General features: G+C 40.4%; 1 protein-coding gene across 1 annotated transcript; it reads left to right on the top strand.

Moving 5' to 3' along the window:
- Positions 1-99,097: 99,097 nt before the first annotated feature.
- On the top strand, positions 99,098-219,273 carry ZEB1 (zinc finger E-box binding homeobox 1). The gene is given in 10 exon segments (XM_030971684.1): positions 99,098-99,199; positions 195,157-195,357; positions 200,490-200,552; positions 202,157-202,318; positions 205,182-205,384; positions 210,449-210,554; positions 211,351-213,161; positions 214,579-214,759; positions 216,791-217,181; positions 217,183-219,273. Coding segments are annotated over 10 exon segments (3,339 nt in total). The 5' UTR covers positions 99,098-99,141; the 3' UTR covers positions 217,346-219,273.
- Positions 219,274-237,775: the final 18,502 nt, after the last annotated feature.

Below are 237,775 nucleotides of genomic sequence, written 5' to 3'. Positions count from 1 at the left end.
TTGTGACAGGGTGACCCACTTAGTAGATGAGGGAAAGGCTGTGGATGTGTCTGCCTGGACATCAATAAAGCCTTTGACACCATTTCTCACAATATTCTGGAAAAACCACTGCTCATGGTTTGGACAGATGTGCTCTTCATTGTGTAAAAAGGTGTCGAGATGGCCAGGCCTAGAGAGAGTTGGTGAAAGGAGCTCCATCCAGCTGGTCACTGGTTGGCAGTGGTTTTCCTCAGGGCTCAGTGTTGGGGTCAGGCACATTTAATACTTTTATTCATGATCTGGTTGAGGAGACCAAGAACACCCTCAGTTTACGCACACAATTTGAGCCGAAGTGCTGATCTTCTGGAAAGCCAGAAGGTTCTACAGAGGGATCTGGGCAGGCTGGATCCATGGGGTGAGGCCAGTGGTACAAGGTTCAAGAAAGCCAAATGCTGGACCCTCTACTTGAGTCACAGCAATCCCTGCAGTGCTACAGGCTGTGGGGAGAGCATCTGGAAAACTGCCTGGTGGAAAAGGACCAGGGGGTATTGGTGGACAGCAGCTGAACCTGAGCCAGTGGGTGCCCAGGTGGGAATCAGTCTCTTCTGCCAAGTAACAAGAACTAGAATGAGGCCCCAAATTGCACCAGGGGAGGGTTAGATTGGATATTGGTAAGAATTTCTTTTGCAGAAGGGTTGTTAAATACTGGAACAGGCTGCCAGGGGCAGTGATGGAGTCACCATCCCTGCAGGTATTTAAAAGATGTTTAAAAAGGTGTTTAAAAACATTGGGCCTAGGGACATGGTATAGTGGTGGACTTCATAGTGCTGTGTTAACAGTTGCACTCGATGATCTTAAAGTCTTTTCCAGTCTAAATGGTTCTATAATTCTGTGGTTCTCTCTGAAAGGAAAAATGGAAGTGTGACAGAAATAGGATCATATGGGATTTAAGAGAAAGCTGAAAGGAGAAGTTATTTGGGCAGGAGAGAGGTGGGAAAGTACAGAAGGAAGAAGGGAAGTGTATAATGTGTAGGTGTGAAAAGAAAAGAGAAGCAACATTCAGAATTAAAAATAAAACAACAACCTCTTTTCTTGTCCTTCTCACCATCTCTTCTACCATGGAGATGTTAGTTGTGGGGAAGAAAAGGACTTCTGTCTGTACCACTTCAAAGTTTATTGGACACTGAGGCCATGTCCTTTTCCTGTGATGCAGTCTCATCCTGTGATGCAGGACTGTCTTCATCTTCACAAGCTCCTCTTGCAGGTGCTTTGCCAAGACACCGCTATCTCCATGAGCCTGCACTCAGCACAGCTTTCTGCCATAGCCCTTTGCTGGAGGAAGGGGTGACAGGGATCCTCTAGCCACAGCTGGAACAAAGAATCTGTGGAAAAGCATTGACACAGCTTCTGGGAAGTGGGAGTAAGGGAAAGGAGGAAGTGGTGTTAAGCTGAGAATTTAATTCTGATGGTTTTTGCTGTCATGTACTTAGCATCATGATGCTGCTGTGGTAATAAGTCCAAAAGCACCAAAAGTGGAAAAAGAAATCGGTGTGGCAGAAGACAGAAGAAATATGGAATGTCTTCGAAATAGTCACATTTCTTTCCATGTACCTAAGGCTGAAATTTGAACTGTGTAGCTATAGGCAGCATGCTAACAATTAGAAATAGATTTAAAATGTTTGTGCAGTTTTCTGAAAACCCGTTCCTGCAGCTCGCTGCGAACTGGCAGCTAAGGAAGCAGATATCCTGAGTACCTGACAATTTTTTCTAGTCTAGCCATACAATAAAAAGAAGTTAAAAGATCAGGCTCTTTTTGAACTCAGATTTCCTGAAATTAAATGTGAATTAGAATTAGTGATTCTGAACATAAGCACAGTTTTGTGAACACAGTAACTGCATCTTGGCAAATGAAATTTGTGGTGATAAAACAGGCGGACTGGCTCAAAGTAATTTCAGAATATTTATGGTATGATACTTTCCTTCAGTCATGTGTTCCACTTGGAAGTTCTGTATCTGAAATAAGTGTTCTGGTGCTTCAGAGTACTTCCTTTAAAAGTCATTGACAATTTCAACAGGAACTGAAGTTTAAAAATAAACATACTTATTCTTCACCTTTATGTACCACTAAAGCTGAAGTGGTTTGCAGTTACAGAGCTTATCAAATACAGTGAATTTGAAGGTGAATCTTCCAAATGGTGTTAAATAATTGTATTTCCTTTTGGATTTATACAAGTACTGACTGTTGCTTACGCAGAAGTGTTACTATATCCATTGTATGTACTGCCTTTCTGAACCGCAGATGTGGCATAATGGGCATATGATTGTTCTTGCCACTTGGAGAGACACAAAATATACTTTCCAATGTGCACATGTGTTTGTACCTTTACCAACTATTAGTTTTCATCTAAAAATAAAATAAAATGCAACAGTGGATTTATCTGTTGCTGGTGAAAAAGGAGAGATCTGATGACAATATAAACTTAATGTATAGACTATTTTCAGTATTCACAGAAAATATCAGTCATTTCTATTAGAGAGTGTAATAATTTTCCTCAAGCCTTACTTCATTATATACTGTAGAAACTTAGTAGCAGTGATAATTAATGTCAATCTGGAATATCATGTTTTAAAACAACACAGAGAAAAGTAATTCATTGTGACTAGTTGAAGAAAATATTTTTTGTGGTGTAGTACTGCAACATCTGAGCTTATAATATTCAGTAGTACTGTTTCTTGAATACTTTTCAAAAAAGTGTATCAGTGATTTCAATCTTATTTTACAGGCTTTTGAGAAGGAGTTTTTCTTCAAAGCTAAGTAATAGAGTGAGGTCCTGCTTAGAAATGAAAGTAAGCAGACCTCAGTCACCAATAAACAATACCATAAGAAAAAATAAAAGTTGTGATATCTGATGAAGATAACACTTTCTCTTTTTACCACCTACTGTGGACAAAGAGCTGCTGTTTTAAAGATTACACTGGTAATGATTTAGAAGAGTGGTAGTGTATTATCAGATAGTATAAACTGAGGAGTATATCTACATGATTAAGGGTTTTATGATGTACAGTGTTAATGTGCACTACTTAGAATTCAGGGTAATAAAAAATCCATAGTTGCAATGCTCACATTAATTTTTTTTTTATTTAGCAGTGTGTTATATTTTCAGAATTAACTCAATAGAGGTGTTTGCACAGCAGTGCTTTAGCCATGTATCAGTGCAAGTGGAAATGCCAAAACATGGTCATAAAGAGGGGAACCACTGTGTTTTGTGGTACTGTGGACTGGAGCCTTTATGGGGACAGCAGCAGCAACAAACAACTGTAATATTTCCCAACCTGCCATAATCTGTGAAGTTTTAGAATGTTAATCATTACCTTACTGTTCTCTCTTGCACTTCAGTCTGCATGGAGGAATTTTACACCACCTGTAAGAAAATCCTCCCACATGCAGTAAGGCATTACTGCATAGTACTAGTTTGCTTTAGACCAGGCAGAGAATCATTTAGGTTGATGTTGGTTTAGGTAGTTAAGTTTGTAGTACTTCAGAATGCTGATTGAAAGATGATGAAGGTACTTAAATCCGCTGCACTAGAGCACAGACTCAAAGAAGTTGGGAAACTTGGACAATACCAAACACAAGCTTTGAAAAACCTCTTAGTACCAGACTTCTCCTGCTTCCTACAGATTAGGCCTCCTGCTGACTATTTGTACTTTTTAAATGTATAAGAGATTTAAGCTTTAATGTCTGCACCTCAGTTCACCTACCTTTGAAACAGCTGTGGTAATTCTGACTTAAATATTGTGATGATACATTAATAAATATGAGCAAAACTCTTTGAAGTTGAAAAATATAATGATTTAAGTACATTCCTTTTTGTCATGATTAACCTGTCAGACATTTAAGTGCTGTAACACTGCTTTTGGAATAAAAAAAAGGAGAAACACCAACTAAGATAATAAAGAAGTCAAGATGCAGATCAAATAAGCAGAACAAGCAACTAAAATAAATACAGGGGGAAAATCCAAGGGACAGAGCACATCAAAATTTACAGCTCAGAAAAATGAGAAAAAAAAATCTGAAATGCTGCTGGAAATAGAAAGGGTGGTTAATATGCTACTAAGAAACACCTTGGCATAAGATTGAAAGTGAATGTGTATTAAGACTTGTCAGAGAAGTCTGGGCAGCAGTTTGACTCCCACAGTCTCAAACAGATCAGTGGTGCCCTACAAGTTCTGGTTTCTTCTCCTCTAAGAGAAGCCTATGGCACCACCTCAGATATATGAGCTCAAGTACCTCTGATGTTAGGGGATGGCCAAATGGAGATTTTCAGGTAATGGGTTTTGTCTAGAAACAGACTGGACAAGAAGACTGAGATTGGGCAGAGTCCCATAAGTGAAGGAAAAATTCTTCAGTCTGCTGAAGTGGGACAAGATAGACTTGCAGGAGTAGGTAGAAGGAGGAAGGACAAATTCATGATCAGCAAGCAGAATAATCTTGCACACATGAAAATGCCCTATTCCAAATCCTGGAATGGATTAGAGATGCTTAATTTTAATATTTCCCCTTACAATAATATGCATCTGCAGATTAAAGGCCAAAAGCATATATATTCATTTGCATAGAAGATGGGAATCCATTACTGCTGGTGGTCAGCACAGTAGTCAAAACAACAGCACTCTGTATGGTTAATCACCCACCTGGCCTGAAGGAGGAAGTAAATATGCTGTAATCACTCATTTAGTCCACCTCTTGTTCTGTTTTTTTTTAAAAAAAGTTGGACACACATAAGTAAGAACTGTATCATCATCAAGAGTATGAAAGTCAAAATCAGGATGTGATTTCTCAACCTCCTAAAATTCTTTCAATGTAGCTCCTGTGTTGTGAAGGCAAGAATTATGTTCTTTATTATTGCTTTATGGAAGAGAGTAGGAACAAATTTTAAGTATTTATTATCCTTCTTTTAGGTGACACTTTCAAAAGCCTCTAAGAAATTGTTAAGTAAGAAAAATCTCTCTTTGAACTGGTTTTGTACCAGCTTAGTTTGACTGATTTTTCAGAGACAGCAATAGATTTCAGCAACATGAAAGGCTTGACTGTTGATGCCAAATAAAAATTATTTTTAAAAACCCACAAGCTGCTTGTTCTAAAGTTTTCATTTTGTGCCCAACAAGTTGATCTCTGTCCTTCAAGGTAGTAAAATACTGTGACAAGCCAAGAACACATAGTTCTTGTCTCTTTTTTTGTTTTTCTTAATGAGAAGCCAAGGAAATACACATGACTGAGAGGAAACCTGCAGGCTTGCAAGCAGGAAGAAGCAAACTCCCTTCTTTCAGTATCACGAAATGTTTTTTACTACTACTGTGGACTAAAAAGCCTCTACAAAGCCTCTACAAATAACTATAACTTTGGGAAGGATTTAAAAAAATGCAGAACTTTTGAAAATGGAAAAAAATAAGAGAAATATATACAAAAATAAAATATTTTTTAAATGGATGATAGAAAAAAATGAAATTATACTTGAAAATGAGCTTTTGCAAATAGAATAAAGAAGGTGAATGGAAACTGAAAATAAGCACAAGATTAAATGGGCATGACAGAAATTAGTGATTCAGAAGTAGTGAAGATACTGTTTCATATTCATTTAGAAAGGAATTTCCATGAAGGTTGGACAACTTCTAAGTAACAAAAGGTTTATAGAAATAACTGTTCCTAAAAAGCAGTCAAGGAAACATTTGAAAAATGTGCAGAGTTGTAAGTCCGTCAGCCAGCCCAGCTGCTATGCATCCTAGGGGATAAAAGGTATTTGCTGTGAAACTTCCTGTAGCACTGTCAATGAAGCTTGAAAAGAGGGACAAATACTGGAAGACTGAAAAAAAATCAAATATTACCTCTTTTTTTTCTCAATGAAAGCATAGAATGCCCTTTGTAACTGCAATCCATACTTGACCACTATGTATCTTATTCTAGCAATGTTGTACAGCAAGAGTATGCTGTGTTCCAGAGACAAGGATTGAATTGCCTTTGCTCAGAATTTTGAGTTAGTTCATGAAGGTGTTATTCTGACAATGACGAGATGCTTTGTAAAATCAACTTTTGAATGAAGACTCAGCTCACAGAGAGACCATTCAAGGCAGTGAGGAAAGCAGGAACCCTGCACAGACAGCAATGATTTTAGCAACTGATGATCTGTGGCACAGATACACTGTTGGCTTTCTAGATGGTTTGTCACATGTTCTCATAAAAATCTTTATTTGTGTGTGTGTTTTGCAATATGTCTCTTATGTAATACAAGGAACTGCCCCTCTGTTTCAGTTTCATAATGCAGAAGACTTGCACATTGGGACTTTGCTTCTTGCAGATGAGTGCACGGGACCTTCTGGGAGTGGCACGCATGCAGCTGTGTCTAGCAGAGCTGCAGCATTGAGGGTGAGCAAATTGCTCTTGAATCACAGGGCAGACCATTGGTTTTATTGAAAATTGCAATCTGGATTTGTTTTAAACCATCCCATAGGTATCTGCAGAGTGTATGGGAATGGGGTGTGTGGGAGATTGGACTACAAAGAATTTTTGTCATTTTAATCTTAAGAAATTAAAAATAGTCCTTTAGTACCTCTTGAGGCAGTTCTTGCTATTTTCTTTATTTCATTTCAAAGAATTAATTTGAATACTTTGTCTGTATTGCTCACTCAGTGAGCAAGAAAACTGTATTCTCCTTTTCCATTTAGGCACTGAGGCAAGGAAGTCTTAATGTTTTTTGCAGGGTTTCTCAGAGAATCCCAGCCAGTCTGTTCTGCCCAGACTGACAGTTAAGACAGAGGCTTCTGTTAAAGGCAAACCATATAGGAAAAGGATCCTGGTGTGAAAAAGCTCAGTGTCACTGAGCTACTTGCAATCTTCTATGGAAAGTTTTTTTTTGCTTGTCTGCTCTTTATAATATATATTTAAAGTTGTGTTTGTTGTTGTTTTCTTATACCATTACTGGCAGTCTGTAATTTCTACATCCCTTGTCTCCAGTGTACTTCACTACACAAGAGAGTTATAAATACATCTAAATTTATTTGGTCGACTTCTCTGTTTATACAGTTCCCACTGAAGTGAGGTCACTGAACTAGAGAACTGACTCTCCAACTGGTTCTCAAACCCTTGTAGCATCTCACTGTCATTCTTGGCACGTGAAGCATGACCTCTTGTCCCACAGTGGCCAGGCATATTACCAAGAGGTTTTGTCATAGTCACTTAATCCACATTTAATTAGTAATATTTTTTTCACAGCAGTGCATCTACATGGCAGTTTTATTTTTCATTTCCATTAATAACTCTGTGGTGTACAGATAAAAGTGAGAAATCAAAGGTCCCTGTAAATGCTTACGTTTCTGGAAAACTATAACATGGGGGGGAAAAAATCCTGAAAACTATAGTCAGATTTTATGTACACCTATTCCCCAGCTGAATTAAAAATCATGGGAACCAGCTTCAGTCACTATGAAGTATCATGTGCTGAAACCTCATCACATCGACACATCACCAGCTAAGTATAGAGTAAACTTCTGGATGCAATCAAGTGACCCATGGCCTTGGCAAAGATCTAACTTGAAGTCTCATGGGGAAATAATTTCTGGCTCTTAATTTAAGACAAAGCCAAAGGAACTGAACCTTTCAAGTGCTACAGTTAAAACCCAGAAATCCCACTTTGATTTGAATAGTGAGCTTCTCAGTTGCTAGCAGGTATGTGTGTAAGAGTTAGTGAGGCACAGATTTCCTGCTATTTTGCCCTTAATGTGGAAAAATCAATCACCCTCTTTAAACGGCAGACTTCAGATAAAACATGCAGTGCTCAGTCCTTATGAAAAGGCTCTCTTTTTCCAAGACTTTGATAAGAAGAGGAAGTTAAACAGAATTTTAACCTTTTTTGTGAGTACTTTTGAAGTGACTGAGGACCTGATTTTCATTTGCATCAGGGCTTCTGCATTAAGCTTAAAGAGCCTTAAATGGGCATAAGCTGTAATTAGGACCAAGTCCCCTGTCTCTCCTAGGTTAAGGTATGTAACGACTCTGAATCTTTAATGTCTATAGATGCAGCTCCAGGGGAGTACCTCTGATGTCCAGAGATTCATCTCTAGGGAATAGTGACAGCCTGGCAACAGCCCAGAAATATGATTAAACAAAACTCTACCCTCTGAAACCCCTAGAAAATCAGTGTTTAAAAGCATTAAAAATTTATTGTTATTCTTTATTCAGGATTCATATCACACATAAATATGAAACCAACTGTTATAGTTTTCAGTTGGCAGTGAAGAAGCCTAATAATTTTCATCATTTCTTATCAGAGTATTTTACATGGATGATACATTTGCTTTTATTTTATTTTTCATATGTATTATTTGTACATAGGTATATTAAAAATGTGTCAGTGAATAAGGTCCATAGAGAAAAGCTATAGCTGCTTTAAATTAGAGAATCCAGTTTGCATGTTTTCTTTATGATTACTGTGAGTGCATAATTTCAGAAGGTGTGTGGGGGAAAATTATCTAATGCTCATATAGTGCCTTGTGTTCCTCAAATAGAAAAATTATACAAGGGAAAAACCTGACTTTAGCTTTAAAACCATAAATAGTATGTTCTTAAAAGGGTAGCATAAGACAAGAAAATAAGTTGTTCCTGTAGCCTTAAAATTCCTGCACCTTGATTCCCTATACGCTTTTCTACTTCCATCTCATTCAGGACCATCCTGATGTTCCCAGTCGTGCAAGGGACACGAGTATTTTGGCTAGCAGTGCTTGAAGCGTGCTGGGTCATCAGCCAGCTGCTGCCACCCAAAATATGGTGGCAGCTTATGTCCAGCTAATCCCCCCAAATGGCACAATTTTATCTGGCTGTTCTCCCCTACCTGTGTATTGCTGCAAAACCAGTAAGAATGTAATTTTCTTTGAAACTCCTCTTTCAGATGGAGACAAGATTCCTCTGTGGATTTCTCTGTTACTACCAGGGCACTGGCAGGCCGGAAAAAAAAAACCAAAACAAACCACATCACCAGATGAAAAGCAGTGTTGCAAATACCTCATTTCCGTGGGCAGCCAGGTTAAGAAAAGAAGCTTATAAAGCCTGTGACCATCCGGCGTTTGGCCATGAGCAGCCCAGCAGTGAGAGGAAGGAAAAGACCAATAATACTGAGCTGTGATTCTTCAGTGCAAATCCTGTGCCAAGACATCTGTGTCCTGAACAGAAAGAAATGGAACCATTTTGGTAATTTGTCTCCTGGGTTTAGGGTAAAATATGTCACAAGGATACAGGATATCCTAGGGAGTTCTTACCAATTATAGTACGCACAGTAATGGCAACACAAATGAAGGTAGATTTGGTATACTCATTGAATCACTTAGCAGATGTAAGAGAGAAGAAAGGAGGTGTCTGATGTCAGGAACCTCGTGGTGTCTGGTACAGAGGACAGCAAAGGAGTCTCCCACAGCTTCTTCCCTGTAGGCTGGTTCCAGAGCAACAAGACATGTCTGTATAAAAAGTGAGGAGAGCACTTTTGTTTGGCACAAGAAATCTAGCTAGAATTTTCCAGCTTGTGAAATAAAGTATTAGTCTAATAATGGCAAATACAAAACCTAAAAAATAGTATCTATATTATTATATTTAATAAAAAATGTCATCTTGATATATGAAATAAAATTTTTAATAAAAATCCCTGGTATTCCTAGGGCCACAAATTGTGGAAGGTGGGAGAATATTCCACAGAAATACTGAAATATGCTTTTCTTGTAGCACTGTTCCCTGCATATTTGCTAGGAGGTAGGTTATTGGAATAGGTGAATCTTTGGTCAGGAAAGCCTTTTGTCAGTCTGTTTGTTCATACTTCAGTTACTGACGTTAAAGTTGGATATTTCATACAATTTTCAAAGGAATTATTCAGTAAAGTTCCCTCTGATGACAATGGTAACATATATCCTGCTGTTTATTTTCTTCATAAAAAGCAACAACTATATTTTAGTTCATGAGCATGCATTTTACATTATTTAAGTTACATGAAATGGAGTTAGAGCACTGTATCTAGAGACGAACTATAATGGATTTATAGTTGCATATCTGAAATACAGGCTGAGTGTGGAGGAGTCATAGTTTGATTTACTCTTGGAAGGAAAAAGTATATGTTTTTCTATCACCAGGTTTTTCCCAAATGTCACATAAAAAGGTTTTTTAAAGCATCACTAATTAATTGATATTGAGGCTCAGTACCTAAGCCTTTTAGACAAAATTGCAGTCCTGTACAGGTGAAATTGATGGATCTGAGAAGAAACCAGAAGTACTGATGTATATGTATGTCTGTTTAATATTTTTATGATTTATATTCTTTAAACTTGAAAACATAGTCAGATTTATGTTGAAATTAAAAAAGAAATCCTGGAAACAGAAGGCAAAAGCTGAACTTTAGTAACTGTCACTAATGATTCCAGATTGGATGCTCTCATGCATAGCCTACTAAGCCAAATGAAGGTGCATAATAAAAAATGTCACTGAATTGAGAACGTTAATTTTTCAGGAGATGTTGAGTTGGTAGTTGTGGTTTTTTATATATTTAGCTGGGAACACATACCAAAGCATGTTCTAAGTTATGTATAAATAACTACACCTTTCCCCCATGCAGAGAGAGCATATCTCACAATTTGTGCTGGTAAAATTTAGGATGACAGAATATATACAGTAAAAAAGCAGAATATGGAAAAAGGATTGTTATGATTTTTGACATAAAAACTTCTGTCTACAGAAGAGAGAAAGAAACAAAGCTTTTTGGGGGCACTCCTAATTGAAACAGGCCGAATAATAAAGTGTACAGAATTAGAAGGCCTTTTTACAAAGCAATAGACAGAAAAGATTCAAAAAGAATTCAAAAAGTATCCAGAAGTATTTTTTGGATTGGATACTTTTGATGTCCTTGGGGGACATCAGTGGGAAATTCCTGGGTATGTCTACTTGGGGTTATTCCATTGGATTAGTTTAATCATTCACTGAAATTACAGTAATTAAAGAGGTTAAACAGAAGTGCACATTCCCCAGTCAAGGTGCTGTTCTTATTAATCACACAGTCTCTATATCTATATAGCTCTCTGTCTGTACATTAATAAATCCCCCAATATTCCATGAGGCTATTCCATAGTTGTTTTTCTAATGGTGAATCCCAGGATGCCTACCAGAAACCACAGAAATTTGGAAAACTGGACTAAAAAGTAACAACTCCTGTGATTCCTGTGCTGGCAAGTGCTGATTTTGCCAGCATCACCTGTGACCTGCTGACAGGCAGAGCAGGGGATGCTGCCCAGCATGTCCATCAGAATGTGCGCACATTGGCAGGAGGGCAGCAGACTGGTTTGGCAGTGTCATTTCATCAGGTTTCTGAGGACTTGGGAATATTGTTAAAAAAGAAGAAAGACAAGGACTGAAAAGCAGCTTTTCTGGAACCACTGCCCATAATATGAGGTGTTCTTGTAGACTGAGCCAACTAGCAGATCTCCTAGGATAGGTGGTGAAGCAAAACTCAGATGTCTGAGCCTCCTAGCAGATTATCAGAAAGGTAAAGGAAACTGCTGAGAAATCTATGTCCTAGAAGTCACCTAAGTGTTGCAGCACCAGAGCAGCAGCATGAAAGTTGTCCCCAGTGCAGAAGAAATAGGTTGCCCCAACTCTTTGGGGTGCTGGCTGCCCCCACTTACTGCCTGTTAGTAGTTAACCAGCTTGGGGCTGGCAGATCAGCTTCTGGGCTTGCTGCCATGGAAGATTGAGATGTTTCTTTGAGCAGTGCTGCTCCACCAGGTGTATACACAGGAGGAACTGGCATCTCTTCAGAAAGCAGAGGAGAGAGATTTGTGTCCACTGATTTTTGGGAGCAACTTTTCTGCTTCATTTGCTCTGACAGTGCCTTCTCAATGTTTGGGTTAGTGTCTCCTAGATGGAACTAAATGTAGCACCTGGGAAGGGCAGGACTGACCCCTGCAGTAGTCCATGCACATGCATGGCAGGGCATTAATGATTACTGTGTAGCATTTATGCCTAGATTTACCTCAGACAACAGTAGAGTTTGAAAAAAAAAGAGTTGCCATGTAGCTGGCACAGACACTATTTAAAAATATAAAATGCTGCCGCCCATTTCAAGGGCTAAAAAAGGAGCAGAAAATTTGCTTGCTGATATTCTCGGTGAGAAAAGTAACACAAAAAAGGCAGAAAGTACCTTGATGAGGCTTTTGGAAATAAAGCCTTAGGATGGCATGTAACTACACAGGCTGGCAGAGACAGTGGCAACAGAAGCTGCTCCTTAGTAGACTGGACACTTCAGAGACATGCACTGTAATCTTCCTTTCTCCCTACATCTACTCTTGTTTTAAAATACTAATGCAGCTATAAAAACCTTTAGTTCTGCTTCCTCCACTTAAATGAATGAAAAAAAGCTCTTTATACAAATTCTGATCCCAATCTCACATATGTAAAACAAGATTAACTTGGTTGACTTCGACGGCATCAGTTGGGGCATACTTTACTGAAACCCATCAACAATTAGATCACTTGGCTTAAGTCAAGTGCATAAATAACAAAGGTATTTCTAGTGCTTTCCATGCAACCTGGTTTCATTTGGCTGTTCCTGGAGTTAATCTTAGCCCTTAGTTCAAAAAGACCTGGATTTCACCCAGAGGTGTTCCATCAGCATAAATCTGGCCTAAATGATACCAGAGTAAGCTCTACCAGCTGAGTGAACCATGCAAGCATCATTCAACTGCAAGTTTGGGGCTTTCAGTGCACCTGTCTATACTCTGCTGAGGCTGAAAGGGAGCGCATCTCACCAGTGATGGGAAAACAAGAGAAGAGAAACATACTTGCAATTCCAAAATAACTACATGGAAAAGCATTGCTTAGAAATAACTCACACACATCCTTGCATAAGTATTCTTTGTCTGTGAGCAGGGCTAACTTGTAGTGAACTCCTTGATGTGGGATTTTATTTTCAGACCACTGCAGACAGATTTTTGTTCAAAGCAGCAGCTGTACTATTTACTGCATGACACAGCTGTTTTTAGAAAGAATTGCCACAAAACATAATTTAAAAAGAACTTTCATGCAAGACCCACAAACTTCTAAGTATACTTACCAAATAGTACATATTTCTATCAAAAAGCTCTATTCCATTTTTCTAAAATAACAGTATTATTATATAATTCTTTATTTCAGTAGACATCAATGTTCTGTTCTTTTCCTGTATGTTAATGGGAAGGAAACAAGAGGTTGCTTTGATTCTAGACTATGTTGTCTTTATCTGTTATACTTATCATGCAAAGTAGATGCAGGCTACTGTCGGGTACTTGGGCAGCTTTCTGTGCACATTTTGAAACTGGTTTGCCCAGACAGCTACAGATGAAACAAAGTGTGGGAAAGTCAGGGCCCAAAACTCAACTGAAGACATACCTGGACTGAGGGCCCTACCACCTTTATGACATAAAGCAACATCATTCTGTTTTTAATGGAACCTGTTTTCTGTAGATAAGGGTGTGGCCATAGCCATCCTCAAATTCCTATTGCTGAGAAATTTCTTATGGAAACTAGAATGGGAAAAATAGTCTGATATCCAACTTCTTCTTCGATTATACTGGATATTAGTATCATCATGAAATGTGAATCTAAAAGGTGAAAACCAGCTGATTTTAAAAAAATGCTATGTCTTTTGTTTCCTACTCACAAGCATCTCTGTCCTGAATCCGGGGCTAGAAATCTGTTTCCATAGGAAGTTTTGCATAAGGCATGCTTACCCAGTCTGGTAGCTAATCTGCCTTGGTCTCTGCACATGAACAAAATACACTCTTCTTAGTCTTTGTTATGACCATAAAGAAAAAAAGAAATTATGCATTTAGACACTCAACATCCATTTTAACCCTCATCTAACTGTAATCCCTGATTATTCACTACCCTCAGATGTGTGCATGCAGCTTCTAATGGGTGAATTTATGCCAGTGCCATATTGAGCAGCACTGCATTTCCCTGCTGAATAGCTATGCCAGTTTTCAGCAGTTGAAAGGACACACTTTGAGGTTGAGCATTCTCACTCCCTGTCTCTCTGGGGTGCCCAGAACTACTGCTTTTTTGTGTGCTTTTCATGGTGAGCTATGGGTAGGCCACTGACTGCAAGAAAGTCTCCTAATTTTGTTCTTTAACACTATTGTGTCAAAAAAAGTGACAAAACACAGAGGACTGAAACTAAATCAGATACCTCTGTCTTTAGTTAATCAAAGCTGTAGTGCAGACAGGTCTTGAAAAGGTTGGAAGGAACTCCAGCATCTTGTCTTCGTTCCATTTTTTGCAAATGTGCGTGCCAGCTTTTTTTTTCTTTTGAGATAAATGCAAGCAAATACATATGCATATTAATCTACAATGTTATTTTATATAACTCAGTATTTACCTGTTGTTTATATACTATATATAAGCACACAGAGAATTTTCTTGCAGAAAATTTAAGATGACAACTGAAAAGCTACTTCTAGGAGAAACAGATATTTTCAAAGATGCGAAAGCACCATGTTAGGGAGCAAAGCTCTGAGCAATGTATGTCATTTTCTCACAGACCCCTTTCCTTTTGTACTCCCTCCTTTGCCCTTATTGTTGCTTCACCATAAAAAACAGTGCTCTAGGGTAGACCTCAGAGCTCCAGTTAGTTCCAACCTCTTCCTTCCTTATTCTCAGTAGCAGAAGCTAATGTAAGGTTACTTTGTGATCAAGAAAAGAAGTTTATACAATGCCCCAACTCTGCAGCTTTCAACTGTTCCTCATTTTTCCAGATTAGTGCCTTAATTAAGTCCAAATGTTTTTCATTTTCTCCCTTATGGTCCCTTCTGTGAAACCTGATGCTGGCCATGGACACTGTCCTCTTGTGACCTTTTCTCTTCCTGTTCCTGCTGCTGGCTGGCTTTTAAATTGTGAGCAATTGTAGGAGGGTGATGGTTGCACACTTTTTTGTCTCTTCACACACACAGGGGGCTGTTCACTCTTTGCTAAAGTCAGAACCACTCAGGACTCCAACTTGCTTTTCCCCTTCTCTATGAAGCAGAAGAGAGTGAGAAGAAAACAGATTTTTAGCTGCTGGATGAAGCAGTTCATACCATTCACTTGAGTCACTCTCAGTATAAACTTTTAATACAGTGCAACAGTAATTTATCACATTGTATAAAATGTATAAATGAGGTTTCTTAAGTCCAGCCATTGATTTCAAGATTATTATTTTTAGGCAACTATGTTGCAAGTTTGGCCTGCAATTTCTTGTGCATTATTTCAGCAAATCATGTGGGTGCCTGCAAGGGCAGGAAGAGAGCTCCAAATGTTCAACACAGAGGAAAGAGTTCAGCAGAATGGAAACACAGAAATTTTAACTGACTCATTTAGAAATTTACCTGTAACAATGAAGTACAAGTTTTGCCAATACAGTATGTCAACAGAGCTGAACTGAAGATAACAGAGGAAAATTAAATTAGCTAAGAATCTGGCCCAAGTGATTAAGGAAAGAGAAACTAAAGAAAACAAAAAAGGGCTTCATCTTTTTCTTGTGGCGTGAGTAGCCCCAGTTACTGGAACTACACTGATGCAAAATTGGTTTATGCAGCAGAAAAATCAAATCATATGTCAATTGGAATTGCATGACTGATGGTAAACATAAAAATTAAGCATGAAAACCATGGTTAGAGACAAAACCATGGCAGTGGGAAAAAGATGGCAGTAGCATCCTCAACAGCATTTATCTGCAGGAAATAAAAGTGAGAATTTCTAACACTTAAATTTTATCTTAAAACAAAGCAACCTCATATCTTGCTTCTCAAATAAAACATTGTATCCCCAGTCTCATTTCTGTATGTAACATGTAATAGGATTTGTAGAAATCATGCAGATATGTCCACAAAAACTGCAAGTACCAGTAGATAAATGATGTACAGAAACAGTAATTGTTTATTTTTTCCATGCAAGGTTTGTTCATTGTTCCCCTCAGGGAGACAGATGTGCAGACTGGATGTGCTGAGTGAAATGAGTACCCCTTCCGCTTTAACACCTTTAAAATTATTAGAATTAAATCTATACTTTGCTAAGTGAAATGTTTCAATTTAATCAAACTGTGCTGTCATGACCATACTTACATTAGGAGTTTAAGAGCCCTACTTTGCCCTCAGCTAATCCCTCATATATGAGGTTTTCATGGTTAAATTGTCTCCTGTGTAAGTAATCAAGTACATATGAACTTTGCTGCTAGGGAAATTGAACACAAGTCAAAATCTCTGAGAATTAATTGCTAAGAACAGCAGAGTTAAGGGAAGGAGGGGAGCTGGCCTCAGTCATCAGGTCCTCCTGATTCTCTCTCTTTCCTTGCAACCTACTCCAGTGCAAATCTTAAAGATGAACAATATCTGCTTCTGTAACAAGAAAACACATTCAATCTGTGTGCTCCTGCTGCCACTCTTTCACTCTTCTAACCATTCTCACTACTGTGCTTTGAAAAGTGGACACTCATCATCTTGTATTAATGCTGGCCCATGGAATAAGATGCAAGACATAAAGGACACCATCACTGTGTGTTTCCAAGTGTCTGGAAAGTATGCCCAGCAGGAATAAAAAGGGCAATAAAAGAACTTCCAGTTAAGAAGACTTTTTTGTAGGATCACTGGAAAATGTTGCAGTTAAAAATCAGGGAAAGCAAGTGGAAGAATTCTAATTTTTAGGAGGTTAGAGGTATACTAGCCAAAGCAGGACCACTATGAGTTTTAACACTAAAAAATTCACAGAAAGAAAGTGAATTTAGGCCTTTATGTGATGAACACACACATAAAGGGAGCATGTGAAAAAATCAATGTTGATTAATAAATGAAGCACAATTCAATAAAAATTGAATAAATGCCTAGAGAGCTAGTCAAGAGGTCATGTAGCCCACTGATTTACCCACTAATAGGAACTATTTCTAGATGACTTCTGACAGTTTCCTCTCTTTCCTAAAAACCTCCATTGATGTAAAATCTGTGATGACCCTATTCACAAACAATATATACTAGCTTTCCACTACTTAACCACTGAAAGTATTACTTAGTATTGAAATTAAATGTTTTGCTATAATCTAATTTTATGGTTTAAAACCCACCAAACCTCTCAATTTTATGTGACTTTTTATCTATTTGAGAATAATTTTCATTTTCCATCACAGCTCCTTTCCCCTCTGTTTTCTGTGTTGTTTATGCTGCGCAAGTGTTTCATTTTAATTCCTTTGGCCATATTTTGCAAATAGCTTAACCAGTTTGTTCTCTTTTTGCAGTGTCTATAGTTTCTCTCATGTGGAATAATACATACTTAGCAATATTTTTGAGGACTTTACAGCTGTCTTTGATGCCTCTGCTCACTTAGCTGCCTGCTATCTATTAGTTTATTGAAGCCTCCACACTTCTAGTCCATCATCTTTTGCTCATCTTCTTTTGCTCTTCTTCCATGCCATTCCAATAATCACACCCTGTGACTCCAAGGTTACTCTTACATATTAAATCTTTCATCTTCACATTCTCACATCGTTCTTTACTGCTTAGCTTCAAATCTGGAAAATCCTACACTTTTTTGAACAAGAATTGCCAGTAATTCCAGGAACTCACTGGACATTGGCATTCTGTTGCATTCTTTCACTAAGGAATACCTGGATTGTTAAAATCCCTCATTAATATTATATTCTGTCCTTTGGCTGATTCTGCTTTTTGGACACAAAAAGCCTCAAATCTTCCTTGTTTAATATTTTGCAATCCTTGCAATGAAAGCCTTTATATTCCTTTCCCCTTTTACCCCCTGAGATAGTAAATTCCTCCATATTCTGGATCTCCCAGCACACCTGTGTACCCTTGAATGCAGGGCAGTTTATCTAATGTCTCCTCTCCTTCCAAGCAAGCTAATACTGCCTTTATCTATATTCCAGTCATGCCACCACCTCAGCACAATTCATGAGTATATTGGTGAAGGCAGTGTCCATTAATAAGATAAAACAGTCTTTGTGCCTTTAAGAAGATGCATTTGTTGGAAACCCCCAAGGACTTAAAAAACTGCAAAAGAATTAGGGGAAGTCTTCTCAGGAAAAAAGAAACTCTCAGAAGAACAGGACAGAGCATGGAGAGTGCAGCATAATAACAGCTCACATCACTCACCTTGAGGCAGGAGCTAAAATGAGACTGGGTAAGTGCTCTGAGAGACCTGAGAAACCACAAGTGGCTGTGCTTATTGGACACCACAACAGGGAACAACAGAAACATTCACTTATATAGAGAGAACCCAAAGAAAACTATCTAAGTATGTTAAGAAAGGAATATTTTCCACTACCTACAAGGACAGAAATCTTTGGAGACATGGCTTGTGCCAAGTACTTTCCTATGCTTGGTGCATCAGCAGGACTCTGGCAGGTGTCCTTAGGAAAACAGAGCACATGTTTGTGCACGTTCTGCACCTCCTTTGGGAGACCCTGTTTCTGCAGATGGCTGTTTGGGTTGTGTTTGGCTGCCACAGTATTTCACAGGACAACATAGGAAAAGAAAATAGTGGTTTTAAAGGGTATTAAAGAGTATTAAAGTGCTAGGTGATATTCTTACCTGGGGAAGACAGTAGAAAAGCATGACCAGAAACTCTGAGTAACCAGAGGTTTACCAAAATACCAACAGTAAATACTGTTAAGCAGAAATAACAGATCTGGGAAAAAAATTAGGATGTGAGTAGGCCACTATAAAGCCATTTCCAACACATTTGTTTGAAGAGGCAAGAATGCTGAGAACTGCATTCCCCAGCTGTCCCTGCCAGGCTGGGAAGTGCTGACTGCTCAAGTTGTCCAGCTCCAAAGCAGCAACCTGCTCCTATGGCCAGAGGCGTCCTGTGGCTGTGGCCACAGTGCCCGGTGGCAGGCAGCCCAAGGTGGCTCACCAGCACCTGGGGCAGCTTGGCTGGCACATGGATGCTTTTAGGCAGTGCTTTGTCTGTATCATAGCTGTGCTCTGGCACATGTGAAGCCAGGGCCCAGTAACTGAGGTGTAATGGGTACAGACAGAAATGGCACCACTGCAGTCATGTAGAGAAGGAGGCTTCAGCCTGAAACCAGGAGTGAAAAGTAACCATGGTCTGGAAAAAGCAGAGGCTGTTGGGCTGACCATAAACCATTGTCCCTAAGGGCCTATTAAACTTCCTATAAGGATTTGAAACTCATTTTTGCAGCTATATTTTTACCTTTGATTTAAAATCAAATGCAAATCTGGGAAAGATTTACAGCTGCAAATATATTTTCTATACCACAAATAGTCAGAGCGCAAAAACTGGAATTAAATTTGCCCTAGGTCAGTCTGATAAAACAAAACAGTGCAGCCTTGGACAAAATGATTGTCAGGAGCTCCAGTGCATATTAGGCAAAGCATCACTATGCATTTTTGTACACTCTTCTCTAAATAATCACAACTGGTCTCTGTTGGTGACGAGGTACTTGGTTAGGAAGACCTCTGGTCTGGCAGTTATTTGTTCCTCTGAACTACTGGTGAGAACAGAAAGTGGTGAAATCCATGAGCAGTGGCCCATGCACAGCTTATTTTCTCACCCTGCTGAGATGGAGTTCTTGTTGTTTGGAAGTATTTTGTTTAAAGGCACTGAGCAGTGATTCCAAAGGCACCATAAAAAATGTGCTTAAAAGGATACGTGAAAGCCAACCAAGGGACTGAAAAATCTAAGAGAAGGGCCAGGGATGTTTTATATTGGCCTTAAATAAACAGTGCCATTGTGGGAAGTTAAATATGGTAGCATCTGCCAAAAATACTGCTCAAGGAAAAGAGCCTCAATTGGTAGCAAAAAAATTATCTCCCCTCTCTCCTCTCCTGGCATGAAGCAGGCGGGGGTTTGTTTATGTCGGCTATATAAACTTCATTGCTCCAAGAGAATTATTCTCCATTCCTGAAATGGACTCATTTGAAGATATTAGAATTAGAAAAGGACAATCACATGTAGTAACTCTGTTTCACTGTAGCTGAGTTTTGTCTGTTATCAGGCATTGTGCTTGAGCTGACACAGAGACTTGGAGGGGTGAGCAATGCAGAACTAGAACCCAATCAAATCATATTTTTCAAGAGAGCCTCATACAGGCACAGACCCCAGGAGGGTATGTCATTTGAGTCTCAGAACATAGTACAAGCAAAACAAAAAGGTTTACAACCAACCTGAGAATATGAGACCTGGGAAGCACAATTTGTCCCCTAACTGAGTAAACACAGTAGCTGCATTTTACAGATTCAAGAGGTCATTCCTGCCTGAAAAATACTGGTGTGTGCTTAATATCCATTGAATACCTCTGTAATCTGAGCCTCAGCTGATCCAATAGGCAGGTCACAGAGGAAAAATATCTTCAAAACACAGAGATTTGGATGCAGAAGGATGACACTCACGTGGCTAGAGAACCACAAAAGGCAGAAGAGGTACAAAGACTTTGCCTAATGCAACTGCAGCTGAACAATGACTGGGAATCTGCTTCTTACATAAAGCAAAATTGCACAAACCACAATTCCTCCTTCCTGGGAGCGCAGAGAGCAGTGGAGCTCACCTCCTGCCTGCAGCCCTGTTAGCCATTTTCTGCAAGGAGAACATTACATTTAATCCAGCAGGGAGGTCCCCACTCAGGTCTCTTCCAAATGCTGCCTTTCAGCTTAATGTTTAATCATTCAAGATGCCCTCGTGCCTTTATGAATACAATATGAAAGGGCTGGAAAAAGAACTGTTTGCCTCTAAGATTCATTGCCATCAGATAAAACTGTGATATTTATGTGGTGTATTACACTAAAGAAAATTACTCTACTGGGCATAGCTCAGTGCTGGCAGAAACTGTGAAAGAGACATTAAATTTCTGGAACTGCTGTGAAAGACTGAAGAAATTTGTTATTTCAGTATCATGATAAGAAATATGTGCATTGAAATTATATTCTATAAAATAATATATACTAACATTCAATCAATAAGACCTTTTGTTTTGTGAGTTCCTTCGGGATTTTATTCAGGTCATGCCTCAGAAATGAACAATGAGCATGTAAAATTTAAACTTTTACATTAAGTTGCTCAAGACCTGAGAAGATTGAGTGCATGTGAAGAAAGATGAAAAGGATCTCCTATTCTCTACTTAATCATGCTGGTTACATTTTTCTATAGTTCTGACTTGGAAATACACAAAAAGCAAACAATATTTATAGCATAAAAAAATCAGTTGCCATCCTTTATGCTTTGAAATGTAAGATGGGAAAATGCCACAGGCTGAGATTTTCATTCATGTAAACATGTATTTTTATGTTTCAAGTGTTTGTCAAGCCAGAAGAGTGTAAAAAATTGATTTTGACAGTTAATTTCTAATCACCTCCTTTATCATCCATTGCAATGCAGTAATAAATCCTACTTCACCTCTCCCTTGGACTCTTTATTCTGATCACTGTGTTTCTGTGGCTGTTGTTTTCATACCTCAACCTCCTTTTCCCGGCTCTAACTTGTACTTCAGGATCCATCCTCAGAGTTCCACTGTCTTGCAAAGCCCACAAACACCTCACATTTAGAAATATTACATTAATAAAGGGAGAGGAGTCTGTAATTGGATTTTTCTCAATGTATTTAGTACATTTAGTGATATCCTTTTACCATGTCATCTGGTTTGATTCATACAAGAAAATGGTTTGCAACTAGTAAAATAAGTTGATGAAACCTTTACAAGATCGCTGTGTCCAGCAGCAGCCCCCTGGGCCAAAAATGGCTTGGGAACAAGGGCAACAAAGTCATAATGAGAGGGAGTGGAAATTCTACTTTGCATAAGGAGGCCAGGAGAACTTGACATATTTAGTGTAGCAAAACAAAAGCTGATACAGAATGTCATTGCTTTCTATAAATACACCAGGAGGTTAAACATCAAGGAAGGAAAAGATCTTTTGAAGATAAAGTACAGTGTTGGCACAAGAACAAATGGGCATAAACTGCCCGTGAATGTATTTGAACTAGAAGCTGAAAGACATTATGTAGCCAGTTGAGCAATCAGCACTGGGGAGAGCAGACTTCCAATGCAAGTTTGGGGGCATGGGAGGGTTTGTAAGTTGGAGTGAGAACAGCTGAGGAAAGGCATTGTGTGATGTGGCCTGGGGCTGGCAGGGGACTGGGCTCCAAGACACAGGGGGTCCCGTCCAGCCCTCTGTTCCTTTGTTTTAATTTTTCTCAAAGGTATTTGGAGATTCTGCGTGGTGATGTCTCACAGCTGGTAAATGATATGGCTCAGAGAAGGAAAAGAAATAAGCAACATGTTTTAGCTCACCAGATGTATGTTATTACTTTATTCCCAATTCACAGGAAATGAACAATCACTTAGTACTGACAGGTACATACTGGAACTTACTATCTTTCTTTTAAACCTTAAAATAATGTACTACAGAAGTTTAGCATTAACCTTAAAGCAGATTTCACATTTTTGCCAAGGTTACTGTGATATCTTGTGAAACCTATGGGGGAAAACAGAAGAAGAAGGAGGCAGCAGGCAGAAATGATATAAATTGCTGCCAAAATGGTTGAAATGTTAGCAAGGTTAAAAAAAAAACTATCATCCAAAGCTCTTCTGCTCACAGAGAAACCTCCGTGAAAGGTCTCTTGGGAACTGCAGAAGGTTAGGTAGGTCTGATTTTCATTGGGGTGTAACCCAAATTACTTTCTTAATAGACAATTAGACAAGACAAAAGTAATGGTAAAAGCAGCAAGTGTCTCACTGAATCAAAGGACTACAGTTTGTTAACTGCATTAAGTGGAATGGGTTACAGCTATATAAGGGTAAGTCCTTTCAGGTCTAAGACAAGGTCAGTGTTATTTACCAGGATGATTCAGTTTGGCTTTTTACATAACTTCTTAGTGTTTGCCTCTGAAGAGGTGAAGGTTAGGTATGATAGCAACTAAAGAAAAACTCAGGCCAATACTTTCTAATGTTGCTAGAGAGTTCAGCATGCCTTTCCTTAAAAACAGATAAGGCTGGGCACTCAAAGGCAGGCAAGTATCCAGCTTTATCAGCAGCCAGTTTGTCCAAAGGAGAAACCTGAATGGCATCTGAGAGCCAGCAGGTTGCTGCTCAGAGTGTCACCATGCCCACTTTCTGCTTTTCCACTGAGCAAGTCAATGCCAGAAGTGACATTAGAAAGTCTTGGTTTTCCCAGACACCCCTTGAACTGGCAAGTCAGGGTGATTTCTAAAAACAAATGGAAACAGAGCCAGTCAGGTTGAAAGGGTCTTCTGGATATCACCTTGCCCAACCTGCTCTTCAAAGCATGATTAACCTGCCCAGCTGAGGTTTGAGTATCTCTAAGAACAGCTGTCACAATCTCTCTGGCCAACCTGGCCATTGTTCAACTATTCTTACTGGGATTTTTTCTCTCATATGTCCAACTGGAATTTCCTGTTCTTACATTTGTCTTACCTGTTATCTTCGTGCAGTTTCACGAAGAGTCAGTCCCATCCTCCTCTACAATCATTCCCTAGGTAACTGAAAAAACAGCAAGATTTCTCCTGATGCTTTTCATCCCCCAGGCCCAGCAAAGCCAGTTCTCTCAACTTCACTTTATTGCTTCTTGCTTCAGCCCCTTGAGCATCTTGCTGGCCTTCTTTTGGACTCCAGCATGGATCAGTGTTTCTCTTGTACCAGGGCTCCCAAACTGGACACATTATTTCACACAAGGTCTCATGATTGTCAAGGGGAGGAGAAGAGTCTCTTCCTTTGATCCCTTGGTTTTACCCTTCCTGCTACAGCCCAGTGTGCAGAGGGACCTTTGTTCCCAGAGGGCACACTACTGGCATGTTTAACCTGTGTTCACCAGGACTGCCAGCTCCTTTCCTGGTGAGCCAGCACAGGTCTGGCTGTTCTGTGTTGGGTTAATTCAGCCCAGGCGCAGTTTTTGTGCTTTCCTTTGTAGAACTGTGAGAGTTTTGTCATGGTCCATTTCTCCATCCTGTCAGTGTCCTCCTGAATGGCAGCTGTGCCCTCCAGAATACTGACCCCTCTCCCCAGATTGATATTATCTGCAATTCTGCTGAGAGTGCATTGTAGCTTATTGCCCAAGACACTAAGGAGTACATTAAACAGCATCAGCCCTACTGTATGTCCAGTAAACCACTCAGCTGGTTATCAGTTTGACTGAACTATTGGTTAATTTTCTTTGAGCCTGAAGATTCAGTCAGTTTATCACAGATCTTCAAGTCTCGCCATCTAGTCCATATCTCCCCAGTTTGGCTACAAGGATGCTACAGGAAATAATCTCTGAAGTATTGCTTAAATCAAGAGAAATGCCATCCATTTTATTCCCCTCATCTACAGACCCAGACATCCTATCTCAGGAGGCAACCAGGCCAGCACAATTTGCCCTTAAACAGTATCATTTAGTTTTTATTCTGGATTTCCTATTTAAGTTCTGAAATTGACACCTTTTCCAACGTCCTCCCTCCAAAACTATATCTCACATCCAGAATATCACTAATATGATTGGGTTTTATTCTTGAGGCAGGATCAGCAACCCAACACTTTCAAATCTCTGTCACCAAGACTCAGGAACTGTCCTGAAAATCATCCAGATCTTTGCTCATTAATCTTTTACAACATCTTTAAAAATAAGGCTAAGCAGAGGCCCCTGCCCTTCCTTTATTCATTCATTTTAGGTGAGCCACAATTAAAAGATGCAGATAGGAAAGGTAACTTCATTTTCACTTTCTGTCTCTATATTTTTCCCCTGTGTGTACTTACATTTGTTTCACTAGAATCTATAAAGTCTATTTTCCTCTTTTTATGTTGTGCTAGGAAGGATATAAATGGACTAGCACCCTTTTTTTTTTGAGCTTATGCACATTCTCATTTTCTTTTCACTTTTTTTTTGGGGGGGATGGATATTCACATGACTTTGGCTAAACTCAAGCCTTGCAAGTAACTGTAAGGCTGAACTATGTGCAGGTAATTTCTAGTGTCCTCAGAGGAATGCAGTTAACTTCAACTCATCTCCAGTCTGAGCTGGTGCTTTTTGAAGTAGGCCTTCGTGTGGTGAACAGGAAGACTATGAGGGTTTTATTATAGTTGGCTTCCTTTGCTGCATTAGCGTTTATATTTTCCCAGTAGAAATCCCCAAATTGAAAATATAGAGGTGTCAGCTAGCACCACTTTATTTAAGGTTGTGTCAACATTTCCTATAAACGTTGTTTTTCTAGGGTTTATAACTAGACTGTAAAAATGTGCTCAATGCAGAAATTTGGCATAGAGGAGTTCAGCCTGGGAGAGAATTTTCACAATTAAAAATTGAAAAGTCCACTCAGCTGGTTTTAACTAATATCCGTGTAATTAAATGGAAATTAGTTGATTTAAAGATGCATTTTTAAAGCATAATTCAAAGCAAGCTTTTATTTAAAAGAATCAATTCACCAAGGGATTATTTCATTAATGTTATCTTGTTGCACTCAGTAATATTGAAAAAGTCAAAATTACTAAGGTACTGCGCACTAGGAAACAGTGACTACATCTGCAAGTGCTGGTTTGTGTAAGCCTGTTCACTACACATAAGGAAATATTTTTAATAGGTGGGGTTAATAGTGCATAATATGATGTTTGCACAATATTTCCTATTATAAAATCACATTTTGACACATTGTCAAGTTTTAACCATTTGGGATGATATTTTATATTCCAGGTGTATGCCTAAGGCAGATTTTTTTGAAAAAAATCATCAAAACAGTTTAGCAGATTCTGGGAACAAGAATTAAGAAAATATTTTGTTTTGTTCATATTAAAAAAATGATAACAACCTTTTTTTTCAAAAGGCCCAGTTTCTCAGGAGTTTGTAGCCGTGACTCAAAAGGCAGGAGTGGAGCAAAGTGGCCTTTTCTGTTGGGAAACGTCTGTTGCTGTTTTTATAGAAGTCTCTCATTTAGGTCCAGTTACAAACTTTTGGAATAAAACCTACTTTGCCCATGCTAAGTAGAGACATTTTAATCTAGGAATTAATATCTCCATACCTCCCATCTTTAGGGCACACATGCAGGTTTCTCAGGGCTGCTGCAGTGGATGAAAGAAGATGCTGTTTGTCCTTGGAGGGTGACTGCACATGTTCTGTCCCCTAACAGCTCCTGCCTGGCACAAAACTGGTATGTGCATCATCTTCATCCTGGGCTGAGTGTACTCCATCCAAAGTCAAAGAAAGTGGATTTCTCTAATTTTCGTTGCTCAAAGTAAAAGGCAGGGATGGGATGAAAAATCCCCGCCAGCACTGAGGCAGTGTAAACAAGGAATTCTTTGGAGCAGCTGGAAAGATGGCAAAAACTTGACTGAAGGGAAACAACACACAGATGGTGGAACCAAGAAGTAGCAACTGGTCGGGAGTGGGAATTCACTGACCAAAGAGGGAGGGGTGTGACACTGGTGAGGGTCTGGACTCCTCAGGTAAGAAGACTGAGGCTGAGAGCCAGGATCTGGGACTGTGGCAGAGGTTGAGAGAGAACTGGGCAAGAAAAAAAATTATTCTTCCTCAAAAATATATGAGCTTGTAACTCCTGTGGTCAGGATAGGCCAAAGTTTTAGACACACATCTGAATTTCAGAGGATGAATTGTGAACTTTGAGTATGGAGCCAAACACTGCTCCAGACAGTAGCAAGTCCTGAATGGTGACTGGTAAATCCAAGAATTCATCATCTGGATGTTTTTCTCTTTTTCTAATACTTTAAAGACACTAGAACTGCATTATGATATACTGTCAGTGTCATTTTTTACATATGCAGTTCATGTGACTGAAGTAAAGATGTTCAGTCATCCCTGGGGAAGAGCTGCTCCCCACAGCTGGGGCGAGGACAGCATGGGCTTCTGAGTGGGAACAGCAGAAGAACGCTCACAGGGCAGCCTCCTGTAAAGTTCAAGGCAGTGCTGTCAATAGTCCTAGGGTTCTTGTTCCAGATTTAACCCAAAACTTGGTCTCCTAAATGTCTTTCTTCTGAGCAAATAGCAGAACAATGGCAGAGTGAAAGATCTGAGAGAAACCTTCGTTGGTGTTGAGCTCCCCGAGTTGGAAATACCATATATACCAATTAAACACGGCCTGGCTGTTTGAACTGCAGTGTTTTAGTAAGCAAGCAGTATATCACAGCAACACCTGAGGGTGCTGCTTTGATCACAGCCTGTCAGCATTTCCGCTGTGAACTTTGTTTATTAGAGGTAGGCTGCAAAATATCTCTCTCTGCTGAAATTTCAGTGCAAAGCCTGTCCCAGTCATCAGTTAGGAGAATCAGGAGGATAGAAACTCACATAATAATGTCATACACCTAGGTGGGATTTTCTTTTTAAATTTGAGACTTTTCTCCTTTTCTAGAAACTGAATTCCTATGCCATCTTCAAAGTGCATTAATCCTTACTGTATACTGAAGAAGAAAATCAAACATCTGAATTATTAAGAGAGGTGCTTGAATGGCTGAAAAACTTCTCATCAAATTTTTATCCATTCATTTTGTACAGTTTTCAGGACACAAATGAAGCATTCCTCATTCCTGGCTGGACTCTGAGGTGGTTAAACCACATCTAACTGAAATAAAAGACGGGATGGGGGAGAGAAGAGAAAGGAAGTGTCACATCCTCCGCTGTGAATAGCTAACACGCTCAGAGCTATGCTGAGCCGAATGCTCAAATCCTTCATGTGCCTGCTTTGGAGCAGGCGCCTGGGATCGGGTGTCGGTGCCGCGCTCTCTGATCAGCGGCTCTCACTGCCGGGTCTCTCCCAGGCTCCCCCGCTGAAGCCGCTCTGCTTTGTATGAGCTGATTAAATATTCAGAGGATGGGAATGAAAAGGGCTCTGCGGCTTGGGGTGGGGGTGCTCATCCAGGAGGCCGGCTCCCAGTCCCCGTGCCAATGAATATTTAATCGCTTTGTACAAAGTGGAAGAGTTTCAAAAGGAATCCCTGAAAATCTGTAGCTTGGCAGCTCGGGTATTTAACCGAGAAGAGTCTTGGGTCAGAGCCCCTTTTCAGTATTGTGCGGGAGAAGGGATTTAGAAGTAAAACCCTGAGAAATGCTTTGGCCGCTGCAGTCTTCAGGACGCAGCTTCGGGGTCGTTGTGTGAGAGCTGGCTCCGGCAGCCGGCTCAGAGCGGGGAGCGCTGTCCTTCCCACCCCAACTGCTGATTGTGTGCCATGTGGGCTCCGGGCGCTGCCATCCCACCCCAACTGCTGACTGTGTACCCTGTGGGCTCCGGGCGCTGCCATCCCACCCCAACTGCTGATTGTGTGCCCTGTGGGCTCCGGGCGCTGCCATCCCACCCCAATTGCTGACTGTGTACCCTGTGGGCTCCGGGCGCTGCCATCCCACCCCAATTGCTGATTGTGTGCCCTCTGAGCTCCGAGCGCTGTCCTTCCCACCCCAATTGCTGACTGTGTGCCCTGTGGGCTCCGGGCGCTGCCATCCCACCCCAACTGCTGACTGTGTGCCCTGTGGGCTCCGGGCGCTGCCATCCCACCCCAATTGCTGACTGTGTACCCTGTGGGCTCCGGGCGCTGCCATCCCACCCCAATTGCTGATTGTGTGCCCTGTGGGCGCCGGGCGCTGCCATCCCACCCCAATTGCTGATTGTGTGCCCTGTGGGCTCCGGGCGCTGCCATCCCCCGGGCAGCGTGCGGGGATGCGGGGAGCGCACGGCACCGCACGGCCCGGGCTGTGCCGGGGCTGAACTCCGCCAGGGTCACACCGCTACCCCTGAGCGCCTCGGTGGCTCTTGCGCTGGGGCTGTCGCTCAGCAGTGCCGTGTTCCACCTTCCTGAACACATTCAGCGATTTCCTTGGACGGCGGCGAGGTTTGTGCTTGCTGCAGGTGAGGCTCAGCTGAGAGGAGAGGCTCTGAGCAGGTCCTCCCTGATGGGGTTGGAGTTGTACCGTTGGATAGTTTCTACTGCGATGTTCTTGGTCTGCGGCTGCCCTTGGGAAAAGAAGAGGTTTTAGAGAGCCCAGCATCTTTTATTGCTACAATATTCATGAGGAGAAAAGGAAAAAGGTAGTCTGTTTTGTGATTACAGCAACCTTCACTACATATTTTTATAACTGCATAAGAACAAGTAACTATGTTATTATAAACTAGAGTCAATTTGTATCTACACTAGTTTGTAACTATAGGTACATGTATACATGGAGTAACATATACATACGAGTGCATACGTGCATCTCTGTCAATAAAATTCAGTGTTTGCACAGTCTGGAAGTGATCATGCCTGGCTATCAACAAAGCTGTCCTCCCCAGTGCCCTGCCAAACCTTGCCATGGCTTATCGTATCACTTCAGCAATCAAACGACAAGTTCATTGTGGATGAAACCCCAGCCTGGATTCAGAGAAATATTTACAGATGTGCTTAACTTTCCATGAGTGAAATTCCACCCCTATTTAGTAACACACTTGATTTCAGCAAGAACCAGCTGCTGCTCCAGGGCTGACATCCCTGGCTATGCTGGCCCTTCTCTGAGGCAGCCTGGGCACATCAGTTTTACCTGCAGGTTACTGGGTTTTTATAGGAACTTGATGAAAAGAGGACTATTTGTTTATCAGTTTTTGTGCTGTGGGAGAGAGAAGCAGCAAGGCCTGAGTAAAAGACACCAGAGGGGCTCCCTCCATCCTGCTGGAGCCCTCATTGCCCTGCCCTTCCTGCAGCACTAACCCTTCGGGCTGGGCTCCCCGGGAAACTGAGGCAAGCGCTGCCCAGAGCCGCGGGTGGGCTCCTGGGCTTCCCAGGCTGCACAGGCTGAAGGGCCCGGCTCTGTGCCCCCCCCGCAGGGCTGCTGCTCCCCCCGAAACGTGACCTGGGGAAGCAGCATCCTCCTCTGCCTCCAGCCCTCCTCTGCCCGGTCACGCTCCCAGGGTGTGGAGTGAAACCGGAGCCCGCAGGCCCGCTGAAGGTGAGCAGATGTCGCGGTTTCACCGGCAGCAGCGGCCCCGGAGGGAACAGCCCGGTCTCCAAAAGGCCCCGCTGGGCTCTGCCGGCCCCCCCGCGCAGATGGCCAACCTGGAAATCCCACCCAGCGCTGCCGCCTGGGAGATGCCGGTCGGCCAAATCTGCTGCTGTCAGCAAAAGACAAAACCTCTCCCGAGCCGTGCGGCTGGCGATAAAAGGGAGCGGGCACAGGAGCAGCCCCGCCGAGGCCCCTCGGGAACAATGGCAACCTCTTCGGGAGCCGGCGAGGCAAAGCTGGACAAAGCTGCCCCCAAACTCCAGCTGCTGCCTCAACACAAAACAGAGGCTGCGAATTTGGTTTCTTTCATCGAAATCCTCTTAGGCGGTGCGAACGCGGAGAGCAGGCGAACACCCTCGCGTGTCACGCTCCCTCCCTCGGCCGCCACTGCCGGCCAAAATTTATTGTGGGTTTATTTGACTTTGCAGGAACGGGGCGCTTTCCGTGATGGGAGAGAGCAGGGAAACAGGCAGCGAGAGGCATGGAGAGTATTGACCGGAGAATTTGTGCCTCCCCTACACTGTTTTGCCTGGAAAAGGCTGAACTTTTCATGTTCTGAAAAGCCAGATGAACAGCACAAGTCATTAGTCACCCAGGTATTTACAGTGTTTTTCCTATTTCCTTTCTCCCATGGCCTCTGTGGTCAGCAGTATAAAATTCCTAGGCACTCCCACCTAAACACAAGTTTCCTGTTTATGCTCTCAGTGGCTTTTATGTTTAGTTGTTAAAACCCGTTGTCTAAAGTACCATAAAACAATATGAACAGGGACTGCAGGTGAGCAAGCAAGGGGGGAAAAAGCAAAGCCACGAGCGGGCTGGGCTGCGCGGAGGCTGCTCTGGCCAGGGCAGCGGGGCTGGGGAACAAAGGAACAAAGCCCCGCGGCAGCTCCGCTGCTGCTGCTGCTGCTGCTGCTGCCCGAGCGCTGCCGCCGCTCCGCCCGAGAACTGCACTGGCTGCGCTTCCTCACCTCAATCAGCTGAAAACACCTGACATTAAAACTTAGGTGGGCTAATGGGTGGTAAAAGGCATTCAAGGTCTGTGTTATTGAATAACGTAGAGATGTTTAATTTGAGTGATGACACTTCTTTTGAGTATTTTAATTACGGCAGCGTTGCGCTCCTGCTCCTCCTGTTTGGTCTGGCAGCATTTACTTCATGTAAGTTCCTCCTTTAATGTAAGTGACGTCTGCTTCATCCTGAAATCTAGGAGAAAAGTTGTCAGCAAGAGCAATGCTGAGATTCTCTGGAGCTGCAGGAAGAGAGAAACTCCAGCTGACCATCAGACCTACCCCTGGAGCCACTGCAAATTCCTGCCCTGCCGCAAGATTTCCTGCACCTTGGTCAGACTGCACAAACATTTTAGTTATGCTGACATCAAGAACATCCAATTTAAGACACTTTGTTGTGACCAAATGAGGTCACGATTTCTGAAGACACAAAATATGGTAACGGTCACACCATAGGTTGAGGTAGTTCTTCCCAGAGCCTTCAGGTAACTTTATATCCATAGCTTCCATAGCTATATCTATATCACAAGGTAATATTATACACTGATCAACTAATTTTTATCACTCTCACAAATATGCCAACTGTTCAAAATAACATTATCATTGGCTTTTATAACCATTGACATTAAAATGAATAATTATAAAAATATAAAATAGACCTTAACCCACCATAAAATTTGTTATTAAAACTAACATGATTTCTATGAAAAACTTTTATATACAACAGTGTGATTTAAGGGCCTTTGTCAATATTGTCTTTGATTTTTTTTTTGGTTGATTTGGTTTACTCAGACACTTACAGCTATTTAAACATAGTTTTGTGTATTTAATTATATCATACATGATGTCATTTTTTACTACAGACACCCTTGACATTTAATGTATTTTATCCAGTAATTAGTAAAGAATAATTAAGCTTTTACTACTATGACTGCTTTTCATGATCCTGCGTCTTCTAGAGCAAGATAGAGCAGGAGTAGCAAAGTTTATGTTTCAGATACTAAGATTTATTTGCTTTCAGGTTATACATCAGTAATTTCATGGTTTCTGTATACAAAACAAGGACTGGGATGAAGCAACATGTTACAGAATCTCTGGGTTCCCTTACAGAGATTAGCATGAGTGAATAATAGATCCACTGTTTTCAAAATCACAACATACACAGGGAGATGATTTTATGTGCATATATAATACATATAAATACTTGTGATCTATATATTGCATAGGGTTTTGGTTTTTTGCTTAGTGAGACTAAAAAGGGTCTAACATGTGTACAAAGGTTTCACATGCAGTATTTGTAGCATCATTTCAACAGCTCTGTTTGTACTGACAACTCTCTCATGAGTGATATCTCACTTCACAAGCTTTTTTAAACACTCTTTTTTGAATACAGATGGTCTTATTTCCAAATATCATTAAATTTTCTCTGTATGATACACAGTGGGGCAGGGGCCACTGTTCCTTTGTCTGTGTTGAAGGTTTGATTTTTAAATTATTTTTAGCCTAACTTTCAGGCCCTTCAGCAGCCATGCCATGGGAACAGCGCACTACCTGAGCATGGCACAGACTGAACATGTGTTTGTCCTCAGTGGGCTTCCAGAGGTGTTTTAAGTGCGTGTTTCACCTGAAAGACATTGGGTTCACCTCTTCCAGATCCACTTCACAAACGAAAAGAAAGCACAGGAGTCGGGGCTGCTGGGAGATTGGCTTTGGAAGCTGGCTCCTGGCTCAAACTAAGACACTGGTGCAGATGCACCAGAGTTCAGGTTTGGATCTTACTTTCATGGTTCCTTCAGATGTTCCATTTCAGTATGCAGACTTCCAGAACAGTGAGATTCCCAAATCTCATCTTCTGACAACCCCTTTTCAGCCCTGTCCAAATGAGCCCCTTCCCTGCCTTCCCTGAAGAAGTTTACATACCCTTCTCCTGGTCCCCAGCTGACATCAATCTCTCCCACTGCAGAGAGGGGGGAAAAATTTGAATATTTAAAATATTTGAAAGCCCCTTCCTGGCCTGGCTGTCGATGGAAAATTAACTTAGCTGCAAACCAAGCTAATTTGTAGATATGACGAAGCATTGCAATTGGAGACACATGGGGAAAAAAAAACCAAAAAGAGATGGGAAATCTTTGAAGAAGTCAACACAAAGGAAGTACTTTCATGTAGTCTTGATTCTGCAAATCACTTTGGTTTCATGCTCAACATCCCAGCGACGCATCAGCACCTGGAGTGTGTGTAGGCAGAAGGCAGACAGGGAGATGACTCACTGGTGCAGGAACACAAGAGGGGAAGCCAGAGCATGGTCTGTGGGAACCTCTGAAGGGAAAAGAAAGTGTCTCAGCTGACAGAAGGTTACAAATCTTCATGCTTGCTGCAATGTGTGCGTCTGACCAACAGCATCATTCTAAGAGCAGCCAAGGAAGCATGAAGAGAAAAAGCTGCTTTAAGAAAAGCAATCTGAAACCTGTATTTAATTATACAAGCAATAAAGCTTTTACCAGTGCTGAGGCAAAACCAGAGCTGGCAGAATGTGATCTTTGCCTTGCTTCTAGTTCTCAGGTGAAGGCAAGCAGAACTTTCCAGCAGAGTACATTTTGTTTGCACTACAGGTTACAAGGCCTCTATGTAGCAGGGGAGGACCTTCTTGTGGCCCTTTTCCACTGTACCAGTGACAATGTGCAAGTGTGTAATTCACTCCTCAGCCTCTTAGGAATTCCCTTTCTCCTGTAACAGAAGTTCTAGTGCCAGTAAAAATATAAAATAGGCATAACAAATCTGTTGTTCCTTTGTCAGGTCACTAACAGCTGTGTTCCTGAAAGCCAGAGAGCTTTCAGCAGCCCTGAGGGAGCCTCCGAGCTGGAAGTGCAGGGGGTGGGGTTGGGGCAGAGGAAGGAATGAGTGGGTTTCCTTCTCGAGTGCTCGGTGCAGATGGGGACCCTGTTCCTCATGGTGGTGCTCTTGCAGGCAGGGCTGTGTCTGCCAAGCTGCAGCTCCAGAGCTGAATGGTCCCAGGGCACTTGAGGCTGCCCTGCCAGTGTCCCACCTGGGCGATGGTGTCCCTGCTGTGGCCGTGCTCCCCTCCTGTGCCACCTGCATTTTAGAAGCATCTTCTACCATCCCTGCACTGCGAGGGGTTGTGCTGATCCCAGCAGGCAGGGGAGAGGGACAGCAGCATCTTCTCTCTGGCTCATGTTCCCTGCCAGGACAGAGGTCACCCAAGAGAGGTTTCTGTGGGAGGAAGGAAAGAGGTGAGGGGCAACTCTTAAGGAGCAGCCCAGCTCGTGCTGCAGCCAAGACAGCCCTTGCAGCCATGGAGGGAAAACCATTGCCCCCATGCCCAGGCACCTTTATAAAGAAAGCATTCCCCCACTTCCTCCTGGTGCTGCGTGAAATCCACAGAAATTCAAAAAGTTTCCTCGCTCTTCTCTGGCTCATCACAAAGCTGGTCCTCACAGCACCACAGCTGGAAATTCAACTTTAAAAGACAAGTGTTTTCTGTACCACTGACACCCAAAAATGGAATAGCAATATGGGTCTGGACACAAATCTGATCTTCCCTGGAAATACTTGGGCTGGGCCCATTTTAAACTGCAAAAAGTAAAATTGCTAAATACATGCTTCCGGACTCATGTAGACATGCTCCTCCTTCCTCCCTGAATTTCTCACATCTCTGATTAAAGAGGAAACCAGAAGTTCCACTCTTTGCTGTGCTTATGGCTACTATATTTGTATTGTGACCCAACTGATATTATGGGTGGTCCAGCTCATACACAAAGCTTGATTTGTTGTACCCTTGAACTACAGCTAGGTGCATCTTCTGCAATGAGACTTGGAGCCAGGTGGATACAGATATAGATCACAGGCCAAGCTGGATTCAAATTTGCAGAGAGTCAAAAGGATTTCAGCAGACATGGACCAGCTTCTGCTTCCAGGTGGGAGTCAGACTAAATTCTGGCTTCATCTATTTTTTTGGAAATCCCAGAACAAAGCACAGCTTAGCAGTTTGAGAGAAGTTTGGCTTTGTTCTTACAAATTTAATAGCAAAAAAATCCATGCAAATGAAAACTGCACACAATAGCTTCAAGAAGCCCTGAAGCTAGGACTGTTGAGATTAATTTACTGTCCCAGATTACTTCCCTGGTGTAAGTACACAGTGATTTCTGCCGGTCGGCTCCCTTGAAGTCAGTAGGAGTTTTGTAACATGTTCCATTGCTGCAGTCACTTTCCATTATCCATGGGTGGCTTCTCTGTTGGCAGATAAGCTGCATCCTGGGCCTGAGCCAGCTGAGCCAACTCCATGCAGCTCGGCTGAGATGGAGCTCTGAACTCAGCCGTGGCCCTGCACACCTCTGGGTGACCACGGGGCAGACACTGGAGCTGGCTGGTTTGATCTGCTGTGAGGGCAGGGAAACTTTCAAAGGATTGGGAAAGGAGAAGGAAGGTGACAGAAAGCAGTAACAGGCTTCAAACAAATAGCTAAAGTCCTTTAAAAAACAGTTAATGTGGAATGGACCCATTTAGAATTCACTCTTCACTATTGACTGAGTTTTTCTAAGGGGAAGGAAAAGATCTGTCAGTGCTTCTAAACCCTGAGGAACAGGGAAGGTGTTGCAGAGTCATACCTCCCTGTGGGCACCAGCCAGCCTCATCCTGCCCGGGGGAGAATGCTGCCTGCTCTCATGGCCACAGGCAGGCACTGCCCCCTCCTCCCCCCATGGCTGGGCGCTGGCAGGCCACACACTGCTCCTGCATGGAGTCTAATTTACACAAATGTATTGACCTCAGGTCTGAGATTTCACTTGCAGTTCAGACAGAACCCCCAGAGTAAAGAATTGATCCAACAGGGATGAACCTTGCTCAAAGGAGCAATTTCTATTTAGTCTCTTTCTGATGGAGAGAGGAGAAAGAAGATGAAGTGCAAACCCCATCTATTTACCAAGTCCTTGCTGATTCTAAACTGCTCCAATATGCACAGTTCTGCCTTTATAGATGACATCACATACACTATATATGCACATTTATTTACACACAGCCACAGGTTGCATGGCTAGTTGTCTGTGGAATGGTGTCTTGGAGCTCTACCAAGTCGAGGAGGAATGCAGCTACACAGATTGAGGGGAGTTCAGAGAAGATGTTTTGTTAGCTCATCCAAACAAAAGAGTGCTAACATGTACTCGGGATTCTGTGAGCAGGGAAGACTAAAAAACAGTAAGCACAGAAAAGAAAGGCATTCAACCCATGGAAAACATATTAAATAGTCCATTTAATAATCAGTCTTTATTTTCAAGCAACACAACTGGTTTTCATGGAGGTCTCCACTCCTAGCCTCAAGTCCCCTTGTTTTCAGAGATTTTGTGTGGCAAAGGAGCCGTCTGTACAGCACAGCATGGACATATCTTTCATGAGCAGCACAAACAGCCTTACCCAACAATAACAGTACCGCAACAATAGCAGTGTAATACCTTCTTACCTCTGGAATTTTAAATCACACAATGTTTCCCAAAGGTGGAAAACTGCTGTGAAAGATATCAACCCCTTTTAGCCAGTTTGGAAATGATGTGAATGCACAAAGTTCCCTGTGCTAGGACACCTTCTCTCATACTGTATCCACTGAGCATGCAGAAGCTCTCAATTGTTCCCCACTGAATTCAGAGCTGAAATGCCAGATCTGCACAGAGGTCCATTTTAGGGCCTGTTCTGGCTGTTTCTGTCTCTCAGTGATGGACAGCTGCTGACACTGGTTTCTCCTCAAACACAACAGTGTGGTCAGAGGAAGTCCACTCCAGTTAGTTCAAAACAGGAGAAAGTGCCCCTAGCAGCGATCTGGAGTTGTCTTTGTGTCCTCCAGGTGCCACTGAAAGGAGCTCTCTCCTCTCCCAGCACTATGCAGTACCTGAGCTGTCACCCTAGAGCTGTGTGGGGCCAGAGGAAAGGTTGGAATATACCTAACACTCAGCACACAGGTAGGCATGAGCCTTGTCGGGCTCTCTTTGGTCAGGACTTCAGGCTTCATTCCACTAGGGTGCAAGAAACTCCAGCAGAAATTCTGAAATGACCTGTGAAGAGCCCATTGCTGCCCAAAAATACCCAAGAGAATACAGAGAAAGTGGCTTGGGGCCCTGTGGTGGTTTCACCAGCAGAGCCTGGTGAAAAGCACTGTTGAGCTTCTTTGCTTTACTGCTTTCTGTGCAGGGATGAAGGGACACCAAATTCTAAGAAAGAGGGTGAGACAGAAGAGTCCCCAAATCACAACAGCAAGCATCATCCTCACAACAGTTCTCCAAATTCAGTGGTCACACAACAGAATGCAATAAATCCTGAGTAACCTCACTTGGCTGAGAGTGCATGGCTGATGTCAGATTTTTTGAGTGGAAAGACTTAAATCACCTCTAGATGAAAACTGCATTAAGGATCAGAGAACAGGCAGAATCCCTGTCCTCTCCTCCTGAGCAGATTTCTCCTTGATATATGGCTCCCCAAGTATAAAGAGCAAGAAGTTGTCCAAGTAAAAATCAGCTCAAGGTGTGTGGGATGAGAGGTAAAAGAGTCTCAGGCACAGATACTGCTGGAGATTTGGCAAGGTCTCATATAAAGCAGAGTGAAAATTTCAGACATCAGCAGTTTGGTCTAAACCCACTGTTTTGCACGTGGGTTTTACAAACCCAAGCTTGTACAACAGATGTCACAAAATGTCCCCAGACGTATCTAAGAGACAATTCACAGGCAGCTCCTGCCTTCCTAAATGGTTCAGGGATTTAATCCATAATCCAAGAGTTTGATCTCAGGCATGTAAATGTTTGAATTAAATGCTTGAGTTGGACCTGGCTCCTCATCCTGTCTTATTTCTGCTTGGGTTTGTTGGGAATACAAACCTTCAGAGTGTGGATGTGTCATCTATTTTGTTTCTGCTGACTTTGGCAGGTGAACATATCCTGCTCATAAAGACGACGGGGCTGATCCCCGCTGTGGCCGGCTGGATGTATCTCATAAGGGACTACCTCCTGTTGAACTAAATTGTTTTTATTCCTCAAACAGAAGCCAGGAGATTTCTACAATTAATGGCCCACAATATTGGAATGCCTGAAATCTCAAAGAAAACAGGTTGTCAGAGCACTACACGTAGGGTCTGGGGAGTGGTGGCCGGCTGGATTAGCCTTCTCTAGTTATGCAGGACCCAGAAATTTGTACTGCAGGTAGGTCCATGCTAACTGACAGTGACAAAATCTGCCAAAAGCCACAAAATAAAATAAAATAAAATAAAATAATAAAACAAAACAAAACATCTGCTATTTTGTATGCATGGACCTGCTGCAAGATGCTGGATCTGCATAGATGGCTCACAGAATTATGCGCACAGTGCTAACTGGAGAAATGTTCTTTTGGGTATGGTAAATGACAGCTATGTCCAAACAGCCCTGCACAAACCCTGTGTACGCAGAAATAGAAAATGGCATACTGAATACTGAATTCGTTTTATTTCTGCCTGTACTGTTATTATTTTATCCCAACCATGTAGTTATTTCACATGCTAACAGGGATCGGGCCACTTCAACCAAGGATATGTGGAGAAGTGGGAAAAGACTGAAGCTCCAGCCTGGTTAGGTGCTGCTGATTCTCAAAATACTCATATTCACAGAGAGAACCTGCATGATCATCTCAGGCGGTGCCCATGTGCCGTAACCCAGCTGTTGCATACTCCCCAAAACCCATGGAGGTGTGTGGAGCAGGAGCAGCTGCACATAAAACCTACACAAGAAAGGCACTGAAAGTGGAGGAAACTGTTCTGCTGTAATGTGACTTTTGGGAGTCTGAAAGGGAACTAGTGTAGCTACTCTAGCACAGATCTACACCACAGCTCACTGTGCATTAAAAGCAATATAACCACCCATCAAATCCACAGAGCAGTCAATGTATTCACATGTTCTCCTCTTTTAATTTTTTTTGCTGGATACAAAATGTACTTGGCTCCCAAGGCTAATGGCTTGGGGAAGAGGCAGAGGCTTAAGCCCATGTACACGTAAACCTGCTCATCACTCTGCTGTGTGGTGGCCTCATTACCCATTAAAGGAGCTCAAAGAAAGTCTGAATGAGTACAAAGGATCCAGATGAAATTTTACTTACCACATATTTAAATAATTATTTCTATGGCAACATGATTCACTTTTCATTCTTTGTAAAATCCCCCATGATGTACTCCTATCCACTATCTGTTCCAAAAGCTGTTGCATCCTCTTTTTAATGAGTATCAGATGCATCCTTGTAATTTGGACCAGCTTATCAAGTTCAGGCTTCAGCTCTTAGAAATATGTCCTACATTCATATGGAAATTGCACTGAAATCAAAACCACCAAAGGAAGTGGGCCCAGTGGTCCAGTGCTATGTTTGGAACATGTGCTATTCAACCAAAAGCAGCCAAAGAGAACCATAACGGGTTTTATTTGATGTTTAGTGGAAAGGTATCTGCCAGACTCACCTGTTTCAATGTGTGCCCATACATTAAATGGCCCCATCATTTCCTAATCTGCCAGACCCCACCTCCTCTTTGTCCTCTCCTTTGATTTCTTTGGAGCAAAGGCATCAGTCCTGTGGACTGGGGTCCTGGAAGAAGACAAACATCTGGAAACAAATAAGCCTCTCCTATCTGCCATTTTGCATCTAAATTCCCCCTCTGCACTGAAGACCCACTGTGAATACAGACATATGTTTTTAAAGAGACACAGTTTTGTCTTGCTGATCACAACGTAATTAGAAAGCTATTTGGCACATACAGGAACTTCTGTACTAATTTGGCACTACCCCATCCTCCTACTGGCAGCATTGGTTTTGCTCCCTGTTGGCGACTCTCCTAGATGTCTTACAGCTCCTGGAAACATCAGCCATGCCTGTTCAGGGAATAAGCTGGCAGGATGCTGACACCTTGTGCAGTACATCCAGCAGCAGTGTGGCTGTGTGATGTTGGCTCGTTATCAGGCCCCACCACTGGATCTTCTGAAGGGGTATGGCATTATAGAGGCAGGTGCATGGTTTGTATTATGAAAGCCAGCATGACATTTCCCATTAACTCAGCTTCAATTACAAGGTTTTATTTGAGTTATGCTTCAAAGTGGGGTCCTATGTCAATTCCTCATTAGTTTTTTTTCCTGAAGAACTTAAAGGAGAAAGCAAGTGTTGGTCTCACTTGCTTTGGTCTCACTGGTTTTAATAGGAAAGGACACATCCATCTGCTGAGTTATGATGCTTCAGGTTTCAGAGGTTTCAGATATCCTTGTTGATGATCCATGGGAATATGGGTCTCCCTAATCTTGTGCACTGTCTCCACCATTCTTGTCACTTCCATCAGTAATGAGAAAACACATACTGCTAGTTCCTGTGTGGCAATTCTGGAAGAGAAGAGCTCATAACCTTTACAAAAGAATTTTTTTATTGTGATTACTTGGTCAATGACTACTTTCTTCCTGCTGTTTGGATATTTTAGCTGTCCCACTAAATCAGGACTCCATGCCCTCCAAGCAAACACACAGGCAAAACATGAAATAATCCAGTGTGATGAAGCCTTTGCCTTACGTACTACGGGACTGAGCCGTCCTCCTTGGTGCTATTGATCTTCATTCTCAGCAGTCCTTTGAAATCCAGCCTCCCTCGTGGTTTCCAGGGTTATTTGAGCTTCTTTCAGAAGCTTTTCTCTGCCTTTTTCAGAGTACCTTAGAAGAGGGAAATGTAAAGCTGCTTTTTCTTTCCTAGCCCTTCCCCGTTTCCTCAGTCTCTCCTTGGTGTCAGTGGTTACGCGTGCCTCCTCGTGCCCATTGGAACATTCCTTGCAGGTCTCATCAGCTCCAGGAGCCATTCTCAGTATTGCTGACACCAGCCACTCACATATCATGACCTACCAAAAAAAGTGCAAATTTTGTTGTTTTTTTTTTTTTTCTTTTCACTTTTTTTAAACTTTGGGACTCAAAGTTTCAATTTTGTTTATACAGTATGAAGAAAATTCACTTCCTTCTTTAAATGAAAACTTTGATTTTCACACAGTATTACTGCCAATGAGAAAGGACACAGCAAGCAACTCTGGGATGAGGTTCATGATAAATGAGGGGGGTCATAGAGCACAGAATACCTGCTACAGCCCCTCTGGCTTCAATGCCAGGCCAGGGAGAACATTTTGGTTCTTAACATCATTTGCAGCCACTGTAACTAGTGCAGTGCAAACACTGATTTCATAAAAGGCTGGTGCTTTTCTAATCCTGCAGAATAATTCAAAACTTTCTCAAGTGAATTCTACAGGTTTACTCTACCCTACTTATTCATGGTTCTCTTTGTCAGCTTTAAAAGTGTCATCTTGTAAATGCAAGCTTCCCCTTTTCCTTGTTTTCAGGGACAGGCAGAACAAGAGCATCCGACTGGCAAAGATGTTGATCCCTTATGCTCATGAAAATGTGGGAGGAATTAGGTCCTTGCTGCAGATTTGACTGCATTCTCCAGAAACTACGCTTTCATTTAAAAACCTAATGAAGTGTTTAGCCCTTCTGGTAGCAAAGATAACCATGCTTCAGTTTGCATTTTGCAGGGGTTATCTTGTGTCAAAGCCAGAGAAACTGCAACTGAACCAGAGTTGGGAGCTTCCTCTCTTTATCCTAAATGGCAACTAGGTGTAAAGCAATGTGTCAGGGATGTTGGTGCACCACAGACCTGGAGACAGAGAAAAACTTTGCTGAGGGATGGATCCAGTCTGGATGGGGGGTCCCATGGGATTCTGCCATCTCCTGCCTCCTCTCCACTCCTTCTTGCTCACTGTCACTGCTCTCCTGCAGTTTCTTCCCCTAGCCCATCCTTTCATGATTCCTTCATGAGTCCTGACTAGCACTGTTTCAGTTTTCCATGAGGGTTTGTGCACCCAGGCCACGAGTATGACAACAATTAACAATATGGGAGGCGAGATGGGCCATGATCCTTGCTGGAAAATGACACAGGGGCAAATTTTGGCTGAAGTACTTGGAAATATCCTGAAAAGGAGCAGTGGGGCCAAAGCTGATGAGGAGTCTGTGTGCTCAGACACCCCTCAGTCAACCCAAACCTTCCCATTCTCCCAGCTTTTGGTACACTGCCAGAAGGACTGGCTGGCTCCTGACACAAGTGACCAACTTCCTTACCTTCAGCCCTTCTTCTCTCTTGGGAACCATGAATTATTCACAGGCTCTTTTAGCAGGTTCAGATCGCACATGTGGCATCTGAAGTTGCACGCAGTAATGAGGCTGATGAGCCACCCCTGTGAGTGCACAAGTGGCTACACCTGCAGCCACGTCTGCACACCAGGGTAGGTACATTCTCATTCTCTCCTTAATGCATCCCCCCTCTGCTGCATCTCAGGCACAATTTTTTTTTTTCTTTTGCTTCTGCTGCTTAGTATCTTCACTGAGCTGTTCACAATAATGCTCAGCTCTTCTCTCCAGAGATTACAGTTAATTCAGAAGCCATCAGTGTGTCAGAGTAGTTTAAATTATTTCTTTCAAATGCATTACCTTTTAGTTCAAGTTCATCTGCCAGCATGTTAGGACAACCACTGGGGGTATTAGAGTTGTCTGGTGTTTCAAACACTCCTTTGCAGCTTTTCCTTTCTGATCAAGCTTTTACCGGCTGCATATTTTGACATTTCCATTGTTCATCAAATTCTTAGTGTTATTAGGAAATGCAGTACTTAGCAAATCCACTGAAACTATGATCATAGCCTTAAGACATCTGTCTTAAGACATAAAAAAATCTATAAAAAACTAATGGGTGCATTCCTTATCTCAAAGTCCATATTTGTCTGCTGCCTGTTGTAAACAGATCCTCATAGAAATGAAGGAAATCAGTGTCATGTATGTACAATGTAGTCACCTGCACATGGACAGATAATAAATAGTCCTTACAGACATCCTTAGGGCGCTTCACTCTGAATATTTTTCAGCCCCAGGCTCCAGACACTTATTTCCACTGCCAGCTTGTCTCTTCAGCAGTTGTTAATCCGGGACAAGATTTTGCCTCACCTTCTTGTTACCAGGCTTCTTTCATATTCTCACAGGCAGAATCCTATCGGAAGCTTTTCAACACTCTAAATAAATTATATCCATCATCTTGCTTTAATGTTTTTTTTTTTTAACTCAGAGAATTCTATGAGTTTAGGAGAAGCATAATTTACTTCTATGTATGTCATGCTAGTATGTTCTTACCAAATTATAAACATTCTTGTGCTTTATTGGTCTAATTATTTTCTCAATTTTCTACACACTGAAGTATTTGATTCAAAAATGATCCTTAGCTCCCCTTTTAAATGTAGGCTCCATATTGAGCACTTCTGCCTGTGTTGGTGCCTCAGTTTCTGCTTTATGTGAGGGAAAATTGTCTAAGCTTTTAATCACAAACTACCTTCAGATATTACAGTAACCTCAGCAGCTCTTGGAATTGACTGCAGCAGAGAAAGCAGCATACCTTAAAATGAGAACTTTCAACTTTTTTTTTTTAAAGATTGTTTTCAGATAACTATCTTACCACAAATCTCCTTCAGTGTTTTAACAAATCTTGTTATAATAATTCACTGAGTGTTATGCATAAGCTGCTGTGACACAGTCATTTCTATGAATGACTTTATTGGGAATATTACTGCAAACTGAGGAAAACAAAAGCTCTGTGGGAACTTAAACTCTACCAGCTAGACTACTGTACTTAGCTATGAGGACTATTATTAACCCAGTTACAGAAACATTTACTTGAATAATGAATGAGCTATTACTGAATGCTGTAGGCTGTGAAATTTAAAAAGAAAAGCTGAAAGTGTTCATACAGAACAGTGGAGGACAAACAAGGAAAAAGGAAGAATTTTGTCAAATATTTAATTTTTCTTCTAGGTTAGTTTTGGAAAGGTATTGATTGACATCTGAGGATAGTGATCTTCTTCCCAAAGACTAAGATGAAAATGAGTCCATATGTGAAACTGTACCTTTGAGAGGGTGGAAGGTAAATTAACCCTCAGACACAAAACTCCTTATTTTTTCTTCCCTGCAGAAATAGACCCTCTTCCCCTTCCCTCACTTAATCCCATACAGTTCAAGGCAATTTTTTACCAAGCTGCCAGGAACACCACAGCTGGGCAGTGCCAAGGCACTTGCTGGGCAGACCTGACCCCCACCAGGCTGGAGTTCCTAGAAAGGTGCCCAGCTGCACCACAGCATCCCAGCTGGCTCCAGGAGATGGCACAGAGGACACAGAGCCATCACAGAGCCAGTGTGAGGAGGCACCACTGTCCCTCAGGTCACCTCTCTGGGGCTCAGCCCATCGGTGCTGCCATGCACAGAGCTGAGTCCCCTGGGTGCTTTATGGGCACCTCTCTGCACATTTCTGCAAGGTCTGGTCCTTCCAGAAGGGAAAAGGATTTACAGCTGGCTCTTCCATGGCCCTGACAAAGGACAAGGTGAGTAGAAGAGGAAGGAGGATGAAACGACACCTCCCTTCCCAGCTCCTTCCTTTCTTCCTTCTCCCTACCTTCTTGCCAAGAAAAAAAAAAAAAAGAAAAAAAGAAAGGAAGTGAAGCTATTTGAGTGCCTTGAGCTGAACTCAGAAATAGTTTCAGGACTTTCAAAACCACATTTCCGTGTAAATTTACTCTTCCTCCAAGAATTTCACCAGCTTCTCCCTCACTTCTGGTTTTATTTTCTGACTGGTTATAGTGTGTTGAGAGGCCAGCAATAAGTCCATTGTTAACACTGCTCAGCCTTCTGTTTATTGGAAATTACTTTCTTCCTCTGTAGGGCTGCCCATGAACTGGCTTAAGAGGTTTCAAGCTCCTTGCAATCTCGTTCGTACCCTGCCTGCCTTTGCTTTTTTGACATATCTCCAATAATATTATTAATACACTTTTTAATTACCTGTTTTTCTAGAATAGTATTTTGATTTAACAACACTGTTAAAATTTTCCCAGGTGAAAATTAACCATTTACTGTCATTTGTTATTTTTTAGTATGCTGAATTCACACATGCTACTTTTGTGCTGATCAGCTAGAAAAAATCTTTTCCAGACTTTAGGGGCATATGTAACTTATCCTTTCCCTGTCCACATGGTAATAAAAATCCTGTGTATTTCCTCATAAACTCACTGAATCCCTTGAAGGCAGACTGGAAAAAAAACTTTTCTTTTTTTCAACTCTTAAAAATTATTATTATTTCTACAGCTACTTTTGCTGCAAACATTTCATATTTACAATAATTTCATATTTCTTGTATTTTTTAATATGAGAATGTTTATATTTCTTTTTGTGGATGCATGAAGGAGGGATGTTCATTTTGTAGAAGATACCTGGATGGCTCCAAGCACCTGTTCAGTCTTTCTGCTTGGCCATCAGGCAGAAGGAGCTGCAATGACCCAGCCTCAGCCCGTGTGTTCAGACTCTGGCAAACAGGGTGCCTGCTCTTCTCACAGTGGGAACCACCCTCCATGTCCCAGGGCCAGCTTCAGCTCCATATTGACACTCTCAGAGCTCACTCCTGAGATGAAGTTGAGATGGGGATTCACCAACATGAGATCAGATGAGATGTGCATGGAGAGCTGAGGTGCTGCCCTGCACATCACTGGGAACCACCTCATCACTTTGAAACCTCTGGCTTTAATTGACATTTTTATTGGCTTTGCCTCCCAAGTTTTTTTTCCTCCTGTCTCCATTCATCTTGCCACCCATGAAAGAGCCCAGAGTTTGTACAGAGACACAAAAGTCATTTGAGTAAGACTAGATTAATTTCTACATTGCAGTTGTTCCAAGAAACAACACAGCTAATACTATGTCTGAGAGTAAAGTGTATTTGGACTGGTTTCATACTTTAATGAGAAGTATATTCCACTGAGTATCAACACCAAACAACATTACCTAGAGATATGTTAATAATAGCTTTGTCACTTACTGGAAGATTAAGATTTCACAATTCTCACAGAAGCACAGCACTCTATGTAAATTCCTCTTAAACCTCAACAACAGTACTACAGAACTGATAATTTATTTATTTAAAAAATGTCAGCAGGGTATGACCACTGAGATGAAACATCTCATTTTCAAGAACATCTTCAGGGATGATGGCAAATTACAGGCACTCACAGCGACGCACGCGGCACTAAAGAATACAGGGTATGATCAAATATGACAAGTAGAGAACTGTTGGGGTTTTTTTATAAGCAGAACAATAAATTTGCCTAAAAGATAGATAAATTGTCATAGAATGTAATATTCTGTACTATGGTGTTCTAGTTCAATGGCTTTGAATAACTGAATAACTGAATAAGGAATTTGATTTAATTTTTATTTCAGAAATTTAAACCCTCTCATCCTCACAGCTCTCAGTCTGTGTTAGTTATCAAACACAGTCTGGTATTGCTCTAGACAGAGAAATAATAACCTAATAAACAACAAAACAGTTTTATACAACTAGATTTTTTCATTTCTCCCTCTCTCCCTCCCTCCCTCTCTCTCTCCCTCCCAGGAAAACTATCATAGAATTTCTTACTGCTGTTTTATATAAGATACTGCTGTGGGGTTTTATATTTTCTGTCTTATGTAAAGTTCTTTTTTTTTTTCAAGAATTTTATCATCCGTTCCTCTTTGTAATTTTTTTTTTTAAGTCTCAGACTTTCCACTGTGTCACAAAAATTATCTGGTGATCAAAACACCAATGATACACATGAAGTTTCATTTTCTGAAATAAAACCACAGATGGCTTTATAAAAACAAAATCCACTTTCCATCAGAACAGCAGTGGTCTGGAAATTGCCCTATAAGTAAACATGCATCCAAAGATCGCAGAAGATACAGAAATATTTTATAGACTTAGTGTAAGATTTTCCTTAGGTATATCATGCTGTACTTTTTAATTCCTTTTTGCAATACTGTTTCTGTCAAAAGACGCCTTTAAAAAAATCATAAGAAAGAATCATTTAAAAAATCATAAGAAAGAAGTTCTCAGTGCTGCACAGCTCCCACATACAGACACCATCGCATGTTTCAAAGGCTTTAGGGTCAGACACTCACCTGGTTTAGGTCAGGATGGCCCTGCTGACTGCAGTGACAGCTCATTTCAGGTGGGGTTTCAGCTTTTCATGATTTCCATGAAGTCTCTGTAGTGTACAGTGGGTTACAGATTTAAATGTTTGTAGTTTTGTTGATTACACAAATGTTTCCAAAGAACCTGATGTTGAAACAAAGTGTGTTTCTCTACAGAACAGATGTTTCTCTGTGTTTAGACACTGCAGTAACAACTGCATGGGGAAAAAACCTTTATCTTTCTAAAGTCTGACTCGCCTGAGAGTCTCTAAGCCTCATGCTCGAGGCCTGGGCATAGCCTGCCCTGCTTCCAGTGCCTGCATTTTCCCTGGGCTCACACAGGGAGCCCTTCTGTGGGTGTGCAGCACACAAGTGGGGACCAGCAGCACAGGACCGGGGCTCACAGATCAGCCCTCCCTGTACAGGACAGCACCTGAGAACACACGCAGAGCTGTGCTTGCACCCTCTAACACAGCCAGCCATTCAGTGGGAAACTGTTTTTGTTTCTGAGGTGGCCAGGGCTGCCCTGGGGAGTGGCAGGTGCAGGGTGCCTGGTGCCAGCGGGTCCCAGCCCGCTCCCACTGCAGCAGCTCAGCCGCCTCTGCCTCCTCTGTTCGCCACCCAGGCAACCAAAACTCCTCAACTGTAGTCATCCCAGCACTCAGCTGCGGCATAAATAACTCAAAAGCTGGAACAGAAACCCAGGAAAGGATGGGATTCACCACTCTACTGGGATATTTCATGCTGTTGTACTGGGGGAAATGTTTCTTCCATGTTCCCCAGGACTCCCTTCAGTACAGGAGTTATTTAGTACTAAAAACTGCTTCTTTACCACCTCCACTCCCTATCCCAAAACAGGAGACATGATTACTTCAGAATGTATTTATAATCCCTGTCACAGGCCTTGGGACATTCAGAGTAGCAGTAAGAAAGTCTCAGATTATTTTTACATCATTACGAATGGAACCAGTCCATTATTTTCCTCTTCATTCTGTGCTACATGGGTTGCATCTTGGCCACTTATGAGCTTTGGCCTCCAGCCTCTGGAGTGCTGGTTCAGCATGAACTCCTGCTGTTTTCCCTGTTGGGAAGCTTAAGATGATCATCTGCAATAGTCCTCACAGACCCCGTAGGTTAAAAACATGTTTCATGATTTTTTTTGTGTCTTATGCCCATCACATAGCAAGGTGAACCTTGTTCCCAGTTCTCCTTTCTGTCATGTGCAAACACAGAGATGGCTGAGAAAGCCTTTGGCTAGAACCTTAACTTCAAAGCAGAGGACTGGGATAGTGTGTGAGCACCTGGGAACACAGCAGGATCACAGTATGGGCTGTTTCCTCCAGCAGCCACCTGCAGCAATTGCCTCCTTCTCCAGCCATAGCCCACAGTCCTCCATCTGCAGCTTGAAACCTCAGCAGAGAAATTTGGGTACTCAGCAGACCTGAAACACACACCACAGTCTGCTACAGCTGCATCCCATGTCCTCCAGAAGTCCAGCGAGCCGGGGCTTAAGGCTGAGTTCTGAACATGCAGGTGAAGAAAATACATTCAGGACAAACTTGTCAAAAGTTGGATCAGAAATCTATATCCCAAACAGGATAAAAGGCAAGAAGACAGATTTCTACTCCAGGCTAGGCTAGACAGAGAGACGTAAGAAAGAGAATAAATCTGTACAAAAATTGGAAAGAGGACCAATATGAAAAAAAAGAGAGGAGGAGAGGTATTCTTAGTACTGCCAAAGGAAAACTGAAATTGATCTTGCAAAGCTTGAGGAAAAAGAGCAAGAGCTCTTCAGCAGTGTAAAACATAAGGAAATAGAAGTGAGACACTATGGATCCAGGCTTTGCCTCAGTTTCCCACAGGAGTGACGAGTTTAATCATGAGAGGAAAAGACAGACGATGGTAAAAAGAGCTGGAAATCACGGTGGAAACAAAGCTCAAGGAGTTGAATGCACTTGGTTCAGAGAAAGGGTATGATCTCATCCCTGAGTTCTGAAAAATACTGGCACAAAAAATGGCAAGACGGTGCTTCAGAAGGAAAACAAAGTACTCAGATTAATTCTAGACTCATTAGTCTGTCTCAGCAGTGTTCATGGTTTAAAACAGATTCTGAAGAAAATCGTAATTAAAGAAAAGTGATAAAACGCAACAGGAGTGATTTTAAGGTAGCTTCTGCCAGACTGCCTTAGATAAAACATTACATTTATCTATTAAAGAAAATATTCCATACAAAGTCTCTGGGCTTTGGTAGGGTATTTTACTATAGGTCACATGGAAATCCTTTCTTTAAACTGGAAAACTGGGGTCAGTTGGGAAAGTGAAAGGTGAGTAAGAAGCTGGCTTAGAGATAGGAGCGTGGAGGAAAAGGAGACGATGAGTAATCCTGCCAGAAATATGGGGCTGGAGGGAGGTTACTAGGAGAGACTCCAAAGTCTTAATATTTGGATAATGACCTTGTCAAAGCCATTAGAACTGTGCAGATGAATTAGCTGGTGACCTAATGTTAAGGAACATCATGAATACAGAGGAATAGCAGAATACCATACAAAAGAAGAATTATATGGCCCTCAAGGCTAGAGTAAAGGGAAGGGATGAAATCCTACAGTACCAAAAATGAGGTCATGCTCTTGGGAACAAAAGATCTTCATTCAGAACCAGTCCTAGCTCCCAAGTATGGAATTTGCTCAGTCATGCCAGCATAACAAAAGTGCTATCTCTCATTGATTGGAGTGATAAGGAGTCTCCAAAACATCTTTAAATTATGAAACAATATTGTATGGGCAAAGCAAGAGGGGGTGACATTTTGTACTCTGCTCCAGGGTGAATGGGTGCCCCATCAGCATCATCTTCATAAAATCCTCCTGTGACTGACAGCCTCCCACACAGGTGTGTGTGGGACAGCCCCTGGAGCTCCCTGTGTTGGCTCCTGAGGCAGGGCAGCCTGTCACATTCTCTGGCTGGGCACCAGGCAGCCTGGGGCACAGGGGACTCCAGGGTGTCCAGGATCCAAGGTCTGTCTTAGCACGAGTTTCTCGACAGTCCTGATCAGGAGCAGAGGGTTTGGAGCAGGTTCAGAAACAACAGATGGTCAACCTCAAGGGACTGGTTTTGGAGGAGAGCGCTCCCAAATCCCTCAGTAAGAAATAGCAGGAGCTATTTTTTCCCCCTAATGTGGACATGGCAACCTCCATTGTTGGCACCTTTTTTTGGTCAGTTTTCATATGCCATGGAGGGCAAGGGCACAGGTGACTTTTGCAGAGCACTTTCTCTTGAGGCCCTGGGAAGCCTCAAGGAGAAACACTAGCCAAAGAAATAAAGCAGAAGCCAACTCTAAATTTGTTCCCTTGCCATATTTCTCTGCCACCACAGATGCGAGTGCTTGAATTCAGACCTAAGCATACATGCTTGCAAATGCACAAATGCATTTCCCTGAGCTAGAGGTACTTTGCATAAACTGAATGGAGGCAGCTTGGATTAACTTGGCTATAGATCCAGCACACACACAGAATTTGGGTGTTCTCGCACAATGGAGGAAAAGGAGCCTTCTTTTAGCTTGCTGAATAACTACTGAATAGTATTTTCAATAATCTTTACAGAGTGTCTGTAATTACTAAATTTGACTCTATAAGCAGTGGATAAGGATCTCTGAAGGTTTGAAATGGTAAATAATCTAAATACCAAGTCCTAGCAAGGTGTGTAGATGGCCAGTTCTGCATGTGAATAAGCTATTAAGGTATTTATAAAAAGTCAGAAAATAACCTACCCAAAAATCTCTCCGATCAGAGAAATAAATTTAGTGGCTATTTTTCAGCTTTGAAGGAAATACCATCATAGGTCTATCCAATTTCCACATGTTAAGACCTCAAAATTACAGTCAAATATGACTTTGGAGTAAATACTGCTGCAATATAAGGACTTTTCTATAAAAAATGCACAGAAAGAGTTTGTCTGAAAAACAGGAATTCTGATGACATGGTATCAGCAAGGAGCTTGGTAAAGATCCCAAACACATCTATAATACATGGGCTGAAATCATGGTTTAAATTTATTGTTCAATTACAGCTTCAGGCTCTTGGAGTTCACTGCTGCCAAGAAATATATATGACATTAAATTATGGAATATTTTCTTAAATATTTTAATACATTTGAGTACTTGTAACATTTTATTTAAGCATATTATTCAGAGAAGAGAAAACATTGCTCTTTCCTAATTAAAGGTGTGAGTCAGCAAGACCAATAAAATGCTTACTCCAGTGTTGGAGAAAACTCTGAAGAGGGAGAAAAATCCTATTAAAAAGCCCCCTATTATCCTGGCGGTGCCTGCCTGAGTGACATCTCAATGTATTTTTGCTGAGTTAAGCCTTACAAGGCCCATCCACTTATGGCACAAGATTTCATTTCACCATTAATTTATTTGATTTGTCAAGAGATTAATAGGCATGTGAGATGTTAGTTAAAATTTCAGAGCACCTTGTGAGGCTCTATCGGATAGAGGAAGGCTATTATTAGCAGGAGTGTGCATGCTATCTGAAGGGTGGAGGGTCACAAAATGTGAGGTGGGACCTGAGGTGGGAAGGGCAGTGCAGACACTGGGCAGTGCCTTCCTGCTGCTCTGGCCAATGATCCCAGCAGCAAAGTATCAAAAAAAAAAAACCAAAACCAAAACAAAAAAAAACAGATAAGAGATGGTATCCTAACTTCCAAAGAGGGTTCTGTCAGGGTTTGAGGTATTTTACTTCTTGTGACACCTGCAAGACACACTCAGCCTTGTAGCTCTGTAGAGGTATGAGGGTTGGCAGACTGGAAGTTTGGTCTCTCACTTCTGGGGCTGGACCCACACCTGAAGAGCTCAGCAGCTGAGGGCTTGGCCAGCTACCTCTGGATGAGGCAGGTCTGCTTCTTGGTGCACTCATGATCTGTCACCCAGAGCACTGGGAGCCAGTTTTCTTTGACCTTTTCTGTTCTTTGGAAACCACAGCAGACAGACAATGCATCCAGGGCTCACCCCTGCTTGCTTTCAACAGGCTCTGTAGCCAAATGTGAGAGGTAGGAAGAGCCCTTGTCCTGCAACTCAGGTGCAGTGCTGTGGAGCAGCAAAGGCAGTGTAGAGGATTACAAAAACATTTTCACCTTTACTCTAGCTCTTCTAATTCCTGAATGGATCAATCATTGAAGAAGCTTTCATGGCTTTTCAAATGGTTTCAAATGATTTGTGAGTATCCAACTTTCTCCACTGCATTCCAGAACCATTAAAGAGGCTGTCTCTGATCTGAGATTTGTTAAGTAGGAATTCAGTATTTAAACTGGGATTACCCTCTCAGCTGCAAATTTTTAATAAAATTTCTAAATGACAACATTACTGTCATTAGTAATGAAGTAGATACAATTATTGCTAAGTGAACATTCGATACATATTAATAGCATCTCATTCAAACATGCAAGAAAATTGCATTAGTTCCAGAATGTATCCTGCAGGGAAAAATCTCTCACTGCCATGAGGCCAGATTCCCATGTTGTTCAAACCCATACAGTTAAAAGAATAATTCTGATAACTTCTGATAGGTCTGAGAGAAAAATATTTTCAACAGATTTGCACAAATCAAGGGTCTGATCCCTTGTGAGTGAGGGGTAAATCCACATAGGAGTTTGGCCACTGTAATGCTCTTCTACTCCACAGCCTCCCCGATGCTCCCTGTCTCACCAAGTTTGTGAACTGGGAACGCTTCAATACAGGAGATGAGGGTCAGAACCCCTTCCGGCAATGACAGCATCTGAAATCAGATTTCTCATTCCTGGAAGGTCCTCTCACCACTGAAAACCTGGTAAAACCAGGTGTCAAGGGCAACATGGCCAGCTGGTTCTCAAGCACTGCACAGGTGGGTGGGTGCTGAGCCTCCAGAGGAGGCTCTCACCTCTGGGCCATGCCTGGGCAGAGACTGGTGACATGGAGCTCTGAGCCAGCTCAAATGGCACCTCTGCTCTTTCCTTTTGCCTTGGTTTAGATATCTCCCTCAGAAGCCAAGAACTAACCCTTACATGCTCTCTCTAGGCTGCAAGCAGGCTGGATTTAACTCCTGCCTCCTGTTCCTCGTCCCAATCATCTTATCTTAAAGCACTGCCTAATTTGAATCAACTAAAATGGCTTTTTTTGGATGGCACCATAGTGCATCACTGAGCCCCATAGCCTCTCACATCCACCAGTGTCTCATCTGTGTTGTAAGAACTGAACTCAGCTCCTCTGCCTACTTTCACAGATTATTTAAACCAGAGCTATGCTCCTTAGCTGCAGTTACCAGTCCCTGATAATGCAGGAAGTGCCTGGTTGGTGTTTGAGGTCATCAGCCCCTGTGCACAAGCATGCATCTCCTCTTGGCTTCAGGTAATAGACACTGTGAGGGTCACAAACAGAGGTGATGATGCTCTTCTCCACTGCCATCCTTCCAGGAGACTTTCTGAAGTGAAGCATTGCTACTGTGCAAATCTCCCGGAACCAGCTGTCTACTGAAGTTTGCTGTGTCTTCAAATATTTAATGAAATCCTTATAGAAGCTGTGGCTGAAATTAAAGCTGAGAGAAGAGTCTGGTAGGATTTGAAAAGCCCAATTCAGTGAGAGCCATGAGAGTCTCTTGAAGCAAAGCTCTCTGAAGTGGTACAGTCATTGCTCTGGATGAACATATGTTTGCCTTGTCCCTGTAGGAGTGGAGCACATTCCCCACCAACACACAGTCTCGTTGTTCTAAAGAGGGATTTTCTGAACATCAGCAGCTTGTCCAAATGCTAATCCTGAAACTATTGAAGCAATTCTCTAAAGAATATTATTTTTCCAATACATATTAGAGTGTTATTCTGAACACTGTTTTTCTTTTCATCTATCCACAAAACCTGCAAGAGATTTTCCTATTTAGGGCGTGAGTCTGCACCTTTGAATTTAGCAGGAATGTTAGTACTCAAATAATATAAATCCAGATTTTTTTTTTAACATGGTACATAAAATAGGACTTTTCCAACAGCCAGAACTTATAAACATCATGTATTTTCCCCTTTTTAAGGGGAGTGGTATAACAGTGTTGCCAGAAAAGAAATATTCCCTGTTCTCTTTCCATTTCTCTCTTGTACACATGCATTTATAGTGAATGTCAAGAAAATTACAGCATAAATTACCGTAACTGAGAGTTTAGATGTTGCCCAGAACTATAAAAATGTTGGACTGAAAACAGTCAGAAAGAGCTTCTGACTGGCTGAGTACTGACCATGGGCGCTACAGTGGAAGAAGATAGACATGGAGCTTGCAGTAAGAGACTGGCAGTCTCTCTAGGGAACTCTCACTCTGTGACTGAAAACATCTCAGATAAAACACATTCCCAAAGGCATTTGGACTGAAACATAGATCTCCTCTTCCTGGTACCAGATTTGTGCATTTCTGAACATTCAGAGCAGCAGTGTTAGCGCTACCAGCCATCACACTTAGCCCTTCCTCTTCTAGACAATTCCATTGGTATAATGCCATATTTTCTATCTGAAAATCAGTTTTACCTCACAGTTAAAGCCTCTAGTGTAATTTTTGCAGAGGTCTGACAATCGAGGATTTACCTGAATGTGTGACTGCAGGCAGAAGAGCCAACGGTAAATGCTGTGGGTAAGCAGGAAGATCCAGACATCAAGGCCCTCACTGTGAGCATGACAGCATTGCAGCCTTTATGCATTGCTTCTCACCACATCCTGTGTCTCCCCTTTGCACTATGTCTTGCTTCCATTACATCTCTCTTTCCATCTTCAAACATCAACATTGCATGGGCGTGGTGTGGTTTTAAACTGCCCTTGTATGCCCTTCATTTCATGCAGGGAATACCAACACATTTCTCCATTATGTATTTTCTCAAAAGTTTTATCTAAGACCAGCATATTTGTGTTGCAGATAACAGATCTGAGATTTTCAGAATCAGCATCAGCAGAATGTGTCAGAATAAGGCAATGAATACCTTGGCATACCTGTATTCCTTTCCCCATACCTGCAGGAAAGGAGTGGATCCAAGACACTGTGGCTCTAATTTACAAGCGGCTTTCAGAGCTTCTGTTTCACATGTAAAGCAATGACTCCCTTAATCCTGAATATTTTCCTGTGGTCTTACAAATGCTGATAATCATTTGGAAATTAGAGCAGCAGCATCAACTTATTATGGGAAAATTTTGTTCAGGATTTACTTACTTCTAGAGGAATACATGTGTTAATGTGGTTGCTTTCCCAAAGAACTCACTCAAAGGTGGATGCTGCTTAACACCCCAAATGTTAAAAAACTAATAGTCTCTTCTAGAAGTGAATCTGCAGAGAGTAAAGTGACCCACGATGATTCATAATTTTCTGGGAATAAGCAACCCAAGACTGTGTCATCAGAATGGGAAAATACCATAAGCACAGCAGTTTTGCTAGCAGCCACCTGAGGTTAAATAACTTGCTTGAACATCATCCAGACATCCTGTCATGGATGTGAGGTCACCATGGCAAACGATAGATAATAATGTGTGAGTTCAAGGACATAGCTGAGTTTTATATGCTTTGTTCCTGGGTCAAAAATATTTCTGTCCTTTATTGACCTTGTTATTACCCCAACACAAAATAGGGAAGTAGCCAACACAATGTATTTCCCAGAAGAAATGAGAAAAAAAGTGAAGAGCTTTCATGATCTTTCTTAACTGAGCTGTTCAAATACCTCTGCAGATTTTCTTTTGAATTTACTGATTTTTTTCCTCTGAGCTTTTTGCAGGTGGAAATTTTCCTGGGAAAAAACAGGCTCCTAAAGAGGAGTAACCGCATTGTTGCAACAGCTGAAACCTTGGAGCCCTCCACAAAGATTTTCACAGGCTGAAGGAGCAGCCAGGCAATAGGCATTTTCAAATTGTTGCTATCTACCTTAAATCATCCAGAACAGCCCTGTGCATTCCCAGTTCTTGGCCTGAGGTGTAGGTTTCTTGGGCCTCCTGGAGGAGCTCCAAATCCTGACCGGGATGATGGTGCCAAGGCCTTAAGTGCTGCAGCCCTGCTTCTATCGCTGTGCAGAGCCAGGGAAGAAAAGCGATCTGGGTCCTGCCAAGCACACCGCAAACGACTGGCTGAGCCCGTTGTTGCTTTCTTCCCCCTAAAATAGGGGTTCTCTTCTTGTCCTGGCCATGTTTTTTACTGATACGCAATGCTGGGTTGTTCCCAAATGCAAAAGGAGCTCTGGATGGGCTGGGAAACCGAGGGGGCCAGAGGCTTGTCTGGTGAAAGGCAAATCTTGTGCTTCCTTTCCCAGCCCTGATGGAGCTGGTGGCCATCTGCAGTAGCAGGTAGATCACCATCCTCCTGGGGGCACACCCCTCATCCACAGTGTCCCAGGTTAGAGCAGTCCCAGGATTCCAGCAGTAGAAAAGGCTCCCTCAGGATGTATATACCTCTTGACTCACGCCTCATCCTGCTTTGCACCACTCCTTGGAGTGCAGCAATGGCATGGGCTCTGCCGGGCTGGAGGCAGCCAAAGAGAAGGGAAGCATCAGGGGCATAAGTCAGTGCATGTTAAAAGTTAATGCCATCAGTCAAAAGCCTCAGAGATGGAACATTATCAATCTTTGAAAGTTATTATGCAGAAGCAAGCTTCTGAGTGCATAAATATTTTATAGATCTTAAACTATTGAACAGTTATTGGAGCTGGGGTTTAATCTCTTTCAGCCTGACTTGACAAAATAACAAAAAAGGGGGTCATAGTCAGAAAACAGGCATGAACTGGTGTGATGAAACCTTGGAGTCTATCCAGAGAGTCCATTCTTCTTCCATACTGGTAATTGTTGTAATTCACTGACTTCAATGAAGTTACTTTTTACTCTCACCCAAAATAAGCTGGGAAAAATATAGTGCAAAGCTCTTGATTAATCTTTGGAGGGTTTGCAGTATTTGAACCTCATCATCTGTTTGCAAGGTCATCTGTGTGGTAAATATTCCTAGTGCCCTTCAATTGCAGATGTAGACTTGATTTTGTCATAAAACCAAAGGAACAGACTTGAGGGCCTTTAGATGTGCCCTAAAGTTCCTTCCACAAATACATAGGAAAATTTCCCAAGTTTTCCTGGAAGAGTGCTTTATACTTGACTATGACCCTTTACATCTCCATAATGGCTTTATTTGCTGTGTAAAATTTGAGACTCATTGGGAAATACCCCAGGGTGGCTTTCCAAGTGATAAGACAGAGCTTCTCCCAGCTGCACATAAAACCTCATGCATTTTCTCACCTGCACAAACAAGGGTGAACCCACTAAACTGCAAACTGGACTTTCCAGACCCTTTCCTTTTGTTTGCTTCCTGCAAACCCTTTACTTTTGTCTGTTTCCTGCATAGCATGGAAGGGACTTTGCTGATGGACTCTGGACAATTAAAATTTGCTGCCTGCTTCAGGAGCAGCTGCTGCAGCACTTCCACCTCCCTCGGGTGCCCACAGCAGCTGCTTGCAGGAGGATTCCTGCCCAAGGACTCATCACAATGGGATCAGGGCGCTGGTGCTCTCAGGGGAAGTGGCAGGTGGAAAGTGGAGCTGCCTCCAATGGAAACACAGCACCCACTGCTCTCCATCAAGTGGGCATGGTTTGCCCTCCCTGGAAAAGTGTCTGCTCCTTTCTGGGAAGGGAAGAACAAACCCTGCCAGGCCCTGCCATCAGGACCTCTGACTCTTCTCTGCCATGACTGAACCCTCCACATGCTCGTAGCACAGAAAATGGCCTGCCCTGAAGCACAGCCTGACAAAAGTCTTCACTTTCTTTTTCATTTTTGGGGGTTTTTTATTTGGTTTGGTTGGGGTTTTTCCCCCAAATCTTTGTGTGAGACATGAAATTCTGCTTTCCTGGAGTCACTTTATAAATTAGTTGACCTGCTTTGACCCTGGGGTAGAAAGGCAAACTTCTCTATTAATCTATTATAAATGAGTCTCATTCAGGTTAAAGGGAGGCTGATTTCTAGCTCCTCTTTCTACTGAATATTGCCACAGCTTTTCTAATGCAAAACACTGGAACAGATTTTTGAGATAAAGGTTAAAAATATATTTTTTAGGAAAAGTGTCCCTTTCTGTTGCTTTTAAGGCTTATCAGCCTTGGTCATACTGATGAGAGGTGCCCATGGAGCACTTATACCAGCACTGACTGGAGAAACATTGGGCATGATTAGACTGTGTCTGTATGATAGCAGTGTAGCTTAGACCCCATTAAATTAAATTAGACTTCCCATTAAATTAAATTAGTCTTCTCTTTACTTCTTGGGCTCGCCTGACACAAAGAAAATGAATTGCTGTAATTTACATGCTGCTTTGGCTTGTACCATCTTTCAGCCGCTTGACATGTAAGATGCAAACATTTAAATCCATATAAAATAAAGTAAATTAAGGCGGATTGAAGGAAACACAGAAGTATGCAAGATTTGGTGACTTGTGTGGGAATTTGTCCTACCAGTTTCAGTCTTGGCAAAAAGGGAAGGTTTAGAGGCTACAGCAGGATTCTCCATCCCTGCCCTCCACTGCAGACCTAATCCCATGGCCACTTCCGGGTTTCTTTGGTTTCTCCCAGGGATGTGGAATGTTTTTAATGGATTCTACCTCCCTTCATCATCCTCCCTTACTCCTACCCCTAAAGCAAGCATGGAACAACACTCCTTTTCTTGCCTCCAAAGAAAAACTTGTAACATTTCAATCACTCATTAGCAATTTTTGGTGCTTGCTTCCCTCCTGTGTATCAGTGTAGCTGGTTAAAAAAAAGAGACTACTTCTTTTTGACTTTCTGCCTGCTCAATATAACTCTCCTTTTATGCAACAGCACAGCATATTATTAAGAAATATTTACTGCATTTAAGCAACAGTTTCCAAGAGCAGCTGATATAGAAACATTCTGTTAAACTTTAGGCTGTGTTTTATTTTTAAAGTTACTTCTTCACAATGTAAATTCTGACTCTGGAAATTTCCTTCCAATGTTTAATCAGCCCCTGGGAAACACACTTGCAGCAGCTGCTCTTTTGAAGCTGGCACACCAGACCAAGCTCTGTGTTAGATAAAGAGTGTTTCTCATATCTCCGTTCAGAACAGTCAACATTGAAAAGCTCAGCTAGATATCTTCCAGCTTCAGCAGTGCTGGTGAGAGTACAGTCAGCCTGTGCCTTCAGCCTGTGTACTTTCAGACTTCCAGGACTTTACAGAGCTTTAGGGCTTCAGTACTCTATCATACACCATTTGTGAATTTGCCTTCACCCAGACAAGATAATTGCCTGGATTTTGCATTTTCTTGGATTTTTCCTCACAGCCTTTCTTTCTTCACTTTATTCTTGACTCACAGACACCTGCTTGCTAATGTCTACCTATTAGAGGCGAACATCTTATTTCCTCCATTCCACTTTGAATGTATTCAGAAACTGTTCTACATGATGCTGAAGTTCTCAAAAGCCTCAGACTTGGGCTACAAGAAATACTGCATTGCTGAAATTTAACTGTGTCTGAGAATCCTGCTGAATCAAGCTGAATTAAGCTCAATATCAATGGTGTTGGATGGAGCTCAATCTTCTTCAGAACAAGTCCCTGTTTGTGTAGGGCACCTGGAAAGGTGCTACAGTTCTGCTCCAGGGAGCTGAAGGTACTGGTTACATCACAGGATCATTTCTATTATAAATCCTCAAAATCGCTGTATTTTCATAAGAAGATATTAACAAGATACAAAAGACATATCAATATGCTAGCACAAACTAGAAGTACTTGTCTTCCTTGTATCGTGCTACACTCTTTAATTTTAAAAGGATAGTTTGATTTTATCCAACACAGGGTTGATTTACCTTTTCTGCATATAATGCAGAATTTATTCCACATAATGGTGGCATTCAGTAATATTGATTTCTTACTGTCAAATATACTGTCATGTCAGAGTGTCATTATCAGCTCAGTGTGTCTTTATCAGTACAGGCCAACATTGTTGGTCTTAAATGCAGCAATATGAGTAAAAACAGCTTCTGTGTTTTAGAGGTGCAGAGTGTAAAATGCCTCTTCTGGCGTTCACCTGGAGTGGAGATATCCAGCAGAACCAGAACTCAGGAAGTTTTAGGACTCTCCAGACTCACAGCTGAGGGAGTTCCAGGACAGGTGGATGTAATAGATTACAGATGCCATGAGATGTTAACTGCTGGCCTGGGCTGTTTGCCTGGGGAGCTGCAAGGTCTGCACTGCCTTGCTCGTGCATGGTCCTGTAGATAACCAACAACCCTGCATGCCCAGAGCAGAACCAGAGCCCCTCTGTGCCTCCTCTACAGAGGAAGATAACAGCCACAACTGGTGAGAGCTGTTGGAGGCAGCAGAGGATGCCACAGGGATGATAAAGGGGGGGTCATGGCAGCCAGACACCAAAGCCTTGGAGTGCATGGCAGGAGCTGTGAGGACACTCCTGGCTGTCCTGTGTGGTGGGGTGTGATCCCTGTGCCCTCCCTGTCCCCAGCCCCGGACTCAGCCCAGCAGGAGTTATGCCATATAACATCTGCTCTTGTTGTGACATCGAAGAGAAAGTGTAAAAAGTAAAATAGGTACACAGCCCAAAGGATATCATAGCCAGGTTAAAATGGCCAGTGAAAGGTTTTGAGTTTGACCACACATGTTTGTAGAAGTTTTAGTAATAATGTCCCAACCTCAGGCCAAGAGGTTGACAGGAGGGGAGAGGATTGCAGAGCATAAAATGAGCGATCATGCACAGGTGGACAATGCAAAGGATAAGATCTCAGAGACTGCAAGTAATGAGAGAAAAAGAGACGACCTCAGAATTAAAGCATGAATTGAAGCACTGACAGCTGGGAAATAAAGATCCACATAAATATGAAGTGGAAAATATGGAACAGTTTGCCCCATATCTTAAGAAACAATTTACAAGTCTGATGAGTGGAGTCCTTTTGTGTACTGCTGCACATACTTTGGGCTCAGCAACTTAGAAAGTGCCTAAGTCTTCCCTCAGATTTTTTTTCCCTAACAAGACTTCAAAATATAGTCCAGTATATTTTTCACTCAGAGCTTTGGTATCATGATGTCATACACAGTTTAAGGAACTGGACCAAAGAAAGAAAGAAATTTTGTAATACATACTAAACTGCCCTGTTTAGGACCTTGGCAAAAATACCATGGAATATGTGCTTTTCAAGGCTCCTGGCTTGGGCAAAGGAGCCCATGCATGTAGTTCGTGAAAGCTCTCTAAAAAAGCTTCACTGTCACTGCAGCATGTGTTTTAAATGGTCTCTAGTCCCCAGTAATCTATTTTCTGGTTTCTTTCCAGGCCTCTTCATTGCTATCTCCACTTGCTGCAGAAATCGAGCATTTGTGTACGTGGGAGGTGTGGTGTAGCACGGATTTATCACACCAAACAGAGCACTCCTTATTGGAGGCACACTGCTAATACCTCTGAAAGGCTACAGGGCCTGTTGGAAGGCACTTAAATCATCTGCTGGTATTTATTTCAGCTCAAAGTTATGCATGCAAAATAGTCATAAAAAAGGTGGCTCGATGAATCTTTCTTGCCCTGAACTTGCACTGCACCTTCCAGCTGACCTGCTCTGGCTCAGACACGTGGCACATGAGCTCTCCCTTCCCTGTCCTCCTCCTTCCTCCTCTTCTCAGGGGGAAAAGAACAACAACAGGAGGCTCTCAGCTGCAAACCTGCTGTCAGTGTCCTTTGAGAGGTGCAATCCCCTGGCAGGGGCCCAGTGGCCCAGCAGTGCCTGGCTGGTCCCTGCCCTCTCCTTGGCTCAGATTTCCCGTGCAGGGACACCCACCCCAGTGCTGGGACCCTCTGGCAGCCCCTACCAGGGCCCAGAGCAGCAGCATTGCTCTGCCTTGGGATCCTTAGCTGAGCTCCAGGGCTTTGCTGTTCTCGCCTCACACCACTGCCCAAAGCAGTTGTTACATCTCAGCCCAGATGCTTCGTTTCAGAGGCAAATGCTGTGATTCCTGTATACATTTGCTTTCTCAGCTTGTCAAGCACTTAAGTGCCTTTCATCTTGAAGTATCCTAAATGCTAATATGCACTTATATAGCTTAAGCTCCTCTAATGAATGAGGTTCTTCATAAACACTTGGTAATTAGGTCTCACAACAGCCCCATGAGCTGGGAACAGCTCTTGGTGGTGGTGCAGGGGGAAGAGCTGGGGCTGTGAGGAGTCAGGCAGGGTTCAGGCTGTCAGCTCAACTCAGAGCCCAGCGGCCATGAGGCACTGGGAGCTGTGCCTGCACTCAGAACAGTTGCCCCTATGTCCACGAGGAAAGAGCACAGAAACCAGACTTTTCCCCAGAAATTACTTTCCATATGAATGAGAATAGTGGAAACTGAATGGTTTCTGTTTCCTCAGTGCCTGCCCACTGCCTTTGTCCAGAGCTTGTTGTGACCCAGCCCAGCCCCTTGCCCTGTGGCTGTTGGTGGTGGGACGGGGACCCTGGCACTGCTGCCAGGTCCTGCTGGGCAAAGACACTGGACTTGGGAATCCCAGACTCCTGGGAAATTCCTGCCCATTTTGGCTAGGGAGTGACAAGAGGTTTCTAGGCAAGAATCAATTGGCTTCAGACATGTTCTTGAAGGAAATACAGAGAAATGTTCATATAGACAAATGAGCATTTCCCACCAGAAATGGGAAAAATGGGAAAAATTTTCAGCCAAAGGGAAAAAGAAAAGTGCTGAACAGGTCTGCCCACAGACTTCTCTTGCTCTGGCTCTTTTTTTTTACCTTTCTCAACATTGCTGTCATCGGTCACTGGCAGCTCTGCTGTGGGAATTTCCTTTCTCTCTGGCTATTTTGTAGCACTTTCAGCACAGAGACCATCAGGAATTGTACATATCACAATTCTAGCTTTCAGCTAAAGGAAAGCACCCCTTCTGCAAGGTCTTCCATTGTGTCTTCCATAGTGGCTCCTCCAAACATGCAATGAAATCTGCTTGCTTGAGCCAAAGAAATTGGCACTAATCAGACACATGCAGCTGCTACTTTTCCTCTTGTGGGTTCTTACACAACTTCCAGATGCTGAACTACCCTTTGTGTGTGATCTTCCTATCTCTGCTGCTGCCACTTGTTTTTAACTAACTCATAGGATCAGGTATCCTGCTGAGGTATCACACAGTAAGGTTGTTGCCCTCCTCCTGTGACACCCATGAAGACACAAACCGACCCATTTCCCACTTTTCTGAGCCCTGAAGTTACCCACTCCAGCAGTACAGCATTGTGTGTTTTGCCTTGCCAATGCAGTAAAACCAAGACAGCAATGAAGCATCATAGGAAAAAAAATTGTCCCTGCCCTTTTTCCAACTCTGTTGTGGGTTTGCTGGTGGTGCCAAGATGTGTTTCTGGTGACCTGTCCTGCCTGCCCTCCGGCCCTGTGGGGGTGGTCTCCCCTTGCTATTTGATTGTTCCTTGCTGCATCTTTCAATTCAGTTTGTGATTTTTTTCTTATGTCAGCTCCCCCCTCCATCTGCTTCCCTCTGTGCTGAGGGTTTTCCTGCCCTCTCAGCCCTGCTCCCCATTTCTGTTCAGCTCAGCAAGCCCTGGCCTGCCTCAGTGCCCAGCAGGAAGGGACACCAGCCCTGTCCCCTCGGCACACACCCAACAGCAAAGTTGCATTAATGTTTTCCTTTGCCTCCTTCCTCTCCCCTCCCTCTCTCCTGAGGCAAAATCTGTCTTTCCTTACACCAGAGAGTGTGAGCAGAGAGAAACCAGACTCAGGGCAAAATTGCCATTAACTTCAATGGGGGCAGGATTTCACCTCAAGTGTTTCATGTTCTGGGCGCTGGACAACAACATGAAAGGACTCCACACTTGTAAAACCTGAGACGCTGCAGCCATTCCAGGCAAGCAAACGCAGATGCAGCTCCTGCTGCCCCCTCCAAGCCCCTCTCCACGGCCACGCTTGCTCCTCCAGGACCTTTGAAGGTCGTTAATCTCTCCTCTTAGCTGTTTATTGTTGCCATGTTGGCAGCTATTACTGAGTGAGGAGTTACCCCTGCTCAGCCTGAGCTGGGCTCTGACTGTTGCTGCTGCTGTCCAACAGTACCTAGAGCCTTATTTTCTTTCAAGTGTGCTCCCCTTCAGCCCAGCCTTCCCCATCTTGTTTGTGTTATTGCTACTGATGGGGCTTTTCAAACCTCTTTGGCTGCTTCAGTCATGCAGGCTCCTCTGGCTTCCTGGGTCATCCATTTCCCCAGCACTCCTGTGTCAAACCAGCGAATCCCTGAAATCTTGCTACGTCTGCCTCGCTCCCCACTTGCCTTCTGGTGATCTGCCTTCAGTTTTACCTCCACTGCTGCCCTGAGTAGCAGCTGGCACCCACGAGCCCCCGTGTGTCTCAGCAGATTGCCTTGTGCCTCATGGCTGCTCTGCCACTCAGGCACTGCCCTCTCCCAGCACTGACAGCCCTGACTGTCTGCCAGCTCACCCTGGGCTCTGGATTTTGCTGCTCATTGGTCTCTCGCTGAGCTGGTGCTCTGTCCCTGGGAGGATTGCTGCAAGAGCATGGTTATTTCCAAGCAGACATCTCTTCTTGTCTGTGCAGGTTTTGCTCCTGGCTCTTTGCTGTCATTCCTGCCTTTCACTTGTTTTGTAGGTACCCAGGGGAAGAGGTTTTGCGCTCAGATTCCCATGGTACTGAATTATTTGAATTTTGCTGCAGTGCATTACAACCTACTGTCTGAGAAATGTACCTTGCATTTCATGACTTCTGTTCTTGCTTGAATGCCTTCCACACAGCCCATTCTTTAGAAAGAGAAGTAACAATTTAACATGGCCATGTAGCTATTGCCTTTAAAGTGAACAAATCAGTTCTGACTCTGCTTTGGGCCTGGTATTTTCCTGACCTGATCACTCAATGGCCACACTATTGAGTGTACAATACATCAGCTGAGCATCCTGTTCTGGCTGCCAGAGATACTCACAGGCTTGCCTGAGTGTTCATCTCCTGGTGCCAGCCTGCTGGGGTTGCTGCTCTGCCTATTGCCATCACCACAGATGGTCTCTTACCAAGCAGCAACAGGGACTTTCCTTGGCACTGTTCCTTCTACAAGTGACCATGAGCTGCTCTACTCTCTACAGCACTTGGAGCTCTTCAGTGCTTTGTTAGATGCCTGGACATTTCCAACATGGTTTCATCGTGTGTTAAATACTTTTTTTTTCCCTCAGAGAAATGTAGCTTGGGAGTTAAGGACAGTACCTTATTTTCCACTGTAGTACTCAAGAAAAACAAAACAAAGTCATGTAGTTGCTTAGTGTAATTACATATGTCAGCAGGCCCTCTCGGGGATACCAGCACTGATCAAAACCTCTAAGTTAAATTAATGGACCTAAAGAAAATAGAGGGGAGAAACTCTTGGTCTTGCTCTATCCAACAGTATGCTGGGACTCTTTCAAGAGAGTCAGGGCTACAAAAATTTGCTCAGCTTTGTTGACAGTCGTCCTTCTGTGGCAGCAGGCTGGAGCTCTGGCTGTCCCACAGAGACTGAGGTCCCCAAGGCCTCCCCATTCCTGTCCCTGGACTTCTCAGAGGGAGGAGAGCTGCCTGTCTGTCCAAATGGTCAGATTTGTTCTTTTGTTTGGGGCTTGTTGATCAATGTCCTTCAGAAACCAGCAGACATCAGAGGCAGAAGATTAGCATGGGGCTAATTTTGCCCTAATGTTCCCCTCCTGACCATTGTGCTGAGGTTGCAGAATGCAGACGCACGTTCCTACAGACTTCCTCTGTCACGCAGCTCTGTCTGCAATACCCCCAAGATGCTGGTGCTGCAGCACCTCTCTGGCTGGCCAGATGCCCAGGGGCATTTCTGCCAAGCTTTGCTTACCAGGAGCTGTGTCAGCACTGATAGGCAGCTGAGTGGCTCCTCCACCTCAGTGAGCCCATTGCTGCACCACAGGAGGGGCATCTATTCCTACACTAGAGCTAGAATCATATGATTTAACCATCCTTTTCAATATCCAGTTCACCTGCCTTCAGGGGCAGATGTTGTGGTTTCCTGGAAGTTTTCTCCCTGCCACAGGCAGCCCCAGACCCTGTGCTGGCACTGGAGGATGAGCAGTGCCTGTTTCTGCAGACCTGCCTGTCCTTTATCACTGTCTTGCAGAAACAGATGATCTGCAGCCTGGCACTCGTGGGTGCACTCTGTGGAGCAGGGCAGGGAGACCATCTCCAGCTTCAGCCACATCCTGGGCTCTCAGAGCTGTGATCCCAGGAGGATTGTCTAGATACCGCCCAGAGTTGCACCCATCCTCCCTTCTCCAGCAGAAGCTGTGGCTGATCCTAGTGACAGCAGCTCTGTCTTTAGCTGTCCCAACAGCCACCTTGATCACCTTACTGGTCACAGAATGGGTTTGTGACCCAGCTCTTGGTGGCTTATCTCCACCTGGTCCAGCTGCTCTGCAGTGCTCCATTCACCTGGTTGCACCCACAACCATAATAGGGTTTTTCCAGGCAGTTCAGAAGAGGGCTTTCTCTGGTGTCCCATATCTGTTCTGCCCTTGTGTCCATTTTTACCCTGGGGTAGTTTTGTGGCCCTTGCTATTTTTTAAGGACTTAACTATGGTTTAGAACTGTTTCTTTCACTGATCATTCCAGCCAGCTGGAAGCACATATCTCAAAAATGACCCTGTCATTAACCAGGGAATATCTGGTTGCCAAATTCATAGGTGATGCCAGATTTCTCATCTGCGTAGTATAAATCTCAATTTTCCTCTTGGGCAGTTTCATCTGCCTGGAACAGGCCATTTGTCTGACATTGTTATCCACTTGTTCTGTAGTTTGGATTTTATTCCTTGCTAAACTCTCATTCAGTCCTTGTTATTTCCTGTGTCTGTTGAGAGCAAGAGCAAGAAAGTAAATAAAAAAGCTTTACCTCCATTTTTGTATTTTCATGGTTTTGACCATGGCTCTGTACAAGCATTCAGGTTTTGCCCCATTTTCCCCCTACTCAGAGTATCTCTCCTGACTCCCTACCTTCTTTATCTACTCTTGGAGTCTATTTGTTAATGCTACAACCTACTAAGAGCACGTCTCAAGTGCTGGGGCCAACGCTGGGAAAATGAAGGCAGGGATATACCCAGTTGTTGCACCTGTGGCAAGCACTGAGCCATGTGCACACAGATTGACCTTTTGCTGCCTTCTCCAGAATATTCTGCCTTGCAGGCTGTTTCCCTCCCCCAGCTTCCAAGCAGGTTCATATATCCAATGTCTAGCTCAAGACCTCCTACCAGCATGACCTCCTACCTTGAAATCACTCATTTTATTAAAACATTCCTCCAAGGTAGTCTGGGTCTGTTTCACAAACAGGGAACCGCAAATTCCAGAATTTCAACTCTTTACTCAGGAGGAAAAATTAAAAAATAAAAATTAATTTTAAAAAATCTTTATTTGGATGAAAGCAAGTGATAAGAAGGAGGGGAAGAATTTTTTATTCCTATGTGATGGAAGAAGACAAAGCTTTGGATATTCACACAAAACAGCAGATTCAAAGTCAGACGTTTCTGATTTCTAATATAAAACAAGGATAACAACATCTCCTTGGGCAGAGGATGGGGGATGTTAGAGAATGGAAGGGATGGTAGGAAGGGAATGCTGGGACACCAAGAAATTTGGATTTTGTAAATATTTCATAGAGTAAAAGCTACTTCCATTAGGTTCTTCTGTTTACTTCATCTAGGCAACACAGGTGCTTGCAGATCCCACTCCAGATGTAATGCATGTCTTGTATTAGGGCAGAACCTGGCTGTTATTGTGAACTAACAGAGTTCTCTCTGCCTTCTGTAATGAGGAGAAACCACAACTTCTTAGAAGCATATTTTGGAGAAGTAAATAAACAAGGGAGAAAGAAATTGTGACCTCTAAGGGAGTTCTAAAGTCCCAATGGACAAGAAGGTTGACTACCAAGTTTCTTTAATTTTTATTATGCATTTTTCTATGTAGCAAAGAAAAATAATTTCTTTATTATTAAAGAAATTATTTATTATAATTATTATTTATTAAATAATGAAAACGATCAATAACAAAAAGAAAGAAATGTGCTTGAGACTGAAGGATTTGTGTCAACATCTGGACTTGGGGCTTGAAAACTAGGTGGCTGAGGCCATTCCACTTTATAAACCCAGCTTATGAACAGTATACACAGCCTATGAACAAGTGCAAAACCTGGAGTCACATAAACAGTGTATTTCATTCCTGAACATTGAAATAACAAAAAGGGCAGAGCCAAAGGGTTCCTCTCAGCATATGCACTTTAAATATATGTGGAGGGCCTGTGTGACACAGAAATAGCAACGCTGGGAATACAGAAAATGGGACTGAGCAATATTTACATTACTTTTTTTTTTTAATAAGGGTGAAGGGTTAAATTTGTTTAACAATAGGCTGTTGTGGTCAAGGATACGGGCTCCATCACCTTTCCAAAGCTCTCTGAACAATTAAAACGAATAAAATGTTTTCATATAAACAAATTCTTATTGTAATCTGAAGCAAATTCTCCCAGTAAACATATTTACTTGTTAAAGCAAGTAAGAACACCCTTGCTTTATAGTCAAAACTGAAATAAAAAATCAAATGGACTGTTCTTTTAAATCTTTGGCACCTTGCTTTCCCATGCACCTTCTTGTCCTGGCCAGGAGGTCAGAGCTGCCCAGCAGAGCAGTGGGAGTAATTGTGACAGCTGTGTTCCACCTATGATTCTATTAGCAAACCTGCTCTGATCTCAACATGAAAATGGAGAGCTGTTTCTGCAGCCATGTGTTGGCCTCATGCTTTTTGGTTGAAATCAGCAATCACAGGAAGCCAAAGGGCAGCGCTACAAGCACCAAGTTCTTCACTGTCTCCAAACCCAAAGCCCCTGACTCTCAAATCCAGCGCTGTTTCTGAGAGAGCTGGGTCTGAACACACAAATGTAACACTCTGCAACAGCCAAAGGGACAGAGCTCTCAGGAGAGGAACGGCAAGAGGACCAGAAATGGGAGTGCCACTGCCCAGGAGCCCTCTCAGCTCCTGTGCTGCACAGGGCTGCTTATCTCATTTCAGAGAGCACACGGCAGAACCGCAGAGAATAAAGGATGTATGATGCAGATCAGGGGTCTGGAAAAGCATTTGTGGAGGGAGCCTGCTGTGGCTAGGATTTTCAATTTCAGAAGTGAAATGATTCCTCTTTTATATGGCTGTAATGCAAATCTGTGAAATTATGAATGGTTTGTGGGGAAAGAAAAAGGGAAAATTAAATGCTATTTGTTCCAACAGAATTAGAGACTGCCAAAGGGCTTATCCAACAGTAAGTTTAAAACAATCAAATATCAGCCCTTTTTCTTACAGTCCTTAATTACTCTCTGAAATCTGTTGTCACGGGATATGGCTGAAATAATAGCTGAGTGAAAAAAATAGATTTGTCATTTGAAATTGAACACTACCATAACTGACATGTATATCTATGCATGATGAGACCAAGGCTTCAAACTGAACTGCTTATTGCAAAATTCCTTAAAACACTGTTATAAAATGGGAGGGTACTAGGAATCTGATTCTGTAGTTGCCCCTTTCTCCATGGAGCTCTAACATGCCATAAAACACACTTGGGACAGGAGTGGGGGCTGAAGGGGCTGGGTCTGATCCAATTTCGTAGTTCCTGTGTTCTTAGGAGAGTTATGAGCAGGTGGCCAGGCAGTGTGAGCATCTTCACGGTGGAAATGTGAATATACAAACTACAGCCTTTGGTAGCTTGGAGCTGTGAGGAAGTTCTCACCAGCAGACCTGATTCCTGGGGACTTGGACATTATCCTTCATGGGGGATTTGCATTCAAACTCAGCTTAATTCACTAGTCTGAAGATGAAGGAGCAGTGATGTTGATATCCTTTTGGGAGATACTTATGACCTTCACCTAGTGGATGACACAAACTTTTTCAAAGACCATGCCAATGATTTGCATGAATCACAGCACAAAATGTTTAGGTTTGCTCCACTGAAAATTCCCACGAGGCAATATTGATCTGAGATTGCCCTTAAAATAAAAACCTGACCACTTAGATTTTAAAGGTCTTTGTCAACCTTGGGAATAATAATTAGAAGCTTTTTTCCCTCCTCTGACCTGTGTTTGTTTAGTTGCATAAAATAACTTTGAAACACTGCTGTCTTTCTGTCAGGCTGGGCCACAGCTCAGATGGCAGCAGTTCTGTGACAAATAAACATCTTAGGAATAATAGACCAGAAAGGAAATGAGAGATCAGGAAAAGGCAATGGATGAAAGTGTGTTACCAAATTGTGATAACTTTCAATCCTGGTAGTGGCACCCAATGGACAGCCATGTGATTTCATGCTAGTCTGGGCCTGCAGATTTTACAGAGAGGACCAAGCTCTGCTAGGTAAGTTAATCTAATTGACACACACCACTGCTAACTAGGGCCAAAGACAAAGCAGAAGAATGGAACGACTCAGAGAACTTTTAAGTAAAGAGACAACCTTTCATATGTTGAAGACTAGTAGCAATCAAAATCTGTTCTTGGCTAATGGCCGTGCTAATTTCTTGTCATACACAAATTGGACCAGCACAGCCCAGATGGCTTGCTGTGGGTATCTGGACAAAACCATGGACTTATGATGTCACAAAAGCCGAAAGGTTTTATCCTGATTACACTAGCTCTTTGGGCCAGGGCTGGTGTCCTGACTGTGGGACAGGGGGAAAAAGCTGGACCCCTGCTGCAGTTCCTTGGTGGATGGGCAGAAGAACCTACCCTTGAGCATGCTCATTTCAGCTCAGTTGTACAAGGCCCCTAAGTCCAGCAGGGGAAAAGTCTTGGGCAGAAAAATAAGCACTGTGCAGTTCATTTTCTTCAAAATGTCAATCTATTTTGTGATCTCATACATTCATAGAAAAATTTCTGCAGGTTTTTTTTCACACAATTTGTCACTTGAGACCTATATTTTCATTCTTGAATCTTGCCAGTCATTTCAACAGTTTCAGCACTGAGAAAAACATCTTATCTCCATAACAGCACAACAAAGGAGTTACCTCTTCCAATTTCAGACTCAGTCTAACAATTTATCAGAGCAAATCTTTCACAAGATTTCCAAATGATTTATTTTTCCTGTCATGAAAATATTTTCTTATTTACAGGTTCAACATTTCTGCTAATGTTGCATTTCAGACAGTATCTTCATGGTGGATGCTTCCACTACCTTTTTCCTCCATGCACAGAATTAGTGACAATAGGAACTTTAGCTGTTTGTGCTTTTTCAAAAAAGGTACTTGTACAGAAAAAAATGCCCTGTTTTTCCGATGTAACCATGAACATACTTACTTAATGTGTGTTTCTACTGTGCTCATAAAATGTATATGCCTTCCCTGGCCAGAAAAAAACCTGATGGGAGAAACTCTTCAGAGGGAAGAAGGTATATTACTGTAACTCTGTTGAGTTCTGTAAATATGCAATGTACAATTTTGGCTCAATTTTAAAAATTTGAATAATATTTTAATTTTGCCTATTTTTCTCCCATAATCCTTGTTATGACAGCTTGCATATTTTAATATTAAGATTTATTTCCTTCCCATTTCTTAATATTCTCTGGAGACAACAAAACAGCTTGAATACCATTAAACATGTATATTACATTGGTGCCCAAATATTTGATTGAATTTGTTGTTTCAGTGACTTAATCACCCAATTGCTGAGGTTTTATTTCTGTGACAGAAATTGTCAGTGAGTTTGGAAGATCAGTTTCATTGCTGGAGACTGGAAATAATCTCCTTCCAAATGACATAAATAGTTGAACAATTCAGGCAAAATATGCCCTGAATGTACATCCAATGCAAACTTTGGCTTGAGCAAGTAGGAACATCATGTCTGTTTTCCTTTAAATTCATTTTTACAGAATAGTAGGTGTCTACTTGAGTTGTATTTTAAGATTATGACATTATTAAAATTATACTTTTTTGTGTGCATGCTCAAAGCCACATTTATGATTTTTTCCCTCAAGCATAGTCTTATATTGCTTAGATTAAAGATAATGTTGCAAACTGCTCATTTTTAAACAGATGAAATCAATATCACAATCTTCCAACATCTGCAGCGCAGAAACAGAGAGAACCTGGAGGGTTGAGGCTTTCCAAAAGGAAATATCATGAGATGAAAGTGAATTAATATTTGGAAACTACATCTCATATATTTGTCTTAAAGATGGATTCTAGATAAAATCACATCAGCCTTTCTATTTCTGTTTAAATAAAGCATGTTCTTTAATGGTTAATAACAGCATCACTCCAAATCTATATGTTAGTATATGCTGTATGTTTCAAATGGTTTTTATAATTGCCGGTTGGTGAGCATATATCAAACCTGGCAAACTAGACTAGTGCTCACTCAGCTCCTTGGTTTGGATGGAAAGAGAGCCAAAACACGTTCTTGAAACCAAAGGAGAAAACCTGAGGTGTGGCAGAGAGCGAGAGCAGAGAGTAGATGTGCTCCACAAAAAGGTCCTTTGCCTGCACCTCCAGTACTATTCACTTGTCAATGCACTAATGTCTTTGGAAGTGGTAATTTCATGGCAAATCCAAGGATGTAAACACACAAGCTATGTTCCAGCACTAACAGCAGAAAAAACCCTTGTCATAGTGCCAGGAATTCCCTTGGAAACTTTGGGTGAGGACTTTGGAGAGGTAACTGCTGCTGAGGAGGAGGAGGTTTGTGGCTGTGTGGCGAAGGCGCTGCTTCCCCACTGCCCACCAACCTGGCCTTGGGGGCTGTTAACTTCAGACATTCCCAGAAAAGCCACAGGGAGGGCATGGCAAACTCTGAGCATGAGATCCTGACTTCAGCAGCTCCTCTATTTCTGGGCTGTTTCCTGTGTGATTGCTGGGAGGGCAGAGGCTGGCCCAGGGGGAGGCAGCCTGGCTCCCTGTGCTGCCCTGCGCTGCAGAGGCTGGGTGGGGTGAGGTGCCAGGCTCCTGCCCTGTGCAAGAAGGGAAGGGGAGAGAAGAGCCCGGTCCTGAGAATTAAGGCACACGTAGAAGTGGAACAGACATTGCTACTCACCCTCACAGCAGGCTGTGGACCGTGAGGAGCTGTCTGGGAGTTCAGCTGAGCTCTGCTGGCAGTGGGAGCAGTGGCAGTGCTACCTAGAGAAGTGCAATGCACAGCACTTCTGAAACTCCACCTTTGGAATTAAACTCACTGCAGCATTAACATTTCACAAAGCATTTCAGGCTTTGACAAAGTTTGACATAGGATTTTAGGGTGACCTTAAAAGGGTGAGGCTGGAGTGATGTGTCAGACAGGTGGATACTTCTCAAGATCGGCTGTGCAGCCCACTCTGTTGCTAAAAATCTAAACAATTGTAACTTAGATACAGCCGAACAGATATTGGATTGTTCTCACTTTTTGTAAAATAAATTCACTGCCAGACTGAGACATTGTATGCCAAGTTTTAATCTGGAGTGCATTTTATGGCTGAGTTATAAACCCCTGGAAGAAGGTTTGCAACGTAAATGCTGACACAGCAAGAGCTGTAACAGAGTGAACAGTATTGCAATGATATCTCATTTACCTCTAGCAAGGAGCATATAAGAAAAACTAAACAATGTATTCCTGATGCTACAGATCATTTACTCAGTAAAACTTTCTCTGAGATTTTATTTGGAAGGTTAAAACTACAAAGGTTGTGCATCATTTAAGCAAGAGTAATGACAGTCTGTATATTCCTCTGCACTACAAGATTTACATATGTGCATGTGATAAAACACATATTTATTTTTAATTTGTTAAAAAATTATTGTACATAAAAGGAAAATCTAGAAAGAACAGAAAAGCATAACAAAAAAGTAAGCAAATCTGCAGCAACTTGTTGCAAATGACTGCAACCACAAAAGGCACATACAGGTGACTGCTGAGGTACCCAAATAGTACCTGGTGCTGCCTTTTTTGCAGATATGAATAATTTACAGCAGAAACCCCAGAAATGCTCTGCTGTAACACAACATCTGCTTAACTGAGCAGGAAAGACTTGCATTGAGCTAGCAAGTTAAAAATGGGAGGACAGTCATTCTCAGGTTATCTGACGAGACCGGTCTGGAAATTTTGGCCACTGGCTGCCAGTCCCTGCCATGACCACAAATGCAGCACATCTGTTGGGGATGTACATGGCCCAGAATTTGCTTGATCAAGTTGTCTCTAGGTTGGTCCTGTGTAAGAACCAGTGCCTGTGCCTTGGCATTCTGTACTGTGACCTCTCTGATGTCCATTGCTGGGTGTGGTTTGGCAAGCTGCACTGCAGAATAAACCTTCTAATTCTGAGAAGTGGTTTTTCAGGCGCCTCTGTCATTTCTGGATGAAATACATTCAGCCTTCAGACAAATAAGTCTAACCATGCAATGTACAATGTTTTCTCCTGTATTTTGTAAAACTGAAATGACTGAAATAATATTTCAGGAGAAGATTTTGCTCTCCTTGCTCCAGTGTGTTTTGGCAGTCCCCACACAGTGAATAATTTCTCTAACTTCAGAGGAATGCCTCTTGGATGAAGATAGGGTTCACAGTGAATTTAGCTGGCCTGCTGCTGCTGCAGGAATTCAGGAACATGCTCTTACACATTATACAGGAAAAATTACACAAATATCCAACTACAAGTATATATTGTTGACATTTTATCCAAGAAAAACTATTGTATACAAGAAAAAATGTGTCTGTTTGGCACTAGCTGAAATAAGAACAGTCAAGAATTTGTGGTCTGGGCTCTTTTTAAGTCGTTACATGATGAGACTGAGCACCAGTTTCTGAGCATTTTTGCAACACTTCCCTGTATTGGTCCTCTTCCCTGTCCCCTGGCCAACAGCTCTGCACAGTTTGCTGAGTGTCCCCTTGAGCTCTGAGATTAGTGATACATCCTACACTTTTCTGCTTAGGCACAGGGATCAAATTGAAAAGACTCAGACTGATTTTCTTTTCTGTAGTTTGTTTATTTCTCCACCTACAAAGCAAAGGCAGTCTTTGCTCTGTAATTTAGTGTCCATCTCTTTTTCCACCAGGTTGGTTTGGTATTTCCTTTGCAAACCTCAATTGTTGGCATTAAAAACTTGGCCATTTCAACTCTACTGAACTAAAACTTGGCAAGCAGATTGTCAGCTAACGTTTAGTTTATTCTTCTAAAATATCTTGCTTTTTATGAGTAATCTATGACCGGTCTTTATCTGTGCAATCCTCACTGCATTTCTAGGTCTCCTGAATCACTGAAAGCAACTGGCTTAAAAATACTGCTGTCTCCCCTCAAAAACATATAAACCAGAGACTGCAGAGCCCAAATTCTGTATCAAAGCTGAGTTATCATTCTGTCCGCCTGTCTGTCTGTCTGTCTGCCTGGCTGCAATCAGCCTTTCTTAATGCTTCTCCAGATCAGGCCAAAGTCTCTCAGCAGGAAAGGTGGACAGTCCTTACTGAAGTCAGAAAGGCAGAGAAGCAAGAAGGCTAAAATCTCAGAGTAAATCAACAGAGTAAAAAACAGAGTAAATCTCTCCTGGTGCAAGATCTGGGCTGTGCCACCTCAGTGCTCTGGCAAGGTGTTTCCTGTTAGAAAAGGAGCCACAGCATAAAGGAATTTCTACTTCCAGTAATATACAGGAGGCTGTACCAACTAATTATGTTTAAAAATGGTGGGGTCAGGGATTAGAGAGGCCCAGATGATGCAGCATAGAAGCAAAGCTCAGCCTAACCCAGAGCAGTAGCTTGCAGCCAGAGGAAGGAATAAGACAAAGAGAACATGTTGTAGGGCCAGGTGAGTTAGGGAGTGGGAAAAGCCCTTTTACCAGTGCCTGTAAAGGTAAAAGTGTAAAGTGTACCCAAGTGCATTTCCATGCTGATAGTCAGGAGTGAAGAAATGTAGCTCTGAAAGCTCCCTGTGAGCACAGGGAGGAGCAGAATCACTGGTTCCACAGAATCACTGAATTTTATGAGTTGGAATGTACCCACAAAAATCATTAAGTCCAATTCCTACGTGAATGGCCTGTTCAGGGATCAAACCCATGACCTTGGCACTATCAGCACCCTGCTCTTACCAATTGAGGTAATCTTAGTGATGAGAGACAGCTCTGACCTTTCCTGACCAGCAGCTGACATCCCTCAGTGTGTGGTGTCTCCAAGTGTGGGGTGACAGTCACTCAGCCCTCTTCCTGAGTGGGTAAATCACAGAGGTATCCCAGCAGCATGGGGAGCTCAGTTTGTGTGGGCAAACCCTCTTGTAGCCAGCCCTGCTGCCATGGTCAAGGGCAGCCCATTTGTTCAGACCGAGCTGGTAATTAAAACCTGACCCCAGGGGATCAGGGGGAAAATATATATATAAAGCCAGAAAAAAATTAAAAAGTGCTTATTTGTCAAAAAATCATGGGTAGAATAAGGTGGAGCTGCTCAAAGGGGTATAGCTTAGCATGATAGTATTTAGATTTCTTCCTCAGAAAGCCATGGAAAGGCAAGGGCAGGTCCCATGTGCCCCATCTCTGACCCCATCACCTCACCAGGGCTTTGGAGTCGGTGGGAGCTGGATTCACTTTGGAAGAGCAGAGAGAACAGGGGAAAGGCTTCCTGACCATGATCTTGACACAAGATTCCTGGGAAATGTAGCAAACACTGCCTGATTCCTGGCAAATCACACAAACAGGTAATAGCAGTTTTTAAAGGAAGGCCTCTTCTATAATTGTCCCTTTTGAAGGGGAAGGAGGCAGTCAGAGCCCTGTGGTTTAACTGCTGGGTAGCAGATGCATTTTCGGTCTGCTAGCAAGGAAAGACTGCTTGGGTTCATGGTGCACCTTGAGCACTCCCTGATTGACATGGGAAAAACTGCTCAAAGCCTAGAATGCCAGGATGGATGGCATTATTTTTCTGAACTCAGTTGCAGGGTATTCTCTTGGGATAGGTGGCATACCATCTGACTCATCTGCTAGTAGGGTGTGCTGCTAAGTGACCACAAGTTAAATAAACTTGAATTCCTCAGTCATGACTGAGGGATAATGAGGAAAGTTCCCTTCAGCTCTGCAAGTAGCTTCTGCAGGTGTTGGACATCTGGAACTCTCTCAGCTCCCAAAGTCTATTAACCATGGAGAAGAAAACAGACTGAGTAGATTATTGTGGATTTGGATGAAACAAGAAATTAGATACATTTCTGATGAACAAACACTGCTTATAAGTGCTTGCTACAATCTCTTTTCCCATGCTAAATGGCTTCTCTCTAGAAGTTACCACAAAATCTTTGAATTTCTGCTTATACAAAACTCTGAACTTCTGCTTATATGAAAATCATATAAGCAGAACAAGCTACCTGGTCAGGACAATCCATATAAAACACTCAAATAAATTCTCAGGTATGTGAGACATTTATTTCTTCATATGACATGAAAACAGAATACATGTATAAAGCCGCATAATTCTGTAAAGATAACTTGTGCTAAAATTCAACAAAGCATGTTATTTTTAGCAGTTGCGGATCTGAAGTGGACATTTTACAGAGAAACCTACAAAAGCTAGTTGTGCTTTCTGGTAGTAATTACCTCCCACAAATATGACTCACTTCTGCAGTTTAAATGCAATGGTTTAGTGTCCCAAAATCAACAGTTTTATAAATAAATCTCTGAATCACAGACTGAATGCCTGAAGTGTTTAAATATTTCTTACTGGCCTGAGAAGTAGTTTGCATTTAAGGTTTTTCTTCATAACAAATTCCCAGTGAGGACTGACACTGAAAGGGACCGAATACTGACAAAGTAGAAAGGCTGCAGTGATACAGGCTGCTCCAGAGGTCTGGAGCACGATAGCATAAACTAGGTTTTCTCTGTCTCTAGTATTTTTGCTAACAAGAAGTGGGATTACCAAGGTAGATGTGGATAGGACCCAGGATGGAATCAAATTTTCCTGTTTCACAGCACCCTCCTCTATGGAAAGTGTGTCAGGAGCTGGGGTCACCTTGCTCCATGCGGAACTGGGGGGACTGTTTCAGCTCTCCTTGGGGTGCAGATCATCTCCATAAGAAATGAGGAAGGACCATAAAAGAAGAGGCTTCTCCTCAAAAAGCCACTTTCCAAGATAATTGGATTTTATGTTGTGAAACCTACAGTTAATATAATAGTTAATAACTCTAGTTAACTTGCAGTTAGTTTTTTTGAAATGACAGGAGGTTTTTTGCTTGAATGAGCCCAGGTTTGCCTCCTGCCCGGCGTTTAGCACAGAAATGCTCCTGCGGGAGCGCGATCGCTGCCGCTGCGGCGCATCCGCGGTCCCACCGGGAATGTGCTGCACGGTCGAGGGAGCAGAGCTGCATCAGGCATCCTCTGTCCCGCCTGCTGCTGCTGCTGCTCAACATCAGCTTTCAGCTCTTTCTGGGTTCGCTTCCTGCCCTGCAGCTGTTCCCGCGGCCGCTCTGTCTGCCTGGAATTGGCAGGACACGGGGAAACACATCGGCTGCGCGGCAGCCAAGGGCGGCCGCTGCCAGGGCGGCTCCCCCGGGCCGGCTCCCCTCGCTCCCTGCCCCGCCAAGGGGCGGCGGGCCCGAGCCGGGGAAGGAGCGGGGAAAGGAACGGGGCAGGGAGCGGGGAAGGAGCGGGGCAGGAGCGGGGAAGGAGCGGGGCAGGAGCGGGGAAGGAGCGGGGAAGGAGCGGGGCAGGAGAAGGGAAAGGAGCGGGGAAGGAGCGGGGAAGGAGCGGGGAAGGAGCGGGGCAGGAGCGGGGAAGGAGCGGGGAAGGAGCGGGGAAGGAGCGGGAAAGGAGAGGGGAAAGGAGCGGGGGAAGGAACGGGGAAGGAGCGGGGAAGGAGCGGGGAAGGAGCGGGGGAAGGAGCGGGGCAGGAGCGGGGAAGGAGCGGGGAAGGAGCGGGGCAGGAGCGGGGCAGGAGCGGGGAAGGAGCGGGGCAGGAGCGGGGAAGGAGCGGGAAGGAGCGGGGAAGGAGCGGGGCAGGAGCGGGGAAGGAGCGGGGCAGGAGCGGGGAAGGAGCGGGGGAAGGAGCGGGGCAGGAGCGGGGAAGGAGCGGGGCAGGAGCGGGGCAGGAGCGGGCGCGGCCGGAGCCGCCGCACGGGGCTCCCGCTGGGGCCGCGCTGGCAGCGCCTCCGCCGGGATCAGCGCACGGAGCGCTGGAAAAGGGCGGAAAAGGGAGAAAAAGACCGGGCTCACCTGTAGAGCTTTACCCAAAGGAAAATGAGCTCTCTAAGGAAAAAAAATAAAAAAGAAAAAAAAGGAAAAAAAGGATTTTTGTTGTGTCTTTTAGAGGATTCTTCTGGTTTCACTGCACATTAAACTCAGATTTTCCCCAGTTAGACAAGAAAGAAAGAATGACCAGCCAACCAGCCAACCAAAAAAACCCCAAACCCATCCCTTCCCTAGCTGACATTGCCATACCAGCATGGCTTGCTTGACTAGAGATGACCTAAATAATACTAATCTGATCAGATAGAAAAGCAGAAATACTTGTACATGTACACGTATTGAAAAGCCAGCTAACTTGGAAAACAAAACCATACAGAAGACAAGAAATACAGATCCACATTTGAAACCTATAAATCTTCTATCTTTATTTAATTGCAATCTGTCAGCTAAAATCACTACTGAATGTGGGATTTCTACTGGGAAGTAATGTATCATAAGTGACAGCACAGAACATGCAGTCCTTTTTATTTATATTTAATTAGAGAAAAAAAATTACAGAGAAAAAGGAAAATGCAAGTGAACAGAAGGCTAAAGAAATAGGAGCTAAATAAAAGAAAGAGAGAAAGAAACGGGAACATTTTAGATGGATCATCCACTAGCAATTAATCACAGATTTCTAAAAAGTTCAAGCCCAGAGTCTGCAGCCTTATCTTGGCTAAGGAGTCTCAATGTGATCTACAAAACAGCCCACTTATGAGTAAATGCATTCACCTCTTGGCTGACTCATCCTCAGACATTTGCCTTTCTCCGTTATTTATTTCAGCTGCTATAAAATCTCTAATGCTTCTTCAAACCCACCTTTGTGGAACACACTGATCACTGCTGTTTCTACTGCATGGCCACTCAGAGACCTGCTGTACCAGCCCCAAAAGCCACAAATTCTCCACCTGTGAGTTTTAAAATTTTTTTGGTAACAGGACAGTGAATTTATTTTCTCTCTCATCTTACCTCCAGCAACTGGAGAGTGATAACTTTGTCAGGCTCAGTTGCATCCATTTACATTTATTTTATCTAGAAGTTGATGTTCCTCTGATGTTATGCAAGCAAAGATCAGAACAAAGCACATCATTACAATCATTGTGAGGATCCATTTTTGATGACTGTGCACAATATAATCGAATCAATTGCATAACCTCCCTACAGTGATTCCCTGTGAGCTCCAGACTCTGTGTGTGTTGCCAGCCACTACAACCCTTGCTTTCCACAACTGCCTGCCCTAGTGCAGTCAGCAGGCACACACTGCCCAAGACTTTCTGCATTGATCCAATTTTTTAAACTGCAAGGACTCCTGATTCTTCTGCTTAGAGTTTTACATCATTATTTTGCATAAAATACAAGTGCCTTGAAGAAAAGCAATAGATAAGACGACACCATTAACAGCTTTCTTTCTTTGCTTTTTTTTCCCCCAGAAAACATCAGGAAAGGGGACTGAGGTACTAGACATGAGCAGACACTTGAAAGTAGAAAGTGTGAGATCAGGAATTTCAACTACCAAGAAAAAAATGGAAACAACAGAGGAGCAAGATAACCACGAACTTGCTGGCTGATCACAGGCTTAGTGCAGCCAAGACAGGATTGTCCTGATAAACTACAAACATGATTATAGGATGCAAAACATGATCATAAGATACAAAAAAGCATTGGCAGCACATAGGAAGAATTCAGGCCCTTTTCCAAGGCATTGGACACCTCTGCAGACATCTTCTGAATAACTGGGATGCTCACACAGAAAAGTCAAAGTCAAATTGGGATAGGTGCAGAGTGAGGCTATGAGGTTAAGCAGGCTTTTTTATGAGTAAACTACCTTATGAGACTACAAAAACCCATGGCCAAATAAAGCCAGAGAGGAGATATGATAGTTATCTTTAAATCTGTCCTATTCATGTTATTGATGCTAAGCAAAAAAAAAAAAAAAAAGGCACAGATCTAGAAATACCACAGCAATGAAACACATGTGAAGAACTAAATAAGTTTGAACACCCACACTTACTTTTCTGAATAACACTCAAAAGCTATGCATGCACACCAGCCTTCCCAAGGCCAAGCCAGAGATCTGACTGGCCCAGTTAGAAGAGATGGAGAGTAAGTAAGAAGAGTTGGCAGATTGCTGGTGTGTGCTGTGCTCAAACTACCCACCTATCCCTGCCTATTCCTAGCCCGGTCAGCTTCGCAAAGAGTCTGAAGCCAAGGGGACACTTCAATAGCCTGGAAATGCTGCCCATTTCCTGCTGAGTCCCTCTCCCAGAGGGAAGCAGGTTTCTCTTCAATAGCTTGGGAAAAGACTATTTATCCTTTCTTTCATCCTGAGTCTACAAGGTGGAGGTAAATGTGGCCTAAAATACAACCACCCCAAGGCTTAGCCCCTGAGGGAACAGGGCTCTCATACAGCCTCCCCTGCTGCTCCTGCCGAGGATAGCTGCTCTGTCATCCCCCTGAGAACAAGGGAGCTGCTAAAGGTCACATTTCCCTTGAGGAACAGCGAGTTCCTGCGCAGGTTGTGCCCCAGGCATGACCAGGCACAGCCCCCCTGGCCTCGGCCGCTCTCCTCCCTGCTGAGAGGCCAGGCCTAATTGGGTTCCTATTTTTGCCCTTGCTACAGAACGCCTGAAAAGGAAGAAAATTTTCTTCACAGTGAAAAGATGTTTCAAAGAGAAGAAATGCTGCCTGAGCTGCCTGAGCTCTGTGGCTCTTGTGGTGCGTTCCCTATAGGTGTTCAGACTCTTGCTGTAGATGCTCCAAGGCTTTCCCCTGGTGTAGTTTCCTCTCAAATGCTCTGTGCAGTCACTCCTCTTCTGCTGGAGGTCACAGCTGTGAAATGCTCCAAGTGGAGAGTGTGCTGTCCCATCTCTGGCTGCAGTGGCAGAGGGGACAGCTGTGTAAGCCATGGAGGCAGGACCCTGGCACTCCATCCTGAGAATGCAGTTTGCAGCAGTGAAGAAAATGGAATCTGATTAATGCATCTGCAGTGCAAAAAATGGACAGTGATTGTCCTGTGTTTCTCTCTTTGTGACTTTGCAATGTGGATTGATCACAGTGCTCTGAACTCAGCAGATTTTCTCCCTGCAAGCAGTGGGAAACATTGATGCTTTATTTAAAAGAATTGCTGGAAAGCCTGTTGCACACACGTATCAACAACTACTCGCTTGGATGGTTTTGATTTAATAAGGTTTAGAGAAGCATATGGAGAAAATTTCTGTTGTAGGGGGTTTGCCTTAGCAGTGAGCCAGGCTGGAGTGAGTTCTGAGGAGTTATCATATGTCCAGGTGAAGTGTGTTTGTGTCTTTTTGCAAGCTCTGGGGCCTGTGGCTGGATTGTGTCTTGCTGAAGAATTCAGCCTGAATGTAGGCAAGGCTCTGAGTAGAACTTACATTTGCTAAAATGTTTTGCTCAAGGCCTTGAGTTTTATAACATTTTTTATGATGTTTGCTCTTTGGAGCAATACCTACAATATGTTCATTTTCCTTTTACTCCAAGCTCCAGCAATCACCCTAAAATGGTGAAAATGGCATTACATAACATAGCACATCTGGCCTGGAAAAGGGCAGTTCAAATATTCTATATCTGGGTTGTGATCATTATTTTAATGTAGGTCTAGTGAGGGATTTGAAGACAGATAATGTCTCTAAAATCTGAAAAATTTTACCTTGTCCTTTAATGGTATTTGTTTTAACTGACCTTTCTTTATTTCCAGATTGTGGGAAAAGCCCTTCAGACCTGACACACAGGAGAAATATGGAATCCAAGCAAGGTGTGTCTAGAGTCTGCAGGGACCCAATATACCCTGCACTAACTGTTAAACAAGTGGGAATTTGCATCCCTCGAACATCACAGCATTTTGGCTACATTTGAATTTCTGATTATTCACTCTCTTACAAATAGTTTCTAATTTTATGGTGTGCAGTAGCAAGCCTGAACACACAAAAATCAGGTCACTGTTATTCAGACATCCTTTATTTCAAAATAACCTAGTACCTAATGCAATTCACTTTAAATAGTACGTCCTCAAATCATTGTTTTAGAAGCTTCCTTAAAATTCGTTAAGGGGCTTTTCTGCTTCCCTATTGAAATTTACAGAGGTCTGTTTAGCAAGGAAGAAACTTATCATGGTCCCAAATCTAAAAAATCTCTACACACACAGCTAAAATAAAGTAATATATACCTGTTAAGTCTTTGCAGGAGCTGGATTCAGATACCATAAAAGAGAAGTTATAAAATCTGACTGGGTCATTCAAAGCACAGAGCAAACAGAAAAAAGTCAGATCATTTAGTAACTTATCTCAATTTAATCAAGTTGCAAGCACATGAAGTATTCATTTCTCAGCCAGCACTGTGATTTTCAGATGAGAGGCAAACCTTCAGGATTATTCCAAACAGTTCTCACAAGTTATTTAAAAGTACATATTCATTATTTATAGCTAAAGTATTTCTCTTGTTTCACTTACAATGAAACTCACATCTGAACTCTTTATTGGCTTAAAAAGCATTATTCAACCTGGTTAAAGACCTCACTTTCACAATGCAGAGAGAAAAATACAGCACAGTCATGACAGAGCAGGTAAATATAAAGGACAAATGCATAGATGCTAATGTGAAAGGCAACAGATCTCACTCCCATTGGGAACAAGGAGGAACTGAAAGAGAAAAGACTGGGAAGTAAGCCGAAGAGGAAAGGAGACAAGAATAAGCACTAACAACCTGAGTCAACATTAACAAGAAAAGACTCCCTGGAGGGAAGAGGTCCCTTTCTCATGACTTTTCTGTTTATTGATTCAAATGGAAGTAGATAGATACCACACTGTGGACCTGCTTTCTAATTAGCAAACAAACTGAAAGCTATAATTAAAACATCTGATTTAAAGAATGCATGAAGAGCAACCTTACTGTTTTGACTATGACCTATTTAGTCTGCTTTGAGCTTTTTAGGAGTTCAGTATCAGAGTGGAACATATGGAAAAAAGTAACACCAGCACAGTTTTTTCCCATAAGCTAAATAATAGGGCATGGAGTAGGTAGATATCACATAAGTGGTAGACAAAACCTTGATTCAGATTCTAGAACTTGTAAACACCCTACACATTGCAATTTTTAGTTACTGAAAATCTGTATTTGATCTTTAGTCTGAAAAAATAAAAAAACCCAAACAAAAAACTTCCCAGATAATTTTAGGGTGCAGCAATGTGTCAAATTTACTCATCAAAAAAGTCACAGTTGACATTGCTTTTTCTTCCATCTCTTATATAGGAAAGATGCTTTCAGCACACTGTAAATCAGTTGCATATCCAATGTCATTAACCTTAACACAGTCTTCCCAAGGTTTTGAAGCTCTGCAGTGTCCCTGGTCACGCTCACATCTTGCAGCAATCACGACTAGGTTGCAGACATACTCCCACCAGATTTTCTGGATCCAATGAAGCCACAAGAACATATGTGTTTGCACTGATCCCACGCTTAAGCTCACCACAGGAAAAGCTGCTCAGACTTGCTCTGCAGTTAAATGGAAGAAGACAGACAACTTCCAGGGCCTGACCCAATATCCACCAGTTTCTCCTGGACACTTGGCAAAGACAGCGTCAGCCTGTCCATCGGGTCCCTTGGCCTTCGGTGTGCAGCACACCCAGCTCTAGGAGCTGTTTCAAAACCAGAAAAAATGTGTCTTATTTAAAACCTGCTGGTTTGTGAACTTATCTCCAAATACTCCCACGGGAAAACAGTGAAGTATCAAAACTCAATTGCTAAAATTATTGATACACTGAGTAACCTGTAAAGGAAAACAAACACATTTCCCTAATCACAGTAACAAATGATTGGTATCGCTTCTGTGAACATTAATAAGGCCATTTATTTACCAGTAGTAATGCAAGTTTTACAACTTTTTATTTCTTAGGTCTTATTGGTGACAGAAAAAAAAAATAGGAGGAGGATACAAGGACAATGGAGAAGAGATTTCACTTTGATAGAGCACTGAGGATGTACCAGAGGCTCTGTGTATGTTATATCAATAATCTCCCTGGTTGTTAGCAGTGAGCTGGATGCTAAAAGGAGACTTAACAGAGAATGGAGCTAAGACACAGTGCTGTATGCCCAATAATCTTCACTGACCAAGATCCCAAAACTATGTCATCTTTACACATCTTCAACATTTTTATTATTATGGTTAAAAATGTCAGTATCCAAAGAGTATCTGATAATGCCTTCCAGAGTAACACCTAGGAAGAAGTCAATGAGTCAGGTGGTCGTTTTTTGGTTTTACTGTGATGCTAAAAAAAATAATTCATAAAAGAGAGAATAAAATCTGCACTCTGAAGTTTTGTAAATATCAGGGAATTTTACTGGTAAAACAGGGAAGGAAAATAACTATACATTTCACCAGCTAAACCCCACAAAAGTTAAAATTGCTAGGAGGTTACATATGTACATATTTCAGCTGCCTTTCAGCGTTTATACTGGTGGATCCATCAAGTGTTTCTCAGTGATCGAATTCTGTGCCTGCTTTGGAGCATGCTTGGGTAGATGGATTTTTTTTCCTTTTTTGGACATCTATGTACTAAATTTGTACAAATAGCTACAATTTCTGAAACTCTGCACAGAAAGCAGAAAAGACATCCCAACAAGATGGTGAGTACTTTACCAAATTTTAAACAAGCTTAAAATACAGAGCTTCCCTATATGGTCAGAATAATATATGTTTTGCTTAATTGCTTGATAGATACTGATGAAAAATTTTGCTGAACTTGTGCCTTGAAAAAGTCGGGCTGCAGTATTTAGCCAGCAAAGGAAGCTCCTGTCTAATCAGGTAAAATTTCAACCAACCAACAGCTGAAATTATAGCCAACTAAAATCTGCCTCTTATAATGGAAATCCCAGGCATTAGTAATTGCAGGTCACCTGCAATTGTAGACCAGTTCTGTCTACAAGTAATTTTATTTTTATCCATAGAAATGAATGGAGTTTAGGGGAAAAAACCATTTTACTTATTAAATTCAAAATACAGGCTTCAATATTGCTCTGGTTTGGTCCAGCCAAGCAGGAACAGAATTCCCACCCCACTTGTTTGCTGTGGTTACACAGCCCTGTGTTATTTCCACTGTCTCACACACAGAGCCAGAAGTACTTGGAAGATGAAAATACTTTTGCTTTCAAATATTTTCCTTTTAAAAGCAGAAAGCTAAGTGTAATTCTATGAATGCATTATTATTTTGGAAGCACTGCTGAAGTCAGGAAATTCCAAGTCAATGCTATATTATATTCATTGTGCAGATGTACCACTTTCTATTCCTCTTTTCCTTGTTAAATATAACCTGTTGTGGCGTATTTTTTATTACGGAATGTGCAGTGGGACAGTTCTGCAGTAATGCTGGAATCTCCACCCAGGGGACATTAGTTACGTCTGAAAGTGGATGGGCAAAAATGAAGAGTAAAAAATGGCTGAAAGTAAGCCACTGTGTGCCAGAAAATGGAGCCCATAATCCATATGACTTCACTTTGAGAGATTCAAGACGTTGCTCATTTTCAGGTAATTATCTGGGGTGTCTCCCTGATGTCCAACTAACCAGTCACTTTGTTATTTTTTTGTAACACTCCGTATCAAAAATTTGTTCTCAGAATTCTGGGAATGATTACTAATTCAAATATTTAGTAATTCTCTTGTTCTTTATGCTTCAGTATTTTGGAGCAGTTCATTCAAAACCACTTAGGAATATAAAGTAATAGATAGAATTATATATTATATATAGATATATATCATTAAAATGAGAAAACAAACAAAAGACCACCAAAAAGAAAAAAAATCCTAACACACCCCAAGAGTTCTCAAGGGACTTACACTGATTTACAGCCCCACCTGTTCTTCCCAGACATAGGTTATCCTCTTGCCTCAAGGCTCTGCCTAATTGAGGATCCTTAATTACCAGCTCATGCCGCAGGATGTCCTCCATCCCGATCCGCTCTGCTCACGGGGTGCCAATGGTGCTTTCCCCGGGGGATGCACGGTGGGGGTCCGGGGCAGCAGCACCGGGCAGGGGCACCCACCCGGCTGCCCGAGCCCCTCCCGAGGCTGCTGGCTGCCAAGTGCACACCAGCAGAGTTTCCAGAAAGCTCTGGCTTGTGGCTCTGCCAACCAGGCAGGAATGAAATACTAGAGAAGGCACTTGTCTTTCTTGCCATTTCATCCCTCGCTTTAAGCAGCACTTGGACAACAAAGCTCTTTTGCAGGACTTTCTCCCCAAAGCACGGTTTTACTTTTCCTCCTGTCACTTCTCTCAGCTTTTCCAGGTATATGCCAGTGACACCCACTTCCAGCCATCCCTCTGCACAGCTGCCTCCTGACAAAATTCCCTACCATTCATTTTTGGGCAATGGATTTTGGGCAATGTGCCACTCCAAAGGACCACAACTACTTTTTCATTTTTACTTCCTTGAAGGGAAACTACAGGATAATTACCCTCAGCAAATTGCATTGAATCAAGATTACAATGATACAAATTGTTACAAAATACTAAATACACTGAAAACAAAAATTTGGATGCCATGTACATCAATTCAAGCAAGAAGAAATGGAGACCAAGCACCAGCAGCAGTGTGTAGAAGAGATAGAACATTGATGCTGACAAATCTTATAGTAAGGTCTACCACAGACAGTTCTGTAGATGCTTAGTACTGACTAATTGATCACCCCAAAAATCCTGTGGATTAAATCAATGGGATTGATGCTGGATAGATTCTGCAACTGCAGTTCTTGGGTTCCACGAGTAATGGGGCTCTCCTTGTATTTTCCCTTGTATATTCAAAAGAAGAGTCTATGAAAGCACTCCAGACATCCTCTTTCTTTCCTTTTCTGACTTCCTAAGATTCTCAGTTGTAATTAGAACTCCCAAGAGTTCTATGTATTGACTTAATACTGACTTGACTCAGCAGAATGGGGTGAAGCATCATCTCAAACCTCCCTCTGTTCATCTCAAAGAGCCCTGATTTCCAGGGAAGAGCTTCCCCAGTCTAAGTGCCTTCTGTGGATTCCCACTCTGGGAGCAGTTGGATGAGCAGTGCTGTCAGATGAGGAGCGAGCACACTCCCAGTGATGGATGCATTGCCAGCAAGCAGAGCACTCAGCACTGGTCAGATGGACTCTGTTCAGAAAGCACGTGGTTAGAGCCTGACAGAGCAGCACTGAAAAATTCATAATGGAAAATGAAAACAAGGTGATTACCTTTAGCCTTGTGGAATGTGATCTAATTCCTAATGGGAGAGACAAAGAGAAAAACCTGACACTCTGCTTAATGCATATCTTAACCCCTAAAATGTCCTAATATATAGTCAACTTATATTAATCTTTGTGTTTTATTATTACATTTAACTGTGACATTATTAAATCACTACTCCTTCTTATTTTCTGCATAACCCTAAGCCAGTAATTTCTTAAATTCTTTGACTCTCTTTAGACAGGAAGGTTATACTCACTTAGAATCTAACAGAGGAATTTAGCTTTTATCTGATACTGCTTTGCATCTTGCTTCAATATGTTTTGATTAAATATGGCAAGCTAAAATATTCTTTCTAATACTGGAATGATGTTTTTCTTTTAAAAGGATCCCAGATGGTCAGATAACAGAAGACAGGTCTGTTCACTGAAATTAATAGTAACTTAAAAATTGGAGATTACTAGTCCCTAATATCAAATGGCATCTTCTAAAGGGAAAAATAGAAAAATTACTGCTACATACTTATCCTGAAACTTGGTAATTCTTTTCCTTGTTAAATATAACCTGTTGTGGCATATTTTTTATTATGGAATGTGTAGTGGGAATATGCATTCTCAGGCTAGGGATCAACGTCCTGATATTAATTGATGCCTGTATTTCCTTTTTGAGATCATATCTTTAACCAGAATGTAGAAGGGCTCTACAAAGCCTGCTGATGGATTGTGGTCCAAGGAGCAGGAGTGTTCCCATGCCTTCAGGAGGTAAGGGATCTCTGTAACGAAACAGCATGCTCACCTTCCATACACCATCTAGGAGAATACAGGGAGAGCCATATGGCACGGCCTAAAATTAGATATAACTTAACATAGTACCTAATTTCAAGGCCACAGAGCCTACATCTGTTGGAACTGGGTGTAGCATGAAATGTCAAATGCAGATTTAGATCCAAGTAGGACTGCAAAAGGGAAGTGTTTTCGACATTCTTTTAATTGATGAAGAAAAGAGATTTCTGATGAATTTGTTAAGATTCTGAGGGGGAAGAGCAATAGGTTTGGAGAAACCTGTACTTTTTCCCATCTGGAAAGTGGAATAAAAAGTATCTGGAACTTTTCTGGTACCTACTCCTCCACACTACTCCCCAAAAGAGATATGTCCCCTTACCTGGTAGTTAACAGTATGGTAGAAGTTGTTGGAACAAGAAAAGACCAAATGAATCCTCAAACACTTTCCTTGGTTAAGGAATTTTCCATTTTAGCTAGTTTCTAAAAGTATTTGGGAAGACTACTCTGACAAATGAAATGCATCTGACATGATGTATGACCTTCCATATATTGCATGAGGTAAAATCACACATAAGCATCTGCCCAGGACTGCCTTCCATGGAAATTCCAAGATCATCTTCAGAGTGGGCCTTGCATAACCTGGATCATTAGGATTTGGAAACTATTTTGAACATGGAGGGAAGATACATTAACACATTGCCAAGCGACACACCTTCTCGAGCTGCAGGAAGAGAAGGGGTAATGTAGCTAACATATTATGGGATAAAATTAAAACTCTGTGACTGAAAAGAGAAGAATTAATATTTCCATTCTGTAATGTTGCCATCTATGCTGGATATAGCTGGAGCAGCTGAAAAGAACATTGATCCTACTACTGGAAACAGTAGCCTCTTCAGCCACTTCAAATAAATGGGAGAAAGGCTGGGTCTGCAGCTGCTGGTCCAGTGGAGCATTTTTAATTTGGACTACTGCTGTTTTCAGTTTGCTAATACATGGGGATTTGAACAGCAGCCTTGGCTGCAGTGGGAGTAATCTCCTGGGAAGGATGGGGCAGCCAGATGCGGGTATAACCAAGGGATCATGAATCTAGGCCAAGCCCATGCCTTTGTGACCTTCCTAATCTTTAAAAATAGCTTTATGCATGTGTGTGTATATACAAACAGATAAATTGTAGTAACAGATATTCATCATAAATGTTACTAAAATTGTTTTGCATGTTTTTTAACATTCTGAAAGGTAAGAAAAGCTAATGAAGAAAGGCACCCTGAGCTCTGGTGTAGTAAGAAGTGACAGAAAACACTGTGTAGCAAGCAAGTAAAAGAACACACAGATGAATTTACATGAAATATTTCCATTTCATTTTAGCCATGGGCTTTGCTCTGGTACATTTGGTGATTCCTGCCTGGCTGGGTACTGTGTCTATATTTTCTTTTATGTATGAAGAACAGCCTGTTTGCTAAGTTTGGCATTCCAGACTAGGTAGTTGCAGCAATGGACAGGTCTGTCTGTTTGCTTTTTTTTTCTCTGATCTTGCCCAAGTCAACAGAAAGGGTTATCCATCACTATTCCAGAGGAAAAACAGGCTGGGAAAAAGGCACCAAAACAGTTTGCTTAGGATTCATACCAGCATGCATCAGTTTAAGGAGAATGGAGACCCAAGCAATGCATATGTCCTTAAAATGCAGTTACAGAGTCTGTAAAACAAATGTAGTGCATTACCGTTCAACAGAAAATGTGACTGTGATTTGACTCAGATTAAGACTAGGCTGTATTTAGAATGTCTTGAAATAGAGTCTGAAAAATAGTTGCTCATAAGCTACCTGGCAAAGGGGAAATTAACTGGAGTTGCAAACATAATTTTTCAGACCTTCTGGAATAAACATTTAAGCAAGAAACAATGTCAACATAAAAACATTACAGAACATATAAACACCATTTAGGAGCAGTGCACTACTTAGGAAGCAGTCAGCAACTGAAGACAAAGCAGTCTAAGGTGAAGAATCCAAGGCAGGTACAGCTCTGGATTCATGGTGAAGAACACTATTGAAGGGAAGAGTTTATCCATTTTGCAAATTAATGTGACACCAAAATTAGCAATGAATCCCATGAAGTTTTTGACATTATTTAGAATAAATAGCATGGCACCAAAGTACTGTTATTAATACAATTAAGCTAATTTCTTCTGTTCTTCTCTGAAAGATGCTGCAATGATGAATCCAAATACCTCTGGCTGCAGGAACAAACTTTGAACTTTAGAATTGCACATCTCTGCACAATAAGGCCTCCACAGTTATCCTCTCTATGTTAAGACTGCCCAGATGTTTAATAAACATTTTTGTGGATTTCAAATATTTAGGGGGGGGAAAAAAGCAATTTTTTTTTCATGCCATAACAAGTACTTTTGTGTTACATTATATGAAAATCCACAGAGGATGGCCTTGTCATGAAATAGTATCTAAATGTATTTGACAAAACAGACATCTGTTGCAGGTGAGACAACAAATTCTAGGACTTCTCACCCCACAAAACGGAGAGTGAAAATTAGAACAGAGGAATGAAGTAATTTCCAATACTCCAAACACCTCATGACAGGAAAATATACCTCATTGATTGGACTGATGTCAGGACTAAGAGATGGGCTGGAATTCATCTCACTTAAGTGCCTGTAAGATGTGCCAGGCTCTACTGACTAGATCCCCACTAACTACAAAGCAGTTGGAAGGAATAGCCCACAAGTAAAAACTGTGTGAGGCAGCTGAGTCCCACACATGGTCACCCACCATGGTCACTAAACAGGAATTAGTCATCACCTGCAAGAACTCAACTGCTCAACTGAAGGCCTACCAACAGCTACTGAAATAGGTCAAGAATCTTTGAAATAAAACAAAATTACCTAAAACAAATCTTTTTTTTTTTTTTTTGTAGCAGATAGTGATGCCTTGTGAAGGCTGACCTAGAACAGAGGCTAGACAGAGTTAAAGAATAAAGTAGGTATTTATTAAAAGGCCTCAATGGATACACCTTGGGCAGTACAAGAACCCAGCCAGGGCTACACCCAAGATGAATCCAAAATGGTCACAAAAAGTGAAGCACTGGTCATGAAGTCTCTCCCTTTTATAAGTTCTGGTCCATTAGCATATTGGAGTTCATTGTCCAATTATAGCTTTAGCTTATGAAGTCCTATCTTTCTTGTTTTCTCTCTTCATTCAATTGTTGTTTATGCTCTTGGGCCTAAGATTTGGATGGGTTGTCCTTGGTCCCCAGCTGGAGAAGGAATTTTTTTGTCTACCTACTCTGTGAAGAGAGCTTAGCATTCCTTAATATGAAGCTCAGAACTACACACTAAAGCAGTACAGAATCTGAAAAATATAAAAGCTAAAACCTGAGGCATCAATAGCTTTTTTGTATTTGCAAAACCATGGTCAGACACCTACAAAGCTCTGAATTACTATTTTCAGCTTCTACATAATTCTAGGTAGAATTCTATTCTTCAGGATTTTTCAGGTAAATTCTCTGGGCATGTGAAGATCTGCTTCTGGTATTCCCTAATCTGCCTAATTCTTCACTCTACCTAACCACCTGCAGATCTTTAAACTTGGTTTTTCTCTACCTAACTGCTCTTCAGCAACAAATTTGGGCTTTTCAGAACAAGCCCAGCATGCATGAAACATTGGGTATGATCAATCTTTAATATGAAATCCTAGTAGTCACTGAGTTCCTGCAGGATATTAAAAACCAAGGTTCAATTATATTCTCTTCTAATAAAAATCTGAACCATTGTCATGCAGCAATGATGGAAATTCACCTTACTAAAGAAAATTCAGATGGTCTTCACATGTACTGATGGATGTTTTTGGTTTAAAATACTTAAAATAATAATGGAACTAGAGAAATATTATAATCTAATGGCCATAACATTTATCTAAATGGTGTGGAGAGTGTTTTAAAGTTCTTCTCTTAAGATGACACAGGAGCCCTTGTCGTTTTACAGTACTTAGTCATCAATAAGAGAAAATGAAAGCTCTTCATAATATCTAAAGCCCAGGGATTTAAGATACTGCCCACCATAGACATCTCTGTTCAAAACCCCCCAGGAACAACAGGGAACCTAATAAAGTGAATTTTCAAATCATTTAGTTCATAGAAACCTGTGGACCACCTGCTCTCCCTTAATAATTACTCTAATGCAGGCTTTTAATACTTGGGTGAAAAAAGACATTTTCTAGATGATCTCACATAAAATCTTTTTGGAATTTTTTTTCCACAATGGAAAACAGAAAACCCTGTTATTTGGATGGATCCATACTAGGCTTTTCTTTTTGACAGTGCAACCCAAAATTCTTGATATGCATAGCCTTATGTGAGAATCACAATCCCTTTTCAATTCTGTATCAAAACATGATTGTTCTTGCACTGAACTGCTGTTCCCTGCTGCAAATAACTCAACTCAGATATAATCACACCTGAAATTTACATAGCTCTGTAGTTCCAATAAGTTTGGTCTATGCATCTGAGTTTCAAACATATTGCATTTTAACACCATATGTTTGTAACTATCAGACAGACCTTGCCAACCCTGAGAATCAGACAAACTATGCTGAGTGCACCAAAGCTTCACTTCACATTCCAGAAATTAACCATTGCAATATCTGTTTCTCCTTATGGTGTTGGCTGATCATTTGTTGAGGTCTCTTAAGCAAAATGAGATTTCAACTGTATTTATTTGCTTGTTTTGTTAGACTCTCATACTTTTTTTCTGTTTTTCTTTATGTTAATTCTGTATATTCAGAAGACACACTGCGAGCTCCAAAACAACAGCTTTTCTTTTATGTATTAACAAACATTCCCTGGAGAAACATTATGCACTTAAAGTGAGGAAAACCAAGAAATGAGCGATAACAAATGACTAACGCCTAACATCAGAATGTGTTTCAACTACTAAAACCCCCAGATAAAATGAGAAGACTATGCAATGAAATAATTAAGAAATTATTTTAAGTTGGGATTTAAAGAGCTGTATAGACATCATAACAAAGGGAATAACCCCAAATGAGAGCCAAATGAGCAACTGCACAAAACTGTGAGACAGCAAACAGCAAGAGGGCTGGGGAGCAGAACTAAATCAGAAATAGAGGGGAAGTTACAGAAGCAAACATGATCCATATGTGAAAATATTTACAACATATTAGTGTTTAATTAGTATAAGGATAAGAACACTTAGCAGAGTCATAAACAAAGATGAATGGGAAATGTGCTGCTATTAAAAGAAGGCAATCTAACTTCACTACAAGTGTAAGTTGATCAGTCACAACTTCAGATGCAATTTTTAAAAAACAGTATTTTGAAGCAGCGCTTTGGTACTGCATCTAGTGGTAGAAAATAAAGCGTTGAAGCAAACATTCTCATCTGAAGTTCAAGGTATTTTGAAAACAAACAAAAAAACCCCACAACTGTTCACTATCCACCACTTATATCCAAATTTTCATTCCAATTCCATTCCATTTTGAATACATGAGATTTGCCTTTTGGATGAAGAATGTGGAATGACCTTTTCAAGTTTTTTCTCAAATCATTTTTGCTGTGTGAAGACTCTGAAACAGAGATCACAATGAAAGTTAAAATTAGTATAAGAATGGAAGAGTAGGTCCTTGTTATATTCTAGTACATTCATTTTTTACAGCATACTAATGTGACATAGGTATCAGCATAGGTTAATTGCTTTCAAGGGAAAAACAATATGCAACAAGTAGGGCAAAGGGAGAGCAAGAGAAACAAAATGGGTTTGAAAGCCTTTGTGACCTTCACAAACACTTTCTCTTAATAAGGAAGATGTTAGAAAAGTCAGTTGCATATGTGCAAGTCATTATAGCTATCTATGCTATGTACTTTTTGATGATTTATGGCAGAGTTATACCCTCACACTTACATCTTTCAAGCAGGTCCAATCTCCTCAAGTTGTGCAAAGACATGACAATTTATTAGACCTCATAAGCTCGAAGCTTTAAATGTACAAGTAAATTCATGGTAAAGTATGAAAACAGAAAGCAAAATTATGAAATGAGGAAAGTGAAAAAAAGGTAATTTCCCATGATAAATATTTACAGTCTGCTCTAAATGAATGGGGAAATCTCAATTTTTTGAGACTGTACAGCATCCCAGGGTATACCTTCAAAACTTATTAGATTCATTTGGAAGCATAAATAGAAATTCGAAGACCATCTGAAAGGCACTACGCTTCTATGTTGTTACCTCAACAATTAACACTTTATTCAAGATTAGTTCCTCAGCTGCAGCAAACTGTGTATTTCTGCGTCACTGTTCTCCTAACAAATCTTTCAACTACAATTCCTATAGAGGAGTAAAAGTGCATTTAACAAAAAATCAGAAAGAAAAAATCATTAACTGAAAAATAAATTTTAGGAACTGAGATTCCAAGAAATACGTAGAATTGAAAACAAAGCTTCACTAATGGAAATCAGAAAAAAAAAGAAATAAGAACCTCCCCAAATCAGAAATAAAACAAGAAACAATACACAAGAAACAACACTGAGTTGTTTTCCATTGTAATTCTCAATTCATTAAACTAAATGAACACCCTTAAATCTAGAATAATCAAGATACAATGTAAAACTTCATAAGCATCAATAAGGAGTAGGAATACAAACAAAGGACTGATTGCTTTTATTTAATGATACATACTTAAGAGATCATAAATCAAAACACAACATACAGGAACATTTTTAAAATTGAATAAAAGTGTCTGTAAGAATCTTTACCTGGTTTTTGCACATCCATACAACGTTATCATAGTGTGACTATGGAAGTATTTTAATTCTTGTCTTCAGACAATGGAAAGAAATTTCAAAAAAGGTGAAGTACAGCAGCTGTGCAATCTCATGTTTTAACTACAATAACCTATTTAGGTTGCCTAAATTCCCATCCAAATTATATTACTAGAAATTGTTATGGATGACCACTGTCTTAGAATTCCTCCTTTAAAGAGATATCTTCTCAAGACTGCCACATTTAGGAAGATGTAGAAATATACCTCTTCACCAAGATTTTGCAAATGAGCATCTTAATTAATTCCTGCATCCTTGACTGACAAGTCAGACTGAAAGCTGTGCACCATAATGGAAAACCAGATTTTCCATTCTTGAAGCACAAACCAGTTTAATTTACATTTACAACATGCTCATGTCCTGCAGAACATGACAAAGGTAATCGGAATTTTAACTAGTTGCTTTGCATCCAGGATTAGAAGGATGTATTAGGTAAAAATCCTTTTACAGTGGTTGCACCCTTAATTTACCACAGTAAATAATGGGAACTTTGTATACAAAGATGTGAAGTGCTCAGTTGCTTGGATTAAATACAACGAAGTTTAAAAATCAAACACCCAAAACCCAACCTGTCTACATATCTGTTTACAAGTTGTGAATGAGACACTTTTCACAATGAATAGTGATTGGAGTCATCAATAACTTGATGCAAAACATTAAGCTCTGGGGTTTTTTTATTTTCTAGACCTCCCTGGTCTCAAAGATAACATATACCAAGGTTGCTGTGGTTTTCTCTTCTCATTTATCCAAACTATAGCAGCGTAGAGCTACCAATGTTCCTGCCACTTTCAGTTCTGCTCTTCAGGAACTAATGGGCAGCAGGAGTTGTCACCAGTTTCTCCCAGCTGCTTGGAAACCTCAGGAGATTCAAGTTCAAACAGACACTATGGCTCTTGGAAAATGAGCACAACAAACACCAGGAGACTGTTTCTCTTCTCATTCTGTTAGGAAACATAAATTGCTCAAAAGGAAGAGACAAGAATTCTTATCCAGAGGTGAAAAATGACAAGACTCAATGAAAATAAGCTCTTCAAAGTTGCTTAAAGAGGGCCTGGACCTTTGTGTGGGCATGCAGGAGAATATTCTTACAAACCTGCAAATATGTTTACAGATATTATTTATTATTTGCAATTACTTTCTAAGAACATGACTAAATTTAAGGAAGTAAAAACTTTGCATGAAAAATTGTACATCATATTTTGGTTCATCCTCAAATTCATCCATGGAATGATAAAAAGCATCTAACAATTCCAAAACACCTTAAGCACTTATTTGCAAGCAGTTTCACAGCCACAGGTTATCTTCTGCACAGAAACTTTACGAGAAAGGATGTTGAACTAAAAACAAAACTCTGCCTTAAAATTTGTAATTTGCTCACTTGAAATTTGAGCTGACAAGTTTCACTTTTATCTTATAGTTGGTTTTGTGTTGCAGTTCTTAGCTATCCTCATATTTGGGGTTCAGTACACCCAGCTGATGCCAAATCTAATGCTTTTGAACAACTCCTGTTAGTCCATCAAGCACTTGGTACCGTTTGATTTACTTCTTTCATCACTCTTAGGTAGATCCTTATTAAAATGCTGAGGTCAGCAGCCAACCATCACTAAGTTTAGGTGTACGTAAAAACAATACACCTAAACTTAAGGATTTTTTGAGAACTATCAAATGATTGGCACCTGCAACCACTGCTTTCATGCAAGTATTCAAAGCCAAGGCTTGGGGGTTTTTGAGGGTACAATTGATTAGGAAAATATCCCTTTGGATCTTTACCTAAATCTGCACCCGTTTCAGCCCAATACTTCTTTACTAAGCACTTCTGATGGTCCAGACTTTTGTGGGAGCTTCAGATGCAAGGTATGTTCATAAACTGGCAGTGTTCAATAGTTCATTTCCTATAGACGTGTTATGCTGCTTCCATGAAATGAGGTGACTTGCTACAGAACATGAATATATAGCATGTGGAATAGGACAATGTAGAACAGCTGAAGGCCTCAAGTTCTGTAGTGTATCAATTTCTTATTGAAAGTATCCCATTAATAGAAATGCTTTCACTGAAATTTAATTTAATTACATTTAATTTCTTTAGATAAAAGAGTTCCCCAGAAGCACAGGACTATAAATTCTACAGAATCATGCCAAGATAAAGAAGAAAAAAAGAGAAATAAGGAAGCCTAGAAGCAAACGTAGTAAATTATTTTATTGCCTGAAGTGAAAAGCAAGAGTAAATAAATAGCACAAGTGTTTGATGGTTTTAATTTTTATATACATTAAATAAGTTTATTAAGCACAACAGAGCTTGCTTATTAACTATCCGTGAAAAATTGCTCTCTTGTTTTTATTCGTTAAGGCACAGAATTTTATACCTCTCCTCCTCTCTGTAGAACCGGGAAGTACGACCACGGAAAGCCCGAGCGCGGCAGACTTGGCGCACGGTGAGAACGGCGTCCCTGCGCTGCAGCTGTTGGTTCCCGCTCAGCCCTGCAGAGCAGCCGCCGGTCCCGGTGAGCCCGGGCGCGCCCGCAGCGCAGCGCGCCCCGCCAGGTGCGAGCCCCGCGGGCCGGGAGCGCGGCCCCGCGCCGGGACAGCCGCGCGGGCCGGGGGAGCCGGGCCGGGAGCGCGGCCCCGCCGCACCTGGGGGCGGCTGCCGGGGCCGCACCTGGCAGCGGGGCGGGCGCGGGGCCGGACCCTCAGCGCGGCGCTGGGGGCCGCCCCGCGGGGATCCTCCTGCACCGCCCCCGGGGCCGGCGACCACCGACACCCCCAGCCCGGCCCCGCCCCTCCCCGCGGAGGTCCCCGCGCTGCCGCCGGCGCGGGGGTCGTGGGGCCCGAGCCCCCGGCGGCGCGCGGCGCTCCCGGTACCTGCGGGCGCAACTTTTCCCTCGCCGCCGTTCAAACGCGCTGCCGTAAAGCGCCCGTCTCCCGTGGCAACAAGGTTCCGGGCGAGCACTAGGTGTAGGAAGGTGATGTAAAAGTAAAACCACCCAGTGTCGTAAACCAGGTCCGGGGGAGGGGAGGGAGTGAGGGGGGCGGGCGGGGGGAGGAGGTGACTGGAGCATTTAGACACCAGCGAGCGGATCATGGCGGATGGCCCCAGGTGTAAGCGCAGGAAGCAGCCGAACCCGCGCCGCAACAACGGTCAGTCACCCGCGGGGCAGCGCCGCGGCCGCGCTGGGGCGGCGGCGGGGCCGGGGCGGGGGCCGGGCACAGCCGTCCCGAGCGCGCAGGGGGGAGGTCGGGCGGGCGCCAAAGTAATTCCCCGCCGCGGCTCGCCGGGAGCGCGGCTCCCTCCGCACCGTTATATCCGCTACCTGCAGCCTCCCTCGCCGCCGCCTCCCTCCTCCGCCTAGCGGTGCCTCCGCACTCCGCCGCTGTCCGGGACCGTTACACGCTGCTTCCCCCTCAAGCCCCGCGACCGCCCCGCCGCCGGCAGCGGGCTCGGGGGCCCCGGCCGCGCCGCCGCCCTCCGGCCCGGGCGGGGACGCGGAGCCCCGCGGGGAGCGGCGGGAGAGCGGCCGCCGCCCGCCCGGCCGCGGCAGCCCCAACTCCGAAACTTGTTACCTGCGCGCTACCCCGGGCGGAGCGGGGCCTCCCCCGGCCCCGCGGGGCGGGATCGCCCCGCCGCCCGCCCGGGAGCGCCTCTGCCGCCCGCCGGAGTTTCCTCCCCGCTCGCCCGGCAGCGGGCCGGCTCCTCGCCCCCGGCCGGCGCTCGCCTTTCTCGGGGCAGCGGTGGGGGACGCCGGCCGGCCCCGAGGGGACACACCCGGGAGCACACGCGGGGAGGCACCGCCGCCGCATTCGCGCGGGGGCAGCGCGGCCGCCCCGGGCCGGCGCCCCCGCTCCGCGCCCGCCCGCCCGCTCCGCGCCTCCCCGCCCCGCCGAGAGTTGGTGCCCGGCGGCGCCCCGCGGCCGCCCCGCCGGGCCGGTGGGGAAGGGAGGGCTGCGCCCGGGCGGCGGGGGCGGGCGGCGAAGTTTCTTCCCTTCCCTCTGGCTTCGGAGGTACCTGTTTGTATAATAATGGGTGGTAACGGTTTGGCCGGGGGCCCCCGCTCCGCTCTCCGTGCGTGTGTGACCAGCTGCTGCAGTCTATATAAGGAATTACATTTACATTTCAGGCATAAGGGCTGCTGTGGGGTGGTGTTTTTTTCCCCTTTGGTACGTGTGTTACTTTAAGATGCAATGGGAAGCTACACGGCAGGGGGAATAAAGGCTCGTAACACCCACTCTCCACTTATTTTCTGGAAAATGGAGAAGTAGTTCGGTCCTCGTAGCACGACTCTTCGGAATAGGATGTAGAGTAGGCGATTTTGTAACCCTCCTTGGCAATTTTAGGTTTTATGTGGCATTTCCTGTGCAGGGTCACAGATAGGAAGGCTTTGCCTGCGATCTGAGATGTTTTCATATGCAGTGAACGGTCTCCGAAATAGATCGGAGTCACGATCGGTGCTTCGCCTCTCTAATCCTCCCTGTTCGGGGCATAACGTGGTGATAAATGACGGCCTTTCCAGGGGCTAACGGGTTGGTTTGATTGCGTTGAACTTAAAAGGGTTTTCTTATTTTTGCTCTGTGCGTTTTCTAGCAAGTGTTCTTGTCTGCACGCTCATGTTATTAATTCCTTGTCCTAGTGTAAATATTTATATTTAGCTCGTGATTTGGCTGTGTTAAAGGTAAGTTTGGAAAGTGCTTTTCTCTTTACCTTATTAAAAATGTGGATGATCAGAGAAAGGGGCTTTTCTTGTTGCTGACGACAACATGTGTGACATGTGAGTCTGAACCACCCAGCGTCTGTGCAGGAGCTGTAAACATGTTTACCTGAACAGGAAAGAAAATGGATTTTTCTCTTAAAGATCCAGTGATATGAATACCATACTCTTAAAGCATATCAACAGATGACTTGAGAGAGAAATTTTCTGAAAACCTGGCTTTTGAAATCGACGGGGAAAAAAGATCCTTGATTGCTGCAGCAAATGGCAACTTGTGCAGGTAGAAAAAAAAGATGGTGTTTAGTTTTCCCCTGCATGCATGTCAGCCCCCTCCTGTCTGCTGCTTTCATTCTCAAGGGAGGGATTTATTTACCACGCTTGCTGTCAGTGTTTTTCCTTTGTGCTTAATATTAGAAAACCAGATTTAAGGCTGTTTAGCACAAACCGTTTTGTCTGCAGCATGTATCACTTGCAGAAAACAAAAGGTGTATAAGGTCTGGTATCATTCCAGGTATCTTTCATCTTCATCACTTTCCTCATTCCTGCACCCACTTTATTATATAAAGCCTCTGAGTCTTTATCAACTAGTTCTGTAATGTAAAATGTAGTGTGTCTTGGTATAGGCTGGTTTTGATTCCTTTTATTGAGGAATTAAAACCAACTTAAGTCATTGTGCATTGGAGCATCAGGATCAGTTAGATAATAGAATCTGGATAATAGAGATCTCTCAGCAGTGGGTTTATGTTTGACTTGCAAATATTTACTGAAGAAAATGCATAGAAAAAATGTTAACCCTTTAACCTTTAAAATAAATAAGTATGAGGCTTTTTTTTCCCAAAGTCACAGAAGGCACTTGGTTCTTATAGGTATCTTCTGTTAATGAGGAATGGGCATAGGGGAGATGCATAAGCAACTGGCTTGTTTGTAGTATAAAAAATAAAAGCATTTTTATGTTGTTTCCTATCCATGTTCCCACAGAATATGAAATTGTTACAGAGAGATTGCACTAGACATCCAGTATGCTAGTTAATAATACTGGGCTACGGCATTGAGTATTGTAGCTTTTCTTCTTTTTATCTCTTGTTAAACTTAATACAGCTAATCTTACACTGTAAACTTTTGTTTTTTCTTTCTTTCCCCTGCTTTCTCTCTGTGTTTGGGAGCCATCCTGGTGCATTAACCCTAGTTGGAAAGACAGTCTTATCATCTTAACTCGAGCTGGTTCCTTTTCTACCTTGTTTATTGGTCCCTACAGGAGGTCAGCAAAGAGCCCATTGGTGCTGCCATTAAGGCCTCCACTTACAAGGAAATCTGGCACTTCTTACCTGAGGAAAACTACCCTGTGTCATTGTCCTTAGTTCTGGCCAATACACAAACAATTTCTGCTGCTGCAGGAGAGTTAACAAAGTGTTGAGATAATGTGATACAGCAGAAACACAGCGCTGGTTGGGAGTCTATCTACTACATCCTATCTACTTCTTTCCCTTCTCCCTCTTTTTTGGTAGAAAAATGAAGAGGAGGAAAGAGAGACATGGTTTGGGTATTTTTTGCCAGTCATCTGCATAGCCACACTCTTGTGAGACTCCTGAGTAGACTTCAAATAGATTCAATATCAGCAAAGGTTTTCTTATTCTGAGTTGGTTTGCAGGCAGGATTAGTTGCTTTCTTAGCTTCTCTCATGTATGTTATGGGATTGTCTTAGTTTTTATTAAACAGTAAAACTAAAAGTGACATTACTGGATCTTCAGCAATGCTGTAAGATAAGTAAAACAGTATATTTAAAACTTTCCTTCCTAGAGTGAGAAAAGTTATCAACATAAAGTATAGATCTTCTGAAAATAATACAAGTATGCCTTCAGGTTTTCAGATACATATTTGATGGTGAAAGAGGAATGTATGAATCTGGGTAAATTCTGCATGCTGGCAGGTACATGTGAGGAGAAGATATAAGCCAGCCTTGGTCACAGCGAGTTCATTACTAAAAGGTTATGTCGATTGACTTGTTAGAGTGCTATTTCAGTTGCTTTACAGTTGGTTCTTTTTATTTCTATTAGGTGACACTTTCATATAAAGTTTTGTTACCAGGCTAAGAACTGTAAGAAGACTGTAAGTCCCTTTGAGTAAGGCAAAAGCATATTTCTTCTAGCTCCAAGGTGTTGGCTACTGGCAGGATGTCGGATGTTAGTGACACTTGGGATACAACATTCCTGGTTGTGCCTGTCTTCTCTTGCCCCTTTGCCTTTCTTTTTTGCTAGGTATCATGTTTTCACTCTAATGTTAATTTGAATTTGCAATTTGGGATTTGTGGTATGTAGCCTGAGTTAAAATTCCAGGCACTGTGAACAGGTCTACATAGACAAGTGAATTAACTGTTTGAGACCAAGGAAACCTTCTCTCTTATAAACAAGTGGTACTTCTGTTTTAGTGTTAGCTACTGAAATATAGTGTGAATTCTCTTAAAAAGGTCACTATTTCTTCATTTTTCTATCAGCAGTCAGTGCTTGTTATTTTAACAGTTGTGAAGCAGGTTGTCTTACAGTAATTAATTACCTGAGGCAGTTGGGTATTTATAAGGTAATTTGTTTCCTGAAACAGTTTGCTTTGCTTGTAGGGCTCCGTACATGTGCTGCTGAAATGGTTAATGAAAAGTAGCAAGAAGATGAAACTTTCCTTCTGACATGGGCTTCCCACTCATAGAAATCACTCAGTGTTTTTAGTTAGAAGTCTGAGGATTTGATGTCTTTGAATTCAGTCCACATTTTCTGCTGAATATTTTTAGTTACATCAGGTAGACTCAATGGGGAGGGGTTTCTGAGGACCTTGGGCTTTATGACCGGTCCTGTTACCTGGTGTTACTGATTTTGGTTGGGCTCTTGCTTTCTGTAAGCAGCTCTGTGGACAGAGCAGGAGGAAGAGGTTCTATAGCTGTTCCCTCCTTCCTTCCCCACTGAGACTCCAGTTGTGGTATTAGCCTGTAATTTTTTCTTATAGACGTTTTCCAGTGCTGGGGGGAGAAGTACTGAAGTACTCTGAAGTCAAAATATCACTGTAATGCCTTTCCTCATGTGGAAACATCTGTTTTAATAGAGTTTAAAATGCCAGTGAGGGATGGCAGACACTTTTAACATGTGTGGGACTCTGTATTACTATGGTAAAGAAATAAAATTAACTACTGTGAAACTTGGGTTGTAGGTTTTTTAATTGATTTTTGATCAACTGCTCTCTATTGCAGAGAAACTGCTGAAATTACATTATCTGGCCAAATGCCTCTTAACCATCCCTGCTTCTAAATTCAGTCATTATTATTTACCAAAAATATAAGCTTATTGCTGAAGTCATTAGCTGTTTGTAGTCACTTCAAAAACATTTAACTAATTGATATTGCAAGCTGATTGGAGTAGGTGTGCTTTATCAACTGTAAACAGTACATTCTGAGTCTCTGAAAATCATAAGGGTTCTACTCAGAATAGGTTTCAAATATCCAAAACTAGAGGTTGAAACCCAAAAATTACTTTGTTTTTATGTAGGCTTTCCTCCCATATTGCAAAATACAGTTCCAGATTAACTTTCAGCTGATTAACATCAATATTCCTGAGTTTTTGGTGGTTGTTACCTACGTTTTTCAAGAGGAGTCGCACCTAGGATCTTTTCTGTTTTGGGCAAGTAAGCAGAACCCTGTCTTTCATTTGTGGTCTCAGAAACATTGGTGCTTCATTTTGGCAGCTATAATAGGCCTGTTATTTTTGAGAACTAAATTCTCAAGTGACTTACCCAAGGTCACACAGGAAGTCCATAGCAAGACTGAGTCCCAATCCATTTTTAATCCTCAGGACTACTCTTGCATTTGGCTTGATCTAGAGCCTTAAAGGGAAAGAATAGTTTTGTCATTTGGTGGTTACTATTCCTTTCAGCTTGATTGTTTAAGTTCTTTCATATTTATTGGAATATTTTTGCTTCCACCAAACAAGTGGCAAGACACAAAATTCAATTTTGTCTTTAGCCATTTTTAGATGGTATTAAGATAATATTTTTGCTGGTGATGTTTCCTGTCTTCATAGTCTATGTAGTGATGTGCCAGAAAAGTAGAATGTTGTCTTCTGGTGTGTTTTGTACTTCCAAATCTTATGTTCAGTGATGCAAGGGTAGACAAAAATAAATCACATCAGGAAGGAATTAGTTAAAGACTACACTGTTAACATCAACACCCGTGCTGGGATGTGGAGGGTTTTAAGGGGACTGTGTTGGAGTTTAACATCTGGGCAGAAATTATTTCATCAGATGTTGGTTTTGTTGTGACAGTAATGACTAGAGAAGAGTCTCAGTGTATTACTGGTATTTCTAATATTTGAAAATGGTAAGTAAATAAAAAAGCACAAGTCCTTTTCAAAACAAAACTTTCCCAGGAATGCCTAAATAAGTGCCAGGCCTGAAAAGTTGACTAGACTGGGACAAATACATGCAAGTGTAGGTTTGACCAGCACAGCTGCTTGTCACAGGTGGAGCTGTGTGGGAAGCAGCTGTGGGTGCAGGTGGGTGCTGCTCCTGCCTGGGCAGCACGAGCCAAAGGTGGGTAATGCAGAGTGTTGTCATATCTTTGTTTGTGAAGATGTGTGGTTAGCTGGGCTCATGAGACACTGCAATACATCAGTTAGGACAGGGATTCTTTCCTGCTCAGGGAAATGCTGTTGGAAGTCTTTAGTAGTTAAAAAAAAAATATGGACAAATGCCCAAGCAAAGTTTGGAGAGCAGAGGGTTGTGTGCATGCGGGCTGCATGGGCGAGGCAAAGCGTGGATGAGGGAAGAAGAGCGGAGTAGGCAGGGGTGTAGTCTGCTTCTCACTGAAGTCTGATTCCTGATTTCTGATGTACCTTGCTGGCCTTCCACGGAGCAATGTATTTGGCTGCTGCATGAGAAGATCACAGTGGTAAATAACTTTGACCTCAGCTGGCAGGGTGATGCCTTGAAATACTGGAATTGTTGTTGAGTGTAGGGGGTTTCATGAGTGTATTGTTTTGTAATACTTTCTATTTCCATGTTATGTTGGCAAGTTTTTTTCAACCTTTTATAAGCCATTGCCTCTAATACTCTCAGTTGATTTTTCAGCTAATTATTATGAGCTCATGTATTTCTCAGTCTTGGTTTGCTTTTCTGGTTCTCCAGCTCCTTGCATCTTATTTTATTATTGTTGGAAAGAGTAACAAAAGTTTGATATTTTAAAAAACTGTTCACAGTTGCAACTCTCTAATCTTTGTGACCATTTCTTTCAAGGAAAGACCAGAGTTGCTTTCATTTTTCCTATTGAGCTACAGTTTGTTTATTTAATAATCTATTTATCTCTTTTTTGTGTAGATAAGTAGTGTTCCTGAGTGACAGTCAAGAAGAATGGGAATCCCAGTCAAGAGCTGTGAGACTTGATGGATAAAATACTGACTCCAGTTAAATGCAGTATAGCTTTATAAATCTATTTCAGTACTCCTGAGAAAGAATAGTACTTCCATCACACAGAATGTAAGCACCTTTCAGGCAGTAAAAATGTATGTACTGAGTCTTTCTGTATCTTGGCCTATACATCCAATTCCTTGTGTGAGTACCTGGCAGCTTGCATTCATGTGTTAGCAGAGTAGGTGATGGTATAGTAGAAAGAAGAAACTTGTTAAATTTTTATCTGGATGTGGAGCAGCGAGGCAGGATTCAGATGTTTCAGTTGGGTAATGCTGAACATATTAACCATGTTTCTTTAGACTTGTACATTTATCCCCAGAAAGGACAATAGAGAAGAAAGGAGCCTTTTTTACTTTGCCTCACTGTGATTGTCTCAGATGCCATTACTGTAATGTAATATATTTTATTTTAATATGCCTTTTCAGAGCAGCAGAAGTTAACTAAAAATATGCTTTCTCATTTTTGAAAGTCAGTACTGTTTGAAAGCAGCCTGTTTCAGTTCTCTCCTTTTCAGCTGTCATTCCCAGCTGTCACAATCTCCGTGATGTGAGGACTTTACCCCTGTTGTTTCAAAGCAGTTTGATTAACAGCTGCTGTCACCCAATGGTTAAAACCTGAAAATGGGCATCCTTTATTGGTTTCTTTACAAATATTTGCTTTCTGTTTGGTAGCATCTTTCTTGTTGCTCTCCCTTCAATGTGTTCCTTGATCCTATTTTTGGAGAACAGTGTAAAGGAAATGAGCATGTCTAATGATGAACGTATTCTTAATTGTAACTGGAAAAGAGAGCAAAAAAAATTGTTTGCTGTGATGACATTGCATACTGTTCAGTTAGGGTCTGTGAATATGAGTAGCAGTTGTTCTTCAGTGAAAGGACATGTAAAATTAGTTATTTAAACACCAAGAGCTCTCTATGATATGGGAGTGTATCGAAAGGAAAAGAAACAACTGTTCCTTAACTAACTGCATAGTATTCTGTACTTCTTCCAATGCAGATGTCCTCTCTTTCTGCAACTCCTCTGTTCTTTAGCTTCTCACAAGTCAGGAACACTGGAGGAGCTGGCAAGATCATTGGAGATAAATTAGTTATAAGCCTTGCCATTCACCATGATTCTGAGAGTGATTTTCATGGACAGCACTAGAAGGGGTTAAAAGTCTGATGTGGTAGAGAGTATTTTTACCTACGAACTACTGTGCCTGTCCTTGTTAGGATCAAATGCTAGTTGGGCCAGTGATGCTAGAGAACACCTTCAGTTATTGTGATATAAAGTGTTTTCATTATTTCAGCAAATATCCTTTTCCCAGTTCTCTTTGATAGGCAGCTGACAGACAGTGAGGGCAATTTTCTTTCTATTTTGTAGGCATCCATCCACAGATGTGTATATGGAAGAAAGCAAAATGATATTACAAAACATCACAAATGTGGCATGATTTGAAAAAAGCCTGGGGAAATCTATTTTATCTGAAAAAGGACAAACTAAAGAACAGAAAAATCAGGCCTTAACTGCAAGACTTAAGTTGATTTTTGTTGAACTGGTAGGTCCCTAAAGAAGTAGGTTGGGCTTTTTATTTGTTTGTTTTCCTAACACCTTCCTCCTCATGTAAGCTAACATAATTTTTATTAATGCCTAGAAGCGTCAGGGAGATGAGTTGTCCCTTTCCTAAGATGCACTTGTCTTTAAGCAGTTTTTCTTAATGCCTTGAGGTATTTTTGCCTTGTGTGCTTCCAGATATGTATCAGATTTTCCTCCTTCGCACCTTCTAGTCCATTTTGTAATTTCTCTTAAGTTCCTGTAAGCTATCCACTATAAGTCATGTTAAGTCTTAGGCTGGAAAAGGAGATACTGTTCAGAGTCTGTAACCTGTTTAATCTTCCATCCTGTTTTGTTTATGTCTTTCCAAAGCCTTTCCTTTTCTTCAGAGTGTTCCTGGCACAGCTACTTGGTTAAGTCAAGCAAAATAGAACCAGTCACACACTACTGGATTCATTCTTATGCTATTGTTCACAGGAAGGACCTAGGTACAGTTTGCCTGGTAAAGAGCATGAGGTGGTGAATAAGGGCTTTGAAGCAGATTTGGAGCTGTAATGACTGGCTTCCTTCCCTGGTGCTGTCCCTTCCCCTTCCTTGCTAAGCATTTTCATTTGAAATACTAAGGTGTGGTCATGGGCATATCTGTTCTCAACTTCCAGTAATTTTTTGCTCACTACTGAGCTGCACCATAATTACATATGCAAATGTAGTATTTTTTCCCCCTTCTTACCTTGCACATGTGGGAGAGGAAGATAAGGTTGCAGAGTACCGTTGGGGATGTGCTGCTGTTGAGGAGATGCTGCAGATGGCTGCAGAAGGAGACAAGTACTTGACCTGCAGGACAAGGCTCAGCAGGGGATTTCAGAACTTCTAAGTCTGAAAGGCAACAAGAAAACAGTATTCTCGCCAACTTTAAACTTTAGATAAGAGCAGATTGTAGGATGGCTTGGTGTAACAACCTATTTTGATACATTCTAGCTACTGGGTGCTGAAAGTAAATTTGCATTTGCAGTACAGATTTGTTTTGTAGACATATATATATCTATATCTATCTGTATCTATATATCTGTAGTTATATCCAATAATTTCATTTATTAGACTGGTCTGAATGCTCCCAGTATTAACACAAGGTAGACGTCATAAGTGTTGTAATGATAGTGAAACCACAGAGACTAATTCTATGGAACAAGCTATTCTGACAACTTCTGCCCTTCATGGTAAGGCTTACCTTGTACATTTTCCAGATTTGGAATTGACAGATGTACTGTATTCCTGGAACACTGAATATGATTTTGAGCAAATATTGGAAGATAGAATTGGTTCTATAGTGCAATCAAAATGCTGGGAGACTTTCTGCACAATAGTGAAATAATACCCTAGAAATGAGAAGCAGAATTTAACTGATAGCTGTGGCATAGGAAAAGGGAAATAGTTCCAGTGACACATCACACAGTATAACGTGCCATAGTTCTCTCTGTTTCACCACGTGATTAATCGCGCCTGCATAGTTCATATGGTGGTTACATGATGATGAGCCTGGCTTAAAAAGATGAGCCTGGCTTTTACCTCAGCATGTGAGTGAATAAAACTAGTGGCAGACTTTCTGTTTCTGTGAACTAAGCCAGTTCACACAAGGAGAATTTTAGCTTTCCAACTGTAAAGGATACAAATAGATTTAGTTGAATAAAAATCATGACACATAGCAGAGGTTTATGATCCTGACAGAAGTTCTTACAAGATGTTTGATGCAAACTGTTGTCTGTGGATCTGATGCTTGAAAAATGTTTTTGGAAGTACTGCTTGTGATGGTGCTAAGATGCTTTCCTTCAGAAGTGAAATAAAATAAGGTGGTTAAGAACTCCAGCAAATATAGGCATTTTCTTTGTTTTAGTATGAAGTTGCAAGCCTCCTCCATTTATTTATGTCACATGCCTGGAAAAAGTAATTAAAAAGCTCCTTGTTATGCACTACTGTATGCAAATCATTTAATTGTATTTGCTTTTTCATATGTATGGTGTTGCAATAATTTGGCATATAGAAAATATACACAACTCTTTAGAAAAGAGTGAGTTATTTTCTGAGCCAGAAATAAAACAGAAGTACTGAAATCTAAAGCTTGTCAAATGTCTTGTTCTAATAGTTTACAGTTGCCTATATTTAACTGTCTTCCTGACTTTTGACATTATTTTTAAGCATTTTGAGGGTCTTGTATAGCAAATTCTCAGAATAAAAATGTTTGACTTTTGAAAGATTCCAAGGTGCTCGCTTACTGAGTAAAATCTTCTGGGTTTGTGCCTTAAAGTATCTTAATAGGCATCCTAATGAAGCTTTTTATCCCTTAAATATTTCCCCAACCTGTCCACCTTTAAAGAATTTGTGTGTCTTCCTTCAGCCACAGTTTTAAGTAGGACTGTCAATCCAATGTGTGTCTTGTTCATTCTTGGGTCTACTGTTGGAACACTTTGTAGCTGAAGTGTGTGTGCGCATGTGCAGCTGCATGAGCTGTTTTCCTGCCTTTTCCTTTTGTCTGTCAAGCTTCTGGCTGATAGCAGATTAGCCATCTGAATGTGGGCAGCAAAGAGTAATGGGCTGTACAGAATGCCTGGGGCTTCTTGCATACAATAAAATGACTCCATTATAAAGCAAAAAAATGACAAGCCTGCCTGTAGAGGATGTCTGTACTGGAGATGGGGAGAGTAGCCTTTGGTTTATATCATGTTATTGGGTATAAAATAAACTTAATTTTTTTCAACTGTCAAAAGTATTCCTAGGTGCTTTACAAAGCAGTGCTGACAGTTCTTCTGGCAGGAAAATACTTATGAGCTAAATTGGTGATGTACTACTTGCTATTCCTGATTGCTGTATATGTGTGGGGGAAGGAAGGGAGTAACAGCATGATGGCTCAGTTTCATTTTCATCATGCAGGTGTGTGTGGTTTTTTCCTTTCTTTTAATTTTGTTTTTTATCTCTAATGTTTTGCTTAGTTACAGGATTACATAATCTGCCCTGCAGAAGTGTGTTAGGTTTATTAAGTCTTTTGGAAGATGTGCTAATACAGATTTGAAGGAAATTGGGCCAGGAGCGTGGCTGAGACACAGGGAGTCCAGATGCTGGAGGACGACATGAAATATAAAGCTGTAGAGAGTTGGCTCAAGCAGACAAATGAGGCTGTGTGCAGAAGCATAGTAGCAGGAAAACTAATGAGGAATCTTATCAAGTTTATTTTGACAGGAATACTTACCCATTGTAAGAATCCAGTGTTTAAAAAGTCCTTCCAATTGTCTACAGTTTACTGTGTCAGTAAGCAGTAGTGGCTGCTTGTGCACTTGTAATGTCCAGTTACAGCTTTCTAGAAGATTTTTTGTTTGTTTGTTTGTTTTTATGGAATTCAAGCTCTAAAAGGTGCTGTCCCCCATAAAAAAAAAACCAAACAGGTGCAGTACAATAATTTATGCTAAATGGAAGATCTTCCTGGTTTGCATCTGCTCAGGAAATTAAGACACCTTCTGATATATATGAGCTTCCAAACTAACTGGCAAGTCAGGATAAAAACAACTTGGTATATAGAATACAGACATATTGTTAAAACATGGAAAACTTGTATTAAAGTACTTAATTAAAAAAAACTCTTAACTCACATTTGGTGTAGTTTGTCTTGCTTGTTGTGGTCTGTTCAATATGTTGCTGTTCATATGTTCAATATGTTGCTGTGGTTACAACTGAAATGGGCTCTGGAAATCTATGCTTTAGCAGCAAAATGTATGAATTGCAACTTTTAATAAATAAAATGGGAATACTGTTTGAACAAGCTTTATTTTTCTCATTCTGTTAGCTGCTGTCAGGTCTCCTTGTGACTGTTGTGGATGTGTGGATACTGTTTGTTGTAAGGACTGTGTCCTTCAAAGATCATCTTTTAGCTGCATGTTACACACCAACTTTCCCCAGTCCCTTGGATTGATTCGCCTTAAGCAAAAACCCTTCCCCAAAATTTCTGCTCCCTTCCTCTCTTCCAATAAAGTCTGCTGCCCATTGCCTCCTCCCCCCTCTCCCAACGAAAAAGGAAATAACCAAAACTGGTAATACCATAGAGCTCCACAAATGCTGCTCCCTTGACAGCAGTATTAATTCTCTTTACATACATTTTTATTTTGCATTCAAAATTGTTTCTGTAATAATATGATCTTTTTATGGTGCTGAAGACTGTAGCTACTTAGTTAACTAAGCTTCAGTTTTATCACCAGCTTCCTTGCTATCTCTAACAGTGGGTAGTCTGTGTGTGGTGACAAATAAAATACACTCCAGACTAGTTTAAGAGAGATCTGTGGGGTTTTTCTTGTCTCCTCTCTCTTTGCCCCATGTGATTGCTGTGGTTTACAGTAGGAAGCCACTAGTTTCTGCAGTCACAGATGGAAAGGAAGGTATATTCACTGGTAGGTGATGTAAAGACATCTGAGTAAGAATAAGAAAGTGAACTCTCTTGGGGGGAAGGAGTTAGCTACATATTTTACAAATCTTTCAACATCTGTGACTTAATTAGCACTCCTGAAAGCAGTATGTTGCAGCTTAGGAACATTATTGCAGCTTAGGAAAGTTGCATTTATGAATATGAATAAAAAGATCTAGACCTGTCCTTTATAGGGTTTTTATAGTTACATATGGGACTCAGAAGGATATTGCCTTTGACTGATCTGGCTGGCATGGCTAGAGTGTTTTGCTGTGGCTGGTTTTCAGGGCAGATATGGGAAATTGCAGAAGAGTAGAACAGTTGAAAGATCATCTTCACTTAGCCAGAAGAAAATGTGGAAAATGGGGGTTTCAATATCTTAAAAGTATTTAGGTACAGAAAAAGTATTCTTTTGGTGGACAGTTTTACTTGCGGTTTTCTGTTTTGTTTAAGGTATAATGGTGGCACAGCTGACTCAAACACCATATTATGAGGAAAGTTTGCAGATGTGAAAGGATCTGTGCTAATATATTCCAAATATCCATAAAAGAAGTCTTGTGATGGGGTACTCCTCCTATACCATTGAGGGGTGGGGTGTGTAGAACCCAGTGTCCTTGCTTCCTAGAGTTGAATGATTGCTTGTCATTAGTAGCAAGTGATATGGTATGTCAGTCTGTCTGACCAAGCAGTACACTTTCCAAATGTCCCTTTCAGACAAATTCACTAAAACCAGGAGTTTTTGACCACTTTCTGGGTCCTGCTAGTACCTGTTAGTTTAGAAGTCAGCATTTGGTTAACTAGTATGTTTGAAGTTCTCTATTTAAAAATACACTAGTGAAATATAGTCCTAGTACTAAGAAACAGGATTAGCCCTCAGTTATAACAGCCTTTGGGTTGATGCTTAAGATCTCTTGGTAATTTCTTGTTGGCAAATACTAGTACAGCCGGATTGGAATCCTGAGTTTAGGATGTGATAAGAGCACACTGCAGAGCTATGAAATAGCGTGGGGCAGAAAGTTGTAAATCCATGTTTTCCAGGTTTAAAAGGTAACCAGTTCAGAATATTTATTGCTAGATTTAACTCAAATTACAACATACTCTAAAGCTATGCCAAACAGGTTGTCTTTTGCTGGTTGGAGTGAGGAGGATGTGGAAAGAGCTTAGTGTCTCCTCTCTAAAGCATCTAGCAAACAAACTATGAATTTACAGAAGGTCTTGTGCAAACAGAAATGCAATGCATGTCACAAATGAGATGCTTAGAAAATACAAGCCTGGAAGTTGCCTTCTTTATCCTTCACCTTGTGTCCTCTCTCCAGTTTTCCTGTTGTGAGTCCTAGTGGCCAGCCCTAGCCTTAAGCTTTGACAAACATGGTGCTATGGAGATGTGGAAGCTCACAGGTTCACACTGATTTGCTCCCTACTTCAGCCTAGAACCATGCAGTTTACCTATCTTGTCTGTTTTTCTTAGGTAGAACAGATTGGTTTCTGCAGTAGACAGTTTAGAGTATGTGAAATGTTTGTTGCCATCTTTTTTATGTGTTGTAGGCCTGTGTGAATCCTGGTGACTCCAGCAAATATGAAGAAGAGTCTTTTAGATGCGCTGTATAGACAAACGTTATAAAGCCTCATGTTTTTCTCCTTATTCTGGAACTGAGTAGCTCTTAAAAGAAGTTAAATGAGTCAGTGCAATGTTCTCACTCCTGGATGAAGTAGTGAATCCTGTCATGCTTATCTAGCTGTCCAAAAGCTTCAAGATTTTAAGATGTGCAGAGCTACAGTGTATTTTCACCTCCATTCTTCCCCCTCTTCCAAGCAAGACTCTTTTAGAGATGGGAAAAAATGCTACCAAAAAAAGCCAAATCTATGTTTTTCAGCTTAAATAAGGCATATGATTATCTCTGCTGTAATAATAGGTGGTTTAGGTTTCTTGGAGCAAATCATGCAGTTCTGGAAAACCTATGTGATTATTACAGAGTACTTCAGTGGACAGTCTCTGATACAGTTGGGAACTCTTTAATTTAGGTAACTTGCAGAGACTGAAATGCAATCCTAAGCTGGTCAGCCTGTAGCATATGTGAACAAGGAGTGTCAAGTTCTGTTTTAGAGGAAATGAGTATTCAAAATCATTCAGGTTCATTCACATGTGCTTGCCCTTAGATTTCCTTTTGATGTTGACTCACAATGGAGTTCTGGAAAACCATGCAGCCAAAAAAAAAGTTGATATTACTGCCTTGGGTGTTATTGATGAGACTAAGCAATACCTCTGATTCTATTTCTTTTTGTTTTGTTTTTTAAGGTTTTGTTAACTGAATATTATTTCTCTGTACCTCTCAGATTCCCAAAGTATCTGGTAGCCATCACAGCTATCTACAAAACTCAGAATATTCTGAAACTAGTAAGCAACTGCACCAACATGACAAATCTGTTTGCTTACACAGCATGATAGAATAGGAGGGATTTCTGTACCATCTTGAACACAACCTGCCAGGCATTAGGAAAGCAATGTGCTTTGTTCACAGCAGGGGACGGAAGGGATTTGGAGAGAACTGAGGCCTGCATTTCCTTGTGCTGCTTGTGTTGTCATCTTCATGTGAGAAAGAGTAAGGGCTCTTTAGTCATCTCTCCTGTCTCAAACCCTCTAGAAGTGTTATTTTTGTTGTTTTTCTCCATTTCTGCAAGCAGGACACTCATGGAAAGCCTACATGTAGGTTTCCATTTAGGCCTGGGGGCTCTGGAACAAAATATTCAGTCTTTGAGATCATGTCAATCTTCTACTTTTAATGGAATCTTAGTTATTCATGTGGGAAAGGTGCAGATGAAGAAGTCCTACTGAGCATCTGCAGGATTCAGGGGGCCTATTTCCTTAGCCAAAAAGAACAAGCGTATTTTGTGCTTCCTTGAGAGGTATTTTTTTCCCATTTGTCAAAAGAATAAAGACTGTCTCCTGCCTAAAGGTTATTTAAATTGATGCCCTAGTGTTTGAGATGAGAACATGTAATGCAACTAATTCCTGTCAGTCAATGGTGTGTGTCCCACTAAACACAGCCCTCTTGCTGCTGCCTTGAGAAGCAGTCAGTGGGGCAGTCCTGTGTCTGCTGTTACCTGGTTTTATGCCTTTGGTGGAAACCATGAGGAATAGAGGCTGCTTTTTGGCAGATGCACTGGCAGTGCTCTGGCATAGGAGCTAGAGGTGGTAGCAGTAGGAGATATTGGTGCCTTACTCTTTGGCTTGGGGGAGTCTGGGTTGCTGACAAAGTGACAGAAATGTGTCTGATTGCCAGCTATGGTGAGCCAGCATCCTTATGGAAAACCACCTCCTATAATAAAGGGAGGTTTGAGGTTCTCTCCAGTTAAGACATCTGCTGATGTCTACTGGTGGCAAAATGCTGTATTATTTGTAAGACATAAAGAAATAAAGTTGTTCCTAGGAAAGCACTGCCTCAAAAATGCTGCTTTTTAGGGTGTAGACCTCTTCTTCTGCAATGAAAACAAATAACAACTTGCTTGCTGAACTGTGACCTGTTTTGGAGTGACAGTCTTGCAGCTTGCTGAATCGACAGCTGGGCTTGCCACTGTGCTGCCCGGAGCTGAGAGCAGCTTCACAAAGGCTTTGGAAGAATACATTTGTTTTCCTTCCCTGTTGTTATTTCTCAGCAGGTTTTCAGTTTGCACGTTGTTCCCCCACTTTTAGTAGCCCTGAAGCTTCCCAGCCCACTACTGTTTCAGGTTAGTTTCTTGTGTGCATTCTTTAAATATCCTGAATGGCAGCTGGAAGACTCAAATAATATTTGAGAAACTAAGAAAATCAATGATAAGTTATTTGATAAATCTTTTTGAGCTCTCTGGGGTGGCTAACTGATTTAAATGTGACTTTTTTTCTGGTTTGAATCAACTAATTAACTTCTAGTTAGGTAGAAAAAACTGTGGGTTTGGTTTTTTTATGTAAAGAGAGAAGGATATAAATGATTTGGTCAGACCTTCTTTATAATAATAATTCAATATTCTGCAGATGAGTTATGTGAGTTGACATGAATCTGGCTAAAAAGGAAAATGATCCATTTTTCCAGATGAGGTAGTGCCAATTGTGAGAATTAAATGTTCATGCAAAAATTATATTATCTCTGAGCTAAATGTTGCTAAACATGCTATGGCATATTTGGCTGGCATAAACTGTATGTCAGTGTTTGTGGTGATGGGGGTTTAAACTAGTTCATTTCAAATCCTAGCAAGCAGCAGCTGAAACACTGCTGAATGACCTTTGACATAGGGACCCGTGAATGCCCCAAGTATGATTTCACTTTCACCACGTTCTTTGTGAATCTGAATGCTTGTCAAATCAGATGTGTGTTTAGACCTTTTCACTGAATATGCTTGGAGGGAAAGAACAAAGCCTGGGGTCAACTTGGCATAATCCCTGCGTTTATCTTTATTCTATTATAGCGGCTTGTGGGGGATGGAGTTACTATTTTCTGTGAGGTGAAAGTGCAAGTAGAGTGTAGGTAGGCTATCTGTCTTTTCTTCCAGACTTTCCCAGCAGCCTGACTGGTCTCCCATGATTTACTTGTGTTAATGTATGGCTGACTAGGCAGATTGCTGGTTGAGCCATGTGCTTTGCTAGTTTATTCTACCCATCACTATTCTGTAGCTGCTGTGCCTGCCCACTGCTGTAAACAAGCACCTCTGGCTTGTCCTGGGTAGCACATGCAGGGATGGCTCTGTGCTACAAAGTGCTTTGTTCTCCCCACTGGACATGGGAGAGGAGGTAATATGGGTTTTCACATTGCAACTACTTTTGCTTCAGTACAAATAAATTTTTTTTATTTTAAGAGATAAACAGCTTCATATGGTACATATGCATTTTTTGGTTTTGCAGGCTATTAGTCACACTCAAGTAAGGAGTGACTAAGTCTGTTATTAGCCATTCAAATTGGGAAAGCCTTTGTCTCTAAGGGAAGAACCGGAGAGTTCCACAAAATGATTGCTATAGACTTTTTGCAGTATTTTTAGATTTTACTCCTCTGGTAGATTCACTTCACAATACAGGATTGTTTCTGTGTGGAGCTGGAGTGGTCTGAATCTGTAAACGAGCTATTGTGCGGTAAAGTACAAGTGGGTGGAGGAACTACATGACAAAAGGCCTAGTTACCTTTACAGTTTGTTCGCTGTACCTCATGCACTTTGTTTCAGAAGAAAAGCACTATTCAGCGACTGGAGGATAAGGAGGCAGCCTTTCACACGAGGCTTATGGGAAATTTCTCTCTGACTTGGGGGTTTTCAGCTTGTGTACCCTGCACCTTCTGAGGCTTTCCCTGAAACAACTTAATGTGTCTCTGAGCCCTGAGCGCCTCATGGGGTGAGCGCTTCCAAGTCTGGTGCTTTGGCCAGTGTTTTCCACCTTAACACATGCACTTGATTGGGGTTTTTTTCTGTTGGATTTTTAATTAAATTTTGAAACATTTATTTTTAAGGAAAGAGTGTGTTCCCTTGTTTTTTTAAAGGCTTCCAAATTAGGAAATAACTCACTCTCATTAACTTCAGAGATTTAAAGCACATTAAACATCAAGGAGATCTGTCTTTTTTATATATATATATAACTAAACCTGTTAAGAGTAGTTGTGAAATCCTGAGTGTACTTCTTTAGTTTTTAAACTAAACTTTGAAGCTTGATGTCCTTAGCAGTTCTCTTATTCTGTGTTTTTTCATTGTTTACTTTCTCTTTTCATAACTTAAAGGAAAAGTAATTAAAACCCTGTTCATTCTGCTTGAAAACAAATATGCTTCACTCAGCACCCAATTTTGAGATTTAAAACACTTTTGCACAAAGAGTTGCTCTTGAGCTGGATGTTTTGGGGGTTTGAATTTTTTTGAAAGGAGAATTGTGTTACTTCAGTCCATATTCAAAGAGATGCTCTGAGGAGAGCAGGACACTGCTTCTCTTGTCTGACACAGGCAAGCAGGGGATGGCTGAAGACAAGCAGCTGCCTCACACTCTCTCTGGACATGAACACCCAGAGCTGGCTCCTGCTTTCCTCCCAGAAGCACTGGAAGGTGTACTCAGCCCCACAGGTCACAGCCCTGCACATGAGTTGGAACTAAAAGACTTCAGCCCAGTAAAATAATTTTTAAAAGTAGTTGAGGCCTGGACCTGTATCTGTGTTAGCTATGTGGGTTATGGAGGCAGCAGCCACTGGCAGGAAAGCAGAAGAGGTATTTAATCATCTCTTGCTGCTTTAAGGAATATGTTTAGTGCCTTTGTTTGACACTACCAACATAATTTTGCTCAGAATCTCAGGCTGAGCAGCATGGTGTGCTTTTTTGGGACCTGTGTACCCTCTCCCTATCACAACCTGCCTTGGTTTGGATGTTACACTTACATACCTGAGTTCACTAGCCTGCATTTAGTCTGTAATGTTCTTTGTGGCATGCTTAGTTCAATTGTATAATATTAATGAGAGTAAGAACTTGCATTTTAAAACCCCTTACTGTTGCAGGCTGTAAACTAGTAAGTTACAAAATATGCCACAATGCTTACTGTTTCTCAGTATAAGAAAACTCTGCACAGTTCCACCGTAGTTGAGTGAAACTGATATGTGTTTTTCAGAGCTGTTATGAGCTCTCATCTAACTAGTCTTAGGTACTTGTAAATAATACCAGAAAATCCTTTGCTTGTATTAATCAGAATGAAAAGGCAGGAGTCAAATGTTCACTTTTGCAGTTTCAAGTGTTTTAATTGGTAAATCAAACCTTCTGTTCTTAAAATGCTACTTATATGTTATGTACTAACAGCTTTTTTATTTCTGCCTCCCTCCTATTCTCTCAGGCTATGAAAACTGCATGGTGTGGAAGAGCTGCTATTTTCTTTATGTTCTCTGTTTCCAGGCTGTTTTAAACTTGAAATGTTAAGGGAGCTTTTCTAATAACTAATGCTCCCACAGCTTCTCCATTGGTTTCCAAGCCTAGGATGTTCTCTTGGGGTTCTTTTGGGTCTAGTGGTGTGAGGCTGGGATTTGGAGAAGCATCTCTACCAGCTGTGAAGTGAAAAGGCTGAACTGGAGAAGCAGTGCTGGAGGAAACAAACCCGCTGTTTTGTACCTAGTTGGGAAGCTGATCTGATTTCACAGTTGATCCCAAATGCAGTCTAGTTCAAGGAGTCAGCTATAGACCTCAGTAATACCCACAGCTGACAATTCAGGAATGTAAACTTGTTGGATTTTACATTTCTCTTACTGTCCCAAGTGCAAGTGCCTGGGAGAATAAATGAACTCTAATGTGCCTTAAAGGCTAGTTTGAATAGTTGAGACCATAAAGGCACAAACAGATGTGCATTCATAGCCACAGTTCCTGGCAGAATCGCTGACCAGAAGCCTGCCATGTGAGGGTCCTTCAGCTCATCTGCCCCTGCAGCTTGCTGTGCTGCTGCAGAGTCTTTGTGCTAATTTGGGAAGTCTTCCTTCTGAGGCCTGGAGCTCATTGGCATAAAGCATTCCTTCAAACTGGACTGAAATCTATGTTACACCTTCCTGCTCTAGTCTTGAGCTCTTAAACAATGTAATGTGTTCAACATGTGAATGGCCTTACCTCAGAATGGAAACTGGCGGGTTTGTCCCCAGGTTTCTCTCTGTCTGGGAACAGTTGAGTCCTCTTGAATGTCTGGCTACTGATAGCTCCAAGGCTTTTATTTTTGTGTTGAGCTTTAGCTAACTATTATCACTTGGTTATGTTTTGGAATGCTTCATTCCAAAAGGAAAATTAAAAGTTACCTCACCTGTTCATTTAAAAATGGCTCTGGTCCTGTTTAAGTAGCAACTACTAAAGACTGAAACAAACCAACAGCTCTACACTGCTAGTACTGTGGAATTGTTTTCCAGATTTTTTATTTATTGGTTGGTGTGATTTATTTCTTGAAGCTAGTCCTGTCCTAGTAGCTAAGAGAATGCAGGACAATCGAAATAGTTACCAATTTAGGTCCTTGGGCAAAATAACAGAGAGGCTGCTACTTGGGATTACTTGACAAAATATTAGATGGAGGAAATACCCTGTCAAGTAAAGGTTTAGGAGAAGTCTGGTGGTCATGTTGAAAAAGTAAAAGTGAGGAAAGAACAGCTTTTGTCAGACTTCAAGACAGCAGAATAATGCAGAATCACTGTCATGTTATTTACAGCAATATTTTGCTCCAGTCTTCCTGTGACTGCTGCTTGAATCTGTGCTTCAATATCTTGATTTCGTGACTGAAAATCATTCCTGGTCAAAGTGGCAGGCAAGCCCAAAGGAGAAAAAGAAGTAATGAATTGTAGATAGAGTTTTCACTCACACTCTACCCTGGAGAATCCTGTTTGCCAAGAAAGCCGGGTGTACACAAACACCTCAGTAGGCCAACTGTTGTCATCTCAAGGGTTAAGAATGTAGCCTGTGCTTTAGCTGCTTTCACTCTTCAGTCCTTTCCTCTGACTGTGATACTGAGGAACTGAGAGAGAGGGACGTTAGCCTGCATAATTGTCGAACAAGTGGTCCCAGTGTTATTCTATGGGCAACCAATTGATGCAATCTGTGGCTCTGTCAACAAGTGGATCTGTTATCTCACAATTGGGAGAGATTAAGAACAAGTGGTCAATTTAGGGCAATTCAGGGAAGTGGTGCTTTGTTGTCTTATTGCAGTGTCTGAGCATGCCCTAACTCAAAATCTGGCTTCTGTGTTGTAGGAGTTTTCTGGTGTGGGATTTTTTTGGGGGGTTTTGTTTCATTTAGAATACATTCTTTTCTTTCACTCGACCATAATTTATTTCATTTTCTAGTTTGTAAGTCCAGTGCTACCTACATACATGTGGCAACTGGGAAAAATGTGACACAATTCTAATAAAAAGATACATCCATGTCAGCCCTTCCCTACTCACACAGTTCATGAATGAAGGATGGTTTCCCTCAGCAGTTGTGTGCTGGAAGTCATTCAGATGTGTTGCTATTTTTAAAGACAACTTTTGTAAGACAGAATCTCTGCCTCCTTATGTATATCTACAAACTATTTTCTTTTCATGCAGACTGAAACTTGTATGGAATGTAGTCAGACTTCAACTCATTCTGTTAGCAGCTTTCTTATTGACTTCTCTTTACCCCTACATCCTTCTTCAGAAAAGGTTTTTTAAAGGACTGTTGTCCCAGGGGTTGCTTACAGCATGCCTATGTATTTTGGCTGTATAAATTGTAGGGTTGGCTTGCAGTCTTGGGCACCTAAATTTAGATGCCAGGGTGTGAGCTCATTGCCTGTGTTCCCATTAGAGTCTGCAGAGACCTAGCCAGTGGACCTGAAGAACTGTTCACAGTTCACTGACTGAACACAGGTATCTGCTTTAGGATGAGCAGAATATACCATTGTTTTTAGTGGGAACATAAGCAGCTAGTTGATGCAAAAATGCCTGAATCTAGGTTTTACTATCTGTGAGCTGTATCTCACCTTAATGCTCTTTTTATCTCTACCAGTCAAAAAACTATTTTATGCTCTTTCACTGTTAAAACTCCCTTAGTGAGTTCTCTCCTTTATTACTTTCTTTTGAAAATAATAATAGTGGTTGAAATTTTTGAGCACTAAAAGCTACATTGTGATGTTAGCTGTCTGGAGCTTTCTCTAACAATCTAGTTTTCAGTTCTGTGGCACTCACAGACTGGTATGTTAGTTCAGCTGGGAACCAGGCTACCTGCCCTGCCCCATGTACTTTCCTTCAGAAGACCTTGGTATCAACCCGTCTCACTCAAGTCAGGTTTCTTGTGTCTCCTGCTGGGAAAGGAATGAGCTTCTTGCAATCTATATGCTATCTCAGAGTGTTGTGAGGAAACAGCAGTGAGGCTCTGCTGTTTTCTCTTGTTCAGTTGCATGTGCTGTCATAGATGGCCACAACTAGCTTTTAACTTAAAACGTTAATTTCTGTTGATTACTTAAGTTGTGCTTTTGTACTGAAATTGTGATCATAAATGAGACTGAGGCATTGGAGTGGGGAGGTTTAATAGTGGGAAAAGCTGCTTTGAAGCTTTGAATTGAGATGTATCTGTGAAGGACTATTTTTTTTTTAAATAGCAGTGAAGTTTCCAGGGCCTTGAGTTCAATGTGATTAGAGTAATTACTAGTTGTTTCAGATCAAGGAAGAATCTGTTGTGTAGCTGAGCAACTGAGACACAAAAATATCTTTTCTTACCCCCTTCTTCCTGTATAGTAGTAGTTGCCTTCTTGAAGGTCTCTCCATAGCCAGAGTGCACATCTTGGATTTTGCTATGTCCTCAGTATTCAGAGTGCTCAGTAACCCCGGGATGCACTCAGTACTTAGAGAGTGAAGTGGCTGGAGGGGGGGGGCAGCACAGGCAAGAACTGAAGAATGGTGCTTAAACAAATAGATACTTTTAGTTAAATCTCCCATAGTGTACAAAGTTATAGCTGAAATAGTTCCATCTTTTAGTGTTCATGTTGTACAGTGTTGTTTTACAGTCCTTTTGACTTCATTTATAGAAATGAATAGATTTATGTTAGAAAATAAGTAGGTTTGCACCATTGCAATAAACTAGGGGACCGTTGGAAAGCAGAGTAGACATCCTGTAGGAATTCAGTCTGTAACTGAGTTTTCTAAAATCTGATTCTGAGATGAAGTGATAGGATTGTTTGAACCATTCCTACAGGTGTAGATTTCTTAAGAGGAGATCAAGAGGGTTGGTATCTCAAACTTAATGCTGATTTTTTTCTACAGTGTCTTGTTTTGCAAATAGAAATAGAGGCAGCCTGACAAGTATCTTTTCTTCCTTTTCTTCTCTCCCATAACTGTATCAATGTAGTATCCATCTGCTTTGAAACATAACTTTGTATCTGGGCTTTTTTTGTGTCATAGCTTTTACTTGAGAGTTAAAAATTCCTATTAAAAATTACAGAGGAGATAAGTCTATATGCATAACTATATTAAAAGTTTTGCATTAATTTTTCCAAATTTCAATTGAAAATAAATAATTAAATTTCATGGACTAATCAATATATTAATCTATTTCTGTAGAAATCAAAATCTCTCGAAGTTATACAAGAAGCTCTGTGGAAAGTCACCACATTCCTTCAATGATCTGGAAGTGTGATATTGGGTGAAAATGACCTATGCAGTGTTTTCTTCTGATTCTTTCATGTTAGTGTGAATTTTAAGAAGTCTTTAGGAAATACTTAAAAAAAAAACCCAAAACCATATTAAAGCAACATATTTTTAGCTGTTCCAAATACCCTTTTGAAGAATTCAAATCCATGTGATTGGTAGTTAAACTTATGAAAAGTAATATGAAAGAAACTGGTGATCTGAAAATAATTTGTCCTATATGTAGCAGTAAGTGAGATTATCTACTCAGAAGGAATGTTCACATGCTACCTTTTCATATTGACCTTTTGGGGATTTCAATTTTGAATAGCTTCTGGTAGAATGTAATTACATCAAACACTAGAAAGTCTTTCAGGCTGTAGTTGCTCACTGCTGCTAATGTGTGCATTCCTTTGAGAGGATGGTCCTGGAAGACACTGAAGTTCATGGTTGCCAGCTGATTGTGAGTTTCTAGGACTCTGAAATGTCTCCCTGTTGACAGGAAAATGCTGAGGAGGTGGTGTTGCAATTGTATATGTCACTAGAGAAGACCAAAGCTAGAGTATCATGCCTGCTTCTTGTACCAGCTCTTCAGAATTGTTGCCAGCATGATATACAGGAAAGATTGTATCTGTGTTCAAATTAAAAAACAAACCAGAGTCAAACAAATATAAAAAAACCCAACCAAAACTACCACCATCGCAAACAAGAAACAACCCCCAAAACCAGAACAACAAACTTATATTAAAATTTTAGCAAAACAGTGCTGAGAATAATGAAGCCTACTTTGAGTTTATCTGGACAAAGAGTAGGAAATATTTTGATAAGTCACAGAGGAAGGAAGCTCAGAGGAAGATGTGAAGCTGAAGTTGGGCAGTTCCAGCAGATAAAGGTAGATGTCTGTTGCTTCTCAGCAGTTACTTCTATCATAGCTTCTTCCTCATGTCAGATCTTAAAGACAGTTAAATTTGGGGAATTTACCAAACATTAGTTTGTGATGATCATAAATGAATTTTTAAAATGGGCTTAATAAGCCTTTTAAAATAGTAGTTTCTGGGTTAACCAGGAATCATGGACTTCTTGAGCTGATGGCTGAAACTTGTGTTCTGTGCTGCTCAAGGTGGCAGACTAGATCATCATGCTGGTATCTGTTTTTAACCCAGGGACAGGGAGGCACACATACAATTCTTTGCACATTTGGAAATTAATTACAGGCTAGATATAAAATTTCTGTATTTGTGTTCTGAGAAATGTTCCCAAATACTGATTGCTTAAGAAAAGTTGGGAAAAGCTTCCTCAGATGCAGTTTAGTTAAGATTACATGCATGCAACACATCTCTAAGTTTGGAGAATATATGCAACCTTTTTCAGAAATATTATTTTATGTGATAATTTGACTGTATGTCTTCTACACTTGGTTTATAATGAATATGCCTGCATCCCTCTCTCCTGGTAAAAGTACATTGCAGTGAAAGAGCTGGTGGGCAGCATTAGTGTCTGTGAGAGCTTTCTGCAGATAAGGCTCCTCTGGGTTATTTGCCCCAAGAGGTAAATTGTAAAATTAATTAATAGCTAATTCTTACACCACTTCCACTATTGAGTTCTGTGTGTAATCTGAACAGTTGAAGAAGGATGTTCTTGGGCTTATAACACAAGAACAACAGGTAAAACTCACTCTCAGGTAGAATGGTAGGTTATTTGCACTACTTATATTTTGAAATATCAGACTTCTGAGTTCTTGAACCATGCACCTGGCCATACTTTGGGGGCTGGGTGATGCTAGGTTCTCTTTATTGGTCACATGTGCAGCAGCTGCTCACAATAAGCTGGAGATGCTCTTGGTCTACACCTGATATCCCAAATTTCTTTCAACTAGATTGTTGTATTGAGAAGAAACATAGTTACACTCTGCAATGTATTGGCTGCTGTTGGCTTCTAAAAGCTCAGCAAGGAGTGAGTGTACTGTTAACATCCTTCTGTTACAAGATGTATTTTATTGTTTACCCCTCAAGATATTTGAGCATTTTTTAAAGTCAGCTTTAAACATGGGATGCTGTTGACTGGAGTGGAAGGGGAAAACATGCGTTGCTGAAACTGTCAATGGTCATTTCTGCTGATTATTGAATGGAGTAACTGACAAAAGTGACTGTTTTGATTCTTGCTCTTGTGCTGAGGCACCTTAAATCTCTGATATTGCCACTGGAAAGGCTTTGATGGCATTTTTTATAGCACTGTGTTTATGCAGTAATTTTGATTTATCTTCCAGAAGGGAAGAAAAGTAGTTGTGGTGTTTCAAGTGGATCAGTAAGGAGACAGGAACTCTGCTGGTCATCAGCATAACTGCAACTCTAATTGCCAGCTATATTGCAAAGCAATGATGATGATATGAAATTGTCATCTTTTTCCCATTCTTCTCTTGGATGCACTCTTCTGTAGGCTCTTGCTAGTGCATTGTAAGCCAGTAAATAATGGTTCTAACCTACAGTGCTGCAGTTCCAATGTTTGCTTTTTCTCTGAGGTGGTTTTCTGCTGAATATGTGTGCTCTTTGATTATCTACCCTGTGCTTCAGCATATCTAGGGTGCTTGGCCTTCTGGAAGCGCAGCCTAACATGAGCCATAATTGCACAGCTGGCAAAGGGCACTAGTGTTGGCCAGGATCAGTTTTGAAATGCTGGCAGCCGCAGGATCCTGTCTGCTTTCTCTGTTGTGCAGGAGTTGTCTGGAGGACTCTGCTTGGTGAACTCCAGGAGATTGCACCCCATGGGTCAACCAGTTTTATTGGATAGGGGCAAGAAATGTTTGATAACGTCACGTAATAGCATCCTCCTGTAAATTAAACAACAAGGGGGGTTGAGGTGGAAGAATTACCCGGGGAGGAATATCCATATGCAGTGCAATTCTTTCAATGTTGAATGTAGCTCTTTGCAGAAGTGAAAAGTTACAATCAGCCTCTACAAATCACTTTGCTGCAAGCAACATCGTTACTATGGTTCAGAAATTCTTTCCTAAAGTAGTGAAAGGAGTAGATTTTCCTAGTCTAGTCTAGCACAACCAACATGCATCATAGACTTTCCACAACTGCATCTTGCTCAAGTTGGAATCTCTACAGGAACTGTATGCTACTTTAATGTTTTAATTTTTTTACTTTGGGGAAAGTGGTGTTCTGCGCTAAAAAATTATTCTTTCAACAGTATAAACCAAAAATATATTCAGATGCTGGGTATTGTAGGGATTTTAAGTATTTGTTTTGTCCCAAGTGTAAGGACATATGTGGCATGAAATTGTTTTGGGTTTTGTAAGTTGGTTAGTGTTATTTCTTCTTTTGAAGGATGGGATTGTTCTGGTGTATTCTAAATGCAGTAGCACGTATAGTTGAACTGAAGCAAGGCCACCAGTCTCTGTTGGTATAATTACAGCACTGAGATGTTGGTCATGTACAGGGGCAAAAATCCGTGATCTATGCTAGAAAAACTCAAGTTTAGAACAGGCTGCATCTGTGTCATCCCAAACATTCTTCTGAGTCAACTTACTAGTTCTTTGTGGTTTTGTTTTTTTTTTTCTAGTTTTTGCATTCCTGCTCTGCTTTTTCACAGTTTTTTTTTTTTTTTTAATTTATATTGCAAAGATAATAAAAGATGGATGCTTTTTGGGTTTGGGGTCCACCCTTTCTGCTTGTGGACCTGTGTGAGGTTTTTCCCATTTCTTTCCCCTTCTCCCTGCCCACTTAAACCTCCTTCCCTTTGCTCCAGTCCCCAACCTAACTGGGGTGTTTATCTCTAGCAGTGCTCTGGACCCAGTTTCTGGTGAAATAGGAACAAAGCTTCTGCTCACCATGCAAGTGTAGAAGATCTGTGTAAATTGCTAAATGTGATGAATATAACAATTACACAAACATGAAACTCAGCCTTGGTTTTCTTTTAGGATGGTGCTCTGAAGTTAAACTTATGTTTTTGGTGAGGTCAGTAATGACCTAAAACAGTCCTGTGCTGATCATGTACAGTTGTGTAGTATTTGTGTGTGAAGGACTAGGGACAGGGACATCTGTATTAAGTAATATTTTTTTTGTAATGGGATTTGTTTCAACTAATTGAGTACCATCTCATTAGTTTTAACTGGTCATAAAAATGTTTCTTTTAATGTAAGAAGCAAACCTGTTGCTTACAACTTCAACATTTCAGTAGGGTTTTTTTGCTACTGAGTAACAGCAGCAAGTTCCTCCTGCCATCAAGATAAAAGTTTAAATATAAGTCTTGGTAACTTAAAATCGTCTCTTGTCCTGTGACTGAATTAACTGCTAACAACATTATCATACCTGCCAGTGATTTCCTTTGAGGTATATCAACCAACTTTTGGTAAAGAAAGAGTCCTGCTATAATGTCTGCTGGAATCTGGACAGCTGATCACCATTTTCCAGTGGTTGTTTTGAACCACCAAAGCAGCACTTACATGATGCTGGACCATTTCACACCTGTATGGTTTGCACTTGCTTTAGTAGAGCTGTTAAGTCAAGTGAAGCAGCTGTAAATAAATTCAGCATTTTTTAGGTAGGTTGGAAGAATTCCCTAAGGTTTAACTTCTGAAAGTTACCCATAAGGAATTTCTTTTAAATGCTTAGCAATGTTTTTGATACCATGAACTGTAACAGATTTTCTGTGTAGAAAGCAGGCAGCTGTCAGGCATGGTTTGGAAAGTTACAGTTTGTTAAGAGAAAAGAAAAAAAGAAACAGAAGTTTTCCTTGCATAAGATTTTCCTTTCCTAAAGCAGTTAGCACTACCATAGATCCAGCCCTCTGTGTCACCACCATGAGAAGCATGGAAGAAATGCAGTTTTTGTCCCAGTATATAGGAGTTTGGGAAAAGTCCCAAGAAGAGTCTTTCTATTTGGAGCATTGAGCCCCAAAACCAAACAAAACCCAATCCCCTCCTCCCTCCCCCCCAATTTTAAATGTGGTTAGAATAGATGAAACAAACCACAAAGCAAACTAATGCAAAGATGTCTGACAGTCTGTTTTGCAATTTATTTCAGTAAGATGTGTGGCAATTAGCTGGTTCTAAGAAGCTGTTCTGAGTCCATTGTTATGAGGTTTCAGAATCTAGGTATTCACATGTAGAAATAAATTTCACTGGTATTAGTTTCACTGTTTCTGATTCCAGGTCCCACGTACTATTGTTACATTAATAAATAGCTCAACCAATAAAATGTATTAGATATGGCTAGAGGCATTGTTAACAGCTTAGCTTCCATTGCTCCCATGGAGCTGAGATGAGAATGAAGAGCTCAGCTTATTTTGAAGATGAGAACACAACTTTGCTGCTGTACTTTTACCTATCCAAACCTGAAAGTTGTTACATTGTTGAGTTAGCACCTATTTGGGGATCGTCAAGCAACTGGCTGTTAAATTCTGTTTAAGAGGACCAGGCTTCTTGAAATGTTGCAATAAGAACTGCATAAACATGTTGTGCTGCCTTCATCCCTTCCTTCCAGCCTAACCATGGAGTGAGACAATCAATATCAGTAATTGTCTTCTATGATGCTATGTCACAAAAAACCTCAGTAGAGAGGTCCACCAGAGTTCCAAGCTGCAATCCTGACAAACTGATCTGGTTATGTTTTGGCACTTCTGTGGTTTTTGCATGGATGCTTGTTCAGCATCACAAGAAGCACCAAAGAACGGTTTTTCAGACAATACAAATGTGGACATGGGTGGCCTCCTTGATGTTTTCAGCTCTTCCTCCAACTTGCTCCACTTTAATGAATGCTAGTGGGGACAGGGAGAGAGCAGACCGAAGGTAAATGAAGGTTGTGTGCTTCAGCTGGTGAGCTCCTAACGTTTTGAGCTGTAAGAATGATACTTAGGCTTATCTTGAGTGGACATTCCTGTGGTTGATTTTTCTATTGTAAGTGGGCATTCCTGTGGTTGGTTCTTCTGTTGTGCTCTAAATGCTTTTAGTGGTATACTTAACAATTCAGACAACCTTTCTGCACAGAAATGTCTTCAGAAGCCAAATTTTGTAATTTACTACTATTACTGAAGCTCTTAGCTTTCCATTAGAAAAAGGGTATGCAATTCCAAGCATAGCATATCCCAAGGCAAGAGTATTTTCTACAGATAACTGCTTGGTCTTGTGTCAGGAGAGGAACATCTCTTTTGGGGCATCTCAGAACTAACTTGCAGCAAGGTCAGGAAGGCACTGTGGTTTATTGGTATTACCCAGGTAGTGCTGTGTAGTCCCTTGGGATCAGGATGGAGCTGGTAGAGTAAGTTGAACATCCTGAATCTGTTGCTGCATGCTGGTACATCTCATTGTACTGCAGTTCTGTTTCCTTATGCTCTTTGCCTCAGATAAGGGTGTTCTGAAGGTTTACAAAACAGAAGGGTTTATGCTGTTTTTTGAGTATTAGCCTGCCATTGTATTTGGACAAAAACCTTTGAAACCCAGCCACCTGTTCAAAGTTGCTTTGTGAAACCAGTTATTTCATATTTCCCCAAGTAGATATTGAAGCAGATACTACAGCATATTCCTGTGCTATGAACTACATATTGTTATGGCTTTAGTCACTCTTTCTGTAAGTCATCTATGAATGAGGAAATCCACCTTGTTAATGCCTCTAAATTTGATCATTCTCATAGTGTGCAATTCCTGTGCATTTCAAGTTCTGAAACTTAATGGCCTGTTCCCTGGTATGAAAGCATCCACTTTTTTTAGACTTTTCTCAATCATCATTGAATGTACTGAGAAGTAATTTATTGTTTTTCTTCAAAGGTGTCTGGCCAAGATGTGGGAAAAGTTCTTATCCTGATACTGAAACATGTCTTGTAAATCACCTGTTCATTGACCTGTGTGAAACAAGATGATTCCCATGGAAAAGCTTTTAGCACGATCTCTTGTGATTGTCACACCTGCTCTGTTAATATAAATCTTTAATTTTCTTTGTTTTGAATAAGAGATGTCTGCTGCTCTATGCAATTGACTCACTTTAAAGGCACTGTTTAGAAGGGAAAGAGTTTGGCTCAGTAAAAAGATTTAATTGTGAAGTACAGAAAACTTGTCTGTGAAGCTGTGGATGAGGGAAATGAAGTTGCTGTTCCAGCCATCCATCGATACCTCATCCCAAAACACTACTGCACTTCAGAGGAAGTAGGAACCAAAGGTGAGACAGTAGTGTATTGGAAACTCATCCTGACTGCATTGGTTTCAGAGGTGTTGGCAAGAGGCACAGCCGGGTGCCTTGACTGATATAACTATGGCAGTAAAACTTCCCTGAGTCACTTAGGAGTTTATATTGACAAACTCTGATTTTCCTGTAACACACTTGGAGATATTCAGATAAGCCAGTATATGTTGTTAGATCTGTCCTTTTCCTAGGCAGACAGTGCAAATCATCACTTGGCTGATTGTATGGAACTGGCAAAGCCCTTCAATTACAGATCTTATGCTGCAGAGTGGAATGGAATTCTTGAGACCCATGGAATGTGGGCTTCCTCACCCATGAATCTGAAGGGTGGTGTAGCATGACCTCACTTCAGTGTTGGTGCATGGTGGCTCCAGTGGTTGTCTAACACAAGAACTGAAGGCTTAACCTCTTGTGATTTTGGAGAACCAGGCTTTTCTCCTCAAGCCTGATGAACTGTGAATTCCTTATCAATTTAACTTCTGCTGTGTCATGCCCTTTATTTTAACAGCCGTGACTCACTGTATGGGCACCAGTGTGAAATGCTGAGTTCAAGTCAAAGCCTTCCCTCGGTCATGGCCGTGCTCCGGCATTGGGTTACTCACGAGAGGAAGGGCGTGGAGGAAATGTGATACAGCTTGACAAATGGCCTGTAACCCTTTTAGCCTGAACCTGCCAGAACATACACACATAGTCAAGGCCATATGCTGCCTAAAGATTATTCTATATATGAAAAGAGAAGAGCAGCTGGCAGACATAGCTAATACAGGGGAGTTCTTGGAGTTGAGATGTCCCAGGCCTGAAGCTTCAGGCTTCTGGGAACCAGCCTACTTGCTGGTTCTAAATTTTGGGGGTTTTAATAAAAGGAGAATAAGACAAACAGGAAAAAAAGTAGCAGAAATTCTACTTCAAGTACAGGTGGTTGGTGCAGTGCTTTTTTTGTGGAAATAGTACAAAAGCAGAATGAAAAGATACCTATACAAATGTAGAGACCCATAACATGTTTGAAGATACAATATAATGCCTCAGTATGAAAGAGCAACCCTAAGCAAGAATGAAAAGCTTTGGAAAAAGATCTCTTCTACTTCTTGGCTCACTTTGGCTTTGTATTTTTCTCTTGTAAACCTCACAGTTTAGTATTTGAGTAGTATCATTTTTTTTTGCAGCTAATAGTAAACCATTCTCAAGACAAGCAGATCCATGTTCCTAAGTCTCTTGTAAGGACCTCCCATCTCTGTGATGCATTGAAGAAATAATACTAAGCATTATGACTACATCCTATGACAGCCTCATTTGCCATCATTCTAGACAAAGAGCAGCAAAGGAAGTGACGTTATTAGGGGGGGACCAGAAAAGGAATGGAAGAAGGAGCCACATTCTCAAAAACATTTATTCTGTGCATTTTGCAACCATTTTCCCTGCTTTTACATGGGCTGAAGATGTTTCTGTGTAACCACTGTTTTTTTGTAAGTTCATCCCTTGTTGTTCCCACTGGGCCTTCTCCTCAACTGCTTATTTGCTTCTGTCTCATACTGTGAATGAAGAAGAAAAGAAGATAAAATTTCCAGTGTTTGGAGTAGACTCAGCCAGGGATGGCCTTGGGTTGTCTTCCAAAGCAGGCAGTTGTGCTGCAGTGAAAGGAGAGCACAGGGAAAGAGGCATGAAAGGAGCTATGGCAGACTCTGTCCTGTGGGATAAGGGATGAGGTACACTAGTTTCATTTTAATTTAATGTGAAATGTGGGGGAAGGCTGAGGATGGGGATTGTGAGCTCTGTATTACATAAAGGTATAAGATTCTGGAACTTAGCTTTGCATGAAGGAAGCATTATGTAACAAAATAAAATATTAATATGAGATTTTTAGCAAGGAGATGAATTTAAGATTTAACACTTGTCATAGTCAGCTATATTAAAGCCACTGGATTTGTATGATTCAGAAATCTAAGAACTGTCTGTTATGTTCAAGGGAGTCTCTCCCTGTGTGCCTTCTGTACTCCCATCTTCCATTTATTTGATTTCCCTCTATTGGGGGAGAGAAATGTTAGATGGCTTTTATGGATTTGAGACTGGCTTAATGCACACAACTTGGCAGTAACTTTCTGTAATTGTTAACTGTTGATGATGGCTTTCTCCTCCTACTGAAAATACATTTTATGGTTGGGCAAGTTGTGGAAAAATTCACTTAAGTTTTCTAATAGTGATTTTTAATGCTCCATTTGCTGGGGGGGCAGCCAAAGGGGGTAAATCAGTTTGGCTGTGAATTCCATGTTGAATGTGTTTTGCTAACAAAGGTCAATGCTTACATTTTCACTTCAGAAGTGCTTGGAACTCGTCTTTGCTAGACCTCTGGAAGAAGCAGTTTGTTAGGCTTCATTGCCTATTGAATAGGAGTTTAGTGAATGGTTAAATTACTTTGTATGTGAACTATGACTCTTTTATGACCTGTTTAAACTAATTAACACACCATGCTTACTTGAAGCAACTTTGACTTTGAACAACAAAAAACCAAGCTTGAGCAACTGCTAAGCTCCTTCAGTGAGACTTCAGTCCATTTGAAAAAATTTCCCCTGAACCAGAAGTATAAAACTAACACACTTTACTTTTCTCTTATCCTATGCATGTTTTTTCTCTCAACTACAACCAGTTGCAGTAAAATACTTCATTATATTCTACCATGGGAGGGATGGCAATAGCAGCACATGTGGAAGTTTGACATTTAAAGGTTCTTTCCAACCCAAACTGTTCCATGATTCTGAGTTTCAGGTCACAAGCATACAAAATGCCTGACACACCATCTCTGCAAAAAAGAATCGCAAACCAAACAACATGCACCAAGAACATACACAAAAAGAAAACCAAACCCAAACCAACCCTATCATTAAACAGAACTTAGAGCAAGAGCAGAGGTATAAAGTATTTTCAATAATGCTGCTGGTTGAGGTTGGCAGTTCTTTATCTGAGAGATTTTCATCACATATGGTGGTATAGAGAAATGTACTTTGTAGCAGGAAGTAAACAAATTATTACTACCATGCTTGAAATCACAGTTGGTAGCATTTAGTTTTGTTTGCTTTGGTGGTTTTGTTTATATTTTTAACTTGTATGTTGTGTTTTTGTTTCTTATACTGATCAGTTTTACAAGTCATGCATAACATTTCAGGAGCAGTATCAAAATATGTACCTTCAGTTTCTTTACCTAAAAATGTTGCTCTTTCCTTTTAGGCAATCCTTTGCCTAAAGAATGCCTGCAAATTACTTTCAGTATCAATGGCAGGGATAGTGTGTATCTTCTTTCCCCTGTCTTGGTGGCTGTTTAGAACATACAATTTAAACTAGATCTGCTTCTGAGGCTTTCCCAAGCTATCTGTGTATATTAAACACTGGAGAGGCAGTTCTAATCTCTGGCAGTTCAGTCTGCAAGCCTGAGCCGCCCTGTATTAGAACATGCAATTGTGGCACGCGCTGCCAAGAAGAAATCCCATTTCCAGTAGCTGGGTGGCAAAGAGTCTGAAGCCATTACAGTTAAAAAACAAGGAACCTGAGGGATGGAGAAAACAGAGTTTTGTCTTGGTGTTAGCTTTTAAATATTCTTCTGACAAAAAGTGTAAGTTTGGAAAAAATTGATACTGGTTTTTTTCCCCTCCCAAATCTGGAGATGTAATTCCAGTTTCATTAACATCAGGCACCTGGGATCACTCTTCTATTGCTTTATTACAAAAAAGCTCCACCTATGCTTATACCGTTATACAACTATGTGAAATTTTGTGGGGATTATGGGATTTAAAAGCAAAGTGTGAATATAGGTTCGAGATCAAAGTGTAATTGTACCTCTAAGTAAATGGTGAAGGGTCACAGTTTGTGCTTCATAGTCCTGAAAAGGTAAATTCTTGGAGTAGGGCCCCAATATGTACATCTTCAGATTTAAGAGCCCTCCAGTGGCTAAGTATATCTTTCATTTATGCAGATGAAAACAGTAAAGACTAATATTGTTTTATAGAGGTGGTACTAAATACATTTGTATGATCTCCTTTACATTTATGTCTGTTTAGGCTTTATCCTGCTTAATGCACTGTTGTATTGCAAAAGAGAAAGGTGGCAGTAGTTTTTGTTGCGGGCATCTCCCTCCTTCCCAAACCCTTTGTATTTGTTTTTGTTTGGTTTAGGGTTCGCTGAACGAGGCAGCACTTACCAAAAGCCCATTAGATAATTGCTTCTTAAAACAGTGATTTGCATGTATTGTTTTCTTAATGTTGTGACAGTCATGCTGAATGTTCACTGTAAGAGTACTGCCCCTGCTAGCCAAACACTGAGTTACTGCTGGGGTAGCTACTTGCTGTAACACGAGGTAAATCTCCCTCTCATCCTCCCTAAGCAAACAAAAAAAATTGCTTGGAATTTCTTGTAATCTTCTGTTGATTCCTCTGACTTCCAGTCTATTCTGGAAAATGGTTTTACATTTTCTTTGCTGTGGTTTTGCTTGTGGGTGTGGGTTTGGGGACTTCTTTTGGGAACTTCTGGGTACTGGAGATCAACAGCAGAGACAGCTGGCTGATTGCTCCTATGGTTATTAGCAGGCAGATGGAGCAAAAAGCATGTCAGTCTTTTTGGCACTATTTCAGCTACACTTGCCTTCTGCACAAAGGACTTTTGTATTTTCTGTTACACTGAGGATCCTTGTAGAGCAAAACAAATCATGATGGGAAAATTAAGTATATGGGATATTTGTATCCCTTGTGACTCTTCACTGTTGTAATCCTCCTGTGTTCAACTTGTGATAAACTTCACGTTGAAGCCTTTGTTTTCTCCTAGGAAATAGTGCAAGGCCTCAGCTTGTGTCTAAGAGTAAACTGCACAGGATCTAGAATCCTGGAAATCCAGACTGTGGCTTCTTCATGTGTTCTTTTTATATCACTGTGAACCAAACTGCAAGGGGTGCTGGAGGAAACTGTTTGTGAGACTGTTTTAATATTACTAGAGAGAGGTTATTTCTGCTAATTAACCAGGTATTTTGGTTGCCCCAAAGAATAGAAGGAAACTTACAAAGTGTAGGGTTTTTTTCCCTTGCCTTCAGTGTGTTTGAAACCCTGAAGACTGATATCCTCACATTAAAAAGGTAAAATGAAGATCACATTATATCTTGAGGAGGGTGAGATTTTTCCTTTAATTAATGGTCTTTAGCATATATTTTTATAACTTAAGACCTAGAAACTGACACAGATTTACAAGAATTAGAGAGTGTTTTCTGACTGTAATAAAGAAAAAAATCCCAGAGTATTTCTGACTTTATATAAAAATGAGATTTGTGAGGGTGTTTGGTATGTTTTCTTTGGCTGCCACTGTTCTCTCCATTTTCTGTTAAAAGCTTTTAGTGAGGTCAATGACTACTCACTCCTTGCTGAAAGCTTTTGTACTTGAGAATAGTGATGCCCCTGAAGGACATGGGATGTGCTCAGACTACTTTCATGTATGTTGGCTTGTTAAACAATTTTTGTAAAGAAATGTCCTTCTTTAGAGTTTCTCAGCTGGTCCTGGATAGGCAGTCTAGGAACAATTAACCTTTTTCTTTTTTCCTGCTAACTGCATCTTCATCTCATTGAATATATCGAAAATCTCATTGAAGCTTAGGAACTTTTGTCTGGTGGACAGAGAACAGCATCTTTGGACAATGGAAGGTTTTTAGTGGTTTTTAGTTGGTGAGGTTTTTTTATTTTTTTTTCTTTTGGTTGAGGTTTTGTTTGTTTATATCTACTTTTCTCTTTCTCTGCAGAATTTAATCTGATTGAAATTTTTGCTCTTTACTTAATATGTTGCATTTGGGATTCTGGATCTGTACTTTCTAGGACAAGTTAGAAAAGTAGAACAGAGGTTTTTCTTTCACCTGTTTTCTGCGCAGTATGAGGTAGGATGTGCATGTATGTTGAACAGATACAGTAATGTGTATTAAGGATGGGAATTCTGTGTATGTGTTGAATAGATTTTGCTGGGCAATTAAAGGCATGCAGGTGCATTGCTTCTGTCAGAACTTCTGCCTGGCTGTGGAAGGTGTAAAACATTTTAAGTGGTTAGGAAGCAAGCTGCCCATGCAATATGGTTTAACTGAGTCTTTGGATTAAAGATGTTTTCAATGAATAATTGTAATACACTTTCTATGTATGTCTTTCATTGGATGTAGAGTGATTCAATACTTGCAAAGCACCTTTGAGTCTTTTTAGGTGAGTTGGTTCCAGATGTATTAAAGAGCTTCATCTTCTATGGCAGTATAAAATGAGACTTTGTATTTTTTTGCCAGAGTTCTTGGTGGTGATCCTCACATGCTGCTGTGTCCATCAGGTGCTTCAGGGACTGAGTAATTGTAGGCTAAGGGAGTTTTATGTTGTGTGGATATATGAAAATAGTCACTATGTCTCAGGAAATCCTTGATTAAGTTACATTGTTATTACATTGAATGAAGTAGAAGTTATGTTTTTGGTGTTAAAAAATGTTAATTCATGGTGTGTCTAATACTGAACAACCAAAACTGGTATGCTGAAGAATGAAATGTATCAGTTTCATGAAAGCATGGTCAAAGCATGAGGAGGATTGGGGGGTTTCTTTTCTTATATAATCCTCTCTCAGAGTATGGAAGGAGATGTGGTACTGAAAAATAAGCCTTTTTTTATGTGAGCTTAACCAGCCTAGCTTTACTTGCCTGGATGTGGTTGAAGAAATGAATGCCTGTCCTTTTGTTGCACTCCTCTTCAAGAAGCTTCACCTGGTGCAGAAGTTGAGCTCAACAAAGCTAGTTGTGAGAAAATCTGGCCTTTTCTACCTAACCACCAGTATTTCTACACTGAATCTCACTACTGTTTTATTAGTCATTTTTCTACCTTTCTTTTTCTTTCTGCGCTAATGTGCAAATATGGGTAAGGAACTTATTGATAAAGTGAAACAGGTGACTGCTTTTAAGCTTGCTGGAACTGTCTTCTTTGAAAGATTTGGAGGTTTGGCATGTGTCCTTGTAATAAACAATGTTTGTTTTCCCACAAATTACATGCTTGCTCTTCCTTGCTACCCTGAAAAATTAGTGATGAGAAAGAATACATCCACCTTATGAAGAAAGAGTAGATCTCATCTCCATTTTTTCCTACGGTCTTTGACTCCTGTGCTGTGATCAGCTTCAAATGGAGTAGTTATGTTCAGTTCTTGGTGCTGTCTAGCTCTGGTAATCAGTCTCATTTTTCTGAATCAATAATAGGCACTGGCTTTAAGATTGCTTCATGGTGAATGAACGGCATGTGTTTGGTTTTGGTTTGTTTGCTTTGTTTGGGTTCTCATTTTTGTGGGTATTTGTTTGTTTGTGGGGTTTTTTGTTTTGTTTTTTTTGTTTTTTTAATTTCACTAATGCTTTATGCAGAGCATCTCCCACTTGCTGTGCCTTTGAATATAACTCTCATTTAGAGCAAGTGTAGGTCATTTGAAGCCCCTTAATAATGTCAGCAACACGCAACCCCTTACAGCAGATGGCTGTTAGGCATTAGGTTACTATGGCAAATTCTGTACAATAATGATAAGCTGCTTTCTGTATTTATCAAGAACATACTCATCTGATGTTTAGGATATTACCTGCTGCCTTTCATGCATTTTTGGGCCATTTTTATATAGTCTTTTAAAGAACTTTGTAGGTTAATGTGGAATCACTTGTTTGTTTTGTTAGTAATCAAGGGCAGTCACCACCTTCTTGCTGTGGGTTACATGATTGGGGAAGTTCCATGTGTCTGTTTTAGGCCAACTTTAAAGATTTTCCCTAGAATTAGATGGAGAGCTTTTCAAAGGCTTGATCCTAAGGAGTTTTATCTGTTTTTAGAGTCTTCACATTGAAGTTATTGTCATCATAAATAACTCACTATTTTGGATATACTGCTTGTTCCATGAGTTAATGAAAGTTAATATGATCTTTTTAAGTAGTATGGACCAAATGATGTAATTTCAAGAGTCTTTGAAATTGTCAGAAACTTCTTAGCAGAATTTAGCACCTGATGTCTTTTTAAATTTCCAACTTCAGGTTCCCTTTAGGCAAATAACATGACCAGAAATTAGAACTGGGGTTTGGTGAACTGTGTTTTGTAGGCTACTCTGATTGCTTCTCAGTGTATGGATATCATTGAAAATTTAGAGAAAAGCTGTAGGACATGTAAGAACTTAAATCTACTTGAGGAAACATATGCAAAAGACATTCCCAGACAGTAGAAAAAATGCTAACTCCATACTGTAATTGCACTTTTAAGTTCAACTCAACATGCTATAAAGTGATGGGGAAATGAAACTTTTTTTTTTGGTTTTTTAAGGGTTATGATGGACTGGAGCTGTTGAGAACAATCCCTCAAGCATAGCTGTTGTGAAAATTGATCATAATTATTTTAGGCTTTTGCCAAGGCTATTCTTTGTTTATTTTGTCTACTTAAAAGCTCTCTAAAGTACTTGAACCAGGTTATTTACCAAATTAAACAATTAGAATTTGAATGATAATTTTACTAGTATTAAATCCAACTGTGATACTAGAGATGCCTGATACAACAAGAACACAAATTATCAGATTATATTGGCTAACTCCATGAGAGCAGTTTCAGAAGAGAAGTAAAAACAACTTATCATTTGAGTAAATCCTGAGTTGAAGTGAGTTCCTCTGGGTTTTACAGATGTTTTGTGGTGTACTGTATAACTCAGAGTAATGCTCTTCATGGTGAGCAGCTGTAGACTGAGGACACAACCAGAAGTAGTGTTTTTAATAACTGAGGATGCTTCTAAATTAATCCACATTAGGAAAATGATAATTTACAAAGGTACACGTTACAGTATTTCCTGAACAAAGTAAATTTGAAAGGCAGCTTTTGTCAGTATAATTAAGGCTTTTGTGGCATTAATATTTATAATTCATACCTGTCAAGGCTTTAAAACTAGACCTTCTTAGTGAGACCTCACTCAGAAATGCTCTGGCTATAGTAGCATGAAAATAGCACATGCAGAAATGTGTGAACCTCTTTCTGTGTCTGTTTGTGCTAATAACCTCTTCTCACACTGTTCAGGATGACAAATAGTGACAGCATACCGAAACAGAAAAATTATTGGAATAATAATGATGAATAACCTTAGATGCTTGTTCTGTGAAATCTGTTAGCTATAAAGCTTTTAGTATGTGTAAAGGTCATGGAAAGTTAGGCAGTGAAGTTGTTCAGAAACTTAAAAGAAATACTCAGATTATCCAAGTTCTTCAAGCTGTAATAGTTTGTGTTTGTCAAGCTTTCAAGTACCATCTTAAAGCACTTCAGTACATGGAAGAAAAATGCTTCTGCAGGAGACTGTGTAGTCTCACAGCAGAACTGTGTCCCCTTGATGTAATGCTACCACCCGTTTCTGCTTGTCCTTAAGACTTCAGCTCATGAATGAAGTTAATGCTAACAATTCTCAAGGATGGTTTGAAACTGTAATTCATGGTTTTTTCCTACTAGCCTGTCTTCTGTTCACTAAACTCACAGTTGTGCTTGGGAATTTGCTTTTGCACTCTGGCATGTAAAGCAGCCAAAGCAGTAGTTTCTACAACATAAGGGATTGTCTTATTGACTCAAGAAGCAGAAAGAGTAAGTGATTATCCACCTAGAATGGGAGTGGGACTGGGAAGCAGGACAAATTAGACAAGTTCCCTATTCTGAGAGGGTAAGGAGGTTGCTGAACTAATTACACAAGTCTGTTAATTACATTAGTCCATGTCCTGATGCTTTAGAGGATCTGTGTGTTCTGGGAAGATAGGTTTCCTACTGAAGTTAAAATAATTTCCCTTATGGTGGGTCTCCTGTGGGGTCTCAGGTCCTGCCAGCATACCTGCTCCAGTATGGCCTCCTCTATTCACAGGTCCTGCTAGGAGTCTGCTCCAGCATGGGCTTCTCACTGGGTCTGTCTTCCTTGTCCATCTGATGCAGGGTCTTCCATGGGCTGCAGGAGGTATTTGCTCCACCGTGGACCTGCAGGGGCACAGCCACCTCACCATGGTCTTCGCCGTGGGCTGCAGGGGAACCTCAGCTCTGGCACATGGAGCACCTTCTCCCCCTTCTTCTGATCCTGGTCTCTGCAGAGTTGTTTCTCTTGCATATTCACTCTTCTCTCCACTGTTTTAATTCCAAGCAGTTTCCCCCTTCTTAAATGTTTTATTCCAGAGGTGCTGCTGCAAGGGTTCAGCCTGAGCTGGTTGGCGTTGACTCTGTTGGACATAGGGGAAGCTTCTGGCATCTTTTTCTAGAAGCCACCCCTGTAGCCCCCCACCACCAACAGCTTGCAATGCAAACCTGATACAGACCTGTATGTTGTGACATTCCTTAAGGAAAGTTTGAAGAGAGGACAAACCTGACTTTAAGCAATATTGACATGACTGTCATTCTGTTGAGGAGAAAGCTTCCCAGCAAAACTCATGCTGCCTCCACTTAGTTTGGCTTGTCCTTCCAGTGGTCCAAGAGCATTAATTTGCTGAAATTGTTTTGTTTATATAGTGACCTTACAAATTTGTTGACAGGTGGTGTGTGTTTACACCACGTTGAAAGTGAGAGAAGTTTCAAATGTAAGGTGTGGTAGTGTAGTGGTGTTGGGACACTGTTAGGGTTGTGGAGACAGCCTTGATCTGTGTTGTCCTGGGCTCTCAGCTGAGAGGTGTGGTAACTAATATGATTGTGTGTAAATGCCAGCAAGGGTCCTTACAGGGTTTAATTAGCACAGAAGAGCATGTGTTCTGCAGGATGAAATAATTAACTGGTTTTGGACTGGATAGCTCCATTTTAAATAGTGATGATTGGTGACTCCTAATTTAGATGAGATGCAGGAATGAGAGGGCAGGATGAAGGTTAGCACTTAAATTTAGATACTGAAATTCAGACTGATATTTGGCCTTTCTATTTTCCCCCTTTTTTTAAACTGCAACATTCTATTTGTCTCTCTTCAAAGCTGAAATATATTTATTTCAATTTTTATGTTAGTTTTGTGATGATGTTTCGGTGGTTTTGGAGATTGGAAAAGGAGAGCATTTCTGTAAAAATATTTTCATGTCAGTTAATATTTGTCAAATGCCATTTGTGAAACTTCTGTTAGTATGCATTGGCATTAGTAATTAACCTGCTGTGCCCACTTCTGTATTTAACTGAGTTGCATTGTTCATGGGGAAGTTGGAGATTAACAGAATAAAATGTGATTATTCCAATATCTAATCAATTCAGGATGTGATTTTGATCTTCAAGTGAGGGTATTTATTGGCAGTTAGTGACTAAACTTCTGAATTTGTTGAATTGCTAAATATACATTTTATAAGTGTTGGTTTTAGTGACTTTGCAGGTCCCTTTCAATGCTGGATGCTCCACAATTATTTGGAAAGCTGTTCATGTTTGGGAGGCAGGGGGCTTGTATTTAAGTACAGGCTTCTATATGTATTGCTTGTTGTCTTTCATCATCTACCTGGGCATCTTCTTGGTTTAGGTAACCTACACTTGTATCTCTAAGTATTTGGGTCTTTCCATTTATCCTCCTGAAGAGGTCTACTCTTAAGTGTCTTCTTGCAGTCTTTTAAAGTTAAGAGCATCATGATGAGAACAGTGTCTCCTGTAGCCTGCTGTAGAAAATTTATCTCTTAAAAAGGCAGTTGTCCATGCAGAGAGAAGTGTAGAAACATATATATGTGTGCTTCATCTCATAGCAGTTGCAAACAGTTCCTGAAGAAAGTATCATGAGCTACAACTTAACTGTTTATGTTTCAAGGAAAAACTTGAAAAGAAATGCAGAACTGGTATTTCAGTATCCCTCCTGAGCACTTGTACTTATTGCACCCAAGTAAGTGCTGTTGCACTTCTCTTACTTGACTGGAGAACAAGTTGAAGTTATTCAAAATTATTTGTAAAAAAGCATGACTAACTCCCACTGTAATAGGAAAACATAAACAGTTGCAGTTTGACCAAGCCCTAGATTCCAAATGTTTGGTTTTCAATGGAGAAGATGGATAGGTGATAAAACACAGCATGGAGTAGATACTCAAGCTTTGCAAATATTTCATATTAGTATGATAGTTTGCAGTCCCATACCTTGTGAAGGTACTCCTGTGGTAAGATTGAGGGGTGTTGGTTTTGGTGGGAGTTTTTGTTCTTACAAATTTTAAGTATTTTTCCCTCTTTACTCTTCAGCTGTCTCTCTAGTAATTACCCACCCATATGTTTGTGCTTCTTTCAACTGAATTATTGCTCACTTGCAATGTTTCCAGATACTGTCTACTTACAACTTAGCAGCTGTACAAAACAAAACAGATTTAGAAGAACACGTAAGAGGTTACATTTAAAGAAGAAAAAGGTGCTTGCAATTAAAAAGTTTTAAAGAAATTGAGAGAAAGCTAGAGAAAGCCAGTTTTCCTTGCAGGTAACTTCCCATGCTTCAGTTTAAGGGTGCAAGCAGATAATACATTGTACTAGTCCAGTGTAGGTTTAAGTGTTGAATGTTTTTCTCTTCAGTCTACTGCTAGTACCCATAGTGTGTAAAATGTAAAGCTACTGGGCCAGATTAAAGCATTGTATTCTGACTTCCACAAACATCTCCTTCCTTATGAAACACACTATGGCTGAATAGTGCTCTGGATTACTGATGTAGAATCTGCACTTTGTCACTGTCAGTTTGGTACTGTGAGGGTTTTTAAAACATCCTTTCAGTATGCATTGCATTTCTCAGTGTAAACTACCATCCCTTGTACTAGCTCCCTGGTTTTTTGCTTTCATCTTCCTTGACATTGTGTAGAACAGCAGCAGGAACAAGGAATGGAAGCTGGACAAATTTCAGTTGATGAAGAAGTTCTAGAATGTCCTTGCAAGCTATTGAGAGGGGCCCTGCTCTTGCAAGATGTGTGCAAGTGTTGGTGTTAATGGAAATTGCTGCATCCATTCCTGCCCTGCGCAACCTGGCACAGCAGCTCATGAGTTTTGCTTTGTAATCTGCCTGTTGCTGTGGGACTTCTGCAGGAGAAGGTTGATGCATTTCTGCTTGTGGAATTTTGTTTATAATTGGTTGTCACTGGTTGGGAATGGATTGAATGTACAGGTTGAACACCTGTTGCTCTAGATGATTTCAGACCCACCAACACAGTGGGTTTTTACACATTTCCAGTTGAGCTTGTGTACCTTTGTAGCAAACCACTCATTCTTCTATGGAACACGCTTGGATGCAGTTGTTGTATTCATGATTGGTATATGGAAATATTTAACATGTGTAATCTGTTGGAAAGTTAAGTATATTCTAAATTTATTGTTAGGGGAGAGGCAAAAGTTTACGTTGTGTATCTGTGGCTTTAATGGTTCATAGTTGAAAATAAATGGTAATAAATGAGAATATTTGGCTCTAAGTTTTGTGTGCTAACGAAAGAGACTCTGCAATGCTGGCGTTACACTGATGTTAAAAAGTGTGAAAATAAAGTTGTTCCATGTCCAGCATGATGATGGCATTAATTCCTACTACTCTGCTGTGCACTGCAACAATAACTCCTGCCAATCTCCTCTGTATGGGAGGGACAAAAGGGTGGGGAACAATGTCAGACTGTTAGCATAGTTTTCTATTCCCGTTTTAAATATTTATTGAGCCTGTTAACAAATACAAAATGAGCCAGAGTCCTTGTCAAAGAGAGGGCTTGACTTCTTTTGTTGCTCTTGTGCTGTTATGTAATGCAAAGTTACACAAGAGTGGGTCAGAAAGATAACTTCATGTTCTGTGGTCCTAATGGCTCTTCATACTACATATTAAACACTTGAAACCAAAAAGTAAACTGAACAGGCTATATTTAAAACCGTAATTCCACAAGGTTTTTTCATGTTCACATTGCTGTTAAGGACTTTCCTCCCACCTCTGACATCGTAAATTAATAATTTTGTGTGTTTCTAAAAGGCTTGGAACCAAGGTAATTTCAGATTAAAATTTGGGATGATTAGCTAGGGAACATAATCCAAAAGAAGACCGAATTTTTTGTTAGATGAAACAAGTTCTGAACTTTCTTCCTCCTCTTTCCTTCTATTTGTGGTTTTCATGCTACATCTTCCCACTACAAATGAATGTTTCTGTTCTAGGGACAGCGTGTCAGTGGCTGCAGTGCCCTAGGCCATGAGCTCCATGGATCTTCTCCTATGTTACATTAAGCCATGAAGCTTTCTTTAAAAGCATTTAACATTCAGTGTGCTCTGACTGCTTAGATAAGAAACAGTTATTTCGTAAATCACTCCTGAGGAGGAGTGATAGAGCTGTTTTAGCACAGGTTCTGTTTTGGAGAATATGTGTAACTTCTAAATGATGGGCTCACTTTCTCTTTTGTCCCCTAGTTTTCTGCTGCTACACTGAAGAGGTAAAAAAGCCCAGATAAGCATTCTGTTTTGGGGCATGGATAGAGTGATATTACTGAACACAAGAAGCTTTTAAATTTATGAAGCTTATGTTCAAATGTAATAAACAGAATTGCCAGAAGGCTGTATGTGTCAATTAGCTAGAACGTGGGGGAACAGCATGGGATAGGACTGTGAGCAAGCAGTGTAAATACCTTTCTTCCCTCTTTTCTGACTGAGAGTGCTCTGGTTTTGGTTGGATTGGCTTCTCAGACATTGTAAACTTGTCAGAGTCAGAAGAGATCTTTTTGCTCCCAGCTGTCAGTGAATTTATTTTTTTTTAATTCTTGTTTCTTTCTTTTGGTCGCTTCATCTGTAAAGTCTCATGAGGGAATACCAGTTTTCACTAGACACTACTTCATAATGCACAGGCTGAAAAGGAGCAGTACAGTATTCTTTTTCTGCCCTGTCTTTCAGGACACAACTTCCTTGTGAAGAAGTTTATGCAAACTGTGTGTGGGGTTTTAATATATGAGTTACCAGATCTCTGAGTCTTGTGAGCATCTTGTTTGCATAAGTTGAAAACAAGATATTTGTAGTGTTTCCCTACAGCTGTCCTCTGTCTGTGCCTGTAAGAAGCAAAATAAAATGAAAAATCTATATTTAAAACCCAACAACTGAACTGATGCATGCAGAATTCATTCTCCCTGCCATTAGCCTTTGAGGCAGACTGCTGTAAAAGCTTGTCTCTTGTGAGGTGTGTTAGGAAATACAGAACTTGTGAATTGCTGTTTGTACTGATGCAGGCTGCACTATGTAGGTTTTGTTATGTAATTAGTTGGTCACACACATTTAACCATAAACATCAGTGTGTTCTGTGACCTACATACTTCCCCAACATGGACACTTGTGCAGGGGCTATAGAAAGTTAAATAAGGCATTTCAATAGAAATCAGAAAGGTCAGGTAGAAGAAGGCACTTAACATACTTTGTAGGTAAAGAATGCGAGCTTTTCCAAAATCCTGTTAGGCACTTAAGAAGATGCAGGTATAATTTCCTACTCTTTCCCCTCCCTCCTATGCCCTTTCTGAAAGCATTCCTGACCTCTGGTTGCAAAATGCAGTTCTACTATTAACTTATTTTTAAATCTTTATAAAATAGTTTTTTAAGATGTCCAGTTACAGTTTTTGATACTCTGAGGTGTCTGTATTCCTCCTATGCAAGTTGAAAGGGAAAACTCCCAGCCCCTGAAAAAGGATCATGCTTTCTCCTCCTCTTCCTCCTTTGAATTAATTTAGAGGAAACACTGGGAACAAAACACTTAGATTCCAACCCCATTGTTTTTATTTCTTTCATGCTTTCATCTTAGAGATGGAAAGTAGTTTTGCAAAGCTATGTCCAATTGAGGACTTCCAGATTTTTAGATAGGAACCAACATCACTCAAGAAACCACTATCAGATATAATATGTGTCCATGGCAGTAGGTAAAGAAGCATTACTAAATATGTGTCTCTATTTAAATAGTTAAATGGAGGTATCAAAGCATGCACTATAATGAATGGTAAAGAACAGTACAATACAGCTGAGGCATACACTGCATTAATTTTCTGATGACATGACTGTATGCAATTATTACAACTAGTAAATGAAAGTGAAATGTAAATGGGGAGGAAGAATAGATAGTAAAGTCATATTTAAGTTTTAAAAAAGTTAGAATTTAAACAACTGACTTGTTACTCTGAACTTGGAGACAAAAACTTCATAGAGATGTTTGAAACATCTTTGAGTAAGAAACTCTGCATGAGCAAAGGTCTAGTACCAAACTAGTTAGGATATTTTATATTATAAAAGAAAGGTACTAGAGAATCATCATGCTATCTTACTCAGAAGGAATTGTTCAAAATTCTTATTTATTGCCTATCTGTGAGTGAGAGGCATTCTTCCGGCTTCTTGTCAATAGAAAAATTTTAACTTTTGTCCTACATCTCCATTGTGTCCTGGTTACTTGGCCCCTGAAAGAGAGTGAAGTTGTCATAAGCTGCCTATAGTGTTTACTCCTGTCTGTGAAAATTCATTTTGTATTCTTGTCAATTTTATAATTGTGCTAAATTCTAGACTTGAGACCATCATAAATTAACAACATACTTTCAGTCTTCTGTCCTGACCTACAGGCTCTAATAACCCTCTTGTGTTCATGAGTAGGTACAATCTTGTCGTTTTTTTGGGTCTGTGTTTTTTGTGGTTTGGTTTTTGAGGGTGTGTGTAATAAATAGTTTCACCTATTCTTAGTTCCATATCAAATGTCCCATGGCCTCCATTCAAAACCTCAGAGCTGGGATCTTGCTATTACTTGTGCAGGAAGACCACAGGATGATTTTGTGTGGGACTTGTGTCAAGACCTTGGATGTGGCCAAAGGGTGTCTGCTGTGTTCTTGGTGTGGTACTGCTTTGGTGTGCAGAACGGGGCACCCACTGCTCTGTGCTCTGCAACTGCTTTATCCCTGCTAATGCCTGGTAATTTCTACTGAACCAGCTTTGGCAGCCTCTGTTTCTTGCAGTAGCTGATGAACATTTGCCTGTTGTGTTTGAAAAAGGCATGCTAAACTTAGGTTAAGGCATTTGTCAAAAATAGAAAAAAATCTGTATCCTGTTAGGAAAAGAAAAAGATCCATTAGTGGTGAGTTTCTTCTACAGCAATGCAATTAAAGACATTCAACAGAATAGGTGTACTTTGGTCAACTTTCAAACATCTTTTTTTAACGCTGTTTTTGGTCTCTAAAGCTACTCTCTAATTTTCTTGGCTGGAGACCATCTATAATTTCTATTGAAACTGATATGCTGATATAATTACCAGTGTTTATCATCGAGTGAATTGGCTTGCTTATTCAGTGACCTAGCTTTAGATATAATGGAATTTTCTTTTAATAAGTAAGAAATTTAGAAATACTCCAAGTGAAAATGCGCATTTCAGAAGTGGGAGGGAAAATAGCAGTGCACCTTGGTGCTACCAAGGCAGCTTGGAAAATCTCATAGAATAATGTTTTCCTAACTTGTTTACCAGGCAATTGAGAGAGCATTTTTCCTTAATCTGGAAATTATATTGGAGTTTTCTGCATGATAAACATTTCTTGCTGCTAAAATGGATTGATGAATAGTAGTTCTGATACGGATTATGAGGTTTAATGAATACATTCTAGTTCTTCATATTTCTGCATTCAAACAGCTACTGAAAATCTTTACCTGAGACTTCAGTATTCAAGCCTTGATTCAGAATGTTTGAAAATGTAAAATTCAGAGTTTCTTCAGCTTCAAGATATCCTGTCAAAATATTTATATATTTATTACCTTTAATGTATAATGAATGTCAAGACTTGGCTGTGAATGTCTTTAATTTTATTGTCAATTTTACTTAAGATTGCTTAAGATTTGAGTAGGGTTGTTTTGGTTTCGCTCTTAGGATGCGAGTAATCCTTTCACATTTTGCCTCATGGCATGAGGAAACCAAAGGAAATTACTAAATGCGTGTGAATAAGAAAGACTGAAAACAGAATTCTGTAAAAAATACAGTAGATAATAAATGTTTTAAATTACTCTTTAAATGTCTTTGTGAGAAGGGCTGGAGTGCTATTTAGTTACAGTTTAACCTCAGTGAGCACTATTGAGATGCATAAAAGTGATTCTTGTTTTATAGCTTATGGCTCTTGCTGCTCTATAAAGCTGTTTGTAGAGAGCTTCATGTATACATAGAGACTTGTGTATCATCTCTGTTAGGTGACATGACCTTATACTCTTTTGACAGTATAGTCTGACACTTGCAGGATTCAGGTGAAACATGTTTGCAATGTATTGATCTTGAAATCTCTTAGTTATGTATCTGATAATACAAGTGCATGATATAAGGAACCAAAAATTCAGTTTCAGTCATTGTTATTTCCCATCAATCAATACTGACCTGGACAGCATTGAATGGAAATGGACATTCCCATGATATTTCTAATATGAAATTCTAGTTGCATATGTCAGTAGGAGATATGATTTTAAAATAAAATAAAGAAAATACATCATTAATACACCTGACTGATATTCTGATATCTTCTGTGCTTCTATTAAAGAACAAACTTATCTTAATTGTCTATAAAATACCCAAACTTAACCCAAATGAATTTGTTTTCAGAAAGAGTGTTTCATTTGGTTGTAAACATTGTTGAGTTCTCACAAACCAAAGTATCTTATGGCACAGTATGCAATGGGGAAAGATTATAGTGTATTTAATTAGGTACTTATAGTGGAGAATGCAGCACATAAGTGAGCTGCAGAACTGCAAAAATAAAAGCTGTGATTGCTGAAGGGGGGTGATAGAGCTTTCACTTCAGGCTGCTGTTGTGCTGTGGCATTAATATGCAAATAAATGCACATATACACAATCACATCGTCCCCAGCTGAACTTTGTTGTCCCCTCAAGGTCAGAATAAAATCATTGCCCACAGTGATTGTATTCACACATAATATGATGTGAAGGATCTGGAGGTGCCTTTTAAATTACACTGCAAGACTGGCAGGTTCCAGAAAGACCAAAGAAATGCTTGGTCCTCTTTTTAGAGAAGGTGATAAATCTGTGCAAGAAGTTGCCAGAATCCCAATACACAGTATGACACTTTCATTAGACAGCAGAAATATCACAGACAGAATGTTGGAGGGCTTGCAAGGCAAAGTGGTTTTGACTTGTCCTGAATGATGGACTGAACCCAAATGAAGATACTGGAAATAGTGTTGTTTAGGAATTACTCTAACAGCAATCAGGCTATATTTCATTCCTGCAGGAATGTTTCATTTGTCCAAAACAAGTCCTTTGTAGTTGTGTTGAAGGCCCCTCTTCACCCCCAACTTGGATGCCTGTAAGAATGTTCCTTAAACTAAAAAGAAATGGAAAGGGGCAGCCCAGAGTGGTGTGATTTTTCTTGAAGTCTTGAAATCACCACATAACCTGCAGGTAGTTGACTTGTGTGAAAGATCAAGAGACTGTGTGATTAGATGGTGCAGTAAATGGAAGTACAGAAAGAGGAAGATAACCTTTCCTCATAAAGTTCAAATGGTGCCCAGCGTTGAGAATAGGAAGTACATTAGGTTCTAGTAGGCTTACTCCAGAAACACTAGAGAGGGCCAAACCAAGAGTCTGGGGAACAATTTACAAGGTGCCTGAAAACTATTAAAGCCTGTTTTTTCAAGCATCTGAAACCAGAAGCTTTCTGTAATACTAGAAACTGATTAATGTATGGAAGTGGCACTTGAAGAAAATAAGGTCGTGGAACAAAAAAGCAATGCCTTTAGGTAAGTGCGTTCACAGCACAGGAGTGGGACAAGTTCTCTGCAGTCCAGCTCTGCTCTCTTGCAAAAGGAAACTGCCTTGAAACTGATGGTTAAGAGTTTGGAGGTGGGGGGAGTGAGCAGCCCCCTAGGTAACATGTAGTCTTTCTTACAGGTGGCATGAGAATGAAATCACTGAGCAATCTGTGGCATTCAATACATTGATTGCTGAGGACTGTGGTGGTGTCAGGGCAGTTGGGAAGGACAGTACAGCTCAGGGATGAGTCCAGAGTTACAGATTTCACACTCCCAATTTCTCTAAAAGAGTCACAGGACAGGTGGACAAGAAGGATATGCAGTTGACATGGTTAGCCAAGACTCTTGTGAAAGGTTCTTAAATCCTTTAGACAGGGAAATTAATTTAAAATTGAGGGTACCAGAAAAAGGGAGTGGTGATAAAATATGATACACAAATGCAGAAAACTTTTGCTGTTCAGTAAATGATCTGAAAAAGGGTGTGGAGAGCAAAAAAAGTAACTTTGCAAATGATGTGAAGTTTTTCAGGGTTATGGAAATGAGAGTGACATGGAATTGCAGAGAGATTTTGTGCTAGAATAGTAAAAGGGAGAAATGAAATTCAGTGTTTTTAAAACTCTTAATACTGAAGCAGAGTACTTGTCCTATGATAAAGGATGAGTAGCTGGTCTGTGATTCCTAATACATGCATCAAAAGAACAGATGGTTATCTCATCTTTCAGAGAGACTGAAATCTTAATATGATACATAAAATTTTTCAACAAAAATTCATGCAATAAAAGGAATTGTGCTTTAGCAGCTAGAACAAGAAAATAGATATTAAACATAGCAATCAATATTAAAATAGATATTAAACCTAGCATTTAAAATATGGGGATTTTTCTTCTTACAAATTAGTCTGTGTTTTAAGCAAGAGGTGTATGAGAAATACAGTCACTGTTCAAAAGAGGTGGAATGACAACATGAACATTGGAAATGACTAATGGAGTATAGATACAGGTAAAGTAGAAAGCAGAATTGGAAAACAGTTGAGCTAAGACAAAATTGCCATTTCAGTTTAGCTGGTTTTTTACTCCATATTTTGGAACCAAATATTAATGTGTTTTAACAACTGATTGTGAGAACAAGCATGTAAAATCCATTTTTTAGAAGTACAAAATCAACTGATATAAATTTTGTAGCTGTTCCCCGTGTTAAAGGAAAACTTCATAAGCATAGAAAGAATTGGAGAGAGGAAACTGGAGTGAAACATGGCAGATATTCTGGTAGCAATGCTTCTGACTTCTCTTAGAGTTTTGATTTTTAATTAAAGCATTTATTTGAGGCAAATGGTCCTGGATACTGCAGTTGTGATTAGTTTCTATCTCCAAGGAAATCAATACCATAACACACCATTAAACTAAACCAAAACTGCCATACAGGCACACTGAAAAGGTTTTTACAGTTCATTATAGATCAGATTATCATATTTACCAAATTACATAAAAAGAAAATATCAACAACATTTCATCTAGTCTGTTGCCAGCATAATCTAATTTAAAATGAATATGATACAAAAACCAGTGCAGAACAGGAAAGAACAATAAAAGGAAAAATTACAATCTAAGGGGCAAGTGTAATGCAAGGAGGAAGAAAAATCCTGCAATATAGTAGCTTTACATGGTTGCTGCTACCACAGAATTACTTCTCTTGTAAGAAGAACCAAAAGAGCAGATTAATTCACTGTCAAGTCAAATTTTCCCTCTGAGACTACATATAACATTAAAAATGGGAACAGTGGATTTTTAGCAACTCTCCATCTCAACCAGAGTGCATCAGACTCCAGTGAGTCCATCTAGTTGCTGTAAATTTTTTCTTTTACAAGACAAGACATACCATTCTTCAACATTCCCTCTTCATGAGAAGACTTCTTTTAAATTATATTCTCTGTTCAGTCTTCAACTGCAGGAATGGAATTTTTTCTTTCAAATGAAACACACCCATTCTAAATACGCAATATTGGATTCCAGTGTTGGATTCCAGTCTTCTCTGGGTTTCTTTTTTTATCTTAGTTCAAAACTTTAAGACCAAGCTTTTCCATTGAGCTCAAGAGGATGCATGTGCATGTAAAAAAGAAGAAAATATGTCAGCAATTCTGTTAATTTATATTTATTCTCTAGAAGTGATGGACAGGTTTTGGAGCTTATTTTGGACAAAGGGCTACTATGTTTTGCAGAGCACTTCGTCCTTAGTCATGCCATTGATACGCATATAAAGTGAGTCACCATCACCTGTTCTTTATTCCCAGTGTAGAAGAGTTCCCTATGTAACATTAATTTCTTCTTGGCTTTTGGCAGATCTCTGGATATTCTGACTGAGAAACAAATGCTTATATCTGACCAGAAAAGGATTGGTTTTTAAAACTGCTGTTTTTTTCCTGGTAATTTTACTTGTTAAACTTTATCAGCAAAAGATGGTTTTAATGCTTTAAGTGGGCTGTGAACATAATTTACCACTTTGAGTTTAAATATTGTTGATATCCGAATCTTGTCAAATATAATTTTGCTTTGAAAGAAACATGACAGCAAAGGGAGTACCTGGAGACTGTAGTCTGGGATTTGGAGGCCTTGTTCTATTAAAAAAAAAAAAGAAAGAACCCTTGAAGCGAGACCCTTTAAATTCCTAACCTTCTTGATTTATGTACTCTTATGTCTTAAACAGTTTTAACTTTTATTGCTTTAAGTGAACACTCAGAGGTTAAAAAATGGCAAGCTATATAGTTAATTTGGATCTCACTGCTTTTCCACTCTTTCTGTCTTTTCTGTCCAATGCAGATTCTTCACTGAATGTATGTACATGTATGTGTATGGGTAATTGCCTTTAGGTTCCTGATAACTTGCTTTTTTTCCATGTAACTCAGGTTTCAGTGCAGATGTGTGGTATATATTTAATGGAAAATTAGTCACAGCAGTTTTCCACTTCATTGTTCTATGTATTGCTTTGAATCTTGCAGTGTAATGTTCAACACTATCCAGAAATAAAAATGATTTCTAAATGGGTATTTTTAATACTTCATAATTGTCTCTTTTCACAATGCTGCTTTGAGGTGCAATTGTAAAGGGAAGGTTTTCCATCAGTTTTGGGTGACTTTTTTTACATTCTCAAAGATTTCAATGCTTAAACCTGCTTAACTTGTGCAATACCAAGAATAGCTCCCACTAGCGTAGCTGCAGCTGATTATTTAGTAGCTGCTTGCTTTGGAAGAAAATTCAAGTGAATATCTGAAAAAAATGGAGAAAGTAGCATAATTAATGAGGTTTAAATAAACTTGGTCTGAATTACCTGCTTGGTGACAATAGAAAATCTGTAGCAAAGACAGGAATAGCATATGGTTTTACCAGCAAGAGACTGTCTTGCTGCAGTTCTGATATCATTCACAACTTTGTAAGTTCTGCAGTATATGAACCAAAGATGCAGCAGTCACTGACAGTTCCTCATTCTTTCCCAGTGGAGATGCATCCTCTACACTGAGGGGTAATACAGTTTTGTTGGGAGGGACCACATAAATAATGGTTTCATATGAAGACTTTATTTTCATGTGAGGTGGGAAAAGTGGAGTTTAACAGCCTGAGCTGATACCTTTGCACTTTCATTCTATTAGCCTGTATGCAGCTGATCAGCAACTTGTGGACTCTTGAATTCCCTATGAAGTCATGTGGCCTGGGCTGTTGCTGCTGGTTCCACTGACTACTGTAGAATAGGAGGAGGCATGTTTTGCTAGCAAGCTGAATAACCTTTGCCAAGGGAGAAGACAGATAACAGTTAGGAGTTAGGCATTCCACTTGAAAAAGTTCTGAAAACATAGAAGATTCTCCTTTTTCTGCAGCTCTGATCATGATTTTTTTTTCCCCAATTTGCTTTTTGCTTTCATATCCCATACCCTTCCCTGCTCCATCTTTGGATGTTTGTCTCAGTCTTGTTCATGCAACCCAACTGCAGAGTTCCTGTGTCAGTCACACTCTCCTCGTTCAGTCTGTACCTATATATTCATGGAAGCTTACCTGGTTCCCTTCTCCTTTTTTCTGACTACCATTCTTTATTTCCTTCCTTGGATCTCTTTCTAATTTTACTCCTTTTTGCTCTGTTCCATCTTCTTGTGCCCCCATCCACTTCTTCTATCAGAAGAAATGGAAAAGAGCTGCATGAATGTGTCTTCTTCCCACTGCCTTTCAGCACCTGTGATGCTGTCTGTGTGTCCCCCTCCTTTGCATTCCCAGTTTCCCTTTCTCTCTGCTCCCAGTTTTCCCACTTTCTCAGCATCCTCATTCTCCCTCTTCACCCAACTGCTTGTTAGTTCTTCACCTGCCATTTTTCTAACTGTCTCTTGTCAATTGCTTGTGTTCCATGATTGGGTTTTCCATTGACCCTCCCTCCAGTTCCCACTGTTCTTGCCAAGTAGGCTCAAATCCTCCCTTGCCAGTTTCCTGCAGCTTCCCACTCACCGCATCTGCTACAATCTCCTTTTTTCCTTTTCCTCACTTCGTTCATGCCCTTTGCATTCTAATCACATTTTCCTTTCTATGTTGCCTAGGTGTCAGCACAGAGTAGTTGAAAGCTTAGGAGAAACTTTCTGGCTTCTGGATTGTATTTTCAGTGCTTACCTAATCAAAGAGCTAAAACTGTGGGGAAAATTCATTTTTGAAAAGACCAACTTTATCCTTGAAGTCATGGTTGTCAAAGAAAGACTGTTAAACTTTCTTGGTGAAATTCCTAAACTTTTTCCAGTGCTGCTGTGGCTGTATTCTTCCTGATAATGTCAGTGCACAAAAGATACTCAGTTCTTGGGGCTGTGTCTATATACTGTATAAAACAGTTTGGGTGCTGTAACTTGGGAACTTTTACTCTGAGGAAAATGGAGCATAGAGACCTCTGACAATACTGAGGGTGTCCACAGTTTTTAGACAGTTTAGCTGATAAAGTTGAAAAGACCTATTGAGGCTTGCTATGTGGGGTTGTGGATTTCAACTTTTTTTTTTTTTTGTCAGTAGTATGTACAAATTTCTTATTCCCACAGTACCTTGAAGATATATTTCAGGCCAGTTCTAGGGGATGAAAAGAGTAAAGTGCAAATTCCTATCCTGTAAATTATACATTGTTAAACACATCAGGCTCCTTCTACTAAATATACAGGTGCCACCATGCTCAAAGATGAGGCTTCAGTGTGTGTGCACACGTATTTTGCTCAGGTTTTAAAATATTTTCTGTATCCAGGTTTCTTGAAAGGATTTTAGCTATTTTATGACAGATGAACTCCATGTGGAGTATTTGTCTCAATTTAGACAATATGTCAAAACTCTAACAAAATTGGCTGATGTTACTTTTTATAAGAAAGTGAAAACAAAGTGTTCTAATAGCAACTTGAATGTTGAGCAATCTTTAAATTTTATTCTAGCCTGCATAATTTTAAACAACTCTTGTGGCGTAAAAATAAATGTCTTGGTTCCTCACTGCACTGTTAGAAGAAGGAGCCTTAACCATGATGACAAGGTAATTAGAGCCTCTCTTCTGCCCCTTAATCACAGCTGTCCCTTTGCCCTCCCACCCTTACCAGCATGCTGTTCCACCAGAGCCAAACTAGTAAAGTCTGATCAAGGATGCAGATTTTTATTGTCTTTTAAGATAGAAATTATGCATCAAAACTGTTACCTTGTTTTCTGCAACGTAGTCATTAAATCTAATGATAAGGACTGTGTGTCCTGAATCAGACTAAGAATCTGGCTCTGGAGTGTCCTTCACTGGTTCTCTGTGTAGTTTTTGAGGTCCCTCTGGGAGGGAGAGTGTGTTCCTACCTTCTACTTCTGGAAGGCTCCACAGAGATTCCCATGTGATGGAGGCTTTTCTGCATGAAGCATTCTGGTGTGGGCTTTCCTTTTTCATGTTTGAGGGCTCCAAGGTGACCAATAGCTCTTTACCTCCACATCAAAAGGTCTTCTCCAAAACTATTCTGAGCTGCCAGTCTTTCACCAAAACCACCACGGAACCTGAAAGCTTCTCAACACAATTGGATCCCTCTGGGCCATTCAGAAAGTGAGGAGAAGCCTTGCTGAGGAGCTGCAGCACAATCCCCATCCTGCACCTGGGCCTGAAGACCCCCTTACCATGCCATGTGCTAGAGAGCCCCTGAACTGGATGTAAGTAGCTTTGGTGGATCCCATGCTCCTTGTCTATCCCACCTGCTGCAGAAGCTGCGTGCTGCAATTTTCCATCTTACACAAGTCTTCCTAGACTCACATTTCTGGGCAGAGCACCACTGGGTATCATCCGCCATCTCCTTGGACACCTTCAAGGATCAGTGGGTGTTGGCAGTGCTGCTCTGCTTGGCATCTGCACATAATTCATCTTCCAGCCTCCAAACCCTATTATTTGATTTGCTGTTCATCTCTGACACATGAGCTCTTTGGTTTTGCAGCATAAATAGAGAAAAAGGTAAAAGATACTAACTGCAGATGCTAAGGGAACTTTGTGAAAAAAGGAGAACAGCAAACTGTCTACATTGAACAGTGTGGCTCAGTGGCTCCAGTAACTTCCCAAATCAAAATGTCTATGTACAATAAAAGCCAAACAAGATTTTATATATATGCTCTGTGGAATGTCTTCTATGTAATCTAGTATGCCCCATTTTGTTGCTCTACAAAGTTTTCTCATCCTTCTGTAATCTTTCCTTTTCATTTCACTCTGCTTTTTAAAAAATTGTCGGGTTTTGCTTACAGGAAGAAATTTTACAGTGACAAACCAATAGTAATAATATCTATTTTGTATAGTAGTAAATTATCTGAAATGCTACTTACTTTGTTTTTAATAGCTAAAAACTGATATTTCTACCTGAACTGTCACACACTTCATAATTGTTTTGTTTAGTGTGTTAAAATAGGCAGTGATTTTTATATGCTTGGAGTTTGAGCTGTGCCAGCATGAAACACCTATTATGAAATGCACTGAAAACATTCTCAATCACTCAAGCACTGAATATGTGGATGATTGCAAAGATTTTCATTTTCTGTATTAATGCTACTGTATGAAAGCTGATTTCCATGTTTAACATTTTTTTTGGAAACTTCATTAGCATAGTTTTGGGTTTTACCAACAGCCCATAGCAGTAGTCGAAAGGCATTTGATGTGGTTGTTTCTATATGTCTTTATTGGAATTACACTTGCTTTTACCCAAGTTTCACTATGTGTAAAACTAGTTTAGCATTTCACTGGGCTGATTTTTAGGTTCATTCCCCTTAAATTCAGGGTGTTTATATGTATATATGTATTTTCTCATGATTAAGTCTTTTTAAATATCTAATTTCTGAAAGTAAAACTGTCATCCTGTGACATATAGGGGGAAAACCTCAACCCATTAAGGTGCCATTACATAAAAAATACTTTGTAACTTCTGCCTTTGATGTGTTAGAATTGTTCCATTTCTGAGTTTCTCTGCCTCTATATTAAAGCTGTACACCATATGTAATAGATGTTTGGGGTTTTTTTTTACCTCCGTCTTTTTGGTTGCAATTTCAATGAATCTGGGCAAAACCCCCCAGTTTTTCCTGATGGTAGTAAGAAGATTTTTGGTATGGTGCGTGAACTGGAATTGGATGTTACAAGTGGAGCAACAAACAATCTTGAGGAAGTAGATTATTTGATTTTTCCTATTTATAAGTTTCATGCTGTTTTAAATTAGGTACACCTGTAAAACGGAAAAGGAATGTATTTTAGTGCACTTCCTAGAGAAAATACAGAGCATTTTTAATTAGTGTGATGACTAGTCAACTTAATCTGTTCTGTTCTGCTTGGAAATTTTGCTAATTTTTGTTTTTCTTGACACCACTTATTTCTTCCTTTCTGTTTGTGCCTCTTTGACCTGTAAGAATCAATACTCTCTTTCCCCAGACTTTCAGTGTTTACTTTTACATTATGGCACTGAAAACATGACCCCCTGAGATCCTTCCTGCCTAGCATAAGCTGATATGGCACAGATTGCTTAGGGAAGAAGAGTTAGAAGGATCCTGTTTGGGTTTGTGTTTTGTTGGGTTTTTGTTTTTTTTTTCTTTTCTTGGAACAGCTTCAGCTTGTGAAAGTTGTCAGAGTTGCAGTTTTACTTTGCCAAGTGGCACTTTGATTTAAATGTAAGTCTGGAAAACAGCAGGAAGCTGTGGTTAAAAATAGCTGTAAGTATTTCCTTATCTTCTAAAGTATTAATTGACAAAAATCTATACTGCCCTCATCTGTTCTTTTCCTTTCAATTCTTGAACATCTGCTTTACCAGATTTTCCTTATAACAGCAATTCCAGACTCTCAGATTTAACCTTAGAACTGATATATGACTAATTATTTATAATATGTATTAAATGTATGCTGCATCTGGGTAGCATATTACCTTGTAAAAGCAAGATTTTGTTTCCTTTTTTGTTTTGTTTTTCTTTTTGGTTGTTGCTTATTGCTTTGTGAAAACTTAAGTCTTCATGCTGGAATTAGTGCTGTTTCTTCCTTAGGATTCATGTCTCTTATGAAAAATTCCTTTTTGCTGTGGAGTAACTTTGCAAAGTTTATGAAGTGAAATTTGAGCAAATCATTTGTCTTAAGTTCTGAATGCAGTGTTCTGTAAGGTTTCATTAAGACTTTATATTTGCTTTTTAACTGAGAAAAGGTATCTATGTGTTGCAAAAGAATGAGAATTCTGTAAATTTAGGGTTAGGAAAGAGGGTTTTGATATGGCTAGTAATGCACCCTTAAGGATACTCTGCTTGGGATTCAGGGTTCTCAAGGGCAGGTTATAAATGTATACTGTTGTTAAGATTTAGTCCTCATCAGAGATCTGGTAAGTAAGCTGTGTTCCATCTTAAATATTTAAACGATACTTTTTTTTTACTACTGATCATAATAGCTCTTAGAATTTCAGGAGTCCTCAAAATTATCATATTTAGGTATCTTTAATATCTCTCAAACTGAATCCATAGCTGAAAAACCACTCTGTTCAACAGGATTTTGCTATTGAACCCCAGATATGAGTGTGGGTCTCTTTAGCATGATTTCATTAACTGCTTATAATCTTGGAATGTCATCTAAAAAGAAAAATAATAAAACAACAAAGATTTTAAAAACTGGAGAGAAACTGCCTGCAAAACCTGAATTAGCCCAGTCATGTGTGCACCTGAGAAAAGGCTTGGTGTAGTATTTTTTAGTTGAATATTAAGCTCTGTGTGCCTGTCATGTTACTTTGATATTTTGTTGACCTCTTTGAATTCTGTGGGTTAAAGTAAAGGAACTGTAAAGGCATGACCTGGAAACTAGCTGATGGGGAAGAGAAGGCTCTGAGAAAAGCATCAAGGAGCAGGTTGTAGCTCCTTACCAGGGCTGGTATCGACTGAGGTTATTGGGAAAAGAGGAGTGTTAATGTTTGCAGAGGCTTTTAAGGTACCAGAAACTACTGCACAGGTAAAGCTTTGTCTTCAAGCTTTTGCTTTCATTCTCATCTGTCTCCAGGACTTAATGAATAGTATCTTTCAAAGATATTGATGCAAGGTTATTTCAGGTCTCTGACTGGAAACTCCTGAGAGACAAAATGAATTTGCCAACATTACTTGCAGTGTTGAGGAGAGGTACAAGTCTGAGATCCTGTTTGATGCTGAGTTATTGCAGTTGTTATGCAGATGAGCCAGGTCACTAGCTGCAGGAAAGAGCATATGTAAAATGTGAAGCATGGCCACTGCATACCTGGAACAGTAGTGGTTACAATGGTCTGTAATGTACAGCTTTCTGTCACATCTGTTTCTCATTCAGTGGTCAATGAACAGAGCTTGCTCTGGCTGTGTAGCTGCCACTGAGGTCACTTTTGTAGAACACTTGGTGTTCACAGTGGCAGCTGCACTCTGTTAAAATTCTCACCTGCACATGTATGTGGTTGTCAAAATGATAAATACTTTTAAAAACTTGAACTGCTAAATTATAGAACACAAATTACTGTTTTATGATGGTGGCTTTTTTATTTAATTTTTTAATCTGGTCTTTATCCATAGGAAGCCTAGTCTTCCTATTGTCAGAGTGATGTTGTGAAGATGTTTAAGTACATTGATACAAAGAATCATAGGATCATGAAATGTGTTGATCTGGAAGGGACCTATCAGGATCATTGAGTCCAACTCCTGGCCCTACACAGGACACCCCAGGAATGTCACTGTGTCCCTGAGAGCATTGACCAAACTCTTCTGGAGTTCTGTCAAGCTGGTGCTGTGACCACTTCCCTGGGGAGCCTGTTCCAGTGCCCAACCACCCTCTGGGTGAAAAACTTTTTCCTGATATCCAGCTTAAATATCTCCCACCACAGCTTTCTGCTGTTCCCTTGAGTCCTGTCACTGGTCACAAGAGGATTGGTGCTGGCCCCTCTATTTCCCCTTAGGAAGACGCTGAAGATCGAGTGAAGTGTCCCCTCAGTGTCCTCCAGGCTGAACAAACAAAGTGACCTCGTCTGCTCCTCTGGCTTCCCCTCCAGACCCTTTGCCATCCTCAGGGACCTTCTTGGAACGCTCCCTAACAGCTCAGTGTCTTTTTTATATTGTGGCCCCCAGAGCTGCACGTAGTATCCAAGGTGAGGCTGCCCCAGCCCAGAGCAGAGCAGGACAATCCCTCCCTTGCCCAGCTGGCCATGCTGTGCCTGATGCCCCCCAGGACAGGGTTGGCCCTCCTGGCTGCCAGGGCACTGCTGGCTCAGATTCAGCTGCCATGGACCAGGACCCCCAGGTCCCTTTCCATGGCACAGCTCTCCAGCCTCTCTGTCCGTCCATACATCCAGGTTTGCTCTATCCCAGGTGCAGGATGTAGCACTTTCCCTTGTTGATCTTCAAATAGTTGGTGATTGCCCAGACCTCTAATTTGCCCTGGTTTCTCTGCAAGGCCTCTCTGCCCTTGGAGGTGACAGGTCCTCCCAGTTTACTGTCATTGGCAAACTTACTTAGTATTCCTTTGAGTCATTAATGAAGCTGTTGGAGGGAACTGGTCTGAGGATGGTTCCCTGTGGAACCCCACTAATGACACCAGCCTGGTGTCGCCTCATTCACTGTAACTCTTCATGCCTGACCCACGATCCCCTTGCTCACCCGTGGTGTAACAGGGCTGTCCTGCTCTCAGCTGGATGCTTTGTCTGTAAGGATATTGTGAGTGAGTATCAAAAGCTTTGCTGAAGTCCAAAAAGGTTACATCTACTGGCTTACCTGATCAGCTCAGTGGGTTACCCTGTTGTAGAAGGAAATCAGGTTCAACAAGCAGGACTTTCCCCTCATGAGGCCGTGCTGGTTGTGGCCAGTGACTGTATTGTCCTTCAGGTCCTTTCTATGACTTTACCAGGCACTGAAGTGAGACTAGCAGGCTTGTAGTTTCTGGGGTCCTCCTTCTTGCACTTCATCAAAACTGGGACAATATTCCACCAGCTTATATCCAGCTGGGACCTCTCTGGATTCTTGAGACTGCTTGGAAATAACCCAGAGAGGTTTTGCAAACATCAGCCAGCTCTTTGAGGATTCTCAGATGAATCCCATCAGGCTCCCTAGATTTGTAGTGATCCAGCTGGAGCAGAAGATCCCACACAATTTCAGGGTCAGCTGGGAGTTGAACATACTCACAGTGATGCCTTTGCAAATTAAATCTGCCTGCCTGCTTAGTGAAAGAACATTGCCTATCTTGTATGTGGAATGAGACAAAAGTCCTGTGGAAAAACAGCAAGTGGTTATGTGAGTGAAAAATGTAGTGTAGAGTCATAGGGCCTCAACTTGAATTTGCAGGAGCCTTTATTTTCCCCTCAGCTGTGCAGTCATCTTCCTTGCTTAACTTCTGATTATGTCTTTCATGTGATCTGTGATGAGTGATTTTGATGTGCTGAGTCTGCTCTTATCTCTTCTACAGTGTTCAATGTTTTCAGATTAATTTCCCCAGCTGGGTATTAGTCCAAACATTGATGTATCACATGCCATGCAGAGGGTATCTGCCACTGGCTTCCAGCATTCAATTTGTAGATCCTAAAACTTTCTTGAGGATGATACAGATGACTGTATTATGAATTCAAGTTTGTTAATACTTTTTCCTAGATACTGTTTTCAGAATTCTTGAAAATTACTTAGTGATCTGTAAAATAAAAACTAATGGTTTTAGTCCTTCAAATTGTCCTGTTTCTGTCCTACATACCCCAGAAACTGTACACTTGTAGCAATACAGTTTTATTGGAAATAGTATTTTAGTTTTTCCTGCAGAAAAATTTTAAAAATCAACTTCTGAAGATGACAACTAAGGCAGGGAAATGAAGCACTGATGTAAAGAAAAAAATATTCTAGGTAGATTCAGAGTCTTACAAAGACCAAACCCAAACCTTAGACCTGCTTTAGCTTTTTTTCCTTTCATGTGCATGATTTTCTGCTTTACATCTCAAAGCTAGCAGTTATGCCTAGTCACATGTCCTTTAAAATTGGTGAATTTAACACAGTATCAAAATTTGAATACATGTTTCTAGATTTGACAGTCTTTTCTTCGCACAGTAAAAACTCTTTAATACAAATAATTTTGGGTTTTTCTTTAAGCTGCCAACTATTTTTAGCTTCTAAAATTTCAGACCTCTTTATGTCCTTCCTGGGGTACAGCTTGCCCAGCTAATAGCTACAGCATAGCAACTGGTTACAGGAATTTGCTCTTACTAGGTATCTAGGATGTTTGTCATTGTTATAATAAATCAGAAAATGTTCAAGTAGCTTTCTACATGAGAAAGAAAACAGAAAAATTATGTTTTGCCATTTTGAAAACAGAATAATAATAATGTTGAGAATTCAGGAACACGTCTGTCCAGACCCATTGGAGCTGGCATGCAGTTTCTTCTTTTTGCTTATGTGGAGTTCTCTCTTCATTCCAAAACCGAGGACCAATGTATTTATAGCACTTCTGTTGACTCCACAAAGGCTTTTGAATGCTTTTTAAAAAATATATTAGATTCTGAAGGTAATTTTTAATGTAATTAATAGTTTAAAAATTGGACAGAATACCAGTGAGCAAGACAGCATGGATTTTGTTGGATGAATAGTGGAATACTTGAAAAGCTGCTTGCAAGTTAATACCCATCTTGCTGCCATTCTATGTCTTGGAGAAGATATTCAGTTAGCCAGAGGCCTGGAAGAAGCAGAAATAAAGAACATTTTACTTTCTTCATCCTAGCATACTGCCTGTTATCAGGGGAGTTTTTCCATCTACTTGTTCACCCATAGATTTTATTTTCTTCTGCTTTGAAGGAGAGTTGCATGCCTCGGGCTTTAAGGATTTTTTTATTCTCATAGCAAAATCTTGGAACAAATAGCTGTAAAGGTTTGAGGGGAAAAGTTCTATGCTGTCATGGGTGGGATGCTGACACCTATGGAAGAGAGCAAGGGAACTGGCAAAGTAGTGCCACAGCAAGCCCCTTCTGTTTTTGCCCTGCAGTGAATATCTGCCTGTCACTGCAACAACCCCCAAAATTTGGTGCTTTGCAGTGTGATCAGCTGGATGATCAAACAGTTTTCCTCTTAATTGTCTAATGCAACATTGTTTTTCAAGTATGTTTTGTGATGCTTTATAGTTTAGCTGTAAGACACTAAACATGAGGAGTAGCACAAACTATTGCTTTTATTCCTGCATCTGTTAGGGTTTGCTGCCATAGTCATGGTGTGCTGAGAGAGGGTAGGATCACTTTTTTTGTTCCCTTAACTGTTTACTTCATTAGGTCTAATTTAATTCTCTTACCAAAATCCTCAACTGGCAGCAATTCTATATATTAGGTCTGGCACTTGGATCTTTTTTGTTGGAATCTAATAATATGGTAAAAACATTATTTTTTCCCAAAAATGCTAATGTGAGATACTGTCACATCAAGAGCCACAGACTATTTCAGTCTACCCTTAAAGAATATTTCAGAGGAAGGCAGTCAATGAGCTAAGTATCAGAGTTTCAATATTGAAGTGTGTTTTTATATCCTCCCCCCACTTGATTTCAGATTATTGTTTTAAGGATGTTACATTCAGATGTGGTGGTGATGCCTTAGAGAACCTAGAAATGAAACAACACACTTTCTAGATAATATTAGTGTAGGAGATAATGTAAAGGCTGGTCTTTATTGGAGGAGGCCTCCAGGGGCAGATGTGGAAAATGTCCGCAAAACACCACCCCCCTCCATCACAGGGTGAATACAGTTTCATAAGTTTAGCAAATCAGCATAATTGACAAAAATCACCAATTAGAGACATTAGTGGTGAGGTAATTCCCCCTGGTTCAACCCTCTCAGAATCTTCCCCCCTCAGATAGGAAGCAAACTTTGTTTATAAAAATGTGCCTTGAAGAGCTGGTTTCAGCCTTAGTTGCCAGGGTGAACCAAGATGGGATAAGGGCCTTTAATCCCCCAGGGCTTTGAGCTCTGGGATATGTTTTGTCTTTCTGCCTATGGAAAAGGTAGAGAAAAGTACTGGGATGACAAGTACAATAATAGGCTACAAATATATGTGTAAAGAATACAGAGAATATATAGAAGAAAAAAGGCAAAAATCAATTTAGCATCAGTGGGACAAGTGCTATTAGTGTATACAACAACAAAATGCCTCTCACAATATTGGAACAGAAGGTGTAAGGTTTCTGTAACAGTAGGAAAAATTTCTTCACAGAAGGGGGATTAGACATTGGAACAGGCTGCCCAGGGAGGTGGTGGAGTCACTGTCCCTGGAGGTGCAGAAGAAAAGACTGGACATGGCACTTGACATTGTGGTATCCAGTGAAAGCTTGGAGTCCATGATCCCTGAGGGTTTTTCCAATCCTTATTCTGTGATTCTGTAATTAATATCTTTAAAGCTCATGAATGTATTTTCTATTGTAGCTGCAAATGGTGAAACTCAGAAGACATATATGCTACTGTTTTGAAGTTATGCACAGCTCAAAATACCTAGTCATTCTTCTGTTCTACTTAAAACATAAAGATGCTTCTGACAAAATGTTGAATTTTCCTATTTTAGTCATGCATATGCTAGTATTTACCCCTTCTATTTCTTCTTTGCTTATTGCAGAAAATTTTGAAAGTGTTGAAATGAATTCTCTGTTGGTGAATGCACAGCTGCTCCTAAAAAGTGCTATAAAAACTGTATTTTTATCTGTTTAAGTGACAGACACAATTTACTTTGGGGTTTGAAATTGCCATCACACCTAAAAACAGTGTTGTGGAGAGATTTGTTTTCCTAACTACTGAAAATTAAAATATTTCTTCTGGTCTCTTACCTGTGATTCCAAAATTGTAATCATCGTGTGCTGTCATGATTTGTGTAAATTTATGGGCATATGCATGCACAAGTGTTGTGTGTTCAGTAGGTGGGTACACAGCAAGAAGAGAGTGTGCAGGGCACAACATTCAGCCACTCCTGCAGAGATGCTCTGAGTCATGGAGTTGGTGCTGGTTTGTGATGATAATGCTATTGAGATACTCTCCAAAGTCAGATTAAATAAGAAAGATCTCATGAGGCTGAGGAGGGTGATTCTGCCCTTTGGCCTTGTTCTGATGAGACCTCACCTGCAGTGCTGTGTCCAGCTCTGGAGTTCCCAGCACAGGAAGAAAATTGACCTGTTGGAGTGAGTCTAGAGGAGGCCACCAAGATGATAGGAGAGGTGGAGCAGGTCTCCTACAAGAAGAGGCTGGGAGAATTGGGATTTTTCAGCCTGGAAAAGAGAAGGCTTTGGGCTGACCTAATAGTGGCTTTCCGCTACCTGAAGGGAGCCTTCGAGAAAATTGGAGACTTTCTACAGGGATGTGTAATGACAGGACAGGGGGAATGGCTTCAAACAGAGAGAGTAGGTTTAGATTAGGTATTGGGAAGGAATTCTTCACTGGTGAGGCACTGAACAGGTTGCCCAGAGAAGCTGTGAATGCCTCATCCCTGGAAGTGTTCAAGGCCAGGTTGGATGAGGCTTTGAGGAACCTGGTCTAGTATAAGATGTCCCTGCCCATTGCAAGGGGTTGAACTGGATGATCTATGATTTGGGTATAGAGGATATTACATCACTGGAAATAATCTAATTGGCACAGCTTGAAGAGGGCTGTTGATTGTTAACTGCCCATCACTGATTCTGGAGGAAGAATTTATTTTGTGGCATTTCTTGGGATCTTTCTGAAGTTAAGTTAGAAAATAATTGTTTTAAGAGCTGAAGTTACTGTGTAAGCACTTGTTTAAAAAATATTTTTAATTTCAGATGGAACCATGAAAAAGTAACTTTTCACTTCTTCTTTTTTGATCTCTAAGATCAATTCATAGCTTCAGGTTTAAAGTTGACTTTGTGTTATGAAAATTTTTTTCTCACCTTCCAACCTGTCTCTTTGTCATTTGTTTAAATATGACTATTTCAACTTGCTTTTAGAGAGCAATTTGAATAAGGTTTGTCTGTACATAGATTTTAGTTAACTAATGTAGGGGAGGAGGACTTGCCATGTAAGTACTTCCTGAAAAAAATCCTGTAAAGGAAGTGAAAGGATATTCTTCAGAACAATTTTTAGTCTAAGTAGACAAGGCTACCATATGTGTACAGAACAAACTCTAGGCTGCTAACTAATAAAGTAAACATAAACACACACTTGCAGATGTGGATTCCAGACTTTTTTCATCTAAGCCTGCCTTGACACTGCCATCTCCACCTGTCCTGGGATTTCTTGAGCCATTCACTTAAGGGGGAGAATTCCCTCCTTCCCACTCTCACTTCTCATGTGTCAGCAGAAGCCCAGGAGCTCCGGGAAGCTGGAGCCCCAGGCTGTGACCTTTTATAAAGCTGGCAGAGATCTGGGGAACTTTGTGTTCTGTCTCAGCACCCCTCACCTCCCTTGTGATGTGTGAGAGTCTCTTTTACCAGTTAGGAAGAGAAATTTGAGACTCATTACCATTTACCTTATAAATGTGTGCTTGTCTTTGGTCAAATATGAGCACCTTTATGTTTCAGAATAGTTATTTAAAAGCAAAGATAGAAAAAATTGTCTTTCTCTGAAGCACTTTTCTAAGTTCTGAAAATAAAAGCAGTTTATCGTTATGCCTTGCAAACCTAGGATGGAGGGAACCTGTGAAATTCTATTCAGATGAAGTAACTTCAAGTGTAAGTGCTATTTAAAAGTTGTAATCATATTTACTGTCTGAAATATTTTACTAGGTTTAATAAACAGGAATTTTTTTTTGATAGGTTAGTTGAAGCTCTGGCATAGGTGCAAAGGTGAGACTTCATCTAATGAACTACTTTTAATACTGTAGTGCTTTTTTCTTCATACAATGAAATGTCTTATGTTCCTCATGAAATCAGATTATATGGATCCTAAAATACTTGACAACATTGTTCAGTTTTTCTCCAGGAAGCAGAACATTAAATTCAAGAGTACCATATTAATTGAATGACATTTCCTACATATAATAAGATTTTTGTAGTCTGTCGTCAGTGTGTGAGGTTAATAATGATTTTTTTGAATTGAAATAGGTATAGAAATCATCCTTTGATGTATTTTCATTTTAGGCTAATTTCTTCTTGATGATGATTTAAATACAGACCTGGAAAAGGGAAAACATAACCTGATTTTGAAAAACAGAAAAAAGAAAGACCTCAGTGCCCAGCACTGAGTCCATAGAGGAGATCCTCCTGGGGGCTATGCTAAGGCATATGGAAAATAGGGAAGTTATTAGTGACAGCCAGCATGGCTTCACTAAGGGCAAATCAGGTCTGACAAATTTGGTGGACTTGTATGACAGGATTTTTGCAGTGGTGGATAAAGGAAGAGCAGCTCTGTCATCTACCTGGACTTGTGGGGAGAATTTAACACTCAAAATTGGAGACAAGCTGGATCTGATGGATGCAACAATCAGTGGATAAGAAATTGGCTGATTAGTCCCACTCAAAGAGCTGTGACCAAGGGCTCAATGTCCAAAGGGGGAGCAGTGGTGAGTGACATTCCAGGGGTCACCACTGGGACTGGCCCTGGGTGACATCTTTGTCAGCAGCGTGACAAAGGACAGTGAGATGAGCTGCACCCTCAGCAGGACACCGAGCTCTGTGCTGGGGAGTTCCTCCCACTGCAGGGAAGGGAGACCGTCAGGGGGACCTTGACAGGCCTGAGAACTGGGCCCAGGAAAACCTCACAAAGTTCAACAAGGCCAAGTGCAAGGTCCACCACCTGGGCTGGAACTAAAGGATCTGTAAGGCCCCTTCCAATCCAAACCATTCTGGTTTTATGATTCTCTATACATAACTTCTAAGATACAGAGTAGGAAAAAACTGCCCTGTCAAATTCCTTCTCAGCAGACCTACCACCTGCATCAGTGTGTAGCTAATTCAGGATGACTTCAGAAAGCAAAATGAACCTTTCCCATGGATATTTTCTGACAACTGGCTCATCTTTTCGTATTATTGGCAAGAACCACGTTAAGACATTCTGTCACTGATCCTTTTTTCATTGTTCTAATTCCTTTGCTCAGCAGGGTAAAGTACACATTGTCTTGGAAATTCCCTGCTGGTAAGCTGAGAGAAGATGTACTCCCTGTGCAGGACAGCTGAACGTGGGCTGCCAGTTGTGTAGGATGGCTTCAGAGTAGCCCAGGTTAGCCTAGGGATTGGAAAGCAGAATTCAGAACTGAAGATTAGGTGGCCCTTTTCATTTTGCTGTACCTAGTGGCAAGCTAAATAAATAGATAATTTAGTTACCCTGATTCATTTCTTTAGGGATTTGGTAAAACGTTCATCGTACCTGGTACATCATCTGACAGAAGTAGTGCAGACACAGACACAAAACCAAAGGAAGCAACATATTCTAAATCCAAAAGGAATTTGAGCACTTCTTAGTTACAGAGTAGGGAACACTGAAAGCAAGCAAACTTTAGGAAACAAAATTTGTGATCAAGGTGGTATTTTGACCTTGGGAAGGATCCCTTTCCTGTGCAATATGTGCTCTCTTAGAGCACATTGGCAGCTTTTGCTGTATGCAGGTGTTCGTGCAATCACTGGTGCAAAATGCAGTGAGAAAGCACCAGGGACTTCCTGAAGAGAAACTTTGCACAGCAGTGGCCAGTGATCAGGAAAACACTTTACATGAGTGGGAAGAACTAAACTGTGATCATGGGTCTGTGCAAGTCTGAGATCTTGCAGATCTTGCCTGGCCCAAAGACTTTCCTATATTAAAATTTCCAGACATCTGTCTTCTGCTCTTACCGTAGCCTGTGTTTTCAGAAAGCAGTTCTGCAGTTTGATTAGGTGTAATGAGGTTCTAAAACTCATATTTGCATGACCTTCTCAAATTGAGGAAAATGACTTTATAAACTGTTGTTTATGATCAATGTCATAATTTCTAAATAAAAATTTTCTTTTAAAATCTTTTTTTAATGTTACAGCCACAGCAAAGAAGCATAAGAAAAATCATGTCCTCTATTACATTCATGTTAGGATGCTCAAATCTTCTTCAATTTTTCAATATGTTTTAGACCTTTTGCTTTTCCCACTGTTACTTTATAGCAGTTCTTGACTGGATTAGGGGCCCAAGCACTAAAATGGAGGGGTAGTAATACAGGACAAAATTAAGCTCCCTACACTGACAATCTTTTTTTGAAAGAAATAGGACTGAACACTGCCTTTACACTGGTTTGATCTCTTTTAGGCTGTAAATTGGTCTTAGGAGGGTTAGGAGTGGCAGAGCTTGACTTACAAGAGAGTTCTCTGCCAAGTATGATACCCATAGCAGAAGGCTGAAGCAATTTGGAAGCTTTCGGAGCTCCTAGCTGAAGTTTCTGCCTTTTTTCTTTTTATTCCTTAAGCTTATTTTTAGTTACATATACTATTTGTATTCCACTTTTCTTGCAGTATTGCTCTGGATGAGCTTGAAACAAGTGATCTGTGTGTCTACAGCAGCCTGCCTGCACTAATGACCCAGTCTCAGTAGCAGGATGGGTTTGCTGGGCCTGGCACAAGCTGGGACACCAGTGAAGGTTTTGGTTTAAGTCAAGTTGGAAACTGATGGAGCTCACTTCCACTTGGTGAAGAGCCTGTATGCAAATGTGGGTTCTTCTCTGCAGTGTGCAGCAGGCCTGAGTTCTCTGCAGGGCTGGTTCAGTGATGGTAATACTGTCAGCCTTGTGAAGTAGCTCCCAGTGTGTTAAACCTGGCCATGTTTGCTGTCCACTTTTGTACTTTCTGCATGGGTCACTCACTATTTCTGCACATTTAAGGAAGTTCAGGCATCTCTTCCCAAGTATATAAATTAGAATGTTGGAGGAGATACGGGGTAAAACTGAAAGCCAAATGGATTTTGTAAAAGGAAAATTATCTCTGTTTTCTGATGCACATTGTCTTCTACTACCTCCTGGGAACAGGTTCAAGAACACCTTACCTCTGGAAGTGTCTGGTTTTTTTCAGGTTATGGCCAGGTAGCTTCTCCCAGGTATTTTCTTCCTTAGGTACCTTGTCATAGTCACCTGTGCTTATGAGTTGTCAGCATTTTAGATGCTGAGATCAGGGCTAGTCCTGCCACATTCATTCCACTTAATCTTGGAGAGAAGTAAGCACTCCTGCAGGGCAGCCCTTCTCCCCTGAAGCAGGTGGCTGTCAGGGGACACTAAGCATCCATTGGAAGTACTAAATATATTCTATTAAAAAAAAAAAGTGTGAAATTCTTCATTTGTGTAGTCACCAAAGAAGAAAATAAAACAACAAAACATAATTTCAGATGTTTTTTACTACTCATTCCTCTGATGCCATATCCAGTGGAGCATGAGTATTATTAAGGTGTAATTGATGACATACTGTATCTCAATCCAGATATTGCATCATGACTGGGATGCATATACCTTTCCTTAAACTATTTAATTCAATGCAATTTGAATTATCTATTAAACTGTAACAAATGAGTAAGCAAGTAGGGTCAGACATGAGAAATTAAGCAGGGCTATTCACAGGCAGGTCAGAAGACAAGACTGTGTTTTTTAAGTTTTGAATTCCTTAGGGTAAATCAGTATAAATTAATTCAGTGTATAAATTAATTCATAATATTAAAAATAATTTTACTGTAGTATGATGAAAATAGGGCTGTGCTTTTGGTCATGTTCATAATGAAGTGAACTTATGCTCATGTACAGATTCTTGTTTGTTTGTGCCCCAAGACCTTCCTTGGAATGTTATCTCTAAACCTGAATTTCATTAGCTGATATTTCATCCCATGTGGGCTGCCCACCTGCTAGTTTTTAAAGTTTTTATTGTGTAGGTGTTGGTTTTCATTCTCATTTGCAGCTCATAGAAGTGTAGCTGTCGTGCTGCCTTCATCTGTGTATGTGTATTATATTCTTCTCTATTTACTGTGTCATGATCCTAACATACTGAGTAATATTGTGCTATCATGTGAGAGTTGGGTTTATTTTTAACTCATTTGGTTCATAGTTGAGTTGTATTTTTTCTGTTATGTTCCCTTTTCCATTCCTGCTTCTGTTTTCAGCCCAGAGTACAAACACAGCAGGGACTGGGGTTCCCCTCACTGGATTACAATAAAATTGTTTCTCTTAAGAGTTGTTGACTGTCAAGTAGGTGATTTTTAAGTGATGTTAGGCACTTCATAAATAATTGTAGTTATTTATATGTGTGTGTGTGTGTGTTTGTGTAAACATATCTGTGTATCTATAGTCTTAATATAGACATATTTTATAAAATTCAAATGTATTTTTTCTGTTTTACTCTTTATAGAGGTCACATCTGATACTAATGAATGCAAATAACAGTTAACATTTTTACTGCTTTTCATTGGTTTTGGGGCTCAGCTTGCTCCAGTCCCTTTTGTACTTTATGGTGACCTTGATTTTTTTGATGTTGAGAATATGTAGCATCATAATTGGTACTCAAAGGTCATGGGATATTTCCAGTTTCACTTCCATGATCCTTTCCTACTTGCTTGTGGAATGCCACTGTGGGATTGCAACTTTCTTGATCTCTGATGATAGTGCTGAATATCTTGTCCTAAAACATCTTAAGGGTCCAGACCTGTCACCTCTCCAGTTCATTGTGCTTTGTGAATCCAAACTCTGACCTTCTCACTGTGGTGAGAAATGTATCACAATTCTTTCTTTTGTTTATCAGAGCTCAGTATTCTTCCTTGGCTTATTCTTCCAGTATTCTTCCATGGTTCAGTATTCTTCCATGGCAGGGTTGTGAGGCAGCTGAAAACAAATTATCATAATTATCATGAGACTCACAGCAACCACTGAAACTACTCTTAACACAAGACTTCTCCCAATTACCAGATTATAAGTTTAGTTGCATATTGGATGAGAGAAAAGGTTTCTGTTTTATTGACAATAGTCCAATGAAAGTATGCTCTCTCATATTAGGAAATGCTTGAAATCCTCCCTCCCAAAATGCTCATACAGGTAAGACATCATGTATAGTTGACTCTTGTTTCTTCCAGAAAATTCTGCTAATGAACATACTGTAAACAGCAAGTAAGAGGCTTTGTTATTACCAAAAGTTGTTATAGCATGAAAGTACAGGCGGACTGTCTTATACAGAACAAATAGAAAAACCAGGGGTGGCTTATCAATATATGTATAGTACCTATAAGATAGTGCATCTTTTTAGAGGAAAATACTTTGTTTCTATTCAGGCATAGCTCAATTTCCTTGACAGAGGTTAAAAAAAGCTTACAGCTATCTGGAACACTGGCTTGGCTCTTACAAACAAATTATGGAATTTAAGGTAGATGGAGGGCGTACACCTAAGAAAACAGAAGTTTGCAAGCTTTGGGGAATGAACCAAACTTTGGTGACATTAAGGCTGAGAGGGTGTGTTTCTTTGTGTAAGCTATTTCCTTTTCTAAGTATTCATTAAGGGCTGTTATGAGGGAGATGACAGTGAACCAGATGAAAAAGCAGCACACCTAATGTGGAGATGAACATATTCTAAGATACCTGTTGACATCAGAACCTTTTCTACTTCTTTATTGTCTGGGAACTGAAATAGCACAGCTTGCTCCTTGCTTTCATGTAGATTTTGCTGTAGTCAGCTGCAATTTTATCACTTGACTGTGTAAACTACTATATTACCCTTTATTTAAAACAGTTAGAAGGTGTAGCTGTGTAGAATATCAGTACTGTCTGACTAGAAGAGTGAATCCTTTACACTGTTTTCTAGGGTGTTTGTGGGTGTAGGTAAATGTTTTGATAGCTGTGAAGTTCTTAATTGAATCCTGAAGTTAATTCAGTTCTCTAATTGAATTGAACTTCTGAATATCCCTGAGACAGGAGGTCACTCTTGCTTTATGGTGAGACCATGAAACACCAAGAAGATGCAGCAGGGTGGTAGGTTGGGTGTGATGCTGTGGGGACACAGCTGCTGGGCATGGCCAGCTCCAAGTGCAGGTACAAAGAACAATGCCTCCTGTGTCTGTCCAGGTGCATGAATACTTAAATATGACATTTTAATATTAAGGTATGCTTCTAGGTTGGAGAAAGATTTTGGTATTTTTGCTGCTCATGGGAAATATTAGCTTTTTTAGAATCAGGTACAAAGCAGCCTGTGAACTATAGAAAACACCTTTGAGCTAAATCTGATAAATAAGTGAGGCCGAAATTGTAACTGGGTTAAATACCTCAGAAAGGCTTGGGGGGCACTGGGGTCCCCTACTCATGGAGCTCATTTTCCAAGGTGGAGCCGGTAAGGATTATGGCTCTAGGGGTGGGTATGGCACAATATATCAGCAGGCCTTGAAAAACTCACAGGCAAGTCTCTGTGTGTGAAGAGGGCAGCAGAGATGGAGCAGGGCCTGGAGGGGAAGCTGTGTGAGGAGCAGCTGAGGTCACTTGGGCTGTTCAGCCTGGAGAAGACTGAGAGGCCGCCTCACTTCAGTCTGCAGCTTCTTCATAGGGGAAGAGGAGTGACAGACACTGATCTCTGGTGACCAGTGGCAGGACCTGGGGGAGTGGCCTGAAGCTGTGTCAAGTGAGAATTTTTTAGTTTTGATATTAGGAAAAGATTCTTAACCCAGAGGGTGGTTGGGCACTGGAACAGGCTCCCCACACCTGGTGCTGTGACCACTGCCTGCCAGAGTTCCTGAAGTGTTTGGACAGTGCTCTTGGTCTCATGGTGGCATTCCTGGGGTTGTCCTGTGCAGGGTCAGGAGCTGGACTTCCGTGGTCCTTTCGGGTGCCTTCCAACTCAGGATATTCTATGATTCTGTGAGTATCGAGTTAGAAAAACAAAGCTTGTAATAGGAAGTAGTGCTCCAATACTTCTCACAGTAACAACAAAGTGTGGGGTCAGTAAAATGAGAACTATTTGGGGGTATTTTTCCCTACTAATTTTACTTTTCTAGTAGTGCTAAATTAACATCTTTAAATGGTGGTCCACTTAACTATTAAAGTGTTTCTGAGAAGAAAAAAGCGTAATTTTTATCATTTTTTTGTCTGAGCTAATTGACAAAGAATTGATTTTAGTATTGCCATATTTATCATTTTGTCAAGTTATCTTGAAGCTCAGAAAATATGGGTAACAGAAGGAAAAATTAGAACTTCTACTTGTGCAGATCTTTTCTTGCTTTTCTTTGTGCACTAATTTCTAATAATTTAAAATCTCACAAAAACAGAGAACGGTCTCATATGATCAGGGTTCTGCATAAGTTGTTTCTTTGTGCTGTTCTTCTGGGAAAACAGAGAGAAGCTGTTTCATATTCGTATGAAATGTTTACATAATACACTTGCCCATGCAGCTCCGTGTATTGTATTAACTTAATTTGTATTACTTTATATTTGTAAATAATGCTGTTGAAGCTGGATTTTGTGAGCAAGTCTTAATAGTTTCATTTCTTTCAGATCTGTTTGCAAACTACCACATAATTGGCCTGGTTTATTGATCTCACAGAGATTACGTGTCTGACACTGCACCAGTTAATAAAAGGTTTTGTTGGCTTTCTTTAAACTGAGTATTTGAGAACACACAGCCCTGTTATGCTGTAGAATTTAAATTGCTTATGTACCGGAATATTTACTACCCTCTTTGTTGTTTCATTTCAGAATGACCTTATTTAAAAATGTATGAGGCTATTTATAATCGACTCTGTGGCAGTGATTAAAGAGGTGTGAATAATAGCTTATTGGAAGTTGACAGCTCCTTGTTTGCTAAACTGCTGTTGGAACGTTTATGCTGCTCAGTTGTACCTCATTTTTCTGAGGGGAAGCTGCATTTTGACAAGTGCATAGAACAGGTATATGTGCCTGACATTTTTATTATTTAAAGAAAACATTTTGGGTTTATTTCTTTAACTGCACGAAGTTAATTAATTGCCTGCTCTGTGCCTAATGATCTGTCTATAGTGTGTTCATAAAATAAGAGTGAACAAATGCATTTTTACTTGCAAAAATAAGATATTGCTCTTTCTGAATAGAAAGTGTAGCTCCAAATGTGTTTGATCAGGCAGCCAGGCATCTGTCTTTCTGATGAGGGTAAGACTGGTCTCTGATGTTTTTGATTTGTGATTAGGATTCTAAATATCTCTAAATTCAGGAAGGCAACCAGGTAATTTTCTTCATTGCTGTTCAAAAATAAGAACAAAGGAAAAAAAGACCATGACTTATTTATTTGCTAGTCATGTTGAATTCACGTTTTTGTAACAGCATGCATATATACCAATGAGCTTGTAGATAAGACTGATAATCAGATAATACTGAGTGTTTATCCATACAGCTGATAACACAAATAACTTTCTGCCTTTTGCTTTGCCATCACTAGTATCTCATCCAACCTAGTGGACTCATTTTAAAGGTGAACAGTAATTACAGCCCCTCTTCACTCTTGTGTCTTGGCTTATGAGAATGAGTAGTTTCTTGTAGTTCTGCACACCTGATGGTGAAAGTATAAAGCATAAAACTTCTTAGCTTGTTTCAGAGAGGGTATGTCAGAATACTGCAGGGACTTCATGTGCCTCTTGAGTTTCTTGCAACCAAAAATTGGTAGTAAATTTTCTCCTTTACAGCACTGCCTTTTATCAGTGACTTGACCATAATATCAGAACTGCCTATTCAAAGTATTTAATAAATGGTGAAGAAATGTATCATTTCATGTTGGGTTATTACTAAAAACATGTTACCGATCCTACTGCACTATAATGTCTAATGGTACAAGTCACAGTAGAATTACAGAAAGAATGTATCATTTTGCTAGATCCTTTAAGAATTCTTAATAGAATGATTGGTACTAGCAAAATGTTGCCATACAGGTTATCTCTCCATAAGCATTGGTTCATAATTTCACAGGTTTTACTCCATAAGGCACTGAGATAGTGCATAATTAGTATTCAGAGTGCACTGAGCTAATGGACTACTATAAGATCTAGATATTATTTAATGAAATATATGGTGAAATTAATCTTCATTGCTTGTGTTCTTAAGAACTAGATTGGGCTTTTTACAGAGAAGGGAGGTTGTTTCTTAGGTGCATTCAGATTATGACAATATATTGTTTTCAGCTCTTCTGGTTCCCTCAGTTTCTTTAAAACTCTGCTTCAGATGGCCAAAAATTAATGTGGAGTTCCAGTTAGGAGTTGGTTTGTAGTGTTGAGTGTTTCCATTGTGGGTAGTCAGTCAAAATGCTTGGAAATTCTCCTGGAGAAAGGAATTTGAATGTCATATGGCTTGAGTTGTCCTCAAGTATCTTGATAGAGTATGTGTCAAGAATATGTAGCTTTGCAAAACAAGCTGAACTTCATATAAAAAAATTATTTGGGATATCAAAGTTCTAGAACTCTGCATGGTTTTCTAAGTGCCTGAAATACTTTGTCTTGTGATTATGTTGTTTATGTATGCCTTATTCTTAAAGCAATGGCCCTAAGATTGTACTTTTTCATCCAAAAGCATATTACCTGAATTTGCTGTTGAGCTAAGCATCATAGGATTGGCTTTATACTTTAATATATACTATAAGTAATGTCTTTTTTATTTATTTCCTCAGTATTCCTAACTTTTCTGATCTCATCTTGTATGTTTAACATCACTTTTGGGTTACTTAAAAATACAGTGCTGCTGTCCTTTTATTATACTGGGCATATTGCAATTTGACTATTTATCTGAAATTCTTAAATTTATCTGAAATTTTTGTTTTAAATTCTACATCATCCTGGCCACTCTGATAGTCTTGTGTCTCAGAAGTCACTGTCATTGTTCAAAATTTCTAGTCACAGGGAGTTGAAATCATTTTTGTGTTAAGAAAGTTTGGTTCCTTTGTGGTTTTTAATGTCTTTAAGTAGATATGAGTGGTATTGCAACGTTGTAATGCTGGAGAAGGAACCTGGAATGAAGCCAGTGTGGGGAATGTTCACATGTGTTTCTGTGCACTGTGTAGTGAACGAAGAGTTTAATTACCCACTCTACTCCCTTGGTTTTTTCTCTTCCTTGTGTGGCCTTGAGTTTGTTAATCAACAGACCTCATGAGTGAGCCGGATGATGGATTGTTCCAGCGCCTCTACAGCTGCTGCTTTCCAGGGCATGGCCATTACCTGCACTGGCCAAGCCTGTGGCTTCCTATTAGACTGCAGTGTTTACTAATTGATCTAAATTTAGCTGATAAAACAAAGTTGATTTTCACTCTTACCCTAAAGGGTTTTTAAAGTCATGTTGTGTTTAAATTGTAACGTGAAGCCTTGTTGGTCTTTTCTAAATTCTTTGCTCTTTATCTCTCTCTGGTTTCCTTGTCCTCCAAAAAGAACCAATATGTCATTTATGTCAGCTGGCAAAAAGATGGGTGTTCTGAAGGCAAGGGTAAACTTACTGACTCATATTTTCAGAGAGAAATATTTATTTCACCTCATGTCTCATATTTGGCATAAAAAATAAAATTGTAGGATGAGATTTCATAGGTGTCTCTCAGCTTTTACCAGTCCACAACAGATCTCCCAAGTTTCTACACAGTTTCTTTAACTACAAAGGTTCATTCTAATAATTCTCTTTCTTAACATTCATGTAGTTCAGAAAAGTTGTAGATTTAACTTGGGACCCCTAGAGCAGTATGGATGCATTTGGCTATTACTGGTATATACAGTGTTATTTTCAGCTATTTCATTAGTCTTTTTATCAGGCAGTTCTCCATACTGGCCATAACACCTCTAAGTATTTTACTTTCTGTGGTAAAGGAAAGTTAGGGCACAGAGTCCTTCCATACAATCCTCAACACAATGGAAATGTGTCTTTTCCCCTCTACTGCTGCCTTTCCCAGAAGTACTATTTCTGTCAGGCAGCCTTGCAGAGTTGTGGGGTTTTTTTCTTTTTAAGCATGTCATCTCATCTTACCACCTTCATTTGGCCATTTGTTTTTCATGAGTGAATTGATTTCTTATTTTGTGATGGCTTCTCAGTAGCCTTCTGCTCACTGATTGTGCTTGTGTTTTTATCCTCAGTCCATTTCCCTGCACCCTCCTTTCTCTGATGGTATCACAGCTTCAAAAACACTAAATTCCCCTGAAAAACTAGTCCAGTATTTATGTAGCCCCTTTTGCAATTCCGGTTCCTCTAGGAGATCCCGTTTATTTTAGTTACACTTGTAACCATAAAGATGTCTCAACTGCTTTTAGGAGAACAGAAGATTAGATGGATCTTCATAAAGAGTGTGGGTATGTTCTTGGAAAAATCATCAGAGGTTGGAAAATATATTTCTCTTTTTAGAAGATCCAAAAGTCAGGTCTGATCACATTTGAATTCTTCAAATTCTATGTTTTCTTGTTCTATTTCCCTTAGGAAATAAGAGGTTGTAAGACTAGAGATGTTTAATGTCTGAGCTATTAACGGCGACTCTTCATTATTAAGATTCACAAATGGAGTAACTAGGTTAAAATATTTTAATTTTTTTGCATTATTTTTATTGCTGCTATTCCTTTTCATAGCATATCAGTGAATTGCAGTTGCACTGTTCTGATAGAGCAAATAAGATTCTTAAAAACTAAAATCTGCTCTAGAAATACTGTCTATAAAATTAAACAATTACATACACTAAAGTAGCTACAGGTAACACTATGCCTTTGCTGTCTTCAGTAGCTCTCTGGCTTGTAATTTTAACCAGATAATTCTTAATCTCTCAGATGCTGTCTGTGAAGTAGTAAAAAGAAATTCACAAGGTATTTGGAAGTTTTTGTCCCTTTTTAGAATTTCTGTCTCTTCATAGGAGGCCTGATACAGTAAGCTTGAAAATCATTTGCCTTCTAAACAAAGGAGTTTTGTAACAAACCGTGCACTGAGGTCTGCCAGGCTTCAGCTGTTTTTGTAGTAGCCTTTACAAAAAAAAGTCTGACTTGCAGCGAGTGCCAGATGTTTCTTGCTGTCTTCCTCAGTACTCATCTGAAATCAGACATGTCTAAGTTGCTTTCCAATTGTCTTTTCAATTTGTTTACAAGAAGTTGGCAAAATTACATTTAAGAATGCCGCTAATGCTTGTCAAGTCATTTACATGAATAAATATGGGGGTGAATAGGGTGTTTTTTTGGAAATTAGTCTTCCTGCTTAAGCTACCCAGTAACTGATCCTTTGCTGGATTGTTCTTTATTGCTGTTTGTTTACCTTACATATGAATTTCAATGTTGCATGAAACAGATAAGCTCTTTTAAATTAAAGTCTCAAAATGTTTGACTTCATTCTTGTGTAGACAGTGGGAATTTGGAGGTGTTCAACTAAATGGAGTACAGTTATTCATCACCATTAATGAGTCTTGGAACACACCTACCATGCAGTAAATTCCAATATCATATTTAAAATCTTAGTTTTCTTTTTATATATATATATATATATATATATATTTTAATCCTCTTTATTTGCTTTATTTTTTAAGTATTTTTTGGTTAGGAACCTTTTACCAGGTTTACTGTGCCATGTGTTGATCCTGTGCAAACATACATGCATGCTTTCATAGAAATTCAGTGTATCATGTAGTTGTATAGTGTAAAAAGTTGCATCATGTAGTTGCATACTGTAATTATGAATGGCTAAGAAAGATTTTAGCATTAGCTTATTAGCTATTGTTCATTCAGCTCACTTTACATTCATGTTAACACTAACTGAAGAATGTCAAAAGAGAATGTCTTTTCTCTGTTCCACTGTTTTGTGCCAAACACTTAATTTGCCCCTCCAAATAATAATTACAGATAATATTATGTAAATATAAATAATAATTATCTGCAGTCTCTTTTTTTTTTGTTTGTTTTAAAGATAGCAACAACTGAGTGAAAGGTTAGAAATATTTTTGCCTGTGGGTTTTGGGGGGTTTTTTGGTGACTGGAAAATGCAAAATAGTGTAAGGTATAATTCACTTTGGAGTTTATAAAGAAACCAATGTGAGGCTGAATGAAGCAAAGCAGCTGAAGGAGTTTCTCCAGAGGTGCAGCAGAGGACAAGACAATGACTTTCTCTGGATCTCAGTCACGTTACAGACCCAATTACTTCAGTTCTGTTCAGTAAGGAAAGCTATTTATTTCCTGATTCTAAACATGCTTTCTTGACCATTGCTTCTTTAAGGTAGAGAAATACTTTAAATTAGGTAAAAAATAAATAAGAATGTTAGAAATGCTGGCACTTGTGTCAGTTACAGCCATTTCTCCCTGTACTGGGTTTGCTTGTGAATTTGACATCTCTTTTGAGAGAGGCAGATTATTTTCTGAAATCATTGAGCAATATACAATTTTTCAGCAGTTGATAGAAATTTCTATTGCTGGTAGAATTCATAAATGCAGGAATGAACTATAATCAGAGGAATATAAGGCTTACAGGCAAGGGTAGCATCAGCAGAGAACCTTGATGCTCAGGAAGAGTGGGAGCCCTCCCTGGGGGTGCCAGCAGCCTCCAGGATTGCAGGAAGGGCAGACAATGGCCTTCCTCCCCTGCTCCACTGCTCTGCCAGTCAGAGACTGTTCTAGTGCTCAGCCACCTTCTGGTGAAAAACCTTTTCCTGGTATCCAGCCCAGACCTTCCCCAACACAGCTCCATGCTGCTTCCTCGTGTTCTGTCACTGGTCACAAGAGTGAAGAGATCAGTGCCTGCCCCTTGGCTTCCCCTGATGAGGATGTTGAAGATCACACTGAGGTCTCCCCTCAGTCTCTCCTCCAGGCTGAACAAATCAAGTGACCTCAGCCACTCCTCATATGGATTCCCCCTCCAGACCTTTCACCATCCTTGGAGCCTCTCCTTGGACACCCTCTAGCAGCTTAATGTCTTTTTAATATCGTGGCACCCAAAACTGCACATAATACCCAAGGGAGGCAGTTCCAGTGCAGAGCAGAGCAGGACAATCCCTCCCTTGCCCTGCTGGCCATGCTGTGCCTGATGCCCCCCAGGACAGGGTTGGCCCTCCTGGCTGCCAGGGCACTGCTGGCTCAGGTTCAGCTGCCATGGACCAGGACCCCCAGGTCCCCTTCTGTGGCTCAACCCTCCAGCCCAGATTACTCTTCCATGTAAGTTCAGACAGAGATAATAGCATGTCATCGTGTTATGTCTGCTCTGAAGTTCCTGGCTTTGCAGGGTATTTTCTTATTCCTTATGACTGTTTTGATAGGTAGAGTATCATTCTTCAAGGCTAGCAGTGCTGTTTTCTCAGGATCTTATTTCACATTTTAAGGGAAACAGTCTGAAACAGTTTGCTAAAACATTTAATAATTTGCTAGTCCATCTAAGTAACTTATATTGAGAACTGAATGAGAATTTTATTTTAAATTTAGGCTAGGGCCTAATTTACTATTTTTTTTTTGTGTTAGAGTGCATATATTAATGTATTTCAGAAAGAGGCTCTTGTATGTGTTTCTCTTCTTTCTTACAGCACTTTCTTGATGCTGATTTGAATCTTCATATCTCTGATAGGGAGCAGCTGTAGTGTCAGTATCAGCATGGCTGTGTAAATCCTGAAGGTTTATTGTGTTCTCATACCTTCTTTGGGAACCAGACTTCTCTTGAAGCATGTGCTCACAGTGACTGTGAACTATTGCAATAGATAGATAGTGGTTATTCTTCAACATGGAGGCCAAAGAACTGGTTTGTCCAGTTTTTGGTCAAAACATCCGGGTTTAAGTGCCTTTGCAGGGAGATTCAGTAGCTATATGTGAACAGTTTTTGTACAGGAATGGAACAGTGTAAATCCAGATTACAGTTTTAAAGAAGTTAACCCCAGCTTTGGAAGCATCTATCATAAATTACTTGAGCTTCAGAGAAAAATAGCATCTTTCTGTGGATTACATTTGTAGTCTTTTGGAGTATTTTCAAGAGGTTTGTATGGCAAAATATGTTTATTTCCTTAATATAATATTAGAAATACCAATTAGTTTCATTCAGATTTGTATAAATTCAAAAATTCTTTTTTAAATGTATAAAATCCACTGACATAAAACTTCCCATTGCTATTTTAGCAATGTATATACTCCTCATGGAATGCATCTTTTGAAAATTAAATTATTCCTTAAGCTTTAGGCTTCCATTTAAACAGGATAAATGAGGCCTTTCATAATCTCCTGTAGCCACCTGTTTCAAGAGAACACCAGGGATTGTCTATCCTTGAAATCCAGTAAAATGCTGTAAATCCATTGCATGTTTTTTGACCATCTCTTTTTTCATACTCCTACACTGCAGTAGATTCCTGAGAATGATAGCTGTTCATTATCTTGCTGAGAGAACGAGCCACACTTAGAATTTAGATGGTTCTTTATTTCCCACTTCACAAAAATAAATTATATAAATGGTCAGTGATTTCATATTTTAAAGGAATTGAAAATCAGTAATGTGAAAAATCTGTAATATAAAAATGAGCATTGCAGAAATGTAGTAGACAATTAAAAATTGGAGGGACTTGGAACTTGTCATACCACTCCCAGACAGCAATTTTCTGCTGCCAATGTTTTGGTTGATTAGCTGTGAATATAAATGCAAAAATTATGTGCAAATCATGTATGAATATGCATAATAAACTCATGTTAGTCAAGTATGAAGGTATGTGTAGCAAACCAGATCATCCAAATTACATGCTAAGACTATATTCATCTACATTTTGATATTCTAGCATCTCTTTGTAATCTCTGTTTTCAAAAAAAAAAAAAGGGAATTAGGAATGTTTGCTGTAACATTCTGTCATGATAATAACATATAATCACTACAAATTAGTTACCCTGAATCCAAAAGTTAGGACACATATTTTGAAAACTGAAATATAAAACACAATTAAAAGTGCTATATGTGAGGTAGGAGTGAAGCCAAAATATAACTTGTCAACTTAATAGACAAATAGAAAAAAAAAGTCCCTTCACTGTGTCATAAGTAGGGAACAGGCAGGGGAGTTGCTTGAATACTGGAGTGTTTGAACTTACAGTGAGAACAAATAGATGGCCATTGTGCATTTGACAAACTGCCTCTCTCTCTCAAGAGGTATATTTAGGAAATTACTTGGAGATTAGGAAAAAATGTTGTGAAATATGAAATGAAAATAAATTTATACTCTAAATAAATGTATTTTGTTAGTTTATTAATTTAGATTATATTTATGCAACATGTCTTCAAAATTGCATCATTTATTACTCTATTAATTTAGGAATGAGTAAAGAATTATGTCAGAGCTTCACAAGACATGTGATTAATTTCAGTGGTATGTGTGCCAAATATAAAATTTTCATAATGCTGAAGAGTTTTAGTGGCATCTTGTGATAGTCATAAAATTTTCGGAACAAGAAAAAATTCCTGTCATAGGCTATTCTTGTGTATAAAACGTGCCGTTGGAGTATCATCGTTCTGCTTGTATTTAAGAGGATCTCAAAACTTTAAAGCCAAACTGGTATTCCTGTATTATAGTGTTTTTATTATCCCTGAAATAAATATTTACTGTCTATAAATCTAGGTAATGGTGTTATATAAAATAGCCGGTATTATGAAATATATACATTTATATAAACATGTCAGCTGTGTATTCCTGAAGGATTAACCTGGCCTAATGGTATCTGAGTTATGAGGGATTGAGTAGCATCATGCAGCGGGTTTGGTTACAGGTGACAGCTCCTGCTAACACAGCATTTTATGTAGAATGCTGTGGCTGTAGAAAACGTGGCTGCCAAGTTTTTCAGCCTGGATTAAGGTAATATCAAACTGTAATTCAGATTAAGTCTTTAATGAGGATTAATCTAAAACAACTGTGTTAGAGTTGTGTTCGATTTATGCTGCAGTTGTGACCAGAAATAGGACACCTGTTCATCAAGTTGGTCAGCATGAGGGAAATTGTATGTAATTTTGGTGTGTGTGGCTTATGCCTGTATGTATCTTACATTTAGTGCCTCTATCTTGCTGCGATCAAATAAGCTCCTCTCACCACATTTTGCCAAATATTTGGAACCCATTGGTGCCTAGTGCCAGTTAATGGAGACAATTTTCTGTGGCTCATCTTTGGTTGGTGGCATTTTTCTGTGTCCAAGGGTTAATTTCTGCTGTAATAATAAATCATCTTTTTAAAAACCTGACTCTTCAAAGTAATTAATTGTCTTATCTCCTGAATGCATCTCTTAGCTAATTTTTTTCAATATCTGAAAAGTTTTATAAAGAAAAAAATGTCAACTGTTTGGAGTTAAGAGTATTTTGAACATAGAGCAGAGTGGTACAATCACCAGTGGGAAGGTAATTTTTGAAGAGTTAAACAGACTATGTAATACATGGACATACTTCTTGCTCTCAGCCTTTCATCAGTTTAATTCACTGTTTCCATTTGTTCAGTAAGTGGAAGTACTGAAAGGTGAAGGTTTCTCAGATATTTATATATCTTACACTTGATTTTTATGATCATGGTGCTCAGTTGCTTTGGAGGCAGTAAACTCCTGCAGCCTTCAGAATGTGAGGGGCAGATTTGGGTGTGCAGATTAATTTTTCCAGTCTTCTGAGGAACTTGATAAACTGTGCAACTAATACTGGTGGCAGAAATCCAAACTTACCACCAGTCACATAGGTCTTGAGGGAAAGGTTTCTACTTTTTTCATCTTTGATTTAATCAGACAGTGACTAAAACATTGCCACCTACCCAGAATTGGTCTCTGCAGTATATTTTTGAAAATTCAGATTTTTTTTTTAATCATTAATATCAAGATTTTCTATTTAAGCCTGTGCAACTTTATGGAAAAACTGTGTGTTCTTTAGAAAGTGAAAAATGGGCAGAGTGCAGATTTATCAAAAGTTCACGCCTGTGTATTACATAGCTACTCCCACTTTCTGCTTGATATTTATTTTGTCCAAATGCAGTCACAAATATAAATAGTTGTAAATATTTCGGTGTTGTATAGGAGGAGTTTTGTCACCTATATTGAGTGAACACTACTGTGCATTTTCAGTGACTCCCTGAGGGACAGCGTGTGAAATGGGTGAGCCCTGAGAATGAAAAGTTACAGTGCTACACAGCTTCTTCCCTTCTGAGTGTTCAAAGCTGCAGTGAAATTATAGAAAAAAAAATGCATGGAGGGGATATGGTTCTTTTTTCACTGCTTCATAAATACTTCACTGTTTTTATAGATACTTCCTTAAAGTATTAAATTTCCTATAAGTTTTCGTAAAGCTTCCTGACAGCAGCAGGTGACATGGAATTACACAGAGTTAAGTTCTCATTTGTAGAAGCCTTGGCTTGTACAGTGGTGATAACAGGCAAAGGGTACAGTTAATTTTCTCATACACCTTTGGCTGTCTTGTTTTTGAAGGTTAATTTCTTTCTTATGGGACCATTTATAGTATTTTCAAACCTGTCAGCACCTTGTAGTAAATACAATTTTTCAAATTATGCTGCCACTAAGAATTTTTGTATTTACACATACCGTTTACATCAATCCAGAGACTATAAAGAGAGAAAATTTGGGCAATAGTTAGCTTTAGCTTTTTCATTAGAAAAATGACCATCATTTGCAAATCCAATAGAGTCCCTTTGCAAGTCCCTTTGTGCCACTGAAAGACTGAAAGACTTCATTTTGCAAAGCTATAAAGCTTGCATTTTAACACAGAAAAGCTGCAGAGTAATGAAGAGTCTCAAAGCAACATGGTGAAAATTATATTTAAGTTACTTCGCTGTAGGAGCCCAAATAAGAGAAATATTTAAAAAGCATAATTTTTTTGTATTATGATATAGGCATTCATTTCCAAATCTAACTTTAGACTGTCAAACCTGAAAATATGTGTGTAAGTATGTATCTGTGTGTAAACATATGTAAACAAATGTTTCCTGTATTAAGGATTATTTTGAACCAAGGCTAAACACCTGCAATGCTTGTCTGTGTGTACTCTTTGCTTCTCATCTCTGCACTCGTGTCTGTTCTACATACAGCTGAGTTCTTATTTGAGCACTGGAGTTGATTTTTGGAGTTTCCTGCCCTTGGAAGATCTATACATTTGTAACAAGTAACACTCAGACGTCAGCGGTGGCAGAACTTCCACCGTGTCTGCCCCACTGGGAAGCCTTGAGCTTGTCCTGCATGTACATGACCAAACCATTCCAATGTCATTTTGCAGGTAGGACTAAGTCACCTGAAAGTGACATGATGATAAGAACAAAGGCAAACAGCAGAAAGTTTTCTCACTGAGACTGGAATATTTGCCACATTTGCTCCCAGTATCACTTATGTCATCTCAGAGTGTAGTGCCAGAGCTGTAGCCATTGCCCTTGTTCTGGGGAATTGGTCCTGACTTAGATCATCAGAATTTACTCCAGGCTTTGCCATCAACATTGAGAGCAGGGTTTTTTTTAGTGTCAAATGCTGATGGATTTTAAAACCATAATTTAAAATTGACAAGCAGAAAAATTCTGTTTACATTGTTGATTTTAGTGTGTATGGGATAAGCCAAGCCAAACATCCAGTGTCCCTCTTGGTAAAGTATTTAGAGCACATTTTTTCTCAGTCTGCTTGCAAAGCATTTATTTTAAACTCAAAGTTTCTTTGAGTTGATCTGAAGAGCAAATAATCCACTGCATGTGTATTGAGGTGATTTATATACCTTAGTGCTTATTAAGATTCTTGAATTTTGTGGCTTTTAATGTGTTGGAATATTCTGTCAGAGTGTGTCAAGCTGAATTTGACTAGAATTCAGTTAAGAGCTGTAGAGCTATTTTGAAAGAGGTTTTTATTAGTTAAACAAAATTATCAGAAATATGCTTGGTACATATAAATATTTAGCCTTCTATTTTTCCAACTATTCATGTATTTATATAAACATGTGTAGGAGATGTAAGTCTGATCCCTTCAGGCAGAGGAAGGACTGAATCCAGTTTCCCTGTTCTTGTGTGAGCACACTCCTCTGTGTGTATATCTACACAAATATAAATCAACACAAGTCAAACTTTTATATATAAAAGCTGGTTCTGCTCTCCACAGTCATAGCACATATACTGTTCTAAAAAGCAGAATGACTTTTCTGAAAATTGCAAGTATGTTCTTAAATTAAATTTTAAATGGATTGTTTCAGAAACTAATCTCTGGCATGGCTTTTGTTCCTGAACAATTTAATTGAAAGTATAATACAGTTTCTTCATTCTTTGCACATAATGAGATCTCAATGTGTATTTTTACCGAATTCAACAGGCTGCCTAATGGAATGTTTTTTGCTGGCTCCACTCTCCTCTGTAAATGCTGCTGGCCATCCCAGTGCTGCAGGAAATCACCCTGCTGCCTGATGGAGGCAGTGACATGAGTGTGAAGCAGCAAATATATTCACTAAGGGTTGCTTGTACTTGTTTGGGAAATAATGGCAGCATTTCCACATAGCCAAGTAGTATGGCAGGTAAAATTCTAGATGGATAGAAGTGAAGCAGTGTATGTTGAGGAAGGGTCCTGTGATGGGTTCTGACCTAATTGTTACCATTCAGGAACAGCACTTCTGGGTTTACAGGTAATAAACCTTTAGTAATGCCAGCTTAATTACTTGTGGAAGCCAAGAAAAGTCCTAGAAATATGGTTGTGTTGTTAGAAAAGGGATAGAGAAGAAAACAGTGTGTTGTAGTGCTGCCATTCTAATCCAAGATGAATGCTGAGTGCAGTTCTAGATTGTCACCTCTCCCCCTGCTAACACAGTGATGCAGCAGAACAGAAGGTCCAGAGAGGTGCAGTAAAAATAATCAGTGGAAAAACTTTTGTATGGGTGACAAGTGAGCAAAGACTCTTCATGTTGTAGGGGAGGGCAGTGCTGTGATATGTATAAAATCATGGACAGCACAGAGCACATGAGGAGGGCACACAATGGACACCCACTGCAGGTAGTGCAGAGCAGGTTCAAAATCAAAAGAAAAAACTTATTCTGCCCACAATACAGAACTGTGAAACTGCTTGCCTCAGACTAATGTGAATGACAAAATTTTCATGAATTCAAGAAATAAGCAGACAAATTCACAGAAAATTAAGCTCTTAGGTATGAAGACAGCAGAAATCATTTAGGAATTCCAGAAGCCAGAAAACTCCAAGGAAAGAATTTTAGTAGAAGCATGAGCATATGCCTTCTTTTTTCTTAAACTCTTTCTCATGTTTCTGCTTCAGATGGTAGCATGGTTCTGTATATATTATTGCATGTCAAGTGTATATATTAAACTGAGAGGAAAAATATGAAAATAACATAAAGGTCTATGCAGCTTATCAGTGGAGAGTTGAAAGTATGGCATTTCATTCAGGACTAGTAACAAAATTAATAGTATACCCTAAAATCTAAGTATAAAATACTGGATGCTAAATGACTAGGTTTCAGACTTCACAATATATTTTGCTTAAATATTGCACTAGATCTAAATAATACATAGGAGCAGATTTTCAGGTGGGCTGACAAAGAGTAAATTATTTCCAAGAGATGATTGTAGGCTGTCAGAGCAGAAATCCATGAACTGGGAATGAACTTCAGAGAGCACAGGAGTTGTTCCAGTTTGTAGAATCAAACCTTTCTTTCTAGGAGAATTCATGCATAAGCATTCACAGCTTTTTTTTGGAAGAGCTTTTAGAAGTAGGATTTCTAAAAGATCAGAATCTCTCACACCTGTTCTACATCCCCTGCCAGTTCAGTGTTGAGATGCTGAGCTCACACAACTCAGATGTGTTGGTTACGTGTTCAACATCTTAAAAAATTCAACAGTGTTTGTGTTAACTCACAAATTCCCAAAAGTTGTGGGGGGTTTTTTGTTCAGTGGAAGTAGGTAGGATTTTTGGGATAAGTATGGAGTGGTGTACAAAAGACAGCAGTAAGAATGCTGGACCAGATCCTACATAAAAGACCGTGACCATTGTCAAGTACTGAGCAAAAGGTTTTAGCAGATTCAAAGCAGCCTTCCAGATCCCAGGATTACATGATAGGCATTTTGCCTTAGTTCTGTGGAATTCTGTCCTCTTTTAAGTGCAGTTCTGTCCTCTTGCCAGATCTCAAATCATTCTGATGCATATTCCACCACATATGTTTTTATCTTGTTGAGAGACATCAACTTGCTTGTGTCATTCCTTGTGTTGGGAATGTCATCTTTCATGCTACCTAATGATTCTGAGGGCAGGTTTGGATGGGGAGTGGTGAGCAGGTAACTGGTGACAGCTTTTTAAGAAGCTTTCCTTCTATTGCCACTCAGGTGGCAATAATAATAATAATAATAATAATAATAATAATAATAATAATAATAATAATAATAATAATAATAATTGTATTTTTGGGGACTCACCCATTATGTTAGGGAAACAATGAATCCTGTAGTCCTTCATCACCACAATGTTGGTGTTCACCTTGAATTTCCTGGTTTTACTGATTTTAAACCAGCAACTAGCAATTTTTTCCTTTCAAATATCATGTTTGATTTGATTAGACATATGTATCATAGTTGCCCACCTGTATTCAACCAGGAAAATAATATATATCTCTGTTTTAGCTCTTTAATCACTACTTCCATCTGAGCACATTTGTTTTTTAATTAGAATTGTGCAATGTCATACATCTGCTTTGCATTTAGGACTGTAAAGATCCAGAAAGTGGAGCTTATTTGCTGCAGTTCATTTTGCAATCATTTGTTCTTAGAGCAAGGAAAATTTCAACTCCAGCCAGTGATTTGTTCTTTAAGAACCAGGATACTGTATCACGAAAGTGATCAAGAGGAAAAAAAGTAATTATGGTTCATAAAATGTATTTTTAATTACTGTTTCATAATTATTTGAGATCTTATATAGTCATGATATAAAAATTGGTTTTATTGAATAAATATTTAGTCTTCAGTGTAATTTATAATATGTTTTTGAGGCTTTCTATTAATCTATGAAAGTAAAGCTGAAATTAATAATTAAACTTTAATAATGTAGAATTTTGCTAAGGTGTCATACTGTACTTTGAACAGAACAGGCCCATGTGTGTGTCATACATCATACCTGCTTGTCTGTGACCTGTCTTCAGCTGATTACAGCCATGGCTCATGATCTGTGGCTTTTACAGTTATCTTGATAAGACACCCCTCAGTGGTCTGCAGCTTGTCCCCTGCGGCTGATGGCCGTCCCTGGAGCTGTGGTGGCCGAGGGTGACGTAACTTCTCTAATCGTCCTTGCTTTTCACAGAGCAATGTCTCATCCTGGAGACACTGACTGCTCTTGGTGCCAGATTTCTGTGATCCAGGCTGAATTATTTTATTTAGCTAGTCACTACTTTTAAATGACATTAGCTAAAAGTAAATAGTACTGAAGTCTGAAATACTTGTAGCTCCTTCACTAGGAAGCCTAACTGTTCCAGGCAAGGTTTTATGAGTGATTCATTTTCTGCATGGAATATTTTGCCAAATTAGAAGCCCCTTGAAGTCATCATCTATATAGAGTCAATTTAATTTCTTTCTGAGATTGTAAGCAATTGTCTCTACGTATTGCTTTTGTATTGAATATACTTCAATCTTTATCCAAAAGGTTTAATGAAATTTATTCCTCCCAACTTCAGCATCTCCTTTGGCGCCAGGCAGTGAACAAGGCTTGTGAGCTTCTTGTCCTCTTCTTTCAGTGGCCACTATTCTGAGAAAACATCAAGGACGAGAGAAGAAAACACACAAAATTTTATACAGCTAGGGAAGGTTTAAATTTGGCTGTAGGACTGAACTGAAGAAAGGAGAGGGGGAGGATGATTACCCCTGGAATTGAATGCCAGGTGCCATAGTTCCTGTGAAACATGGAGCCAAAATCTGTCTGAGCAAATGGAGGCAGCAGCTTCCTACTGCCACCCGTTTGTCTTGTAGGGTGCCAGTAGCAAATCTGCATTGCTAAAGCTAAGATTTGCAGCCATAAAGGTATCAGTATGGTATCATGTAATGGGATTTTGATTTTAATTTTAATTAGCTAAAAATACAGTAAATTACAAGGTTTGATTGTTTTTTTAACCATCGTTTCCATTAAAGAGTGTTAATACATTCTTTGAAATCAAACACTTGACTTTGAAAGCTGAGCATTCAAAAAAAGTTGGAAAATGTTGAAATGAAGATTGTTCAAACTGTTTTAATTTGTCTCTTGCATGTATGCATAACGATAAGATCTTTAATTATGTGATCACATAATTTTTTCACAGGAGGAATGCTGCCCAGAGAATAAATCAGGGGTGTTTATTAAAGGAAGCTGTTGCCTCCAGAACCCTTGCCTTAATTGCTGGAAAGCAGAGTAATTTAAGTAGACGGCTGCAGGAATCAAAAGCATTCTCTCCAGGGCGTTTGAAAGCTCTACAGAAAGACTAGATTTTACTTTCTCATTTTGAAAGAGGTTTTATGTGATTGTGGAAGGTCACTTTTTTGGAAGTGGTCTCTATGTTTCTGGTTGCTGTGGCACATGGGCCAAGGTACCTGGGCTCTGGGCACAGCTGCATTTGGAATGAACACAAGTGTGCTTTGAATGTGTAAAACACTGTATGAATGCAAAATCCTCTGAAAAGTACAGCTTGAAGTGCCCTGCACTGACATGGCAATGCCAGGATTGCCAGAAGACTTTTCTGGGTTTTAAGCAGCCAGGTTCTAATCTGCAAAATGGAGATGGCATCACCCTACTACAGTTCAGTTAATTATATGTTTTGAAACGTTCCTTCTGAATACCATCTAAGGGAATTCTATAGAATATAAAATATATAATCATATAATTGTACAGTAAATAGTTTCAATATATTGCATATAAGCATATGCCATACAACACCATACATTATAATATATAATATGGAATCCCATTCTGGCTAACATCCTATAAGAGAAGCTTTGGGAGCACTGCTGGCTGAAGGGAGTAAGAAGTTTGAGCAATCACTTTGCAATCTAAACAAATGAGGCAGAAGGCTACAAATACTCAGTTCACTCCATAAAACTGAGCATTCCCTTTGTATTGCTATCACTGCACTAGATGAGACAAGGATCTTGCAGAAGGAAAGCAGCATGTAATCATTTAGTTAAAATTATGTGTAGGTATATGAATACTTCTGTCATTTTAAGTGCTTGACTTTCTGCTGTGTTTGGTGGTGGGTTGCCTGGCCACCCCAAATGTGCTGAGACCTTTTAGACGCAGCTTTGGCAGATTTATTTTCCCTAAAGCATTTTGTGGAGAGGAAAGAAAAAATGATAGAACCAGATTTCTTGTTTACTTTATTGTCTTGCCTTTTTGACAACTGATTTTTAATGAAAGAAACTGAAATCCCAAAGATCAGTTTTGCTTTTTATAAGGAAGGAGGAGTTTTTAACTTTTGCAAAGTTGGCACTTGAGTATAGTGAGGATGAATGGAAATGTTTCACAGTGAAGAGAGCCCTAATGAATATATCATATCTGTAATGTATTTAATGAGGAAAAAAGAAACATTCTTTCTCCATTAGTCTAATTCTTGAAGACAAACTGTTTGATTATGATTTTGTTTTCCATAAGACCACTCTAAATCTAATATAAGGAATACCACCTAATTTCCCAAACTAAACAGGAAATATATTTTTTTAAAATAAAGTATTCATTGTCTACATCTGAACTTATCCCTATAAATTTTGATCCCTGCTCTTAATTATCTCTTTTATGTGTGGCAAATGTAAATACATTGCTATTTTATATTAGTAATACTCTGCATCTAAGCCTCAGAGTAAAACCCAATCGAGAGAAAAGGCTAAAATTATTTTCCACTTCCTCTTGTTTTATGTCTGTTCTCACACTTTTTTAAAGTTGCATTTACCATTTCTCAGGAGAATAAATTCATAAATCTCATCTGCTTTGGTGAGGGAATTCGTCTCCTATATTCATATGTTTTCTATATCACACAGTATTATAGCATCACTTACAGTAGCTATTTTACTTTGCAAAATCAGTTAGAGGATATTAAGTGAATATCAATCTGTCAATTGAAGTGGACCAGATAGTAGTTTTTAGGCAATTTGCCTAAATTTGCTGTTTTAGAAGATGTCAATACTATGAGTAGTGGGGAGTTACTACATTTTTCAAATAGCACTATGTAAAATATGGAAACATTGAATGATTGTTTTAAATTGAAAAGGCTCTTTTGTCATTCTCATGCATGTTTTAGATGAAACATTTTTCTCCTGAACTGGAAGGAAATGAGATAGTAGCCTATCTGTTCATAATATTACTCACTTTTCCTGGTTACATGCATTTTTAAATGACTAAAATATCTACTTAAAAAAAAAAGAATATCTAACTTCAGCAGAGCAGGAGTCTGGTTTGCTATGTATCTACTTTAATAGGCAGTATTTCACATGAAAGAATCAGTCTGGCTTCTTGTGAACTAACAGTGACAGGATGCAGGTATCATAAAGTACCATGATTATGTGCCTCCCAGGTATAATTCTGATAGCCGAAGGAGTGCTGCAGCCAACTCTTGTTGGTTTATCCATCTATAAATTTATTCTCTTTCTTAGACTGTATTTTGAAGCATTTTAGTAAGAAGTTCAAACTTGGCAGTGGAGAAATAATACCAACATAGTTCTGTTTCATAGTTCAACTTCAGTGTAACAAGACATTTAAACAGACTGTGAAAGTAATTTTTTCTTAATAGAGTTTACTTATAGTTCCTTACATTTTAAGCTCAAATGACTGTAACTGATCTTTTGTGCCTACAATTGAAGACTGTTATAATAATAATCTGCTCACATTTGACAGAAACATATATTGTCATGTAATCCTTTGTCCAAATACTTGCAATATGTTCTCCAGTCTAAGAAAGTAGAGTTATTACCTTTTCATGGTAACTGGGCAAATGTTATGTGAGATTCCCTATCTAAGTGATCTCTGTGATTTTTCCTTTCACATTCATCCTGCAATCCTTTGTCCAAATACTTGCAATATATTCTCCAGTCTAAGAAAGTAAAGTTATTACCTTTTCATGGTAACTGGGCAAATGTTATGTGAGATTCCCTATCTAAGTGATCTCTGTGATTTTTCCTTTCACATTCATCCTGCTGAGGCTTTAATGGGTGTAACTACAAGAGCTTTTAGCTTGGATCAGGAGCACTTAAGCCATTCTGAATTCAATCCCATTATTGTTCCCACTTGTTTCCCTGTGATTCCCACAGCTGGAGTGTGGGGTGCCATTGGTTACAGGAGGAGGCAGTGGGAAGCTGGGCTGGGGAGCACACAGTGTGTGCCTGCAGGAAAGGGCTGCTCCGTGGGACCCCGAGAGCAGCTGGGCTGCCTTCTCTGGAGGGTGCTCACCTGGGGCCACGGGGTCTTCAGTGCCATCATAATCAGAAATGAGACATTTGGCAATGCTGGCATCCACATTGGAGTGATCCAGCTGGAATTCTGTTACTCCACTGTGGCCCCAACTCTGGAGTTGCCTGCTGCCTCCTCTTGTGCAGCCTTATACTGGATGTGCACAGTGAGAGGTGATGGAAGCCCAGGAGCTGTCAGGTGCTCCTTGTGTGCTGACATTACAGCCAAGCTGCTCACAAGGCAATGCCATCCCCATGGGGCAGGAAGCAATAATTATGTGACCCCATGCCATCAGTTAAGAGCATGTTGATCAGTATTTTGTTTTTGTCTCTCCACAGTCACCAATTACAACAATGTGGTAGAAGCAAACTCAGACTCAGATGATGAAGATAAATTGCATATAGTGGAAGAGGAAAGTGTAACAGATGCAGCAGACTGTGATGCTAGTGTGCCAGAAGATGAATTGCCAACGGACCATATAGTGTTACCAGAAAACAGTGAAAGAGAAGCGAGTACAAACACTTGTTGGGAAGGTGAAGGTATGTTCATTTCTACTGATGATACTATGGAAAGAAAGTTTTCTAAAATGAAGATTCAATAGAACTTTTTTTGGTCCCTTTATTACTGAAATAACATGTAAGATTCACAATCAAAAAAGAGGTTTTATAACATATTTATTATACCATACTTCATGTTCTTCACTTATTAGTTGAAGCAGATTCAGAGGTGCATTAATTTTGTTGGCATTGTTTAGTAGGAGCTTCCAGACTGTAGATGCAGCATTCCAAAGGCTGATTAAAGACTAGTTACTTGATCTTGATTTTTTTCAAGTCTTTGCCTGGCCCGTCTCTGCCAGAGCTCCTTGTAAGGTTCAGGATTGGGGAATAAGCAGTAAACAAAAAACATGAAAAAAACCAATCAGATGTTAATTCTTCATTTTTTCCTTGTAAAACACAGGCAGAAAAACTAATTTTTAGATTATTAGTTTTAGAATTGGCTGTGTAAGTCATAATGAATCATTATTTTGAAAATACTGGAAGGAGGTAAGTGTTGCACATATTATGCAGCAGGTTTAGAAGCTGAAAATTTTAAATAGACAGGAAATTGACCTTTTTTTTACTGTGGAATCAGATACTGAGTTTCATAGTATCACACAGCATGCTTACTTTTGAGCCAAATTGGGATAAATGTATAAATTAGTGGAATTTACTGTGGAATTTGGCCTTAATGCCCTGAAAGATACAGAATGTTTTTCAGCATATCTGAACTGCAGCCACAATTCCTAGTATCCACCTTTTAACAGTGGTGTTTTAATACACGGTACATGACCTCACATCTAAATAAACTGAAAGCACTCATATGGCCCCTAACTGCAGTCCAGCTGAGAGAGAGCAGCTGAGAGTTCAAAGAATAGCATCAGCTGGGCCTGTTTTTACATAGCTGCTACTGCCAAGGTATGCTGTGCTGGGAAATGACTATTTTGGAGCTGAATTATTAGGGTGTTAATTTTCTTAGTTCTCCTGTAATATCTTTGCTCTCCTGCAGGCTTCAGAAATTGTGGTTACATTAAAGTGGGCTCTGGGTAGGCTTGAACCCTTCAAGCACAGGTGTAGGAAATCTGAAAAGGGGAAGGAAGAAGAGCACTGGCTCCCAGACATTGGGATCAGGACCTCTTGGACTGGGTGTTTTCTGGAGGTGTACCCATCACACAGCATCTTGGGCAACTTTCTGAGGGTTTTCAGGGCTCTAGACATGTGATGCCATCTTTTTTGACTCCTTATGTAAAACATGCCATTTTTAACCTTTAAAAATTTGTTTTCTAAAATTCTAACTTCTCTTTAATTTTAAGTTTTACTGTGGTTGAAGATTTGCAATGTAAGCAATATTTCTCTGCTTTGGAGATTGCTAACGAAGACAGAATTGCATTGGTAGCCAGACAAAAGATGAATCAATTGCCATACAAGCTTGCTCAACAACCACAAATTTGCTCTGTAAAAATTATGTATTCTTAAGCCTCTTTTGTAGCAGTCTGGAAGGGTTTTTTAATTTGAGAATAGGGTTTTTTAAAATAAATAGTTGAAATTTCTGGCAATTGCTATATGAGAAAAGTGAGGCTACATTAGGTTTTATAGAGCTTTGATTTGCCAGGGCAGAATACTGTTTACTCTTTTGATAGCTTTCCTAGAAGGAAAGGTATGAGCTGAAAATCACATCATCAGTCTTGGCTGCATGTTAGAAATATGAAGAGAGAGGTACTGAATACATGATCTCTTGCATACAGGGAAATGTACTAGGGTTGATGGTGCGCAACTATCTCCAGGACTGGTGATTACCTTTAGAAAAATATACTCTACAGGAGTTTTAGTAAGTTGTGTTTCATCAGTAAAGTAGTACTCAGTGGTTCTGGGTTTAGCTGAACTTGACAGAATGAGTTTTTTGCATTTTATTCTGTTCACGAATTGCCCAGAATAGAAACAACACACATAACATTTCTGTATCAGATTAGTTTCCTTCCGTTTCCAGTCATTCTAACTGAATTTCTAAAAGACCCCAGGAACAGGTGTTATAAATATAAGGTGTGTTTCTCAAGAGGTTTAACTGAAACAGTCCTAAGGGTTTAAAAAAGTGAACCACGTGTATCCTGTACATGTTGTTGACAGTGTGCCAGCATTCATGTGTGCAATGATTCTCTAATATGATTTTCCTTTGCTTTAGTTAGAAGTAAAAACTATTCTACAATTAAAAGAAAAAAAAATGCAGAGTTAAACTTATTGTATTAATGCTCTTAAAAGATAATTATTATGTACTATAAGTATTTAGCAAATCTGGAGGTCTCAGGACTGCAACTAAAATATATTTGAAAAAAGTATAAAAGTGTTTTATGTTGAAAAAAGTATAAATGTGTTTTATGTTTATGTGCTTTCTGGAATTCAAAAATTCCTTTAAGTCATCAAATTTTAGGTTGAGCCTATATGCTCAAAAATGTGTGCAGGCTTTTGGTGGGTTGTGTGTGGCATGTTTTTGATCAAAAAACAAACAACCAGTCAATACTGCAAGCTGCAAATAGTGCTTGCTACATGAATATCAGAAAATTAGCTCTGAAGAATTTAAATTAGAAGCTCTCTTGATGGGCTTTGGAATTTATTTCCTTCTCTGCAGATAAAGACTGCAGTGGAAATTTCAGTGGAATGTGTCTTTTTGCCTACAGCCAAAATTTCCACTTTGCTAGAGGTTTCAATTTGATCAGTTATCTTAGCCATGCAGAGATCCTTGCTTCAGCCAATGTCAGTAGTTGTCAGGCATGTTTGCTGCTAGTTAACACTGTCCCCTAGTTAACACTGTCCCTTGACATCTGAAAATCATCAGCATTTAACCCTGGGAAGCCCCAGTGTGTCTCTCAGCAGTAGCTCATAAGCAGTGATGAGATGTAGAAGCCCAAGAACTTGTTTTACACTATCTGGTATGTCCAGCTGCAATACCAGGATGGATATTCATGACCTAGATGCTATTTGTGGAGACCTCTATTTAAGCTGTCATTTAGCAGGTAGCTTGAATTTCCTCTGGAACTCAGAGCTGTGACTTCTGCTTGGTGGAACTGTGTCTTAAGGTCTGTTTCCCCATCATCACATCCCACATCACATCCCATTCTGTTGTTTCCCAACTGTGTGATAGCTGAGCTTCTGAGGGCACAATTGCAACGTTGTCTTTATTTGTGGACCATACATAGCTATAAAGATGTATATCTACTTAATATTTTTCAAATTATTAATTATTCCTACAGCATTTCCCTATGAAAAAGGGTTTCTCCCTGTCTTATACCCTACTTCTAGCTATTGGGAAGAGACAGTACCAAACAGAGGTTAGGATTATTAGAATTGAGAGGGAGTTTAACTTCACTAGATTAATCTATAATTCCATAAATTCCTTGACATTCTCTTGGGAAGCATAACTTTTATTTGTACTGAAGCCAGTGGAATTTACTGGAGACCCTCTAATTTAAATTTCCAGAGTAATAACTTACTGATTGATATTTCCCCCTTCATGTAGATCCTATTTTATAATGGAGAAAAATCACAACCATCAAAAACCCTCCTTAAAGGAAAATTTGTATTGCGTTTGATTTTGCAAAATTAAATTTTGGGTTTTAATTTGCTTTGCATCCAGTCATCCATCTTATAAACTCTGAACCAAGTCTGGTACCAAGAGCTAAAACTTGAGGGGTTTTTTTTAGATGTCAGTTGAAATTAAAAAAATATTTAAGAGCTGCAGTTTCCTTTTAAACACATTTCTTGTTTAAAGTAAGAAATGTGTTTGAATTGCCATTATTTGCAGATACCTTGGGTCTATGGGCTTTGGTCAAAGTAGGCAGAATTAAGAAGCTTTTCCTTTGCGGAAGCTGGTATTATTTGAGAACTTAAAATTCTCCTAGGATTTGTCATCTTCCTTCCATAAAGGAGAAATTGGCTTCTTCTGTAATTAAAAAGCTGGAATGTTCTGGGCTTTTGACTTGCCAGCCTAAAGGACTTTTTCCTACACTGAAGTGAAGGAAGGTAAATAGAAGTGTAAGTAATAGAAGTGTAACAGTTGCCATTTCAGGTCAGAGCAGCTGTGCTCTAACCTTCTGCATCACCTAGAAGGCGTTTTCTAGAGTGTAGATCTGAAGCATCCAAGGTTTCCATAATGAAACTATGAAATAACGCTTTAGTTTCACATCTATTGGCATAGCATAGATGGAGCATATGGAACTGACAGAGAGCAAACCCAGCAATGTAGCTCTGCTGTGTACTCCTGCCCTGAGCCAGGTACCAACAGAAATGTCAGCAGTGGCTTTTCCTGTGGGAGCTTCCCAGGCTGTGCTAAGCCATGAACCAAAATGAAGAACAACTTGGCCATTTATGATTTGCACCAGCAACCTGTTTGTGTAAATTAGAGTTAAAACTTCCATGCTGCATCCTTGAGGGCTGCAGCTCAGCAGAGCTGGGGCAGCAGGTTGGCTCTGCAGTGCTGGTTCTGCAGACTCATACCAAGTATTGGAATCAATACATGAAGCATATCTGCAGTGCACAGTTGTTCTGAAGGGGGAGCACGTGTTTAAAATCCTTTTTTTTTGTGTAATTTTTAAGGCAATCACAGCCTTAAGTGGTTTCCAGATAATTTGCAAGAAAGAGAACACATTAGGTTGCTGTTTGCAGGCATTACCAGCAAAATATCAATCATTTCTGAAAACCGCTAATTGGAGAAAATAACATAACTGCATTTGTTTTATGATGCTCTGATTTCTGGAAATAATATTCCAATGTATCAGATGGCTGCATTTGTAGATGTGGTCACTTAAGTATGTGACTCTCTGTTTACTGGTGAAACACACTGTCCATGGCTTTACCTCTCTTCACGTAATGGTCAGTGTTTAGTATTGCTTCCTTTTTAGGTTTGGTTTTCTTAAGTATGAAGTATCTCTGTGGTTCAACTGATCACACATGGCTGAAATAATGTGCCATCCATATTTTTGAAAGAACATTGTGTTTAAATGCACTTCTGAACAATGCAGAAATGGAAAGCACTGATGAAGAAATAATTCAAGTATATTAAGTTGTTGGAGTGCATGTGGCTTTTGTTGTTGATTTGGGTTTTCTTTGAATATTCATTCTTTTTGTGAAATGTGCTATTTCAGCTGGAAAAGAAAGAAAGGAAATCCTGGGGCCTGAAGCTCAGACAGATGAAATTGGATGTACAGGTATTTCTTTGTTAATCTGAGTCCCTTATTCATAAAGTACTATTGAATTTTAGTTAGGTATCATTCCAAAAGCTTTGGAATTCTCCCATCTCTGTTTATAGAAGTGCTTTGCTTTAGCATGCTAGAGGTCTTAAACTGTAAAAGCTGTTTTAGATGAGGAAGAAAAGTCTGGGCATTTTTTTGTGTCCAGGGTCCAGAGATGCAGGTGACCAGGGACACAGAGCAGCCCTCCCTCCCTCCCAGGGACTGACCATACAGCTCCAGCAGCACCACGTCTCCAAAGGGCAGAACAAGGAATAGCAATGGTCTTACATGTAGGGTCAACAGGTAGTGTTTTAAACTATGAAGAAATATACAAAAATAGACTTAAGCTAATACTGTATTTTATTATCCACTCCTCTGTTTGGACTGATTACATAGAAAGCAAAATAGAATGTGTACTTCAGTTTCAGACTCAAACAAAAACAGATGTTCTCTGCCTGACAGAAGATTAATATACATCCCATCCAACTTCTTAAAGGTTTGTGGGGGGTTTATTTAATGCCCTTACTAGATAGGTAGATAATATCAGAGTAAGTCTCATTTAAAAGCAAACCCACATCTAAACACATTGATATGTTTTAAGCTCTAGTTTTACACATTCTTTTCAGTTCCTATTAAGTCAGTTCTTGCAGCTGTGGAGAGCTGCATTATTCATTGCATTACAGTCTACATGCGAGAGACTGCCTCATGTCATAAAAAGATTATGTCAAATTGTAAATTGAGTATGTGACTTCACACTGAGAGATGAATCATAAAACTTCTCTTTCCTATTAAAAATATACCTCACATTAATAGTGGAGCACATCTGTAATGATTTAGGGTGCTGCAGGCAGAGCTTTCACTGAATGTTCCACCATGGTAAAAATAAACTCTATGAACATTGTATTTAGGCTAATACTTGGGATCAAATATTTATCATACAAGCATTAGGTAAAATATTTAATTTATTATTTGCTAATTTTGCAATACAGTTGTTCATTGGGCTTTTCTCTTAAGTTTTTAAGTGGGAAATGTTGAAGGTTGTTAACTAGATCTGAAGCCTTTTTGGTAGCCATTTCCAGTACCACAGAACAAGCCAGTCAGAGTTCAAGTTTGCTGCATTTATCTGGCCAGGTTTTTACTGAGTTCAAATATCTTCTGAGTTTGTGCTAATGAACAGCTATAAATAACATTAAAAATTGTGTCTTGAAGGCAACAAACGTACTTTTGCAAACACAGGAGCCAAGATGGTAAATAGGCCTTCCAACTACAAGGCCTAAATCATTATTAATGTTGTATTTAAGATTTTTAGGGAAATTGAGAATAACAGCTAAATCTGAAATGACAAAAATGCACTGAGTTAGTCAAACTGTGTTTAGTCAAGTTATTAAATATCATTGTGTTATCAGTTCTTTCAAAACATGGCATAATCTGGCATCTTAAAGGACTTGACCTATGCTAGTATCTGTAAAGAGTTTTTAAATACTTGGCTAGAGGGAGATTTGGCAATGTGAATTACTGAATCTCATTTATGTTCATTTTGAACTTAATTTTGTATCTTGTGTCTTGTTTTTCACACTTAGTAAAAGAAGATGAATGTGATTCTGATGCAGAGAATGAGCAAAACCATGACCCTAATGTTGAAGAATTCCTTAAACAAGAAGATACAGCTGTTATCTACCCAGAAGCACCTGAGGAGGACCAGAGACAAGGCACACCAGAAGCCAGTGGTCAGGATGAAAATGGTAAATATGTCATCAGCTCATTTCTTATGAAATCAGTTGTACTCACTCCTTGACGCAAAACTTCTGTTGGGCTTAAGAAGACACCAGTGCATATACATGCAACTACAGAGGAAAAAAATCTTTGTTAAATAATTATAAGAGGATAGGATCATCATGCAAAAAAACATTGCCACTTGATTTTGCAAACAAGACATGCACTGGGATTCACTTGTATGAGTACCTAAATGATGACCTAGTCATTGAAGAGAAAAGTCCATGCTTTCATAAATCCATTCAACATTCTTATATGAAAGACCAGAATAAACATTTATTAAATAAAATAGAAGTAAAGCAAAATTGTACAATTTTGTATAAGAATAACTTAAAGACAGTTATAACATATTTCTTTCCTTTTTTATATTTCTAAACAAAGCTCCCAATAGGACTTATTAGATAGAATTTCTTTTATTGGGTAGCCGGTCTATGGCAGGCTTTTGGGTTTTTTTGCCTGAAAGGACAGCAGCAGAGAATAAAGAAGCATTGTTCATACAAAAATGTTTATGTGAAAAAAATAATGACCTGTTGTTATTTTTACATAGATATAGATTTTTTCCCTCTGAAGAAGTTTCATGCAAATCACATGCTGTGTGAGATGAGAGGTTACACTTTGTTCATTTCTTCATCATGAAGTATTTGAAGATGAATGCTGTTGAGATTGGTTTGGCATTCTGTGTTTTCTCAAGTGTTCAGCTTAGATAGCTTGTGTCAATTGGAGTATTTATGATTTTTCAAGAAAGGGTAACAGCCTACATAGGCTGTGAGGTGAGGTGAGGAGATGTGTTCTAGTTGTTTTAAGAAATGAATATAACTGAGCAGATAGATGTAAAGATAACCTTTTTGTTCTGCTCCTCCAGAGATTTTATGCTATTACAGATTTTACTTTAAAAAGTGCATTCATTAATTTAAGATTTTAATATGTGGTTGCAATGGTACATATTGTCAAGTTAGTTTTACAGACTTGTCATATGATTTCCATGTAATCATTAAAAATACATATTTGTATTAATCATTTAAATTGGACATATCCCAGTAACTTCACTGAGAAGTATTGTGAGGATCACAATCTGAATAATAGTATTTAGTGTTTTAATCATTTTGGAACAGAAAATGCCAAAAATATAGTGACATTTGGTAAAGATGCATGCTTCCAAACTGGGAAAGTAGACAAGAGAAGTGACAAAATCAGAGTTTTTTGTGATTTTGGGAAACTGTTTTCATTTCTCCATTTGCTCCAATGGAAATAGAATTTAATTTAACGTGCTTCTGACATTTCCACTGAGTTGTATTTGTGCTGAAATGGAGTATTCTTTATGTCAGATGAGTTGAATTATAGATGGTAAAAAGAGAATTGAAAGGAAGTATACTTGGTCTACACATGTGGGAATGGCTTTCCTTTTGGACAACTCAGCTAAACCAGGAAAAGCAGAAATGGATAGTACAACAAAACAATCCCTGTGAGTAGGGGTTATTTTGATTGTTACTATAACAAGTGTAAAAGAACCTATATGACAGAAAAAGTGGTGATTTTTAGTCATAAGGAAAAGTGGTCTGATTGCTTTTCACTGCTGCAAGATCAGTAGCACATTTAGTAAAAATTAAGTTAGTAAATTCCACACAAACAGAATGAATTGCTACTTCATAGAACATATTATCAATCTGTGGTGATAACTGCTGGAAGAGGTCATGAAGGTAAATAATTCAGAAGTACTTTCTAAAGTACTGGTTCATTTAATGAGCATTAATAATTCTTACAGTTCTGAAACTTAAAATGACAGCGTGTACAAATGTGCTCCTTGTGCGTCAGAGCATAAGATGTTAATCAGTGAAGACCTTCCACCTTTCTCATGCTCAGCACAGTGCGTAGGTGCATCCTTGCAACACTTGCTTCCTGTTTGACTTGAAGCAAGGAAGAGTAGCATGGTCATTGGAGGATATCACACCTATAAATTGATGGTTTGATCAAATACAGCAAACCCTACATTTATTTGAACATACTTTATTGATAAATTTATAAATAAGTATTTTATTCAGTCCTTTAAAAATTAACTTTTCAAGGATAGAATGAGGTGCTATGTGGAGGGCTAAACATGCTGGTAAGAAGGGATGGAGCTAAAACTTCCTTAAATGGTGACTTCTTGAAATAGACATGTGAAATTAATATTTAGCTTCAGTCTGGTTTCACTTTACCCTGTACTAATACAGAAGTACTTTATGAAAGCCAGCAAAATAGATTCCACAGACCACTTTAGACTCATGTATATGGCCTCACATTTGATCTCTCTACTTTCGGTCTTGCAGACGGTATATCCTACTGACACATACATATTTGTGAACCATAGAATGGTTCAGGATGGAAAGGCCTTTTAAAGGTCATCTAGATCCAACCCCCCTGAAATGAGCTGGGACATCTTCAGCTTTATCGTGTTGCTCAGAATCCTGTCCAAGCTGGTCTTGAGTATTTCCAGGAATGGGACATTTGCCACTCCTCTTGGCAACCTGTTGAAGTATTTTATCCCCCTTATCATGAAAAATTTCTTCTTTATATCTAGTCTCCATCTACTCTCTTTTGGTTTAAAACCATTCCTCCTTGTCCTATCAGCATATTGTGCTGACTCTCCAAGGTACATTGGGGCAACTGTACCATAGCATGGGAGCTTGCATAATACCTGTGGAAAAAATCTAAATTATCACTCTAAAACAAATGGAGCTTCCAGCAGCTGCATGTTCTCTTACAGTGATAGGTGCAAATGTAAAGCCTGTTTGTTGCAGGTAGTAAGTCTGGAACTCGTTTATTTAAGCATGATGCATTGTGTGCCCTGTGTAGGAACTCCTGACGCGTTTTCCCAGCTGCTCACGTGCCCGTACTGCGACCGGGGGTACAAACGCTTCACCTCTCTGAAGGAACACATCAAATACCGCCATGAAAAGAACGAGGATAACTTCAGCTGCTCCTTGTGCAGTTACACGTTTGCATACAGAACGCAGCTCGACCGCCACATGACATCACACAAATCAGGAAGAGACCCAGTAAGTGGCATTTGGATTATGGCTCTTGTCCTCTGCAGCAACGCTGTGGTTTGTTATGTGGGCAGAAATGTGCAGAGCGGGTAAACTGTTCACAGCAGATCATCTCTGTGCTCGTGGTCCAGGCCCAGAGAACACGCTCAAGCTTGCTGCTCAAGTCAGGCTTTTTCTGTAGTTGTCAAAGATTGAGGTCTCAATTCCTGTGTTCATTCATCTAGGCACTAGGGTTGTTTTCAGAAGTACTTTATTACATTTATAGGTAATTTGTTGGTTTTTTTCTGTTCATTGGCTACCATTGCATAAAAATTATGACTTAAATCTAATTTCAAGCCTTTAATGAAACATTTCCTTTTTTTTTTCATAAGTCCTGTTTGAATAATTCACAATTTACTGTAGCATTTTTGCCCTTAAGAAACAAACCATTGTGTTGCTTGAACTGTGAGGTACAGTTTTTAAATGCAGTTCATGCTGTAAGACAATATACAACCAATTAGTGTTTAAAATATGGTGTTAAATGTGTGAAACATGATGTTAAGTACTAAATGAAGCAAGAGAAAAGGCTAAAGATGTTATAAGGTTGTTTTATCTGGTTCATGGGCTCACCTGAGCTCATGGATGCCTGGAATGTCTTCCATGAGTTAACCATCTGATCTTAACCATCAGAAGATCCTAAGTCTCTGCTCTCCCCATCCTCTTTTTCTTTTCTTTTTTTTATTCCCACAATGTCCCATCATCCACCCCCCCAGCACATGCTTATCAGAGGCACTCTGAGGCTCAGGAACCAACTGAAACAGTCAGGAATTATCCAGAGGAACAAACATACAGATTTCCACCACCAAGTTAAAGAGGCTGGGATATGTTTCCTTCAGAGGACAGACTAGAAAGATTTATACCTTCCAGAAATGAAACAGGAGACAAATATAACAGAAAAATGAAAAACTAGCTGTAAAAGTACTTCCAACATTTCTGGTAGCACCAACCCAGCAGGCTGTAGCCCAGAGTAAAGGAAGATGCTTTATTTAAGGAAACCAGAGTAAAGGAGATGCTTTTTTACACATTGGCTGTTAACCTCCATCCTATAAAGTATCACCAAATCCAACAATTTAACAAGGTTAAAAATTTATGATACATTTTTGTACACAAGTGTTCACATTCACAGGTCAATTAAATTGGTACAAAAAGTATCAGCCATCCTGCTGCAAGGATTTTATTGTCTCACAAGCTTTGGAATAACCTCACCAGCATGTTCTGGTGTGGCACTTCTTTTTTTACTCAAATATGCTTCCCATGAGCAATTAATTTCTGTTTCGCTTCCTTTTTGGCTTGGCTTCCACTTTAAAAGTTACTTTCATCTTACATACATCTTATATTTCTAGCTATAAAATCTATGAATGCTATTTATATAATGCTTTTCTTGTGGGCTACCACATTTGTTTTCAGTCTTTTCAGTTACAACCCTAAAACCATACGAATAAAGTAGTTGGGGGAGATAGAAGCCATGCTTGCATGCAGTTTGAATGAAAAAATAAAAAATACCAAGTGAGTAAACACTCAGAAAAACTGCTTAAAAGGGTAGCTTAAACTGTATTCCCACAAAAATATTTGAATGGATTTATACTTTTGAAGGCACAATGTATTTGGTTAATATTGTTTCTATGGAGTATCTGGAACTCAGTATTACACCCGTGAAAGTGTGTTCTTTTCTCTCAAGCCATAGCCAGAATTAAAACTACAATGGTTTAGATACTTGGTAAATGTGAAATACTTGTTTGTTTATGTTATTCTTGCAAAGTTGTCATGTCTTCAAAATTGGCTGCATATACATGATTACATCATTTGAGTAATGGAAAATTTTGTCATTAGTATAGACCTCCTGGCTGTTGATCTTAAACAGCTGCATGTTTAAAACTTGATGTCTTATTCTTAAAGAACTCCACCTGAGCATAGATTATTTGGATAACTTTGTTAGCTGGTAATGTCCATCATGTGACAGTCTTGAAATTTTTCTGTACAAAGAAGCAAGGAGCAAAGATAAAATCTAGCTTAGTGAAGGCAGTGGAAGGGGTACCTGCACACTGGGCTTCCTTCTGAGCCAGGGGAAGGTATACAAAACTTCTGCTTCTGCTCCAGCAGAGAGCTGAGAGCCATCCTGCACTTTCTTCTTCTTCTTTCCTCCCTCCTCCCCGCGCTCCTCACAGTGCCCTTGGCTGCTCCTACACGACTGACTGTTGGTAGGAGGTGATGCTGTATGTGTCGTCTGCCTTCACATGTGAAGCACCAAAAGGGATGTTGAAGTGTGAAGAAGTACTTCTTCTATTTGTTTTAATTTTTTTCTCATCAATTTATGAAGCTCCTGTAGGTAGTTTTTCAGAATTCCACAGTGTCATGCACACTGCTGAGAAATGGCAGTTCTTGGAAACCATGGTCAAATCATCTGTGAAAAACCCCTGATATACCTGTAATTTCTGTCTTCCAAATAACTTTGGAGGATTGTCATAAATTAGTTTTGCTCTCTGGTGTGAGAAGGGTGGGCTTCAGTCCTAAGCACAGTATACATTTGGTGCAGGGATGTATTACTGGCAATTACAGACCTTAATGCTGGTGTTTCTTCTTTCGGTTCTTGAAGGAGTGCAGAAGAATATTCTTTGAATGTTGCAGTTAATTAACTGCTCACTTTAATGAGCAGAAAACAGCAGTTATGTACAGTGTATTAGAAATATATCACGTATCTCAGGCACAAACTAATGTGGCTTTAACAACAGTGAGATGGGGAAAGCCATTTGAATCTGAGAAAAGAAGGTGAAAGTATTACAGGTGGTGCTTTGGAGAAGTGTTGTGATTTCTCAGCTACATTAAAACAAGGTCCTTCAAAGTAATTCTGAACAGTATTACAAGAGACAGCAAGAAAGCTGAACAGAGAGTTACAAATATAAGAAGCTAAGGCAAAATAGATTTGGAAACACTACGTAGCAGAAAGCTTAAAGCACCTTACAGCTATGACTGGGAAAACAGGAAAACTCATTAAAATTTTGATAAGCGGAGTGTGGACTTCCATGCCTTAGAAAAAGAACATTAGATTTTAAAGACTGGAGTAGAAACATTTCTGACAGATTGAATACATGCACTGATACTTAGTATGAATATTATGTAGTCCAGGACCTGCAGTAACTGTATATATCCTGAGTTCTGTTAGCTTGTATAATTCAAGACAAACAGTAGTAACTGATTCTCAGCAGGCTTAAGTAAATCCTGACACGGTCCTCTAGACTCATTGCAGTTGGCTCATTTAAAGTGAAATGCAGTGAGTCAGCCACAGTCTTCTAGAACATCATCTTCAAGGGGCTTAGTTAAACAGAGCTGAAAAGCCATGTGAACTAGCAAAAGACAGCTGACAAACTGGGAATGAGGGTCAGGTGCTAATCAGGATAAACTTGAGTGGAGACCTCACTGCAGAGCCCAGGGGGAGGCAGGAAGCAGCTCACCCTGAGCAGGGTGGGAGCAGTATCTGCTGAGAGGCAAAATCTGCAGCTTAACCAAATGCTTCTCCCAGGGGAACTGTTGAATTCGAGTATGTAGAAGTAATTTAGATGATCTTATTTCAATTTGTTTTCTGTTAAAGGGGGACAGGGAGTAGGACAGGAAGGATTGATAATTTGGACAGCGTATCTCATAGCAGAGAGTTCAGACTTTCATCCAGCAATCTGCACAGCTACAGGTTCTTCAGATCTGCAGGCATGTCTCACAGCAGGGTCACCATCCTGTGTTTTATCCATCCCTGCTTCTCCAGCACAGTTCTCAGCCCCCAGTTGTCATGTCTGTGCTCAGGAAGAGCCCTAGCACCCGGTGAGCATCTGCTCCCCGTGCTGCCAAGCACAGCAGGCCAGAACCAGGGCTTCCCCCATGCTTTCACACCAGAGGTAGCTGATCCACACCTGCTGTTGGTGGTGGGCAGCCTGTTTGTCCCTGGAGTCCATGAGCAGCTCTGTTCATGAGTTTATGAAAATGCTTGCCCCAGTTACCAAAAATCTGCAGTGCATCCCCATAGTGGTAAAGTATCTTTTTGCCAAATGAGCTCTATTGAAAAAGGAGCTGCTGGGTTTTTCTAATAAACAAGTTGTTTGAACAGAAAAAATCCTAGTTCCTCTGCTCTATGTTGGTAATTAGGCTGTTTCAACTTTAAAACTGCATGTAATTTTTGTCCTTAAAAATACACATTCATAGATTTACACAGTTTGTGGTAAAATTACAAATCTTGAACGTATGTGTCACATATATGCTACATATATTTATATGTCTGTCTTAGCTTTTCCTTTTTTTTAAACTAGTATAGCAATAAAGACAAAACCAATTTAGAACCTAACAATAAATTCTCTCACAAGGCAAAATCTAACAAAAATAATCATAGAGCTTCAGTGCAAATGGTGAAGAGGTTTGATGTTTTGTACTTGGGAAACCCCTCCATATTTTTATTTGTTTTGGTCTAGTTTCTCACATTTGTTTTGCAAATTAATTGTGACCAAGAGTACCTTTATGTCACTAAGCTACCTTCTCTTGAGCAGTCCTGTGGCATCATTATATAGAGGGATCCAAGGCCAACAGTAAGCCCTGGAAGCATGTAAATGGAAAAATCGAGTCAACCGATTAAAGTTTAAACAGGTTTCTATAGACTTTAATGTTTTTCTGTCCTGCATGAAATATTCTGTGGGTAGTGGGCTTGGGGTTTTTCCCTGATGGTTTTGCTTTCACAAGTAGAACTAGCATTCATCCTGGAACTTCCTACTAACATGTCAGTGTAAACTTCACCTGAATTTAGGAGAAGGGGCAACTATATTTTGAGTTTGTTTTGTTTCTTTCTCTTTACTGTATCAGATTTATTCAGAAGAAATGTGTGCCTCCATTTTTACCTGATTTCTAATTTGTTTCCTTTTTCCGTACCACCTTCAGTCTCTTACAATTATGGTGGATTCTTTTTGGGTTTGTATGGCTTTTTCTATGTTGCGATGTGAAAATAGAAGGTGTTTCTGCAAGATGCTGTGCTGTACAATAATTAAGACTTCTTTATTACAGAGACATGTGACGCAGTCCAGTGGTAATCGAAAATTCAAGTGCACTGAATGTGGAAAAGCTTTTAAATATAAACATCACCTAAAGGAGCACCTACGAATCCACAGTGGTAAATAAATCAAGCATTGAATTGAGTACTAATGTTGCCATTTCTGCTCTTTATAACTTTGATGTAATAGCAGTCTTGTAAGTCTAAGTTTAAAATACTGGTGCTTTCCGTATATTTTTCCCTCTGGAATACTGCAAGCACTGACTGCAGCCTTCAGATCTCTGCAGGGAATATGTAGAAAAACTCAAGAGGATTTACAGTTGCAACTTAATCTCTTACAATTAAGGAAAACTTGACTTGTCACAGAAGAAATGGGGACATCTTTCTGGTCCTTTGCACTTGTCTGGTTTTTTTTCAATATTTGCAGATCATTGAGTGTGTTACAAGCCTTGCTAGAGAATTTTAATTGATAATAGTCAGGACATAAGAACTGAGTGTTCCTCCTGCGGCTGTAATTGACATCATTCCAGAGTAGTCATACTAAAGTAGACTCAGGGCACAATTTATTGGATAAGTTATAAGAAATCTCATATAAGAAGTTAGAAGTTAGTGGTGGTACTGCTTTAATGAAGTTCAATGAAATCTGTAATTGTCAAATAGAGAAATACTGGAACACATGATTGTGTGGGCTCCATCCTATATCTAGCGGATCACAAATTTATTAAGGGAGCCTTGGCTCAGAGCTATACTCTTACTGTTCAATTCACTAGAAGATTTTTTTTTTCCCCTAGAACTCTTTGAGAGGTCATTATGATGTATTTGTTCTGGTAATTATTGTTTGATGAAGTTATGCTGTAACCTGGTTAACTGTTGCATATGCCTTTTCTCTTTTCTTTTTTATTTTTCTTCTGTTTAGGAGAGAAGCCATATGAGTGCCCAAACTGCAAGAAACGTTTTTCCCATTCTGGTTCATACAGTTCACACATAAGCAGTAAGAAGTGTATTGGTTTGATGCCCGTGAATGGTCGAGCCCGGTCAGGGCTCAAGATGTCTCAGTGCTCCTCCCCTTCCCTTTCTGCATCACCAGGTAGCCCAGCAAGACCACAGATACGACAAAAGATAGAAAATAAACCCTTGCAAGAGCAGCTGCCTCTTAACCAAATTAAAACTGAACCTGTGGATTATGAATTCAAGCCCATAGTGGTTGCTTCAGGAATTAATTGTTCAAACCCTTTGCAAAATGGGGTTTTTAGTGGTGGTAGCCCATTGCAGGCAACCAGTTCTCCTCAGGGTGTGGTGCAAGCTGTTGTTCTACCAACAGTAGGTCTGGTGTCTCCCATAAGCATCAATTTAAGTGACATTCAAAATGTACTAAAAGTGGCAGTGGATGGTAATGTAATAAGGCAAGTACTGGAAAACAATCATGCTAATCTTGCGTCCAAAGAACAAGAAACAATCAACAATGCATCTATACAACAAGCTGGCCATTCCCTCATTTCAGCTATCAGTCTTCCTTTGGTTGACCAAGATGGGACAACCAAAATTATCATCAACTACAGTTTGGAGCAGCCAAGTCAACTTCAGGTTGTTCCACAAAATCTAAAAAAAGAAAACTCTGTTCCTGCAAATAATTGCAAAAATGAGAAATTACCGCAAGATCTCACAGTGAAGTCTGAGAAAGATAAGAACTTTGAAGGAGAGACCAACGATAGCACTTGTCTTCTTTGTGATGACTGTCCAGGAGATCTTAATGCACTTCAAGAATTAAAGCACTATGAAACAAAAAGCCCTCCTCAGCTTCCCCAGCCCAGTGGAGCAGAAGCTGAGAAACCCGAGTCCCCTGTCCCATCAGAAACTGGGGAGAACAACTTGTCTCCTGGTCAGCCACCTTTAAAGAACCTTCTGTCACTCCTAAAAGCGTATTATGCATTAAATGCACAACCAAGTGCAGAAGAGCTTTCAAAAATAGCAGATTCTGTAAACTTACCATTGGATGTGGTAAAAAAGTGGTTTGAAAAAATGCAAGCTGGACAGATTTCTGTGCAGTCTTCTGGACCATCTTCTCCTGAACAAGTTAAATTAAGCACCCCTGCAGACAACGATGATCAAGCAGCAACTTCAAATGTGAGCGAACCCCAGAACAGCACAAATAACTCACAAAATCCTGTCAGTACAACAAAATCTCAGACTTTACCAGGGGCATCAACTCTGAATGGTTCACACAGTAGCACGCCATCCACATCACCACTAAACCTTTCCTCATCAAGAAATTCACAGGGTTACACGTACACAGCAGAGGGTGTACAAGAAGAGCCACAAATAGAACCTCTTGACCTTTCGCTACCAAAGCAACATGGAGAACTGTTGGAAAGATCTACCATAACTAGTGTTTACCAGAACAGTGTTTATTCTGTCCAAGAAGAACCTTTGAACTTAACTTGTGCAAAAAAAGAACCACAAAAGGACAACAGTGTTACAGACTCTGATCCTATTGTAAATGTAATCCCACCAAGTGCCAATCCCATAAATATTGCTATACCTACAGTCACTGCCCAGTTACCTACAATTGTTGCCATTGCTGACCAGAACAGTGTTCCCTGCTTGAGAGCTCTCGCTGCCAATAAGCAAACCATTTTGATTCCACAGGTGGCTTATACATACTCTGCTACAGTTAGTCCTGCAGTTCATGAGACACCACCAAAACAGATCCAAGCCAATGGAAATCAGGTACTCCGGTCCCCATATTCCTACGTGATCTACGTATGATGTATTCAATCTGTACCTCTGCTGCACTAACAGAAAGCTATCAAGGTGAACTAAATAAAAATATAAATACAAGGTATCAGGCTTATTTGACTTGATTGTAAATAGGTAATAGATATTACTGTTGTGCCCTCTGCAAAGCTAGTTAGCTCAGGCAGCTTGAGTCCAGACTAATGGAAACTGTTGTCCGTGGACAACTCAGTTATTCTCCATATTTAATCTTCTAGGACATTAGTGCTTACTATTCTAAAGACCATCTAATGCTCCTGATCAAAAAGCAAAATAAAAACATGGCTTTTGTCTTTTGCTGGCTCTGCATCTCCTCTTTCCCCATATTCAGAAAATAAACTCTTTGGAACTTTTGGTTACTCCTTTTGTGCTGCTCTACTTCCTTGGTTTGCAGAGTAGCTGAATTCATCCTACACTGTAATGTCACTTTAAACAAAATGCAGATATATTCTCAATTGAAAGTCAGGGAGATATTTATCTTCATCTGCCATTCCTGTACCCTGGCTTGTTCCTCCCTGGGTACATCCAGATGGGATCTAATTGGGATCAATTCTCCTGAGAATCACCTGTGAACATTAAGGTAGGGACAGGGCAGAAGAGAAAAGTGGCTGAGTGTTTCTACTTAAATCTTAGAAATTGGTGGTCTAGCATTTTATTCAGGCTTCTGTGTTGCCAGAGACTGAGGAGCCTTGAAGGCTGCTTATATTAAAAGTTTGAGGCTAATATGTACATGCTGCTGATATCAGTAGAAAATACTGTGCTTTTACAGGGAAGCTTTAGCACTTAAAATGCTTAGAAATACACAACAGTTCTATTTTTGAAAATATTTACTAATGACAGTACTTGAAGTCCCCTAAATTTTGGGTTAAATAGTATTTGTGGTAGTTTCATGAGGAAGAGGATAGTCAAATATGCAAATTTGAATGGTAATTTAAATAGCTTTTTTGTGAAAACTTCAGCAAAACAGTCTTTTAACTTCATAAAATCTCTGAGGCAGCAAAAGGTAGGTGACCAGCATTAGCTGAAAAATGCACTTAGGTGGCAAATTTGCTCTTCCCACTTACTGAAGTGCTTTACAAGTCTGTAATATTGCATTTATTTTATGGGCCCTAAAGTACGGTGTGCCAGCATAGCTTAGACCTGGCCAACAGTCATATTTGGATGTGATTAAAACCAGTCCCAGTGAGGAAATCTGTATCTGGATGGTGGCAGGGACTTCAAAGCAGAACAATGGAGTAAAGGATTTTTTTTGACTGTGGAAGTCTAAACAATTTTGTTTGGCTATTTATGGAATTGAATGGGAATAGAAGCTTCAGTTCATGTGGGTGATTTCTTTTATTGGAGTTAACTTATTTTTGTAATTTTTCTGAAGGATGAAAGGCAAGACACTAGCTCAGAAGGAATATCCAATTTAGAAGATCAAAATGATTCTGATTCAACACCCCCAAAGAAAAAAATGAGAAAGACAGAAAATGGGATGTATGCGTGTGATTTGTGTGACAAAATATTCCAGAAGAGCAGCTCATTATTGAGACATAAGTATGAACACACAGGTATGTACTAGGAAAAGACTTTTCTGATTGTTATTTCTTTGGTAATGTGTAACTGATAATCTCAGCTGGAATCCAGTTCTCAGGCAGTGTAGGGAAGTGTAGCAGTCCTTACTGCCTGTGCTAAGCTTTCTTTAGAAACCCCTGGTTTTGTATATTTGTTTGACAGAACAACAATTCTGTCTTTCTTTAAATTTGTTAGACCTAAACCGTAAATAGAAAAAGGGGAGATTTTGCATCTGGCTTGTGGATAATCATCTGTGAGCTGTGGCCCATAACTGAGGATATATTACTTCTAATTTACCTTGCCTCGTTATAAATTTTGAAAAAAATTAAAAAGAAAAGCTGTGAAAAAAAGGATCGTATATGTATTTGATACTGTGCATGGAAAACAGTGTGCATATCTGGCATGAAGGATTTTCCAACTCAGCTACATTTATAATGCCCTGAAGTTAACAGCTTCAGCTATTCGTTAGACATACAATCTAACTGCTAATGAACACCCTTTAGGCTTTGATTTTTATTTTTAATTTCTCATAGTTGTTCCTTTTGGCTCCAGTTCTGGTATCTTTAGGATTTTTGTAATACCTCTGCTGTCTTATTTCTTCTGTGATGTCTTAAAGTAAGAATTCTTTTTTTTTATTGATTAGGTGCCAAATATATATTGGGTTTTGTATTATAGATTCCTTTCTTGCTGGCTCTGTTATCTTCTCTTTCCCCACATCCATAAAATAACTCTCTAGAACTTCTGGCTACTCCCTTCATGCTGCTCTTCATACAGAGTAGCTGAATTGTTATATTAATTATATTTCTGCATATTAACATTTTAATGTTATCTCACATATAAAATTAAAAGCATAAAAAATCCTTTTTGTCTTGATCAATTTTCTCAAGTTGTATTCATTAAGGGTATCTTATTTCATACCTATCCTGTCCTGAGACTCTTTTAACTCCTCCTTTTCCTAACAGAATCCTTCTTCCCCTACCAGTTTTAACTTGAATGTAACATTCAAAGTCATAGATTCATTTAGGGTGGAAAAGACCTTTAAGATCATTGACTCCAACCATTAACCCAGCACTGCCAAGTCCACTGGTAAACCCTGTCCCAGATGTGCCACATCTGCTTGTCTTTTAAATACCTCTGGGGATGGCGACTCAGCCATTTGCCTGGGCAGCCAGTGCTTCACAACCCTTTTGGTGAAGAAACTTTTCCTAAGTTCCAATCTAAACCTCCCCTGGCACAACTTGAGGCCATTTCCTCTTGTCCTATCACTTGTTTCTTGGCAAGAGAGACCAACATCTGCCTTGTTGCTTGTTTGGCATGAGATGACATCATTGTGCTGGTCATCTGTGTAGTGTGACCACAAACCTGATGTCTTGCTGTCTTTGTCTTTTATGTCTGAGTTAAGACTGCAAAGTCATTTTGTGTAACATCTTTAAATGTTACAATCAAAATAACACTGCTAGGCTCCTGATACATTTTGAAGAGACTCTAAAAACAAGTAGCTGGAAAACAGCAGAAACTGAAACAGATTTTTTTCATGTCAATGCAGGCATAGTCAGCAAGTTTTGTAGATAAAGCATTCAGCCTAGATTTTAGAATGACTTTCCTTTTACCTGTATAGTGGAAGGACTTAGTACACCAAAACCAGCATAAAAACTTACTTAAAATACCATCAATATAGAAAAGTTAAAATTGTTTCAAATGAAAATAGTTTATGCAAGAAAATTTTCTCATTTTCTAATTTATATTTGCACTTTTTTGGTGCTAAAAGTTATATATGAGAATCTCTTTATGAGATGATGAGTTTTCCTGAAAAACTTAGAAATTACTGTAGTGATTGTGACAATGTACCCTTGCACCTTCATCCTTTGGGCTCAGGAGAGAAACTCAGGCTGATAATGAACATCTTGTTATATGAAATTTAATTGATGCTAATATGTTCACCAGCAGCATTTTACAATGAAAACAGCAGTGTACATTTTTAAAACTTCAGCTACAAGATGCCCAACTGTTTTTGCTTTATTTTACAGGTAAAAGACCTCACGAGTGTGGAATCTGTACGAAAGCATTTAAACACAAACACCATTTGATCGAACACATGCGACTGCATTCTGGGGAAAAGCCCTACCAATGTGACAAGTGTGGAAAGAGGTTTTCCCACTCGGGCTCTTACTCTCAGCACATGAACCATCGCTACTCCTACTGCAAAAGGGAGCCCGAGGAGCGCGACAGCGCCGAGCCCGAGGAGCTGGGCCCCGAGGCGCTGAGCAGCGAGCACGCCGTGCCCAGGGAGTCCCCCTCGCAGATCGACTCGGATGAGAGGGAGAGCCTAACCAGGGAGGAGGAGGAATTCAGTGAAAAAGAGGAAGAGGAGGAGGAAGAAAAAGACATAGAGGGACTTCAGGAAGAAAAAGAATGTAAGGGAACCACAAGAAGAAGGGCATGTGGAAGAAGTAGCGGCAGTAGAAGAGGAAGAAGGGAAAATTGAAGGTGACAAGAATGATGAAGTTGTAAATCAAGCAAGCAATGCAGAACCAGAAGTTATACAAAATAATGGGCAGGTATCAGAAGAAAATAATGAATAAAGCTTACATGCTAGGTTTTTTCTATAAGGAAAAAAAAAATTGGTAATGAAGTTCCTTCTATATTATACATGCTTTTCATGGAAACGCAGTAGCCTGCATACTGTGATTTCTGTTCACTACTGTGTAAAAAAATATATATATAAAAAAAAATGAAAAGAAAAAAAAAAGAAATCCAGGTGTGCCTGAACCTCAAACTTAGTAATTTTTCACACAGTTTTCAAAGTTAGGAACAAGTTTATAACATGAAGCAGATTAGAAAAATACAGTGACTCTGGAAGCAAAGATTTACCAGGTTGTAGGAAACCTGATTATTAGACAAGCATCTGGCATTGTTTGTTTTATCAGTATTAATTTTCATTCTTAAGTTGATTAATTTTTAAACTGTACAACTGGGAGAGATTTATATGAATTTTTTTTTATGGTAAAACATTTCCTAAATCCGCTTCAGTATTTTCTTATGTTTTACAATGTGAGAACTTCTGCACTACAAAATTCCCTTTTGCAGAGACGTGTAATGCAGTTGCAAACAGTGCTTGGCTACCTTTGTAAATTCAACCTAGAAGGTAGCAGTTTATGACATTAGATGTTGTAGTAGAGCATATTATCATTTAAAGTGTATTGTTAGCCTTAAGGAAGAAGATGATAGAAGAACTGAAGTTTCTTACTCATGTGGTTAAAAATGTAGTTGAGAAGATTGTCGTTGAGTTCTGATTGCAGGGACTAACAGTGTTAATACTGGTAAGGACAGGAAAGTTGTCAAAAACAGTGTTTGTAATTGTGTTTTGAGTATGTAGTAACAATATGAAGGATATGATATGAAGCTTTGTATCTCCTTTGGCCTTATGCAAGACCTATGTGCTGTAAGTGCCATTTAGCAGTATTACAAAGGCTCTAAGCAGCCTTTATCCAATGTGTGGCCTACAATAACTAGCATTTGTTGATTTGTATCAAACTTCTAAACTATTCATGGGGAAAAAACACTCAGCCATCAGAGAAGTAAGAACACTGGTATATTTCATTATTTAATTATTTGGTGGTATTTTGGGTTAATACCTGACTTGCAGAATTTCTCTACAATAATTACAAGGGAAATTTTCTAATCTGCTTTATTGCTTTATTGGTTTACTTTAATTTCAGACACATACATGACATGTTATCTGGCTCATAAGTATTTTCAAATGTTAGTTATTATGGACCCCATTTATTAACAATGTTAGCTGATTTTTACCTATCAGTATTATTTTATTTCTTTTAGTTTATAGATCTGTGCAACATTTTGTACTGTATGTCTTCAAACCTGGCAGTATTAATACCCTTCTTACTGACATATGTACCTTTTTAGTTTTAGAAAACTTTTATATTTATGTGTCTTATTTTTATATTTCTTTATTTATTACACAGTGTAGTGTATAATACTGTAGTTTGTATTAATACAATAATATATTTTAGTATGAAAATTTGGAAAGTTGATAAGATTTAAAGTAGAGATGCAATCGGTTCTCTTGCATTGAGATTTGATTTAACAGTGTTATGTTAACATTTATACTTGCCTTGGACTGTAGAACAGAAGAATTAAAATGGGAATGTATTAATTTTACAATTGCAATCAATTCATTTTACCTTTACCCAGTTTTTAATATAAAGCTCTTAAATTTTGAAATTCACTGTGTGACTAATAGCATGATGCTCTGCAGTTTTATTAAGAGATTAGTCTAACCATAAAACTCTCATTTCCTTAGTAAGCCAAATTAGAATAATCTTATAAAACAGTGTTGGGAACAATGTTTAACATTTTTGTGCCAATTTGTTCCTGTATTCATGTATGTATGTTACAAATCTGAAACTTCATTTTTAAGTTCCTTCTTACATCATGGTCATTTTCTAGTTTTTTACCAGACTCCCCATCTCACAATAAAATGCGTCAACAAGTCTGACTTACTGTCATTATTCTGGTAATGTAGAAAGTGCATTAAATTATTTCTATGAGAAGTTACTGAGACACAGCTCCTGCTTCAGTGACAGTCCTGGGTTTCAGTGGTACATAAGGAGCATGGAAGTGGAAGAAGGATTTGAACTGTGTGCAGGCACAGGGATTGCTACATTAGTGCATTGATTTACCAGTGTTGGGAGAACAACTGAGTTTTCAAAATTAACCATGTGGGTTGTTCTTTTGGGTCTTTTTATTTTGCTGTACCTATCTAATGTACTGTTCAATGCTATTTTTCAATAAGGCTGCTTTTAAATGAAATAAGTCTACAACTGTTTTCTTGACTTAGCAATAAGTTAGTTGTCCATGGAAAGGCTGATGTATCTATTGCTGTTGAACTTCACAAAGATACAATGCCAACATTGCAGGTATATAATTTCAGTAATGTAAGTATAAAGGTTTGAAAATTTTAATATATATGCATGGTTACAATGTTTTGCCGTTCAAGCAAAGTTTACAGACTGTTCTTTAAGCAAAGTTCTGTTTTTTAATGATCCCTAAAATGGAATTTCAGTTGTTAATGTGGGGGCGGGGGGTTCACAAACATCATGTAAGTTACTTTATATTCACATACCTAAGTTTTGGATATTTCTCAATCTTATTATCTCAGTATTAATACATACAGAGCATATGTCCCATATAGTAATCATTTTACTTCCTGTGCATCTTGCTGTACAGTATATAAATACTGCACTTTCAAGTAAGCTTCTACCTTCATAGCATCATTGCTAGATATGTGAAAGCTGTTTTGAAGAAACCAACCATTTATGTTGCATTAATACTATTGTCTTGTAATTATTATCATAACAGAATTAATCAAGTGGTTCAGAATTTCTCCCAGGTAGAACTGTCTCTGCTCTCTTTTAGGTAATGAAACACACTTTCTTGAAACTATTTTAAGATTTTCATATTTTTCATATTCCAAGATGTTTGTAGTAATAAACCCAGTGAGACATTTGTTGAAATTGGAAAATTTTGTTGTCTTTAGTAGTAGAACAGAGAACTTTGGTAAACCTAAGGTTTCTCATGTAAGTGACAGCTGAATGTAGAAGGCCAGTAATTGGGATAGAAAGTAAAGTCCAAGCAACTTTTACTCAGGAAATGTCATTGTTTTAGGGAGAGAAAATTTATATTCATTACTTACACTATGTTATTAACATTTTTATCTTCAGAATTGATTGGTGCATTGAGTTTTACATCTGTTAAGCTCAGTGATGTCTTTGGTGTTTGTGACTTTGTAATATCATCTGTTGCCTGTTTGAAAAACACAGAAACTGTGGTGTGTATTCATTTAGTTGAGCAAACTCATGTGGAAGCCAGAGGTTCTTAGAGGATGCAGAAGCTATTCCCAGCCCCAGCAGTGAGATTCCAGCAGTGAGGAAGCTCAGTGTGTGTGGAGGTGCCTGGGCAGCTGTGACTGAGTCCAAGCCCCAGGGGAGCAGCAGCAGCCCAGCTGCGGCCATGTGGGTTTTGTGATTTTGTGACTTCTCTCCAAATTAATGGCAAAGCAGTTTCAAGGACAGTAAGTTTCCCATATGAAAAAAAGGAGGGTAAAGCAAAAGTATAAAGCCTTTGGTTCCATCTTTTAGAGATAAATGAAAGTTGGGAAAGAGCAGTGAACATGAGCTGTGTAGTTTTAATGAAACTCCACTGTGCTGTGACCTGTTCTTCAGTCACAAGATGAAAAGTCCATCAGCTGCCCTGTGTGCCCAAGCTGATGTCTGTGCCTGCTTCTTCCTCAGGCTCACCAGGCATCCTCATCTTGGTACAGCACTCAGGGAGCAGGCTGGCAGAAAGAAAAGTGTCCTTGGAATTCAGCATGGGACAGCCCTGCTGTGCCTGGGGCGCTGGTTTTATTTCTGCTGCTGACCTATCGCCAGAATACAATGAACCACCACCTCAAAATCAGTTGTAGTTGCTAAATTGTGACAGTTGTATGTCCTCTTTTGTCAAATAATATGAGAAAAGGGAAAATGTTACAGAATAACTATAGGAACATTGTTGCAGAAGTAAATACTAAGTTTGGCCCTGGGATGGGAAATACTCTTAGGAGGTCCTGAGCTAATAGGAAAAGAAAGAGGGACTTAAACCTACAGAGAAAACTTCAGGGAGAGAAAACAGAGAATACATGGAAGATACATTGAGAAAGAGTAACTGCTCCTTCTCTTTCAGTAATACTCATATGGCGTTGCAGTGGTGATTTTGGAGGCATTCCCAATTCTCCATAGCCACATGGCTGTCTAGTTGCTGCTTTTCTGGAGCGGCCTGTCCATGTGTGTAATCAATAGCACAGCAATATTCAGCAATGCTGTATGATGAGCTTGAAAGTTTTTTTAACATATTGTGTTGAATTCCAAATAGATTATTGGATGCTAGGAAAATAAATGAAAAAGTTTTGTTACTTTGGGTAATCTTGGAGTTGCACTGTGCTTCAGTAAATACCTTAAATTTTAGTAGAATAATGCACTATGGCATATCAACCCAGAACATAACATATTTACCCTAAAAGGCACTGTTGTTCAGACTCAGTAAAAATTGCTTCAGCTGCCAACAAGTGTTGTACTCACACTCTTGAGTGAAATTATTCTAATGCAATTATTGCTGGTAAACCCAAAGTCTGTACAAGCAGCACTTTGCTCATGTTTGTGCTGGCAAAGTGTACCTGGGATGGCGGTGGCCACCAGACTGAGTGGCAATTTGAAAGCAAAGCTATTTCCAAGATAGAAAATATGACACTACTAAAAGCTCAGGTTTTGCCACAGCAAAATGCTACACTGGGGCTTTTATCATCAAAGCAATGAAAGATCAGGACATGACACTCCAAACCAACATAGAAGTCTATAGCAGAGAAATGAAAATAATTCTTAGGGTACAGAAGACCATTAGAGGTAAAGGTAATGATGTGAGGATGAGCAAAGTCCATTTTGGTCCTGGAGGCTGTAGTGAAGATAGGTGATGGAGGAGGAGAGAGAAAAGAGCTTAATCCTCATTGTGCTGAGCACTTCTTCAAAGTGGGTTCTTTCTAATTTATTTACTACCAAGGTGTGAGTCTGCACACAAGTCTCTGCTTGGACAGAGGTTTTGATGTATGTTTTGCAGTTCACAGTCTGGTGCTTTAAAAAGCACTTTTTTATCTTTCCTTGGCAGAATAGCTTGTTTAATTGTTGCTACAATAATCTCTAAATTTCATCTCGGAAGTTCAATATTAGAGTATCTTTCAAGACTGTGCTTTGTCATTTATTGTTCATATTTTTCTTGAACAGTTGTTATAATGATATTTGCACAATCTGATTATCACCAAAAAAAAAACCCACAGAAGAATGTGATGACCAAATTAACTCTCAAAAGTGACCAAATATTTACTACTTTTGTTTTATCCCTCTGCTCTTTCATGGCCTCTGGTTACTAATCTGTCACACAGTCATCTTATTTGTGTATATCATGCCTATCTATGCATTGTATATATGTTGTCTCTAGGAGGAACAATATATTGTTATATATTCACTGCTTCACAAAAAGTAATCTGCTTTTTAAAAAACTGATTAAAAATAAACCTATTGTTTGGACTAAACATGAAATGTGCTGATGAAAGGAGCACTTTTCTGGCAGAGCTTGTCCTAGTAGCTTGCCAAATATGAAAGTCTTGTAGTATTAACCTAAAATTAGATAAAGTTCTCTAAGGCCTTACCTCTACACTGGCAGATCCCCCAAAAGATCTTTAAAAATTATGAGAACAGTGGCAAGTAATCTTTAGAATACATATTTGAGAATGCCATTTTGGTCTTTCCTTTGGTTTTCTAGTGAGCCTCAAGTCCTCTGATTCTGCTTTTAGATTTTGACATTGCTGTATTGGGGACTGTCCTTGGGTTTTGCTCATCGTTGTGTAAACTAGGGTTTGTGTAATGATCACAAGATTTACATTCTGTGTTCATTCAGGAATAAAGGGGATAAATTATTAAATGCAAAAAAAGCCTGAAACATGCCTAGACTAACTTTGTGTCATTCCTGCTGAGCTTCTGTTCTTCTACTTGGAAATTCTGCTCACTTTTAGCTTTGGGCCCAAAGAAAGAGCAGCCTTAAAGCACACAAGATGACTGGGTCCTATTCCCATCTCTTGCCCTTCAACAGCTCTCTCTTTAGCCAAATTCTGCATGGATATCATCAGCTCTCTTGAATTCTGTGAAATTTTCTACATTTTTAATTACAGGTAAGCTACTGCAAAGATATAGAGGGAGCATTTTGCTCTTTTGGTGTGCAAAAATAAAATCTGCTCAACCAAATTGTTCAAGAGATAAGTTAATTGGAAAATAATATGAAATCCTGAAAAAAACCCATGGGTTCCCAACAGGTTTGCAAGTTTCTATACTCGAAAATGGTACTTGGAATCATACCCCCTTCTCAAACCAAGTGAATCCAATAATGGGACAACATCTCTGGGGACAGTAGTTCTCAACTTCTTTTGCCCTGACTGAGCATAACACTCTCACTGGTCCTCTCCAAACCAGGAGCTGAGCTAAGACTTGTACAGACTCTGAGTCCTTGTGATCAGAAAAGGCACAACTCCTCTGTTGGAGTGAGGGGGAGGAAGGTTTGACCCTTCAGGGAATTGGAGTCGGTTGTCCTGCCAGCTGCACTGTTTTGTGAGCTGCTGCCCTGCTGGCCAGGCAGTGTTTGCAGTGGCCGCAGTTAAAGGGTGACCAGGGCAAATGATCTCAGCTCTGGTTGCATAGATAAGAGGGGCTTCCATCAAGGCAAACTGGCTAAGCTGACCTCAAGTCAGCTTTTCTTCCCCAATTTAGAGAGCTCCAAGGAATGCCTCAGGCACGAGCCAGCAGTCATGCTTTGGAGGAGCTGCTGGCTTACATTGCTCAAGCCCAGAGAAAAGCTGCCCTTCAACCTGTAAATTACAAATTCTTGAGAGTAGTGACTTGTGTTCCCCAAAAAATGGTATTGTCTTTAAAATCCTACTTTTAAATCTGGCTTGTTATTGGCATTCTAGTCTCTCATACAATCTGTTGTGTCCTGAAGCTTAGGGAGAGGCACTCTATAAACAAGAAACAAGGAATTCTACCATTTACATTTGTGATGAGTGTTATCACCACTTCTGTATCTTTTCCAACTGTGATTATAAGGCGAGTTTTCCTGTCTTAGGAGAAAAAAACCCATATTATATGAAATAATTGATGAATGGTAACGTAACTTGAATGGAATTCTTCAGACAAGGTTGGGAACAGAACTGAGGACTCTAACATGGGAAAGCCTTCTGTCTCACTTTGGCATGCAGCTTGTTCTGAAGGACAGTGGCAAACAGAACATTTCTGTGATTTTCAGCAGCCCACTGGAGCTCAGCCATTAGCAGCTACACCACTTGACAAACTTATCCTCTTACTCTGTGGTCAGAGGCCAATTCTTCAACCAACAGTCTCAGACTTTGTACACAAAGTGTCATATGTGGGGTCAACAGATGCCAAAAAAAAAAAGGGCTGGTGAGACTTTTGGCTAGGTGGTTTGTTGCCACCAGCATTTACTTCCAGAAATGTTCCCAGAACCCGGAGGGGTTTGGGTCTTGTTGCTCCCTGCACAGGCTGACACGGGGATTGTTGCTGTACATGGAGTGTGAGGATCTGTCAGTCTGGAAGGAGCTCAGGTTCTGCCGGTGGCTCTCACAGAGGGGAAAGAATAAAAGATTTGCTGATTCTCTATAGCTCCTGCTGGCCCAATACATCATCTTGTTCCTGGTAGGTTTTTGGTGAAGGTCACCTGTTATTGATATGTGTTTTGGCTCCCCAGCAGAGGCTCTGCCTGCAATCCTCAGGGGAGAGGAGTGGAGAGAAAAAAACACCTCAGTGCAGCAAATTGCATGTATGTTTAAAAATACAAATTGTTCCATCCTTCTTTACAGAAATTGCTCACCTCATGGTTACTTAGGTCAGTAAAACCATTGTAGGATCTGCTTTTTCACCCTTGCTGCTAAAGTGTTCTGATTTTTCAACATTAAAGAGAAACTTAGTTTCTACTTTACTGTAGCTTCTTATTTAGTCTAGTTTGCTTCACCATTTACATTACTGCATTGTTTACTCTCTGATAGTGGAAATACATTTAATTCACTGAAATCTGAATCTGTTCACCTCACTGCATATAAAACTAGTTGAAAATAGCTGAAAAATTTGATGAAAAAAATGATGCACGTATTTTGTCACAAGAACCATCTATGGGTCTAAGACCATTTGTGTTCCTTGTTTTTTAAACTGTATTTCAAAACTGCTGTTCAAGTCCATCTTCTGCTCCTCTGCTACCCAGTTCTGTCAGCTTTGCCCCACAGACCAAGTGCACCCAAACCCTTGTGCATCCCTTGCTGCTGCTGTGGGTAAAGAAGGTTCTCATGCTGTGGCCGTGTTCCAGTGACTCTGCTGCTGGAAGAGCCAGCACTTGAAACACTAGAACAGGAGGCAGCCTGGTTCATTGTTGCAGTAGATCTACCTCAAACAGACCACTGCACCATGGTATAGTCATAGACTTCCTTCTAAGCACAAATTTCAAATTTCTCTGGGATGTCTCATGGTTAATACCCTTGTATTTCACAAATTAGCCTTTCCTGTATTCCCCTACCTGAGCTCTCTCCTGTAGCTTCTGAAATACATTTTGCCCATCTTTCTGCTTAGGTATGTAGACACATTGTTTCCTGACGTGGAGTTTTCTGAGTGCATGTTGATATCCAATTCTCCTTGTGGAAAGCAGTCTTTGCTCCCCCAAAAGGTGCATGCTGCCAACAGTTTCATGCAGCTCATGGCGATGCTCTGCTGAAAGACCAGCAGTGACAAGGAGTGGAAGAATGCTGCTGTATAATCTCTGAGGCACTCTAAATTTAAGGTAATTGTATATTTCTCAGCCAAAAAAAATGGCAGAAATTAATTAAATAACCTTGTGAAATACCATTCCCTTGCTATAAATATGTTGTAACCACCTACCCTGGTTTTTGGCCTTGATCTCCTAAGCAGTGGTATTTGTGAGCTTGTGCTGCTTGTCCTCTTCTCCCATCTTACATTTTGACCTGATGATTATGCCTGGCCAATTTTGGCAGGGAAGGTGATGCGTCGAAGATGTGAAATCTTTGCATGACTTCTGAAACTTGGCTTCCTGGGGCAGAGGACCAAACAAATGTCCTTGCTAGGCAAAGACAGCTATTACTGCATCCCTTACAGTGCAGTTCTGAACTGCGCCCAGCATGTGCCACTGCTTGTCCAGCCAAGAGAGAGGAAAGGTGAGAGTGGGTTTCATTCATTGTCGCCCTCTTGTTTATGCTGTTATTTGGAAGGACAAAAGATAAAAGAAACAAACACAAAAGTGCAAGTATGAATGTCTAATTAGTGATTTATTATTGCGCTGCCTTTAAACAGGAGAACTTGAATTATGGTGCTAGCTACAGTGTCTGGCCATCATCCATGTGGGACACTGCCAACAGGATTGATACCTCCATCTCCATCACAGGCTAAGAATCATGTTTATTTGCTCATTCTCCAGCCAAACAAATGCAGGATTCTGTCATGCTAACCCAACAATGGAGTCTTTGTCTTCCAGAAGGGCCAGAATGGAGTGTGCTGCCTTGGAACCTCCTCATTTCAATGGAAAATGTGAGTGCAAGTTTCATATGTCCTTCATGAGTGCTGTAACATGGACATAATCATGAATTATCTTGTTATTCCCATACCAGTGTGCAGTCCAAATGTTTTAGGTGGGTTTAAGCCTTTCCTGCCATTCTCCCCAAGCAATACAGGTGAAGGAAGAGAAAGTCTGTGGGCTCTAATGGATTAATCAGCATGCTGATGCTGGTGCACTTCTGGGAATGCCAGAAGCAGATGTTTAAACCTCCTGAGAGCTGTATTTCCAAACTTCAAGTCTGCAATTCAGCAACCATTGCAGTCAGTATTAGTAAATGTTGCTGCTGCTGCTGGAAGGGAGAATCCAGCACCCTCTCATCCTTGGCCCTTTCCCAGTACAGCCCCATCAGGACTGATCCTTAACAAGCTGACAAGTAACCACCCATTTTTCCTGGATTACTTTTCAGCTGAATCGTTCCCCAACTAACACCAAAGCAAGAGAAAAGGATTTGGGGGGCTGATTTTCTCCTTTTAGACTGGTGCAAAGCAGGCACTGAACATGTTCTGAAATATTCTTCACTTTAATTTTAAGCTGGTTTCCCAAAAAAACCAACCTGTACAGTTTATTAGTCCAAGACACATATCCCAGGATCAGTGCTGAGATACAATTTAGGAGAGGTCCTCTCATTGTAGTCAGCAGCAGTAACAGGTCATAGTTAAACCCAGACTACTGGGTTTGCTCTACTCTTAGTCCTGCACTGACATTGGCTACTCTGAAATGTAAGTAAGCAGTGTTGTGTAAATGAACTCTTTTGTTCCCTGCATGTGTGACTTCCAGCTACTGCTAAAAGCTTAATTTATTTTGTGATGCAAGCAGATCGTTTTTGTTTTGAGCTAAGAACATCTTCCTGTGCTTTTTGACTTAAAATAATTCTTCCCCACCCTCCCACTGCTATGTCTGTGCTTTGCCTGCTGCTGCTTTTACTAAAACTACAAAGTAGGCCCTGGATTTCAGGTATTCTACTTTTCTGGGTTTGCTTTATTCATCACAGGGTTTCTGTATGCTCTGATAGGTACCAGAGTGAAGCCAAGAACAATGTTGCTTAATGCTGGACTTAAGGCCAACAACCGAAGTAAATTACAAAGGTGAGTAGGAGCCCAGTAAGAGTGGGCTGCTGGCAGGCCGTCTCTGCAAATGCAAAAATGGGCTGCTGAGTTATTGTCAGAGCTAGAAAATGTCCTTTGCCCTATTGTGTCAACCCCTCTTTTTTGCTTTCAAGCTGCTACAAGAGCAGAGGACACAATTAGCTCCATTAGTCATTTAGCAGATTCAAAATCTGAATGGGTTGGATTTTCCCTTGCTTATAAATGAGGCACTGGCAGCAGGATGTCATCACACTGGGACTGGGAGCTAGACACAAGAAAAGACTTGAGGGCCTGACCCTAGAATAAAGTCCAAGCATCTCTGTTGGGAAGCTACAGAGTCCAAAAGGAAAATTCAGTGCCTGGCATTGCCTTGGCTCGGAGATGCACTCAGGTCCTTCTGTCCATGCATGCTCCAAAACATGGATTTCTCCCTGAGAATCTGTGTTTTTCCATGTCTGTGCTGGACAGCTGGACAGGGCTCACTGCACTCCTTCAAGCCCCTCTCCCGCCTATGTGCAAAAAGTTAAATTATTCACGTGAGGAGAAGGAACCCAACATCCTATTTAATCCCCCCATTGTCACCTCAGTAGCTGATCACCATAACCTAGCAGACACAAAGTATTTCAGAGCAGCACTGGTGCACACCCTTTCCTTTTGTTGAGGATATTTTCCTCTCTAGACACAAGGACAGTGAAAAAGGAGAAGGTGGAAAGAGGGCATGAGTGATAAAAGCAAGCATAGGCACCAGAGGGAACTGTCTCTGATCCTGTGGGAAGGGCAGTCCCTTGGCAGAGGAGATGCCCCTGTGCTGTTGCTGTGTCCCAAGGACCAGTCCATGGTGGCACCATCGTGGTGTCGGAGATGAGGAGCACCAGCCCGAGCACAGCACCACATCCTTGCTGAGTGCTCTCACTCCAAGCTGCTGCACAAGGAACAGGGGAGGTGCCTCTGACACCCAAGATTTGGAAGAATACACTGAGATGACCTCAGGCCTGCAGATCAGGCTCCTTAGGAGGTTTCAGGATCTCTCTAAAACACAATGTCCCTCACCTGGGCAGGAAGGACATGCTGACCCACTGGCACTGAGGTGGCCCTGATCACCTGGGCACAGGGACCTCTGGGTGCCTGTTGGAGGGGCTGAGGCATCTCATTAGGTCTGGCTTCTGCTGTCTGCATCATGTGAGCAAACATCCAGCATAGACTGGAGGTTTCCATCAGCTGTGACAACAAAAAAGAGGTGCATCCATGTCCATTGCCTTGCCTTTTCATCCAGCCTCTGTATGAAATCTTTCCAACTAAGAGTATGGGTATGCAGTGTTTTCAGACCTGACCCCACAAAATCTTTTTTATACCTATCCAGCAGATGGTCAGCAAAGTTTCCAAAAAAATGCCCAAAGATCAACCTTGTTTCCCCTTCCCCTAGGTGAGCAGTGTGCTGCCCTACTGAAAAAAAATCAAAAATTTTTGTGGGCATCTGAGTGGGTCTTGGTCCCTTTCTGTCAAAGCCAACAGGCAGAGCTGCCAGGGGAAACAGCCAGGTGCTGCTTTTTCCTGTGTGCAGGAGCACATGAGGTGGAAGGCAAAAGTCCTGGATCACAAACATCACATTCAGGATGGAAACAGTTGAACCATTTCTACAGCAGGAAAAAAATCTTTGTATTCGGTCCGGTTTCTGCATCTTTAGAGGAAAGGCAAGTGTAAGTCATTATCCACAGGCATGCTGGGGGATCCAGTTTCAGTAAGGCTGATCTGGTGAAGTGTGGGGGCTCTAGAGAGCAGAGCTGCTGCCTGTGGATGGGGCTGGAATGTTGCCCATGATATGGAGGTCACCTGGTGCTCAGTTCCAGACACCCAATGCAATGGGGGCTGTCCTGGACTTACTGCTGAGATCCCAAGCCTCACCTGAAGGGAACACAGACCATGGCTTTCCTACACATTTGCTGCAACACATTAAATCCTGCCTGTGTGATGTGGCTCTCCCATGGCTGTAGCCCCCCCAGGGCATTGGGCTTGGACACATTGCACAAAAGAAGGAAGAAGGACATCTCTGGGCCTGCTTGACTCTGCCCCAGTAAGGTCTACTTCAAGCTGCTTATCATTTTTTGCAAAAGTTCTGTCTTTCATGTGGAGACTTGCATCTCAGATTTGTTAACTGTTTGTCAACAGTTTGTCAACTGTTTTTTATTTGTTTGGTTTTTAAAGAAAAAGTATGGGAGAGAGGATAAACATCTTGTCCTGTGAGAAGATGGGTAATGAAAATGTTGGTGGAGCACTCTCATTATGTGTGTTGTGTGAGAAGAGGCAAATAATGTTTTTCTTTCAAAGGTGGGGTTGACATGGTTCTTTTTTCCACTGGATTAGGCAGGCAGCAGGTTTGTGGAGGTTAAGTCTCTCCTGTCTCTTGGGATGGTACTAAGGCAGAGACCACCTGGACAGAAAAGAAGCATGGCAAACCCTGCTAAAAATGTGGCAGAAGGAGCAGGCCAACCAGGCAGAGAAATGGGAGACAGGGGCCTGTGCAGCCCAGGCTGCGGCTCCTGGGGTCTGGTGGACAGGGTGTCCAGCTGCTCTGATTAACTCTGTGGTCCCTGCCCATGGTCATCCTCCAGCTCATGCTGGAAACTGAGGCTGTCCACATGCAGGATAGGAAGGATATTTTCTGCCTTTTGATTTGTGTTTATTAATGCAATTAGCTCAATATTTATTTATTAAGATACAAAGCTTACTTGAATTCCAAATGTTATGAGACACAACACTATGAAGAGTGAGTCCAATATGTATTCCACATGCTTGTTACCACACTCAGGTGAGAAGGGTTCACGTGCATGTAATCTGCAGACCTAAAAGGCTTTTGTTCTTCATAACCAACCTTGTCTCAGACACAACGAGCTAAGGAAAACATTACAGCCAGATAGAAGTGGATGCAGTCATACTTGAACATTATTTAATCCTGTTGTGCAATACCTCACAGTAAAACCACCAGTCATAAAGCAGCAGAATTATTTTTCTTCATTTCAAGGAAGAAAATCTTCCTTGGAATGAATTTGGTGTTTTCCCCCTTTTTTTTTTTCCTGGCGTTTCCCAGCGAACTAGTGCTGGACAACTTGTTCTTGAGACAGGGAACTCTGTCTGGACATGATGGAGGGTGCTTACAACTGTCCCAGCAAAGAGCTGTCAGGCTTGTTACAGCAGTTTCCTCAGCTCACTCAGGAAGAATTATTCTCACTCCTTTTACTCTCACAGCCTTTTACTTTTTGGTGGTGATAATCACGATTCCAAGATGTGAAAACCTTTCCCACTGATAGTAGCATGCTCTCTGGAAGAGCTGCCAGTAAAACCTCTGTGTGTTGGGCAGGCAGGTCACAGGATTCTCTTGGTGACCTGTGGCAATGCCACCACTCCTCACCTTCAGTGCTGGCTGTTGTTCCATTCATCAAAGCAGTGTTTCCCTCACTCTGTTTCCAAGAGGAAGCAAAAATGCAGCAACAATAAAGATATTTTAGCCTTATAACTACAAAGACCTAAATGAGAATAAACTTTCCAGAATCTTGCACAAGAAATGGAGACAAAGGGTACCTGAAAATCTGGAGGTTGCCCACATTGCTTTAGAGATCACTGCCAGCAGCCTACATCTGTGCACCATATGAGCAAGTGAGAAAGTGTCTTTGAGAAGGGTGTAATGTTGGTCCTGTGTCAATAATGGATCTAGTCCAAGGTACTGAAGCATCTGCTCTATATTTCAGTATTTTTTTCCTTACACTTGTAAGGATATTTGAGAAGGTGAGTAGCCACACCAAAAGACTGCATTTGAAAGAAAAGCTAAGATGTGGTCACCACCAGCCAGAATGCTCACTGTGCTAGGAGGTACTTTGGGCTCTCCTTCAGGCTACATGTCAGTATTGGAATCACCAAAATGATCACCATATGTAGGTCTGTAAAGCTCCAAAATCAGCTGTGTGGAGAGCAGCTCTGGGATGGTTACTGCTGGGTGGTTAACTGCCAGTGCAGGAGAATTAAATTATTATTGGCTCTCAGTGTGACTCCTATATGCTGTTAATTCATTACCTGCAGCTTAATTGCCAGTAGAGTGGAGCAAGTCTCTTCCTTGTCTCAGGGAGTATTTGTCAGTGTAGGTTTGTCAATGGAGCCAGTCAGAGAGGCCCATAGGCCATTCTAGATGTGAGATAAATGCATGTGGGAAGTGGGGTTTGGAAAGCAACAATTTAATCCATATCCTGTACACTCACTCCCAGAAAATATGGACTTTACTGTATGTGACATGCAAGGGAATGAATCACAGCCACAGTTCATCCTTTTCTCTTCTGCAGCTTCTCACTGACCCAACAAGGGGAATTTTCTTTTTCTACATTTACAACATAATTTGCTATGCCTTGGGAGGGGTGAGATGCTCTTTTGTGTTGGGATGTTCTCCCCAGCAGCACCAGCGGAAGGCAATTACGATGCTGGTGATGTGCTCTCCTTCCCTGAAGAGTTAATGAATTCCATCCTCCTATTGTTGCAGAGTTTCCCCGGGACCTGCAGCAGGGCAGGATCCTCCACGCTCTGCAAAGGGTTTGCTTCCTGGTAACAGAGCAATCCATTAGCTCTTGTAGCTGTTGTTCTTGAACTGAAAGCTCTGTGCTCTAAAGCCCAGCAGGAAGAGATAATTAGCACTAAATTGTGTATTCTGGGCAAAATCCATCCACTTCTGCCAAGATTTCACAAGGCCTCAAATACAGTGGAAATACGTGTGGGGTGGATGCTTTTTGCATAAATGTGGAAGGAAGTGTGCATGATTGCCCTCTTGGTCAGTGCAGCCCAGAAACAGGATCTGGGGTCGATGGGGTTGGTGCCAGCTCCACACCCTGGGTGAACTGTGGGCTTGGTGGTGACAGCCCCAGCAGGGGATGGGGCAGTGCCTGCAGGGACAAGTGGCTGCAGCAACATGCAGGGAAATAGCCCCTATCCCAGCCATTCCCCTTGTTCTGCTGCCTGCCTTGGCTTTCTTTTGTGCACCCTGCTGCCAGCCCTGCTGGGCACTACCTTGCTCTTGGTCCATCAGCAAGGTGGGCTTGTGGATGCTCCAGGCTTCAGTCTGGGAGTCTCTGTTGTAGGACAGAGAGAAACCCCAGACCCACTGTCACTGCAGCATGATGTCATTCTTTATCCATGCACTGGGTGCCCCTGTTAGATGTGCTCTAATGAACACTCCACTGCCCCATTTCTTCTTCCTCTGCTTCACAGCACGCACAGCTCAGGTGCTTGGCCACAGGCTTCTGGCCATTTTCCCCTAGGAAGTGTCACCTGAGTCCAGCTGCTGGTTGTTTTCTGTAGGTTCTGTGTCACACCTTGGAGCCCTGGCAGGTGCACACTGAGCATACCCATGCTGGAAATGCCTCCAACACTGTGTGTCCAGGTGTGTCTCCGAGGGCCAGCAGTCACTCCTCACACTGGTGCTGTGACCAAGAACCACCGTGTCCCAGAGCTCATCTCAGCTTCGCTGCAGCACTTCAGGGCTAAGCCATGCACTATCCCTGACAACTGGGTATGTTCAAAAGGAGTTGGTTGTGATGAATACTGGCCAAACAACTGGATCTTGAGGGGAGTCTTGCAGGACTTTGATGTGAGGAAACTCTGGCTCAGACAGATAAAAGGTCTGAAAATTCCCTAACAGGTGGTCTAAATTTGCACAGCCCTGCTGTACCAAACCTTACCAAACAAAAGTAGAGAGTGGAAGACATCACATTTCACATCACCGGTTTATAATGGGTAGAAAGAAGTCAGGTTTCTACTAGACAGCTAAGTTTTAAGTTTTCCTCATCTTCCCATTTCCACACAGAAAATGCCCAATTCATCAGCCTTTTGTCTTGGATTGCATCTTCTAAACTTTTGGACTTTCATATGAGAATCTTTGGGCCTTGACCATCCCTTTTCCTTAACACATGATGCTGTGAACTGTACACAAAACTACACAGAGAATGCACTGGTGCCAATTAGAACACAATAATTTCTTCCATGTTTTACATGAAACACACTCACAGGTCTGCGTGTCCCAGGATGGCATTTGCCTCTCTTTTGTTGTGGGCAGACAGCACCAAACATTCAAAGAGTTGCAGGATCTCTGAAGACTCTGTGTCCCTTTCTGCAGTCTGCGCTGCCTGGCAGGTCACTCTTCATGAGGGCCACAGGCTGGGCTTGTTTGCTGGTAGCTTTTGCATTTGACATTTCCCTCTTACGTGTTTTTTACTGACATCTATTTGATTTCTGACCATACCTCAGGGGTTTTCAGAATCAATTTGGATTCAAACCTTGTCTTCCTGTGGGAAAAGGTATAAGATGACTTGTAGACAAAATGATCATTTATCTTAGTTTGGGTACCAAAAGAGTAGTGAATCTTGGCTACATGGACTTATGCTTGACAGGCTGGAGAATTAGTTTACTCAAAAGGTTTTAACACTTCAGATAAATTACTATTGGTTTCCCTTCTTTATTAGATGTCATAATGATATGGATATTTAGATAAGAAAATCTAGAGATTGCTCACTGCATTGTGAGCTGCTCCCCTGTCCCTGGCTACAACCAGTTACTCTAGAACTTTTTTTATTCTGCCCCTGCTAAGGACTGCCTGTGATGTGGCCTGGCAGCTCAGTTCTGTGCTAGGTTCTCCATTCTGGGGCAGTATGGGAGGGATGAGCACTGCCAAGGCACAGTGGGATCTGTAGGAGCACCCAGCACTGAGCAGTTCACTTCTCACTGTGCCCCAAATGCCCAAAACAGCAAAGGGTAAGTTTGGCCTGGTGTGCAATCTCACACAGCTTAGCAGGTCCTGCACAGCCAGGTGAGCACAGCCTGGTTCACCCCACAGCCTCAAGGCTGAGCCCCCAGGCCAGGCCTGGGCAGGGCTCACTCTGCCATTTGGATATTCCATCGTGCATTAAGCAACAGCAAAGAACTTTCTGGCATTCAGCTGTCAAATGTATCATGATTAGATCAGAGTGTGCTGTGAGGTTTCTTGTTTTCATAGGTGATGCATGATGTTAAATGCCAGCTATGGCTTTCATAATAGCTTTGGACCACTGCCTTTGCCTAGTCTGTGCCAGATTTGTGACAAACCTTGTTTGAACATTATTTAATCCTCCCAATATGACAATGAAATATTGAGTTAAAAAAAAAAACAGTCTACAGTCCATTTTCTAACTAGTTTTACATCTTTCTTGATATTAAATCTAGACTTTTTCCCACTAGTTTTCATGCAAGTATGTTTTCAGGAAGTGTGTTTTCATTCTCATTGAGGAAAATGAATTAAACCAAGAGGATGTACAAACACGAGTATCCAGCAGAAGGTTACTGCTTCAATCCCAGCAGGGCTATTTGTGTAACATTCCTGCAAAGTTAGACATTGAGTTTATTATGGAACCAGGATTTTTTGGTTTTCTTTTCTATTGAAAGCAATAAAAAATGAAGTTATAGGAGACTTTGCATTGGAAAAGCAGTAAGAAAGAAGCAAAGAAGCTTGGCAGCAGACATGTCAGGTGCTGTAAGCCCAGGGAGTGCTGTTAGTTCAAAGAACCTGAGTGTTACAAAATAGATGGTAACACTCCTCCAGTGAGGTTAGAGCCAGCACAGATCTTCAGAGCTATTACTGTGGCAACACTGACTTCAAAGGTGCTGACTGGGCTTGCAAAGGGTTATCAAGGCTTTCTGTGGAGCATCAGATATGGGACTACTGTTGAAATTGTAAGGACTAAAAACCTCACATGCCTTTGAACATAAGATGCCAAGTGCATTTCTCATTATTACTAAATAGATCTCTTTCCAGTGACTGATTGCTTATGCTGCTGGGTGGCTCTGAATGCCTCAGAAATGTGCTAAATTTTTACAAAGATTTTTTGTTAATTCCTACACCTATATGAAACTTCCCTTCCCCCTCCATTCCCTAAAATAATTCCTGTGGGATTAACAGCACCCACGTGTTGGATTTGCAGCGCCTGCTCTCAGATGGACTGTGAGTGTGTTCCACAAAGTAAGCAATTCTGCTGCAGAAAGAAAAGACAAGAAAAGGGGCTTAGCTGGGTCCTTCATGGCTTCTAGAAACACCTCTGTCTTTGGACAATAATCCACAAATGAAGCAGGTGCTATTGGTATGACAAGTAAGACCTTCTGCCAGTGACAAGATTTGTCATCATTCATATGACAAATCCTCATGAATGAATGCATGAACAAGGAAGATGGCAGGTCACTTTAACACTCCATCTGTGAGAAAAAGGTTTCTGTGAGAAAAAGGTGCTCCTCTTTGCCTGGCTCCCTGGGACATGCTGCTGGATAGGCTGAGCTGTCCCCACAGGGGAGCCTGCCCAGGAGGAACAGGTGATGATGTAGCTGTGGGCAGCAGCAGCTTCAACATGTCAACAAATCTTCCTTCAAAGCTCAGAGACCTGCAGAGATCCACCCTCACATACACCACTGGTTATTTGTGCAGCAGAGGTGTCTCTCATTCCTTCCTGTACCTGAGCTCCCAGGAACAGCTCTAGTTCCTGAGTTCTGTCTGAGAAAGCCCCACCTCTGTCCCTTCCATCCTCCTCCCTCCATCAGCTTCCTCCAGCCATGCTGGCATTTGGAGCTCTTGGAAGGAGCAGTGCTTTATTTAACTCTCATAACCTTTTCTGCCTGAAAATTAAAAAGAAGGAAAAAATTAATGTTTTGAGTAAACACGTGAAACTGCTTTGAACCCCAGAGCTAAGCTGTGTCTCAAAATTAATTATATTTCTCTATAAAGAAATGCTGTAGGTCAAAGGACATGGTGAAGTAATGCATTATGGGGAAGCTGACAGGAGAACAGTAAGTTTGGGCTTAAGTGAAAATTTTTTTCCTTTGCTGGTTCTTGATATGGAGCCAATAACAACAGAGCCAATAACAGAGCAGGAGCTGTCTTGAAATGACCATGGAGAGCAGGTGTCCTGCAGACAGTGCTGGAACTACTGAAAATAATACTCTGAGTTACAGCACTTCCGTTCAATGTCTAATAATAATAACAGTAATAATAATGATAATAATAATACTTGCCCTTTGTGGGATGCATGAGCACTGAAATACTGTTTTATTAGCAATCACTTTGCCTCCCTGGGAAGAGTCTTGGGACCTGCTCCACTCCACATGGAAACAAGGAAGTGTCTTTTGTTTCAAAGCAAGTTTCAGGGTTTACAATATGCAGTCTGTTGAAGAGTCAGGAGCTCAAAGCCACCAGAATTAAGAGATTTTCCTCTCTCCAGAGAGCCACACAGGCATCTGCTACCTACCAGCCCTTCTGACAGCAGCTCTTTTTGTTCCCCATTTTACACGCTGTTTCACTGCCGCAAGTTGAGAGGCAGCATCACATTCCCAGAACCAGGAGTTGTGTCCCCCACTTCCAGGGGAACAGGGACTGCTGTTATGATCCCCAGTCTGTGCTGCCTGCTCCACAAATCCAGGGAAAATATTTTATTGTGCTCAAAACCCTTTCACTCTCCTACCAGTCAGTGAAGATCTTTCCATTAAGTAAAAGCCCTATGTACAGATCCTGAAGGGAGATGAGCACCTGGAGGCCTCTTGAAGCCAACAGGAGTTGCTTTAGGAGGGCTAAAGACCTCTCAGGCTTTGACTGTGAGGGCTTAACAATCCACCCTCTGACATGCTTTTTATTTTCCCCCAGTGTCTATTATT

The sequence above is a fragment of the Camarhynchus parvulus genome, chromosome 2 (assembly GCF_901933205.1).
Source record: "Camarhynchus parvulus chromosome 2, STF_HiC, whole genome shotgun sequence".
Taxonomy (NCBI): domain Eukaryota; kingdom Metazoa; phylum Chordata; class Aves; order Passeriformes; family Thraupidae; genus Camarhynchus; species Camarhynchus parvulus.
Note: the sequence above shows the minus strand (reverse complement) of the source record. Positions and strands in the feature narration are given on the sequence as shown.